Here is a 269,884-nt window from a genome sequence, read left to right on the forward strand (position 1 = left end):
TGCATAATTACGTGGCAATCATGACTCTTCAAGCCAGTAAACTTTCCTTCGCTTCTATCAACGCAGTTCCCCAAATTTGATGCATATCCGTCAGGAAATTTCACTTTATCTGTAATCCAATCAAAGAACTCTTCTTTTCTAGCACCATCCAGCCGATAAATGGGAAAAGGAGTCGTACCGTTCTCATCAACGTGAAGTTCAGAACGATCACAAATATCGACTAAATCCAACTTTGACTTCAAATTATCCTTCGTTTTACCTTGGATGTTAAGGACTGTGTTCATCAGATTATCGAAGAAGTTCTTCTCGATATGCATGACATCTAAATTATGCCGCAATAGATGACTCTCCCAATATGGCAGATCCCAGAAAATATTCTTTTTGTGCCAGACATGTAGCTCTCCAACCGCATTGACTCGAATGTTTTCATGTCCACCTACATCTGGCGTCCTTTCTGCATCAAAATACCTAAACTGCTTCAACAAATCTTTCCCACTAACTTCCTCAGGTGGACCATCAAACACCTGCTTGTTCTTCGTAAACGAAGTCTCCTGCGGTATGGATGATCAGGTGGTAGAAATCGTCTGTGACAGTCAAACCAACACGTTTTCCTTTCGTTCTTTAGTTGAAAAGCATCTGTGTCATCTTGACAATATGGACATGATAGCTTCCCATGTGTTGTCCATCCAGATAACATACCATATGCTGAAAAGTCACTTATTGTCCACATAAGTACTGCCCGCATCTGAAAGTTTTCTTTGCACGAAATATCGTATGTCTCAAAACCATGCGCCCATAGTTGTTGCAACTCATATATTAGTGGTTGAAGAAACACATCTAGTGATCTTTTAGGATGATCTGGCCCGGGGACGAGAATTGAGAGAAACAAAAACTCTCGTCGCATGCACAAGCTCGGCCGTAAGTTGTACGGTGTCACAATAACTGGCCATAGAGAATACTGTCTTCCATGCTTTCTAAATGGGCTGAAACCATCAGTAGATAATCCAAGATAAACATTTCTTCTCTCTTCCGCAAATTCTGGATATGTTGACTGGAAATATTTCCAAGCCTTCGCATCTGAAGGATGTCTAATCTCACCATTTGTGGAATGCTATGCATGCCATCTCATTGCTTTTGCTGTGCGCTCACACTGATACAACCTCTTCAATCTTTCCGTCAAAGGCAAATACCACATTCTTTTGAATGGGATCGGAACTCTTCCCCTCGTCTCCTGATAACGAGGTTTCCCACAAAATTTGCATACATTTCGTGTCTCATCCGCTCTCCAGTAGATCATGCAGTTGTCAATACATACATCTATCACTTCATACGGTAGTTGAAGACCTGCAACAAGTTTCTGAACCTCGTAGTATGAACCCGGTGCAAGGTTATCCTCAGGTAGAATACCTTTGACAAAATCAGTAATCGCATCCATACATTCTTCAACCAAATTATAGTTTGTCTTAATACCCATTAATCTAGTTGCAGATGATAAGACTGAATGACCATCTCTACAATTTTGATACAAAGGTTGTTTTCCTGCATCCAACATGTCAAAAAATCTCCTAGATTCGGGATTTGGTTCTTCCCCTCTATAATGATCATGTACCATCTGCTCAGTACCTACACCATAATCTATATCCGTTCTAGATTCTTCTAACCTAATATCAGGCTGAAGTTCACTAACAGGCTGAGGTTCGCTTGTACTACCATATTCATAACCAGTTTCCCCATGAAGGTACCAAACTTTATAATTACGTGAAAACCCTTTCATATACAAATGAGTCCAAACATCAAATTCTTTTATAACCTTATTATTATTGCAAGAAGAGCATGGACATCTTAACATACCACTTTTTGCATCCGGTTGCTGTTGAACATGCCTCATGAATTCTCCAATCCCTTGAACGTATTCTTCCGTAAGCAAATTGGTGTTCGGATCCAAATGAGGTTTATCCATCCACGAACGATAATAAACTTCTGAAGACATGATTTTCACGGAATTGTTATGACTAAAGAGAATGAAGAGAGAATGAAGTGTGAATGAGTTGAATGAGGAGGGGTTGTATTTATAGGAAATTGCTTACGGCCCTCCGACGACTTTCCGACGAAATTCCGACGGATGTAAAGCAGTCCGTCGGAATTCCGTCGGTATTGTCCAATCTCAAACGGCTATACAACGGTCATATATATTTGTCGGCAATGGTCACATGGTTCGTCGGAAATTCGTCAGAAAATTCCGATGGAATTCCGACGACTTTACTGTTAATCGGAATGTCGTCGGAAATTCGTCGGAATATACCGACGATCTTCCGACGACTACAACGGTTACATTTTTTATCGGAATGTCGTCGAAAAGTCGTCGGAAAATTTCGACGACCCTTGTTTCGTCGGAATTCCGTCGGAAATGTCCGACGGAATTTCGACGACTTCAATTTTTTGGATTTGGTCGGAAATTGGTCGGTAATCCGTCACAAATGTCCGACGACATTGATGTCCGTCGGAACCTCCGTCGGAATTCGGCGTGTTTTTTTGTAGTGATTGTTTGTTGCACGTGAAAACTTACTTCCGAGTTACTAACCCCTGTATATAGCTATCTTATCTGTCTCTAAACAATAGAGTAATTCTGATAACCCAGCAAATAAAGACAAATGCGGCTTTGAAGTCGAGGAACAGTCACATGTCGCCTACATAGATACCCTACACACATTCCTATATCACTTATCAAAATATTCAAAATTTCTAATCAATATAACAGTAATACGAATTCTCAAGTGGATGTGTTCATGTGATGCTGCTGCTGGTACTTCGTGGATCCAGGGCCGGCTGAGGAGGTAGTAGGCGGTGCGACAGCCCCGGGCTCAAGTCCGTGTCCCTCCGTATATTAATAGTCAAGAGATCCAATTTTTTTAAAATGTCTATATTTTTATATTAAAAAATTATAAATATAATAAATAAAATTGAAAATGGCCCAAAAATATTTGATATGCATATAGTTTTATTTTCATTACAAAATATACAAAATATTACTGATTAAATTTTAAAAATATTTTAAACAATTATCTGAATATAAATTTTAGGGATAAAAATTTCTTTTTTTTTTCCTAGGGCCCATTTATAAGCCAGTCCTGCGTGGATCTTTGTAACTCTTTTGAAGTTAGAAAGATGCTTCGAACATATTTGGGCCTGTTTTGCTTTAAAGTCCAGAGTAATACATCTCTTTATCCCATGCATTAATACATCAGATACGTCAGGAGGCTGTTGAAGCCTGGTTGGGTGGGCTTTAAACAGTCTGTTCGAAAGAGTTTTTTTAACGGATAATAGGATGGCTGGCATATAAAAGTCTATTAGTATTTTACGCTATGAGCGTGTCTTTGGACAAGGGTTTGTTAGCACAGGGGGACTCGGTATTCTCTTTTGTATCAACTTTATTAGATGATATAGAGTGTTGGTTTATTATGGTTAAGAGATAACCACTCTGGTTTAAATCTCCTTTAACTAACTTTGGATGATTAACACAATTCATTCAGTTCAATAACTTTGTATACTCTTTCCTTCTTATATAACATCATGTTCTTTTGTTGTGACCTTCGAAATAGAGACGACAAAGAAGTTTGTGGATATGCTGGATTTGAAACCGGGTCAAAAAGTACTAGACGTTGGATATGGAATTGGTGGAGGGGACTTCTACATGGCTGAGAACTTTGACGTGGAGGTTGTGGGCATTGATCTATCTGTAAACATCATCTCGTTTGCACTAGAACACTCGATAGGACTCAAATGCTCTGTGGAGTTCGAAGTAGCCGACTGCACCAAGAAAGAGTACTCTGATAACACCTTTGATGTTATTTACAGCAGGGACACCATTCTGAATATCCAAGTACAGCTTCCCTCTCTTTAGTCTTCCCTTTGTGGCTTCATCGTGTAATAGCTGGTTTTGCTTTTCAGGACAAGTGGTTTTGCAAACTACATCAAGCAAAGAGGTTATGATCTTCATGATGTACAAACATACGGTCAGGTATAAATAGAGAGAAAAATTACATCATCTCTTTTAGTTAAATATCACCAAAATTCACCTAAACTTGGTTCTTCTACAGATGCTGAAAGATGCTGGATTCGATGAGGTAATCGCAGAGGATAGAACTGATCAGGTTAGAAACTCATATCTACATTAAACTCTATGCTCTCTTGAAAATAAAAGAACTGCAAGCCATTGATTCTTCTGTTTGATTCCAGTTCATGAAAGTTCTGAAAGGGGAACTGGACGCAGTGGAGAAGGAGAAGGACGAGTTCATCAGTGACTTCTCAAAAGAGGATTATGAGGATATAGTAGGTGGGTGGAACTCAAAGCTACTCATGAGCTCAAGTGGTGAACAGAAATGAGGTCTGTTCATCGCCAAGAGAAACTGATTAATCATGGCATCATTCTAATAGATTAAACCAAGATATAAATAAATTTTGCTATGTAAGATCATCAAAATCTCGTTCCTACCTATCATCTTCTTGGTGGCTAATGTTGCTTCTTCAATCATTTTACATTTTCAATCATGTCTAGTTTATGATAATGTGATATTTGAAATCAGATTGATCAAGTTTGATATAAGGAAGGCTTGACGCTTTTTTATTGAGCAGAAACAAAGAGTGAACTAGAGTGACAGTGATTCACTTGGCCACCAAACAATTACATAGCTGAGATCACAAGATTTTGTAAAAGGATTTATCAAAAAAAAAAAAAGATTTAATAAAAGGAAAGCCAACAAAAGAGTGATAGTGGGATCATCTTACACCCTAATTAGAGAGTGTCGGTTTTATTGGTAGATCAAAGAGCGATTACAAAAACGATCAAATCGTTAGAGCTCGGAATTCGGTAAGAATGATAAAGCCAAGTAAATCCTAATTCTTTGACTTTTATGCCCTGTTCGGGAACGCGCTAGGCGCTACTCAGGCGGTCGGGTTGGACCTAGCGTCTAAAGAAAAAATCAGGGATTAATCGGAAATTATGCGGGACGGAATTTTTAGACTGTTTACTATGTTTTAAAACATGTTAATCTTTAATTGTGTATAACATTAATACATTTTCATGTTTAAAATTGTATAAAACACACAAATAGAATATATAAACTTAATATAGTGTAATTTTCATCAAAATTATGAATATAAATGATATTTATAAAATTTTAGATCAAATAAATAAATAAAAATATTATTAAAAATAAAAAAAATAATAAGAAAAATAGATTAGGCGGCCGTCTAGGCGGTTAGGCGGCCGCCTAAGCGGCTAGGCGGTCATCTAGGCGGTCTAGGCGGAGAAAATCGGATATCCGATTTTTTTTTACCGATTTGGCATAAATCGGGGTGTAAGAATGACGCGTAGCGTCCAGACGACTAGGCGGATAGGCGGCCGATTTTTAGAACAGGGCTTTTATGTGATTGTGAATATCCTCTTTTTGAGATACGTATTCTCTTTTTATAGCCGCTTTATTTCATTTTTTTTTTCTAAAGTCGGCGAGCTCTTTTAATCACTTCTTTGTCAATTGGGCCGAATTTCGTTTACTTGATTGGCTCTGTTCTAGAGACGTAAATCCATCTCTAACATCTCGTGCTGTTTACCTTGGGTGTGATCAGGGCGGCTCAAAAACTTTTATTTCCCCTCGGGAAAAGAAAGTAATACATCCTTTTAGGCAATTTTTCTTTTAAAATTGTTAAAAAATAATGAAATTATTTGATCGGTTTTATTATTTTGTGAAAAAATTGCAATATAAGTTTAGTTTTAAAAATAGATAAAAGCAAATTTTGTTAAATATATTTATATATATTCTTTGTTTATTAATTTTTTTCTAAAATTGTTAAAAAATATAAAAAATTGGATCCTCGGGTCCTAGGGCGGTCTCACTCTCCGCCCTACTATCTAAGGGGCCCCTGGGTGTGGTGGCTAGTTTGGTTCTGAAATCTTCAGTTGGTAGTAGTTTTAGGTGTTGACGTAGGTATGTTCTTGCGCTTTTCGCTACTGTTATTGATTTTGTTTTGGCGTGAATTATTCCTTTCAGGGTTGTGCGTGCTCATGCCATTTGGTTATGATTAATTTTGGTGTCACAAGGTTCTATGGATGGACCGTGAGTTATGTCGGTTCAGCAGTGCCAGTTTTAGTGTTGTTGGCTTCCAATTTAGTAGCCTTCGTACTATTTAATATTCGGATTCTTATATTACGAGCATTTGTCTCCCTCTTTTGAACTTATATTCCGGGGATTTCATTGGTTTTCGCTGGCTTGTATATTTCGTAATGTAACCATGAAAGTTTAACAAAATTTTCAGAGGAAAAATGCAAATATAAATTTTTTATTGCAAATAAGCCAAGTAGATGGTCTTTCCATTTATTTTCCCCTATAACTTTCATAAGTTTTTTATCAAAAAAAAAAAAAAAAAAAAAAACTTTCATAAGTTCAGAGGGGTGAATTAAACAGGTTTAGACGAAAGAAAATCAAATACAAAGCCTTATAATATTATTGTTAAAAACGACATAAAAATCTCAAATAAGGTAATTGGGTTTAGTTTTTCATTTTTAAGCTTTTTACTTCAGTAGCTCCTCAATGACTTCAGCTGCTTGCCCAACTGTGGAAATGGACTCTACTTTCTTATCCTCTATTTCAATCCCAAACGCTTCCTCTAAGGCCAACACAAACTCCCTCTGTAACCCAACCACATGAGTCATGAGTACATATCGATAACAAAGTATAAACACATAATCTGGGTTAATATGTAGGAAAACTTGTAACCTAAATAAAAGAATCACAGAGTCTCTGGATAATATCGTATTCTCTATTTTTCCATTTGTTGCTTTAGAATAAACAGGTAAATAAGGAAACGTGGCAACTCTTCTTCACAAGGGTTTCAATCGAAATTCACTGAACAAACGAACGTTAAACATGAAAAGGTTATAACTTACAATGGCAAGATCATCAGCTCCGATATCGTCAACAAAAGTGGACTGAGCCGTTACTTCCAAGTCATCTTGAACTCCGAATTGCTCTCTTGCAATCTTAATCACCTTGTCCACTATCTCAGGGTTTGTCTGTTTACCCACAACAAAAAAAAGGATAAATTAATGTTGAGTTGGTAGGTCAAATTATAACTTTTGAGATTTCTGGTACAGGAGAGCGCTAGAGATACCATTGTGCGAGCCTGCATGCAAGACGGAAAGAGATCGGTGTGAGATGGAGATGGCGAAGAAGAAGTGAGAGATTAAGTTTTATAGTACAAATATGGATTTCAGCGACGGAGATCGTAGAATGCGGAAAAGTCATGTGAAGTGAGGTGCTTGGCACATGAAATTGGAAAAAGCAAATACATTTCAGGAAGTTTGCAAAACGTTTTTTTTTTTGTTATTATAAGCTATAATATTAGTATTATTATTGTAGTCAAGTCATGTGAGATGGGGGTTTGGCACATGTAATTGAAAAATATACATTTAGGAAGTTGTAAATTTTTTTTTTTTTTTTTTATTTTGAAGGACAAATTTCTTTGAAACCACATCTATATTATTAAAAGAGAAGTACTCATTTGAAAATGCTCTTACTTCATTAATTAAACTTCTTTTTTTTTCTTATCTTTTTCAGTTGCATTTATGAAATATCTTAAAACGAATAAAACTGCATAATTTATTACTTGTCTTTTCAGTTACATTAATGAAATATGCTTAAATGAATTTAAACTTCCAATTTTATTGTTTGTCTTTTTCAGTTACCTTAATGAAATATCCTCAAATAAATTTGGACATAATGTCATTTAATCAACCAAAAAAACTCATGAGTTATCATTGCGTGCATAATTTTAATAATGGAGATTTTTAAAAACGTGCATCATTAAAATGTTACCTAAAACATGCAACACTAATATATAACATGCATCAATCAAACTAGAATTTGACTCACACAATTGTACGGATATTATTTTCAGTTGATTAAATTTAAAAATAATTATTTATTCAAAAAATATTTAAGAATGGCTATGTTTTTAAAAATTATATGGTATTATTTGCTCATAACTCATTTGTCATTTGATAAATTGTTAGAAAGAAAATTTTAGCATAATAACTCAATTGTCATTGCTAAATTTATGGTTTTTATTTATATTTTTTATTATTTAATTATAATATTTTCATTTTATATTTGAAAGATAAATGAATTTTCTTTCAAACAATATTTTTGTAAATGTATTTTTTAAAAAATAATCAATTAAAATTGTTATTATCAATGAATATCATTATTTTTGACATAATTTGAATTTTCGTTTACATCAAAATTTATCATATTTTAGGATAATTTTAATTTAAAATGTAATTTTCATATTTTTCAAACAAATTCTAAAAATATTTTTTTAATATTTTGTTATAATTGTTAAAAAAATATTGAGTTGCATTTCAAATAAAAAGGTAAAGATATTAAAAATATTCTAATTAAAATATGTAAAATTTAATATAGTTTTAAGGAAACGGTCAAAATAAAAAAAATTACACATAAAATAATCATGATTTTTGTTAACTGGGCGGATCATTATTTATATGATATCGCATACGAAAGAAAAAATTCTGTTTTTAAAATTATCTAATTAACTCTATACTCATTTTTTTATATTTTTATATGATATCACACATTCGTAAAAAAATAGATAGTTTAAGATGCAAAAAAAAATATTTACTTAATGAATATAATATGAACGAATATTACAAATACATTATTTAATAAAATAAATAACTAAAAACTGAAAATTCATACCCGCGCGTCTAGTAAAATTATTAAAATAGGGTGAATTAGCTAAATAATAATAATGAGAAAATCAAAACTAAATCATTTTTTGTAAGAAGGCTCGTCGGGGTGAGGCACATGAGTTTTCAGTAAAGGAAGGAATAATAAAGAGAAGAAAAGAAAGAATAATAAAGTTTCAGTAATTTGGATATTGATCATAGGGACACACTTAAATTAGCATAAACAAAATCAACACTTTGAGTCGAGGCACATGAGTTGAACATACAAAGGGCATCACACCATGTAGAGGTAACAAATCTACCGTCAATTCCAGGGAGATGGTGTTTTACAGATGGTTCTTAGAAAGAGAAAAGTTTTTTTCAAGACAAAATTGGTATAGTACTTTAGAAGGTTTTGACGGTTTGATGGAGAGCGGGAAATAATGTTAGGACTAGTCTTTCCTCTTTTCATGCGGAGGTTGGAAGCGCTACTTTGAGAAATTGAGTGTATGAAGAATTTGCGACAGTTTCATGTCACGTTTGCAATCGATTGTTCTCAATTGGTGACGATAGTTTCAGAACCAGAAGAATGACCAGTTCTTACGAGTTATTTAGAAGATATCAAGACTTTGAAAAAAACTTTCTCAGCTCAGAGGTCATTCATTTACCACAAACACATAATTCAAATATGGATAGTCTAGCTTGTAGTGTCAAGACCTAATCGTCTTTCGTTATTCACATGGATGTAGATTTCCAGTTTGGTTTACAGAGTTATCTGTTAAGTTCATGAAAAAAAAAACTGACCTTGTTTCTCAAAATGGTATGTCGGAATGAACTAAATCATTGTCTAACTTTGGCTCATTGTCTACGCAAACCGATAAAATTTCGTCCGTACTCGTGAAAACCACAAATATTTAAGTCACTAGAAACACACATGATCCTCTTTATACAGTAAAAATTCCATAAACTAATAATATAAGTAATATTTTAGTTTACATTATTTCTAAAATATTTTATTTTAAATGAAAACTAATTATTTAAAAGCTTTATTGTTTTTACTTAAGGATGCTGTACGGTTTTGCAATCTCACGAGTCCCACAAGCAGCATTACACAAAGACTGATGATCCATAATTTGTTTTTCTCCATTTCCTATGTAACCATTTTTTTAGTATGTGTGTAGGTGTAGCGTTTAACCTCTCTCTAGAACTACAACTTCCCGATCAAGATTCGTGTCCGGTGGTTGACGGCGGCTTTGCCGTCGGTCACCACCATCTCTTGTTTTCGTTTGTACATAATCGATCTATAAATCGATCTTTTGTTGTGGTAATAAATTTTCAGGTTAGCCGATTCTCTTTTTCGCTTGGCGAGTTTTTATTTCAATCTCATCGAGCAGTTCTTCAAGTTTATTTCTTTATCTTGATGAGATTGCTTTTAGTGTCTTTCACTCGGTTCTAATTAAATCCCGTCGGTGATTTGAGTAGTCTCTTTTATTTGCCGTTCACTTTCATCCCTCTCTAAGAGAATCCGTCTTCCTTGTTAGTAAACTGGTTAAGGTGTTGAGGATAGCATCTCTGTTTGGGAGTTGATGAGGTTTGATGAGTTGCTTTAGCCATCTGTGAAGTCGATTAAGAAGAGTTGGCGTTCTACGGTCCAACAAATGGTCGGTCTTCCATTTTGGTTTATGCAGCCTTTGCGTTAAAATTCCGGTGAGTTAAAGCAAGACTATTCAAGTAACCGAGGTTTAGTTGAAAGACACCGTAGTATAAGCGATTTGAACAGCGACATGAAAGAGAAGAGACTTGGGAGTGGAGCTGTTAGAGTCACGGTGGAAAAGTCATCTCGACGTTCGTGCCTTCCAGCACATTGTAGAAGGAAAATGTGTGGTTGCGTGCTATCCTTGGAATTCCTCATCTGACATGTGTTACTCACCACTTCCATTATTGTATTTATTATATTTGTAATATCTGTGTCGTTTGATCCAATCGCTTGTACTTTTTATAAGGCCTTTGAGCCAAATGAAATAAAAGTACATTGACAAAAAAAAAAAAGTGTTGGTGTAGCGTTTTCGTTTTTTTTTTCTTCTGTATAGGCATACGTTTCACAAACCAGTATAAGTTGTTCGTTGTACCGAACTATTAATTGTAGATATTTTCTCAGTTCCAAATTGACTAGACAAAATTTCAGGGCCTACATTTTGATCCCACATTAACTACGTTTCCCTAAGAGAAATTGATTATGGTATTAAAAATAAAGCAAAGTGGTATATAAATTTGGTTGTGTATGTTATCAAACCATGTTTACACCTATCATCTCTTCAAGGTTAACATAGTAAAGCTCGAACCCATTATTATTAGACAAACAGTAAACCAGAGTGATGTTAATTCACTAGGCCACCGTGGAATTACATAGCGGCGGAGATTAGTCTGCTGGTTTTTCACCAACGTACTATCTCCGGTAAAAACAGGAAAATCAACACATAAAGAGTGATTGTAGGATCATTTTAAACCCTACTTAGAGAGTGTCGGTTTTAGAGAAGGACAAGATCTCGACTTCAAACTTGATGGCGTCATCAGCAAGGAAACCTTTGGTTGAGTCATTGAGATCTGCGAAAGATATAAACTTCTCAAACCCCCATCCATTTTCTGTTGCGTTAGGCCATCCCTCCACTACGGTGAACAAATCAAAAACTGATTAGAACCATATTTTTTTCTTCTTACAAATGAGCTCAAGTAGTCTACACTAGTAGATATCAAACCTTGTTTCTCCAAATGGTTGGACCGAATCTGGTCAATAACTCGCAACTTGGCTTTCACGTAACCCTTTTCATTTGAGGCACTTAACAAAAAGAGTGACAACGAATTGCCCGTTGCATGCCCAACTCCATTTGGATACACTTTCAATACCCTACACAGTACACACCAATCACATATCTAGTCTCTAGAGATACACATAAAGTGCAAGAGAGAGTGAATCACCACTCACCAGTCTCTTCCTCCAGAAGAAAACGAACCAGAAGTGTAAGAGTCAAGATTACATGTAGAGAACTTAGTGAGTTTCCAGTTGAAAAGAGGGTCACGAATGTTTTCTTCGTAAGAGAAAACTTCCCACTTCTCAAAGGGGTTAGCAACGAGGATGTCAACACCAAACACACTTTGTCCACCGTCGAAAATAAATCCATGTCCTGGATCCCTGTAGTAACCAATCTCAAGAAAGTTTAGCTGTCCATACTGTTGTTTAAACAAATGAAATCTCTGTGCATCAGTCTCTGCAAAACCAAACAAAACTAGTTAGTCCGAAGCAACCACCAAAAGATTAAGCAAATCTTTCACACTTTCTAATTAATTAGTACCCTGAAGAAAATGGTATCTGTCTATAGTGCTTTTATATGTGAGGAATGTGATCTCTGCATACACATCGTGTGGGTTGGCTATCAGGCTTGAGTTATCGATTCTCACGTACATCGAAACGAATCCACCCGAGCCCACTGGCTTGTTTTCGTTAGGGTAGATTAGTAACGTCCTGGTAAACGTTTCAAGCAAAAAAAAGAAGTTAACTTATTATCCTTCTATTTAAGTTTTATAAATAGTGTAGTTTACTTTTTCACAATACAAAAAGTTTTTTCACACATTAATGAAACTGTTAATTTTTTTTGTTTTACCTCTACTTTTTTTTTTAGTTTTATTAATTAATAAACTTAAAAATTAAAGATAAAATTGAAAAAATTATCAAATAAATGCATTGAAAATATACCACAATATTTATAATGATACAAATTCATAATTTTAAAATGATATTTAATATAATATAAAACAGAGGAAATATATATTTAAACATTTACAAATTATAATATTCATAAGATCCAGCTTAATGCATTAAAATATCACACATGAAAAGTGGAAGATAAGTCAACGCTAACATATATATATGGGCTTGGCTTCTCAGCTTAGAGATATGTACGTACCAGTTGTATCCACCGACGGAGAAAGGACGTGACTCGTACTTGTCACCATTGTCTTTGACCAGTTTCGCCATAGTTGCAAAGTTCTGAAACTTCACGCAGTACGAAGATGGAGGACGAGCTCTATCCTCTCGTCTTATTAGTCCCGAGAGCTTCTCGTGACTCCTAGCAGAGGCAGAGCGAGATGTCTTGAAGGGACATGGGAGTTTCCCTGAGTTCATCACGTCCACGAATCCTTCTTCTACTACTAGTGCTTCTGTCTCCATTAGGTTGTGAAGGTTGCCGTAATAAGGTTTAGCGAATCTTGCAACTTCCACGATGAGTACGAAGCAGAGGACGCAATACACAAAGATTGAGCCATAGTTTTTGTCTTTTTTCTTTTCATCTGTATACATTTTCCCTTTTGAGTATGTATTAACACATATTTTGTTTTGTTTGTTATATAGACAAAGAATTGTACTGACCCAATGATATAAACGGCACGAGGGTCACGTTCCATTTCCAATTGTACTGGCTCAATTATACTGACCCAGTTGATACCAAACTCGAAAAGTGGACCGACCTTAGATTTCCTCTCGAAATGACCTTTCCTATCTTATCTTTACTATATCCGAATCCGATCAATCGCTTTTTATTAGAATTATTTATATCAGTTTTCATCAGAGAGTGACACGTATATATTCACGAAAATTCTGCACTTTTCAAATTAAATTATTTTGTTTAGCAGTGAATAGGGTTTCAGCAAATTACTTCAAAAAGAATATGCTGATTTTCTTGAATGTTTATCTCAACCAAAATACAAATGATTCATGTTCTCATATAATGATTCAAAAGAGGATTACACGTATAATTTCGTCAAATTAAATTTAAACTCCGACTTGAAGACACTGGTAGTGATTAGTTGAGCTTTAACTTAGTACTTTAGCTTTAATTTTTCTTAAATCACTAATCATAACTAATCATGTTGCAGTTTTATTTTTCAAAATTAAAATCTACAGCCAAACTTTACAAACTTTTACCAATCAAAATGTAGTTTTATTTTTTCAAGATAAAACCAAAAATATAAAACTTTAATTTTTCTATTTATTATAGACAAAAACCCTACAATCTTGTTATTTGGACAGTAGAAAAAATAAACTCAAATTGACGTTTTTTTTCAAAAACATGGTACGTATATAGATAATATTATATTCAATACAATGCTTATCCTTAATCATATAAACTAATAATTTAAAGTTAGATAAAATTAAGAACATAAATTACCAACTAAAACAAAAAGGAAAACAAATCAAAAGATAACTTAAGAAAAGAAAATCCTAACGTAACACTTGTTTTATGAATACTAACTTTTCTTTTTCAAAGCATTAATTAAGTCTCGAACATTAAATTTCAAGTACATTTTTTCATCACTTAGATAGAAGAACAATGGTTTTCTTTGACTTTTATTTTTATTTTTAGATGGTTTTTATTTTATTTTGAATAAATTTAATAAATCGTTATTTTTAATAACAAAAAAGTTTATTAGAGGTACAAAGACATTTTATCCAATTATGTTTTATTTTACAAAAGTACAGCCAATAATTTACAGTTACAGTTATTATAACTACAACAAAAATCTATGCAGATAAATTTACTTTAGTAAATATACAGCTACAGTCAATACACTTACAACATAAATTCTACAGTAAATTTTTTACAGTTACAGTCCAACCAATCACCTCCAATGTTTTTATTACTACAGATTTATAATGCTTTATAGTGAGTAACAAACAAAAAAACTCTATGTTGGTCATAAGTGCATCTCCAATCTCACTCTATTTTCCATTCTAAAATAAAATTTAAATTAAAAATGTTCCAATGGTACTCTATTTTTTACTCTACAATAGAATAAAAAATGAGTTTATTCTATATATATAATAAATTATTTTTTGTTTGTTCGTCACTTTATTTTCTACTCTAAAATTGAATATCATTGGAATATATCACAACTTTATTAACCATTTGAAATGGTCTAAAGCATATGACCCAAACCTAAGCTGGAAAACATTTTCTGAACAACCTCACTGCATTAGATACTTTCCAAGTTTTTTTATAGCATCCGCAGTGGGAATATTTAATCATTGTTTTTCAGTCAAAATAATAATAAAAATATTAAAATAAGAGAGAGAATAAGGAAATATGAGAATCTATTGTATATAAAGAAACTTTAAATCAAAAGTGAGAGATTCTCTCTTTTAAGTGTCACTATTCTACTAGTACACTATTTAATATATATTAAAAATTATTTATAACTTAAAACATTAATATAACACAAATGAGAAATCTTTTGGAGAGCCTCAACCATGCTAATGCTCTTACCATTATAATATCAATAGTTAAGTTATATAATTAAATTAAATTATTTATTAATCCACAAATGAAGTCACATATACTTTTTAGAGTATCTCAGCAGTTTTTGAAAAAAAAAATCATAAATCTCTTCTTTTTTTTTTTCGTTTTCAAATTTTCGTTTGTTTTCCTTACTAAAATATTTATTGAAAAATTTCTACTAAAATGCTTTTAGTGATTTTTTTTTCTTAATTTAAGATATTTGATGGATCGTGGGTCCATTAAGAAATTAGAATCAGGGTTTTGATATAACGTACTGAAATATAAATAAAATAACCTTTAAATATGAATTTAATAGTGAAACTAGACTTTGATCCGCGCACCTGCGCGGATTTATATTTTGAAAAATATGTTGATATTTGTTTTTCATGTAATTATTAATGTTTGGCAAAATGAATCCGAGGAACAGAACCGATACCGATCCAAAAATATAGTACCAAACCCGAACATAAATTGATTAAATATTCGAGTTATTCAAAATTTTGTTATTTAGAGAACCGAATCTGATCCGAACCGAAGTATTCGGGTACCCGAATTATCTAAAAATAGATTTATATACTTATATATATATTAATTAGATTTAACGTATATAAAACATCAAGAATGATACTTTTAAATTAGTTTAAATACTTGAAAATATGTGTTTTATTTTTCTTATATATATTGACAACATTTTTGTATAATGGTTATTGAAAAATAGTTTAGTAAAAATCCATTTTTGAATATATATATATATATATATATTTTAATCAATTTTTTGATATAAATCAACTTTGAATTATTATTTTGATTTGAAATAAGTATATAAAGTTTAAATTTTGTTTTATGGTTAGTTTGGAAAATAAAAGTTTTAGGCAACTAGATTGAACCATTTGTATATTTTAAAACTAGCCGAGATAGATAGTTTCTTATAATATGATGTACTTTTAATTTTTCTTAATAACATAAGTCCATTACTTTTTTTCTTAATACTACTATTCTTGTTTCCAAACAAAATTAGGTTTTTTTTAAAAGACTACAATCCATGTTTCCAAACACTCCAAATTTTTTTAATAGTCCTATTCAAGTCTCCAAACACTCCAATTTTGTACTTGAGTTTTAATAATATAGACTAGATTTTTCACCCGCACATCCGTGCGGGTAGATTTCCATTTTATAAATATATAACAGATACCATCGCAAAACTTTAAAATATATTTACATTTTAGTGTTACATATTGTGTAAATCTATAATGTTATTGGTTATGTTTCTTATTCGATATTATTAATGTATAATGATTTGTTTTATATATTTTACTTTATTATTAATTTTTATTATATATTAATATATTTTTGAGTTTGGTAAAATAAATTCATAGTATGAAATAAAAAAATTGAGAATCTCCTTCATTTTTTCTAATTTTTACAGACTGAATACAATACATTTTAAATTTTTATTTAGTTATACTATAAAGCTGATATTTTTTTAGCATAATTTATATTTCTATGTTATTTATTTTACTATATTGTGGGATTTTATAAGTAAATACATTATAATAATACTATATTATTAATTATGAAATCAATCGCTGCATTAATTTAAAAATATTTTAAAATTTTATTAAAATTTTGTTAGTTTTTTTCAACATATTTTGTTATAAGTAAAAATAAAATTTAAATTTACAGTTAAAATTTATTTATTAATATCTATATAATTTATAAGATTTTTTTAGAAATGTTACATATTAAATAGATTAACTTAAATAGTCAAATAGATGTAATTGATGAAATAGACCTAGTATGAATTTTTATGGTATTTCTTTTAATAAATAAGATATAGAATATAATTATAAAATTTGAAAAATAGCATACACTTTTATTTTATTTTTGTTTTATAATAAAATTTTATTTAAATTAATGTATAATAGTATATATTATTAATTACGAAATTAATCAATGGTATTAATTTAAATAAAATATTTCAAATTTTTAGAAAGATTTTGTTAGATTTTTTCTCAACATTTTGTTATAACTAAAAATTAAATTTAAATTTACAGTTCAAATTGATTTATTATTAATATCTTTGTGTATTGAATAGATTAATATAAATAATTAAATAAATGGACCTAATAAGGTTAATATGACTTTTTTATGGTAGATAAAAATGGTACTTCTCTTTTAATAGATAAGATGTGTATCTTCGTGTATCTTATTAATATGAACGAAGATACAATCATGATGATGAAGATACAATCATCATGAACGAAGATACAATCATGATGAGAGAGAGAGAGAGAGAGAGAGAGAGAGAGAGAGAGAGAGAGAGAGAGAGAGAGAGAGAGAGAGAGAGAGAGAGAGAGAGAGAGATAATTGTGTTACGTCATAGTCTCTGCAGCTGACTTGTGCCGGATGAATTTATCAAGTATCTACGAGATGTTTGATATAATTTGTTATCCGTCCTTAGAACTCTTTCTATCAGCACTGGACTTAGTTATTTTGTTTGATAAAGTTATTACTCCTTTGACCACTGCAGGCTAAAGGAAATGCAGTTCTACAAGCTAGCTTGGCGAGAAGGAAGCAGGCTTTGCACGAACGTCGGGTGGCCCTTGAACAAGATGTATATAAACCTTCTACTGAGATTTTTTTTTTGTGTGTGTGTTTCTATTCTCCAATTTTTTCAGTATAATCTTTGAGGGGAAATAAAGTTTCATTTTGCTGACCAAGCTTGCAATGGAATTGTCAGGCGATTTGGACAATTGTGCCGGATCTTCAAATCGTGTTTAGAGAAGAATGAAACTCGACTCAAACAAAATCCAACTTAGAAATTTTAAATATTTATATTTTTTTTTTTTTTAAGAATTTTGTTTAGGTACTATGGATACAATTGCTTTGACTGATCTGTTTCTGTCTGTATTCGGTATTCTCCTAAGTTGTCCCGGCGTAGGTTCTAGTTGCATTTTTTATGGGCTTGTGTTTCTGGGGATATCTAGTTCTTCCACCAGCTTTTGTATTCCTCCTTTGAATGAAATTTAACAATTCGACGGAAAAAAAAACAATTGCTCTTACTGATATTTCTTACTAAACATAATAGGATTGATATTTTTAGTGATAATAAATAAATAAAACAAAGATTTTTTTTTTTTAACGATGGATAATTATAATATTACAACTATGAGAAATATTACAGACGATTCTACAGTCGACAATTATACATGCCGTATGAGGATTCATGTCTGACTGTATCACCTGAGCCGTCCTATGAGATCCACGTTTGATGGTACTCCTTGCGCCATGCTGCAGATCTCTTGTAAGCCTATTTCTCCCTTAATTAGCATAATTTCGCCTTCTCCGAGAATTGAAAATTAGACCTCCTGGTGTAAAAGCATTAATAAACCCTTAGTCAAACCATTGGACCAAGAGAGCTTCCACAAACAAAATCTTATGCTCAACAAAGATTAGATCGTCTGAGTCACAAGTGAATACTCTTTTAAAGGAAAACTAGAATTTGACCTGCACATTCGTGCATATGCTTTTTCATTTTGTAAATTTTATAAATTTTGATTAAACAGTTACTGTTACATATTGTGTAACTCTTTCGTTTTATTTTTTATTTTTTATTCGACATTATTAATATATATTGATTTGTTTTATGCATTTTACTGTGTTATTAATTTTTATTACATATTAGAAAATCTGCTTCAATATACGTTTATTAAATTTACAGCTTGCATACAATACATATTTAAAATTTATTTATCTATAGTATAGAAAAGATATTTGTTTAGGATAATTTATATTTTAATGTTGTGTTTGAGAAAATATACTTTAAGATCTATCATTTTAGTATTTTGTGGTATTTTATAAGTAAATACATTGTTATGTTAAAAAAAATAACCATATTATTTTAGTAAATTTTGTACATATTAGCATGTTTCTTATAAATTATTTTTAAAAAATCTGTCAATATAGAATATTTTTTTGGATGTATGCTATTAATTTTTTCAGATTTTTATTAAATTAAGATTTCAAAACATTATATCACTTTTGATTTTACAAAATAATTTGTTTTTTTTTTGTTTCATTTCAAAATATGTTTTTATATTTTATCATTTGTAAAATTTGGAATATTATCATTTTGAGTTTAGAATATTTATTTTCAAAAATATTTATTTGTTCAAGAGAAGTTTGGAAAATTCCACAACTATTTTTGGGTTTGAAAGATTATATGACTTTTGAATTTTTTTGTTACTAAACTAATTCATTATTTTATTAAAAAATAAACGAATTTCTGGTACGATTTTTTTATATTTTCTCAACATATTCTATTATAATTAATATAAACATTAAATTTATATTTAAAATTTATTTGCATTAATATCTTCAATAAATTATTAAGATTTCAGTGTTTGTTAATAGTATTTATTAATAATAAATGAACTAAAGGTTAGTTATATACTATTATATTTTGTATATAATTATTTTTAAATAATATATTGCTGTGAATTCCAAAACATATAAAAAGATTATATGACTTTTGAATTTTTTTTGTTACTAAACTAATTCATTATTTTATTAAAAAATGAATGAATTTCTAGTAAAAAAATTATATTTTCTCAACAGATTCTATTATAATTAATATAAACATTAAATTTATATTTAAAATTTATTTGCATCAATATCTTCAATAAATTATTAATATTTCAGAGTTTGTTAATAGCATATTTATTAATAATAAATGAACTAAAGCTTACTATTATATTTTGTATATTATTATTGTTAAATAATATATTGCTGTGAATTCAAAAATAAATAAAAAGATTATATGTAGTTGTATATATGAAGTTACATATGTTCAGAATTTTACTTTGTGTAGAAAATATGACATATATTAAAAAATTAATCCTTTGAATAATAATTTATTTAAATGAAAGCATTTTTTTGAAAATAAATTAATTTACCAATTTAATATAATTTTACCATATTTAATTCATATAATACTTCTATTTTAATATAATATATAAATTATAATTATTAAATTTATAAAAGATGGTATCAAATTTTTTCTATGATAAAATTTTAATTAACATTAATTTATAATAAGAATATTACTAATTACTAAATTTATTAATGCATTATTGAATAAAAGATTTAAATTTTTAGTTGGATTTTATTAGATTTTTTTTCTCAACAGATTTTTTATAACTAAAAATATAATTTAAATTTATAGTTTAAACTAATTTAATATTAATATCTTTATTGGTTATTAATATTTTTAAAATATATTACAGATTTGATAAATTATGTAAATAATCAAATATGTCATATTAAATAACTAATTGAATTGTTCTACTATCATTTGTCAACAGTAGGACCCTAAATTAATAGATTAGATAGTCAATCTACTGCTGACCTACCTTGAGGAGAAATATAACGTGTCGTTGTCGTTTTTTTGTTCTGAAGTAGAAATGTATATTTTGAGTCAAAGACGATGATCGATATGTTAATAGTTTAAAAAAAATTTGCAACTGTCAATGTTAAAAAATAACAGATACGGATCATTTGCTTGACTAGAGATTGTATTATCTTTCTCATTTTGACACATTCTATGTACTTTACGTTTATTGTTAGATAATACGCAGAATTCGTTGAATTTGATATTTCTTTCCAAATCTTAATACAGTGATAAAATCATAATTTGTTAAATTTGTTTAAAAAAAAAGTGATATCTTTGAAGGGAATCGTGTATAAATATTGACCCTTTTCTCTGTCACTTAAATTATCTTGTTTACATCTCATTTTCAGTGATTAACCAAACACTTTAAGCTAGAATATTTCGTTATGATGTCCAAAATGTTAGTGGCATTTGTGTTCACTTGTCTACTTTATGTTGGTTCTGCTCAACAATCAACAGTTTCAGCACTTTTCGCTTTTGGAGACTCGATATTAGATACTGGCAACAATAATCTTCTTGCAACTCTTACCAAGGTCAATTTTTTCCCATACGGTAGAGATTTAGGTGGACTACCTACCGGAAGATTTGGAAACGGGAGAGTTTTTTCAGATATGATTGGTATATACTATTGATCTATGCACTTGTTCATTGCTAATATAATTATTTTGCAACATTAATTAAGGATTTTTTTGCATGTATGGATTGACATGATTTTAGAATGAAACTTTTGATGAAAAAATAAAATAAGGATTTTTATATTTAAAACATATATCATCTAACATCAATAATGTTGTGTGCAGCCGAAGGTTTGGGATTGAAGAATCTCTTACCAGCATATCGTAATCCAGCCCTCTCGAGCAACGATCTAGTGACTGGTGTGTGTTTTGCATCTGGTGGATCTGGACTTGATTCTATCACTGCTAGGATACAGGTAAATTTCATTATAAATGCTGTTCAGAATCATTTATAATCACTTTTCATTTGTTTAAAAGTGTAACATATTGTTTGATTTTTTGTTGGTGAATGTATTAGGGGGTTATATGGGTGCAAGATCAAGTGAGAGATTTCCAAAACTACATCACTAGACTAAACGGTGTAGTAGGAAGTCAAGAGAAAACAAATGAAATTATATCAAATGCGGTTTATTTAATCTCAGCGGGGAATAATGATATTGCTATTACATATTTCACTACGGTAACTAGAAGGTTACAATACACTCTTCCAGCATACACTGATCTTCTAGTAACTTGGACTCGTGATCTAATAAAGGTATAAACTAAATAAATTCAAAGATAACATATATAGTCATGTGATCGTTTTTCGTCAAAAATGTTATCTAAAATATCGTATTGTTAATTTTCTTTGTGTTATTTGAAGAGTTTATACGATATGGGTGCAAGAAAATTTGCGGTTATGGGAACACTACCGCTAGGTTGCTTACCGGGAGCAAGAAGCTCGATTGCAAACTTATTCAAAGTATGTGAAGTGTTTTCAAATCAAGCAGCTGCTATGTTTAACCAGAAATTATCTGTTGAACTTGACAATCTTGGCGCAACATTTCCGGGTGCCAAATTCATGTACGTAGATATGTACAATCCTCTTATGGGTCTCATCAACAACCCTCAAGCTTCAGGTAATGACGACATAATCTAACAACACAATCTTATATACGTTAGATTACAATATATATATTGATAACATGTAACAAAAGCTATCATTCGTTGGAAAATGTAGGGTTCGTTGATGCAGCTGATGGATGTTGTTGTACACCAACGTCTATAATGCCCTGCTTAGACGCGTCTAGTTACGTGTTTTGGGATATTGCCCATCCGACCCAGAAGTCATACCAAACGATCACACCAAATATTATTCAAGATATCAAAGCAAAGCTCGCATGATCAATTTCTCAAACTTTTTTAGTTTGTTTTGAGTAATACTTCATGTTCTGTTATTCTGTTTAACGAAATAATATCTATCAGTTGTCTCAATCTCCATAATTATTTTTCAGCGTAATACACATTTTGAATGTTAATGTTGAGTGTAGTGTTTTATATTAGGGTTCAGATCTCATTTACGGGCCTTGGAGCTTTCTGATAATGCTTGCTAGTATCCTCCTGAAGATATATCAACTAACATAAAACGGTGGATTTAACAAATTAAAAAAAGTTACTTTTGTTATGACTTTCTGAAGTTTGAGCATAACTTTTCCAAAATATTTTATAATTAGTAGTAAGATTTATTATGCTATTGTCATTTTCTCTTCGAGTTAATCGATATGCCTGCTTTGATCAGAGGGCCTTCAAAGTTCAAACCACCGCATTCAGGGAGCATCTTTTCATGTCGATTTTTGATAATACTGACATTTTAGTTATCTTTTTCTTACAGCTTTTGTTATTTTGTAAAAAACTCTAGATTTAAATCTCTCTGGTCCGTAGCTGGATTCCTTTGCCTGTCACATGAATCCAAAACCTCACGTGAACCTTAGTTTTAAACTAGTCCTAATTTCAATAAACCTAGTGGCGATATTTAAATATTTTTTTCAGTTTTAACGTCTTCTTTTTGTAGATTTGAAGTTTTAACATACCCATAGGCACGCAAATTAAAATCGTAAACTAAATTAAAATTTGAAATTAGTAACTGCGTAAAAGTGTTTACTGTTTACCCTTAAACTTATTGTTCAACGGATAGAAAAATGTTTCCCTTAAGGCACTAAGTCTTCTGACAGCCTCGTGAGATGAGATAAGTTTTGTCATTATTACATTCCCCAAACACATATTCTTTGTTCTTTCGCAATGCAAATGGACCATTTTCTCGGAATTCATGAATCACATTATTGTTAATGAAATTGTAGACTGCATATCTAAAATTATCTAGAACGTGTACAAAGGTAACAAAACTGTGATTGCAGTCAAATTCTTGAATAAATCCTTTTAAATGGCAATAATATACAATTTGATTTCTGTTTGTAAACTATTCAGAATAAACTCATATTAATGAGTACAAGTTTTCGCATCGAAAATCAGTAAACTATTGTCTTTTTTACTATATTATCAGTAAATAATGTCTTTTTTTCTATATTATATCTAGAATAAACTTTCATTAACAACTTTGTCTTAATGACAACTACGTATATATATGCATATTACTGTGATATAGTAGTAAGATATTGTAAGCTTAAAAAACTAATAACATCCATATAAAATATTATAATGGCTTATTTGAAACTCTTATTATATTTCATTTCATAAATTGCCCTCTCCATTTTTGATATTTTTATAAACTATTAAAAAGGACACCATATTTTTCTCTCTTTATAAAGAGAAAATCCCCAAAGGCAATGAGAAATGAGAAGCTGGTTCACAGTCTTCTAGTCCACTTGAAATCAAAAGAACCACCAATGGCCTCTTCAATATCCCTCTTCCTCCTCCCTCTCCTTCTTCTTCTCTCACACGCTTCAGGTATTCTTTCTCTTACTCTTTTTAATCTCAGACATTTAGATTAATTATATGATCATATACTCATATAATTAATTAATCACATCATACTAAACTAGTGACATTCTGGTTTTACTTTATGTGACAAGAAGCTTCAACGGTAATATTCTACAACAAGTGCACATACACAGTCTGGCCTGGTATCCAAGCTAGCTCCGGTCAGCCGCTACTCGGCGGCGGCGGATTCAAACTTTCTCCTAAAAGAGCTTACACTCTCCAACTTCCATCGCTTTGGTCTGGTCGGTTCTGGGGCCGCCACGGTTGCTCCTTCGATAGATCTGGCCGTGGTCGTTGCGCCACCGGAGACTGCGGTGGTTCTCTCCTCTGTAACGGAGCCGGAGGTGTACCTCCAGCTACTCTCGCAGAGATCACCCTCGGCCATGACCAGGACTTTTATGACGTCAGCCTCGTTGATGGGTATGTGTCTAAATACATAAGTAACTACTGAATATATAGTTCATGTCTCATTTAGAGTTTAAACCAAAGTTTTGAATCAGTCTTTGTGTTAGGTTTTGTTACACTTGCATACTAATATTCTTGTTAATCTATAACATTACAGATACAACTTAGCTATGTCGATAATGCCTGTGAAAGGCACAGGGAAGTGCACCTACGCAGGTTGCGTTAGCGACTTGAACAGAATGTGTCCGGTTGGTCTACAAGTCCGTTCACGTGATGGGAAACAGGTAGTAGCCTGTAAAAGCGCATGTTCTGCCTTTAACTCACCACGCTACTGTTGCACCGGTTCGTTCGGTAACCCACAGACGTGCAGGCCCACGGCTTACTCCAAGATCTTCAAAGTAGCTTGTCCTAAGGCCTACTCCTACGCTTACGATGACCCCACTAGCATTGCCACGTGTACCAAAGCTAACTACGTCGTCACTTTTTGCCCCCACCGTGGCCGTTGATTAAGATCTTAGCATTAAATATAATTAAGAATAAATTTATAAATTTACTCTGTTATTTGGCACGAGGTTTCTTTTGAGTTATTAAGACTTTTCCAGCTTAATGACGTAATTTACTGCTTTCCGATTTATTGTTCTATCTATTTTTTTCGTTCATCTAGAGCTAATCACATGAGATTTCATCCAATCGTTATTAAGACTTTTTCAGATTAATGACGCAATTTGCTGCTTTCCAATTTATTGTTCTATCTATTTTTTCGTTGATCTAGAGCTAATCACACATGAGATTTCATCCAATCGTAAAAGAGCATGCATTCATCCAATAACTTTAGTGATGCCAAGTTCGCTTAACAACGGCACATACTATTCTCGCCTAATTTTTTCTATTAATACATGTATTAGATTCTGATCCACTACGGGCGAATATATTTTTTGTTTTAATGATCAACAGAACACAAAATGAATATTAGTTAGATTTAATGTTCATATTAGATTTGTTTCAATTAGCCTGGACCCACTACGGTTATACGTTTTTGACTTGTTAGAATTAAAGGAGAAGGTTACAAATATTTGTATTATTAACAAGCAGTTATATAAACAGTTTATATATTTAAAGGTATTCCAATGGCACAAAAATAATATTCCTGGGAACATCAAGGGCAAATGATAACAATGATTCTCAATTAATAATATTGATGTAACATGATCAATTTTACGTTAACTAACGAAATTTATAGAAATATATTATGCATGAGAGGAGGAAGCTTACACTGGACTGGTGGTCCATGTGGTTTTTAATATTTTGTTTTGGTTTTAAGAAAATGTTCATAAAAATATTAGATGACAGTCATGTTTCAATAAATATTGTAATATTGGGACAATTTCAATTATTAATGTATATTGTCATATTGAATGGAAAATGTCTCTCTCACGCTTGGTCTCAGATCCTCCATGGAGCCACACATTAACATGTAGTGAAGAGCATATTCCTTATTTTGATATGCCCGTAACCCACTACATGCAGTCGAAGAGTACAACACTATACATTAACTAATATACAACTATACGTGGGTACACTAGAATCGAATAATCAACAAAGGAAACCGTTAGAAGATTGAGTGTTATTAAAACATGTAGAAACTATTTGGGAATAAATTAAATGTCATTCTTCATCCTCCATAACCTTTGTTGCTAAGTGTCAATTCATTTGCTTTTTTTTCAAATGTTTCTTCGTAGATTGTTTTGTAACATCTAAATTTATGTTTTGAACGAATTAAATCATAACTACTGTAACTCCAACATTGATTATAACCTGTTTTCAGTCAAACACTTGCGAACCTCTCGAATACACACAAGATTAGTTAAAAATAGAAATAAATATGTTTAGCTAATTAAAAACTTCGAAGGGTAGAAAGACAAAAGCATTGAGCATCGTTCATAAAGAAAGACAAAAGAGAGCATCAAGGGAAAGCGAAGCTCTATATAAACGTCAAAACTCACAACTCAACGATTCACAAACACAAAACTGCAACGAACAATGGCGAGCGAAAATCCTGAAACCACCAACAAACCATCGTCCACGGACATGGACCTTAAGAAGGTTTTCAACCAGTTCGACGCCAACGGCGACGGCAAGATCTCTGTCTCTGAGCTCGGCAACGTTTTCAAATCCATGGGAACGTCGTACACGGAGGCTGAGCTCAACCAAGTGTTGGACGACATTGACATCGACCGCGACGGTTTCATTAACATGGAGGAGTTCGCCGCCATATGCCGCTCATCCTCCTCCGCCACAGAGGTCCGTGAAGCATTCGATCTCTACGACCAGAACAAGAACGGTTTGATCTCGTCCTCCGAGATCCACAAGGTTCTCAACCGTCTAGGTATGACGTGTTCCGTCGAAGACTGCGTGAGAATGATCGGGCGTGTTGACACTGACGGCGACGGAAACGTTAACTTCGAGGAGTTCAAGAAGATGATGTCGTCACCTGAGCTACTCAACAAGCAATCCGCCTAGGGTTCCGAGTTGCCCTTCTTTGTATGTTGGATAATGAGATCCATGGTTACATATAATATATACTGTATGGTACTTGTTTACATTTCTAGGTTAACAAACAAATAGTTCTCTTCCTATATATGGAATGATGAACGTCTTGCCTATGCAAGTATGATTACTTGCGATATAAGCAATCTATATACATATTAAAACTTCGGGTTTTAGTGTCTTTACTTTGTGTTTTCTCAGCATTGCATCAGAATAAGTTCGATCCTGGTTGAGTCTTATTTGAAAGGACTGCATTAATTCGAATGCAATTCGAAAGAGAAACTAATGGATAATGAAATTGTCATATTTTATAGAATCTTATGTGTTTTTGTATGAACGAATCAGATACCATTCATTTACTGACTCCACTACGACTGTTTTCTACAAGAACTGGTCAATTAAAGATGCTACATGTGTGGACAGCCTTTCCACAAAGTTTTTTTAAATATTAAACTATTTATATTGATTGTCCTTATGGTTGACAAAGTCTGATTCATTTTTGAGTGGCCTAGAAATTTTGGAATATGGATTTTTAAAATAAAATATAGAACACAATGAATAAATGAATGTCAAAACCGAATCAAAGGGCTCAAATCACGCCGAGGATTAGGCCCACACGATTTCTGTGTTGGAGATAATCCTTTGGTGGACCAACGGAACTCATTGTGATTAAGAATTCGAGGCAGCTATCACTTCAACAAATATGGGCATTTAAGGGCTTTAGCGCAACCAGTATTCCTTAACAGGCTGAGACTTTTTTTGTGGACAACTGAATATGTTCTATGGTGTATGTGTTACTATGTCAGCAAGAACCAGAGACCTTACTTACTACTGTAAATATGTTGTATCTTCATTATCTACACTACCAAACTCTGCAGGTACGTGTGAGGTGCTAGCACTATTTTCTTATATATTTGCAAACTCTACGAACTAACTAGTTAAGTAATTATGAAGTAAAACCGACTCAAACTTGTATATCTGTAAATGAGACGTAAGGCATATGTCAATCTATCTTAGCATATACACATATACACAGATAAGATCTGGCAGTGAAATATCACTTTCATAGTTCAAATAATGGTACAAATCATCTGATGTCTCCATCTCACCACTTAAAATCGGTTGAGAGATTTCGTTTTTCCTTTAGTCATGTAACTTGCATTCAAGTAAAGGATGCTGCGTATACCATTTATTCACTATCACCATCTTAGCTAACAAATTGATTTCATTCATTGTTTTACTATACCACGTGATTTAGTTCATATTTGCAACTATATATTGGAAAATAAATGTTGTCAGAATGTAATAAATCAAATATTTTCTATAAATCTAAGCATCTAACCTTTGGAATATGCACTACAAAGAAAATTTTGCAGTGACAAAAAATAACACGCGTCAAGCAAAACTTGGTTTACAAGTTTACAACAACTTTAAAAGCGTGTGAACTTGAGTGAAAAATGTCAACATGCGATAGGAAATAGGTATGATTGATTTTATTTTTTATTTTTTATTTTTTTTGTAACTTATGATTGATTGATTGATTATTATTGAACAATGAACATCGTGATATATAATCAAATTTTCTAATCAACAAATTAAGTTAAACATTTGTTTCTCAGAAAAGTAAAAATAAAATAACGAAGCAAATGCAGTAATACTTTGATGAATGGCGATAGCATGAATTCGTAACTATTTGTTTTCTTTTCCAGTAATCCCAACAAAAAACAATCATAAAAGGAAGACAACATTATCATTATGTTGTAATCCATGATTTCACATGCCAACAGCTGCAGTTATGATTGCGTGTCTATATTATTAAAAGAGAACTACAAAATAAAATTACCCTTTAATTTTACAAATTATTTACAGTTTTATGCCAGTGATATATTTATTGATTCTAAATTTAAGTTTTCTTTGTCTTTTTTCAATTTAATTAATGCAACTAAAATAATTAATAATCTACTTTTTAGGATTCTGTATTTTTTTCTATTTAATTATTTAAGAAAATCAATTTGTCATTACTATCATATGGATATTACGGATTCCTTACTTTCAAATATTAAGCCTACTATCATTGATGTACATAACTGTAACCTAGAAGATTAGAACTTTCTTTCATATAAACCACAACAATTCAAGGTTTTATGTATAAAATTCAAACTAATTATACAAATTAATATATTCATACTTATGTATTATTTTAGTTATCTTATACCCAAATCATTTTTGTAGTATTTCTAAACAAACAAAATCAAAAATATAAAAATCAAAACCATAATATCTTTATTATTCTTTCAAAAGGATAACTAAGGAGAAATCATGGGTCAAAAAACAAAATAAATTACCCGATATATAGTATAAAATTATTATGTTTAGAGATGCCATACTAAAAAATTATTTAATATATAATTTTAAACTTATATATTACTATATACAAAATAAATATTTATTTATAAAAAACAAAACAAAAACCCGCGCGGATGCGCGGATCAAGCTCTAGTTAATTCTTAAAACCTAATCAACAAAACACTTAATTAATATTCGATTCAATTGATTCAATTGCATTATTACAATCTCTTTGACGCCATCCTTATCTGATCCTATATCTTTTTCTAAACCAAAACTTTTTTCTCTTTTTTTTTTCTTTTATACAAGAGTACTCTACATAGTCACTATTTCAAAATTTTGGTGTTCAGACTATAAAATATTATTAAGTCCTATTTTCAACCAAAAGCCATATTCAGCGGAGAAACTTTCCTTTTCATTTCTTCCTTTTCTCCTTAATCTACAGATTTTATACTTCACCTTTCTCCTTCTTTGTGGCAACATATAGTCATCACAAGAGGAACTCTTTATCCGACACATGGCGGAAGATTCATACGACGAAGAATGCGACTACTTATTCAAGTCGGTGCTGATCGGAGACTCAGCCGTTGGAAAATCAAACCTCTTGTCAAGATTTTCCAAAGACGAATTCCGGTTAGACTCTAAACCAACCATCGGAGTTGAGTTCGCTTACAGGAACGTTCACGTCGGAGATAAAATCATCAAAGCTCAGATTTGGGACACTGCAGGTCAAGAAAGGTACGTACTACTATAAAAGTACAAAGCATCTTGCGTTTGCGTTTAAACGCACTAAACTCTAGTGCGCTTTCCGTGTTTAAAATTAAATCTTTGTGAGCAACCAAACTCACGGACCTAGTTTTGCGGCCTCGTGACTTTATCTACACTGTTCCTTGTTTTGTATGTTTCTTCAGATCTTTTATTTCGACTACTCTTTTTAATAAAGTAATAAAAATAAAATAAGAACGGTAAGATTCGTATTAAACAACAATAGTAGTTTGGTCCAAATTGTGGAAATAATAATTCAAGGAATATTTAGGTCAAAACGTAAAAAGTAAATATATACTATAAATAAAGTTTACCCTACCAAACTCAAATGGTGGAATTATAATTCATAATTCTTTTATTTTTAACTAGGCTGCATGTATGTAAGGTATACGGACATAAATTCAATTTGAAGAATTGTCTAATTTAAAAACCGTATAGACTATTCCTAAAATTTTATAGTATATAAATATTATATCTTCTGGTTTATGTACAACTACATAAAATAAAATAAATAGTTAATAATTAGAATGTGTTAATTATTATTAATATCCATATTATGTATGATATGTGAAATAAATATAAAAATAAATTTATTATAAAAACAAAAGAATAAAATATTATAAAATAACTAAAATGAATATTAGAAAGTGAGAAGTTGAACTTATCTAAGTTCCGTTTATAATTTGATAATTAGTAATGGTTGATAATGTTTTATGTTTTCTTATTTCGTGTTTTATGGGTAAAGATTTAGAGCAATTACGAGCTCGTACTACCGTGGAGCATTAGGGGCATTGCTGATATACGACGTAACAAGAAGAACAACTTTCGAGAACATCAAGAAATGGCTTTTCGAGCTCAGAGAGTTCGCTAATCCAGATACCGTCGTGGTCCTCGTCGGCAACAAATCCGATCTCCGACAATCGAGAGAAGTTGAAGAAGAGGAAGGTAAGAGTCTAGCTGAGTCAGAAGGTCTTTGCTTCCTTGAGACTTCGGCATTAGAAAACGTTAACGTTGAAGAAGCTTTCCTAGTGATGATCAAACGTATACATGAGGTTGTAACACAGAGGATCGCTTCGGACAACAAATCTAACGGCGTTGCAACGACTCATGTTAACGGTAACGGTACGGTTGTTCCTGTTGGTAAAGAGATTGTGAATATCCATGAAGTTACTGCGACCCAACCAGTAAGCTCTTCTTCCAAATGTTGTTTCCAGTAAATAATTAATGTAATTTTGTTTTTTACTGTTTTAACTTGTGAACCGGTTTGATTAATTTGTTTGCTTTGGATGCTTTATTTACACGCAATCAAATTCAGTTTCTCACAAGCAATCTTTTCTTACACGATCTCATCTAGAGAGAGTGTTGTAATAACAGAAACTCAGAATTAAAAAAAAATCACATATTAGAGTAATCTTTCAGCTGATACTCTCTTGGAGGCTCTTCTAATTTCACACACAGACTATAACAAGATACAAAAGAGATGAAACTGAAACTGAACAGAGATGCTTACTAAATATCAGCTTCTTCAGGGAGATTTCTGCTGTAAAATGGAAGCTCGAAAAGAAAGACTTCCTTGCACCATCCTGGTAAGTTCCCATACACTCCTCTCGGCAAAAGAACCAGAGGACTAAAGATCAATCAAAGATAGAAACAGATTAGGCATCTTCAAGGTGTTATTAAACGGTATCTATAGCAAAAAGTTCATATAGTTAAACCTTGTTGTCTTCTTATAGAACCGGTAAGCTCCCAAGTGGCCATGCTTTTTGTCAGCCGATGCCTGTTTCAATGTCCAAGAAATCGTTGGGCGGTGGTTAGGCGCCTTATAGAGGACTATTGTTTAGATGGGCGTCTAGACCGAGTTTTCCAACGTTTAAATCGACTTTTTTAAAAATCATTTCATTTAAATCTAATTTGCGCCTAGACCGATTCAACTCAGCCATATGAGATTCAGAAAATGAGTGAAAGAGAGAGAACCTCAAGTAATGGTATGCCGCTGACGAATAGAAGTAACAAAGTGAGAAAGACTGGTCCAAATATGACAAGATACTCAGCACCTTCTAGAACAGGCGATGTAGCCACAAAGATTCCCCACCACAGTAACATCTGATGACATATCCCATTTATACATTTAACCAAAAAAAACTCAAGATTCCTTTATTATATTATCGAAATACTAACCTCACCAAAGTAGTTTGGATGTCTTGAATACCTCCACAGACCAGCATCACACCATTTACCTCTATTTTCTGGAGCGCTTTTAAAAGAGAGCTTCTGTTGATCAGCTGCAGCTTCAATCAAGAAACCAAAAACCCACATCGTCCAACCGATAACATCTGCGGGTTTAAAAGATCCTCCACCATCACTTGCGTTAACGACGGTTAGAGGTAAGCTCACGGTCCAAACCCACACGGCCTTTGCCATGGAAGAAAACGAAGAATTAAAAGTTAAAACTAGATGTGAAGTAGAGAGAGCAAAGGTTTTTACCTGAAAAGTCCAGAAAACTATTAGTTTCACCAAGTTTTGACGCATTTCGTCAAAGCGTCGATCTTCACCCCATTGCAAGATCCTAAAACGACAAAGAGTGTGTGTTTATGGTATAAAGTGGTCTTGGTAGAGAACCTCATTAGAAGAAAAGTTCCCAAGCGAAGACCCCATACCACAACTAGCAAAGTCAAGACTACCTGTTGTGAGGGGAGACAGAGAAATCAAATAATAGTAAACAGAAGAAACAGATATCACAGGAGAAGTGATGAGACTCACCTGGCGAAAATGCCACGTGGCGTTAAGAACGAGAGTGAGTACAGCAAGTATAACGAAGTTTGTGCTACCTGAAAACATATAGAGTTAGAAATGGAAAAAAACTAAATCTTGACTCCCACGTAACAAATATTGGAGGAAGCCTCTCTATAGAATCAAATAGTGAACGTTGTACCTGCAAAGTCAGTGACTTGATCGATCTTGAAAAGAGCTGTGATTACGAAGAATATGAACTGGTAAACCACCTGCAAATCATGAATGAAATCAGACTAGAACACATCAGTAAAACACCAAATCGGATATGAATGAAGAGAACAGAGGCATTACGGTAACAATGGCAGTGAGAGCCAGGAAATGCGAATCTAGCACCGTTCCCATTCTATCCAACGAGAAAAATGGATAGAAGAGAAGCGATTCGTTATCCTCTTTTAAGAAAAGTCGCCGTTTTTTTTAACATTGTGTGGCTGCGAACAAAACAGCGTGCCGTTTTATTGACCTCTCAGAACATACACTCTGTCCCTTGCTACATGGTTTTGAGTCCATTAACATCGCCGATGACTTCTTCTTCTTCTTGTCTTTGCTTCCAAATGTGTCGATAAACACTTGTTATGTTCCATGTATGTGTCCCTTTACATCAAACACTGCCAAGTATCCCGAGCTTGGAGTAGCTCCACTTCCAACTTGTAAGATCATAGTGTACCTGACACAGTCCAAAAGTCCATGCACAAAGAAGCTTAAGTTTGTGAAGAATGTACATCAATCAAAATACGTTCGTATGCTTTTCTAAAGATTACATAACTAAAAATGCACATATGAACTATGAAAACTATAAGACAGAGAGTTCTCACTTCTCAAACTATTTTTTTTACAATGATATATAACCATTCTTTTGGTTCTCTCCCTTTTTTACAGCTTCAATTTTTGTAAAAAAAAAAAAAAAAACCCAGAGGAAATTTACGCATGAACATCATAATTCACAGGGCAAACACACACACACACACCACGCGAGAATGATGTCCTTCACCCATGAATTTGATTTTAATAGCTCTACCCACAAGCTGTGTGAGAAAACCCACTGAAGCTGAACCAAAAAAACCAGAAAAAAAAAAAAAAGAAGCAAAAATCTGTAGCTCTTCTCTTCATATTTCCTTTAAACAGTCAAAGACCACTTTGGTCTTTCTCCTTCTGTTAACAATCCTTTTGTTCCTGTTCAGCTGTTAATGAAGAAGCACTGGGGACTGGTCTTGGGATGTTGGAACCTGTTGCAGGTCTCTGTAGCTTCTTTAGAGTAACCATAATCTCTGCAAAACTTGGCCTTAACTTTGAATCCCTAATAAACCAAAACAAAAAAAAAGCCACTAGATATATCAGCCAAATCACAAGAGCAAGATACTATAAGAAGGCGTCAAAGATTCAAAACTATGTTAACTGAGACATGGTCTAGTGAAAGCATGTGTGTTTAAGCACTACTACTTTCTGAATATAAATATATATATACTCACGTTTGCCAGCATTTACTAATGAGTTCTGCAATTGCTGGATCCACAAAGTCTGGAATGTCAAGACGTCGATGCTGAAACCCAACTGCCCCAACAACTTGCATCGCGTTCATCCTTCCCCATGGTTGCTGTAACGTAAAGAGTTCCCATAAAATCACACCGTAGCTGTAAACATCGCACCTGTTTCAGGTATAATTTTTTCCCTGACGGTTAGGCCTACTTCTTAAAAAGGGAACATAGAAGATCTTTGATGAGCATAGGAAACAAAACCATACTTCTCATCAGCAGGTTCGTTTCTAAGCACTTCTGGAGCCATCCATTCAGCCTGAACGACCATAGATTCAAGCCTCACTTAGATTAACAAAGAGACCATTAAGATAACAATTAAGGTAACTTCCTTGTAGCAGCTTACCGTGCCTGCTGTTGACTTTGAAGAGAGGTATGTGCTGTTTTTCATTCTAGACAACCCGAAATCACACACCTGATACATAATATTACGTCAGATATAAGATTATCTAACTAATACAAGTTTATGAGGACAATGCTAACCTTTACAACCCAGTTTTTGTCAACTAGAAGGTTCGGGGACTTGAGATCACGATGGACAATCATAGGACTACAGCTATGCAAATAATTCATTCCACGGGCCTGAAAGATAATTGAAAGAATGGATTAGTTATACACAGATGGCAGAGATTTAAAAGTGTAAGAATGAAAGAGAAAAAGAGTAATACAGCATCAAGGGCCATCCTCAGACGCCTCCTCTCGTCTAACTGGTTATTAGGCCGATGGATTAACCTATACAAGCTCCCCCTGCACAAGTACGATAAAATACTATAGTAAAGATAAAATACAAAAAAAAATGACATTCCATCTGTAATCAATCCTGCAAAGATCATAGTAGTATTACCTAGGAAGAAACTCTGTGATAATTGAGAGATTTGGTGGACGGGTCACAGCTCCCATGAAGAGAACAATGTTGGGGTGTCTAAGCTTTTTCATGATTTGGACCTTTTTAATCATATTAAAATGATAAAACTTTACAAGAATATATAAACAAGGCACAGTAGCATAAGGAAACAACTAGAATAAAGGCTCCTCGTACCTCACTTCTGAACTCCTCCAGCGCTTCTCCTGTAAGATCTTGATCAAGGAACTTCTTGGCAGCCACTTCCTACCAAGTCCAAGAGTTTCAACAACATGGGAACTCAAACTACGGAATTGCTTTAAGTATTTCTTCATCCACTTCTATTCAGAAAGCTTAATATTTATAGCATTCCATAAAATTTAACTCAATAGTATAAACTGAAAATCAAATAATACTACTCACAGTCCCGTGCCAATCTCCCCGATACACTTCCCCATAAGATCCTGTATCAAAAGAGGTAAACGATTTAGTTTTTTTTTTTTTGTAAAGTTAATTACACCAAAGTAGATAACAACAGATGATGATAAGTCAGGTACCGAGTCCAATACGTTCTCCCAAAGTAATCTCTTCCCACAAAATCTCACAGTCAGAGACATCATCAAGCGTCCCATCAGACTTTGAACTTTCGTCGCCAGTAGATCTGTCAGATACTCTGTCCCCTCCTGAATTTGGCCCATGAGGAGAGTCCCCACTTCCTTGAGGCTCATCGCTATTCGACCCTAACTCAAGATGCTTGGACACGGCTGCAGCCGTTGCCACAACTGCTGCAGCAGTGGCCGTGGCTGCAGCTGCAGCTGGAAGCTCCAAGGTGGAGGACTCTATGTTTGCATTCTTGGCAGCAGCAGCAACCATCGAAGATGCAACCACAGCCGCTGCAGCTACAGCAGCAGGTACGGTTCTGGCGTACTCCGTAGAAGATGCTTCAGAATGTGAAGATTCAGACTGACTAACAGCTTTGCCGTGATCATGCTGATCTTGTGTATCTGCTTTAGAGTGAAGTCTTGGTAATGGAGGCAAAAACCGCACTGGACCAAGATCGTTTCCTTTCTCTTTCTTGGCTTCAGTCAGGTTTTTTATTTCGACGGTTGCATCCAGTTGCTGGGGATAGACTTCGGAGAATAAATTGGGGGGAGCTACAACTCCGCTTTCAAGCAATACATCGTGAAGCTTCTGAGCTAACCGTGGATTCTCTTTGGCAGCATCAATCATGTACTGTGAAACGTCTTTGACTTTCATCCTCCTCGCAGCTGGGGAGCTCACACCTTCAGTCCAAGAAGGTGATCTCATATGTGTGAAAGAATGAATGGGCCTGCTAGAGAGGTTTTGAGCTGGAGGAGCCTTTTCAACATTCGCCACATCTTCCTTGGAACTTTTGGTACTAGAACTATGTTCCCATGGGGGAAACCCTATATTCTGTTGAAATGAACTTTCAATCCCATTGGTGGAAGAAGCATCATGAAATGAATCATTGTCCCCAGGACTAGTGGAGCAGACAGGTTCATCATAGTCTACTTGTAGTCCAGCTGCATCAGCTGGAATAAGCGTACCAGGATCTCCCATTAGATCAACAATGTACTCCCTGAAATCATCAATAGTATTGCATAAACTCAAAATTTTCTTTCATAAAGCCTTAGTACATACCTATCTATCTAATCTATTAAAAGAGGAGTACAAAATTAGATTACCCTTTAGTTTTACCATTTATTTACAATGGCATACCATTGAAATATTTATTGAACCTATATTTAAGTATGTTTGTTTTTTCCTAATTTAAATTATAGATTCTCTTAATCAAATCTTAACAAAAATAGATTTCCATAAACGTTTGAAAATATGGTTAACGCTAAGAATATTTATCATTAACACAATGTAGAAATTTTTTTTACGTATATAAAAATGAAAGCAAACACCCGCGCGTTTGAGCGGGTTTAGGGTCTAGTGCCTATTTAAAACATAGCACATGTACCAAATCTATACATAAGTGTTGAATCTACACATAATACCTGAAGTTAGTGTGATGATTACCTGCCATCATCGGTCTTAATATAGTTCATTGCCACATCTTCGGAACCGGTGTACTGCTGTCCTTTGACTATCCGACAAGGAACACCAACGCTATCACACAAAACCTAAAAAAAAGTATCATATAAAGAAAGAGTGAGATAATGGAAATGGATCACAATCTGAACTGTGATGACTCTCTTGTTATTACTTTGAATAACAAGGCACGGTGACGAGCCAATCCAATAGTTAGAGAGCCAAGAGGCAACACCATGCTTCCAAGAGTTGCTTTCAAACTGTAACTAAGACTCCTCCAAGCTCTCAACATACTATCCGGATCAACAACAGGACCACCCATGTAATCCCCAACCAAAACAGCAAGCTTCCTCACCAGCTCGCTGTTCACAAAGCTAGACGAAGAAACAGACTCCGTATTCGCAGCAATATCAATACCCATCTGCTCAACTCTCAACAGATTGTAATCCCCACTCCTGTTCACAAGAACAGCTTCCCACGTAACACCGTCAGAGACAGGCGTCCCTTGAAGATCAAGCAAAGAAGGAATCTTTTCCGCCGAGGAAGCGTTCAACACTCCGTACAAGTCGTAAAAACCATCCAAGATCTTGTCATCGTAGCCAAGACAGTTGTAATTCTGCAAATGCAAAACAGAGGAAAGCAGAGAACTTTAAGTAAGAAAACGAAGAAACAGAGGAAAGCAGAGGACTTTAAGTAAGAAAACGAAGAAACAGAGTTAAAAGTTTTGATTTTGAGACAAACCCAGTAGCGATAAGCGACGAGTTCAGCAGGGGAGTTGTCAGGAGCGCAAGAGCCTAAGCTGAACTGCTTCATAGCCTCGATCTGAGCAGCTTCGGGATCCTCTCTAGCGCTTAGCTCCAGAGCCAACTGTATCTGGTACTCTTCTTCAACCTCTGGATCCTCCTTGGAGTCTTGCTGATGCTCATCATTAGTAGCATTGAGCGAGTTAGGTGGGCTTGGGCTTTTTCTGTGGCCGACGGAGCTTAACCAGTTCGATAAACCGGAAAAGGGTTTGACTTCGGGGCTCTGGTGGTGAGGGGAGGAAGATGCATCGCTCGGCTTGTTGTTGTTGTTGGTTGGAATGTCGGCGGCTTCGTCGGGTTGATTGGGAGTGATGTGGAGTTTTTTAAGAAAGCTCTTCATGTTCATCTTCATGCTCCGAACGCTATCGGGCATTTGAAACACCGACCCGAGAGATCCCGAGTTCGATTCCCCCGATCAACGACTAGTCAACTCCCTATTTCTTGAACGGCACAGAGGTTGGTTGAGAGAGCTAGTGAGAACTTCAGAAACTCTAAACAAACCCACACACAAAGGAATTGAATTTTTCGCAGCCACTCTTCTTCGATAAATGACGATTTTTTTTTTAAAAAAAAAAAGCAACAAAAGCAACAAAAAAGAGAGGAGAAAAAGATGAATAATAGTGACAAATCCTCCGCACAATGAACCTCTCTAATTCTCTCCTATCCTCTCCTTTCACCAACTTGTGTATCTCTTTGTCAAAAGAAGGAAAAAAAACTTGTGTCTCTCGTTTTCACTCCACTTTCTTTTTCTCTCTGTCTATAGAGCTTGACGACAAATAAGTGGAGAGTGGCTCTTCTCTCTCTCTCTCTCCAGAAATTAATTTTTTCTTTTTTTTTTTAATTGAAAGAGAGATAGTATATAGTATGCTTACCGTGACATGCAAAGAAAAAAAGAGAGAGAGAGAGACAGAAGAGGCGTATCTTTTTCAAACAGCTGAGTGCGTGAACCTGAAAAGATGAGGAAGAAAAAGATAGAACGGGATGGTACTTAAATTGCACAAAGACAGGCTTCACATTAATTGTGGCATATAAAACGGTTGCCTTTTCTTTCTATATAAACACACTACTAGAGAATCTACACCAATTTTTTTCTTTCTCATTTGAGTCATTCCTACACCTATATTTTTCATGGATTTTTTAAAGTACAAATTGTATGAAATAATAAGGATCCGTTAGACTATTTTGAAGGTATTTCAATGAGTTTTCAGCATTACAAAAAAAAAGTAAAATAAAAATAAAAATGAAAGAGAGAATGAAATGGGTTTCTAGAATTTTTTTTAAATGTTCGTTTTGGATCCTTTAGTATACTTTTTTATTTTGGTTAACTTTGGTGTGATCCCAAAGGCATTCTAGACCCAATGACTAATCACCAAGAGACTCATATAAATCTAGGTTTTCTTGCCACTTAAAGCGTCCATGAGTGGCCAAAGAGAATCGAACTCAGGGCGGAAGCTCCAGCTGGAATCCATTTACCACTAGGCCAAGACCACGTGGTTTTAGTATTCTTTTGAGCATAAAGGAATCTATAATATAATAGTACAGTTCCCTCTTTCCTGAGGCGACACGTCAGCATTTTGGTGGGTCCCACTTTTAAAAAGTGTGAAAAAAGTGTTAAGCTTGTGCCTCGAACCCGGGTTATTAAGATATAAACACCAACATTTATACCACTAAACTAAAGGATACTTTGTACATTGATGGCCGAAACTAATATATAATTATGAAGGTCGGAAACCTTTACTTCTTCGGTTTTCTCTGTGGGCCGGGCCTACAAGTGTATTATGAGTTTCATTTTTAGATGAGGTTCATCACATTATATGAAAAAAACAACAATTATAGTTTTTCCATATTGTAAATTGTCTTCGTTTAACATGAGTTAGAGTTCTTTTCATCATTGTTTTAGACAAGTCTAAGTTACAGAGTTGCGTTGTGTGTCTGTTCGTAATCTATTTTTTCACCGGTGAGCTCTTCATCTCCCCATCTTAAATCGCTTGATCTTAGTTCATGATTTGTAGCTTTTATGTAAACCTATATATATGATTCTCATCTTTGATGAATCCAATTTGCATCTCCACAAAACTCATTGATTCCTCTTAGCTTTAACGATCTTCTATAAAATGTCTTTCTGCCTCTCCAGTTCCTCAAACCGGCGTTCCCGACATCCGTCACTCAACCTTCGAGTCTTTCCGTGTTGGTCGTAGTAGTCAGAGCATAGTCTCTCACCTCCTCGCTTATGAGATTCCCTGAACTTCAAGAAAGACAGTGAGTTTATGGGAATCACAGTTCTCTTCCTTGATGAAAAGGTAAGTTAATCTTCGATTAATCACACTTATTTAATATAATTGTTTTTAATTGATTTCCTGATTCTTTGTTAAATAATATTATTTGCAGATTCCGTGATTCAAGGGTTTATTCCCTCCAGACGTGCTAATCATTACATGCCATCTCTGAAAGCCGGTTCCATTGTGAAAGTCGATTGTTTTGAGGTTGCTAGGTGCTCAAGTATGTACAAGATAATTGATCATCCATTCCTCATTCGTTTCATCTCACCAACTGTTATTGATGAAGTCATCACGGGGGCTCCTGAGATCCATCTCCAATCATAATTAGACTGTTTGACAATTTTCAATTGATTGCGAACACAATCCTAGAACTCCCTGGTATATTATCATATTGCATATGGGTTTATAATATGTTTCGTTATCATAACTGATATTTAAACTCGCATATGTGGTTGGGCAAATCCGTTCTGTCCAATGCTCTGACCTTAGCAAAGAAACAACTCGAGTCGTTATCCGTCTCCTCATTGATCCGTAAGAAACAATCAACACACAATTCCCTTTATTTATTATCTATATTGTGCTAACATCAATAATTAAAAATATTTCCTACCCAAATTTTGTGGTCGTCTATTTATCTCTCTTACTTATCAAACTAATTTTACCCAAACCTTTATTTTACAGCTTAAAAGAAACCACAACAACCCAAACAATCAAAACACCAAAAACTAGAATTCCAAAAAATATGAATCATTAATGATCACCTCTCTTTTTTGTCTAATCTTAGAAACAAACTTCAAAACAAATATACCAAATCAATTACCTCAACGACACATACATCGAGTCAGCTAAACATATACAAACTACACGGCCAGCTATTTAACAATTTACAAACTTACTTTCGCAACGACACATACATCGAGTCAGCTAAACAAATACAAACTACACGGCCAGCTATTTAACAATTTACAAACTTACTTTCGCAACGAAGAAGACGAAGACGACAACCAAGATCAGTGAAATTACCTAAACAAAAAAGCAGAGTAAGTTATGAACTCTGATAAATACAACTAACAATGATTTTTGTTTACATATTACCCATCAAATAAAAGATAAACAAACACAGTCACAACAAGAGATACAAGAGACAATCCCGACAGACACAAAGGCGGCAACAACAGCTCCACATGCTCACTCCTCTTGTCTTATAAAAATAGTTTACATGTCCAATATCAACAGGCCAATGCTATTGTCTTTTTATGAGAAATACATAAATTCATTTAAAACTCATTAAAACCCAAATACTCAGAACTGTCACTCATTTTATAGTTATTTATACAAGTCCTTATATATTTGTTTTAAAGGTCCGGTAAAAGCAACAAGTTTACAAATAAAATAAAAACATATAACAAACATAATAAAAATAATAAAAATTATTACTTAATACACACAACATACACGACTAAACTGGAGAAAAAATATCCAGAAATAAAAGGTACTCTCAACAACTTTAATATAATTTATGTACTCTCAACAATACAAAAAATAAATTAAAAAAACAAACAAACAATAAGTTTCAGTGACACAACAAACAACAACACGAACTATATCAATCACATTACTAACACTGTTTAGTCATGCATACATAGTTCAGCATCACAACTCTAACCTTATAACAATAAAAAAACTTGAAAAATAACTCAAAACGCAAAATTCACAACTACAATAACTCTAGCAAAAATATTGAGATGAAACAAAAACTATGTCTACAACGCGGAGTGGATGCCTCTAGTAACCATTAATGTCACAGTAGCCCTTTAAAAAAAAAAAAACAATAATGTAACAGCAAAATTAACGCATATAACTTTCCATACTGAGAATGACTAGAAATTGGCTTTATTGTTTAATAAGCTGTCAATTCCGAGGAAAAAAAACAAAATGAAAAGAGAATTTAACTCTGAATATTCGCATGAAAAGATAACTACGTTATTATGCACGTGAGAAAATATACTAAAAGTCTATAATGCACTGTCTTTCAGGATATTATTGAATTCGATTAATTATTGAGTTAAGTATTCGTTGGTTTTATTTTATAAGAGCATCCAACTTAAAACTTCATTTTTTCATTCAAAATCGAGTAAAAGTAAAAATGAAATAAAATTACTCTAATCTTACTCCATTTTCCACTCTATACTAGAGTGATGAACAAATAAAAAATAGATTACTCTATTTATGGAATGATATATGAAATTGGATTAGAACATTCATTACTCTATATTCATTTTTACTCCATTTAAAAAAAAAAATGGAATGGAATGGAAATGCCTAACAACGCTGCCGTTTGTAAAAGTCCTAACAACTATTAATTGATTTATTAGCATACCGCTCGGTCAAAATCTTTTCCAGAAACCAAGCATTATAAATAGTCTTTTCTATCGTGAATTAAATTCAAGTTGCAGTAGTTACAACCTCGATCTCTTTACCACTAGGTAAATTCGACTTTGGTTGTGCACAGCATAGTTGCTTTTCATAAATAATTTTCTTGCTCCATACTCACTTATTTTTCTTGTTGTACGGAATTAACTTTAATAGTATACTTTAAAGTTTTATTTAAAGTTTAAAACATAAACTACATAAAACTCTGTGCATGAGATATGGCCACGTCGTCCATTACTTATGTAGTGCTGACAAGTAAATGTATAGTGAACACATAAAATTTGATTAGTCTATCTAATGGTTACAAGTTACAACAAAAGTAGAGATCTCTGCCGCTATGTATCTATTGATCATGTCAAAATATGGACGACCACACGTTTGCATGTGTGGTATAAGCAACTAGTCAATCATTGTATCCAACGTGAGCTGTGAGCCAATAGTCGACCACACATTTACTTCACATTTTCTTATTTCTCATTAATTTATTATTATATTAACTATGTATTGGTAATTCCGGATTTCTATACAGAATATTTCTAAACTATCTCGGCTCAGCTCATTCTGTCCACACGATTGACGATTGTGAGGTTTCAGAAAACCAACATTTAAGTCTATGTATGGAGAGTTTGCATTGTTTTGTTTCCACTATATAGTCATCTGCTGAAAACTTTAAGATTGTAACTTTTATAACATGTACTTTGCCAAAAGTTTAACAAGGATTATGACATATCTTGGTCTAAGTTTAGCGACATAAATAATTGAAGGGTTTTAACTAGAATAGATACGATAAAAACACTAGTTTGTAATACCGTTTCATCTCATCCTCAAATGTAACAACACCTAACACTATAAGTTATCTCCCTTTTAAATTATTTTACAGTTTACAGTTTACATTTATTACCTTTATAGAAATTTGTATTTCAATAGAAAAAAAGGGGGAAATAATTGTATAGTTTAAATGCTGAAGGGTAGTTGGCCAACAATTAAATTTTGGGCGGCTTCAGTTTTGTTCAAAAACTTTAAAATGTATTTTGATTGACAAAAGATTCGTTTTGCTCAAATAATTTGCCCACTCCTTATATCACACGTCACCACTGAACTCCCTGATTACAAATTCATTGTTTATTTATTATACAGAAACGCAAGCCAACAACTAAAAGCTTTTAGTGTGAATATTCGAGTATGTTTGCTTACGTATAGGCCTGGGCAAAATAACCGGAATCGAAGAACCGAACCGGAACCGAACCGAAATACCCGAAATCGGAACCAGACCAATACCCTCAAATATCCGAACGGTTCCTATATTTTTATATCCGAAAAAACCGAACCGAACCGGAACCGAATCGAGAACCGAACGGATACCCGAATATATAAAATTATTAATTATATATACATATAACATCATTAAATGTATATTTTTAATTTAAAATTCTATTAAAAGTATCTGAAAATAGTTGAGGATAACTAAATTCTTATAAAGTATTCAAACTACCCAAAAGTATCTGAAACTATCCGGATAGTTTTATCCGAAATATCCAAAGTAATCCAAAATATCCAAAATTTTTATGTAAATCATCCTAATTATTTGATATGTTACCCTAAATAACCGATATTTTATCCAAATTATCCGAACTATCCGAACCCGAACCGGATCCAAATGAGAACCGAACTTTTTCCGGATATTTTCCGGTTCCTACATTTACTATCCGAACCGAACCGAACCTGAAACTATCCGAACCGAACCGAACCGAAAATATGTCAAGTACTAAATGGATCCCCTAGCCCCTATCCAAACTACCCGAAACCCGAAATACCCTAACCGAACCGAATCGATATCCGAAATGCCCAGGTCTACTTACGTACGTGAGATATGAACAGAGAGTATTAATGAGAAAAGCTACTGAAAGGGAAACACTACACGTTAATGTTTAGCTTAAGCGATACGTTTACGAGTAATAAACCTTGCTTGTGATTGGTCAGATTTAAAAAAAGAAGAAGGTAAAACCGTAAAAGAACATTCTTTTGGGAACGGGTTTGACTAATTTTGACTGCAGTGAATAGTAGTGGTATAGTGGTGACTTAAGCCACGTCATAATTATCCAATGCCGAAAAAGCAATCTTTTTTGTTTGCATAAATAAAGAGATTAAAAAAAGTTGGTGCATTCTAATTGGTGATAGCCACACATTTTTTTTGGGTGCTGGGACCACTTCCCCACCTATCATTTCGCTTCTCTTCGTCTCTCTCTCTAAACTTTTCTTCCCCCTTGTTGAGAAAGTAGAAAATGTTAAATATCATTGACAATTTATAAACTGTTTATAGGGTGGTGCCATGGTGGATTAGGAATTTACGATGTCATACTTTTTTTGTCATCTGATGTTTATAGATTAGCTTAAACCATCAATCTACAATTACAGCGATCAGTGTGACATACGTGATGTCATACTATATATCTACGTTTTTCAAAAAAGATGTTATAAAATGCTTGAATTATGTAGACAAAATGGTAATATTTATAAGTTTGTTAACGGTGTTTGTAGACTTACTCATTAATAAGAAGTTTTAAGCAGGGGTACATGGAAATATAAGGAGCATTTGTCAATCAAGAGCATGATCAATACATTGTGATGCTACTAGTAGGCGTAAAAAAAGTAAGAAATAAACCCATGCTATGCCTGATAAGCGTAAATGATAAACAAAACTATTAGGGATATTATATCCCACATTGGAAATTATAAAAAACATTAAACAATATATAAAGGGTTATGATCAATATCCCTATTAATAACAGCATCTAATACATAGTGCTGGTGTTATACTAATATCAGAGATCCTATACATGATAAAATTAACAACAGTATAACCACTTAATATAAATCTTGAAAAATATTTCAATCCAATTGGATTTGTAAGCCAAGCAGTCAACTTTTAGACTAATGGGTCTGGGCATCTCATGATTCTCATACATGATTTTTCTAACAATCATGTGATATACATAAAACTCGGATCACCATTGCCCTTAAATTCATCTCATACGCAGCGTTTGCTTTCTGTTTTATTTCATTTGTATAATCACCTTCTTTAACTCAAGTTTAAGCAAAATACAAATACGCATATAAATGAGGCAACTCATTTTCTCGTAAATACGATTCTTCCAATTCATAAACTAGTCTTTTATCACTATACAGTTAAACCTCTATAAATTAATAATGTTGGGACTACACCAAAACTATAACTTTTTATTAATTTATAGAGATATTAATTTATCAATATATTAATTGAACCAAAAACTCAATTTGAGACTATAAAATTATATTATTTTATAGAAATTTTTAGTGTATATTAATTAATAGAGTATTAATTTAAAGAGGTTATACTGTACTTAGCCATGTTCAAACATAGTTATACAGCAAAAACTCTATAAATTAATAATATTGGGACTATAGTATTTTATTGATTTATAGAGTTATTAATTTAGAAAATTTTATTTTTGTTAGATTTTACCGTATGCACATTTAGGAAATTGACTCTTCTATTATTTTATTATATTATTTGGGATATATGAAATATGTTTCATAAAATTTAAATGTTATTTTAGATATAATTGTACTAAATGTTATCAAAAATATATTAAAGTGTTAGAAACATAGATGAATTTTATTGTGAATATAAAATAAACAATACATTTTATTTATTTATATAAACTATGTATATATATAAATTATTAATTTATCTTATTATTTTATCGATTTGAGTCATATTTTGAATTGACCCAACTCGGAACCGAAGAACATTATTAATTTACCGTGTTTATTAGTTTATCGAGTATTAATTTATAGAGCTTGTATTGTATATGTGTTGTAGTTTTTGAAGGTGGTAACAAAAAAGAATTATATTGAAGTTCTAGAACGAGAAATTGGAGAAATTGATTTGGTGATGATTAAAACTCTTCTACTCATATGATTTTTATTCATATATACAATGTCACACAACTACAAATTCGCCCAGCACAAAAGGTATACCAAAGAACCAACCACATGACACTTTTATACACACGTCTCACGCAGCATCTAACAGCTTATGGCGCGGACCGTAGGTACAAAGGAAGCCATTTGGTTGGGTCAGGATCTGAGCTCCAGACAGAGAAGGCGCTCGTACATCTCATCCACTGGTTCGTTAAACTCGGGAAGTGTCGGTCTATTACATCCTTTAAAGTCTCTGTTGTATTAACCCATTGCAACCCTTCTTTAGTATACGTCTTCTCATTAAAATCCGTCGTAAAAAAACGATCTGCCTCCAACCTCCTAATTATCATTTACCAAAAGCGAAGTGAGTCTAGTTACTTGTTATGCACGAAAATTTTGATAAAAGTAGTACTATAATTCTAAAAACCTGGAGGCTACGAGTAGGAAGATGAAGAAAGCTGTTTCACTAATGGCGAATCCTTTGATCTTCTTCTCTGCATGCAAGCCCACGTTTAAGTCAAGCTTTTCTATATCGTCTCCGTACACTTCCCTTAAAGCCTCGATAGCTTCTTTGTCATCTGTCAGATCCTCCCATTTGCTTATCGGACTCATCAGCAGATTCTTTCTGAACTCGTTGTATCGAGGAACTCCTCTCTCTCGATCTCTATAAACTGAGGAAAAAATAAATCAATCGGTCAGAGAAGGAGAAGAAGAAGTTAGAATTTGGTTTAACTTACTCTCCAAGGCAGCCATATCTATTAGGTCAGGTCTATCTTCTCCATCGATGTCTTGAGCAACAAGGCTCCTCATCCAATTAGGGTAATTCCACAATGTCAATGCACCACAAGATTGGTGTCCCATTGAAACTAGTAACTGCTCAAACCCGATTTTCGAACCCTTTTTCCCGCCTTCTTTCCCGATCAGTTCAGTCATCAGTACCCTGTTGAAAACATTCTTTCTAGGTTAACAAAATGTCAAAAACTGCACTTGGACCTGACCTAAACAGTGTATCAAAACATTCTATGTGTGATTGTGTCTTACTCTCGTTCTATTTTAGGGTTTGCTTTGTCTACTTTCTCAGGACTCATATCTCGGAGGATAAGTGTGTCTGGTAGAAGACAATGCATCCTATAGACACTAACGAACTCTTCGGTCAGAGAATAAGGAACTCCATGATCTTTTGGTTTCTTCAAACCAACTAATCCGCTAAGTATTGGACCAAACCTTGCACCAATCGTGTCCTTCACTTTCTTCCCTAAGAATCCATACCAATTGATCCTCATTCCAGCAGTAAGTGTGTCTGTCTTCAAGAGTTCTATTGTCCAATCGATTGTGTGAACCTTAGCGATAACCGCTGATGTCACTAATCTCGCAGTCCGGTAGAGTTTCTCATCATCAAAATCTGGATACCGTTCCTGAAAAGAGAGAGTTGAAACTTAGTGTGATTCTGTATAAAGAGTGGTTCCTCGCGGCACAAGAAGATAAAACCTAACTTACTTTGAGCATTTCACAGACAGAGTTGTGTTCTTTGACAAAGAGGGCTTGCAGCAGAGAGAAACCTGACCAGCTGTTTCTTATGTCACCGGAGATCGGAACACCCCTTTCATCTCGCTCTAATAAACCATCCCCGGAGATTCTTAGCTTCCCGTCCTTGAAAACTCTTACTCTTCTCATTCCAGCCTCATCATTTCCATATATTACACTCCCGTCCCTATTTCCAAAAGTTTTTCGTATAATTGAACTCATTTAAACAACAATTAAGCACGGATTTGAAAGCAAATACGTACCACCATGGGGTTCTAGTGTTGACAGAACCAGATTTGTGATGATCACCAGATAGTTCTTTCTTGGTTCTGAAGAACTTAAATGACTTCAACGGACATCCACTTGCTACTTCTTCTGGAGCCTTAAGCTCAATCTAATTGAGGTTTTCAAATGGTAATTAATATATTTAATTTAAGTTTTAGGAAAAAAAAACTAAAGTTGAGGGGGAGGGGGAGAAAAGTAATGTTGAATAATCAAGGGATTAGGTTCAAGAGAATAAAAAACCTGGTGGGTGTCTTCTAAATGATCAACCCAATCATGGATCATGAACTGAATCCACGAACAAGCTATCACGTTGAATTGGTCCCCGTTGTCTATAAATCTTTTTCTAGCTAGCAACTTTGTAGCCACCACACTTGGATGTGGATCCAAAATCTGTAATAGTCAACCATCATAAATTACATAAAACAAATTAGTAATGATTAACAAAAAATAATGTAATAATTCATTAAAAAAAAACAAGAAGAAATAGTTTCGTATATGAATTGCTAATCATGCAGAAAAAAAACACTTTCGTAACAAACAAAAACTTTATCCCATAAAAAGATACATAAAGTTAAAGCAAAGAAGATCATAAATCATGACTCCAACCACTAGTGAGTAGAGATAATAAAGTGAAATGCCTCACAAAGTTTGGTTCTACTGTTTCATTTAGCTATTATCCATTCGATCGACATGTATATTTACAATCTGATCAAAACAAAACTACAAATACTCAACTACTGTTTCATTGCATGTTATGCAAATGTAATTGTAAATATAAATGAGGAGAAAAAAACTTACGCCATACTGAGAAGTACATGGAGGCATATTCCGGCCAATAAAGGTGCCTTGGCTACCGACAGAGTCATCGGAGGGATGGTTACACTTGCCATCAGCCGTGCGATAAGAGAATTCATCGGTGTCATAACGCTGACCGTTGGTTCCACCAACATGTATCAGATTGTAACGTTGGTGTAGATGTCTTCGTATCCCCAAGTAAGCCACTCCCAGTAACACTGGAAACCTGTGCCATAATCCTAGCTTGTCCACTAAGTCCACAATCTATATATATAATTAAAAGAACATCAAATTAATTATACAAATATAAATATTGATTTAATAGTTTTCCTAGAAGATGAAAATGATTGCTCTTGTAACTAGACAGAGAGATCGATGTACTTACATAGAACAAAAAGGAATCAAGGTAAGACATCTTGGAAACAATATGCTGAAGCTCAGGATGAAGAAACCAGGAAGAAGATGGATAGAAACCCATTTTCTGTTTTTTTTTGGCCTTTCAAAATATTTTTATGTTTGTTTTTATGCTTTAGATAATAGTCACACAATTGTAATGCTTGGTATTCACACGATTGCTCACAATGTATTTATATAGACCCACACGCATATTCACATTTACATATATGTATATATGTAAATTGACGAGTTTTTATATTGTTTTTTTTTTCGTTAAAGATTTTTTGATAATTTTCATTTTATTAAATAAGTCAAACGACTTGTCGTCGAGCATTGTCTTGACTAGGGAATGAATGTTAAATATCAGAATAATTTATACAAAAGCAGAATAGTATCTACAAATAAATGATTTATGCTAATATAACAGTGTAAAATCATGATCAATTATTGATATGCATTCCCTATTTGATCAACCTTTCGTATCTTTCATTATTAGAATGGTTTCTACATATAGAAAAAGAGAATATTACTTGCTAATAAGTTAGGAATAAATTATTCATATCGGTTATAGGCTTATAGCACAGTGTGGCCATGGTCATGTCAATTCATGCATGCATTATTGTTTAACCACAAAAATACATGGATTTGTATATTTCATTCTTTGTCTAACCGTCCTTATTTGGCATTACTATAATTGTTGTGCAAAAAGCGAATAGGATCAATAATTTAATTCGCACTGATATCAATAGTGTTGTGGCATATATTCATAGCCAGTTCATACACTATTGATACTAGATATCATCCGGCCATGGGATTTTAAAGATTTTGAGAGAATTAATTTATATAAAAGTTCTAAATATTGATTTGAAATATAGTTTTCCATATAAGATTTGATATGCATTTTTTTTTCTTACCACAACAGCATTGATGTACTTATAAGGAATTTGATATATATATTAACTAAATTTATGAAAATGTAATTTGAAAAAACACGTATGTATATATTATATATATGTACATTTACTATGTTGAACAATGCAATTAAAATTTTAATGTTTTCTCATTTTTTCAATAGCTAATATCAAGTTTCAGTATCTGTATTATAATTAACCTTTCTATCACTTATGTAAAGCTCTCCTAGTTTGACTTATCTTCTAAATCTCATATATATATATATATATATATTTAAATGTGTTTCTAAGTAGATAAATACTGTAAATACTAAGATTAGGCAATAGTTAAGTATTAGTCTACTGTATGCATACTGTAAAAAGCATATTAAAACATTCATTTTTTTAACAACATTCATAGTAGAAAAGATCGACGATAAAATCAAAGTTTTGGATATCAACTGTTTTTTTTCTTCTCGTTTTCTTAATTTATTGAAAAAAATGTTTGCATTGCAGTGTTTCTCAAAATTCGAGAAATGAATTTAAGTCGGTCGCGTAACCACCACCTGTGTCATTAATAAATACTCGAATTTTTAGTCACACGTACCATTTTACTATAAAACATTTGTTTGGTTTATTACAGACGAAAACAAGGTGTTATTTAACATTTTACCCAAAAAAAAAAAAAAAAAAAGGTGTTATCTGATTTTATTTTCTTTAGTATTAGTTCAATCCTTACAAATATCTTAAACTTTAGGGATAACAAAGCCCAACTTCTAAATAAATGGAAAAGACTCTCTCAGCTCTGTTCTCTCGTTCATATCTGACACAGAGGAGAGAGAAAGCTATGGGTTTGGTTCGCCGGATTTTCTCCGGTAAAGTTGTTTCCCGGTCATCGGGCTCTGTCTCTGGGAAGAAGAAGCTTCTCCAGTTCTTCTTCGCCGGCTTTTGTTTTTCCGAGAGATGGTTGTTTTTTCGCTTTCTCCAGCCTATTCCGATTATGTCCAATCAAGACCTTCTGTACTTCTTTGGCTCAATTGACTCTTGAATCTCGCAGTTGTGATTCGATTGATGTTGATTTGATACCCTTGGTCCCAAGTGGTGAAGGAGGATATGTTGGATGCGGTTCTTCGATTAGCGGTGGTTTCGATGGTTCTATAGGAGATCTCGAGTTAGTCTCGATGTAGTTCTCCGTTGAAGAGTCCAGGCGAAACAGATGGGTGAGATGGTCTCAGTTTCCGGCGTGCTCCGTCGAAACTATAGGTGGTTTCGTCTTCGCCGGCGATGTTTTCTCGGTGCCGGTCGCGGTGGTGTGACCAGGTGACGCGTGTTCTCGAAAGGGGTGGGTTTCAACACGTGGGCTTCCAAACGCGTTTTCTGGACGCGTGGAGGGTTTGGCGCCGTTTCGTTAACGGGTTGGGCTTCGCCCATTGTTTTTCCTTTTTTAGGTTGACCCTTTTCGTTTGGGCTTTTGTTTTGTTGTTGGGTCCCGTTTGGGCTTAGTCCCTTAATAAATTACTAGATGGAAAAAAAAAAAAAAAAACTTTAGGGATCAGATGAATCCTGGTTTTGAAATTTCTACTCTGATATTGAAACCTAGATATTTTTGTAGATGGGTTTCCCAATTACAGAAGTTTTTGTTGTTGTGTTGATGTTTACCATTTTAAAATAAATTATTATGCATTTGATATGTACTATTCCTTCCGTTTCATATTAAGTGTTATTTATATAAATTTTTTTGTTAGTGTCGTTTTCGATTTTCAATGTAAAATTTATTAATTTTATTTAATCATTTTCTATTGGCTAAAATATAGTTAGGTATATAGGTAATTGTGTTTTTATATAGAAAATACGTAAAATTAATTGTTTCTTTAATGGAGTATAAGTTTGATTTCCATTTTTTCCACATCTATTTTCCTGCTGAAAATATACATTTATGATGTGTATCTGAATCAGTGGTACTGAACGAAATAAAAGCGTAACATACTACAATGATCCAAATAAGTGACAACTACTTGTTGACAAAAAAAAAGTGACAACTACTTGCTACCACGTGGTTCTTCGAGCCATCTAGGTCGAGAAGCTTGCCACGTATGAATATGGGTAAAGCACCGTCCAATCTTTTTTTTTTTTCCATCTAATAGTTTTTATTAAAAGACAATGCCCAATAAGACAGTCCACTTATATTACCAAAAAAACCCGAACACAAAAGAATAAAAACTAAATGGGTTTTAAGCCCAACCCACGACACCGATCGCAGCTAAACCAAACCGGTCCACCAATCGCCACGCGTCCAGCAAAGAGTATGGACGCTCACATGTCACCCGATCAAAATGATCCAAACACCAAGACATCACCGAAGAAGATGAAACAACCACAAGTTTCGCCGGAACAAACCGGAGTCTAAGACCTCCTCACCCATCTTTCCGCTTGGACTATTTCCAATGGAGAGTGTCATCGAAACTATCCCGAGATCTCATCCAGAGCCACCGGAAACCAGCACCCGATCTACGAAGTCACCATAGATTAAAACGCCTGCAATCAATCCTCCATCGCCGACATACCAACATCCAGCACAATTTCAGATCGAGAGGCCGAATAACGATTGAGACACAGATTCATAGATCGACAAAGAACAAAACCCAAGACCAAAGCCGGCGATAGCGATGCTGAGTAAGCCACCGCCTCCCGGAATCATAAGCCGGCGACGCAAAGCATAGAAAGCCTCCACCCCCGGAGTCATAAGCCAGCGACGACAGAACTATATTAGCCTCCATCTCCCGGATCCAAAGAATCGATCACATAAACACCAAAAAAGGGGAGAAACACAAATGAGCATTCTCCCACCCAAAAGATATCAAAACATGAAGAGGGAAAGAAAGAAAGAAACCGGACCGACAGTGGCTATGGGAGCCAATTCCGCCGGCCGGAAACACTGTACACGGTAGAGAAGTTCTAGAGAGAGGGTAGAGTTCCTAAAGCACCGTCCAATCTATAAGAGCTTTTTCAGCAATTAACCATCGACCAACCTCTTTCAAAGTTATGCAAATAGATACAAGGAATAAAAATTTAAAGCAACAACAAATTTGAAATGTTATCGAACCTTCCAAAACAGTTTACTTCGAGGGGTTGGAAATTTAGCTATATGTACTTTTTTTGTTAAAACACAATTCGTCGAGCTTTTATTTTTACTATCAATTACGAAACAAAAGAAAGATATCGAACGCTAGCGGAGAAGTGATTATTTAGTGGTTACCGGTTAGTATCTTATTCGTAAAACATATGTAGTTATTTCATTTGTGATTTGCCAAAAATCGGGATTTGAGATGCAAGTAGACTATGTTTTTTGGTGTTATAGAAAATGGTTTTGTCCATGTATGATATATGGATACTTAAATGCCACTATAACACTTGATTAAGCCAGCACTTGATTCTTGATACCAAGTTGAAATGATATCAAGACACGACGACAAGTGTACTGATGTGTGATAGTGGTGTGTCGTTTCTCGTAAGGGTTGACTTAGAGGAGGAGTAAATGGAGTGAGAAAGAACGGGTTCATGAACTAATAAATGCGTAGATAAGCACTAAATAACGATTTGACAGTTATCCGTTTTGCGATTGAATCTTTGGGTTATATAATTCATCCGTATCCGTTCAAAATAATACATGTTTTACCCTTTTCACATAAATTAATAAAACATATTAAATTTCAATACTAAATACATATTTTTTTTAATTATTTATTTCCTATAATTTTAAATCAGTAAAAATTCAAAAAATATAATTAATTTTCTTGAAATTTACAATTAATCATTATTAGTTGACAAAAAATGTATTGGAAATTGAAAAAAATGTATCATTTTGAAACAAAAGTTTTTTTTATAATATTTTTATTAGGGGTGGGCATCGGGTACCCGTTCGGTTCGGATCGGATATTTCGGATTTTCGGATATTTCAGTATAAAGATATAGAACCCGTTCAGGTATTTCTGTACTTCGGATCGGGTTCAGGTATTTTTACTTCGGGTTCGGTTATTTCAGATCGGGTTCGGATATTTAAATTTTGAAAAAAAAATTAAAATTTTTCATTTCTCAAATTTCTTATATTTAAAAATATAAATTTCACTTAACTATTTTTTTTTATTTTTAATAGATTGAATGGTTAATAGATTTGGACATAACATTTTGAAACTAAAAAAACATTAATTTGGTTATTGTTTTTAAATTTTGGAAGTAACTTTTTGTTAATTCTTGAAATAAAAATTTTGACATGCATTTTAAGTGAGTAGCAAATCATTTTCTCCGTAATTCTATGTATATCATATGAATTTAAACTATGTGTAGTATTAATATAAATATTTTATATAAAATGAAAGATCTAAACTAGAAATATATAGTTAATTATACATATGTTTGGTTATCTTCGGATATCAATTCGAGTTTGGATATTATCCTTTCGGGTTCGGATATCCAATCTCTCCTAATTCAATATCCGTTCAGATATTTTGCTACTTCGGTTCGGATTTCGGTTCGGATTTTTCGGATCGAGTTCGGGTGCGGTTTCGGATATCGAGTAAAATGTCCACCTCTAATTTTTCTTTTTGAAACGGAGAGAGTATAAAAGAAGTAGCTTTGATATAAATATATATGCTACTCCGAATATTTGGCTGCTTTCAATTTTAAATACGTGGTTAAATCTAAATACTGAATATTTTCTAATTCTAGGACTTTGTCTGTTTAGCACCGCAATCAGACTTTGTAGATGATCGTGATATGACACCAGCACTAACTACTTTTCATAAAGGTTTTGAACGGTAACTTCACTTTTCTTTTTCAGTAAATTAGCTACTTAACAAGTTAACAAATACGTTGACGATGAGTAATTTTCACCCCATAGATGATAGATCCTTGGTGATAACTGATAAGTAAGGTATGCGGGAAAAGGAAAAGGTATGCCCAGGCCCCAAAACAAGGATTAATTAACTTAACTTTCAGAAAAAAATATTAGAAACATCATATAATGATTCTCTTGGAAGAGTCGTTTTCACTAATGCAAGGGCATGTACCATTATGATCTTTGAAGGAGACTAAAAAGTTCTTAACAATATCGTTAACGTAATCAACAAATAACTTTAGTGTTCACAGTTAGATTCGATTGATTAAGATTGGAAAAGCAGACACATTAATAGTGGGCCTTTATGTGGGCCTTTCGAACGGGTATTTAAACTTGCGTCAATGGATATTTCGGTATATTAGGATCATATCTCGAAAGAAACCATACCTTGCAACATCAAAACTTACCTTATAAAACCTTGAAAAATAAGATATACAAGAGAAAATAACTTTGTTTTGAACAACAACACGAGAAAATAACAAATTACTTAAATCACCAGTATACTATCTCTTTAACAACGTATATAATCCGTTTATTATTACTTTTTAGTATGAATGTATGATAAAACTTGCAATTTTCAAATTTCAGTATTCACTATTTTGTTGTCATCAACTATACTACTACAGATTTAGCTTTTTGTTGGTTCTCAAAATCTTGGAATTTATGTGCATTTTACATTTTATGTTTGAAGTATATTCATTCGAGTCTAAGATTTTCGGTATGGCTAAAGCTTTTAGAAGATCCATGGTATATTAATCAATACGGGAATGTTCGCGCGTAATATTGTTTTATTATTGCTAAGAGCATGATTTTTTGGATAATGTAATTTTGTCGTTGTTTTTATTTGTTAAGAGTATTACTTGGTATTTTTAGTGTGTTTTGTAGTAGTAGGTGATATATTAATATATTTTATGTTTGTTTTTTGAATAATTTGTTTTTGTTTGTATAGTACTTGTTAGTAGTGAAGTGAGCCTCTAACGTAAAAGAATATTGAATTTCAATAACTTTGTATCTACGCATTTGTTGATTATAAGATTAACGATTTCAGCGTCAAAATTGTATTTTATTTTATTTTATTTTTTTGAAAATTATAACTATGTTTTATGCCCTCTCCCCATATTTTGACCTTGAGCTGTCACGGTCTATGTATTTCGTTACCTTTCTGGTGTGCGATTGTTCTCACCATCACCGGAAAAAGATTCACCTCTTTCTCTTATTCTTCTTTGCCTTCTTCACATGTGAGATTATATGGTATTTGTTGTAGATCAGGTTTATGAGTTTTCAGTTGTTCGGTTGATTCTCACGGCATTGTAGGTTGTTCCAATCAATATTGACAGGTCCTCTTCTTCCTTAGATTTCAGCTGATGTTTGGAACTGCGTCTCTTTGGTTGGGCCAGAGTTTAGTCGTCTTTGATGTTGTATTCATCGTTGTTGGCTTACCGTCAATAGTGTCTCTGTTCGTCTTGGTTTTCAAGATCTATTTTTCGGTGTTCTGATCTATATGTTCTCTTTTATATCTCGAGGACGGCTCCATAGTTTGCTGATTTCGTTTCGTCTCTCTTTCTCTCTCTATTCTCGCATCTCTTTGCAACTTTCATTGCATCTCTGGTGGCTCTCCCTTTCACCATGTTTGCCACTTCAGGTTTCGTTCGTGTATGCTATGTGGGCTTGGAAGGTTATTTATGGTCTCAAGTTTAGTCTCTGATTTCTGAGTGGTTGTCTTTCATTCTCTCTCTCTCAAGTTGTTTCTTTTCTTTCTATATTTCTTTTGGTATAGGTGTGCGGAGTTAGTCTCTTGGAGCTTTGGTCACTTCTATCCAGAGCTTCGTGGTTTGCACTTGCATGGCCATCTTGTATGTTCTTGTTTAGTTTGTGAGGTGTTTCTTACCTTTTAGCTACTGGTTGTGATTTCAGTGCTTTAGTCATATATCATCCTGCTTTTTGGTGGCTTTGGCCTTTCGATTATTATTCTTTCTCTGTCCCGCTTTCTTGGTTATTTGCGTTGATGCTCTAGTTTCTTATTCTTAGTTTGATTATTTTATGATATTAATAGTGAAATAAATATATAATTTGTAAATGAAATAATAAAAATTAGTAAATAATAAAATGGTGAAAGTTTATGCTATTTTGAATTGTTAATAAATTAAATATTTAAAATATATTTATATTCTTTTATTTATTTCTTGAATTTTAGGGACCAATAAATATGAGAAAGATTAGATAGTACATAATTAGAAATTGATGGAGCAAATTGCAATAATTTAAATGAAGAATTTTAAAAAAAACCATGAAGACACATGTCAATAAACCTTCTTTTCGCATGTCATAAGAAGGGAAAAAGCCAACTTTATATATATAGATAGTTAGCCTGTCGACATATAATGTAAATTTATGTCTTCAAAAAGTAACCATTTTACATTTATACTTACAGCTAAGAATTAACTTATATTCCTCAAATTTTAATTATTAAAACTACAAGATAGTGAAATAATTTTCCTCAACAGAAATTGCTTTTCTTCTTTTCTATTTATTTAGCTTGTCAACAGTTCTTTCTCATACTAGTCTACTTGTTTTTCCAAAAGATCTTTTTGTTACATGTTGATTTATTTTACGATTCTCAAATCTTACATTGTTAATGGTTATACGAAACAATCTGAGAAATGAATATTTTGAGATAAATTAAGGAGTACTTATGATACCAGATATCTAATCAGATCATTATATTTGTTTAATACGGGAAGAGGTTTGTTCTCGCAATAGTTAGGTGCTAAGATGGATGATTTAATCATAAAGAAAGGCATTGCATTTGTTAACAAAGAACCAAATTTTTAGAAAGTTATAAGTACACATGGACGATCTTCGCACATATACATAAACCCTAGCTACTTAGGGGCAGACGTGTAATTTAAAACCACAAGACTTAAACAATCACCACAGAAAGACAATCGGAAAATTAACTAGAGGACCATCCTCTAGACGAATGCTTATGAACACAGAAAAGCCTGGAAAACAAACAATTCAATCATTCATGTAGATAATTAAATTTAAATGGAGAGAATGAAGATGTAGAGCTCCCTTCAATCCAAAGAAGAGTAAAAGCAATTAAAGGGCAAGTTAAAGCTCCTAAGATATGCAAGCCATATAACCAAATCCTTTTTCTCTCTATAAGGATTAGGGCTTATGGGATCCATAGCTTAGCAGCTTTTCTTTACCCTACTAAACTCTCGTTTGAACTTAAAGGAGCTCTACTTTCAACTTTCAATCTTCTTTTTTGTTCTCAAGAAAATTATTTTGAAGGCCAAAGATCTATCCAAATAAAGATGCTTGCAAATCAAAAATCCACCTATGTTGTGGATCTGACATGAGTAACAACCATGGAGACTAAAAAAGCACGAACTAATAAACTAGCATAAAAGTTTTCTGTCATCAGAACATAATCTATATAGTCTACGTTAGAGATAATAGAAAGAGGCATAGAAATTAAGACCACAACGTAAAGCGGAAGAGTAGAAAATTAAAGATTGACAACCTAATCAATAAAACCAACTGAATAAAATGAAACAAACTTCGGTAATAAAGAAAAAGCTTTGAAGAAGCCATCTGAAGAACCCTAGTTAACCAGATCTAGAGAGAAGGAGAGAACGAAATAAGAACCATCAAGTTTTTGGGAGAAGTGAAATGATAGAGAGTTGTAGATATAGTAGGTTTAGATATTCGTTACTGAAGGGGAAAGAATGATAATTATAGTAGTAAATAAAATGAAAATAGGAGAAAATAAACAGGTGGGTGCATCTGTAAAGGCATGGGAATGGTCTGACATTGTTTAGTGTTAGATTCCCTACGCGTCACATGCGTCCTTCTTGGCTTTTGTGTTCTCACCAAACATTATTTTGTAATACTAATTATTTTTTTCAACTACTAGCCCACTGTCCACTACATTTTAAGGTCTAACTTTGAAAATGTAGGTGGCCTACCAAATTGTTTATATTATACAAATGTATTTTCGATGTCTAGAAGAAATAATTAACCGTAATAGTGCCAAACTAAATCACGAAATAGTTTGATGTGCGGTCAGGATTAAGTTAGATGATGTGGGCACGAAAATATGGAATTTGTATTCTTTTTTCTCTTTTTTTTGTCGTCGACGATGGAATTTGTATTCTCTGAAAGATAATCTATGGTTAAATTTATTACAACTAACTTGTCGTATTTACCCCCACAACAAGTCTGGTCTCTTTCACAATTCAGACCGATGAAATAAAGTTGAATTTTTATTTGTCAACAAGTCTTTCGAATATTGATATAAAGAGAAATGATTTACAAACAAATACGTAACCTCGCATAATCCGGAATTTTTTATAATTATATGTTTTTCTGGTTCATGAGAACACTCGCATGTTTTTTTTCTTCTTTCTTTGGTAAACAAAACACTCACATGTTCAGCACATAAAAGTATGTTTTTATATAATATAACCTACTATATAAACGAATATTATTGAAATCACAGTATTCTACTAATTTATAGAGTTGTTAATTTATAAAAATAATTAGATAAAAAACTGAATTAATGATTAGCTTTAAATTAATTTATAGATTAATTTATTTGTTTAGGCTGTACTCTAGTTTATAAGAAAATAAGCATAATGATTTGATAGTGCAAACATTGTCTTATATGTATTGTCTATCATCAGCCTATTAGTAATGGGCCTAAAATAGAGTAATTTTTGGGGCTTATTGTAAGAATTGGCCCATAAATGATCAAATCTCAAATGGAAAAGTAACGGCGTCGTAGTGTCGACTCTTCCAGCGTTTTATCTCCTGAGCGTCACCTTTCCTTTTTCATATATTTTAGAATATTTTGTTCCCTCAAATGTCGATTTCCTCTCCAAATCCTCCCAACGGCTACTTTTGTTTTGTTTTTTAATATCAAGAGCCGGAGCCTCCAACATTACACACAAACCTTCACAATTTCAAGAACAACAGATTAAATATCCGATCATTGTTTTTGTAAAATATGGTGGATCAATACAGTGAGAAGGATCAGCCAAAGAAAGTTGCTGACAGGTACCTGAAGCAAGAAGTTCTTGGCCAAGGTACTTATGGAGTCGTCTTCAAAGCTACTGATACTAAGGTGACTCCTCACTCAATATTCTTTAAGCGATCCCATGAAACTAAGGTTCATATTCTCTTAAATGTTCTGAATCTTGGGTGACAAGAAACTGACTTTGTTTTTCTTGGCCCAAACTTGCAGAACGGACAAACTGTAGCGATCAAGAAGATAAGACTTGGTAAAGAGAAAGAAGGTGTGAACATAACAGCTCTAAGAGAAATCAAATTACTCAAAGAGCTTAAACATCCTCATATTATCGAGTTGGTTGATGCCTTTCCTCACAAGGAGAACTTGCACCTTGTGTTTGAGTTCATGGAGACTGACCTCGAAGCAGTCATCCGAGATCCTAATCTCTTTCTCTCCCCTGCTGACGTCAAATCGTACCTCCAAATGACATTGAAAGGTCTTGAGTATTGCCATGACAAATGTGTTTTGCACAGGTACTACCAACTACTTCCGCCGATTCTGAGATTTTTGAGGTTGTAAACGATTTAGTAAAGATTTTAATAATTTTTTTAAACAAATCTAGAGGTAATATATCTATGTATTTTTTTTCAAAAGTTTTGGGAACCGTAGACCAATGTTATGCTCATAATCGGTCCTCCTACAAAAGTTTTATGCTTGTTTTTACACTGATTGGATTATCTTCTGCGTGTGTGTTTCAGAGATATGAAGCCGAACAACTTGTTGATAGGACCCAGTGGACAACTAAAACTCGCAGACTTTGGGTTAGCACGTATATTTGGTAGTCCAGGTCGTAAGTTTACTCACCAGGTCTTTACTAGATGGTATAGAGCACCTGAGCTTCTGTTTGGTTCCAAACACTATGGTTCTGCTGTTGATGTTTGGGCTGTTGGCTGTATATTCGCCGAGCTTCTGTTACGCAGACCTTTTCTTCAGGTGAGTTTGTGTTCATAAACCAGTTTGTATGTTTAGTCTTTTTTTCGTGTAGCTTACTTATACCATTGCAGGGGAAAAGTGATATTGATCAGTTAAGTAAAATCTTTGCTGCCTTTGGGACTCCTAAAGAAGATCAGTGGCCAGATATGTTGTCTCTTCCTGATTATGTAGAGTATCAGTATGTCCCTGGGGCGTCTCTACGTTCTTTATTCCCAATGGTTAGTGAGGATGGTCTTGATTTGTTGTCAAAGATGTTCACCTATGACCCCAAATCTAGAATAACGATTCAGCAAGCTTTACAACACAGGTGCGTAACGCTTTTTCTATGGAGAATGTATTAGAAACTGGTTATTCTGACATTTGTTTCTTTATAGGTACTTCACATCTGCACCTTCTCCTACCGACCCATTAAAGCTACCAAGAGCGGTTCACAAGAAGGAAGTTAAATCATCTGAGAGTAAACTCAAAACTATTACGGTGTTGTCACCAGCACATAAGCTTAGAAGAGTGATGCCTGACCGAGGAAAGAGTACGGATGTCATGAAACAAGCTAGCCATGATGGACAAGCACCTATGTCTTTAGATTTCACCATACTAGCTGAGCGGCCACCAAACCGACTAACCATCACCAGGTAATTACAAAAGAAATAGGTTTAATCTTTTTGCAGTTGGTTTTAAGGATCAAGGTTTCTGATGAGTTCTTGATTTTTTTTGGTTTTGCAGTGCGGATAGATCTAATCTGAAGAGGAAACTCGATCTTGAGTTCATGTAGGATATAACGGAACAGGCGGCTTTCTTCATGTCATATTACTACTAGTGATGATGAACATGGCGAATCATTCTTTTGGTTTACTATAAACACACAAAGCAGAGAAACATTAATTGACAGATGATGATGATTAACTAATCATCATGTACACCCATCATTAATAATAAACTATATGCTTTTAGCCTCCGTTTAGATGTGACTTAAAAAGAGAGTTCCCACACTTCATTTAGTACGGAGCTCTTAGCGGAATATAAGAACCCGACTCTTAATTTTTAACTGAAAATGCTAAGAATCGGCTCTTAAATAAGAGATTTAAGAGCCGATTCTTAACTTTTTCAGTTAAAAGTTAAGAATCGGGTTCTTATATTCTGCTAAGAACCATGTACTAAGAACCAGTTGCTCATAATATATATATATATATTTTTTTTTTGTGACCGCTCATAATATAATTGAACCTGCAAATATACAAAGATAAATGATCTACTCGATGCATGAATTTTACAAAAAAAAAAAAACAACTAACAAAAAAGCATTACAAATGTTGTTGAATTCGTCTAAAAGGATTGAAATGAAAACCCAAAAGCTCACAAAAAAAGATAAACAAAAGCATAAAAAATGACAAGAGATCATGATAAGCCATAACTTTTTGGAGAGAAAAATCTTGTGCTTATTGCCTTTTGTAGACTCTTGTGAGTATAGGGATTCTTGTTCTTTACACGCTGTAGTTTACCGAGAGCCAGGCCCTCATTCACAACTACCCATATTCCAATTTTTTTCTAACTGACGCCAAAAGGACGCCGCTAGCACAAGCAACGACGCGAGTGGCATACCACAAGGCACAAGTTCACAAATCACAAGTGAAAGATAATAGCATATATGGACTAATGTCTCAGAATGAATTCTAAGAAGAATCAACATACTCATTATTCCTTAACGTTTGCAAATCCAATGCTTTTCCTCATCTTGGAATTGTATCATCTTTGTCTCCAACTCTGTTTGTAGCTTTCTTTGCCTATTCGTATCAAAAGAAGAAACATGCAGAATCTCATCAGCTTATATACATAAACTTGGACTGCTCAGTTGATAGGTAAAAACAAAAGTTACCTCTTTATCCCAGTTTGTGAATATAGTGACCAAGGAAAGACCCAACACTTGAACAGCTAGTGCCGTTACAATTCCAAGCCAAAGCCCCTATACAAAAAAATGACATAGCAACACAACTTTAATAGTTGCTATAAACAAGTATTGGCTAATATTCCAGAAGTGGTGTTTTCTTGGTAATTACCCGACCACCGATGTGGAAATGGAAACCAAGCACTAAACCTAACGGAACTCCAACAAGATAATACGATCCAAGATTTATGCACGCTCCAATTTTCTGCCATCCACATCCTCTGGCAACCCCTGCATTAAACCGGGATTAACCGGAAAAATAAATATAAGCCAAACAAAGCCAGGAAACAAAACCAATCTTTTGTTATATTACAAAAACATGATTGTGTTGAGAGAGTGTGCAAGAACCTGAGAGAACGCATTGGAGACCATCTAGGAAGTTTCCACAGGCCACAATGGGTATCATGGATGCGGCATATGCAATGATTTTCGGGTCACTGCTAAAAGCTCGACCTAGAACCTTCCGAACCGACAGCAAAACAGTCACGACCACTATACCCTCGGCGACTGCTATACCTACAATGACGTATACAGCCAGCTTTGCCACTTGTGGGTTCCCTGCTCCTAACTCGTTCGAGACTCTTATACTGCAAGTCAAAGAACAAGAACCAAAGTTTGGTATAACAATACTCTTTAAATGTTTTCTTATATTTATTGTTACCGATGTACTTACCTTGCAGCACCGCCAAGACCAACTGAGACTTGCCAAATTGTTAGTGAAGTGTTTAAACTGAAAAATTAAAAGAACTTGTGTTAATCAATCTATAACAAAGAAGTAGGAACCATGAGAAACAAACAAGAAAATAACCGAAACTTTTTTTTTTGGATACCCCTGGGGTGTCCGGCTGGCCGAGACCCAACCGACTAATCCCCTGGGGTCTGACCAGTTAACCGAAACTTACCAGATTGAAAGAACAGAAGTTTCTAAAACCGGGTTAGGAAGAAGCCCTGAAGCTAGAACCAAAAGCTCAAAGGACCATAGCTCCAAACTGTTACAAAGACAGAACAGGTTAACTCCAGGCCAGATACACTAGACATGAACTTATGTTTCAACAGCTTACCAGACCATAACTGCTGAAGGAAAAGCAATCTTAGAAAAGTCATAAATCTCATGAAAAGCCTCTTTTGAAAACCCTTTCCAGCTATGCGAGCAAGAAGCCGAGAACTTGACGTAGCAAGATAAGAGAATGACATTAAACCAGTAAGAGATGGAAATCGCGAGAGCAGCTCCTCTGTATCCCAAACTCGTCTTCAAGACAAACAACCAACAAAGCAGCAAGTGAAGACCAGTGGTGATCCCAGAGCAGACAAACACAGGGAACACGTTGTTCTGCGCTTGCAAGAACCTGTTGATACACTGAAGAAGTCCGTACGCAAAGAGACTCGGGATCATGTACCTCGCGTACGAGCCAGCAACACTTGAAATGTCTTTGTTTTGGTGAACAAGCACGAGTATACGTTCCGTGTTAAACCAAATGACCGAGAGAGGAATAGAGAGTAGTAGAAGAACAAACATTGCTCTTTGCATCTGAATGCCTAGCTTCCCGTACAGTTTTGCTCCGTACGCTTGGCCACATAGTGTCTCCAAAGCACTAGCTGTTCCCAACTGTTCAGACACAACAGAGGAACATGACAATGAAGAAGCATGTACATTTGTAATAATCATGAGGGCTTTTTACCGAAATTAACCCACAACTTGATTTTAACCTCAAACCTATACCCAAACTTGAATCAAATGCAAAACTAACCTAAAAGTCTAGTGAAATTACAGCTCAGCCCTTTGTGACCAAACAAAAAAACAGAAGCCATTTTTACGAATATAGCCCTAGTAAATCGTCTGAGATGTTGGAAGTCGTCTAGACGACTGAAGTGTAAGTCGTCTGGTACCGGTTTATTTTAAAAATAATTTATAAATCTTGTAAAAAAATATTTTGATGCGTGAAAAATAAAAATCAAGTAATTATAAACAGTTTTAAGTGACATAAATTAAGATATGATAAAATTGATTTGTTTTGAAGATAGATGAGTGGAAGTAGTGAATCATGAAATACTTTGGTTTAGGAGTTTGACAAACATATGTTGTAGTATTGTATGTATTGTTAGGGTTAGATTTTGGAAAACTAAAATATTTTTTTCAAAAATTAGTTTTCACGTATATGTGTTTATTTATGTGTATAATAAACACTTTTCAAGTTTGATTTGATTTTACGAAGTCTTTAATTAGATAATTAAGTTTAGGGGTTATGTTTAGGGTGTGAACGACTTATATTTCAGTCGTCTGTTGAATAATTTATTCGGACGACGTATATTTCAGTCGTCCACATCGTACCGAACATTTAATTTTACCAATGTACGTTTTAACCTAACCGGATCATTTTACTCGGAAGACTTACATTTCAGTCGTCTGGTGAAGAAATTAAAACAGACGACTTACATGTAAGTCGTTCAAATATTCCCGCCTAAAATTTTTTTTAAAAAATTAATTTCCCGCTTAAATAATTTAAACCAGACGACTTACTTGTAAGTCGTCTGGAAAGTCTTCTATTTTAGTTTCCCGCTAAAAATATTTAATTTCCCGCTAAAAATATTAAACTCTTCTGGACGACTTATATGTAAGTCGCCTGTTTTAATTTCTTCACCAGACGACTGAAATGTAAGTCGTCCAGGAAGTCGTCTGAGTCAAAAATATTTAACCTAATTGGATTTTTTGTCTCCCTATATAAAGAAAAATTTACACATTCTCTCTCCTCCTCTCAAATGGCTTCAACAAAAATGTAATGTTCATCATTCTAAAACTCTCCAACCTCTCTTTAATCTCTTTGACTTGAAAACACCAAACTTTATATGAATTTTTCAGTTTTGTCTCATGTATTTCTTACTAATCTATCTCTTTTGCAGGTTTTTAATCAAATGGTACTCATCTTCCACTAATTTAAAAGTAAATCTATTAATTTTAGATATTTATTTTTGTGTGTTCTATAAATATAGATTTATCTAATCTTCCATTCATTTTCTCTATTTTTAAGTCATTTGAACGTTTTTGGATATGCAGGTTTTTCAGATCTGGAAGACTTCTTGGACGACTTACCTGTTAGTCGTCTGGAAGTCGTCTGGACTTCTTGGAAGTCTTCTGACAAAGTCGTCTGGACTTCCAGGAAGTCGTCTGGATTTCCAGGAAGTCGTCTGGATTTCCAGGAAGTCGTCTGGACGTCATGGAAGTCTTCTGACGAAGTCTCCCTTTCATAATAGATCTGAGCGTTTTGGTAAGTTCTTATGTCTGATTTTTCTTCATTTGGTAACTTCTTGTTGTATAAAGTTCTTACTTTTTTCCCCAAACTAAAACTCTCCAAACCCACTCTAATCTCTTTGACTTGAAAACACCAAACTTTATATGAATTTTCCAGTTTTGTCTCATGTCTTTCTTACTAATCTATTTTTTTTGCAGGTTTTTAATTAGATGGTACTCATCTTCCACTAATTTAAAGGTAGATCTATTATTTTTAGATATGTATTTTTGTGTGTTCTGTAAAGGTAGATTTATCTAATCTTTCACTCATTTTTTCTGTTTTTAAGCCATTTGAACGTTTTTGGATATGCAGGTTTTTTAGATCTGGATTTAATATGCAGGTTTTTCAGATCTGGAAGACTTCTGGGACGACTTACCTGTTAGTCGTCTGGACTTCTTGGAAGTCTTCTGACAAAGTCGTCTGGACTTCCTGTGAAGTCGTCTGGACTTCCTGTAAAGTCGTCTGGACTTCCTGTAAAGTCGTCTGGAAGTCGTCTGAACTTCCTAAAAGTCTTCTGACAAAGTCGTCTGAACTTCCTGGAAGTCGTCTGGACTTCTTAGAAGTCGTCTGGACTTCTTAAAAGTCGTGTGGTCTTGTCTACTCAAGTGGAATCCAAGCTTGTCTTTGTAGAGGAATGATCTATAATAGTTTTGTTTGTGGTCTGTTCTGTGAATTGCTTGTCTACTCTTTTAGTTGTGATTTTTTTTTTAAATCAGTAATAATGTTTTCCAAGATGTATTAAATGTGCTAACAATGTGTTTACACATTTACAAATCAATGAAATAATAGACTTCAGTAGCCTTTTTCTTATCTTTGGATCTCTCATATGCAATAATAAATTCCAATGGCCTTTTTCTCATCTTAATAAACAAGAATGTTGGTAGCTTTATATTGATACAACATTTTAAGAAGCATTTTAACCCTTCTTCCAAGTCATAACAATAGTCATCATTATTGTCTATAACAATAATAGTTAAGAGATTGAAACAAACAATAGTAACTAGTCAAAGCATATCATATTTTATTATAAGTTTGCGTTGAAAAACTTAGTCAAATTTAGTAAAACTAAGGGAGAGAACATATTTTGTAAATATGAGTTTTACATATCTTGAAGTTACTTATCACTCTTAAAAATACAAGTTATTCAAAAACTAACGTAGAAGACTTAAAAATTAGCGGAGAAGACGCGGAAGACTTCAATCTAAGTTGTCCAGACGACTAAACTATACGTCGTCTGGTCAACGCAAAGGTTATTTTTGCAATTGACTTTGAAATCTGTTATTTCGGACGACTGAAGATTAAGTCGTCTACTATTGTTTGGCTAAAAAAAAACTCCAAAAAAGCTAGACTACTTACATTTCAGTCGTCATAGGTTAGTTTTGCATTTGACTGGATTATTTCAGAAGTTTGACTTTTCTGGACGACTTACATTTCAGTCATCTAGTGAAAATTAAAATAATAATATTTTTTTAAAAGTAGACGACTTACAGTTAAGTCGTCATAGGTTAGTTTTGCAATTGAAAAAAAAACTTCAAGATTTAATTATATACAGACGACTTATAATTCAGTCGTCCACGAGACGACTGAAATGTAAGTCGTCCAGGATTTACGAGGTTTGACCAGAATCTCGGAAAAAAATCCTGGACGACTTACAAGTAAGTCATCTCGTGGACGACTGAATTATAAGTCGTCTGTGTATAATTAAATTTTGAAGTTTTTTTTTCAATTGCAAAACTAACCTATGACGACTTAACTGTAAATCGTCTACTTTTAAAAAAATATTATTATTTTAATTTTCGCCAGACGACTGAAATGTAAGTCGTCTGGGGAAGTCAAACTTCTGAAATTATCCAGTCAAATGCAAAACTAACCTATGACGACTGAAATGTAAGTCGTCTAGGTTCTTTGGAAATTTTTTTGAAACCAAACAAAAACAGACGACTTAACTTTCAGTCGTCTCAGGTTACAAATTTCAAAGTCAATTGTAAAATAACCTCTGCGTTGACCATACGACTTCCAGGTAAGTTGTCTACAGCCAGACGACTTCCCAAGTAAGTCGTCTGACGAACAGATCTGGAAAAAAAACTCGATGTCATACCTTAAATTGGTGAGATAAGTTCCTTAGCATATATAAGGCTTCTCCAAGCACACAGAATCACAAACGAAAGTAACCCACCCAGAATCGTTAGCTTCTATGACTCTATGAACCATAAAAAATTTAGAATCAAAATCTAGGGTTTTTTTAGCTCATTGTGGAGAGAAAGTGAGAGATATGTTGTGTTTAGTTCACAAGAATGGAAAAAGAAGAAGGGTAAATCGATTTTGGGAGCATTAAGAGCTTCAAATTGGTTGTTCATGGTGGTTGTGACATTGATGACAATGGCAATTTTGTAATTACTTGAAGATGAAGAGGGTGAGAGAGTAAAAATCTCATTTTCGAAAAAAAAAGAAAAAAAAAATTGATGGCATTTTCGTAAATTATATGAACTTGTGGGGTGAATAGGGCAAAACCAATTTTCAAAAAAAAAGAGGTTAGTTTTGTGTTTGACTTTAAGTTATAGGTCAATTCTGCAAAAAGTCCTAATCATGACTAGTAAAGTTTTTGAGAGCTATAGGCGGTTTAGTAAAGATTTATACAATTTTAAAAATAAATTCGGAAGCTTATTTTATAAATATTTTTTTTCTAATTTTGTGGTTGATAGGCTAATGCTTCACTTGCATCTAATGCTTCACTTGCATCGAATGCTTCACTTGCATATACTCAGTACGATGACATGCGCTAGTAATAATAAACCATCTTGATTCAGACACATGCATATAAGAGCAGGTTTATCCATGGCTCTTAAGAAGGTTGCTTAGGTTATTTAGGATTAAAGTAAGAGAAAAAAAACATTGACTCAAGATGCGTCCCTTAATTAAGAGAAGGAAGGCACGTATCTTAGTAAAAACGTGTCACAAAACTAGTGGATGAAGGATTTTCTTCTCTCGGTGTTTCTTCTTCTATTCTCCTCTCCTCCCGATCTGCATCTCCGCCAACGACTCCGATCAAAATCAATCAGGTTCCCTCTCTCTTCCTTCTCATCACTGATCTATACTATGATTCAGATTATTCCCTCAAATCGCATTTTCTTTAGATTTTCTCGATTCAATCCAATTTCTCTTACTCTGTTGCTCAAAGCATGATCTTTTCTTATTGTTTATGGTTTGGATTCCGGCGAAACTCAACGAGGGTGGTGCGGTTAGAGGCCGTGGAGGCGAAGAGAGGAAGAAAGGTTTGGGCTTTGTTAAAGGAGAAGTCAGAAAAGACGCCATTGTCGACTTGATAGCCGAGGAGAAGAAGAAGAGAGTTAAACCCTACATATACATATAAAGTATCAATATATATGTATGAATCAGGGTCGGTCTTTTTGTATGCTCACAAGTTGTTGTGTTGTTGTAGTGAAGGAGAGCTGGAGCCTGAGCCTGAGTCGCAACCAGAGACTGTATCTGAGACTACTGTTGGTGATCAGATGTGCTGTTACCGATTGGTGGACAGGATACGAATCAGCCTATGGGTTTGCCAGTCCGTTCTGGAAGTGTTCAGGTTCGCGTTCGTTTAACCACAACCCAAGCTGGTAGTAGCTCTAAGGCAGTAGATAGGCTTGAGAAACAGTTGAGTTTCCAGAAAAGTGTTGATGTTAGATCAGCAAGTCCAAGAACGGGCTCTCTCGAAAATGGTTCTAAGCTCCATGCCGAGAAGAAAAAGCCATGGACTTTTTTGGTGGTAGCATCCTCCGGGGTAAGTGGCATGAACGCTGGTGGGGATGAATCTGTTGAGATTGTAATAAGATACATTCTCTCTGATTCGATGCATGTGATGACCAAGAGGTTTCAAGAGATGCTCATGCGATAAATATCGGTGTGATAAAAGTGTTGGAACAGCATCAACAAACAGTTTCAGGTCAGTAATGGTGGTGTATTTGTTTCTCCGCCAATTGTGTACGAGCCTATTTCATTGGAGAGCATTTAGAAATGTGGTATTTAGAAATGTGATGCTCAGGTTGTTCTCTGGGAGGAAGAGGATCCCATTTATCACAAACTCTTGTTCTCTTTCATGTTTTTCCTTTTGTTTATCAATCACAATCTTAAACATTTTTTCTATCACAATTTTTTTAAGAACCCTTAGCTTAAGAAACTACCATTGAAGGACTAAAATTAGGTGTTTCTTAACATAAACTATTAACTTGATTTTAATATTTAAATATTGACTAAGAACCTATTTAGGGTTTACCCCAATAAACATGCTCTAAGTAACAAAAAAAAGGGGGATTTAAAGGACCCCACAGAAAGACAAAACTACTAATTATGAAAGTAACCATGAAGAAAGGAACGTACGAGGAATGTGAAACCGGTGACGGAGGCAAAGGATGTGGCGATGGAGGCGGCGGAGAGGGGAAGAGAGCCGAGATGGCCAACGAACATGACGGAGATGACTTGGAGAGAGTATTGAAGGAGGCTGACACCAATGAGAGGAGCAGAAAGCCATAGCTGTTTCTTCAGTTCTCCCTTAACACGCATCATCGTCGTGTTTGGCTCTGTTATCAGAAGCGGAGGCGTCACACCATCTGATCCCATCTTCTCTCCCTCTCTTTTTTTCTTTTTGAGTCCGGAAAGTAATAAGAAGAACCAAAGTTAAAGCAAAAAAATAATAATAAGAAGAAAATAATATAACAGAACTTGAGAAACAGAATGTAAACAAACTCTCTCTGTCTTTCTCTGTGTGTTCCTGTTTTCTAGGGTTTCTTGTGGAGCCGTCGTTGATATCTATGCTTTCTCTATGGTTTTCTCTATTTATTTTTAGAGCTGTCCCTCTTTTTCCTAGGGTTTGTGGCTAATGTTGAAATACTTGAGAATATAAATATTAAGTCCGTTTTTAAATGAAATTTTGCTATTTAATTCCTATTATTTCTCTGCCCGATTAGAGTTTTTTTTTTTAAATTAATGTTTTCTAATTCTACAAGATGTCAAAAAAATATTAATGTTATCTTTACAATATTGCACAATATGATGTCGGAAATATGCTCTCAAATTCCTTACCCTATCTTTTTTTTTTGGTTCCAGACAGTGACGTTAGTGGCTCCTAGTTCTCTTGTCAGTCTGTCACGTTATGCTTACCTCTTCAGTCCGATTGGTAGGCAGTGATGACAGAGACTCAGAGAAGCACAAATTCTTTTTTTTTTTTAAGCATAAATTTGCTCCTAAGACTATATACAATAGATTCAACACCAGGCCCGGCCCTGGGCTAAAGCCCATAAAACAAGGGCTTGGGACGCAAGATTTATAAATATTTTAGGGACAGATTGTACAGCGATTTTCTTTAGTGCAGTGGCTATTATATATCGTATTTCTTCTCTACTCCCGGGTTTGACTCTTCTTTGACTCTTCCTCTTACCATTTTTTCTGTTCGTCTATAATAAAGGCAAATTGACAATTTTTTTTTGTTCTAACTTTTGCCAATAGCCAAAAGAGTTGATCGTGAAGATTGATTTACCTTTTCAAACTGATTATATTAAATGATTAAAAACATAAGTTACAATAATACCTATTTTGTTTACCCTAACAATTGACGTTCCATCTTCTCTTTTTCAATCTTCTTGTTTATTTTTCTCTGCCTATCAACCATATTCCATCTTCTCTGAATCTATGTAAGTTTTTTTTTTCTTTGTTCTTTTGTTTTCGTTAACTTTTGATTGTGATTTACTTGTTTTATGTTCTAGCATATGTAATCTATTGGTGTCTATTATCTAAATTATGTTTTTCTTTTTAATGTTTTTGAATTGTAGTCTGTAAAGAATGCTTCCGGGAAACAGAATAAGAATTCAATCAAGTGGAGCTAAAAATAGGAACAAAAAAGCCAGACAAGATGAAGTGATCAAATCTATGCTTAAGTATGTCACAATAACTAAAAGTTCTAAACCTGATGAAACCTCTGAAGATGAAGAGTTTGTTATTGAAGAAGATGTTCATGAGAAGAGTGAAGAAGAAATTGCTAGAGATGATGCAGATTGTATGAATGTGGATAAAGAACAATCTGAGAATGAAAACATAGAATCCCAAGAGAAAGTTGATGATATTAGAAGCTTCCATGAAGATGTTGATATGGATGATCTTGGAAATTTGAAGAAAATTGAACAGAGAATGAGAGATTATTTGGTTGAGAGAGGTCCACCTACAATATATCCAGTTGATTATCCTTTTCCAAGAGATGGTATTGAAAGATGTTTCACTTATTCATGTTATACAAGAAGGATGAGCAATGGAGAGAAACAAGACAGGAGATGGTTAGTTTACTCAAAATCTAAAGATAAAATCTTTTGTTTTTGCTGTAATTATTCACTCATGAAACCTTTCCTCCTCTTTTGGTAACTAATGGATATGATGATTGGAGAAATGCTTCACATAGGCTGAAAAATCATGAAACTACTTACAACCATAATGTTTGCATGAGCTGCTGGATTGAGCTGGAAATGAGGCTGAAAAAGAGTGAAATTATTGATAAGCATTTGGAGGAGGCAATTAACAAGGAGAAAAACATTGGAGAGATGTTATGTTGAGGATAATTGCAGTGGTAAAGACTCTAGCAGAAAAAAAAATCTAGCCTTTCGTGGAGACGACGAAAAGGTCAGTGATCCAAACAGTGGAAACTTCTTGGCTTTTATTAAGATGATTGGAGGCTTTGATGAAGTAATGAAGGAGCACATTCGATGGGTTGACAAATGTGAAACTCAGTACCATTATCTTAGTCATAAGATTTAGAATGAGTTGATAGAATTACTTACTAATGAGATTAAGATGGTAATCTTAAAGAAGATTCAAGAGACAAAGTATTTTCCAATCATTTTGGATACTACTCCTGATATAAGTCGCAAAGAGCAGATGAATTTTTTTAATTCGATGTGTAGATGTTTCTACGGATTCACCAAAGGTTGAAGAGTTCTTTTTGTCTTTCTTGGAAATCAAAGACACAACAGGAGAAGGAATTTTTACCACTCTTCAAAATGCATTGGCTGATCTTAAGTTAAATATTGGTGATGTAAAAGGACAAGGTTACGACAACGGGTCTAATATGAAAGGAAAGCATAAGGGTGTTCAGAAAAGATTGCTGGATATTAATCCAAGGGCATTTTACACTCCATGTGGGTGTCATAGTCTCAATCTTGCTCTTTGTGACATGGCTTCTTCAACTGAGAAAGCAATTTCATTTTTTGGCACCGTGCAACGTTTATACAATTTGTTTTCATCAACCAACAACTGGGAAGTTTACAGAGAGATGGTGAAAGGTACTACACTTAAAACCATTATCACAGACTCGTTGGGAAAGTCGTATTGCTAGTGTAAAACCAATAAGGTTTCAAGCTGTAAAGATACGAGAGGCTTTGTTTTACTTAGCAGAGAACAGTGGTAATCTTGGACATCGTAGTGAAGCTGAGTGTCTTGCAGAAAGTGAAACACATGGAATTGGAAGATTTGAGTTCTTGTTTGGCATGGTAATTTGGTATGATTTTCTTTATGTAGTCAATACAGTGAGCAAATCTTTACAATCAGAGGATATGGATCTTGAGGCTGCTATTATCCAGTTAGGAGGGCTTGTTGGTTACTAGAAAGGCTACAGAGAAACTGGTTTTGAGAAAGCAAAAGCTGAAGCTATGCAAATTGCCATTGACATGGAGATCGAACCAACATTTTCTTCAAAGCCAAAGCGGGTGATAAAAAAGAAAAAGCATTTTCGTGAAGATGCTGAAAAAGTTGATGATAGTTACCGGCTAAACGCGGAAGAGAGTTTTAGGATTGATTATTTCATCAACTTTGTGGATCAAGCTATAGTGTCACTTGGGGTTAGATTTAAGCAGTTTCAGCGGTACAAAGAAATCTTAGGGTTTTTGTTTGGTTTGAAAAGGCTAAAGTCAAGAAAAGATGATGAATTGATGATATCTTGTGCCAAGCTTGAAGCTTCTCTAGAGCATGATGGACATTTTGATGTAGATGGAAAACACTTGTTTATGGAACTTCAATATCTAAGAGGAATGTTACCAGAAGAAGTTACAAGGGCGATCCAGATGTTGGAATTTCTAAAAAGAATGGATGGTTGTTATCCAAACACAGAGATCGCTTATCGTATATTACTAACAATTCCGATTTCAGTTGCTTCTGCAGAAAGAAGTTTTTCAAAGTTGAAGCTCATTAAGAATTATATATTCATATTGCGTAAAGAAAAAAAAGTTATAGTTAGGGGCAGCATATTGGCATTGTGCTTTAAGCGCCACGGATGTCCGGACCGGTACTGTTCAACACACAACACATCCACATCATCTTCTCTTTCTTCCACATCAGTTTCTCTCTTTTCCACTTTATAATTCAACACCCACTCATTTTCTATACTTTATAATGATTTGTTTAATAAAATTCAACACCTTACCCTACCATTTTTATTTTCCATATTTTTGTTTTGTTTTACATCTTTTATTTTGTAATTACATATTAATAATAATTATTAGTTTAAATTAAATTGCAATATTTAAAAGCTATATAAATGATTAATTAATTTATGTTTAATTTTATAATTTCAATAAAAATATCAATTATTAATTATAAAAAATATAAAGAGTTATTATTAAAAAAATAGAATTACAGAAACTTAAAATTCAATACAATACATTAATAAGCATACAACACAAATAATAAAAAAACACATAGCATAATTAGTATAATGATGGAGACAACCACTTTTGACCACAATTAATTTCCAAATAATTCATCGCTCAAATGTTGGAACATCTCTTTGTTCTTATCATTGAGATGTTCTTTTTCACTTAGCTTCAGCCACATTTTCATCTTCTTAGGCCGAGTTTTTTCTTTCATCAATTGGTTTGCCTCATCTTGCCTTTGGTTTGCCTCCACTTGTCTTTGGATTGCCTCTTTTCACCTTTGGTTTGCCTCCTCTTGCAACATGGGTAGTTTTTCCAAGCGTTCAAACTCTTGAGCCTTGATTTGTTTGAATTCATTAAAATCTTCGTTGACCACTTCCAAGGCTACGCCATTGCCTTTCTTTTTAGCTTTTTTCTTTGCTGCATCCCTTCCCATTGGACGAGCAGTGGATCCTACAGAGTTGGAGTCACTAGCATCACTATCGTGGGTTCTCTTGGATCCACTGATTTTAAAGCCACTATTCCCACCAACTTGACTACCATAGCGTGGTTGATCGACATCGATCCATTCTTTCATTAAATTGAAATTTCCGGTACCACCACCTGAATAGATTTCTTGCGCTTTCGCCAATACATCTTGCTCCGACCACCCACTTTGTTCTGCACCAAGAGTTGCTTCATTAACCCCATACCACAAAGAGTTCTTTGTGTAGAAAACTCGGAAAATTCAGTTGCTCCAACATTCGAAGTAATTTCTTTATCCGTCGGAGTAGAAGAATAAGTGGGTGGTTGAGATGAATATGACATCGGCGAACCGTAATATGGATGATAGTTTGGAACAGCCGACGGCATGAAAAAACCTGGTGGAAAGCCATAATTTGGTATGTTTTGGGGTTGGTTAGGGCTAGGAAACGAATTTTGGAATGGATAGTTGTTGGGATTCAGATAGTGATACCACTCAAATTACCCTAATGAGTGAATTACTCTCTCATATAAGAGGTTCAGTTGCAGTACTTAGGGATCGAATCCACAAGGAGCTAGGGAACCTATTAAATGTAGTAAAATTATTAATTCTAAGTGTTTGTTGTTTTATGGTTTAAAAGTAAATAACAATCCTAATTGAGCAAATCTATTGCTCGACTAACAAGATGATTGGGGGTGTAACTTATTGGAAGATATTAGATGCATGGTTTCTATTCATGTGTTGGAGATTATAATCCTATATATGCCTAACAGTTGCATGCATGATATATTAGAGCTCAACTCCTTAATCACAGTGATCAGCGATGACAATGTTTCACTGGTTAACTAACTAGATCTTGGATCTCAACTGTCGTCTTTTGATAACAAGAAAGTGTCGATCGATGATCCTATAAGGATATCGATTGATACACCTTTCGCAATATCGATCGATTGTCAGAAGACAATATCGATCGATGCTTCTAGCTAAGCCCTAGGCGCATGTTGATAATGATCACTAGTCTCCTAGATCAACGGTTAGCATCTCTCTAGCAGTCCTAGCATGACAAATTAGATTCAGGACATGATGGTCAAGGATGCTTGACTCATGCTAATTCCTAGGTTCATGTTCTAGTTAGCAAGGCTAAAAAAAACATTAATGAACAATCAATCAATGAATATCACAACTTAGCAAATATATAGTTGGGGCTAATCCCTCTAACCTATTTGAACCCTGAATCTAACAAGTGAACTACTCAGACATACCTAATCAATTCATGACACAAAATATAGATAAAAACTGCATATAATAGAATAGATGAATCAATGGAGTTCCAATCACAAATCTTTCTATGATTTTCTCTCCTAAAACTCTCTGCTGAAAATAAGAATACAATGGTGGCCAAAAGCTCTCTTGCCTCCTAACAGTTAGGCAAGTATATAAATATTAGGTTAAAAGCTCGTCAGGGGTAATCTTGTAATTTGGTAAAGCTTTGGGTTTAAAGTCGGCTGGAACCAAGTCGCACATCTCGCGTCTCGACATCGATCGATGGTACAGGATGTACATCGATCGATCATAATCTTCAATCGTCGTGGCTTCTCTTCTGTAGCGATCGACGGCACTGGATGTGCATCGAACGATTGCTTCTTCTTCGTATCGACCTCTAATGGTCAACCTATTTTAAGCTCCTAAATGCTCCATAATCATTATTTTACTCCAAGTTACTCATGAACCTGAAAACATACCTAATATGATAGAATATATAATATATAGATAGTAAGATACTTATATACCATGGATGAAAATGAGTCAAATCCATGGTATATCAGATAGTTAAAAGGGTTGTTTGAAGGGTTTTGGATATTATTAGAAGAGTTTTGGTTGGAATCCATTTTTTCAAAGAAGATAGAAAAATATTGAAACTAGAGTTATGAGAGGCTAAAGATGATTTTTTTTTCTGTGTCCAAATCTAATGAAACAAGTCTCTATTTATAGAATATGAAAAATGATAAATTTTGATATAATTTTTTTTAAAAATAAATATTTTAATATACAATAATTGAATCAAATAATGTAGTAGAAAAAAAAAACTAAAACACAGCCAATCAAAGAAAAGTCGTCATAACTACGCCACATCGGACTGTCTCTCTCCTTTTCAACGAGTTTAATTTTTTCAGCTAGTTGTGTGCCAGGTCATTTTAAATATCTAACAATACTAAAAGCAAGATATCAAGCCTTCTAAACGCGTCCACGTCGGATTGAAAATTCAGGCCAATCAGAGATTGTCTTTCTGCCACATCACTTATTTCCGGGTCTGAACCACGCCAATATTTATGTATCTGAGTCGATGTGGCCCACTTCCATACGAATCCATTGCTTGGCAAAGCGCGACTCTCCAGAATCCACTTCATCTTCACCATTTTTAGATCGAAATTTATGTTGTCTCTGAAAATCACAGTTACGTTGGAGTTAAGTTGACCCACTCTTTCACATTAATAACCTTCATTACTCCTTCCTTACAAGTTAGAGATGTTATCGTTCTGACTCCCATTGTTCTTCGCTTTATATAAACTCCTTTGCAGAATCTCATTTACTACCTTTACAAAATCCTTTCCTCTTCATGTCAACTATAAGCTATTCAATCGCCCACAAGCACATACCTTTAGGGTTTCCATTTCAGTTAAAGCACAAACCGAACGTTTTCACCCGAGAGAGAACGCAGAACTCGGTGACCCTATCAAACCTATCCTTTGTTTCGTCTTCGAATCGATCTGATATTGTCATCCAAGTCGTGGATCTCAAGCCTATCCAATCTATATACGTAAGATTTTAACTTTTAACTCTACATCAGTGTTCATCCTCCATTGATACCATTTCTGGGTTCAATAATTTCGTCAACATATTGGATTGTAGTTTCACCATCGTTTAAGATTCCATGATATAGATCTTGGTTTACATGTTCTTATTGTGTTTACAGGTTAGTGAGAATGATGTAAAGACGAAAGTCAAAACTATGTTTACAGCTCCACGAACACATGATATGATTCGTGAGAAGATCCAGACCCTCGGTCTGATTCATCTCCTTTATTTCACTGTTAACGACATCTCAAGCAAATCACCAACGTAAGGATCTTCTCTGCTTATATATCATGTTTTCCTCAGATTATTGAAAACCAACTGTTGCTAACGTATGTTGTGATTTCCCTTCAGATATTCGATGCTTGATTTGTTGTTTTTTCACTTATCGGTTGTAGCTGAGATAAGAAGATATGGGTTTACATTTTCATTACTGCTGCATGTAGGAGCTGGGTTATTCATTCTCTTACATGTACACTCCAGTAAGTCTTAGTCCCCTGCTTTCATGTATTTTTTTTTTTAAATAGTTCTTCATCTCTTTCAGTTCTTGCAGGTGCTCTTTTGATATTTGTAAACAGAACATTTATATCAAATGGATATGTATTGCAAGCAATTTATTATTGAGCATAATCATAATAATTTACACTCGATTTTCCACTCAGGTAATATTACTATTTACAAATAATTACCACATAATATTTGCTTGCAGGAATACCCATTACAAGAGATGCTTTGGGATTTTGGACGGTGAAGTTGTATCGGGAGATGGAGGTGTGGATACCAGTGTTGCCCAATTTGTGTAATGGGTCATGCGTGCTATGCTGCCACATGTATTTTTCAAGTCAAGTGTTATTCTGATATATTACTTCAGAACACAATAGATACTCCTTTGGCTATGGTAGCTTTGTTTCAGAAAGATTGCTCAAGTTTATTCTTAGCATAAAGGTTCACAATAGGTATATTTGTTCACTTGCATTCTCTTTCTGAATCTTGGATAAATTGTTCTTACATTCTAAACTCAGTTGTTGCATAGTTTGAGAGTGAGATTTTCACAAAAATATGTTGCACTTACGCATGAAAATCTTTGTGATTCAAAGTAAGAGACTGGCCACTGCGGGTTAGGGACGTCCAATGCATGGATGAGCTGATTTTCTTAGTTTTGGAAGTGGACTGTGGAACAGTGCTAAGTCTCCTTACGGTCTAATTTTCATATGATTTTACATTGTTTGTTTAAGGGAAAATCTCCATCGTTCATCTTATGATTAATTATTTTGTCGCATAACCACAAGTGTCAAAAAACATGTGATGTCAGTCTTTGGTTGGCAGGAGGACACCAGTTGAAAGGCATGATTACTATTCTATACATACCACAAGGACACGAACCGCTGGAGAAAACCAATTAACATTGAAAGGCTGGATTACTATTCTTCAAGCCACATGAAGCATAATAAATTTAAGAAGAATGAGGATTTCGTACAACATTCGACGAGGGAAGGAATAACAATACTCCCTTCTTCCCCAGGATTCGGTGATTACTTAATTGAACGTGTTGACAGAGTCAAGCTGCTTCCTGCTGAAAGTTATAATGAAAAATTGGGTGGTGATTTTGATTCTACCGAGAACAATCCTAGACACATTTTTCTTGGTAGATACTGTAAAACACCGAGGCTGCAACACTTGCAGAACATTACGGCTTATGCTGACCGAGCATGGATCAAACCGTTGTCAAACAGCTTAGGGTTAGGAGTTATAATTAACTTTTGTACAATTACAAGAGCAATTGAATAATTTTATCATAGATCAACACAAAAAAAATTTGGACGATGAAAATTCTGAAGTCTCAAATATTGTGTACGTTCAAATGATATGAAATTCAGGCTAACATCCAATATATAATTCAGATAACGCAAATAACAATAATACTTTCGGTAAGGAAAATGTTACTAAGATTCCTTCATACATTTTTTTTTTTGAAAAATCCTTCATACATATTTTGGTTTAAACTTATAGTTAACTACTCAACTGCTGTTATGTTTAGCTACTCAAAACACATACAACTAGGTAATATTCTAAAATAATTTTTAGTTTATTTTTTCTGTCATCCTTTTTTTTGTTTATTCCTTTTTAAAATAAAAGAAGTTTTTTTTATCAAACAAAGCTAATCAAATATTATAAAAGAATATCCATAATGTAAAGAATATAGGGACAATTGGGCCAATATACCCAAATCGTTAGGGAATTAAGTAAGTACCCGTTTGCAAAAAGAACTAGTTGAATCCGTACATTTTTGCGTTCATTATCCCCGAAATGCCCCTACCGTTTGCAAAGGCGAGGCAAAAAGGTGAACAGGTCGCGATTTGGCAAGTACAAACCTATGATTCTATTCCGATATAAATTTTTGGCTATTATCCGCCTCAACTAATTTTGATTGGTTATTGTGCAAAGTACCATCGGGAGCTAAGGAGAATCCTGCGGAAATCTCTGTGTAGCGTATAATGGATGGATTTAGAGGTTACCCCGAAATCTTAAGGGTTTTCGTTGGTGTATTTAATGGGGGTTCTGGAATTACATTCGAAACAGTTGAGCCCCAGCGGCGAGGAGGCATCTTCCATACTTGAGTACATTATAAAGGACAAGGAGAAAGTGTGTAATGAAAACGAAGGTAATAAGAAGCGGAGCTACACGAGCGGACGACATAGTCCTCTAATGTCGAACCCAAACTTTCCCGATCCTATTCCTGATGCGAACAGAACAGATGAAGATAGTGATGGTTAGAGTGTTAACCGTTACATTTGAGTAGTAACTGATACTAGTACATGTTGGTTGTTGTGATTGACTAGGAACTGTTAACAACAAATGCATTATATGTAATCCGGTGTGAATATGTGTATTTAGCTGTTATGATTGTTTAGTAACGGGTACTCTTGCATTTTAACAGATTCCGAAGACTAAGAGGAAGCAGAGAAGCATCTGTTTGTGAGGCAGGTTTTCATGGATCAATCGGCTTTCAAGACTCACATGTCTCTCTATGCTTTGGCGAACAAGTTCCGGTTGTGCATAACTACTAATTAAACTTGTCACTGATAAAAATAATTGGTGGTGAGTAATTGTAAATGGAAACAGTAAAGATATATGTTGAGGGTTATGGTATATGGGAACATGATGAGAAGGCATATTCAAATAATGAGATATCGTTTTCAGTTGTATATAACTACTAATCACACTCGTCACTGATAAGAATCACTGGTAGCGAGTAATTGTTAATGGAAACAGTAAAGATATATGTTAAGGTCAATGGTATATAGGAACAGGACGAGAAAGCGTATGCAATCAAGAGTATCGTTTACAGTTTTGTATAGCTACTAATTAAACTTGTCGCATATAAGAATAACTGGTAACGGACATTGACTTGTTGAGCACGTGACCTTGGTCAATTAGTCGTACAAGGCTATCAACGGCCTCATCTTCGACCTCATCTTCCATGTCAAAATCTTCTGGAGAATGAGTTGCGTCCACAACCATCCAGATAACGTCTACCTGCAGTATTTTCAAGGGGAGGAGTAATTTAGTCACAACTAAATAGGTAATGTATGTGGGTGCCTTCCAAGAAAGATGTTTACAACGCACAATCAAGTTAGCAAACACAGCGGTTATAGTGCACCTAACACTTGTGAATTAGCACCTAACACAAGTTGTTGAAAGCTAACGAACGGACTGACATGCTAAGAAAACATCAGTTACCTCTACATGTTTCGTTAACGGGTTCTAGGAGTAGTTATCAACTCATTAGCAAGCAACATAACTGCTAATTTGTATTTTAGCAGGCATGTTCTATTTTAGCGTCTAACCATTCCTAAGTCCGTAACAAATAGCAGCTACTTTATTTGTTGGCCGACACAAATAAGGTTGTCGCATACCCTGACCGGGAGAAATCTATTGTCTTACCTTGCATTCTTCATCCAGATCTCTGACGTGTACATGGTTTACACAGTACCTTACAACCGTAGGTGTTGCAATGGGGGCCTCCCACTCCTCTGCTTCGTCGGCTTGAGATTCGTAATCTCCGGATTCTGAGTCACAATCAGAGTCAATTACCACAACGGGTTCTGCGGGGGTGACGACCTCTCTTATATGTGGAACGCCGCCATAAATACGAGTTGGATCGCATGAATTCAACCTCCTGGATCTAGAGCGTCTATTATAGATTCTTCACCGGCCGGGTTCTTCACTGGCCGGGAACATCCGCTCTGGTTGTTGCGTGTGCTCCATGGTGTTGATCTCTAGCTCTTAGATTGTGGTTTCTCTAGAGCAGTAATAGTTTCGAGAAGATTAAACTGAAAATTCGTTTGTAAAAGATGATTTTTCACTTGCCCCTCTCTGTCATTCTTTTTGCAATGTTTTATTCACTTTATTTTAAGAGGTTCGGAGTCTTCTAGATACATGCCGTGTAATATGCTGAGATATATATATCTTCTGACAGTGTGCAGTGTAGACGATATGGTGGGTTGTTAAGTTATAGGGGTATAAAGGTATTAAAAACAAATGTCTATGTAGGGTGGTATCCGCCTTATTCCGTAAAAATTCGTGTACATTCGTTCTAATTTCTCAAGATTATATCTGTGAATCCAAAGCAAAAACAAAAGTTGTGATAAGTTTTTTTTTCTGACTAGGTACACATAATAAAATAAATAAAAATACAAACAAAATAATAACCTATAATAACCCTTTCATCTTATAAATTATTGCAATTCGACATTTGTATGTTTATCTATATGAAATGGCCAAACAACTAATTTCAAACAATAAGAGAGCATCAAAGACCGAAAAACACAAAGTTATCTTAGTAAAAACATTAATTAAAATCTATAAATTTCAAGAAAAAAGTCTGCACAAATTAAATTGCCATGTACGAAATTTATAATATAGTATTTGAAAAACAACGAAAGAAAGTTATTACTCGCATAACATGAACAAGATTATACATCAAAAAGTCAATAACTATATAGAATCTTCACAGAAAAATATTAGATAAATAAAGCTACTCAAATTATGCCCTTTTTCAGAAAAAAAAGAGCTAATCAAACGCAATATGAAATCACTAAAATTGAGATCTAGGTGGAGTTTAGCGAAGAAAAAGAAAAACACCCAACCGTTTCTATTTTTCTCTATTGTTTAAGTTAAGTGGTTTGTTCGGCGTAATATTTTACAAAATATCATTTGCAAAAAAAAAAAAATATTTTACAAAATATTAGAGTAAATAATCCGCGCGTAACGCGGAAAAATCTCTAGTATGATTAAACACACCACTGCCTCTGCATCTGGTTAACTGTTGAATTAATATTTTAATAGCCCATTTGCACTTGGTCTAATGAAATCTCCTAGTCAAAGAATCTAACACACACACTATAAATCATTCAAATATGCTAACTAAAAAGAAGATCCATGTATCAAACTTTGTGATCACGTAAAGTCTCCTTACCACCAGTCCAATCTCTAACACGAACCCCCAACAAAAAAGAAAAAAAAACCCACGAACCCCAACAAAATTGCTGTCCGAATTCCAATAAAATAGTAGGTGCAAAAGTGTCACATATGCCCAGGGCCGTGCTTGACTTTTTTGGGCCCCCAAACACAAAATATATTTTTGGCCCTTCAATTACTTATCATAGAAAAAAATTAAAATTTATGGGGCAAACAATTGAACCCCCAACCCTTTGTAGGAAAGAATTGGACAAAAACCTGTAGAACTAACCACACTTTGTTAAAAAAATTGGCCCTTAAAATAGTTATACACAGCAGGGCCCCAAGCATGTGCTTGATCAGCCTATAGTCAGGCACGGCCCTGCATATGCCCCTATCTTCCGCCCCCTGACCGTCCAAGAACCATTCCTGAACAATATATACATACACACACAGCCGCAAAATCAAACAGATTCATGTTAAACGAAAAACAGTGATTAAAGAGAAGATCAAGAATGGGCATTAAGACCATCAAGGAGTTTGGAAATGATGAGGATAGCTATTATACAAGCACCATTGTTTCTACACAGTTTACAACTTCAGCTTCATTATTTGCAGCCCAGGCCCAATTCGTTTTTTCGGCCCAGACCCAATCGTTTTTACGTATTTACACAGTTGCCATCGCGTCCTCGTCACGCGCCGATATGTTCTGTAATGGAAGAAGCAGAGGAGGAGGGATGGGAGAGAATCTTAAAAACGAATTCCAATTAAATAGTAGGATGCAAGTGTTACATATGCCCATATCTTCTTGGCCCCCCTGACCGTCCAAGAACCACTCCTGAACAATATATACATACACACACAGCCGCAAAATCAAACAGATTCATGTTAAACGAAATACGTTCATCAAGGAGTTTGGAAATGATGAGGATAGACATATTATATATGCACCATTATTTGCAGCCCAGGCCCAATCCTCTTTTCGGCCCAGGCCCAATGTTTTACGTATTTTTACACAGTTGCCATCGCGTCCTCGTCACGCGCCGATATGTTCTGTAATGGAAGCAGAGGAGGAGGGATGGGAGAGAATCTTAAAAACCCTAAGATTTTAGACTAATCCTTTGAGCAGAGACATGCTTCACTCAAACTGTTATCGTCACTACACTTCCTCAAGAGACGTACCTTCCTCTTCCTCCTTCCTTACATCCCGTTCTAGGGTCTCTCCCTCTCCCTCTCCTCCTCTTCCACTCTCACTTCCTTGGAACTTCTCTCCTAAGCTCTCCACTCGCTTCCAACTCCACTGCTCCTCTTCTTCTTCATCTCCACCAAGATGCTCTAAACCTAATTCTAGCTCCCACCGCCGCCGCTACGGCGGCGTCATCCCATCCATCCTCCGCTCCCTCTCCTCCTCCGCCGACATCGAAACAACTCTAACCTCCCTCTGCCTCAACCTAACCCCCAAAGAACAAACCGTCCTCCTCAAGGAACAAACCCGCTGGGACCTAACCCTCCGCGTCTTCCGCTTCTTCCAACGCCACCACCAAGGCTACTCCCCCAACGTCATCCACTACAACATCGTCCTCCGCGCCCTGGGGAGAGCCGCCAAATGGGACGAGCTCCGCCTCTGCTGGATCGAGATGTCTCGCAGCGGCGTCTTGCCCACCAACAACACCTACGGGATGCTCGTCGACGTCTACGGCAGAGCGGGCCTCGTAAAGGAAGCTCTTTTATGGATCAAACACATGGAGCAGAGGATGCACTTCCCCGACGAGGTCACCATGGCTACTGTTGTAAGAGTTTTGAAAAACTCTAACGAGTTCGAACCCGCGGATAGGTTCTTTAAAGGTTGGTGCGAGGGCCGTGTGGTTCTTGATTTGGACTCTATTGATGATGATGATGATGATCCTATGAACTTGAAGCAGTTCTTGTCCATGGAGCTTTTCAAGGTCGGTGCGAGGGGGCCCGTTGAGAGAAGGTCCGACTCTTCTTCTTCCCCGAGGAGGAAGCCGAGGCTGACTTCGACGTTCAACGCGTTGATTGATTTATACGGGAAGGCGGGGAGGTTAGAGGATGCGGCTAGCCTCTTCTCCGAGATGCTGAAGTCCGGAGTTGCTGTTGATACGGTGACGTTTAACACGATGATTCATATCTGCGGGACTCACGGGCGTTTGTCTGAGGCTGAAGCTTTGTTAAAGAAGATGGAGGAGAAAGGAGTTAACGCTGATACCAAGACGTATAACATTCTTTTAACTCTTCACGCTGGTTCTGGAGACATCGAGGCGGGGCTTAGATACTATAGGAAGATCAGGAGAGTGGGGCTGTTTCCTGATACCGTGACTCACCGAGCTGTTCTTCATGTATTATGTCAGAGGAAGATGGTTGCGGAGGTTGAAGATGTGTTGTCTGAGATGTATATGAATAGTATTCGAGTCGATGAGCATTCTGTTCCTGTTATTATGGAAATGTATGTTAACGAAGGGATGATAGGGAAAGCGAAAGCTCTGTTCGAGAGGTTTCAGCTGGACTGCGTGCTTTCCTCGACCACGCTCGCGGCGGTTATCGATGTCTACGCTGAGAAGGGGCTGTGGGTTGAAGCGGAGAGCGTGTTCTACGGGAAGAGGAGGAGCGTGATGAACGATGTTTTGGTGTATAACGTGATGATTAAAGCTTATGGTATGGCGAAGCTTCACGAGAAAGCGCTTTCTTTATTCAAAGGGATGAAGAATCAAGGAACTTGGCCTGATGAGTGCACTTACAACTCCCTTGTGCAGATGCTCTCCGGGGCTGACTTGGTTGATGAAGCTCAGAGGGTCTTGTCCGAGATGGTGGATTCGGGGTGTAAACCGGGGTGCAAGACCTTTTCTTCTTTGATCGCTAGCTACGTCCGGCTTGGACTGATGTCTGACGCTGTTGACGTCTACGAGGGGATGAGGAAAGCAGGTGTGAAGCCGAACGAGGTTGTTTACGGTTCGTTGATTAACGGATTCGCTGAGAGTGGGATGGTGGAAGAAGCGATTCAGTACTTTAAAACGATGGAAGAGGACGGCGTTAAGTCTAATCAGATTGTTTTAACGTCACTTATCAAAGCTTATAGCAAAGTAGGGTGTCTCGAAGAAGCTAGGAGAGTTTACGACGAGATGAAAAGGGATGGTGGGCCAGACGTGGCCGCCTCCAACAGCATGCTGAGCCTCTGCGCGGAGCTCGGCATGGTGTCAGAGGCGGAAACCATTTTCAACGATCTTAGAGAGAAAGGCACGTGCGACGTGATCACGTTCGCCACGATGATGTACTTGTACAAAGGGATGGGGATGCTTGATGAAGCCATAGAAGTGGCTGAGGAGATGAGGGAGTCCGGTTTACTAAACGACAGCGTTTCGTTTAACCAGGTGATGGCTTGCTACGCAGCCGACGGGCAGCTGCGCGAGTGCTGCGAGCTGTTCCGCGAGATGCTGGTGGAGAGAAAGCTCTCCCTGGACTGGGGAACGTTCAAGACGGTGTTCACTCTGCTGAAGAAAGGCGGCGTGCCGAGGGAGGCGGTGGAGCAGCTGCAGGCCGCTTACAACGAAGGTAAACCGCTCGCCACGTCGGCGATCACTGCAACGTTGTTCTCAGCCATGGGGTTGTATGCCTACGCGATGGACCCGTGTAAAGAGGTCACGAGAGATGAGATCCCACTGGAGCATTACGCGTACAACGCGGTGATATACGCTTACGGTGCGTCGGGAGAAGTTGATATGGCTTTGAAGACGTATATGAGGATGCAGGAGAAGGGGTTGAAGCCGGATATTGTCACGCAGGCGTACCTTGTTGGGGTGTACGGGAGAGCAGGGATGGTGGAGGGGGTGAAGAGGGTGCATGGTTGGATAACGTTTGGGGAGATTGAAGCGAACCAGTCCTTGTTTAGAGCGGTGAGGGATGCTTATGTGAGTGCGAATAGGCAGGATTTGGCTGATGTGGTGAAGAAAGAGATGAGCATTGCTTTTGAAGATGGTCAAGAGGAGGAGTATAGTTCGATATCTGGAGAAGGGGAAGAAGAAGAAGAAGAAGACGATGAATTTTGAAGTGTAGCCACCACACGTTGTGTAGTAAAAGATTGTAGAAGATAGAATGAATATGTATAGTTTTCTTAGAAGCCAAAAAAGGAAATGCGCAATGTGAATCTTAAACTGTTTGTAGTAAAGAACAAGTCAAATCTATAGAAGCAAGCACTATGTCATCGAAACAAGTTTATGGCCTTTGTTTTGATACAGGAACTGGATTAAGATCTTCAAAAGTCACAAAAGTTGTTTGCATAACTTGTATTGGTTTTGCTCTCTGGATTGAAAATCTTGTTGCTCCAACTGTGTAACGTCAAAGCTCATGATAAGTGGTAAGAAAGCGAAAGCCTTTAGTGGTTTTGATTAATTGTTCAAATGATGCTTCTACATTAGTTTCGAAATCATTAGTTATACAGTGATTAATAGAGAAAAATTCACACGAAATCATCATTATAATGTATTTTCACAAGTCAGGTGGTGCTGCTAAGATTTTTTTTTTTTTTAATAAAAGGTTAAAGATATTTATAAAGTTACCCCAGTATTTCTGAATATTTTAATTTTGACCCGTTACTTTGTTTTAATTGTTAAGTTGAATTAAAAACCCAATTAAAACTCCTTCGTGCGTATCCTCTGCTCAACTCCTTGGCGTCTCCGGCGAAAAAAGAAGCACTACGACTGACTATGGCGCTCGAAATCGAAGCTCGAGAGTAAGCTTTCTCCTTTTTACTCTTCTCATTACCATGGTTATCTCTTTAGTCGCAGTTGGATCTTTTAGGTTAAAACGTTTAGAGAAAACCTCCTGGTACCAAAGTAACGATTTTTGAATCTACCCATAAGAAAGGCTGTTCTAAAAGCTAATATCTTTGGACTCCTTTCGTAGCTGCTCATCTGAAGGAGATAATTGTTCTTTGGAAAAGTTACTCTCTTTTCTAGTTAATGATAGTGAATTTATTCAGTAACAGTACTGTTTAGCTAAAGAACATTGTGATTTTGCGATAATGGTAACGCGGGGTTCACTAACGAAGCTCTGTTGTGTGGTTTGTATCTCAAGTGTAATAAAGATTGTGCTTCAGTTCTGCAAAGAGAACTCCTTGAATCAGACGTTCCAGACACTACAGAGCGAGTGTCAGGTTTCTCTAAACACAGTAGACAGCGTCGAGACGTTTGTTTCTGATATTAATAGTGGGAGGTGGGACTCTGTACTTCCTCAAGTGTCTCAGCTTAAGCTTCCCAGGAATAAACTTGAAGACCTTTATGAACAGGTTTCTTTCTCTTCTCTTTGCGGAATTTATCAATGTGTTGTATAAACTAATGACTTTCATAGTAAGTCTACTTCTCATGGAAATTTAATTTATTTTCAGATTGTGTTGGAGATGATAGAACTTCGAGAGTTGGACACTGCCCGAGCTATTTTAAGGCAAACTCAGGTGATGGGTGTCATGAAGCAGGAGGAACCAGAAAGATATTTGCGGATGGAGCATCTTCTTGTCAGAAGCTACTTTGATCCGCATGAGGTATGGGAGCTTTATTGTTGCTTGACTATTATTAAATGTCATATTGACTGTTTCTTATGTGGTTGTTATTGTCACATAAGCATGGTTGTCTCCTACTATTCAGCGCTTTAAGCAATCTTTGTAACTTTGTATAAATATTGTCACAAACAATGTTGGTATATCTACTTAGAAATTGTATATCACTTGCTTCTCTGTACTCTGTTTTGTTTCGTATGTGTGAGTGTTGATATCCTTTTAAGTCATAAGTAGAACCTGTGAGCTTAACATTGGTTAGCTATGAATTTGTTTCTAGATAAGGTTCTCAAACTGTAACACATGTTCTGTGTTTGTTAGTACAGTAGTATCTTTCCATTTTACTACCTCTTGTACATGTTGATGGGTTTGGACTTTTTACCTGTTTTTTCTTTTGAGGTGCATGGTCTCCTAGTCATTGTTCATGTTTTGTATAGAGAGCGGTTGCTTTCATGTAGTCATTTCCTTGTCTATTCAAAAATCATATTTTGCTGACATTACAATGTTACAATTGTTTGTTAGGCTTATGGAGACTCAACTAAAGAAAGAAAGCGTGCACAGATTGCTCAAGGTTGGCCATTTCTTCTTTATTTTTTAAGAGAACAGTCTTTCTTCATTTTTTTTTTCTTTGTACTAAGTTATTTGGGATCAATCACCTGAAGGAACCAAGTGATGTTCTGGAAGTTTCTCTCTAGGCAGGCTAAGAGTACTTTATGACATGAAAAAAACGTTTATGACGAGAACTTATACTCTGTTTATTGGCTATGAATTTTTTTTTCTTTCTCTTGACTCAGTTTCTACTCAAGGTTTACTAATTGTCTTTTTTTTTCTCCTCTGTCAGCTGTGGCTGCCGAGGTTACTGTGGTACCTCCTTCACGGTTAATGGCTTTGGTAGGCCAGGCTTTAAAGTGGCAACAGCATCAAGGTGAGCATTTATCAATGCATGCTAGAACATCGAGGTGATTTAACAATGGGAAAAAGATATCTATACTCATTTCTTAAAAAATACCTATACTTGTGTATGTGTCAGGACTACTCCCTCCAGGAACTCAGTTTGACCTCTTCCGTGGAACGGCAGCTATGAAACAAGATGTGGAAGACACATATCCTACTACTCTTAATCATACAATAAAGGTTCATATTGATCACATCAACTTTAATAGCCTGTTTACGTCAATGCCCCATTTGTCAGCAGTTATGTCCTTTTCTGATTTGCAAATCTCATTCCATGTGCTGTTGCAGTTTGGTACAAAGAGTCATGCCGAATGCGCTAGGTTCTCACCAGATGGACAGTTTCTTGTATCGTCTTCTGTTGATGGTTTTATCGAGGTGAGTATGATACCATGGTATCTGTTTGTATGATTGTATATGTCTTAGCAGTCTTAACTCAGACTTCAAAAAAACATTACAGGTATGGGATTACATAAGTGGGAAGCTGAAGAAGGATTTGCAATATCAAGCTGAAGTAAGCTCTTTTGACTACTTTTCACTTTTTATTTTAATTTAAAATTTATTTTCTCATGAAACTCCTAAAGTACTAAGTATCTCGTCTGTGACAGGAAACTTTCATGATGCATGACGAGGCTGTCCTTTGTATAGACTTTAGCAAAGATTCAGAGATGCTTGCTTCTGGCTCACAAGATGGAAAGATTAAGGTAAATTCCATCTGTATATATTTTCTTACAGTTGAGTTTTACTTTTTTTCATTATATGGTTCTCTCTCTGGAGAGAGAGAGAGACTGTTAGCAGCAGTTTGGTAGACATCCTTCTTCCACTTATTAGCACGATATGAATTCTCATTGTATACAACAAGAGGAAACTAGACTTTAATGCATTCAACTTTTACAGGTTTGGCGTATTAGGACTGGTCTATGCTTCCGTCGTCTTGAGCGTGCACATTCCGAAGGAGTTACAAGTCTAACCTTCTCTCGGGATGGAACTCAGTTGCTAAGTACCTCCTTTGACCACACTGCAAGGTTTTATTACTTATATCCTCTTCTTTTTGCATGCGACATATAATCTGTCCGAGCAAAAGCTTGATTCTCTTTATACTTGTTTCTGTTGTTTTTTTCTTACATCTGGCTGTGTATATTATAAAACTCACATTAACATTATATATGTATATTTATTTTTTATGCTTTATATTATGCAGAATCCATGGTTTGAAATCTGGGAAATTGTTGAAAGAGTTCCGCGGTCATACATCTTATGTAAACAATGCCATCTTTACAAGTGATGGAACCCGTGTAATCACTGCCTCCAGTGACTGCACAGTGAAGGTACATTGTTGTATATATTAGTATATTCTTGGGTTTTTTTTTGGCTGCCTACTGTTGGCAGTATCAGTGTTTTCCACTTGGATTCTGCCTTCCCCTGTGTAATAGCTGTTTTGTTTCCTTGCACAGGTCTGGGATTCAAAGACGACAGATTGTCTACAAACATTCAAGCCACCACCCTCACTAAGAGTATGTGTTGTCTAACAGATTCATTTACACCTTGTTACACTCTTTTTGATCTCCTGTGGGCTAAGTCGGCTCTTTTGTGAAATTTAGGGAAGTGAAGCTTCAGTCAATTCTGTTCATTTGTTCCCTAAAAACACAGAACACATAGTTGTGTGCAACAAGACGTCATCTATATACATCATGACACTCCAAGGACAGGTGAGTTTTGAGAAACTGTCTCCTGCTAATCTGTCATGGCAAATATTAGTCAATTCACATGTTGCTTAACTTTAAATCCCTTTGCAGGTTGTGAAGAGTTTCTCATCCGGTAAGAGGGAAGGAGGAGATTTTGTAGCAGCATGTGTATCTACAAAAGGAGATTGGATATACTGCCTTGGTGAAGACAAGTATTACTACTCTGCCCTCTTATCAACTTTCTTAGGTCTAAAAGTTGAAAGGATGTTTTGATGCTTGCACCTAACACTGGTCTGCACTAACTTGCAGGAAACTGTACTGCTTCAGCTATCAAACCGGTGGACTTGAGCATTTTATGATGGTAAGTTTATAAGTTGCATTTCACAAAGACATAACATTATTAAATTACGAGATAGATGAAGACACTTGTGTTTATACATGTTTTAGTATCGATTCTGCAGTCTTATTAGACTTGGGTGTCTGAAATGTTTATGTTAATGGCAGGTGCATGAGAAAGATGTGATAGGCTTATCACACCACCCACATAGAAACCTCATCGCTACCTATAGTGCAGATTGCACCATGAAGTTGTGGAAACCCTGAGCTGTGCCTCATCATCAAGCCTTACAAGACTCATTATAGGATTTCTCCTTGACTTTATGGATTTAAGTCGAGTGTATTAAGTCCAATGGGATATATGTTAAACTAAAATTATTCTTCAGAGGATTATTTCATTATCCTAATAACCAGAGAAACAAAGGAATTGTCGTCCTTATTTAGGTACACTGTTATTTGATATTTTCCCTTAAAATGGTTACTACATCTCTGACTTTGTTTTACTGATGATTGAGAACTGATAAATCTCTGAAGATAGATTAAGTGATAGATAAATTCTGATCTTTTTTATTACAAGAAGTTGCAATTGAACAAGCAAAGATAATTATTCTCTTAACTTGATGAATTACTCACATTGTTAGTTTACAAAAGATGCACTAACTGCTTCCCCTAGAGAACATTACAACGGGAAAAGCAGCGTCTGGCAAATTATTCAAAAGGAAAATAATTGTTTCTCATATGGATAAATCTAAGACAAAAACTAAGAATAAGCAAAGAGAGAATGATAAGTTGATAACTGTACTAGCCAGACTATAGCCATGTTCCTTTGAACCTGCAACAAGATAATACAGACAAAATTATAAACTAATACAAAAATTGTATATATAAGATGGAGAGGTGTGCAACACAAACTTACCATGTAACCTCCCAACAAAAAAATGTTAAGAAACTAAGCTCCAAACCATGAGTAGTCATCATCAAATGCACCAAAGGAATCAAACCCAGAGTAAAAGGTGCTGCTATCAAACGGCAAGTCATTGAATGGAGATAGGATGTTACTGTCCAAGAGTTTATCTTGGTCACTCTGAAACTGAGGAGGCATATCTCTTCCTGCTACACCCTCTTCTTCATTCCCATGGGGTTGAAGTACTCCTCCTTGGCCATCGAACCCGTTGCTGTGAGGCGGTGCTTGTGAGTTCATCTCTATCTGTGTATGGATAAGGTCTTCTTCCTGATTATGCACAAACACTGCAGAAGTATTATAGTAGTTATAACCTGACCCAAATTGCAGCTCCTGGTTGGGGTTTGCTCCGTAAAGCATTGGTCTTTCGTCTACAGGCAGCATAGCTTGTCCATCAACAGGAGGAAGATAAGTATAGTTGGTATCAAACTCAGGAACCACCAGTTCCAGACCGTTCTCCTCTGGTCCTAAGGAGATGTTTGGTTCCAAAACACCTTCCTCATGGTGATTAGTAGTACCGTTGATGTTATAATCTAGCATAGGAGCCTCAACATGATTCATATCAGGTAAAACATTTCTCCCTTCAGCTTCTACTTGTTCTTCATCTTGTACATTAACAGCTCCTGATCTGATTCTAGGTCTTTTCCTTCTCTTATGTTTCTCAGCTTTATCTTGATCTCTTACTGGTTGTTGTGAAGTTGTTGCTGGAACTTGATTTCTTCTACTGTCTTTAGACGAAACCGAACCTGAAGCCTCCTCAGTCCCATCAACATCATAATCACTATCACTATTAACCACAGTCTTCCTCCTGTCAGCGTTATTCCCCCTCCGGTGCGTCTCGGTTACATTAGACGTCCCATTATCACTACTCGGCTGCTGAATAAGCGACTCCTCTTGGTTCAAAACCGCCAACCAAATCGCGCTCTCTTTCGCCGTCATCTTATCCTGCAAACACTTAGACTGACGAACATGCCTCTTGATCTTCGCAATATCAGGAGACATATGGTTAATCACAGCCGTCAACACCCCAACTTTCCACATCTTCTTGAGATCATGAGGCTTCCTGTAAGGAGGACTCTGGCTCTGCGGCAAGCCGAGCTTCACCCACCACTCTTCCTTCCCCGTCGGCCACCAGGGAGGAGGCGTCCCTTTCTCCAACGGATACTTCCTCTGCGGAGGATCACAATGCTGCATCAAAGAAGACAACAAAGACCCTAGAGTAGCGTCCTGCAAGTCTTGAATAGGGATGTTAACATGGGTAAAAAAACCCAGCCCAGCCCAACCCACAAATAACCCGACCCAATTTATACCCAGCCCACAAAAACCCAGAAACATAAAGGTTTGAAGATAAACCCAGAAAATAACCCAGTAGGGTATGGGTTTACCCATGGGTACCCATGTTGCCATTTTATTTGTTGTAAGCAAATCATGTAAAATGTTAATTATCTTTTGTGTGCATAATCAAATTATAGATTTTATATACCATTAAAAAGATAATTTTAATATCTGTCTATATTTTAAAATCACAATTATTATAAATCAATATAAATTTAAATAAATGACAACAAAGTTATTATTTAGCACACATGGGAAACATGAAGAAGGCTGTGGCTGCAACAACGATACTTTAAGAACTAGGTTTGTAGCATATGCCTTAAGAACTCGTTGAAAGACCTGTAAAGAGGAGACCCTTTGAAAAGAATGAAGTCAAATCTCCATCCATCTACTAAGGAATCGTAGATAACAAAGTAAAACTTTGATTTATCCAAGTCTTAACACAAAAAAAAAAACAAGATGGTCTCATAATATAAGTGAAAACATAAAACATCACTTGAATCTCAAGCTCTCACACTTGAATCTCATCGTGTAGCTTCCTCATCATCATCAAAGAATTTTTCAATATCACCTAAAATTTAAAATATAAATTTGTCAAATATATATAACATAATCCTCTCAAATGAAAATCAATATTTTACCTTCAAAGTCTGCATAACCTCGAAGCCAGTTACGAGTGCAAATGAAAATCAATATTTTACTCTCTTCTTTCCATCTGACCCTACACCTATCGCTATGTATTCTTTCCAAACATCAGCCTTTAACCGTTTGTTAGACTGAAAGATTGTTTGTGTTGAACCTGGTTGTAGAGTCTCTTGAGTTTCACTGTGGGCTGCTTGAGGTTCAGCTTCATCCTCCTCTATGTCCTCATCCATTTGCTCATTTAAAGCCTCGAGTTGTGCAAGTGTGTTAAGTGACTGCAAATCCATCTACACAAAACAGTAAGGATACCATTATCATTACTGCTCATATCGTTAACAGAAACACTTATCACAGAGACACACACGCCATTGCACCAGACCATACGCCATTATCACAGAGAGACAAAAAAAATATACACAGAGACAGAGGAAAAGAGAGAGATAAACAGAGCAAGAGAGATAGAAAGACAGAGTACCTGATCGTGTGATGGGTTTTCTGCCAGAGATCTGCTTCCTGCACAGCAGAGAAATCAGAACCGAGAGAGACAGAGAGATAACAACGCTTGAGAGAGAGAGAGAGAGAGAGAACCTGAGAGAGAACCTCAGAAAGAGAGATGGCGAAGCTTGATTGAGAGAGAGAGACGGTGAAGCTTGATTGAGAGAGAGAGAGAAGGTGAAGCTTGATTTTGAGAGAGACGACAAGTTTTTGATTAGGTACAAGTTTAAGGACGACGACGTTTAAATTTTTTTAATAGGTCTGTGGGTGCCCAGTTATTCTGTTGGGTTTAGCCAAATTAGTATAAACCCAAAAATTATTAACCCATATAAAACCCATTTATTTATTGAAGGGTAGAAACCCAGCCCATTACTTATGGGTTTGGGTAAACCCATGGGTTTATACCCATCGTAACATCCCTAGTCTTGAAGCACAAACTGCGAGTTTCTATTCCCGTCTGACTTCCCAAACGCTAAACACTCCTCTTCGTATTTAGCAATCGCGGCGGGACCGTTTTTATCAAACTTCACCTTCTCTTTCCACCAAGCTCTTATATTGTCGGAGGAGCCGCTCACCGGCTTCCCCTTCTCCGGTATGATACCGTACACAAAGCCACGTACTTTGCAGACTTCCATTAGCTTCAGCATGTACTTGAGTATACCGTCTTGTGCTCTAGACATCTTCTTCCTCTGCGCTTGGTCAGAGATCTTCTTGGGCGCCTCCTTGGCCTGAGGTCCTTGAGAATCTCCTTTTTGACGCTCTTTGATTCTTTTGAGCCTGACTCGGTCCTTCCACATACGTCTCTCTAAGTCTTCTGCATCAATCTCTTCGTCACTCACATCGATCTCAGCGACGGTATCGCTAGCCAAGTCATCAGGCTGCTCATTCTCCATCCTAACACAATCCCAATTACGATATTTAGCTAATCAATAAACATAAACAAAGGATCAAAGGCTCCACCTTTGCTGCTAAACAAAGGATTGAGATTGAACGTAAAGCCTAACTATTTCATACGATTCCAACACCTCAAGAGCAATGAAACAGCTATGGTTCATGGTAAAGCTTTAATTCAAACCTGTGTATCTAAAGTTGAAACCTTTTTGAGAAACCCTTGATCAGTTTCGAATCCATCTCAATATAAGGAAGGAGCGTAAACCAATAAACCCTAAATTCACAGCATGAAAAGGGAGAAACTTGAAAGCAAATTGATGAAACTTTAATCCATTGTTCCTCACCTGATGTCAGCTACGGAGATAGCTAGATCGCCCCCACCCATGTTCGAAAAGGATCGAACTTTTCAGAATCTAAACCGATGAAATTGAAGGTCTTTGAAGAAATTTAGGGTTTTTTTTTTTTGTTTCTTTCTTCTCCTGTTGTTCAAAGCTGGCTGCGAATTGGGAAGAGGCAATTAGACGGCGAAGGACCAAACACCCAAAAGACCACATTTGTGTTTTGTTTTTTTTTTTCGTTCGTGGTTAATTTTTGTTTTTACTTTTACCTCTCTTTTTTGTTGCAAAAGCCAACTTGTTTTCTCCTCTCTTTTGTTCTGTTTCTTTAATTATGTTTTAATGTAAAAAAATTGCTTTTGTGTTACTGTATCTGGGCGCTTTTTTAACTTTGATCATGATAACATTTTTATTTCCCTTTCTATTGCTGATGAATATTCTTTTGTTTTTTTTTTTACAAGAAAAATTTGGTGGTCTTGGCACCAACGAAGAGTAATGATTTTGACTGACAAACATGCGCTGATAAGAGAATCTAATGTATCTATTTTTCTTTGCTTTTTATTTCACAATCGAAATAATAGAAAAAATTATAAGTGGTGGAAGTGATGACACACCAATCAACCTTAGCTTTTGTAAATGCATTTAACGGAATTGGTCAGTTATTTGCTAACGTCATTCGATGGTCTTGGTATAATTAGTCCCGAGACTTTTACCCGAGATTTAGATTCGATCTGAGATTCGATCCGGATCCGATCCGAAAATCTGGATATCCAGAGGGACCGAATCCGGATCCGGATAGTAAAATGTTGGATTCGTCAAAGCAGGATCCGGATCCGGATATCTTAATTTTTAAGTCTGGATATCCGGATCCTTAAGTTTTATTAATAAATATTTCAAAAATAGTAATATCTATATATAAAAATTAATTTTATTTAATATATTTTCATTTTTATAATAGTATATATAAATTTTATGTAAATTTTGTAATATTATACATAGAAATAACTAAATACATTATATATATATTTTTTAAATTATTGTTAATATTTTATATATATATATATATTAATATTATTTTTTTATTTATTTTAAGGATCCAAATCTAGATCCGGATATTACAATTTTTAGAAGGATATCCGATATCCGGATATCCGAGAACTCCGAATCCGGATAAAAATAATAAAATTATGAATCTGCCGGATAAAAATCCGGATCTGAATACCTTAAAATTGTCTGGATAACCGATCTGTCGTCCTAGGCCTAAGTATACTAATTGCCTTGTGTGCATTTTTTTTTTTCCTGAACCACGATTGTTGATTCGTATAAAGGAGAAGCAAAAAGAATTAGTGGGAAGTTGCAGCATCATTGGGACCAGTTTTGCATTTAAGACCACAAAAACCTACCCACAGACTCTGATTTTTTTCTGTGCGGCGATTTTTTTTAATATTTTGGTTTATTAATGGCTTAATACAGCTAATCTGGTCATCTATAAATAAAAAGGAGTATTTATCTTACCGAGTACTATTAACACGGAGAAGCCGGGAGCGTCCAATAAATGAAATGGATCCAAAAAGGCTATTATTAGTAGTAGAACTAGAACCTGAGTTTTGGTCGGATTAGCATATGATAATGATATATGTTGACGAAAAAAATGATAATGATATACTATATAACTAAGTAAGAAAGGAAGATAATATTATGATTCTGAAACCTCTAAACTGTAAAACCAAACTAGAATTCCTAACAATTTTATACTTCTTCTTCTTTTTCATTTTAATTGTCGTTGTAAAATAATTTATATTCTAACATAAATATCGTTTTCAAATTATAATCCAAAATTACTAATTTTTATGTCGTTTAATTCTTTATATTTTATATCTATTTTTATTGGTTGAAATATAGTTAGTTGTATAGATAATAATGTTTTTATTTATAAAACATACAAAATAAAATATATTTTTTAATTTGCGTTCACAAATTTAAAACGAAAATTAAAATGAAAAGTAAAGAGTATTAACTTATAGCTTTTCTAATATTAATCGTAGTTTTAATCACTATCCCATTCCTAGTCTGTTCTTCTGATATTTTCTCAGATCTTGGTTCTGAATATTCTAATCCAAATATAAGAAGAAGCTTCATATGAATAGTTGAATACTACGTGGCTTAGAGTAACTAACAAACGTAATTAAACTAGTACCAACATGTCCCTCGTGGCAAATAAAACAGAACAAAGAAAGTAGTACAAAGAAGTTGACCTTTCTTACTACAAGTCTCCAAACTTTTAATTATACCGACAAGGAGATGATCAAGGATCTCATCCCTCCCTCATTATTGTTCTTCTTTTGATCCGTAAGATCGCGTCGTCTCCGATCATCTTCTTCCTCTCTTCACTACTGATAATATTCACATTGCGTCTCTCACCTATTCATATTAATTCATATGGTTTATAGTTCGAAGCTTCATCTTCGCCTTCGTCTTGAATTTTTGTCTTTACAGCTTCTTGTCTTGATCTTCTATGGCGATCCCTTCCTTCTTCTCCCTAACTTTACCATTTTACCCTCCGAGTAGACTCGTTCCTACTCGACTCACTCTCTCCTCCTCCACCGTCTGCTGCCTCTCTGTAGACCGCCCGATCAACCACGCTTCCGCCGCAAAGAACAAAGACAACTCCGCCTTACGAGCTGTGATAACTGCCGGAGGCACCGCCGGACACATCTCCTCGGCGCTAGCCATCGGCGACGAGCTCAAATCCGCCGACCCGCAAGCTCAAATCCTCTTCATCGGGTTCCCAAACAGCATGGAGAGCACGACCGTCCCCTCCGCCGGATTCGACTTCTCGGCGATCCCCACCGTCGGATACTCGTCCTCTCGTCCCTTCCTCTGCTTCGCCTCCTTCCTCCGCTTCCCGCTCCTCCTCACCAAATCCACCTTCGAGTCCTACAAACTCCTCCGCGAGTTCAAACCCCAGATCGTCGTCGGCACCGGAGGACACGCCTCCTTCCCCGTCTGCTTCGCCGCCGCGATCATGCGCCTCAAGCTCGTGATCCAGGAGCAAGACTCCATCCCCGGGACCACCAACTGGATCCTCTCTTTATTCGCCGACACGATCTTCACTCCTTTCAACTGCACCGTCTCCAACCTCCCCAAACGCGCCGCCGCGAAGTGCGTCGTGTACGGGAACCCGATAAGACAAGCTTTAAGACGGTACGTGTCGAAAGGAGCGGCGCGTGTGAGCTTCTTCGGGCAGTGGGCGGGAGCCGTGTCGGACGCGAGAGTGGTGCTTGTGCTTAGCGGGTCTTTGGGAGCCAACGCTATCAACATAGCTTTGCTTAACTGTTACTTGCAGTTGTTGTCTGAACATGAGAACTGGTTCTTCGTCTGGCAAACTGGTGTCGAGGCTTTTGATGAAATGGATAGTCTCGTTAGAAGCCATCCTCGTCTCTTTCTATCTCCGTGAGTTACAAAATTATAGAATAATTTTCTTTTACTGAAAATGTTATTAGATCTTGTCCTAAGTAACTTAGAACTCAAGAATGTGTTTTTTTTTTTTTTTTTGGTGTTAGGTTCTTGAGAAATATAAGTGTAGCTTATGCGGCAGCAGATTTGGTTATCTCGAGAGCTGGTGCTATGACTTGCTCAGAGATCATGGCGTTAGGGAAGCCTTCTGTTCTGGTATGTTAAAATTTTGTAAAGCTGGTTCACTGAGAGATTGGCTATGTGTGAATTTTTTTCTTTTGTTTTTTTTTTTTGTGTTAGATACCATCACCACATACTGATGAAGGGGATCAAGAAAGGAGTGCTTCTTTGATGGCGGACATTGTTGGCTCAAAGGTAATAACAGAGGAAGAGCTAGATACGATCACTCTTCGAGCTGCATTAGAAGAGATTCTAGGTAACTGGGAACAATCTTTATTTTCAAATTTCATTTTTTTTTCTTCTTCCTCGTCATTGTCTTACTGAGTTGGTTCCAAATGATAGGGAATGAAGAACTGATGAGAGAGATGAGTGAGCGGGCGTTAAGAGCTGGGAAACCTGACGCTGCATTAGATGTTGCTAAACATATTATTTCTATTGTCAAACCAGAAGATAAGTAAGTTAGATTCTTGTATGAATAAACATTTGTGTGTAGACCACTTGGTCTTTGGGCATGAGTGATTTAGCTGTTGTGGACTTGCAAAACTTTGTTTAGTAACGAGTTTTGCTCACTTCTGAGATTGATCTACCGCTCCTAAATGTAAGAGTTTTGATTCAGTTTCCCGCAGCAGCTCAATCAATAACCTCGGTCCATCTTCTCGAGTAAGCCCAAGTATGTAAAATGTGTTGTGTAAAAAAATATCTATATATTGATGAGCACTTGAAGAAGTATTGTTGATTTCTGTTGGACCAACTTGGACTTCTGAACCTTGCAATAGAGAAAAAGAGCCACCAGATGTCTCGTACTAAGTGAAATTGGACCGGACTTATATATTAGATTTTTCTTTTGTTCTCATATCGAATGTGAGATTTGAATTGCTATGCAACTTTATGATTATCCTTCTTGCAATGTGCATTTTATGGAGATTTAATCGATAGAAAGATTACCTGGATGATGAGTAATTTCTATCGACTCCGTGCCGACTTACCTAAAAATGATTGGCAAAATATATGGATCATGCGAATACATGTTGTTTGTTACAATCTTTTGATGTTAATGGTTAGATGAGTGAACACATCAGAAGATACATGTTACTCAAAATAGAGGAATGCAAACGACTCCGAGTCCGACTAGGACGTAACTCTATTTTGTGAGTATTCCTAAACACAATCACACAGCCATGTAAAACAGCTGTTTGCTCTTTTTTTCTACAGACAAGAACTTATCGATTCAGAAAACACCATGTTTGGTTATTTGCAGCTCAACCACCAAACCCAAACCCAAGACATTACTTATATGCTTATTATACGCAACCGATTTCGTGTACAAATAAAACACTAGTTTTGGTCCCATTTTTTTCTATATTTGTGGTAGGCAAATGATATAAATTAAAAAAACCTAACCACAAAAAAAAAAATCAAGAACAAGAAACTGGGAAAGTAACTGAGTGTGAGATCTTTCACCGCTTATATAATCAAACAACCGTTGTTCTGCTCCGGCAACATTGTCGGACTCTCTGTTTGGTGGTCAATGGATGCTCTCCGAGTCCAGCTAAGCTCAGGCTCCCTAACTTCCTCCGTTGTCGCCTCTTCTCTACTCAGCCAACCTCGTCCTCCCTTCTCCTCGTTGCAGCTAGGCCGTGTCGGCTCGTCTCCAGCGGTCGGATCTGTCTCGGCGAAGGAAACCTGCACGGCTGACGAGCTCCACTACGTTCCTGTTCCCAACTCAGATTGGCGCGCCGCTCTCTGGAGATATCTTCCTTCCCCAAAGGTACTACTGAGATATATATATATACACACACATGAGTATTTGTATACGTATGTTATCATGTTTTATACACTTTCAGGCACCGAAGAGGAAACATCCTTTGCTTCTATTGTCTGGTATTGCGAGCAATGCTTTCACCTACGATCTTTCCCCTGAGGTTATTTTGATTCTAGTGTTTGGCTTGACTTTGTAGTGATGAAACTGTGTTGTGTAATGGATTCTTGTAACGCAAGTATGTATTTGGAAGGTAAACAGTTTGTTGTTTTGTTCTGTTTCTGTGGGTGTTCATGTATGCAGTGTTCCTTTGCAAGGTTCATGTCTGGTTCAGGTTTTGATACATGGATTCTTGAACTACGTGGAGCTGGGTTGAGTTCTCTTAATGCTGGTAAAGACATATGAGACTCTCCCTTTTTCTTTTTTTTTCTTATGAATTGCTCATGTCCGTATATGCTAATTTACTTTCTGATTGCTGATGAATAAGATAGAATCCAGAAAGGACGAGCAGCAGATAGTCTCAGACCTATTGGAGAATGTTATAAACGTATCTGAGAGGATGGAAAATGTTCTTGATGAAGGTTGATTCATTAGCCCCTCTCTCTGTCTATTTGACTTGCTCTGTTGTTACTGAGAAAGAATATGCAGGTTTCAAGTTCCTGGGGCTGCAAGATCGTCTATCCAAGAGAGTGGGAGATTTCAAGCAGAGGCTTGAAGTTATCCCTCGTTACAATTGGGACTTTGATAACTATCTAGAAGAAGATATTCCTTCAGCGGTGAGGTGACACTTCTTGTTTTGTTATTCTTCTATATAGTTGAAACTTCACTTTGTTGGAATCCTGCTCTCACCTGCGTGCTATACTCAGTTTTGTCTAAATTATATGAATTGTTGAATCTCAGATGGAGTATGTGAGGACTCAGACCAAGCCAGAAGATGGGAAGTTGTTAGCCATTGGTCACTCAATGGGTGGTATGTTGTTTTACGCCTTGCTCTCAAGATGTGGTAAGGCCTTCTCATACATCATAAAAGACTAATATTCATTCTCTTATATGTGTTGTAAATGTAATTCATAATCAAGGGTCACCACTTTTTTTTTCTTCGCCAGGCTTAAAAGGAATAGATTCAGGGTTGGCTTCTGTCACCACTATAGCATCAACATTGGACTACTCATCCTCAGGAACACTCCTCAAGTACCTATTACCCATGGCAAGTACTTAGAACCAATCACTGCTTCGTAAACATTCTCCAAAGGGAAAAAACATGAGTGAAAAAGTGATGTAAAATATCTTTTTGTTATATAGAAAGAACCGGCTCAAGCACTTAACGTGTCTGCCTTACCGATTGATACAATGCTTGAGATGGCTCACCCTCTAATTTGTCGTCCTCCATATGCTTTGTCTTGGTTAAGCACTAATATCTCTGCTCCTCAAATGATGGAACCTGAAGTGATTGAGAAGCTTGTTTTGAACAGCTTATGTAAGCTCAGTGACTGGATGACATTTTCTCATACTTATCAACAAATTTTATATTCCATGTGACAATATAACTTTCTTGTGGAGAAAAAACAGGCCCAGTACCAGCTAAGCTTCTGTATCAGCTAGCAACATCCGTGGACAAAGGTGGGCTACGTGACAGAACCGGTAGTTTCTATTACAAGGATCATATCAGCACAACCAATGTCCCTATTTTGGCACTTGCAGGGGACTGGGACATAGTCTGCCCTCCTGATGCAGTATATGGTAGTTACTCAGCAGCATATTTAAGCCGTGAATATATGATTTTTTTTAATCTCTTAATTGATCTAATAATTAGTGTTGATCTGATGAGCAGAGACTGTAAAGCTGATCCCAGAACATCTAGCTACTTACAAAGTTTTTGGTTCACCTGGAGGTCCACATTATGGCCACCAGGATATGATCTCTGGTCGAACGGTATGTATTGATCAATTCCTCTTCTTAACAATTTATATTGGTTTTTAGTGTTTTGATTATTATATTCACTCTTTCTTTAATCTTTACAGGCCCGGAGCGAAACATATCCATTGATTATTCAATTTCTTCAACGCCATGATCAGAGTTAAGATCAGCGAATTTTCAAATGGATTTTGATTCTTGTTTTTCTGTAAAAGAAGGTACATATAACATTCCATACATTTATGTATACATATCTTCACACATTTAGCAGGTTTATACTGGGATCTCAAAAGCAGTATTGTAAAAAATTAAATTAAAGTTTTATAAACATCTTTCATTGATGAAGGTTTTGTTAGTACGTTAACATCATTGAATTGACCTCATTAATTGTGTAGGTAACTTTAGACGTCACTTGCAAGTAACAGTTTCATTATTGTTATGTGATAATTAAGTTAGATCTACCTAACATTTGATTGTAGCTGACGACCTAATAAACACCAACATTGATGTTTCTTACAGTGTTTGATCAACCAGTTTTGTTTTCAGCAGTAAAATAGTAAATCAAGAGAAAATAAATAATCTAAAAGTAAAATAGTGATTGGGTTCAATCTCGGAAAAAAGAATCATCAAAGCATGAGGAGATAAAAATATCTTAAGACTTTGAAACACATGGCATCGTTTTACAGACAGGACAACAATTCTTCCTCAGCAGCCACTGTTTCACACAGCTGATATGGTATCTGTGCCCACATCGTAACTTCCCCACCTCGTCCTTTGCCTCGTAATCTTCCTGTCGGCAAACAAACACATGACCATTCTTTAAGGAACATGGCTGGTTGTTACAAAACAACTGAAAATATCTAAGCAATGAAACCACTTCTGAAAAACTTACTTGACAAATGCTGCACTTTCTATCATCTAATGGTGTATCTTTATTGAATGGTTTGACTTTCCGGAGACAGGTTTTGATCTGTTTTTCATTGAGCCCAGTGTTCACATACCCAATTCTATCTCCAAGCTCCAAAAGTTGCTGTATTTTTTAACAAAAACACAACACTCAAACAACCATAGAGATATCATCCCTAAGACAGGAAGTTACCTCGTATGACATGCCATCGACGTTGAGCCTCAAGTCACGGAAGTGATCGTAAGAACTAAGTACCCCTCCCATTACAAGACTATTCCGTAGCAACATCATCTGCACATATAACACATTAACATCCCGTTAGAAAAAAAAAAACTACACAAGCTCAGTGATCACTAAGACATGTGACTTGGTCAACAACACTCGTACCTCGGAGAGCCCATTAGGGTAAGGTTGTCGTAGATGACGATGATATCTATCAGAGAAAAGGGTCTGCGTCTGTTCACCACGCGAAGTCAAATCAGAGTCAAAGTAAGGATTTGATTCTTGATTATGAGATCGCCTAGGAGGAACAGAAGAACCCTGCAAAGAATGTAACAGTTGAGTTAAATCAAACCTAATATGATCACTTTGAAAGTAAGAAAAAACCCTCAAGGTTTATATGTGTTATATCAATTAAGTTTAATCAGTTTAAACAAAATATTCTGAAGCTAAGCACCGAACGAACGAGAAACAGTGACCTTAATTTTCTCCACACAACAAGTTCTTACCCAAAGTAGACCAATTAGAGTGATGAATAAATAACGAGGAAGAAGATGTATTAAAGTGCAAAACCTAGCTAGTGTGTTATATAGAGAGATACGGCACGACGATAAACCTAAATCAAAACAAACAAACAATAAAAAGCATAATTCTACTAGATATATACAAATCATATTTATTCCGACTAATTAAATTATCATAAATCACGAAAATCCCTAAATAACCCAGCAAAATAACTATTTATTTTTTTCTATTTCAATAATATTCTTTTTAATCACCACCGTAGATTAAAAATAAAATTAAAACAGGCACGCAACGAATAATAATAAACAAACGAATGAATTAATTAATGTAAGATGTAACCTCTGTCTGATTAGACTTGTGACTAGTACTACTAATGTTCATATCACCACCATCGATTTTGCGTCTAGCCGGAATATTCCTTCTCGGAGGATCCGCTTCCACGGGGTCAACCACCGCGTCCATCGAGAACCCAACACCGGGTCCGCACCAAACGTCAGGAACCGCTCCACAAGCGTTTCCTCCATCTCCTGCCTCGGTCAAGATCTTAACCGAACCGCCACTCTCGCGACCAGTACCCTTGTTCTTGTTCTTGCTCTTGGTCTTAGTCGCACCCCAATCCGCGGAGGAGCGAATCACCGCCGGGACGGAGACCTGCTGAGACGCGGAGGAAGTGCAGCCAAGCCTGCGAAACGACGACGTTGTCTTCCTTGTGGTTTCGTTAGATGGTAAGAGGAAGAAGGAAGACATGGCCGATTTAGAGACACGGCTAGGTTTTGGAACTAGAGGCTCATCGGCGGTGGGAAGTAGTGGGAGATTTCTTGGTCGGAGTCTGATGTGTTGACCGATTGTTGTTGAAGAAGACGAAGGCTCTGAAGAAACAGGCATTGTCTTGTCTTTTTCTGAGAGAAGAAACACACAAAAAAAATGAAAAAGAGGAAGAGATAATGGAGAGGTGGGGAACGTGACACACAACGCGGGGAAGAAGGGAAGGGTTGATAGAAACTTTTTTTGCTAACTTTGTTTTAGTGAAACTTGATTAACGTGTTAGTTAATTAAATCCACCTTTTAAGTAGTTTGTGTTTGAAGTCTACAAGTAACCGATGTATCTTTCTTTTATTTTCTCACATGCAAATGTACTGTATTAATAGTAGTGTTTGGTATGGTCTAAATTTTGAGGTAAGTGAGGGTAAATTAGGTGTATGGGTTGTTCACTCAGTAGATTCCCACCAGCCTTTTGGAGAGTGCTTTTGTAACTATCACTTCCAATCAAAGTATCAATGTTTGACTTTATTTATAAATCACTTTTTTTATATGTTGGATTCACTTTGGTCCAGAACCAAGAACGAAGATCGAGGTGGAAAAGAATCTCTCTATGTCACTTTTACTTTTTCTTATTTGACAGATGTATTTCCTATTGTTATATATTCGAGGTAAGAAAGTCAAGAAACATGTAGGACACAGTGTCACAGGTTTTCACACAACTCAAAAAGCAATTGTATAATTTCGACTTTCTTTTGGATCAAAATCTTATTTCGAGTTTACACTGCCACAAAGCTATAAAGAATGTGTTATATGTGTACACATTTCTATATGCAAAACCTGCCACTTGCGTTAACACAATTACCCAAGAGAATGTCGTCCGGATTTGCTGGAAAATATATTAGTTGTTAAACAACTGCTGTGATTGAAATTTGAGAGAAAATAATTTATCAGGTCTCCAAGAGTGTTAGACTGGGTCACGTAGGCTCAAAAAGTTTCAAGCGTCGGAGCGTGACCCAAAGACAATTTTTGTGATTTTTAATAGGTTTTGCCAAGTTCTGCCAGCTAGTTACTTAATCGTGATTCACCATAACAACCTAACACACACAAAATATACTAAGACCCATATCGTTAAATTGCATTTTGGCGAAAGAAAAGAAAGTCAAGTTTGGGCTGGGCCGAGGTGAGCTATAGTTTTTAAAAGACAACGATAACAAACCGGTCGATATACCCATCCCCGATCCGGTCTAAAGATATTGACTTGTCTGGTCTTGGTATCAAGATTGATGGTATGAAACCTGATCACTCGTCTTATTCTGACTCAAAAGTGATGATTAACTTGATAAGTTTTTCAATTTCCATGACTCCACCATATGAATTTTTTGTTAAGGAATTTAACATTATTTCAAAAAAAAAATGGAGTTCTTAGTTTCCAAATTGTGGAGATCATTTTGCAAAGAGAACGCTTTTGTTTTCTTTAGCATACGCATATTTTTAAAGAACATGAGAGATGTTATAGGACAGTTCTTGTTTTCTGTCTTCCAGTTTCTTATTAGAGACACTATTTGATCCTTAGCAAGTGATTTTCTCCTGAATTGCATGTCTCATACTGTTCTTTCTTGGCCTAGGGGTCTCTTTGGTATCATCATCCGGACCAACTTTACTCAGCTCATATGTATAATTAATCGGGAATCAGACATGAGACAGAAGTTAGACAGCATATATGATTTGGTCACTCTTTTGTTTGATTCCCTCTCTTATACCACTCGCAGAATATGGACTCTATCACTGCCTCCAAAATAATTATCTGAGGCTAATCTTCATTTTATTCGTCTCGTGACCATTGAGACAAAACATTTTGGTTGGTTTTTGGTTACAGACTCCGTTAAATCCGGTATGGAAGATTCTGAAAGGAAGCAATTGCATAGTGAATGGAACAGAACAGCTTTTGTTTGCAAGTTGGCTGTAAGTTCTGACTTTTGAATATAACTAGAAGTTAGAATCATGTTTTATACTTCCTCAGTAATACCTTATGTTACACTACTCTAATGAATTGATATATAATTTTGAAGGTGCTTTTTGATTTGTTTAATAGTCCAACTAGCTTTTTATAACCTTCACGGGGTTATAGCCGAAAGCTGACTTCCATGTTGGATGCACATGTTTTCATTAACATTTCCCAAATGGCATTTAGTCTTTATATGCTTTGTCTAAGCATTTTTATAAAGTTAATAACCTCTTTGAGCTTAGAAAGAGTTGGTATTGTACAAATCGAGATCTTATGTAATCACGAGCTCTCATTTGAGTAACGTGACTCACACAAAGCTATCTCCTTCTATATATATAGAAGAAGAGAAACACACTTCAAACTCCACACCAGAAAATCATCTTCTCTCATAAAACTCACAACTTAGAGAGACAATGAAGGCCTCTTGTACAAAACTGGTCTTGATCACTTGTACACTCCTTCTCTTGCTCATTGTTGCGCAAGAAAACAGAGTCGCCGCGGCAGAGCAATGTAATCCCATGCAGCTTATGCCATGCGAGGACGCCATAATGAAAGGCTCTACGCCCTCCAATGAGTGTTGCACCAGGTTGAACCAGCAACAACACTGTATCTGCCAGTACATGAAGAACCCAGAGTTCAAATCTTTCCTTAACTCACCAAATGCGAAAATGGTCGCCAGTCATTGTCACTGTAAACCCAAGTGCTAGTCTCCCTTCTCTCGTTTTCCCCTCTTAAACCTTGTTCTTCTTGCTTTAAATTGATTTGCTTGTCACTGTCGTTTGTGAATTAAGTTAAACACATCTTGTTCTTCTTCGAGTTTCCTACTTTTAGCTTTGGTTTATGTTTCTTCTGCAAGTGTTTGCTAAACGACTTTCCATGACGTTCGGGTCGGGTTTTTCGGGTTTTCGGGTTTACGCTCTTAGGTCTCATACTAAAATTTTATTAATACGGGTCGGGTTAGGATAATAACAGTCTGGGTTCGGTTCAAAATTGTATTGCGTCTTAAAACCCATAAAGTAATCATATCTCGTACGGATTCGGGTTATATCGGTTCGGTTCGGATATAACCGAAGTAAAAAAAAATTTGAAGCAAAACATAAAGAAAAACATCTAAATTAAATAAAAATTAATCTATCACACATAAAATTGATAAAATAACAATAAAATGTTAAATCAAGCATGAAAACAAACATTATTTGTAAACAATATGTATTGCATTATAGAGAGTAGACTTTCTTATTTCAATGAGCAAATTATAAAAGAATTATTTATAACTAATTGTGTACTTAAATTATTTATTAAAATTTTAATATTTATTATTATATATCATATTACCAGAAATTTTGAATTTAATAATTGAAATACTTATATATATTTCAAAATATTTATATTAACTATTAATTTCGGATTTCCGGGTTACCCGTTCGGGTTCGGTTAATAACACTTCGGGTTCGGATATTTTTTGTACCACCCTACAAGATCCGTTCGGGTATTTTTATATTTCAGATCGGATAATGGGTCGAGTTTTTCGGTTCGGGTTCGGTTCGAATTTCGAGTTCCGGATTTTATGCCTAGGCCTGCTCAATGTAATCCCACGAGTGCGACTTTCCTTAATTCTATGCCATAAATCTCAGATGTAATTAATAGTCGTTAGGTAAATTATGGATACTCCATTGACTATGTTAATTCAACGTTTTGGGGAAATCTCTTTGGTTTAGTGATTTTCCTAAACTTTCATTAATGTTTCTACGCTAATTTTTTGGATTTGGAATCCAAAAATATCAATTATGCAGAGTGAAAAACTTCTATGAAATTTTTAGTATGAAAACAAAACAAAAAAAGAATTTTTTAGTATGATGCAAAATAGAACCTTTAAGTATGAATCTTCATAAAAAAAAAAGGGTATGAATCTTCATAAAACAACTCAGTATGGTGAAAATAGAAACAAATAAATTTGTAGATTGTAGAAGTAATATTTTGTAATTTGTTTTAACATTTAGACCAATTTTTTTTTTTTTTGTAATTTGTGATAGAATAAATTATATTCAACATTAGTTTTCCAAAAAAAAATAATGTTCCAGAAAAAACATTCAACATTAATTAATAGGGATGCCGGTTAAGATTCTAATTTGAACCGGTCAGATGGTAACCAATTTTGGTTTGGCTAGAAATCTATTTCGTGTCCCAACTTCGCCTTTACTCCTTTTCTCACAACAACTTTCAAAAGCTCTGAGATCTCAGATTCGACGCCGTTGGTTATCTATCTCCGTCGCATAATCTGGTTTGTTCATCTCTCTGTTTCGCTTGTTTCCTTAAGTCTTTTTGGGGGTTACCACTCTACATTGCAACTATTATTAAAAATTGAATCTTTTCCTCAGTTTTTGAAATAAAAGATTTGATTTTTTTATTCTCTGGGGTCAGAGAGTAAATGGATAAGGAGGCAGCTGAAACTGCGAGGGACTCGCTGGAGCTTGCGTTTCGAATGTCCAACATCTTGGAGACTGGTCTCGATCGACATACCTTGTCCGTTTTGATTGCTCTTTGCGATCTTGGTCTTAACCCTGAGGCTTTAGCTGCTGTCGTCAAGGAGCTCCGACAAGAGTCCGGCAACAACCACGGAAACAGCAGCTTAGCATAGATTAGTTCGAATCCTTTTGTTTCACTATGCTTTTCTGTAAGATTTTGACAAATCTGAAGTTTGATGCTTTGATGTTCTGTCATTTGATATAATTGATTTAAGGCTTCACTTCCAAAAACTTGAAAACTTTGAAGAACACTTACCATAGAAAAAAAAAACGGTAAACCGTTCCCCGGTGGCTGTTAGGTATATCTGAGTGTATAATCGGATTCGAATTTAGCTCGTTTAGCGACGCTGGAATGCCATGCTACCACCTGACCACTAGCACGTGGTTTACACTTACCATAGAAATTGAAAGCCAGAGTGAGTTTCTCTGTGTTCAGCTAATAGGTTTACATCATATAGACTCAAGAGTTAGTTTTTGTAACATGAAAAAGAGTAAAATTTTGATTAGTTTGTGGATGGTAAAAAACAACAACAGCAGAAAACACGTTTTCATTTCGAAAACGTAAAACAAGCAATACACCATTCAGCTAAATATTATTACTCCTACTCTTTTCTCTAAATTTCACACAACTATGTACAATAATGATCTATAAGTATATATATAATCCATGTTTCTATCAAGTAGTAGACTAAACTCTTATTTGGAAAGGAGTCTAATCATCGTGTGAGAGTACAAGAAGCGTCTTAGATGAGGATTAACCGAAAGGGTTAAGATGACCTTGGGACGACGATCCGGTAATATTGAAATATACACCGAGTTCCATTGGACTCGTCGTAGTATACCCTTCGTTTATCATCTCCAAAGTGTTGGTAGATCCCTCTGGAGCATATCCGTTTTGTTGATACGACCTATTGATTTCCATGTTGTTGTGGTAGTGGTTTGCACCATATTGCTGGTCAATAGTATCACCTGTGTGATCAAAATTATATCTTAACATTAGTAATTAATACCATGAAAATAAGTTAGTGTTATATAACAACTGTATTGAACTCTAAAGTACCTTGTGTCAAAAGAGGAGTCTCATTCGTTTTTCTTTCCATCACTTCTAACAAATTCCACTTTGAGTTAGCATCTCGAACTAACTTCTTAATATAGAGCTGATTCTGCGCTTCTCGACGGGAAAAAAACTGACCGTTGATCTCTGCTTCCATAACTTCACATATCGGATTCAAGGTCAAGAAAAAGTTAGGTCCTCTGTGAACGTATAACTTGTTTCCCAAAATGCACTCTCTAGCATGTTTCAATGTGACATCCCAAATTTTATCAGACATTTGGCTAATCTGTAAATAAACAAAGCCTTGTTAGTCAGACAATCAACTTACACAAAAAAACATTATTATTTGTATATAGATGGTAATTCTCTATTAATGATTAAGATCAACTGTATAAATAATAGTTTTACCTGACGGAGTCTGTCAAGGTCAATGACTGATAACTTCAAAAAATCTTGAACATTGTTGATGTTTTCAGACGAGAGCTTCTTGTGTAAGGGCCCATCTTTGCGTATCTTCTCTAGCCGCCAGACTTCGTCTTCTAACATTGGTGGGTGATGTTTCTTGTACACTTCACCAACCACAAGTAGTAGAAAACAAATTTAATTATTAATACAAATTATTCAAATTGTATTTGATTGCCATTATGTATTAACTTATATAGTTAGATATCCGCATATGTCTGTGTTTATTGAACCTATTATAGGCATGTTCTAAGATTCAAGAAAATGATCTCACGATGTATCAAGTATTAACTAATAGGATTTGCCGTCAAAAAAAAAAAAAAACTAATAGGATGTAAGAGCATCATTAATGGGGGTTCTTAGGACGGGACTCTTAGCGGAATATAAGAACCCGACTCTTAATTTTTAACTGAAAATGCTAAGAGTCGGCTCTTAAATAAGAGATTTAAGAGCCGACTCTTAACTTTTTCAGTTAAAAGTTAAGAGTCGGGTTCTTATATTCTGTTAAGAACCATGTACTAAGAACCTTGCGTTAATGATGGTCTAAGCATTGGTTAAAATCAGAAAAAGATACATGCATTGACCAAGACTTGTTGCATTTATATAAAGTGGACACTTGTTTGCTTTTGGTCCACATCGATTGTTATTTTAATTGGTTTGTAGCATAAATAAAATGTGTGTAAGCAGAACAAGTAAAGACTTCAATATATATTGACCAACTTTAGCAATTTTGATGTAAACGAATATTTATTTTGTTATATAATTTTCTAATCATTAAACCTAAGATAAACATAAAATAAGATATGTAAACATATATAGTTAAGTTATAAATAGTATATATATACTTAATATTAGGTAAATAATAGTTTTGACAGACTAGATTCAAAAATAGCAAATATAATAAGTTCTGACAACAAAAATTCAATTTACTGTATAACTATTGCACATGTTTTTATAACAACATTATATTTCACATGTATATAATCTATAAATCGTACGTAGTTGATAGTGTAAATGCATAAGTTGTGAATATAGATGCGAAATGTTGTCAGGTCAAAGATAATTGAAACAGAACAAAAAGAAAGCTAGTGATATGTTACTATTGCATGTCTAGTAGAGTGTTTAATTGATATCAAACCGGTCCTTGACCAATAGTTAATCAACGAATATACGTTCACTAATCAGAAAGTCAAGAAAAGGAACTTACGTTCTCCACGGTGATCTTTAACAATGAATGCTTCAGTCATGGCTTCACAGACCGCAACGCCTAGACCGCTACTCCCTTTGGCAACTCTCACGCCAATTCTAAACTTACGGCTACGAACCCATCTCGAGTTATCGGTAAACTCAATATCTCTGACCGTTCCTACTCCGTTCCTCACCGTCACAGTTAATTCTCCGGCAATTAACGGCCGTTTCCCATCCCTTTCTCTGACTATACTACGCTCAAACTCATCGCTACTCCATTTATCACCCAAAGGAAAATCTCCGTGAAGAGCAACGATGTCTAGTCTGATCGGACGGTCAAGATTCACAGGAACGATCTGATGATCATTGTTTGAACCGTCGACGAGGATGACCTGGAGTGGAGCGTTGTCCACGTCAGTGATTTTACTTCCCGTGAATATTTGTTGCGTCTGTATATTCTTAGCGAACATTAGCTTTAATGTCGGAGCAATGTTCTCCGGAGCTTCAACTCGAAACGACGACGACCGAGAAAATGATCGAATTTTTTTACTTACTTCTTGTCTTACCTGTTCCCATCAACCAAACTAGTTATAAATTACTCTTATGATGATCTCTTATCTGTTTTATGTACATAAAATTTTCCGTTTGACATGTTATAACTCACTATTATTTACTCTCTTCGGGTAACATTATTTATCGATAATCTAATGTATGGATACATGAAATGTTAAAAAGATGCAAAAGATAAAAAAATATTATGTACTGGCAGTCTTAAACAAAAACAATATAATGAAAACAAAATCATATTTCTAAAAAGACATTGTTTGCAAAATGGAGTTTGTATTAAATCATATCATGAATGTGTATGTGTGTGGACCTCTCTTTTGTCTTTTCTATCTTGATTTAGTTGACCGAAATGTTGTTAGGTTAGCTAGAGGTCTTGTTATTAATACTAAAAAGTTCTGTACCTTAGTAAGTATTTAATTCAGTCTTCATGAACTTAAGTATTAAAATGTATGCAACTATGTATATGTGTTGTACATAGAAGGTATATAGTATAGGCAACCGGAATGAATCTTTCTTATTTTATCAAGTTCTAACTCGCATATCAGAATTTGTCAATGCTAAACATGGTAAAATGTATCTCTAACTCTCAATTGGCTAATTTGACCATTTCTTAAGTTCGATACATATATGAGTTATCAGTTTTAAACTATAGGATGCATATATGAATCTAACGCTACTTAACATACAATATTGGCATTGGCATATTGCTTAAGATAAGTATTTACAAATAACAAAAAGTGGAATTAAAGTGTACTTACAACTTTTCTAACAAGAGGCTCTAGGGCTAACGATAAGCTCGTCAACGTGGTTTCTGTATTCAATGCTCCAAACACACTGAAACTTGGCCAGTAAAAAACAAAAACGTTTATCAGAAAGTTTAGCAGAAGGCATAAACAAAAAATAATTAACAAAACTAGAGAGAGAAGAGAGGGAGAAAATATACATAAAATAAGCACACACACAAATATATATGTATATATTGATTGCATAACGAACATGTTTCTCACTAAAAATTGAGCTGTATATGATTATTCAGATACAATATAATATGAAAAAAATCAAGAAATACTGAGAAGACATACGAGGCAAATAGTGGTAGAGATTTGAATCGTTTCTGGGATTTGTTTTCTTGATCTGACTCCAAATCTTGAAATAGCCTCTTCCCCGCCATGGAATTGGTATGGTGAGTTGATAAAGCGAGAAAGATGGCGCTTCGATCAAATCTAGGTTTTTCAATCTAAACTGTTGAGAGAAATGTTTTGATATGATCTAAAGGATGAGATATAAATGGTTAGTTTGTCTCTTGGCTTTTATAGTATTTCTATATTAATCCAATTTTTAAAAAGGAAATAAAAGAAAGTTCGAGGCACGAGAAAGGAAACAACCTGGCAGCACACACCAAAAGTCTTCTTTTATGGCGTCATAAATAAGGAGACTTTTGACGTCAACCCCAACGGAGAGAGCGCCATTTGTCAACATATATGGACGATTTTTTTTTTTGGATCAAATGGACGATTATGATCTTCCACTCTATTAGGTTTTAGAATCTAACGGTTGATGTCAAGCTTGATCCATAGGCCACCTGATTACTTTCTGTGGAGAGAGGCCCCCGCACTATGATGGTACGTTAGATCCAGTCCGTTCTTTAAAGAATCTTTTGTTCTTTCTTTCATCTTCAAAAAATTTAACATTACTCATGTCCATAGTAATTATCATAATCAGCTATCTATTAATTTCCATACCTAAAAAGAGGGCTGGCCCTGGGTTACGATAACAGCATCTCCGAAAGAAACTCTATAACTTCAAATATAAAGTTTTTTGCTCTAAAAAAAAGAATTTCAAAATTTCAAATTTAGAGTTTTAAAAAGCTGAAGTTTCACTACTTAAAACTCTAAATTTGAAATTTCATCTTTTTATTTGCATCTTGGTCCTTATAATTAATTTTACATCACACTTATGATTCTTAAGTATTTTCTCATTCATATTTTTAATCTTTAAAACTTTTGTATATTTTAAATATTTCAAATTAATTTTTATAAATTAAAATTTTGCACATAAAAGTTTTTTTTTTAAAATCAAAATAAGATTTATAATATTTTAAAAGTAGAATTAGACAACAAGAATATTACAAAAGAAACTTAATAAAAAAATTAAGAAGATATATACATGAAAACATAATTATTACACAAATTTAAATATTACAACAACACTAATAGTCTAGTAAATTTTCTCCGGAATTTCTAAAATATTGTCCAAACAAACTTTGTATAACCGAAAATGAAGCATTAATAAAATAATTTTATGTAATAATGTGTTATTTTGCTTGTAGTTTAATATTTAATTATGTATTTCTATTTATAATTTTATATTTTAGTGTAGGATTTTATTAATTAATATTACTATAATATTTTATATATGTGCTAGTTATATTCATAAGTTTTATGGATTATATTAATTATGACATATATAAGGAGCATAGTGTAAATTACAAATAATTTTTAAGTTAAATTTGAAGTTTTGCTTTTGGAAAAAAGTATTTTGAAACTTCAAATATAGAGTTTGCAAAACTCTATATATATTTGAGAGTATTTTTGGAGATGCTCTAAGTGAAACATTTGCAACATGTCTCTAAAATTTTTGAAGAAAACTACATAGACATAAGCCTTCTAAAAAAAATTTAGACTCCAAAATTTGTAAAAAAAAAAAATATTTACATAGACATTGTCAATTAAGAATTTGTCTGACTAATAAACATCATCCTTCAGTCCGCCCCAGCATTCCGGCCTTGCCTAAAAAAATATCTATTTTCCTGTCTAACCTAATAAGAAAGTTAATACTCCCTCCGTTTTTTAATATAATTTAGGGAAAATTTTATGTTTCAAATTATATGACGTTTTCGGTTTTCTATCTAAAATTTATTAACACTTAATGTTATATGACCAATGATAATATACCTTTTATATTATTATTGGTTGATTTGTGGTTAAGTAAATAATTAATGATGTTTTTGTTTAGAAAATATAAAAAAATAATGATTTCTTAATCTATGTGCATAATTTTAAAAAGATTTATATTAAAAAAAAGGAGGGAGTAACAATTAGAGAAAAAAGACAGGTTCAGTTGTATTTGTTTCTTCTTCATTTATGTCAGAAAAGGCAGAGTTTGCAATAACCCCAACTTGTTAATGGTTGGTGTCGTCCGAAAAATATGGATATATGTTACTATACATATTTATATCAATCCGTCTTAAGTTCTTATGTATAAACTACTTTCATTCCAACTGCATTGTTTTTAAAAAAAAAAAGACTTAACTATAAACTTAATAGTATTATTAAACCATAAAAATTGTAACATCGTTTTCAATGTAGAATATCTTGCGTTAGTAAATCTTATCCGAGTTCTTATGTGTTCATCAATATTGAACTATACATAAAAGGGGATAAGTGAGTAATTTCCAAGAAGGTTCGTTGAATTGATTTTGTCTTCTCGGGTAATTTCTTGTCGGGTTGGTTTCAAAACTCAATCTTCCTCTCAAAAATGTGTCGTTCGTTTAGCTTCAGTCGACTCTGTTCAGTCTTTATCAAAAATCTTTTTTTTTATATATATATAGTACTTCTCTTTTTTTCTTAAGCAACTGTACTCCCTACACCCCAAAGATACTCTATTTGCAATCCATACCCTAAATCCCTCCATTTTTCTTTTCCCCATCACTACCATTTTCTCCCATTTGTATGGTATCCCACTCTTATAACTATATTGAGCTAATTAGCTTTTTTTTTTTTTTTTCCCTTTTTAGCATAATAAGAATGTTCTTGGAGTATATGTTAGTGAATTTCCTCGGTGTTCAGCTTTATGGTATTGTTTCATAATTCCTAGTCTTTGTCACGAATCAAGATATTGTCAGTCACAGTCACAGGGTATTAAATGATAACCATCCAATCAATTTTGATATAGCTTAAACTGAGAAGCCCATATCTTAGTTGCTATCCTTTTTTTGGCTGCTCAAAAAACTATATATCTTGTTGTTGTCGTTGTTGTTGTTATTGATTTTGTACATTTCATTCTAACTGAACATTTAAATAATTATTTGATCTGAGTGTGTTCCACTTTGTAGTTTTGTAATGAAACTAAAATCAAATATTAAAATAATAAGTAGATGTGAAGGAGACATATTTGAGAAGAGTTTTGAGTCTAGACGAAACCACAAGTTTGTCTTTTTCGTAGAAGTTGTTTTTCTCTATTGCATTTTGTTGTTCCTACAGACTAAGCTACATTCTTTATATATTTAACGCGCTGTACGCATAAATAAAATTTTAAATTATATTATATTTTAAAATTGAAATTTGTTAAATTTTAGATTTTTATTTGCTTAGCTTTATATTAATTTTCAACGTAAAATTAAGATAAAGAAATAATTTTGTTTATTTTAAGTTTATATTTTAAAAGGATATGTATATATTTAAAATTAGAATTCTGGTTAGATTATTATCTACTTTTTTAGTTAAATAGAGAAATAATTTCTTTTATTAGGATCAGAAATTTACAATTTTTTTAAGAATTGCATAAGTTTTGAAGAAATTTTTATAGTAATAAGAAATTATATAATTATTCAAAATAGAATTAAATAACTTTTCGATTTTTTTTAAAGTTATTATTATATTTATATATAATTATTATATTATTTTATATTTGAATAAATTTAATTTAGTGATGATGTATGCACTATTACCTTATTCTAAAAAATTACCAAAATTATAAATTAACACTAAATGCAAATATCTATGTTACAGTTAGCTTCAGCTTCAAACCATGCTATCATTTTTTACTAAGTCATTTCATTTTTTCTAATGAAAATGAATGTGATAGTGACACATAAACAAACTTTAAAAATTACTTTTCAAATAATGCCTAGAAGATTATAATATATGATGTGCATTCAATTATTTTTTTGGATAAAGTAAGTTTTTGTGTGTTTTATTTGTAAAGTCTAAAATTTGGAAGCCATATAACCTTATAATTTGGGATGACATATTCCCCCGAATATTCAAAGTAACACTCAATCTCATCCCTCAACTTTTGGTCTCATCGTTACCATTTTTTTGACCTCATATGGTATACTTCTTGTTTGTGATATCATCATAGACAAGAAGAACAATAATACACGAGGGTGTAATCAAGTTCCAACATCCTGAAGCCTCTCTCGTTGAGTATTTTGCTTAGTTTGTTGTACCATGCTATAACCAATTGCATCCATCTATATATAGCTTTCTTGAGCAATTTGCAAGTAAAATATAGAAAGATTCAATAATTTACACACATGAAAAAATCGGTGGCCCAAACACCAGGCTCAGCTCTTGCCAGTGAAAAAAATACTCTGATACCCCTATATCTTCTTTCTTCAACCTTACGAAGTGGGAGGGGGGAAGGAGTTGCGTAATGATTACATTCATGTAATCATGAGTAAAACTATACACACACGACCCATTTGTATTTGTGTAGCATATCTCTCTCTCATTGTATTCTTTATCTTTTACACACTTTATCTCTTTTTTTTTTGCATGTCCAATTCTCAGTTTTTTTTTTGTAAAGGAAATTCAATTCAATCCAAAAAAATTTCTCTCTTCAAAGTGTTCACATTCGTGGTACGGCAGCGTGTGTGTGAGCTCGTCTTTGGAAGAACCGGGTGAGCCATTTTTGTTTCCACATGCAAGAGCTGTTTCTAAAAGGAACGATCAAGGATCGTTTGGGATCATGAACTTAGAACATGTTTTCTTTTCCATTGCTCTCCATCAATTTTTTAGGTTTATGGTAAAACAAAGCTCTTTCTCACTTCATGCTCCAACAAATGCTTACTTTCTAACCATCACCATCCATCCGCCTCCGTTGCATTACCGTCGCCAAGTACCATCTCCGGTGGGTCACTTCAGAAGACATAGTTTGTGATAACCCGCCCTTCGGGATAAGAATGGTCGAGACAAAAGATTGGTCGAGCGTCAACCTGGTGGTCGAATCGAGGGCGATAAAGATCGATCGGGAAATTTTGAAGAACGTGGTGGTCGAAGAATTGATCGTGAATGAACTATGAGTCGAATAACTTGCTCGACCATAGTTAGAAGATGTCTTAGATTGATCAAACGAACGTTTTGTAAGCATAACATTTTTAGAAGCACGACGTTTTAGAAGCTCGACGTTTTAGAAGAACGACGTTTCTTCAGCACGAAGTTTTCCGTAAAACTTCGTATCAGCAGAATATTATTTCAAAGACAGTGGAATCAGGATGGGAATTAAGCACGACAGGAAGCAAGCACGACGGGATCTAAGCACGACGGGAAAACCCGAAATTGGAGGAAAACCCTAATTTCGGTATTATGGAAGTTTTCAATGAAGCCGGAGAATCGGGAAATATTTACCGCCAAGGTCAGAGTTTAGATTGGAGTTTATTAAAAATATTCAACTCATCAGAAAGGGAGCATAAAAATATTCGGGATTAATCGCGGATCAGAAATTCACCGGAAGGATCGAAATCGCAAATGAACCGAGAAGCTCAAGGTGTCTCAATGCATGAATCAAGGACGTGGTGTCAAGTGTCTAGTAAGATGAGTGTCAACCGAAGCATGACATGTCGCCGTGCATGAAGCTGGAACATGCAGCATGACATGTATAAGCACGAGATGTTGCCGTATCTGCAGCCTAAGCATGTTGATCGACATGTAGCAGGCCGTGTGTCGCGTCGCATGGATTCCAGCCATGCAGCAAGCTATCTGGTCGTGGGTGTGTCACTCAGCATGTTACTGAGTCATGCAGAAAGACATGTCTGCGCCCGGGTGTCGCCACGCATGCAACCGGAAGCATGCAGGCTGCCACACAGTCCCCTGTGTGGCTCGATATTACTGATCGATGATTTCTATAAATACCCATGCCTCCCCTCAGTTTTAGACATCCATTCCACTCCAAAAAAAAGTAAAAACGTGGGTAGAGAGAGAGAAAGAAAGAAAGTGGTCTATTTAAGAGTATGGTCGATGCCGAAGGCCGATACTCCACCGAGAAGCAAGATTCTGTCCAATCGGTGATTCTCTACGGTTGTGAGGCGGAAGCTCTGTCCAAATAAGTCCGTCAAAGATACTCAGTATCTAATATGGTCAAGAGGAGGTGCTGTATAGAGAGAAATCAATTCCACAGGTTTAGATTAGTCAAAGTTCTGAAGTTCGATACTCCGCCGGGAGGTTCGAAGAACTGTCCAGAAGTGGAAGGAGGTTCTGTCGAGGCCTGTCAGTTTCTTCATGATGAAGCCGAGGTAATGTCAGTTGGCTAAGTCTTCTCCGATCAACCAGCTGTCTCTCGCCTAGAACACTGTGAGTTGGTTTGTTTGAATTCCACTTGGAATTTAGGGTAGATCAAGTCTGCATATAAATTAGAATGATCACATTACTGGGTGATAGAGTCGTTAGGGTTACTTTATTTATGGAACCGGACTCAGTTTAGCAAGGGCTAAGCTGAGATGAAAGGAATTAAGACTGAGTTAATAACCTGGCTAGGACTAGGGCTAGGATGCATCATGTTTTCTATTATTGCGTGTTGATATGGTTGAGTACAGGTACCCGTTATCTTTAAAGATAGTTTCATAGCAGAAGGCTAACTATCTGGATAACGTTTTGATTAAGTAAATTGCTTGTTAGACTAGTTAAATGCTTGCTTGTTTAATTAATTTTGTTGATTAAGGTTAGTCAGCTCTTGGTAAGGGAGTGTCTAACTGGTTGAGTTATTAGAACTAGATTATTTGGTTATGTGTTAGAATCCTATTGAGTCAGTCATGAGTACGTGTTTGGCCAGAGAATCTTACTTGGATTCTAGAGCAAAGTATTTTCCTTAGGAATTGAGATTAGTAGAGTGTTAGGTAACTCGCAAGTGTGTGAGATAGAGTTGAGAACCTCGTGGTGGTTCTACTCTTGGCAGGTCATTGCTTCCTCAAATTGGTACCATTAAGCCGGTCGTGGTCCGGAAAGTGGTGGGCTCGGTTTAGCTTGGTTGATCACCAAGGCCGAGTGTCACACGTGGATGTGGCAGCCCCCGGCGAGTCCGATGGAGGACCGGGGCACAGCGATTCCGATTGAGGACCGTGACCGGGTGATTCCCGAACACTTACGCCTGTGTGGTGTAATAGTGAAGGGATTGCCGGTGTCCATTGTGTGGAGGAAGAATGATTTTGTTGGGCCCAATTAGAGTGTCGTGTATAGTAGAGGGTTGAAACCTTAGAGTGAGTGGTAACACCAGAATACGTTGTTAAGAGTTAGACTCGAGTCATAGTTAATTAGTGTCTTGTTATTGTGAATGGTGTGATTAAATTAAAGATTGGTTGTTGACTTGTTTTTCATGCATGTTTCTGTTACTTGAAGTTAGATTCATGACAGGAGGCCTTGTCTAACTTAGTAATAGTCTGATTAGATAATAATTGAGGTTATTGATTTGTGATCGATTGCTTAGCCTTAGCTTTTATTGCATGCTAGGGCTAGATTGATTGTTATTTTGGGCTGTATGGGTTAGAGTCTAAGTTGCGGGTAGAGGCCGCCAGCTTACTGAGTAATACTAGATTACTCATCCAACTCTGTTGTCCTTTTTGCAGGTCGCTTTAGGTAAGGATGATCGGATAGCTTGGTTCTGGACGTTAGGACCGCCAGAGTAGATTTCATGCCTTTTGTAAACAGTATTTTGTTATGTGTTTGTTGGCTCGATTTGGCATTAGGCCGGGCCCAGTCTCGAATTATTCTATGTATGAATATTTCCTAAATCAATAAAGTATTTGTTTTATATGCGTTTCATGAGTACTCTGATATTTGACTAGCCCAGTCTAATATAACGTTAGGTCGCGGTACGGGTTGAAAAGCCTTAGGCCTTGATCTAACAGAAAATGCTAACTCTAGGTACGGGTTGCAAAGCCTTATGCCTCGACGCCGCGGGACGAGTTAGTGGATGAACTGGTATAGGTCGTGGAGTAAAGTTTGTGACTCTGACCGGATCGTCTCTAGCCCGTCACGTAGCGCTTCCAGACCATGGTGTTGGGTTGGACGGTCAGTCATGTTCTTGTTTGATTGTTGGCTGGTGGGATTGTTGGCCGGTGGGTCGACCTATGCTTAGGACGGTTCGGAGGTGTTAGAGAGTTAGTTGAGGGTAAAGTACTTGAGTCATGTTCTTCTTCTTAGTTGTTACCGTAGTTATTGAAAAAAAATTCCACTTTTCTTTAATGATGTTATTTGTGAAATAACCGGTTAATAGATTTTACTTATCATTTTTTGTTATAGTTAGCCGGTGACGAAAACAAACAAATGAAGTATCATAATTCCAAATGCAATGTATTTATTTGGCTACATTGTATACCTAACTTATAATGTATACCAATTATCTGGTTATCTCAAGTAATTGTTGGTTATTTAAGTTAGTAGTCGGTTATCTATTGTCTCCAATAATATAACACATATGTGTCTCTATTGATATAATCTATAAACATACGATTATTTGGTTATTTCCAAAAGTTCATGGTTATTTAAGTTAGTAGTCAGTTAATTTTAATAGTTGATGGTTATTTAAGTTAGTGGTCAGTTATCTTTTATTTATAATAATATAACATGTATGTGTTTCTATTGATATAGCACATGTGTGTTTGTAATAGTTAACTATAATGGTTGTTGGTTATTATCCGGTTATCTCAGTTAACATACGTATTGGACGGTCAATACTCTTAGCTAGTGTTTTTAATCAATGGTCGGTTAACACTATAAACCCAAAACAAAAGATCTTTCAGGTAATTAATGTAGTGTTTATTGCTTCACTCAAAAGAAAAAAATACATTCAGCGCAATATAGTTATCCGGCTATAATCATATATCAAACAGAAAGACCAACTATAGTTATCCGTCCACATACGTTTTTCCATATAGTAAACAGACAGGCCATTCGTCCATCGTCATCTCCTGAAGCCTATGTTCTTCTCGTCTTGCTTTTCATCCTCTCTCATCTTTTTATTTATTCTCTCTCCCTTTTTTTTCTTCCTTCTATATAGCATCCTATATTATTCCTTACGAGATTGAAATGAAGACGCTCTGTTGCAAACGTGAGGTAACGGCGTGACGGTGAGCTTGAGCAGATGAGAGGTAATTTTGTGACAGCAAGCTTGAACAGATATAATGGTGTGATGGGGTGACGATGTGACGGTGAGATGGTGCAATGGTGTGACAGCAATAGCAAAGAAGAGAACTTGATAAATTTGAAGAGAGGAAGAGAGGAGAGATTAAGAGACATATGAAATTTGAGAATTTTAAAGAAAGAAAAAAAATGAAAGAAGTGAAATATGTCGACATAGTAGAAAGATATAAGAGAAGAGAAAGGAAAGAGGAGAGAAGAGAGAGGAAAGAAGGGATATTGGTTTTAGGTAGAGGTAGAAGAGTAATTAAAAAAACAAATAAACAGAAAAAACAAAAGTACATGCATGTAAATTATGTAGTTATGTTTGTATATGCTCTGCAAATGCTCTTTTTTCAATCTCAAAAAATTCTCTGACTTCACAAATTTTTCAAGACCAGAAAAAAATAGAGAAATTGCACCCCATACCTTAAACTTTTACCCTAATTAATCAAGTACCCTAAATCTCCTAATGTTATGTCTTCCTCCACAGTCACATCCTTGGTATTTTCACTCTTTTCAGTATATTGAGCTAATTTGCTCAAAAAAATATATCTACACTTTATCTTCAATTTTTTTTTTGGCATGAATACATTCTTCATATCCGATAATCACTATTCGAAATTGGTTGCAAGAATTAATATAATTTGGATTGTATAGAGTTTAGCAACCGAACCAAATGTATCAATATAGTTTTCTCCATATATTTGAGTAAATCGCATGATTTAAACATAATTCCTAAAAGTCTTCTTCATAGATTTGATTAAATCCACATTATTTTTTGTCAGCTAAAATCCCCATCATTTAAATGGGGGATATATCATATATCATCGTTTACATGTCATGTTTTGCAGGGTTTAAGTTTTCTGCAACAGTAAAACATAATTATTTTTAAATTAGATAGTTTTTATGTCAGTTTTTTTTTGTTTTGTTGTTGTTTATGCCAAAACTTCATAGATTTTAAATAGATTATTCGATTTAAAAGTTTAAATGATTTTAAATAAATTTTAACTGTGCAAATCTAATCCGCCACATTAATCACAGTTGAGCGATTTTTTGTATTTTTTGCCGCCTACAAAAAATGATCGAATTTTAAAACATGAGAGTTTACTAGAAGGTAAGTTCCATTCTTTATATATGTAATATGCATATTTCTTCCTCATATAATTGTACATATAATGTCTACGTAATGTTTTTTCATAAAAGTCAATCTTTGTATTGTATCTGTAAAATCTAAAATATGATGGTTATATAACCTTATAAGCTGTATGTACAATAGCATCTATACTACTAATTCAGAATCACCAATTAGCGAAAGTCTAGATTGTTTAGAAAAGTAGAATGTCACTACAGAAATATAAGCTTAAAAATCATCAATACTTTTCACTTTATTATTTTCTGTAAGAACTTAAACTCATATATGTAGTTTCCTTCAATAAAATTAATGTGAACAAAGTTTTGTAATTAGAAATGGGCCTTATAAATTTGAATGCATAAATGGGCCATAGCATATATCAATGCATAAATTTAAAGACCAAAAAACTAAAACCCCATAATCCTACCAGCAAAATGAATCAACATATCTATACAACTATCATCGAATTTTCTAGCGAACAAATAACATTTGTTACTCTCCTTCCCATTATACACACATCCTTCTCTATTCCTCAGCTTCGTTAGAAGCTCCGCCCTCACCGACCGTCTTGTATACTTCCTCGGATGAGGTCCCCTTCGTGACCAATCCGTCCACGTCAACGACCGGTTCGCGTTCTTCCCCGGAAACATGACGTGAACAAACGTTGGCAAGTAATGCTCGTCAGCGTAACAACCCCAACGGCAATGTTTCTTGAACAATGGGAAGTAAGTGTTGTCGGAGACAACAGCTAAAGCTATTTCACGGTCTATTTCGAACCATTGAGAGCCTTTTCGCCACTTGCTGCGGGTAATAACTGGGGACATACGTCGGTTGTAGCGGCCACGACCTGCTGGTCCAGGAAGATCGTAGAGGTCGACGAAAGAGTGTTGAGAGTTTATGAGGTAAGAGTAAATGGTAGAGAAGTTGAAGAGAGGTATGTCTGTTTCCGAGAGGAGGACGAAACGTTGGTTTGCTGCGTCGAGCAGAGCGTTAGCTAGTAGCCGCCGCTCAGCCTCCACCATGCTCACCATACCCCATTTCACTTCCTACAAAACAATTTAGCAAAGGGGTTAGAGTAATGAGCAGTGCATTTTTTTACATTAAACAATTTAATTAGTTAAGTTCAAAAAAACAATTTAATTAGTTGCCGACATAAAAAAACAATTTAATTAGTTAATTTAAAATGCGTACGTATGTCGGTATGTATGTGTAATAGACTACTCAACGGTTTTATACTTTATAGTATATGATGATATCTATTGAAAGGAAAAGTAAGAGGTTTATAGTGACATATTGGAAAGAAACTTAAGTATGACTTTTTATCATATTATTAAGTGACTGAGTTTTATTATCCATATGATCCCTATATATAACTGGTTAGTGGTTATTAGGAGAAGCAATAAACAAGAATGTCACTATTAGTCGCATCACGTGATGTATATGTAATTTTGTTTTGATGCATATAAGTATTTTTTATAACAAAAGATTTTTCTCAGATACTTTGTTTTGATGCTTATAAGTATATAATTCTTGTCCATGAAACATCTCTTTTTGTCTTCTCGACTTTTCTAAATTCTTCGACACACGCAACATTTTCTTCTTCTTGTTGTTGTAATTTAACTTTAATCTAATAAAAAAGTGTAAGACTTTTTTTTTTGGGTGCAAATGTTAAAAAAGTGTAAGACTTAATGAGTAGAACCACAGATTTACGTATTTTTATTTCAATATGAAATAAAAAAACGTATAGGTAATAAAAAGGGTTACGTATTTTTATTTTAATTGATATGCCTTGAGAGAGTACACCAGGTATTACTGAACCTCTAGATTCACCAACCAATAGTGTTTGAGTATTTGATATTTGATATCTTTTAAAAAAGGAAACAAAATTGAAACAAAATTAAATTTCCAAATAAAATTATATTTTTAAAATAAAACAATAAAAATACATAGAAATAGTTACAAAAAATAAATAAATAAATATTGATAAACCAAAATACTAAATCTTATACCCTAAATCCTAAACTCCAAACCCTAAATTATAAATCATAAATCTTGGATAAACCGTAAACCATTGGAAAATTTTAAACCCTAAATTATATATTAAAAACTAAATCTTAATAACACTAAACCCTAAACCCTAATCACTAAACCCTAAACCCTTGGATAAACCCTGAACCCTTGGATAAATCATAAATTCTAAATCAAAAATATTTAAAATTAAACCCTAGAGTTTATGATTTATCCAAGGGTTCAGAGTTTACCCAAGGGTTTAGGGTTTACCCAAGGGTTTAGGATTTAGTGATTAGGATTTAGGGTTTAGTGTTAGTAAAATTTAGTTTTTAATGTATGATTTAGGGTTTAAGATTTTCCAACGGTTTAGAGTTTATCCAAAGTTTAAGGTTTAACGTTTAGGGTTTAGGGTTTAGGGTATAGGGTTTAGTATTTTGCTGAAGATTTAACAATATTAATTAATTTATTTTTTGTAACTATTTTTATGTATTTTTATTATTTTATTTTAAAAAAATAATCTAATTTGGATATTCAATTTTTTTTTTTTTTTAAAGATATCAAATATCAAATACTCAAACACTATTGGTTGGTAAATCTAGGGGTGAACCAAGAATTTCTCTTTTTTTGCTATCATCATTCTTACTTCAGTAATTAACAAACTATATAAGGCGTGACAAATTGAGAAAAGAATATATTTATATATAGATGGAAATTATGAAAATACAGTTTGTTAATTTTGTTATTCCCTTCTAAGTTATGCTCTAGACAGTAGACACCACACTAATTTTATAACGTATCTTAGGAAAAAGAAATCCCCCCAAAAATGCCAATATTTTCTAAAAAAATGCAAATATCTATAGTCGACCTTATTTTCTCTGATTTAATTTAGCTATATCAGTAATTAAAAAAATTAAAAATAAATAAAAAATAAAAATCGTGAGATGACGACGAAATTGACTGACCTTGCTTGGAATCCTCCGACGATAAAACGGCGACGTTTCAGGAATACCATCGTCAACGTAAGAAAGGTTACTAGTATGAACGTAAACAGAGAAAAGGCCTTGATGGCCATTGAAAAATCTCTCCCACAGTTTAGCCAAAGGAAGCTTCCCTCTCGTCAAGAACATAAACGCCACTTTCTTCTTCACCGTCGACGGTCTTTCTTGAACCTCCAACGCACGCCACATGAGTTCTTCCTCCTCCGTCATGATATGATGCTTCACCTTCTCAAACTCCACCGGAGAATGACCTTTTTGCCCTTCAGGAACAACCGTTTCGTTAGCTATAACTAAATTTTCCGGCTGCGGCTGAAGCTGTGGAGAGAGGGAAGGAGAAGATAGACGAAAGAGTTGGGGGCTGAAAGAAACGTTTCTCATGTGGAAGTTGAGTAGGAAGCCGAGACCGAACCCGAAACCAATAAGAAACGAATATAAGACGAGGTGATGGAAGAATCTGCGTGATTTGAACATCATTGAGATGAAGATTTGGTGAAGATGATGACGAGTCTCTTGTTGAAGAGAGTCTTCTTGTGTTTCTTGGCTCTTCGTCTTCATTATTATTTTTGATGTATGTTGGTCTAAATAACGTTATATATAGTGAAGAAGAATCTCTAAAATGACTTTTCGTAATTGGTTTCTTTCTGACGTATCTTTTTAATCTCACGGGCTTGGGACTTGCTGGAAACATTGAATTGTCTATACAGGGTTTTAGGGGGTTGGGTTAATTTGATTGGTACACGAGTTGGGTTTTATGTAGACACGTTAACTTTGACTATGACAATAAAGCTGAAGTAATGCTTGGGTTAAGGACTAGTAGCGTCACCTATCTGTTATATATAATACAGTGTCTTAAAAAAAAAAACTTTTATATTACGTTCTTTGAAGTTTTAACAAATAGATAGAAAAATGAATTACATTTGTTTTGTAATATCAGCTCGTTACAAACAGAGGAATGTGTTTGGATGAACAAGTTCTTGAGTTTCTAGCAAGTCCTTTCTTCTAAAATCTAGACGAGAATATAAACTTAACATTATATCAAGACGATTCAATACTTAACGCGTTTAACATCTCAAGTCTCTACCATGAACTGATGATGGTACAATATCTTCAGTAGAATGAGATGCTATAAACAAGTTTCCGCCTATGTTGTTTTTCAGTGATTGCAATCGTTCCTCAGCCAATGAATACATCATGACATATTACGACTTGATAGATTAAAAACATGACATATTACGACTCCACAAGCCTACAAGACTCATACAACTCAAAGAATAAAAACAAAAGCATCTTTTGGAATCTAATAAAGAATTAGAGACTTGAGAGAATAGGATACAGCTCGGGATCCTTGCGCCTGAGTTCATCGAACATGTGCTTGTAAGGAGTTCCGAAACCGTAGACGTTTGGCTCTCTGGCAGACGGTCCAGGTAGTTTAACATGAGACCCTGTCCCGTACGAAGCTACGTCGAGTCCTTGCCTATTCAGGAGAACGTGAGCTTCCATGCTCCGCTTCTGATTCGATGAACACACCATGGCGTATCGGAACCTCATGGCGAAGCCACCGCGACGAACAAATCTCTCGGCGACTGTAGTGTTAGCGGGTTTTTACGTGTTCTTGGTTTCAGAGAATATGTGACTTAATTGGGTCGGGCCTGGGTCGGGCTTTTGAAAAAGATTTAATTTTTATTTTCTTTTTGGTTAAAAATCTTTTAAAAAAAAGAATTTGGGTCTGAATTTTTTGGGTCTAATCCGTGTTAATTCAAGGATTTTATAGTTGATCAAAAAAAAATACAGTATAGTTTTTCTTTTATTTACACACATCACAATAATTCGATGTGGTCCAACAGGAAAATTTCCCTTTTTCTTTTATAAAAGCATTTCCAATAACAGAGATATTCACTTGAGTATTTTAATAATAAAATACAAAGAATTTAATATTATTTATATATTTACTTTTTTTTATAAAAAAAAAATTAACCTTTGATCAGATTTTTTTTAACCATTCAGAAAATAATGTGTCTCGTTACAGTTTTTTTCTTTTCGTAACAAAAAACATTTCTAACATTTTCCTTAATTTATCCTATTTTTAACTTTATTATTTTAATTGCTTGAATATATTTTATAAGAGACCGCCGATGAGGTGACCACAAGCCAAGAGGAAAATTCTTACGAGAAAGATGTTTGCGTTTTTCCTTTCTGAGACTGGTATCTTCCAATCCCTGTTCTAAAAATCGGCCGCCTGGCGGCCGCCCAGGCGCTACGCGTCACTATTCCGCCCCGATTTATGTCAAATCGGTTTAAAAAATCGGATATCCAATTTTTTTCCGTCTAGACCGCCTAAATGACCGCCTAGCCGCCTAATCTATTTTTTATTTTTATTTTTATTTTATTTTTATTTTTTTTTATTTTATTTTTAATAATATTTTTATTTTTTATTTGATCTAAAATTTTATAAATATCATTTATATTCATAATTTTGATGAAAAATACACTATATTAAGTTTATATATTCTATCTGTGTGTTTTATATAATCTTAAACATGAAAATGTATTAATGTTACATACAATTAAAGATTAACATGTTTTATAACACAGTAAACCATCTAAAAATTCTGCCCCGCATAATTTCCGATTAATCCCCGAGTTTCTCTTTAGGCGCTAGGCCCAACCCGACCGCCCGACTAGCGCCTAGCACGTTCAAGAACAGAGCTTCCAATCAATGAGGTCCCTTGCATTGACTTGACTTTTGGATTACTTGTTAGCTTTGACCACTTGACTTTGCCTTTACATTCAGCTGTTAGAATTCAAATAATCTTTTCATATGAGTAGACTCTTTCGTTGCCTAATTGCTAAGTAGGCGTTATTAGTTGTTGTATTTTAATGGATTTGAAAATTTGAACTAAATCTAGTGTTATTGGTTCTATAATTTTCAAATCTGTATTAAAATCATGTGTTATTGATTTAATGATTCATAAGTTCTGTATCAAATCAAGTGTTATTCAATCGTACGAATTTACTAATATATTTGATTTTATAATGGATTTGAATTGATTTGTTTGGATTTTTTAGTTAAAAATACAAAGACTCAAATCCGAGGAAAAACTTCCAGATTTACATATTTTACTTGGATTTATAAATACTATATGGATTTCTAAATCAATCAAAATATATAAACCAATAACACCTAATTTCCTTTTTTTCATACATTTTTTTCTCTTAAGCTGTTTATAATCAACACTTTAAATAGCAGAGTTTTCTTTTGGTCAAAAGCAAAAATGCTTTCAACAAATATGAAAACGGAAACTTAATATAACGCGTATTTAGTAGTTATGTGTCCCATACTGAGTAAACGATATTGACCCGGCCAACGACTTGTTTACGCTGGCATTAATACGACTTTGTACCAGTCACTCCTCTATACACCAAACAACTTGGTTTTGAGATAATATCTAATCCAACCAAGCCACACACAACCTCCCTGATCATCTTCACTACACGAACCAACAGAGATGGTTCGCCGTCTTTGCGGTGGCTTCATGGCGTTACTGAAGATGTGTGGTGGTCATAACGCTTCTGAGGGAGATTTATCAGCCGAAGACGGTGGTGAAGACCGTGGCATCTTCTATGATCTCCAAGAGCTTGAAATAGCGACTGACTCGTTCTCCGAGAAGAACCGACTCGGACATGGAGGGTTTGGTCCTGTCTACAAGGTAACTTATAAGACAATTATGTTTTTGTCTCTTCTTTAGAAGTTATGTTTCTTTGATACGAAGACATTGTAATGAATAGGGATTGATGCCAAGTGGTGAAGAAATAGCTGTGAAGAAGCTGTCGTTGAATTCGAGACAAGGGTCGAGAGAATTCATGAACGAGGTTAAGCTCTTACTTAGGATTCAACATAAGAACTTGGTTTCGTTGCTTGGTTGTTGCTTCCACGGTCCAGAAAAGATGCTGGTTTACGAGTATCTCCCTAACCGGAGTCTTGACTATTTTCTCTTTGGTACATCTCTTAATTTTCAATATTCTTCTTATGAAATGTCCGGACAAACCAATATCAAGCCGTACTAAATCATTGGTTCTGTTCTGTTTGATTCATTCAGTTCAATCCGGTTTGGTTTAATCTTTAATTTCTCTGTAATTATCAGATAAAACCAATCCCGGTTTACTTGCCTGGTCCAACCGATGGCAAATAATTATAGGCGTGGCAAGAGGACTGTTATATCTACATGAAGAAGCTCCGGTTAGAATAATCCACAGAGATATAAAAGCCAGCAACATTCTTCTAGACAATGACTTGAACCCGAAAATCTCTGATTTTGGTTTAGCCCGGTTATTCCCAGGAGATGGCACTCATACTAATACCTTTAGAATCTCGGGTACCTAGTGAGTACACCACAATCTCTAATACCTGAAACAAATGTGAATGTTGTTGTATGTATGCATCATTATTCATTAAGCGAGCTAATGTGAGTGGTCATGTGCAGTGGTTACATGGCTCCTGAATATGCCTTGCACGGCCTATTATCGGTTAGATCAGATGTTTTCAGCTTTGGAGTATTGGTCTTGGAGATAGCCAGTGGAAGAAAGAACCACAATCCTCGTCTTGGACCAGAAATGGCCGATCTCTTGAGCTATGTAAGTTCTAATCATACCATGAACCGCCATACAGAACCGGTTCTAAACATAGCTAAGTGAAATATTAGTTTTGGACTCCAAAAGTTTTTGAGTTATATAAATATAGGTTCTCAAATAATTAAAAGAAAACATTTTACTCAAATCTTTATTAAATGATTAGTAAATGACCCCAAAATCTCAGTGTCGGTTCTGGTTTATGGTTTTGCACAACCTAGACAAGTTAATGAAGTTTGTCATAAATTTAGGTTCGTTATGGTTTTGCACAACATAGACAAGTTAATGAAGTTTGACATAAAAGTTAGGTTCTAATCTCATTATACAATACTAGTGGAATTAGGAACCAATCCTAATAACAATATGTTATGTCCATTTGGTTGCTAATCAGAACCGTGAACTACTTAAACGGTCATTACTTCAAACCGGAGTTTATATATGTATGATTATACAGACGTGGAAGATGTACCAAGAAGGAAAAATTCTAGAATTGGTGGATCAATCTCTAGCAGGAGCATACAACCGCGACGAAGCAGCCACATGTTTCATTATAGGGTTACTCTGTTGCCAGCAAATCACATCAAACAGACCGGATATGAACACGGTTCATCAAATGTTGTCGAGCGATTCATTCGATATGCCTAAACCGGGTCGTCCTGGACTCCAAGGTCGTAGAGGAGGCGGCAATGCAAGTACCGGTACTGGTTCAAAAAGTTTTGGATTAACGGGGAGCGAACCAAGCAGCTTTAAAAGTAGAAGTGGAGGACGAGCGTCTGGACCGAATAGCGTCGTTGAGGAGCACTCGAGGACGTCCATTTCCATGTCTTCCTTTGCCGAAGGCAGATGAATCTTAATTTTTTTTTAAGAATCTTTAATTTTGTAAATGCCCCCTTGTTTACGTGCGGTGTATATATTTACATAAGAGGGTAATTATATATTATATGGAGAAAAAGACAAAAATATCATTAAATCAAGTTTTTGTTCCCAAACTAGCATTCAAGTTCAAAAGTCACAAAAATATCATTTAATGTTTTATCAAAAGTCACAAACTTAGGGTTTAGGGTTTAGAGTTTAGGGTTTAGAGTTTAGAGTTTAGGGTTTAGGGTTTAGGATTTAAGGTTTAGGGTTTAGGGTTTAGGGTTTAGGGTTTAGGGTTTAGGGTTTAGGATTTAGAGTTTATGGTTTAGGGTTTAGAGTTTAGGGTTTAGGGTTTAGAGTTGAGAAATGAGTTTTTGGGATAAGATTTCAAATTTTGAAAAATTAAAAAATTAAAATTTTCAAAAGATAAAATGCTATTTTTGTCATTTTGGTTTTTGAGTGCTATTTTCGTGATATAAACTTAGAAATGTATTATTTTGGAGATTTGTCCTATTATATATTATATGTTTATGGATCCTATAGCGTTTTCATTAAAACAATACTATTAGTTTAATTTGCATTATGGAGTCGTGTATTAATAGTGGAGCTGTTTTAGACTAGCTAAGTAATAAATTTCTGTAAGTACCAGTGATTGCAACTTACCAAAGAGGAACAGTTCGGCACTAACCTACTGAACGTCGTATGACTTTTATCATACTGTTTTGAGATGTTTGATACTGGCCTTTCCAATATGGTAAAACCGAACCGTACCAAACCGAACTGAACCGAAATAAACCATATGGTGTAATTTTGGTATATACCATATAAACTGAATAGATATGATTTTATAAAACCGTAGAATTTGGATATGGTTTGGTTTATGACCGATTAAACCGAATAAAACCGACCAAAAGTAGAAACATGTAAATATGTACATATTTTATAACGTCACATAAAAATCTATCTGTTATAAATAACATTCTTTTGTTAATAATTATTACCATATTTTTTTTAGTTATTTCAGGTAACCAATAGTATTTGGTTATTTCAAATTTGATACGTTTTAGAAAAAGAAATAAAATATTGTTAAGTTACATTATGTTTTTAAAATAAAAAGGTAAAAGAAAATAAATAAAAAATAGTAGTAACTACAAAAAAATATTTTTTAAAAAAATATATCTTAAACCCTAAACCCTTGGGTAAACCCTAAACCCTTGGATAAATCGTAAACTCCAAATAAAAAATAGTAAACACTAAAACACTAAACCTTAAACCTTAAATTATAAACCATAAACTCTTGAGTGTTTTAGCGTTTTTGATTTAGAGTTTAGGATTTATCCTAGGGTTTAGGGTTTATGATTTAGGGTTTAAGATTTAGGATTTAGGGTTTATGATTTATGATTTACGATTTAGTGTTTTGCTGACGATGTTAAAAATATTTTTTAACAAAATATTTATTTGTAGTTACTACTATTTTTTATTTATTTTCTTTTAGCTTTTTTATTTTAAAAACATAATATAATTAGACTATATTTCATTTTTTTTAAAGATATCAAATATGAAATAACACAATCCTATTGGTTGGTGAATCTAGAGGTTCACCCTAAGAGATGAACCCAATAATAAGTCTTTTTTTTATAGTAATAAAGAATCCTAATTTGAAAAACATTTAAAATATAATTAAATAACAATTCATCGCAAGTGAGACTTTTTATTTTCTTAGTCTTCTTCTTTTAATTATTTTGCTTTCCTTTAGCATTGATTAAATTGGAGTGAATGTTATAAATTTGATGGATAATAACTAGAAAAAATTCTTCGCAGCTTTTTTTTTATTTATATACGAACAGAGTTTCACTCGAAGAAGCATGACTTTGATGAACACTAAATATAGAAGAGTGGAAAAACTTTTCTTTCATACTTCTCTTTTGTTTTTTATTTTTATTTTCAAAATTTTGAGCTTTAATTTTAATTCTAGATTTGATTATTTCATCTGAAGGTATAAGCTTTTTTTTTTTTTGTTCTTTTATTTGAAAATATAACATTTTTTAATAAATGGTTGCGATGACAATATGATTCTAAAATTTATATAATATAATCTCAAACTAAATAATTATGTTTTGGTATAAAACCGAATAAACTAAAAATCGATTGTATAAAAACCGACCCGAACCGAAGTAAATATGGATTTAGAATGGTAGTTATATTTTACTAACCGAAATACCGGAAAAAAAACACCGAACCGATATCCGGATTGAACACCCCTATTTGATAGTAAGTAAAGTTTCACAAACAATTCTAGTAACCTATTATTTAAATATTCTAAATCAATTTATTTATCCTATAAAAATTAATTTTTTTCATCAAAAACCTGTAACAAGTATAATTTCTTTCATCTAAAACCAAAACTTATCAAGTCTTGTAGATGTGGTTTACCTTTTATTGGTTTCTAATATTGGGTTTGTCATATGTATGTGTGTATATAGATGGCCCTAATAAAATTTATAAAACACACTAGCTTCTAATTCTGATGATCTTATATATATAGTTTAATTTGTAGTTGGACTGCCATTGCTAATTTACAAAACCGAACAGAAATAGAGTCGGATATTTATGATTCTCTCCTCAAGCCCATCGTTATGCATAAAGTATTAGTATATATTTTATGTAGAACTTATTGTGGTAGTATGCATCTTGCATTTGGTTTTTGTTTTCTTCGATATTATGTTGGGTTATTCTTTGTTGAAGTTGATTGTTGCTTATGTGCCATCAGTTGCGTCTAAATTAAATAATACTTTTACTTTTGTTTAGTCGAACCCTTTTAGGAATTAGGATACTTGTCAATCAAAATACATTGAAGATCTTATAAAAGTAGGGTTCGTTGGCGCCATTGGTCATAGTTACCTTTAATTCTTTGTTTTTTTTTTGGAAAGGACTCATTCTATTAATCTGGTACGTAAGTTAAAAAAGATTCAAGGGGTTAAACAAGGTTTGGCAAAACATGCATTCAAAACAATGACTGCTTTTTCCCTCACGTTATTGACTTTGCTATGTCAGTTTGTAGCTACACTAGCAAATAGCATTGCTCAAAATCAAAACTAGCTACAAGATAGGAACCTAACTCCAAAGTAAGAATCCTGAAGAAAAACTTGTTCAATCAGCCGTTAGAAGAACTAATTAACATACGTAGCTAAACAGAAGACTTTGGAACCTGGATACATTGACTAAACACAATAACATAACTGCAGTTCAGTATCCATTACCAATTGAACTAAAAATATTTTGAGGTCTTAAGTTCTTCCCCCTTGAGAAGTTGCTTAAACAGAGCTCATAGGTCCCAGTACCAAACACTGGCCCACTTTCTCTATTTGGATATATCCCCTGATAAATTTAAAGGACCCACTCCATTACAAAACATCCCCATAACTCACTTTCATTGGCCTTCCCTTTATTTTCTACTATTGTCTTTTTATCTTATTTTTTACATCCACTATTATAAGTCCAATTTGTTTATTATTTTAATTTTAAGAAAAAAAAAACAGCGTCTATATATAAACAGAGTTACTCGAATGAAACAAGCAACTCCCCATTTTGAAAAAAAATAATATATCTTTAAAACATTGGAAACTCAAGTTATGGCGAATCTCTCTTCTGATCTTCAGACATACACCGTGGATGATCCCATAACTCAACTTGCAGAACTCAACAACACTCTTCATCAGTTCCAAACGATGTTTGCTCCTCCTTTCTCTTCTTCTCTGGATTCTCTCTTCTTTCATCATCATCAACATCAACCGTTACCAGATCATTTTCCCGGAAAATCTCCCGAGAATAACTTTCATCAAGGGGTTTTCATCCCTTCTAATATTCACAACAAAAATGACGACTCGTCTCTCGATTCCAAGAAGAGAAAAACACTAATGGCGTCCATGTCTACGTCGGAGAACAGTGTCTCTGATCAAACCTCTTCTGCTCAAGTTTCCATTAATGGAAATGTTCTGACCAAAAATGTATTTAACTAACCTCAAAACCCTAATTTCACATATCAACTATACTATCAATTTCCTTTGTTCTAACCTTTTTTGTTCTTATTAAAATCTCAGAATTCCTCAAGGAGAGGGAAAAGGCTGAAGAATATAGAAGATAAGAAAGAGAGGGAAGTTGTTCATGTTAGAGCCAAAAGAGGTCAAGCCACTGATAGCCACAGCTTAGCAGAGCGGGTATAAATTAATTACTATATCAAATGTATATTGATTAATCCGATACTGTTAACCGTAAATTGTATATAAGTGAAAATTATTAGTTAAGAGACTTTCATATTTATTGAACTTCAGGTTAGACGAGGGAAAATAAACGAGAGATTGAAATGCTTGCAAGATATAGTCCCCGGATGTTACAAGGTGGTTATAAGAAATTTAAACCAAACTATTTAAACTTGTTTAGACTATAACAATTTCTTGGCTTAACTATTTACTGATTATATGTTTGGTGATACAGGCAATGGGAATGGCCACGATGCTGGATGAGATAATTAATTACGTCCAGTCGTTACAGAACCAAGTCGAGGTATGAAGATTATGACAGTTTTTGTAATTATCTTAACTCCCTTCGTTTAACTACCTACTAATGCGTGTTCTTTTTTTCTTAATGTGGAATCAGTTTTTATCTATGAAGCTTACAGCAGCGAGTTCTTACTATGACTTTAACTCAGAGGCTGATGCTGTTGATTCCATGCAGGTACAGAATCTCGAGTTTTAATTAATTCGTCTAGTGAGTAACTTCTTAATGTTTTATAGTATGTGGTTATTGTTAAACTATAGGGTTTAACTAAATTTTAATATTAAATAATTAATATTTGCAGAAGGCAAAGGCACGTGAGGCAGTAGAGATGGGGCAAGGGAGGGATGGGAATACTGTCTTCCATTCATCATCATGGACCCTTTGACTTTTGTTTTTTTTCTCTCGCTTTTTGTTGTCTTTCAAAGTTATCCTCTTTTGGATAAAAAAATACTTAAAAGATTGATTTCAATAATTTGGATCCAAATGATGATATGTATACTGTGTAATGTCGACATTTTAAATTTATTGCATAGAGAAGAGACTGCAATCAATTAGATTGGACAGTGACACATGTTCTATGGGGATCTTATTAAGTTTTTAACAGTACAAGTTTTCGGCATTAAATTGGTATTTTACTAATATATCTGAGTGTTCCATATTTTGTAACTTGAACACTAACTTATAATACAAGTTTAAATTTAGTTGTCATGTTATATATGGCTTTTAAAATATACATATCTGAAAAAAATTAAACCTTTAAAATGTTACATTGTGGTTTAAAGTACAAAAAAATTAATATATTAAAAGGATTGTAACTGCCATAAAACTTAATCAGATCCAACCACTATTGTTTTGCAGTATGATTGGTCTATAAAAAAGTATTTTGAAAATAGTACATACCTCAGCAATCACACTTTTAGAGAATGGGCATGGGTTATCACTTATGAGTCAGTCATGAGGAACGTTGTTTATTTCGATATTGTTAGTTAATAATAAGATCAGACATATCTAAGTAGGGTTAGTTTAATATATACAATATTACATATTAACTGTTACTTTTTGAGTTGATTAAGTTAGTATAACATGAACGATGAATTATTTTTGAATTGTTATGTAGTATAAGAGTATGCCCAAGCTATACTTGTTTTTTTTAAACGCAACTTTTTCATTAAGTTCAACTTGCTTGATTACAAATAATAGAGGGAATTGTCCATCCTCATCAAATATAAAGGTTTTTTCACTCCAACACATACTTTAAAACTTCAAAGTTTAATACTTCAACTTTAAAAGTTTAAGTTTCATACTTATTACATCTAAATCCTTGTAATTATACATCACACAAACAATTTTAATAATTTTACTTTTATCACTTTAGTCCATAGAGTTTATATCTCATAAATATAAAATTTATTTTTCACAATAAAACTATACATACACTTAAAAAAAATATATATTAGTATACGGAAATAGATTACATAGTTTTAACATCAATTTTACACATTACATTAATCAGATTTAATACAAATGATATCTTATAATTTATGTCTCATTTGTTTTTATATTCTTTTATTATTCATATAATATTTTATATTTTAATGTAGCATTTTATTAATTAATTTTATAGTTGTTTTAAAGTTTAAAAAGTAAGACTAATTATGATTATATCTGAAATTTAAACCGTAATTTTTGAGGTTTCGTGTAAAGTTTTACCACTGGAAATGAATAGCTTAAAACATAAACGAAATTCTGTAAAACTTCGAAAGTGAAACATGAGTTGGAGATGTCATACATTTACTGCTACATCTATAAATCATTGTATATCTTCAAAAAAAAAAATAGTTGTAATCGATATCTTTTCTTTTAGTTGTTTCATGAAGATTAAAAAAATTTAGCTTCTCTATGCATAAATATTCATGTTTATAGACTAGAATGAATATATAACACTATTTATTAGATTATTTCTTTTGGCACCAACTACCATATACTTGCATGTAATATAGTGACTTGTGTTAGTACATTTGTTATACTATTCTTGGCCAAATCCATATAACGAATTTCGTAATCTTATCTCAAATTCAGAACTGTATACAGGACTATCGAGTTATTAATTTATAAACCGAGACATGGAACATCATCAATAAAAACAAAAAATGAAATCATAATTTATAAAGTATACAGCCACCGCCTTGGCGAATTCTGTAACGTCTGGAACAAGAGTCATCAAAAGTATAGTGTTAGGACTTATGACAAATGAATAAGACAGAAATTTAGCAAATGCAATAAAATTAGTACTTGATTGACTCGGGGTCAAACAAAGACAAGCACATATGATAAACTTGAACACCAACTGGATTTGGACCTGAGGGAGTTGACGAAACTACCCCTAAGTTGTTGCTATCTATAAAAAGATATGAATCATGTGATGCTGTGTGTCTCCAAAACGATACACAAAGACAAAGAGAGGTCTAATGCCGTCTGTGGAAGATTATGTGATTGTGGATTTCGAAGGAACGTGTTTAATCGTGGAGCAACCAAATATATTTTCTTCCTTTAATTTGTGGAGTCTGTAATTATATAAACATAGCTTTAATTTCATATTCACTGACTGACAAAAACAAAATTTCATATTCATTGAAATAAATAATTGCATGAGTAGTTCATAGAATCTGATGGATGTTCCCTATTCATCATATGCATGATTGGGAAGAACAGAAAATTTAGATATTTAATTCAGTTCAAAAAAAAAAAATTGGATACTTATTACTACTTTTTAAGCATATCGGAAATTGTAAGCTACTACAGTTAGTGTTGTTGTTCTGTTAAAGTCCCAGTTCAAATATGAAAAAGTGTGAGTTGTAAATGAAGTTTTTCAGTTACCTATAAAATAATATCCTTTTTGTATTTGACATTTTACAAATAATATTTCAAATTATATAATTTTTAAAATTTTATGTAAAATATATTAACTAATTATGTTATGACCTTATACAATTTTGTATTTTATAATTTATTTTAGTTGCATTTAGATAATAACTAATTATCATCCTAATTTTAACAGAAATACATTTAAAAATAATTGTAAGACGATTGTGACATTTATAAAATTATAAAACTGAGTAAAATATAAAATTTTGCTGGTATATGTTCATTTATGTTTTACATATTTCACATTACTTCATATAATCCAGTACATGCATTGCTTCTAATACATTGTTTTGTTTACTATATTATATCAGTTTTCCTCTATTTCAATTGGATAAGTAGTCATATATAAATAGTGAAAAATGTAAAGATAAAGCCTCAAAAAGTGAGAGTGGAGTCCATTGCATGTGTTGCTCTCAAATTGGATGTGCCTTAGTTTAGGGCTTTAACGATGACTTTTGGTTAGTTTGAGAAGAAATTAATCGAAAGTACTAGATAAACTTGAACATAAAATAAGTAAAAAAATCATTATTATATAACAATAACAAAAGAGAGAATAGATGCAATGCATGCATCCATGAAACTAGGGAGGAGGACAGCTTGAAATGGACCATTACTTGCCCTAAAAGAAAATGAAAATGTGTGGGTCTTCCTATTCATTTTCCATCTTATTGCATATATTTTATATAAAACATTAAAATACCTAATTTTTAATAGTTCAATTGATTAGTTAGTGGATGATTGTTTCTTGTTCTACCAGGCTAATAGTCATGTTGAAAATGATTCATATATAGAAGAAAGAAACTTTCTTAATTATACAAAAATATAGTATGAGATCTTAGAGATTCTGTTTCCTCATTTAAATACTAAACCTAAGTTTCATTATATTAAGCAACTATGCAATTTATAATCCAATATATAATGTCCAAAAGGATGGTTTTGGGAAACAAATAAACATTTGGGACCAAAAGAAATTCTATAAATAGAATTGGGGATCACATCATTTGGTGGCAGAAAAAAAAGATGGGCAAGTTCAAGGATCCAAAAACATTGTGGGAACCACCAACCACCAACATTTTGGAAGTGGCCCAAGTTGAATGTGGAGGAGGAGTTGGCTCCTCAAATCTGTGAAGTCTATTCTAGTCTTAAGCCTTCACCCTTAAGACTTAACCCACAAAAATCTTCAAATCCGCACTTTTTACATAATCTATACACTTTCTAATATTTTAACATATCTACTAGAGCAAGTGTGATGATAACAGTGTTTAACACCAGGACATGCTTCCACAATACATGTTTTATTTTTTAGATATTTTTTTGGTGTCAATACAAGTTCACACTAAAGAGTTATTTTTCTTGTCAATAAGACTTGAAAGTCTGAATAAAACTGTAAACAGGACTTGGAAACTTTGGAAGTCGGAAGAAAGTTGTTACCAAACATAATACATCAAAGTGAAAGAACAGATAGTTTTCTCCATGGGCTATTGACCAAAGCATTCAGTGATACATTGAAGAAAAAAATATTAGCTACTTCTTTTCCTTTTCTACAAATGATCTTACACTTGACTCGGACCTTACATTCAAACCCCAAGCCTGTCTCTTCTAAGCTATAACACGGAGACCAAGCGACTGTGGCGATGAGCTTCACTGTCGGAGAATCTGTTGGAGCTGAAGGACTTGGTTTCTCTGTTCTGGTGGCAGTAAATTGATCTGCTCTGGGGTCAGGCTCATCACCTGTTGAAGCAATGCCTTCTCCATCTCTGCAGATATCTGAACAAATAGGAAAAACACAATCATCAACAAAAAGAACACAAGCCTCTTTCCTCTGTGATCAGCAAAAGTCACTGAGAACATACAACTACAGCGTCTACTGTAAAGGAATGTTGATTTGAGGGTCTTAAAATGATACAAGTACAAACTCATTGACATGATAATATATATACTCAAAGTACAAGCGGTCCAATGGCTGCGTCTTTCAGTTTGCAATATGGAAATGTAAATTACCGGTGCAGGGCGAGGTGGTGGGCCGCCTCCAGGTCCAACTTGGCTTGGTGGAGGCACCGGTCCTAAGCCTGGGAGATGAGTAATGTTTGAGCTATCTGATTGGCCAGCCATCCAAGAAGGACCTCTGTCTGCACCCGTCGGCCCTCCTAATTGGTTATTATTGTAGTCTCCACGAAACTGACCTCCACCCTGAAACAAAAGACAAGATACAAGCCGCAAAATTCAAAAGCATAACTGTAACCTGCAAATTTTCCATTTAGGCTATTTATTGTTTAAAGCAAAAACGTTCAATCGCAGTAGGAACTAGACGCTAGATGACAATGACCAAAGATGAGAAGGTAAAAAATTTCATATCTGATCAAGTGTGAATAATGTTGGAAAGAACCCTCGTTAAAAGGTGATTAACGGAGAACAAAGATAAAGCAGCAAGGTTGCATAGTTAAATCTGAAAAAAAACCGATATCGCCTAGTAATAAAGAGTACAAATACCTGATAAGGTGGCTGGCTAACGAGATGTGGCTGTCCCTGAGGGAATTGAGGTCCACCAGAAGCTGGGAGTCTGTTGCCAGACTATGAATTGGTACAAATAACAAGCTTCCAGTCACAATGATGGAAACAAGAGAGAAACGATAATAGCTGCTTAGTAACTCTTGACTTACGTGAAACATGGGTTGAGAATGATGCTGAGGAGGTGCGCCATGGTGCCGAAACCCAGCGTTGGGACCAGTCTGGGACGGTCCAAACTGATGAAGATATGGTCTAGGCTGTTGTTGAGGGCCCCCAACCGAGTGCATTGCTTGTTGTTGTTGCAACTGAGTGGAGGAGGCTGGTGTATCAAGGTGATGAAAAGACTGTGGTTGGGATGTCGGATGATGAGGAGCCGGGGGAGGCGCGGTTTGAACTTGAGAAGACTGTAGACGAGACAAAGAAGTGCCAGCAGGGTTCAGACGCTGGGGATGCGAGAAACGAGGCTGCTGCAATGGAGCATTATTGGTCGCAGATACAGAAGGTGGAGGAGGAGGCATAGGCATTGGTTGTTGCAGTGTGTGTTTTCTACTCGGGGCTTGTGGCTGCACTGTAGCAGCTGGCTCTTGTAAACCAATACCGCCTTGAAGAGAAGACGTATGAGCTTGAGCGCTTGGCTTTGGCAGGAGAGATTGATGAGACTGTTGAGGCTCAACTTTGGGAACCTAGATTGAACAGAGTTGTTGTTAATGTAAAGTTTATGAAAAATGAAATTCTAAAAAAGGTTCATCAAGCTAATACCACTTGAGGAGGCTGAACCATTCCCAGCATGATCTGTGCCTAACATTCATCATCATCATCATCATCATCATCATCATCATCATAACAACAATGCTAAACCTAAATTATTCCAAACAAATCATTTAAGTATCGAAGCTGGGAATCAAAACCTGGAAAAGAGCCTTGGTTAAAAGAGGGTTCTGAATCAGAATCTCTCTCGCTTGTTCATGGTTTTGATCGATCAGCGCCTGCGTCATCAGATTCAATCGATCGAAAACAAGATTAAACCTCGAGAGAAAGAGTTGCAGTCGATTATAGGGGGTGTAGAGAAAAGAGAGAAGGTAACCTTCATTTGAGACATGATACCGTAGAGCTGACTTTTCGTCATTCCGGCGAGATTCGCTGGTATAACGCCGTCTCCGCCGATTTGCTTGCCCGCCATTGTCGCCGTCGGTAATCGCAACCGTGACAACTTTTGAGTGTTTTTTAACTTTTAACACAACAGTAGGTAAAAACAAGCCTGGGCCTCGCACAGTTTGGGCTTTTGAAGTGTTATCTCGCGACCTGATTCGCTTTACTTGTTTAGACTCGGCCCATTAACCATAATTTGTATTGTTTTTTAGTAAATAAAATACCATAAAGATATACCACTAACTTTAAAAAAAAAAACTTGTTTAGTTATAATCTAAAGGCTAATATTTGTGTTTTACTTAAAAAAAAAACACTGATTAAACTAAAAGTACTTGTATATAAAAATATAACTTCAAACTAATTGATGATTCTATAAAACTAATTGATGATTCTACAAACGGTATAGACCAAATCTAATTCTGGATCAGTTTTATCTATCTGCATGCCTGAATCTATTCGAGTCTACTCTAGGTTAGCTGATAACAAACATAGTGGTTCGTGATACTTTTATACTAGATCGAGTCTTTTCTAATTTTCACTTTACTTACATTTTAGCGGTTCTCAATGATTTTAGCGTTACAGATCTAGTATATAGACATGCATTTTTTTTTTCCGTCGATAGACATGCATTAGATGTGCTCATTAAATATATGAAATTTATTCGACGAGCTTTATGTGTAGTGTACCATGTTAATTGAACACGTAACATGCACTTATCTATAGATCTGTAATATAAATATCTCTTTTCGAAAAGCAAAAGCCTTAATACAAGCTTACAATTACAAAGCGTGTGACACGGTTTTGGCCTCTTCACTTTCTTGTTGCTGCACATATCTTCTTTTTATTTTTATTTCCATCCATAGTTTTCGTATAATTTATCTATTGAATATATAGGGGGATATTACATACAGTATTTATTGATAGGATTCTTGCCTTTGTTAAGTAGGTGTACGTCATCGACTTTATTTTTATTCTTTCAGGTAAAAATCGAGTCTTCCACTACATGCACCCTCGCCATGTTCTGCCAATTTAAGAATTTTTTTAGAAGATTTTTTTTTTTAAAGTTTAAAAAAGTATCAGTTATTTTTTTGGGCTTTTTGCAAAATTGACCTACAATTTAAAGTTAAACACAAAACTAACCTCATTTTTTTTGAAAATTGGTTTTGCCCTATTCACCCCACAAGTTCATATAATTTACGAAAATGCCATCAATTTTTTTTTTTTTTTTCGAAAATGACATTTTTACTCTCTCACCCTCATCATCTTCAAGTAATTACAAGATTGCCATTGTCATCAATACCACAACCACCATGAACAACCAATTTGAAGCTCTTAATGCTCCCAAAATCGATTTACCCTTCTTCTTTTTCCATTCTTGTGAACTAAACACAACATATCTCTCACTTTCTCTCCACAATGAGCTAAAAAACCCAAGATTTTGATTCTAAAATTTTTATGGTTCATAGAGTCATAGAAGCTAACGATTCTGGGTGGGTGACTTTCGTTTGTGATTCTGTGTGCTTGGAGAAGCCTTATGTATGCTAAGGAACTTATCTCACCAATTTAAGGTATGACATCGAGTTTTTTTCCAGATCTGTTTGTCAGACGACTTACTTGGGAAGTCGTCTGGCTGTAGACGACTTAACTGGAAGTCGTCTGGCTGTAGACGACTTACCTGGAAGTCGTCTGGTCAACGCAAAGGTTATTTTTGTAATTGACTTTGAAATCTGTAACCTGAGACGACTGAAAGTTAAGTCGTCTACTATTGTTTGGTTTCAAAAAAATTTCCAAAGAACCTAGACGACTTACATTTCAGTCGTCATAGGTTAGTTTTGCATTTGACTGGATAATTACAGAAGTTTGACTTCCCCAGAAGACTTACATTTCAGTCGTCTGTCGAAAATTAAAATAATAATATTTTTTTAAAAGTAAACGACTTACAATTAAGTAGTCATAGGTTAGTTTTGCAATTGAAAAAAAAAACTTCAAGATTTAATTATACACAGACGACTTATAATTCAGTCATCCACCAGACGACTTACTTGTAAGTCGTCGAGGATTTTTTTCCGAGATTCTGGTCAAACTTCGTAAATCCTGGACGACTTACATTTCAGTCGTCTCGTGGACGACTGAATTATAAGTCGTCTATATATAATTAAATCTTGAAGTTTTTTTTTCAATTGCAAAACTAACCTATGACGACTTAACTGTAAGTCGTCTACTTTAAAAAAAAATATTATTATTTTAATTTTCACTAGACGACTGAAATGTAAGTCGTCCAGAAAAGTCAAACTTCTGAAATAATCCAGTCAAATGCAAAACTAACCTATGACGACTGAAATGTAAGTCGTCTAGCTTTTTTGGAGTTTTTTTTAACCAAACAATAGTAGACGACTTATTTTTCAGTCGTCCGAAATAACAGATTTCAAAGTCAATTGCAAAAATAACCTCTGCGTTGACCAGACGACGTATAGTTTAGTCGTCTAGACAACTTAGATTGAAGTCGTCCGCGTCTTCTCCGCTAGTTTTTAAGTCTTCTACGTTAGTTTTTGAATAACTTGTATTTTTAAGAGTGATAAGTAACTTCAAGATATGTAAAACTCATATTTACAAAATATGTTCTCTCCCTTAGTTTTACTAAATTTGACTAAGTTTTTCAACGCAAACTTATAAAAAAATATGATATCCTTTGACTAGTTACTATTGTTTGTTTCTATCTCTTAAGTATTATTGTTATAGACAATAATGATGACTATTGTTATAAGTTGGAAGAAGGGTTAAATGCTTCTTAAAATGTTGTATCAATATGAAGCTACCAACATTCTTGTTTATTAAGATGAGAAAAGGCCATTCGAGTTTATTATTGCATATGAGAGATCCAAAGATAAGGAAAAGGCTACTGAAGTCTATTATTTCATTGATTTGTAAATTTGTAAATGTGTAAACACATTGTTAGCACATTTAATACATCTTGGAAAATATTATTACTGATTTTACAAAAAAATCACAACTAAAAGAGTAGACATGCAATTCACAAAACAGACCACAAACAAAACTATTATAGATCATTCCTCTACAAAGACAAGCTTGGATTCCACTTGAGTAGACAAGACCAGACGACTTTTAAGAAGTCCAGACGACTTCTAAGAAGTCCAGACGACTTCTAAGAAATCCAGACGACTTCCAGGAAGTTCAGACGACTTTGTCAGAAGACTTTTAGGAAGTTCAGACGACTTCCAGACGACTTTACAGGAAGTCCAGACGACTTTTAGGAAGTCCAGACGACTTTCAGACGACTTCCGGACGACTTCCAGACGACTTCCAGACGACTTTCAGATGACTTTCTGACGACTTCCAGACGACTTCCAGACGACTAACAAGTAAGTCGTCCCAGAAGTCTTCCAGATCTGAAAAACCTGCATATTAAATCCAGATCTGAAAAACCTGCATATTCAAAAATGTTCAAATGGCTTAAAAACAGAAAAATGAGTGGAAGATTAAATAAATCTACCTTTACAGAACACACAAAAATACATATCTAAAAATAATAGATCTACCTTTAAATTAGTGGAAGATGAGTACCATCTAATTAAAAACCTGCAAAAAAGATAGATTAGTAAGAAAGACATGAGACAAAACTGAAAAATTCATATAAAGTTTGGTGTTTTCAAGTCAAAGAGATTAGAGTGGGTTTGGAGAGTTTTAGTTTGGGAAAAAAGTAAGAACTTTATACAACAAGAAGTTACCAAATGAAGAAAAATCAGACATAAGAACTTACCAAAACGCTCAGAAAAATCCAGACGACTTCCTGGAAGTCCAGACGACTTCCTGGAAGTCCAGACGACTTTGTCAGATTCAGACGACTTCCAAGAAGTCCAGACGACTTCCAGACGACTAACAAGTAAGTCGTCTCAAAAGTCTTCCAGATCTGAAAACCTGCATATCAAATCCAGATCTGAAAAACCTGCATATCCAAAAACGTTCAAATGACTTAAAAATAGAGAAAATGAGTGGAAAATTAGATAAATCTACATTTATAGAACACACAAAAATACATATATAAAATTAATAGATCTACCTTTAAATTAGTGGAAGATGACTACCATTTGATTAAAAACCTGCAAAAGAGATAGATTAGTAAGAAATACATGAGACAAAACTGAAAAATTCATATAAAGTTTGGTGTTTTCAATTCAAAGAGATTAGAGAGAGGTTGGAGAGTTTTAGAATGATGAACATTACATTTTTGTTGCAGCCATTTGAGATGAGGAGAAAGAATGTGTAAATTTTTCTTTATATAGGGAGACAAAAAATCCAATTAGGTTAAATATTTTTGACTCAGACGACTTCCTAGACGACTTACATTTCAGTCGTCTGTTGAAGAAATTAAAACAGACGACTTACATGTAAGTCGTCTAGAAGAGTTTAATATTTTTAGTGGGAAATTAAATATTTTTAGCGGGAAACTAAAATAGAAGACTTTCCAGACGACTTACTTGTAAGTCGTCTGGTTTAAATTATTTAAGCAGGAAAATAATTTTTTAAAAAAATTTAGGCGGGAATATTTGGACGACTTACATGTAAGTCGTCTGTTTTAATTTCTTCACCAGACGACTGAAATGTAAGTCGTCCGAGTAAAATGATCCGGTTAGGTTAAAACGTACATTGGTAAAATTAAAGGTTCGGTACGATGTGGACGACTGAAATATACGTCGTCTGGGTAAATTATTCAACAGACGACTGAAATATAAGTCGTCCACACCCTAAACATAACCCCTAAACTTATTTATCTAATTAAGCACTTCATAAAACCAAATCAAACTTGAAAAGTGTTTATTATACACAGAAATAAACACATATAGGTGAAAACTAATTTTTGAAAAAAACATTTTAGTTTTCCAAAATCTAACCCTAACAATACATACAATACTACAACATATGTTTGCCAAACTCCTAAACCAAAGTATTTCATGATTCACTACTTCCACTCATCTATCTTCAAAACAAATCAATTTTATCATATCTTAATTTATATCACTTAAAACTGTTTATAATTACTTGATTTTTATTTTTCATGCATCAAAATATTTTTTTACAAGATTTATAAATTATTTTTAAAATAAACTGGTACCAGACGACTTACACTTCAGTCGTCCAGACGACTTCCAACATCTCAGACGACCCAGACGATTTACTGGGGCTATATTCGTAAAAATGGCTTCTGTTTTTTTGTTTGGTCACAAGGGGTTGAGCTGTAATTTCACTAGGCTTTTAGGTTAGTTTTGCATTTGATTCAAGTTTGGGTATAAGTTTGGGATTAAAATCAAGTTGTGGGTTAGTTTTAGCAAAAACCCCTATTTTTTTTTAACAAAAACTACAGCAAAACCAAAAACCAAAATTCAAAATCTAAAAACTAATAACCAGAACCAAAAGCTGAAAACAAAAACTAAAACTAAAAAATCAAAAAAAAAGCTATCAATTTCAACAAATTATAGATCATGTTTTATCTAATATTTTGTATACAATAATCCTGGATTGATATTTATTTGTATATGGATATATGTGAAAATATATAAAGAGATAAATAAGTAATAGCCTTACTGAGTAATGACAGGTTTATATAAGAAAATTAGTAAATAAATGTAAAAAATCTAAATAGAACTAAAAACTAAAAAAAAGACATGGTTTAGCATAAATTTCACAGACTAACATAATCGTTGAATAGAAATATGGGATTGTAAATACTAATTAATCACAAAATCATTTCACTTTTAGGAAGGGCTAGATTTCCAATCAAAGCTATAATTCTAAACGTTTTTTATCTAGTAATGTATACGATACGAAGTGAGAGAGTTACCTTTAAACTTGGCATTTGGTATAATTTTAGCATGCTCGTTAAGAAATGAGTAGGCGTATAATTTTGTCTTCAAGGAAATTATAAGATTACAATATTATACATTTATTTTTTAAAAATCATATTAATATGAAAAAGGTAGAGAAAAAAAGAAAGAGAGAAGCACTCAACTCAAACACTTTATAATATATTTTTTTGGTAAAACCACAAACCTTGCTTTTGATTTTGTAGCTGAGGTCTCTCTCTCTTCCTCTCCATTTGATAGGAAGAAGAAGAAAGATAAAAAGATAAAGAAAGAGAGAAAAGAGATATAGTTAAAATGCAATGTTATACAAATGAAGAAGCACTAGCAAGCCTCTTCATCAATGTCTCAACCTCCTCCTTTCTCCTCCTCCTCCTTTTATACTCCGCCGTCTCGCTCCTCCTCAAGTTCTTCCACTTCATCGGTGGCTACCCTCTCCTCCAAAGGTCGCTATATATATTAACTTATACTTAACTTTAATCTATCATACACATACAAAAGTATGAATACTGAAAATATTTTAAAATATGCAATATTATTTAGAGTAGATTGATATATTATTGTTTTCTGATTCTGGTAAAACAATATTGATAGTAGCGCTCTTTATTATGCAGGAGTGAAGATGAATATGATTCGGCGGCGTGGCTTTCCGATGAAGAAGAAGAAGAGGAGGAGGAGGAAGAAGGGGAAGAGTTCAAGATGTCTTGTAATACAAGTTACCACGTGATAACTAGAGATCAAAAACAGAATCATTTGATAGCTGATATAGAAGATGATGGAGAGTCTTTAGTGTTTTACAATAATAACTACAAAAATGTTACAAACAATCGGCACACGGAGGAGTATATGAATGTTCATCAACCTTATGAACAAGAAGACGAAGATGATCAAGATTCCAACACTTCTTCCATAGATGAACACTTTTCCTCTGCTAATGTTTCTCCTTACCGCAGCGAATCATCAGTAGAAGAAGAAGACAACGGCGTTGAAGATCTTCATGACGTTCGTTATGATCATGATGATGATGAAGAAGAGATAGAAGGAGTGTCACAATACGACGTCGTTGAAGATTTGGTTCGTAAGCGACCAGATAGAAGTATTCGTGGTCCCTCTCCTCTCCAAAGTGGTTTGGTGTTCAATGACAAAAGCTACAATGGTATTATTTCTCTTCACATGTTTTCTTTATTAATTTTTCTTCACATGCAGATCGAAAGTTGTTTTCTTTACTTCTACAAGTAACCAGGATTAGCAGAGTTTCATTGATTTTTAAATAAAAATAAAATTACGGGAAAAGAGTTTTTATATTGGAATTTAGTTACTGGGTGATATTGGTATTTTTTTTGTTAGAAGATAGTACTTATTAGTTCGTATTTGACTATATTCACGTAACGCCCCCTTTTGTAAAAACATTGTTTGTAATAAACAAAAAGTATACGAATGATATTCATCAAACAATTCAAAACGAACCGACGAAAAATGAATTGGCCTATTACTTGTTATTTTAATTAGTTTATTATCTTTTTCACGTTTGAGTTCACCAATGACATTCGTCTATGTGTTTGTTTACAACCGTGAAATTATAATAGTACATGTATTGATGTTCTCTTTAACCCGTTGAGCTAATCTTGATTCGATTTGTTTGCAGGAGGGTATGTCTCTAATGGAGGAATCAAGAATGATGTCGTGGAGATACATCCAGCAATGGGATTTGCCACGAGAGAGATCAAAACAGAGGAAGTGTTAGAGGAAGAAGAAGAAGAAGAGAGAGGAAAGATATTTGGAGAGTCATGTACGAATGGGTCAACGTCAAAAAGTTCATCGGAATGGAGAAACTCTCTGAAGACCGACGATCCTTTTTCCTCCTCCTCTCGTCGGAGTTGCCCAAAATGGGAATCTTACACCGTCTTCCAAAAATACGATGAAGAAATGACTTTTCTCACTAGAATCTCTGCTCAAAAGCTTCAAGAATCAGGTGAAAGACCATAAATATTATGCATACTAATAATAGAAATGATTCTAGAACCATCATTAAACTTTTCTCACTAGGATCTTGCATGCAAAATGATCAATACTGATTTTGTTCGAGTATTTCTGTTTTTGGGTTGAAAAATAAAACAATAGGCAAATTATAAAACAAATTTTAAAGAAGTATTGAAAGTTTTTTTAAAAAAAAAACTTTAAAGAACTAAAAGTTTATGAGTCGGTTTATGAAAATCAGGTTTCAATCATATATATAGAAATAAATACTGAAGTTTCATTTTGGTGCTGGTGACAAAAAAACTGCAACATCACACATTACTAGAGTACATGTAACTCAATCCTATAATTATAAACGACTACAAAAACAATGTTATTTTTGGCAGAAACGTTGAAGTCAATCATGGTAGAGCCAAGATCGATCTCAGAGAGGATCGTTCACAAATTATCATCAAACGTACACAAGAGAAAGCAACAAAACACAAGTAGTAATGCGCCAAGACCAAATCCATACGTGGAACTAGAATCAGCTTACGTTGCACAGATATGCATAACATGGGAAGCTCTAAGTTGGAACTACAAAAGCTTCGATAGAAAAAGATCATCCACGCAGCGAATCAGCTTCAACGACATCGGATGTCCCGCAGCAATCGCGGACCAGTTCCGTACGTTTCATATTCTATTACAAAGATACGTCGAGAACGAGCCTTATGAAAATGGAAGGAGACCTGAGATTTATGCTCGAATGAGAACTCTTGCTCCCAAATTGCTTCTTGTTCCTGAATATCATGGTACGTAACTCTTTAAAGGGTATGTTTGTTAATACGGCTGTTACTAGAAGATACAATCTTCAATGGTTTTAGTTATTTGGATTTAGATTACGAGGAGGAAGAAGAGAAAGAGGAGGAAGAGGAGGGTTTCAAGTCGAGGATAACGTCAGCTGCGTTCTTGATGATAATGGAGGAATGCATAAGAACATTCATGAACTTTCTAAAAGCTGATAAAGAGAAGCCATGTCAAAAGATCATCAAAGCCTTCTTTGGAAGAACTAAACGAGGCTCAGTTGATCCAACCCTTGTCCATCTAATGAAGAAAGTCAACACAAAGGTCAGTGTTTCAACTTATATTTTTACTACTACTTTAATACCAACCACATCCAAAATATATATGATTAATTAGTGTTTTAGTTTCTTAAAATAAATAGTAGCTGGAAAACACAATAGCATACCAGTTCAGTTGTTTTTATTGGTTGTTTTATTTCGATTTAATTTTTAGACGATTAAAATTTGAGCAATAAAATTGTTTTTTGATGTGAGAAATAAGATAGATGAGGAGTATATTATTACATAATGTGTTCAACTTGATGTGAAGTGTCTAATATTAACAACTTTATGCTACTTTGGTCTATAATATCTATCCATGAACAGAAAAAGACGAAGCTGAAAGAGATACGTAAAGGAGGAAAATACATGAAGAAGAAAAAGATGAGTATAGAAGAGGAAATGGAGATCCTGATGGGACTAATAGACTTGAAAGTGGTGTCAAGAGTGTTGAGGATGAATGAAATGAATGAAGAGAAGTTGCATTGGTGTGAAGAGAAGATGAGCAAAGTTAAGATTATTCAAGATGGAAAGGCGTTTGAAAGAGATTCGACTCCACTTTTCTTTCTTCCACATTGACCCCACTAGTTTAATCCATTCTTGTGAATATACCCTTTATTCTTTCCCCACTCACATCCTTTGGTTTTACACGTCGTATTGGAGGAGATCTTTTAGACAAAACTACGAATAAAGAGCACCATAAAGTTTGAAATTTGAATAAATAGATAGGGGATATACTGTAGATTACTTTAGTTCCTTTTTACTTTCCTTTTTCTTTTCTTTGTTATGTATCTTTTTTTTAACTTTTTGAAATAAAATTTCAGCCTTTATTAGGTATAAGGTGACTCATACACTCAAGGAATCACATAATTAGGTGTATTCCCACCAAACTCTGATATATATATATTTTTTGGAGATTATTGATTGTAGTTTTGGAGAATTCTGTGATTGGTAAGAGTATTGATATTACCCCATGCATGAGTTACGAATAATATATCTTGAAAAATGTAATCAGCTATTGTTTCATTGGTTGTGAAAAAAAAAAAACCTGTGAAGTAATAAGGTTCATGTATTTACAAGGTTTTTACATAAATCACATAAAATATTGGAAAAATTTGTAGTTCCAGTTGAAGCCATGTATTAGACGAAAATGAGAAAAAGGAATTATGAAAAAACGTACGCAAAGTTTTACGTACGAAGCATAAATGATATATGCAGTGTTACGTAGTTTACGCCCACCGTTTAGAAGACTTGGCCAAACTAGAAGAACTACCTGTCTTCTTAATGCCTGGAAAATATATAGATTAAAGGAAAAATTAATTGTAATTAATCTGATCTTCAAATCGTAACCAAAAGAGTATGTATATATATGTTCTCATTTTTGCTTACTTGCTGATGATGACAAGCCCGATGCAACCTTAGCAACGGTCGATGTTGTTCTTGTAGCTACTTTCCGAAGTTTATCGAGTGGTCGTGTAACAGTGGTTGTTGTCCTTGAAGTCATTGACTTAGCTCTGCAATTTTATCCGTACCATAAAGTTTAAAAACAAAGATCTCTTAAAGAACCATAACAACAACAAAAGTTTGATTATTAAACCTGTCTGCGATTTTGGGTGGTCTTTTAGCAACATCAGTGGATCGTTGAGTTCCAATAGAAGAAGCGTCAGATGTAACCTCACTCAATCTCTCCTCGTACTCTGCCTCAACGGAAGAAGATAAACTCTCACCATCAGTAACCGAGTGTCTTGATTGTGATGAATATTCTCCAGTTTCTGAGTTCATGTCATCGGTTTGTCCAAAACTCTTTCTCCTCACCATTGGTTTCTGAAGTCTATTAGAATGATGAAGCCTCTCTATCTCTTCGTCTTTCCTTGCTATTGTGTCCTTAAGGGACACTACCTGTAAACAAACAAATGATTCATGTCATTGCTAATGATAAGAAAAATCATAAGGGAAAAAGCAAGGCCGGTCCACGAGACAGCCGGATGAAGCATTGACTTCGGCCCCTAAATTTTTATTGCTTAATATATATGGATTATCCGGCTCCCAAATACTCAGAACATATATATATGTATCGATGATCCAACTTTTATACCATAATTGTTTCAGCCCCTAAATCTCAGGTCCGGAAAGGATGATAGAGAAAGTGTGTTTCCTTACCTGTTCCATTAAGTCTCGAGCATCTTTACCTTCTTTACTGCTCTTTGCAGCACCAAGTTCAACTCCAGAGACACGTTCTGCGAATTTTAAGGTACTCATCGACTCTGAATATGAAGTAGTATCAGGATTTAGTTGCACGAACATTAAGGTCTTTGCTCGTCCTCCTATAATGCCAATATCACATAGAAACATAGTTATGTTTATGATTATATCGCTTAAAACTCATAAAGTATAACATTAATTTAACTAACTAACTAACTAACCAAGAGAGCTTTGGAGTAGTTGTGTTAGCTTGCTGTTTCTGTATGGTATATGTGAACTCTTTGAAGCCAAAGAGAATATAACATCTCCAAGAGATGAAAGCGATTTGTTTATATGTTGTGCTTCTCTAAGCCTATCTCCTTTGACTTCAGAGCGATCTACTCTCTCACTTCCTGCTAGATCCACCAAATGAAGGTTTCCATATAAGACAGAACCGGTCTTCATATCTTTACCACGAACGTGAACAGTGACAATGCTGCATAAGAAGCCATATAGTTTAGTGTAAAGGACACGTTAAAACACACATGTTTTGTTTCATGAAGTAGGAACCTGTGAGAGCGACTACTTCGTTCATTCATGGCAGTAGCACCAACGGAACGATTTTGTAGTCCAATGTCCATCAAAGTAATCACATCTGAGGTCGATGTCACAGGATACATGCTTGCATCAGGCACAGCTAAACCATTTTCTGAAGTTGCAGACAGGATCCCTAGTGTGTGCAAGGTCAAGGTAAACAAAAAAACAACAAGAAATGAAAGAAAAAAAAGAAAGAGAGTATAATTAAGAACAAGAAGTTGAAAAAGGATATTTCTTTTGAGAAATGTCATCAGAGAGCAAATCAAGCACTTGTTCATTGTATATCTCTACCATTTGCACTCCAACTTCATAGTTTATGTTTCCCTTTCTGGATTGAGATATTTTAAAGAGATCATTGAGTGCACGATAGTTAACTCCCCAATCCTCTTCACTTGCTCCATCTGGACCAGTCTGAAAGAACAAGAATGTAAAGTAACAAAAAGCGCGTTATTCCATGAAATTCAAAAGATGATCAAGAAAATAACATTGAAGAGTTACGTACCATTGTATAAGTTTTCCCTGATCCTGTCTGACCATATGCGAATATACAAACATTGAACCCGTCAAGCACTGACCGAACCAGAGGTTTTATGTCTGAAAAGACCTCAGCTGCAAGAATCCAAGGTATCAAATGAACTTGGATGTTTAGAAATGTAACATATAAAACATAGATAATCATGAAATAAATGTTTTAGGAGAACAGAAACAGGCGGGTAAGAGATGAACACCTTGAGTAGCATCAGGACTATAAACTTTGTTGAACCTAAACTGGCGAAGACCGTCTTTTCCTGGTCTAGTGGGATTGGTAACTACCAACTCTCCATCCTCACCAACGTGCTCGACCACTGTATTTGGTGCACCTTGTCCAGGAAGGAAAGGTCTAACTCGGCAAAACACTCTGATGTTTCCTGCAAGTCACAAGTACATAACTTATAGGCTGCCTAACATTTGAAAATTTACATATCCTAACAAATTAAATATAAATATTTATCATAAGCCTCAGTACCTTTCAGCTCCTGAAGCTCATTGAAAAGTTTCCGGTTTTCAGTTAGTACAGCATGATAGTTTTCAGCAGCATTGCTTAGTTCAATCAGTTTCTTTCCTGTAGACACATATTTTGATTTATGATCACTACATGTCATGAAGTTTTTCGATAAAGATTACAGAAGCATTGGTTAGAACATTCCCTCACCTAACAGGCTGAACTGTTCTGTATAGTTCTCTTGAACCTTCAGAATCTCTTGCTTGATGGATCTTGAATAAAACCTCAATTCCTGTAAGTCACCATAATTAGTCAAATATAGATTGTAACTTGTTTGGTCTAGCAAATAGTTTGTATATAAACATATATATATATATACCTGTAGTGCTTGAGACTGGTGATCAATAAAGCTTCTATATGAAACTTCTTTCTGACTCCAACTTTGGTGTTTGAACTCAGATTTTTCCTCCATTTCTTTCACTCCATTCTTCCAGTTAACAAGGTTCTGTTCAAGCTCTTGAATTTTTCTTTCAAGGCTTGTATTCACAGTCTTTGTTTCTTTTTCCATTTGTTGAAGCTCTTTTATCTTTTCCTCAAGAACTTGTTTGGTAGTATGTGCTTCTTCTCCCATTTTCTCAAGCTCCTTGACCTTTACCTCAAGGGAAGTTTTTGCAGTGTGTGCCTCTTTTCTCTCTTGCTCAAGCTCCTTCATCCTGCTCTCACGTCCTGTTGTTGCCAGCACCGTTTGGCTTTCCATTTGAGAGCATTGATGTTCGTATGCTTTCTTAGTTTTCTCCAGTTCTTGTCTTAACGCTGAAACTTCGAGGTTGAATTGATCATTTTCTTTGGATAGCTTGGCCATATCCTCCTCTTCGTTTTTACATTGTTCCTCCCACTTTGCCTTTTGTGTCTGTCATACAGAAAAAAAATTACATCATGCCAGGCCAATGAAACAGAACATTTCTACTAAAGCCAGTTCTATATGTACCGACCAGTGTTTGGCTTTCCATTTTTGAGCATTGTTGTTCACATTCTCTTTTAGTTGTCTCCAGTTCTTGCTTCAACACAGAGATTTCAACGTTGTATTGATCATTCTCTTTCAATAGCTTAAGCATATCCTCTTCTTCGTTTTTCTTCTTTTCTTCCCAGTTTGACTTCTCTGTCTATCATACCGAACAAAACCCATGAGGCCATGCTTACTAAACTGAGTTCACAAAGCAACTTAGAAGTATAACGTTTACCTTCATTTGTCTAAGCTGTTGTGTAGCAATCTGCCAAAAAAAAGGAGAGTTTTATGTGACAAGATCCCAAGCAAATAAACTCGGTTAATAAATGATACATTACCTCATTTTCTTCACCACTTCCTGATGCTAAGGCTTCAAGGACATTGATCCTTGACTGGTACTTCTCCTCACGAGCTTTGAATATATTGTTTTGCTGCACATTAACACATATAGAGAAATTACTCAATAAAAAAAAAACTAGAAAATGAAAACATTTCTAAAGAAAACAAAACTATACCGTTCTTAGATGTTCAGCTTGAGTTGATATGCGTCGCTCAATCTCTTGCACGACTTTTCTCAACAAGCATGCCACACGCTGGTCATCATCATCAGCTTTTGTTAAGAGGCATCAAATACATTAAGATGAACAAGTTGTTAACATTCAAAATATTACCTGAGGGATTTCACCGTTCTTTCTTTCAATACTTTCATCAAGAATCCCATTCACAACGCTTAGAAGTGACTGCGTAGGAGCGTTCTGTGTCAAACAAAAGCCAAGAACATTGTAAAGAGACGTTTCAAAACGAGTAAGTCAAAGGAAAGTTCATTAATAAGGCAGAGGAGATACATCTAAGCTACTTGATTTCATCATTTCAGAGATCTTTGAGGCTTGAAGATCATAACGCCCCTGTTTCATCTGGAAAACCTCATGGAACTTGTGCCCTCCATGGTGTGATCCAGGTGATAATGGATCTGCCGTGAAACACAAGACAAGATTATATACACACACAGAGACACTAATATATATGTTACACATGTTAGATTGAGAGAAAGAGTTATAAGTACCTAATATTACGCCAGAACTGGCAAGGGCTTGCTGGAACTTGGATTCAGCGAGACTTTTGTCAACAGATAATGGAGAAAAAGGAGAGAAAGGACTACGAGGAGTTGTTGCATCTCTTTTGGAATCTGCAAGGTTTCTATGCCTTTCGTCTCCGATAGATAATGGAGAGAAGGGAGAGAAGGGACTACGAGGAGTTGTTGTATCTCCATAAGGGCTGCCTGATTGATCACGCACTGAATTCATTTATGCGTCGTCGACAAGCAAACTTATGGAGACTGTTTCATTCTTTAGCAACAAGCCCTGAAACATGATTTATTCAACAACAAAAAAAAGACTTGAGAGTTAGACCAAGTCCTTACAAGATTAGAAGAAAACACACATAAAAGAGGAAGCTAGAATAAACCTAGAGAGTCTAGTTTTCTTTTCGTGTTCCACAAGCAAATGTTCGTAATAAGAACATGATCAAATGGCACCAGATGTGTTCAGTAATGATTTGAGACACAGCTCTCTCAGAATCATCATTGTGATAAGCTTTACTGCTTGATCAACAACATGGTAATTATACTACCATCAACAGTTCCATTCATTTCATTAACCTAATGGTTCTTTTTCTTCTAATTTCGAGTAAACTTTGCATTAAATTTACCGTTATTAAAACATCACGTAATCCAAAAAAAGAGATTTACACAACAATCTCCAGGCAAGGGAATTGAAGATGATTAAGACCAACAGAAATAGGAGACGATCAAACAAACACATGCAAGTTCTGAGGATGCTAGCAAGAATAAAACATAAACCTCTTAGAGACGAACCTACCTACAAGGCGATGAATATAAAAGGTACGTTGGTGCAACAAGAGAACATTGAAAGAAGAAAGTCAAAACATATATAGTTGAAAATTAAAAGTCGTGATCAGCAAAATAGGATCATGGCAAATAACAGATATGATGAAAGCGATCATTTGTTTCCTTACCTCGAAATTTTCCAGACAGAATTTTCCTCAGGAAAAACTTGGAAGCGTGCGTGGAGGAAGTCCAACCTGATGAGAAAACAAACAATGAGACAAGGAAAGGGAGACGTGATGGGAATGTTGGCTGATTTGATTAGTGATAATAAAACATAATTATTTTAATAATTAAATTTGGTAAGAAAAACAAATTAGAACAAAATTAAGTTGTTGTTGTTTTTTATTTTGTTCTTTATTTGGTTAGTGTATGGAGGAAGGGAGCGCGAATTTAGGAAGAGAAAGTAACAAAATATCTTCCTTCCTCCAATCGTTTTATGACAAATGGTAAATCTAGGCTGAAATTGGAGGTAAATCAACTATAACAAATGTTAACAGAAATTATAATATTTGATTAACAACTGATTAACTTATATATAGATATAATTTTGGGGTGGTAAGACGACCAAGAGAAACATTTTAATATGTGTGCAGTTTGGACACCACACCACGTCGGGGTCGTGGCTCTCCTGTGTTGAACTTCTATCGTTACAATATTAGAGAGGATAATCTATAGTTAAAACAATATATAGACAAACAAAACTGTAGTCATAAAGAAATATATGTACATGAATGTTTTTTTTTTGTGGTGAAACTAGTATAATTTTTTTTGTAACTTCTTTGTGTTAGCGACAATCAAATAAATACTTAAATTAATTTCTGTTAGTTATGAAAAGTTTGTTGACTCATCAACAATAAATACTAGTATGATTTAAATCAATCAAATCAAAATAAATATCTAAACCAAATAATCCAAACTAAACCGGGGATTAACAGACGAAAACCGGTCCGGTTAAGAGAATACGTCCCAATTTAAACTCCGACGTCACAACTGAACCGAGTGAATTTTGGTTAACTCCCTCCACCAACGAAAACCTCAAACGCCGCGCCATGAGTAGCGGCGGCGGATACAAGCCGGTGAACACAGCGCGGCGCACAATAACCACCGTCTCAAAGCGAAAGCGATCTTCAATTTCCGAGCCAGTACACCGACCCCACCCTCCTATCGCGCCGGGGCCCATCCGTAAAGCTAGCAAGTCCTCTCGCCGGCGTCGAAGGATACGTAAGGAGAGGGCCTCGAGCTCCGTCGAGCGTCAATGGGTGTTTTCCGCAAGCAATTCGAGAAACCTTAAAGGTCACGGCTTTACATAACACTAGTCGTAAAGTTGTTTGTTTTTTTAGGACACGGCGGTTTTACTTTGTGTCTGAATCATGTTTTTTTTTTTTGGTTTATTGTCTCAGATAAGCTAGTTTTAGTTTCGTACAACCTACTTGGTGTTGACAATGCGTCCAACCACATGGACTTGTATTACAACATCCCGCCGCAACACTTGGAGTGGAGTAGACGGAAACATCTCATATGCAAGGAGATTAGTCGCTATAATGCAACCATCTTATGTCTTCAGGCAAGTTCCGACCTTTATTATTACATACTGTATTGGATGATTAACATGGATTTTGCATGCGTATATGTAAAATATATATGAGTTGGTTAAATGTTAAGACTATCGTATCTCCCTTCCTTACGTTATGGTTTTATTAATCATTGGAGGATTCGTATCATGTCAAAAATGGCTTCTTTTTGTATTAGTATAGAAACATAGGAACGGGCCTGATGACGAAATTATTTAGTTCCATTTGTATCCAACAACTACGTTTTTGCATTTATCATGTTTTAGCTTTTGTTGCAGGAGGTTGACCGCTTTGATGATCTTGATGGCCTTCTTAAAAACAGGGGATTTCAAGGTGTTCACAAGGTATATAAGAGTCAAATAACACATTATCTCGTACAGTATGTATTTTTGGTTCTCTTTTTTTTCTTCTTCTTAGTTTCTAATATATTTTCTGTAGCGTCGGACTGGAGAAGCGAGTGATGGTTGTTCTATATTTTGGAAAGAGAAACTGTAAGTTCATATTTTAGGCAGGGTCTCATATATATCTTGTGTGTTGTTGGAAAGCTTGTTATAGTGGGAGTCAGGAATCTAGCTATTTTGAAATCTCTATTATATATATCGTCAAAGCTTTGCTTTTTAGTGGTTCTTGATGTAGTTTATTTTGTATTGACGTTTGACTCCTCTAGTTTCACCATTCATGTCATTGTTTTGCTGTGAATGCAGATTCAAACTCCTACACCATCAAGAAATAGAGTTTGATAGCTTTGGCCTGCGAAACAATGTTGCTCAACTTTGTGTTTTAGAGGTATGCACCATTTTATGTAACTGAGCAAGCTGAAAATTGATTGGGGGGGAACTATTTCAAATTTTATCCCTCCTGGTATTTTGCAAGAATACTAATTGCTTTAGAGTATGTTTGGATTCTTTTTGAATTCATCTCTTTGATCCTGTGTTATGAAACAGATGAACTGTGAGGACCCAGAATCTAAATTACGTGTACAATCTTCAGAGTATGTTTGGGTTCTTTTTTTCTGAGCCTTCACTGGAGATTGAAGATATGTTCAGATCTTTATTAAATTTCACGCTCACATGCGGTGATATGGTTGATTTCTAGGCAAACATCTACAAGTCCTCGAAGGCTAGTGGTTGGGAATATACATGTCCTGTTCAATCCTAAGCGTGGGGATATTAAGCTAGGCCAGGTATGTATTGCTACGTGCTTGCAAAATTCGGATTAGGTTGACTTTAACCATAAATAGAACTTTGTTCTCAGTGCACATCCTGAATTTAAAAATGTCTATATCTTAATTAGTAGTGAAGAGTTTTTCATGGTATTCATCAGTACATCTAAGCCTGGCACTGGCAGCATAGATGACACGTGTTGGAAATTCCACTAGCTCGCTCGTTTTCTTGATATGTGTAATGTTACAAATTTATAGGTAAGACTCTTGCTAGAGAGGGCTTACAAGCTATCACAGGAATGGGGAAATATTCCAGTGGCAATTGCTGGTGATCTGAATAGCACTCCAAAGGTCCTCTCTACCAACCTTTTCTTTTTTTGGCTGTATCACTTATTGCCTTGGCTGAAAATTTTCTGACATTTTATTCTCAATTTTCTGGACAGAGCGCAATCTATGACTTCGTAGCTTCAGCTGATGTGAGTTTCAGTTTTTTTTCCAGTGTCTTCAGAATATGGAGTAAACTCTATTTATTCATTTTCCATTTTGGACAGTTGGATACACAACTCCATGACCGCAGGCAAATTTCTGGTCAGTCTGAGCTTGATACAAAGCCGAGTCCATTTAGAAACCATTACGCAGTTAGGTAATTGGAAATTCGTCAAAATGATTGATTGCTCTGAGTAGTGTTTCTGTTTATCTTATGAACTGATAGTTCGCTTATATCTCTCTCTTTTGGCTCGTGTTATATCAATTTAGTCTAAGTAAACAACTTGTCCATTTTTCCAGTGTATCGCAAACCAATGAATGGAGCCAGGAAGAACTACAGCTTGCAACTGGTGGTCAAGCAACTACTCATGTCCGACATCAACTGAAGCTTAACAGCGCATATGCTGGCGTTCCTGTAAGTGCTTTTTTGCTCTTGGTCTCTACTGCTTGAGGCATGTGGTCGATGTGCTGGTCTATCAACTGCTTGACAACTAAATTAAGTTTCCCTTACCTGGAGAATAGAAAAAAACATACAAGAGAAAAAGAAAGTGGTTTGCTCAGAGAAGCTTTAGGAACTGTGGGCTTCTTTGGTACTAGATTATAACGAATGTATCTGAAACAAACAGCATGTTGTAGCTTTCCTTCTAGTATGATAACACCTGAGATCTTACAGGGTACACATAGAACGAGAGATCAATGCGGTGAACCATTGGCAACAACATGTCATTCGAGGTTCCAAGGAACTGTTGATTATATATGGTAAGTCGTACTTGTGATAACTATAAATCATTAATCAGATTTTATAATGGTAAGTCTATCTGACATGTTATATTTATGAAATGGTAAATGTTAATCAGGCACACTAAGGAACTTGTTCCTGTGAGGGTTCTTGAAACCTTGCCAACTGATGTTTTGAGAAGAACAGGTGGACTACCAAGTGAGGTAATTCATTCATAAGTTTAGGCTTTAATTACTTGTTCTTTCTTCTTCTATGAACCCTTTGCTTTCTTTGTAATTTGCAGAAATGGGGAAGTGACCATCTCGCCATCGCATGTGAACTTGGCTTTGTAGGTGAGTGAGGTTTAACGTTAAAAGTCCCCAACGGAGCCACCTGATTTCGCCATCCATGAAGTTTATGATCATGGAGGCTTGTGAACTGAAGTGTTGAAATAGCTTCGGTTGAAACTGTAACAAATAAGCAGCCAAAACATACTCTGAACTGTTTTTTTTATTACTAATAATAGACGATTAAGTTTATATTTCTAATACACATGTTTTAAGATCTTGATGTATCTAGAAATCATTTCACTTTCAAAATTTGTTTCAAAATATAATAAGTATCATTTTACCTTTTTCAATGTATACGTTTCAGTTAAGTGTTTAGACTTAACATTGTAATTTCGATATTATTTAATAAAAGTTTTAGTCGGTAAAAAAAAGACGAGAAGTAAGGAAATTGTTCATGAGCTTCTTGTGTTAATAATATTACAGAATCAAAGAGACTATTAAACAAGAGTGTTGTTATTTCATTCTTCTGTTTTCTGATTTCATTTCAATAACTGCAAACGTTAACATACAGAAGAAAGATGATCTTGATTAATAGAGAAACCCCAAAACAGGTGAATGTAGCTAATATGCAAGACAGATTCAGATGAGGAGAGTTCCTGGTAGGATCGGTGCGAGTGCGAGGATGAATAGCTGAATCTTAGACTTGGAGCCAGAGGATCTCAGATCATAACCTAGCCCCATTAAGCTGGTGGGTCTTGGTGCCAGTTGAGCCACTGGGGTCGCTAATGAAGTAAAATGAAATTAGTAACCATTCTTGTTGAGATGTTATAGATGCTGAAACTTTGGTGTAAAGTGGCTTACCAGAGTTGTTCTTTGCACCTGGAGATACTTGAGAACCGGTTGAGCTAGAAGGTGGTGGAGCAACTGAGGATGAATCACTAGGCGCCTCTCCTCCTATAAATCAAAAGAATGTTTCTCATAAATTTCAAGAAAACAATCAAATCTTGCAAACTTTTTTTTTCTTAATTGTGTGAAAACATCTATGTACCAGGTGAAGTGCAAGACGACGAATTGGCTGGAATGTTGCAAAGCGGAGGCAACTGTAGAGCAAGAGTTTGGTTGATTGGAAAAGCAGGGGACAAAGTAGAAGTATTGTTGAGGAAGAGACAGAGACAAGTTGGTTGTTGGCTATAGATCTGGTTTAAGCCGTCACAACAAGGCTGAGCCGGAAGCTGGACAAAGCCTTGCACGAATGGACCACATGGAGCCAACGAAAGAAGCATTGAGGAGCATGTAGCTGTAGTGCCTGGGACTTGAGCGAGAACCTGCTGAAGAAAGATCGGAGACAAGGAGACTAAGAGAGTGACAAAGAGAATAGAAGAAGCCATTTTTCTTGGAGAACAAGTTTCTTTCTTCTTTGTTTAAGAGAGCGGTGGTCTGAGTATTTAAGGTCTAAATCAATTGGTTTGGTGTGTGTGTGTATGTGACTGTGGACCGGTATTGTTATTGCACACATGTTGTGTGTTCAATTTGGTTGCAACTCTTTGATTTCTTCATGTTTGTATTTTGGACTTCATTCAAAAACTATGATGGTTTGTGATCAGAACAAGTACTTTTAATAGATATGGTCATTATATGTGAATAACTGAAACGAACATCAAAGTCGTTGTAGTATAGTGGTAAGTATTCCCGTCTGTCACGCGGGTGACCCGGCAACGGCGTTAACTTTTTTTAATATCTACATTTTTTTTGTTTTTAGTTTCTCAGGTCCCTCGATTTTCACATTTTTAGATTTGAGGCCCTCTTTTCCTCATATGTCACTTCAGAAGCCGATAATAGTAAATGCAGACAAATCGAACCACTTGAAAAAAAAATGCGAAGCGTAGGATAGGAGGGAGTAAATTGGCATTGCAAAGCTTCGTACCAGCAAATGTGGTTCTCAAAGTCTGAGTAAGCAACTCATTCGATTGTTCTGTAGTTTATTGACTCACACATCAACAGTTTTGTTCTCCCGTCTCTGGTTTGAGTCCTTTTTTTTTTTTTGTGTACTTGAAATTTATGAAGAATATGGAACTTCTTACATTCAGAGGAAATGGCCCTTAAAGGATGTGTTACTTTGATAGTAGGCTACTGATTCCATAGTTTATTATTTGTAGTCGTCTGTTCTGGTGCTGAGATGATGAGACCTTTGGACATAGTCAGAGTGTTAGAGCTTATGTAATTCTTTTTTTTTTGTAACACAAGTAATTCTTTTTATTTATTTAGGTAAGTCTTTGCATATATGCAAGTTGGCAGAAAATTACGTTTCCGGCGAAGAAAAAAAGCACATGAAAAATACATTTGCTTGGCACTATTAGATAGTTTTCCAAAATATTCATATGGTTGGTTACGTAAAGTTATTTTCATTAGTACTATATTTAGTTTCCTTTATTAAAAGCAGTACGTTTCTTGCAGCATTCAAATTCACTAAAGTAAAGTACAATTATTTGCCACGACCAATTAAATTTGGGTTGCTGTTTCACAAATAATTCAACGCCCATGCGTTACGTAAAGGTTATCTCATTTTAAATTTTGTCTGAAAATCACCTAATGTGTGTAAAATTACATATAATTAATATGAAAAGAATCATAATAATATAATTATAAAAATTACTACATAAGAAGCATTCTGTCATTTTAATGATTGCTCCTTTGGGTGTGTGTTATGTTGTGTAGTGAAATTTGACCTTTTCCCGCGTGTCGGTAACGTGTCACATCCGAAACTATCCAATAATACTTCTCCACGTGCACCCATCTTGTCTCTCTCCTCCTCTGGACGGCAATAATCGCTGACGTGTCACTCCCTAATAAATCGGATTCTCCTCAATTATTTTTTTTTATCAGCGAATTATCTTTTTTAATTTGGATTCTCGGGGGAAGTCTCGAGAGATTGGGTCTCTGTGTGTTTCTATTATTTCTGATCCCGCAATAAATCTCAATCGCGATTTGCTCAAATCTCTCAAGCCAATATCGATTGTATTCAGGTGGATACAATTTTTCAAAGAGGGAAGGAGAGAAAGGTGATGCAACGAATCGTAGATAACGCTCTCGCTGTCTCCAAAGAGTAAAGTCTCCTTCCCTCTTTTACGATTAGTTTCATTCATCACCGGCTACTACTACTTGCAATGCACACGCTTCCCTCTTACTATATAATATCTGATTCTGTTGTTATAGTAATATAGTTTAGTATCTTTGTAACTGGAGCTTCATTAATTCCTCAGTATAAGACTTTGCTATAATCTCATTTGTTGATAGATGGATTACATATTATATTGGTAGAAGATGGTGTTTTGATGTCTTAACGTATCTCTTTTTATTACTTGATTTTCAAGTTTTGTCTTCTTCTTGTCCCCTTATGTTGTTGTTGTTGTGTAACAAAGCTTAAACTAACTATGGCTTTCGGGTTATGTTTTGTCTTTTAGTGCAGGTCCGTGAAAACTGTAACGTATGAGTCTTTAAACAACATTGCTAGATGCATTAACGGAGTCTCCGCTCTTCTCTTGACACTCCTTCCCGGGAAGGCTAATATTCTCGAAGGTCTCCATGGCTGGGAGCTCAGACCCACTTTGCGTGGACCACGTTTACCTCGGTGGATGCACAAGTAAAGAACAATCCTGTAATGATTCTTGCCAGCCTCTAATGTATATGCTAATATAACTCTGTTTTCCAATTCTTGATGGCAGTGGGGTATCTTCTTTCAATCACTTCATTCACGAGCTCTCTGTGGATTCCGATACTTCGAGCTTGGACTATTCTTCTGGAGAAGAAGAGAGTGATGGCCCGCCGCCTGCATCGCCGTCTTCTCAATGCTCACGCCTCTCTTGGGCCAGTGCTTCTGCTAAATCCGAAAGACACTGGTCTGACTGGATTACCTTCATTCTTTGGTGGTTGATACTCCCTTTACGGATCTTGCTATGGGTACCACAGTATTTTCTGCGTCTGTTCTTTAAACGAAGCTCGAGAGCTCCCGCGAGCCCAAGAAGGAACCAACATAGGCCTCGTTTTAGCAAGACTAACTCTAGCAAATACCATGATGTTCCCAACCGTGCTACTGATAGAAGACGCGGCGTTGTTGAGGTGTGTCACTTCCAGGGTCGGTCCTAGGCAAAACCAAATGAAATATTGGCATTAGGCCCCGAAATTTTTTGAAAAGAAATTACATAGAAATAGGCTCCCAAAAAAAAAATGTTACCCCCCCCCAAATTTATTAAAATAAATTTAGTTAGAAATTTATTAAATCATGTTTGTGTTTTTAAAACCTTTTTTAACACATTATTTCTACTTGATGTGTTTTGTGTTGCAGGATCTTCATCTTGCTATAGAGATCTGCATAGAAGCAATTTTTGATTTTTTCCACAGGGCTACTCATCTTCTTCTATCTCCATCGGAAGCTATTGCAATAATGTTATCATGGTTCTCTCCTTCCAGTCACAGGCGTAAAGAGAAGCATGGCCACGTTTCGGATGATGAAACTGTGCAGACTGCCACTTTAGGAGATGGTGATACATCTCTTACAGAAAGACCCACGCGGCTATACAACACCATGAACACTGATACTCGAACGTGTCAGGATGTCATAACAGAGCTGGGGTAGGAGCAGCTCAGATGTCTTGTGTTTCTTGTTTCTTTACTTTTCTCAAATATTTATCTCTCTCATGATTTTTATAGGTATCCTTACGAAGCTATTCGTGTTGTTACATCCGATGGATATGTTCTTCTCTTGGAAAGGATACCAAGGTATAACCTTCTTGTGACACTCACTGGTGCATCCTTTCCATTTTCATGTATCATTGAGTTCTTTACTTCTATTTGCAGACGTGATGCAAGGAAAGCTGTTTATCTGCAGCATGGGATATTGGATTCTTCAATGGGGTGAGTTTCATAGTCCATTTTTTAGATGACTTTTTAAGCTGAAAGGTTGATAAAGTATTGTTTTCTATATCCATTTTGCATTGTTTGTTCTCCTCATCTTTTTTTTTTTTTTGTGTATCTATGCGTTCTTCTTCAGATGGGTATCTAATGGGGTTGTTGGATCTCCAGCTTTTGCTGCATATGACCAAGGTTCAAGCTTCAATATTTTCATAGTCTAATCTTTTTTTTTTTAATGAAAATCTGAAAGAGCGGAAGTAACAATATAGAAATAGGAAGTATACGCTACATCAAATCAAAATCACACTTCAATGTTTTATTAATTCACATACCACCAACTGCTGGGATTCTTATCTTTCACAGGGTATGATGTTTTCTTGGGGAATTTTCGCGGTTTAGTTTCAAGAGAGCATGTAAACAAGAACATATCTTCAAAAGAGTGAGAGTTCTTGACTTCCTTATGATAGTGAAGACGCTGAGAAAGAACTGTTTAGCCTGAGATATTTGATCAAAATGCAGGTATTGGCGATACTCCATTAACGAGCACGGTACTGAGGACATCCCAGCGATGATAGAAAAAATCCACGAAATCAAAACTTCAGAGTTAAACCTCAGCCAACCTAATAACACCGATGAGGATATCAACGAGGAGGAGCCTTACAAGCTCTGTGCCGTCTGTCATAGCCTAGGTGGTGCTGCAATTCTCATGTACGTCATCACTCGCAAAATCAAGGAGAAGCCACACCGTCTCTCCAGACTAATCCTACTCTCACCCGCTGGCTTCCACGAGGACTCCAACTTAGGCTTCACGTTGGTCGAGTACATCTTCCTTTTCGTGAGTCCGGTACTGTCTCGCTTAGTGCCTGCCTTCTACATACCGACTAGATTCTTCAGGATGCTTCTCAACAAGTTAGCGCGTGACTTCCACAACTACCCTGCTCTCGGTGGACTGGTCCAGACTCTGATGAGTTATGTGGTTGGTGGAGACAGCTCGAACTGGGTTGGAGTCTTGGGTCTGCCTCACTACAACATGAACGATATGCCAGCTGTTTCTTTTCGTGTGGCGCAGCATCTTGCTCAGATCAAACATACTGGTAAGTTCAGGATGTTTGATTACGGGAGCAGGAGGGCGAACGTGGAGGTTTACGGCTCTCCTGAGCCGCTTGATCTAGGGGAGTCTTACAGGTTCATCGATGTTCCTGTGGATTTAGTGGCGGGGAAGAAAGACAAGGTGATTCGGCCTTCCATGGTGAGGAAACATTACAGGGTGATGAGAGAAGGTGGTGTTGATGTGTCGTTTAATGAGTTTGAGTATGCTCACCTTGACTTCACGTTCTCTCACCGGGAAGAGCTTTTGGCATATGTGATGTCAAGGCTTCTGCTTGTGGAGCCGACGTCTGTTGAGCGGAGGCAGACGAGTCAGAAAGGTATGAAGTTGAAGAAGAAGAAAAAGGAAGGTACGGTAGTGCAAGTAGCTTAAACAAACCCATGAGAAGTGTGGTGAATGCTCTTTAGGGTTTGGTGTCTTTGTAATGTGTGATGTTGTGTGTTTGAGGCTTTGAGAGTCACGTGGTTCTATGTTGATGATCTCCTATGGATTAATAGTGTACATAATGTCAAGTGTGATCTCATGATAGAATTGTTGTCAAGGATGTTTTTTTCAGCAATATCATACATGTTTCTATAGTGGTTTCCATGAGAATTGTGAGCTAGACAACTATTACATTTCATTGGAACTCAGGACAGACCATTCAATCAATCATTATACAGTGGCATGTCTAGTGGACCTATCAGGTATTCGGCTTCTTTGGGCTTAGAAGAACTAACTTGTCTACAGAACATAGTGCAATCAGTGAATCACAAGATTCTCATGTTTCATGAGTTAAAAGAATAGAAGGGCATCATCATCATCTTGAGTTGTAACGTATACCAGTGTTCTTGTTGCATTGTAAACTGATGTTTCTTTTATTCAAAGGGAACGAAGCAAAAGGATAAAAACAAACCCTGACTTCCTCAAAAATTTCTACACCAGTAACTAAAGTGTTCACTCTGGCAGATTGAAACACATTCATTTCCTCGGACACAGAAGAAACAAATACCAAAGGAAAACAAACAAGCGATTGTCCGTCCACAGGGATTTTGTCTTATATGAAGCAAAAACTTGTGGCAGAGATCCTTATTTGCTTCTTCTCTTTGAGAAGGCTTTTTTGTTCTTATCAGTCGTCGTGGCAGCAGCAGCAGCAGCAGCAGCAGCAACTGGTGGTGTCTCTTGTTGAGGATCATCATCAGGTAAAACGGTGTGAAAGAACTTCTTGGAGGAACCAACTTGGTTGCAGATTAACTTGAGCATCTTCCTCCCTCTCATCCATTTCAGCATCAGCTTCATATGAGTCTTGCTGTTCAATCCACTTACCCCAGCTTCCTGTTGTTACATTAACACACAGTCAAAACACATTTCTCTATCTCTCCTACTATCAAACACTATTCACAGCCATTTCAATCCCTAAATCAAAAAATCAACCCAAATCAACACAACACTAAGGATCTGAATCAAGATCTCGAGAATGTTAACTTTAAAGGAAGAGATTCAGACCTGAGCGCGGAGCCAAGTGTTGGGGACGGAGAGAGGTCCGTGTTTCTTGAAGACATCGTAGAGAGAGCTGGAGATGATGTGAGCTTCTTGGATCGAGACCTTTGGGTTTATCTTCCTTACGTTCACAGCTCGCTCTCTCGACATGTGTCTCACTAGCAGAGAGTTACAGCTCATCTCCTTCTCCAGAACTGTCGCCGAGGCCCTACAGAGCTTCCTCAGTCCTCCTACTCCTCCTCCGCCGCCGGTGAACCACATTCTCTCTTCTTCTTCCTCGCCGTCACGCTCTCTCGCTTTACTCTCGATTTCGTTCGGCCGGTACTGAGTTAGGTCTCTCTCTCTCTCTCTTGCGTTGCTTTGATAATTTTCGAAACAAAAAGCCCAATAGGCCAGATTTGGCCCATTTTGAGTCCAACGCTCTGTTACAAACTCACCTGTTAGCTTATCTATAATTACCATTTTGTATTCTGATAAATTATTCAGTGACAATCATTCAAATTAATAACATTAAAAATTCTCATTTCGTCGTTAAAAAAAATATCCATAATGACCCACCAAAAAATATCTTTTGAGTTATTAGCCCCACTTGTTCAGTTAAAGTTCATAATGACCCGCCAAAAAATATCCATTGAACTTTATCTTGCAAACCAATATCTTTTTGAGTTATTAGCCCCAATATAAACCATTCAATAACAAACCATCACCTCCATTTGAATGGGTAATTAGCCCCACTTACATCAATTCAATCCCTAAACCAAAACAAGTAGTTTATTATGGTCATTATGTATGAATAAATCTAACGAACATCAAAGTCGTTGTAGTATAGTGGTAAGTATTCCCGCCTGTCACGCGGGTGACCCGGGTTCGATCCCCGGCAACGGCGTTAGCTTTTTCTATCCAATTTTTATTTGTTTTCAGTTTGTTAGTCCTTCAGTTTTCATGTTTTTAGTTCTGAGTCCCTCTTTTCTTTATATTTCGCTTCAGAAGCCGATAAAGTAAATCCAAAGAAATCGAACAACTTGAGAAAATTGCGTACGTGTATGGATAGGAGGGAGTAAAAGGTTCATTCCAGCAAATGTGATTCTCAAAGTCCGATCAGTAAGGAAACTTATTCGATTGTTCTGTAGTTTATTGAGTCACACATCAACAGTTTCTTGTCCTGTCTCTGGTTTGAGTCTTTTTCTTTTGTGTGTACTTGAAAGGTATGAAGAACATGGAGCTTCTTATAAACACATCTTTCGGCAAAAAAAAAAACATCTGCTTGACATTATTAGATAGTTTTCCAAAAAATATTCATATGGTTACGTAAAGTTATTTTCATTAGTACTATATTTAGTTTCCTTCATTAAAAGCAGTACGTTTCTTGTAGCATAAAAAAATACACTAAAGTAAGCACAATAAGAAAAACTCAGATTTATATACACTTATCGAAGAGGGGGTTATGTTAGACGTTAAACATCATATACGGGGAGCCGCTCTTCGATGGTTACACGGCAGAAGGGACATTTTTTACACTTCTCTGAGCAGTTTCTGCAACAAAACATGGCACCAAAACCACACATGAGCGCTGAAATCAAGCAGGTATGCTCTCATAAAAATATGCAATCGCACTTGGTAGAATGCAAATGATGATACTTTTAAGCTCAGGGTTTTTTTTTCCAGTATAAATACCTGCAGAGAACACGGTGTCTGCATGGAAGCAATACCACACTGATCTCTCTTTCGAAACAAACCCTACACAGAACTTTCTCCTGGAACACAGAAAAGAGTGGAACATGTCCAAGGGATAAATAAGCAAACACCAAAGTAGAACGATTGTGAAAGCTAAACCCCTTTAGAGTGAGAAGAAGAGAGCATTACATTTTGCAGTCTCTCATATTCCTGCTGACTGAACTTTGTGATTTCTGTTTGTTCACCAAGTGCTGCTTGAAGTCTCCACACCTGATCAGATGAAGTAAAGGTGAAGAGCACTGAGAAATAAATGATACCAGAGGACAAAGGACTTAACAAAAAGAGGAAACATCAACATATATGCAAGTGATTGAAAAAGTAGAGATACCTCCTCAGCAAGATCTTTCTTTGGCATTTTCTTCACTATTTCAGGTGGATGACCACAGAAGGTACTGTAGCTGCACACATTTATTTCATGAAAATCTTCAACAGGTTAGATAAAACCATTTTTCATTAGAAGATGTAGAAGGTTTAATTGTACTAACCCTGACTCTTGGTCAAAGTATATTCGAGCTTGCTCCTCCTGGCTTCCTTCATCAATTGACCACCAACCTAGCAGCCTGAGCACGTAGAGGATCAAACGTTAGTCATCAACTTGATATTTGTCAGAGTAACTCAGTGGCAGCAAATAGCCTCCATGAGTTTTGTGCATTAAAACTGATAAGCAAAAAAAAAACATGTTTATCACCTGGATCCATGGTGCAAGAAACCCAAGCAATCATGCGCTCTGGATGAAATTCTAAAATACAATCCTGTATCATCGTCTCCCCGCAGCAATAGAACAAACTTCTCTACTAATTTAGAACCAGCAAATAGAATACCAACGCCTTGCAGTAAGAAGAGTGGAGAAAACAGGACAGGGACAGGTATATACTTAGCAGCTTCAGGAGTCCCCTGAAAGTTCAAACCATTGGTAATGTCCCAAACACAAGAATTGTCGGGAGAAAAGTTGTGTCTACCTCGAGATGCATGCAAAGCACCACTTGAAATATAATAAGGGGGATTTTCATTATATGACCACCGATATCTTGCAGGCCACACGTTCCATCTTGGTGCATGTCGTCTTCTGAAAAATCTGAAAGGCCACGGTTTGAAACAACATATCTAGTAGTGGTGTAAGATGATCCGGGTTCTCTGACAGGTGAGCCTCTGTGGATAACTGGATTGGACCATTTTGTACAAACAAGAAAAGCAAAGCACTCTGCAATTCTGCAGTCAGAACGTACAAACACATTGAATAACTTCATGAGCAACTCCATTAATGGCATTAGGAGAAATACATCTTTAACAGAGAAAGTGCATACCCGAAGTTAATGAATAAATCCCACCAGCCAAGAGCAGCTACATCACCTGATTTTAGTACAATAAGAAAAAAATTAAGACAGAATGGGAACACAACAACCCATCGTGGACATGGTTTATATAAGATAAGATTTAGATATGTATAGAAATGACAGTATCCACATGGTTTTCCTTTCTGGAGAATTTGTCCAACAGAAGTCACTTGCTATAAAGATGGCTGTGAATTCCATAAAATATAAAGCCCATACTTGTCTTTAGACTAAGTTACTTGAAACTCTAGCAAATATTCCAGTGGCAGATTATTACCGGACAGCTTTAGGAGGGTGAAGACTGTAGCAGCTAAAAAGAACACCATGGAAATTGCAACCCAGAAATGCTGCAGACAGGAAAGAAAAAAAAAAAAGCATCAGAAAAGTTTATTTTGAATCTAGTCTTTGAACAGAAGCTCAAGTTAGGCCTTAAACCAACAAATGTAGTATGACTCACAGGAAGTGCTTCCCATATTGCTTCATCATTTATGCTCTCTTCATCCCCAGGCATCAGCGCTCGACACATTCTGAAGACAAAAACGTGAGTTAATTAGGAACTTAGTAGATAATAGCAGATAAAAAGCTCTTCCCACTAAAGAAACAGTTACAATAAAAGTCCACTTTCATTTATCACGCACAATGTATAAACAACTGATACAATCTTACCTGGCATTGTCCACAAGTATAGTCACTTCGAACGCCAATAAAGGGAGGAAAACAATCTTCAAGCTCACAGCCGGTGGCCAACGAGCTGCACCTCAAATACAATAGCTCAAAATTAAATTAAATTAAACCAGGACGAAACTGTGAGTAAGCAAGCCGTGGTTATATATACCATGCGCACTCTCGAGGTATACACAGAGTAGCAACTCGAAAGCTACAAGCAAAGGCGTTGCGACAATAGCATGACATGGAGCCCACTGTACACCACACAGAAAAAAGGGAATCATCAGATGTCATCAGAAGGTTAGCCTGATTAGATACCAATGGGAAGAAGAGACATACATGACGGTTACGAGGAGCGATAGGAGCAGGAAGAGAGAATCTTCCCCTAGAAACAACAGCATGGAAAGCCCACAGAGGTAGACACACAACCCTGCATAACCGAAACAGTGGAACAGATTATATTTGTGATGTTTCTTCTGTATGAATGTAACCAATACCAAGAAATGGATAAGGAAACAAAACACACAAAGAAGAAGACAAAACCATATGCTCTTAACCCGAATATTTAAACTCCCTACGACATAATCTTTCTAGATGACATCATTTCCACCGCCAATCTTCATTACAGTCATCAAATAAACATAATACAGTACTTTGGTACATGAGCACGTGACACAATCTGTCAGGTTTCCTTGTCATAAAACCTTATAAGAATTGTACCTTTATGTCTCCTATACACACACAAAAAAAAAAAAAAAAAATCAAACAAGTTTCCAAAAGAAGTAAGATTCCTATTTAAGTGGAAACTATTCCATTATTATTACTCAAATTTTGGATGATCTCATAAAAGAATTCGTCTCCACAGCTAAGAAGATGCACACGTGAGTAAAACCTAAAAGTTCTCAAAATACACTAAGAACAGAAAACGCCCTCTTTTGTGTTTATTTGAGTTTGCGACACAGCCAAGCAGCTCTGGATTCGAAACTGAAGAGACTTGCCTCAATCAATCGAAAACCCAACGAATAAGAATACAATTTAAGATTCGAAAAATGGAAGAGGGAGAGACTAACCACCACGAGTGAGAGACGGTGTGGTCGAGTTTGAGGACCAAAACGAGGGTGAAGCAGAAGAGGAAGCTGTGAGCCGACAAGGCTTGTACGGACTTTAACATTCTCCGACAGTTCATCGTCGTCTTTCAAAAAGTTTCTCTCTACCGAAACTGAACCTCCATTCTCTCCTAATCCTTCGCTCTCTCTGTGTGATCTCAGTAAATGACGATTGGTTAGAGAAGACGCTTTTAGTTTAAGAAATGAATTGCTGCAACGTTTTTCAATTGCACAAGTGACCCTTTCTACTCTCCTGCCCCCTTCTCTCTCTATTCTCACTCGTAACCAAGAATATAAAATAATATTAATTTGACCTTATTTTTTCCCTAAAAGTTAGGGTTTAGATTTTTTAAGAAAAGTCATTTTAGATTTAAGATTTGGTGGGTTCTAAAATGTTGCAAGGATTTCAATAAAAAATAGTGATATTTTTTAAATGTTTAGGATAAGGAACGCGTTAGCATCAGAAATATAGATACACGTCATCATATACTACAAGTTTGTAATTCAGCTCACAAATATTGTAACTGTTTTTTTTTTTTTTTGGGTGGAGTTCGGTTGCTGCTCAATATTTTAATTTTGTCTTTTCACATAAAATATCTACAAATTGCCTAACAACAACCAAAATATCTACTTTTTGTATTAATAATAAAATCTCACTCTAAATAATGGATAATTCTTCAATGAGCGCTTTGGTCCAGAGTTGAGATGCTCTCCATGTGAGTTTTACGAACTGACGTTATATCTGAGACAAGTGCCCATTCAATTTAATTACTAATGGACCAAGTGGCTTTATTTGAGTATAAAGCAACAAAGTCAAAATTCCTGTTTGTTAATCCAAAACCTCGTTAAAAATACCTGTAAACAAGTCATATCGACTACTCATTTAAGTTACTAGTTCACATTTGACATATCACACTTTGCAACAACAAAGCTTATCACTTACAAGCCATACACATCGAAACTATGCATTAATCAGATAACAAACGAGCGGCAGATTTGGATTAGAAAAAAAAAGACCTGGCTCGAATCAGTGAGAAGCCTTAGGGGTTGTTGAACGCTTTGCTTTTCAGCTTGATTCGTATCTTGGTAGATGGACGAGCTTCTGCTGGTGCTGCTGATGGCTCTGCCTTTGGCTTGTCACTTGGTCCCTCTGGTTTAGCCTCCGGGATTGTCTCTATCTTTATTGTAGCTGGATCAGACGAGCTGGTCAAAAGCTTTGACATCTCTTTCTCCTTTTGTTTCTTCTCTTTCTTTAACCGTTTCTTTTCTAGGTAAACCGGGTCTTCTCTTTTTCTCTTCTTCTCTTTCTTATGTTCCTTGTCTTTCTTCTTTTCGCTTTCTTTACCAACCGAGAGTGTCTGAAGGCTACCGTATTTCTGCTGCGCCTCGTTTCCCATGTTATTATTGTCTTGTGGCAACAAGCTAGGTGCTGCGACTTCTTGGTTATCATTATCTGCTTTCTGGCTTGTGGAAGTTTTCCCAGATTCAGCAGTGCACTGCAGTTCTTTCCCAGAAGTATCACCTTCGGTTGGTAATTTTACACTGCCGATACTTGCGGTCATTCGAGATCCAACATCATGACACGAGTTTACTTCCTCCATGTGAGCATCAGCTGAGATTCTCTGTGGAGCGTCTACAGAAGCTGAACTAGTTTGTCTTCGTTCTATATCACGGCGTACCACAATCCCTTGCGATCTTTCCACCGTTCGTGCTGATCCTTCGGCTCTGCTGGTTGCACCAGATGGTCTGACCTTTATCCGTATAACAGTCTTCGTCTCTTGAGCAACAGGCACTACATCAGGTTCTTTTTGTGGTTCATTTGTTGGAAGATTTGATTCTCTTTTATCTAATTCTTCCGTTGGAGCTTCAACATCCGATGGAATCTCGTGAACAATGGGATTTTCAGGTAAAGGTTGGTTTTGATCTTCCATGTGAGGTTCAAGTTGCTCTGTCTCATGAAGTGATAATGCGACAGGCTCTGAAATTTTCATCTCAGGAGCAATAGGCATGAACATTTCCTCTGATCTTACCGGAACACCAAAAGGTGCAACATCCAGCGATTTTCCATTGGCATTTTCAAGTGCCAAAAGTGAAGGCTCCCCTGGCTCTGCTCCTGGAACTGAAAATACATTCTGCGGCTCAATGCAGGCCTCTACATCAACAAGTTGCAAAGGTTTTTCTCTGGGCACTCCAAACAACGTTGGGGGTCTGAAAATGAGATAATATATTATGTTCAGAATGTCATATATGGTGATAAGCAGAAGACAGAAAAATTCCAAACAAGGTTCACTTAAAGAAGCAAAAGTACCCAGAGAGGATGTATCAGATTAAAAAATTTCATAGCTTGAGAAAATTTGTTAAATAATCTAATACGACTCCGCACTACTTGTCATAAGTGGGAAAAAACTACTCACTGGACGCCTTCTCCGTAAATAAAACTCTTTAGCTCAAGAACGACCGAGCTATAAAAACTTAGACGCTACTGTAATCAATAAGGAAACAAATGCACATGTAAACAAGTATTAAAATAATCTGGCAGGAATGAATGTAAAGGACACACACCTTCCAGCGAGGATTTGAAAAATGCAGAATAAGTGGTGACGAAGAAATTCATTGTTGAATACTACATGGCTCTTGAAAAGATGCAGCAAATCCAGAAGACTAACAGTGTCAACACAATCATCTGAGTCACATCCAACTGCTATTTGACATAACCGCATTGTGTGTACGCACAATTTAACCTGGCCTGTAACCAAGCAGCAAGTATATAAATCGGAAAACTCTACTGGAACCAGCACGCTGCTAAGTTTGAGCAAGAGAATATAACCAACCTCTTAAAGATGACTCTTCTACCACGTATTTCATAAACAACGAGAGTGCAGAGCTTATGCCTTTGGATTCATACTCGATGTCAAGTAGTGCCCTACTTGCTTCTATGCGTACTTGCAATATAGTATCCGGTTTACGGAAAGGTTCCAAAAGTTTACAGATGTATTCCTGAAGTCAGTAAGCAACCCTTAACAACGATGGTATCTATGTTATATAAAGCACTTGGAGAAAAAAATGTAAGGAAAAAACTTACGAAACTGATGGAGTCAGAAAGCTTAAGAGCAGTCTGTGCCAACGTTCGGATGCAGCTAATTGTCAAAACGCCACTGTAGCTTGGCATCAGCCTAGTAAAAACATGCTCTAAGTAACTCAATCTGTTAAAATCTATCAAACCATAAACATTAAACGAGATGTTACCTGTCAAACTGCAAGAGTCTGTCAATGCGCTTCAGAAGAGGGGCCAAAAACGTTAGACTCTGCCAGAGAAACAAAGAAACAAGAAGTACTGAGCAAGCAAAACATGTATCACGCTAATATATTAAAGTTCTGCATTGACATCTTTGCAAACGAACTCAATGAACTGGTGATTCAGTTTTTCTCATAACCTCTGTCATCCTCCAAGACCAAGTCTTTCCGGATAATAAAAGTATGAGACATCCATAAAGTTATATGAACCAATAAAGCTCTATAAACACTACAGTTATTATACTACTGCAGGTAAATTGTAGAGTAGCCTTTTCAAGATAACAATCACACACCTGTTGACCGAATTCAAGATCACCAATTGACTGAACAAGAACAGCAAGCCAGAATACATCAGAATAAGGATTTCCACTGTTGTCATTGTACTACAAAAATGGAAAAGGAAAAAATGGCGAAATCAGAGGTATGATCAAATAGACTAGACTACCACAGCTTTTACTTGAAGGCTCAAACTTTACCCTTAGTTATCATACTCCATGTAGAATCAATCTATGAAGATGTATATACCTTTAGTAGCTGTAAGATAAATTCAACAGCTTCTCGTGGGCTTTTCCCATCAGCACCCCTAACCATTGCAATGGTATGTGGAATAGCCTAAGACGTAGCAATGTTAGATAAGTACATTCAAAGAGAGAATATGCTAATACTACTGCAACAAAATAATAAAAAGACTAAGGAGATCCAATCCAGACGTCCCTACTGAGACATATTATAACAAGTTCAAAGTTCAATAGAAGAAAGCCACTGACTAACCGACAGAAAAGTAACTGTCAAAAACAACGGTATCACGGTAAATAAACATGGATACCCCCAAGAGAAAAGTAGTCTAAGAAGGGAGAAACTAGGAATCACACCCCTCTGCCATACAAATTATCCCGAAAAAGTTCTACACGAAAGGAGCTTCTGGATGTAGGTCCTAATGCTCATTACTTTCTATTATGTTCTTTGTTGGCTGAACATTCATTGTTTTGCTATTTCACCATTACACAGCAATAAAAGGCCTAATACTAATATGTTTCAGGAAGTACCCAATTTCTATACTAAGCAAGAGCAGTAACAGTTTCTGTCATATCAAAATGATATATAATAGCATCTCCCGCTAACAGCCGAGTTCAATGAGTGACATCAAATCAAGCTCATACCCTACCTCAATTCATTACCTCAAGAACAAAATATTCTGGGAAATCACGAAAATCGTTCGGCCTGAAAGGAAATAATAAGTTTCATGAGAAATCTTCCACTGGTTAACAAAGAGAAGTCTAAATATTATAAAGCCCAATCTCACTTGGGGAGTCCGATCTCTGCATCAAATCTTCTACTTTTATAAAATTTTATCAAATGTTGCAAACCCGCCCAGTCATTCTCCTGCTAGAAATAGAAATGAGCCCAATCATTGTAGCAAGACTTGTTTGAAAGGACACAGAAAGTAGCAGGTGACTAGAAGATGCAGTTCACAAAAATAGTTTGAAAGATGGCATGCTGTGCAGTTCAAACGGAGACATACAGACTCATGAGAATTTTAAAAGAGAAACAGATAAAACTGTAAACATAGAAATCGTAATAGCAATCTATTCTTCATGCTATACACTTTTCACAATCTCAAAGTAGCTTTCTACATCAACAAGTTCAAAATTTGACTATCATACCTCTAGACACTTGAAATCAGATAAAAACCATTTATATCGTACCTCTGATGCCGTTTTAGCCAATGCAAAAGCTGCCCCAATCCGTATTCTCCAGAAGACCTACATGTCACAATACTTTCTTGGAGTAATGAACTTCATCTTCAAGCTGGTTTTAGAAACAAGTGCATAAGAAACGGATAAAACCTTGGAATCTGTGAGAATATTATTGAGTGCATTCACAACGGAAAATGAGTGCTGTTTTAAAGCTTCCAGTGACGCAATTGCTTGGGCCTGACCAACAACATCTCCATCCTTCTCTAATTGATTGACCTGATCCACAGTCACAGATGTTCAACAATAAGTGATGGACCTTCAGATGGCTACAATTTACAGTCAAGACACACAAAGACAGAAGGACCCAGTAATACAATATCTAAGCGGCATAGTCCATGAGCTTTCTTTCCATGAATGAACCATGCAGAAAGTGGAAGCCAAAGTCAACCGTGATGTACACAACAGATGTTCAAGAAATGTCCGAGCGGATTTCTTACCCACATTTGTAGCGGCTGGTGAAGGTGAACCTCAGCAATATATTCCATCTCAGGGTCAGCTTTAATCCAAGCCAAGGGAGATTCGATGCTACAGAGAAAGATTCAATCTCTCAGTTTATTTTCTTGTGTTGGTCAAAGGGATGTAAATACACCAGGAATGCAAATAATAGTATATCACAGCAACCCACCTCGTTTTATTGTCTAACGGTGCTACAGTATCAACATTCTCGTCAGCCCCATCAGGTTTCCCTCCCTTCTTTGGTTTTTGATAGCGTTTAGCAGCAAGTTTAGAATGACATGGTAATTCCAGTAGCTGCCATCTGTCTCCAGCCATAGGCAACTTTGGATGATCGGACATTCCATCAAGTTCATAAACCCTTATGCTCATGATACCGGGCCAGCCAACATCCACATCTCGGTTTTCGGAATCAGTAGCGCCAACTGATAACCTTGCATCGAGCGAAGCCGTACATTCACGCAGGGCAGCCATTTCAACAATGTTTTTCCTTTTGTTGTAGGACAAACCAATCCTGGTATATTAAAGCACCAAGTTACAAAATTGAGATAAGATTTAACGAAGATCCAGTTATCCAAAGAATTAAGTTAAGAAGAAAGAAACACATAATACCAAAAACATACCTTAGCACGGGACAACCACAAGATGCAACCCATCGCTGAAAAAATTCTTTAAGAAATGGACGCTCAAGATTTCCAATCTTATTAGAAAATTGCCGGAACTGCAGCTCAAAAGTGGTAGAGAGACACACATATTAGAAACTGAGTAAGAGTATCCGAGCTGAAAGATAACCAGTGAACCAAGAAGAGAGATAGAGAAGAAATCGAGGAGATGTTGTCTATTAGCATACTTATGACTTATGAGTTGCTGAACCAAGTTATACGGTTAAAAGGACATATCAAGGTCTGGTTGAGTGCCATATATACGACTTAATTGAGAAGGATACCAAGTCACAGCTGAGAGACAGATCCATTTCAGTAAAAAAAACAAAGATTATGTTCCAGGAGCGAGAAAATATATATTTAAGCAAAGCTCCCGGAGAGGAAGTCCATGACTTCGTTCATCCTTTTTAGTGTGTTCTTAGATAGCACTAGATGATTAGCTTAGAACCGCACATAGCACGAGTATATTTGCAGATTTACTTTACACTGATAGTTCAAAATGCTTTATACTTCTATATTTTTTTTACTAACTAAAAGTTTCCTAACCTAACTTGTAACAAACAAACATAGCTAATCTGGATAAATAGTCATGTTACCTCCTTCGTGCTAAGGGACCGTATAGCATTAGATGGATCCTTGGCTCGAGATATAATTTTCTGTAAAATCTGTAAATCATAGAGAAAAAGAAGATTTATAAATCACGTAGGCAAGTAACCCTAACAAAGGTATTTGCCTGAAAAAAGATTAAACCATGTCCATACTTTGCGAAAGGATTCCGAGCCCATTTGCTTCTCCAACATCTGAAGGACTGCTCCCTTCAAAATTAAGTCAGTGACGAATTATCCTCCATAGCATACAAACACATGCAAGATCATGAAAACTTATCCCACCAACTCATACACGCCCACACAAATTTTAGAGCAGGGAATAATAAACAAGAAAAGAAAAGATTGCTTACTGATTTCCATGATCGTATCTTCCCATGCATCCCAATAGAGTGAGTTCCAAATAGGTCCTTGCAAGAAGAAGATGCGCTCAAGCACATTGCACCACTATCATCAGCTTTACAGACTGCAGAATTTGCCTGCATTTGCATCAAAAATTATGAGAGTCTAGATAAGAGATTAGTGGTTTTGTTCAAAAGTGGCTACAGACGCATCTAGGGAAGAATAGCTTGAGTAGTAAGTTAAACCTTGTATCTTCGGTATCGAGCTTCATTATTTCCCAAGAACTGCTTGATAAACATATCGGTCAAGAAACCAGCAAGGCCATCGAGGAGCCAATCTGTTATAACAACATGGATAATAATCAATCACAAGATTATGCTTTCATAAGAAGCTGATATAACAACACAAAGAAAGTGTCGAAAAATGTCACAAGCCTACCATCATTTGGTGACTCAGGAACAATATAAAATCCAAACCACTGCTTTGCTAAGGCAGAAGCAAGTTTAATACGTGTATCTATTATCTGCAAAGACAATTGAAGCTCAATCAGATTCGTGCATAAAGGGACTAATAAGATGACAAAACGACGCGAAAGAAAAAACACTTCCAGTACAACAAATATAAGTGAAACCTCTACACTAGAAGCTATGTTCTAATAAAATGGAAGTAACAGAGAAATTCAAATTGCACATTCATAATAGATGATGCAGAAATAAAAACTTGCTCAAATACGTGCTTTGTACCAAAAAAAGTACCATGCCAATTATATCCTGATGTGCCTTTTATTTAATATATTGGCATATATACAGTATAACGTACATCTAAACACAAGCTAAATTACGAGGATCCAATACCTGATCAATAACCCTCTCATCATATAGCACGTGCGAGCTGAAAACACTCAAGGAAGCTCCCAAAGTCGAAGAGCAAACAACGACTTCAGGAGGTAAAAAGACTTGCTTGTAGAATCCAAATGGAAATTTCGCACTTAAATAATCTTCATAATAGCTGCAGAAGTTGACCGTCCAGTAGAATGAGAAAAAATATTAGGTTCAGTTAACAAGTCGCCAGGATGCCAATCTACTGACCTGTAAGCTTCATGGAAAAACTCCATTGTATTACGAAGCCTCGAGAGATCATGTGGCAAACACAAGTTAGATATGAGAAAGTTGGTCTGATCTGGAAGGACTTCCAGTGGTCCCGCCACTAAAGACACCCACCGCGGAGTAATAGGAATGGCTAGTTCGTAAACATACGTTTTTTGGGTAGTATCTTCTTTGCTCATAACCTGAAATATGTGAAGTTTTAAGCGAAACACACCCTCTCCAGCTTCTTGGAAAAGCAGTGATAAGATTGAGTATAGGCATGTAAACCAAATTTGAGCACACATTTTTATGATAACGTATATAAGTCATGCGAACCACCGCTTTCTTCTAAGTTTTTTCATTCAACAAGTATATTCAGGAACCTATAATGGATTCTGTATTGCACAGAGAATCTCGTAACTCCTCTACTCCCTTTACCTATGAAAGAAATAGCAGCTTACCTGGTAAAGTAATTTCCCAACACTGACAGCTACATAGTTCTGTGGAACAGTGAATTCCAAATTGAAACTGCATCCACCAAAATACAACACATGAAAAACGGTAAACAAGTAGATATACCCACTCGTGTTCTCAAGAGACAAGGACAGTGTTAATTCTTTAAAATGAATACCTGCAACGATTATACTCATCGTCTTTGCAAGGAAACCAACAGCGGGCACGTCTCATTTGGTTATCCGTATGTACGATGTTCTCATCAAAATGAATTCCAGACTCTGTTTTCTCTATCCAGTAATTAATCCGAATCAACTTAACATTCTGCAGTACATGAGCATACATTGACAGTTAACCAAAGGAAAGAAACCTCTCACTTGAAACCCATAGCAGAACACATGAATCAGGAATTAAACCATTCATAGCTACAATGTCAATTGCATTAGTGTTTCCGTGTCCCCTACCAATATGATAAAGCCTTATTTACCAATGACCAAGTGCGATAAAGGATAGCACAGTCTGTGTTAACTTTGGTCCACAAACACAATAAAGGTGAATACAATTTCTAACTACCTAAAGTGTAGTAGTCAAACAACCATCGGTTTCAGATATGTAATTCATACGAACCTGTTTAGCCTCCCCGGAGGACTGTGAACCATTTTCTAAAGCCACGTTATCCAGCTGCTCAGATAAATCCTTAGAGGAAGGCTTGCAACAGTTAATCAGTAAATTCGCTGTGTCTTCCTTCTTAAGAACCCCAAAATAATCCATAGCCGCGGCATCAGCAGCTGAAGCAGGGTCTGAGACCGAGCTCCAGTTACTCTCGGGCTCAGGGTTCCCATAGTGAGGATAATACTCAAACACAGTAGGCTCCCCGTCCACCAACACACTCTCTATCACCAAGTTCTCAGCGTGTAGTCCCACAATCCCAATATCAGGCACGCTCACTTCTAACTCCGTGTAGCTACAAGAAACCCCAATCAATGTGAAATTCAAATTCATCCTCTAATTAGGGTTTACTCATCGCGAATCGCATTAAGCAGCTACCGAATCGTTTCTATGGTGGAGAATTAGAAGGCGAGAGAGGGAGGGAAACGTACCCGTAGATTCGGCGTTTTTTGAAGTCGATAGAGAGGCAAAGCTTCTGGTGAAGAACTTTAGCTCCGCTGTTCTCCGACGGCTTCGCGCCAGGAGCTTCGTCGTTCTTCGGCTTACGAGCCTTGGCCATGTTTATTTTTTTCCGTCGAGACGTTAGCCGGAGAGAGCAACCTTGTTTCTGATATGTATAGGCTGTGTTAGTTTCTTTAATTTATAGAAAACTCCTCTAAGTTTGAAAATTAATAAATATGTGCATCTAATTTTATAGTGGATTAATATCATCCCTCGATGTGAATTCCATATTTTGTTGGGCTTAGATGCAGTAATTTTAAACTGGGCCTGAAATTTTTTTTTTTTTTTCAAAAGACTATTTACTCCGTTTTGTAGCAGTGTGTGTATACACTGTATAGTAAGACATTTTTAAGTATAATATTTGAAAAGTTAAATAATTTATTTTAATTAGTTGCTATATAAAATCATGTGATTTAAAATTTTACATTAAATAAAAATTTATAAAATATCATAAATTTACAGTAAAGTTTTTAAAAATTTTACTTCAAATATTTTTAATAATATGAAATTTTAAGTAGCATTTTAAAATATAAATTCAATATTATTAACTCTCAAATAATTTTTGTAAGTTCACGTTCAAATAGAAATAATTATTATTTTGATATAAAATACATCAAAACTCGTGAATGAATATAATCCTTTAAAACTCTTTAACAAATTAAATAAACATTATAATTTTCTGACAAAAAATACTCTCTAAAAACTACAGTATACGTTTTGAGAGCTAGACAGGTCAACTCCCAATTCATGAGGTCCTATTGAAATGATTAGTCTTTTATATTAGTGACATATGAATGTCGGCCAATATGGTCTTATTCTTCTAGCCAGTTCCTTTGGTCATTCAGTTTCGTACGCTTATTCTAATCTCCTTTTGTTAGTCTAATTACTTAATATTCAAATAATTAACAAACCAATACAATGGCTCTTGCCTCCTACAAAAAGTCTACCCACCATTGTACAATTTTAATTTTTTTATATGTCAAAGATTGGTCTTCTGACGGTGTAAGTTACTTGGTGATGTCAACCATGCTGAATAGTAGTATTAGACTAATTATTTTGGTACTTGTGTGCCGCCTAATAATATGGAATATTAACTAGTTTATGTACACATACGTCGATACTCGAGTAGTGTATAGTGGTTCGTGTATTAGCAATGTTGATATATTACCGTCCTAATTCAAAACTGATATAAATTAAATGTCCGTTATCGACTAAACGAGTTATCATTATAAAGTCTCCTTTGTTGCTCCCATACAAATTCGAGACCATAACATTACAAGTTTGGAACATGTAACCTGAACATTATAAATTAATTATTAGTACCATTATTGCAAAATATTTGAATTTGGATTTTAGTATTCATATTGGTAAATTGTATATTTTAAAAAGAGTTATTCTTGGTTCACTCCTAGGGTTAAAAATATATATATATATATATATATAGTTGTTACAAAAAAAAGAATTAAAAAAATATATTTTTAACGTCGCCAGCAAAACACTAAACTCTAAATCATAATCCCTAAACCCTAAATCTTAAACCCTAAACTCTTGGGTAATTTCTAAACCCTTGGATAAACCTTAAACCCTTGGATAAACTTTAAACCCTTGGATAAATCATCAATTCTAGATAAAAAACACTAAACACTAAACCCTAAATTCTAAACCCTAAACCTTTGAGTGTTTTAATGTTTAGTGATTTTGATTTAGAGTTTGGGATTTATCTAAAGGTTTAGGGTTTATCAAAGGGTTTAGGGATTAAGTTTTAGGTTTTATTGTTTTGCTGACGATGTTAAAAATATATATTTTTTTTAATTACTACTATTTTTTTCTTTTCTTTTTAACTTTTAATTTTAAAAACGTAATATAATTTGACACTATTTTGTTTCATTTTTTAAAAGATATCAAATTTGAAATAATGAAATCATATTGGTTGGTGAATCTACCCTAGAATAAGTCCTTTAAAAATATATAGTCAGTTCTATATAATCTTTCTGTTTATTGGAGTTTTGACGTACTGGCGATTTTCCTATTATCTGATATTTATGCATATCATCTATGACGTTGATTTTGTAAGTTTTCCATAGAAGAGGAAAGGAAAACTCCAATAAACTAATATTATGATGAGAGGTTTGACTTTATTAGGAACGTCAAATTTAATGTACCTCTCTGCTTCCTTGAACGGAAAGGAAGTTTCTTAGTTGGAAAACGCTGTCTCCAATTCATAGGTTCTCTACCTCTATCCCTATATATATGTCAACACAATATTGTTTCCTATCTATCTTCGATGGTCATATGATCGTTAATTAATCTCCATGGCCACGAGTAGAGTCTCCCACGCCTTATGGTTTCTTCTGTGTATCTCTCTTCTCCTGTTGGTCTCTGAAGGTTTCTTTGTTAGGCTCAGCTCCATGTCCTCCACAAAGCCTTTTCCATCTCCGGTTATTAGCTCGCTGCGACCAGGAAGAAGAGCTTTTGTGGTAAGTAAGTTTGACTTCACACCGTTCATGAAAGACCTTCGCCGAAAAGATCATCAAGATGTTTCACAGCTGGGAGGATCCGAGATCGACCCAAGATATGGAGCTGAGAAACGGCTCGTCCCATCTGGTCCAAACCCCTTGCACCACTGATTGTCTTCTTATATATATTTTACTTAAATTTTCTTTATTAATTTGTTTCTTTCGAATTGATATAAACACTAAAAAGGATATACTGCACATAATTTAATTCATAAAAAGCTGCTAATATTTCTTTGGGGAGCATATGTATTGAATTATTTATTCTTCTTTGTCATGTGAAGTATTTGTTTTAACTTTCGTTGTAAAAGATGATATTTAGTTTTTTTTTTCTCAACTTTTTATTGCATTTGTGATTAGGTTGTACTAATAAAACATACTATCATTATCATAGTTTAGATCAAAACGAGCATGTACACGTTTTTATAAAATAAATGTCTATACTAGTATGTACACATTTATTATCGCTATTAATACTAGTTAGTAGTTAGAACCAATAGACAACTATACTGGTTCGATAAGAGGAGTGCTTGAATATCCAGTAAATTAATAAATGCAGTTAACTAACGGGGAAATAAATTAACCTCGTTGAGAAGAATATGGAAATTGATACTTAAGACCACGTGAAGCATTGACTTCAATTGGTTACCGACTCACCGTTTCCAGATTTTGTGCAAACTTGTCTCGTTCTAGTCCAAGGAAGGTAGACAAGGAGGAAATGAGCTCATTTACTTCTCACTCATTTAGCAATAGCAAAACTAGTGTTATGATAATTTGGTTTGGATTTAGTTATTTTGGGGTTTGACCATTTTGAGACTAAAGATACTGATATATGAATCACTAAGATGTGTTATAACATTTGGTTTGATTTTGGTTCATATGATAAAACTAGAATCGATTAATAAAAAAAAAATTTGGATTCAGATTTTAGTTTGATCAACTCTAATGATAGTACTGAAGAATTAAAATGATATGAAATTTAAAACCAAGCAATTCAAATAATTATAGGGGTGGATATTTCGGTTTAATTACGGGTTCGGTTTGGACTCGGTTTGTGTTATTTGGTTTAAGAAAACTTGAACCAAAGTCAACCCAAATTAGTATGGTTTGGTTTATGTTTGGTTTGTGTTTGGTTTTGTTTAATTTGGTTTTGTTTGTATTTTTCAGTTCAACCGAGTTGATTTTTTTTAGTTTTGTTCTAGTTCAATTACAAAAATATGATTTATAAAAACATAAACAAAGCATCATTTGATATTATCATCATTTACTTTATATTTAAACGTAAAACCAGACATCACAATAAATATGTACAAAATATAATTTAGTATTTTTATATTATTATCTTCAAATCTAATATAAATATCATAACATAATTTTTTCGTTTCGATGTTAATGTATGAGATTCATATTCTTTTATTTTACTTATTCTATTTATTTAAAAGTAAAAAAATGTATAAAATTATGATCAAATATATTAATTTTTAATATTAATAGTATATTTAATTAATCAAATAAAAAATATTTCAGTTTGGTTCGGTTTAAAGCCAAACCAAACCGAACCATTTAGGTTGATAAAATCTTAAACTAAATAGATTAGACATATAGTGAACAAAAAAAAAAAAAAAATATATAGATTAGACATATATTTTGGTTCGGTTTGGAATGGTTGGGTTGGTTTGGTTGTTTCGCCCACCCCTAGTTTTACAGCAGCTTCTTCTTTATCGACAAACAGAAGGGGAAAAGACATCGGCGTAAACTCGCTCCGTAGCAAAATCGCTTCCACCTTCTTTATCGGCTTTATTTATGCGGAAGCGCCATTGATAATCAATAGAATTTTCTGGAACGTTTTCGTATAATTGAAGCTCTTGTTCACCCCTGTTATAACTGGGCTTGCCTATTGGTAACACTTTCATTTGATTCAATTATATTGAATTTCACTCGTCCCCGTTCATCAAAAGCATCGATTTTTCTTTCTGGGTTTTCAATTCTGAATCAAACCCACATCATATGTCTTAGTGAATTTAGCTGTATCAAGATGGCGAGAAACGCTAACAGTAGCGTGTTTCTCGAAGAATGGTTAAGGGTTGTGAGTGGAAGCAGCGTCTCTAGTGGTTTAGTGAAGCAGAACTCTGCACCGTCTGCTCGGTCTATTATTCAAGCATGGTCCGAGATTCGCGAATCTCTTCAAAGCCAGAGGTTCGATACACGTTTTCTCCAAGCTTTGAGAGCTTTGGTTAGCTCTGAGTCCACTATCCACGTCGCTGATCCCCAAGCAAAGCTTCTTATCGCTATACTATCTCTAAAAGATGTCTCTCTTCCGTATGAGTCTTGCACGCTTGTTATGAGATTACTCTATGTGTGGATTAGGAAAGCTTTTCGACCCTCTCAGGCTCTTGTTGGTTCTGCCGTTCAGGCTATTCGTGGAGTTGTTGTTGATGATGGTAGGAGTAATCTGCAGCCAGTGTTGGTAGCACAGAGCGTTCTGGTGGCTGGTGCTTTTGCGTGTGTGCCTTCTCTGTCGGGAGAGTTGAAAGTGTTGAGCTTGGAGTTGCTATGCAGGCTTTTGGAAGGAGAGGGATCACTGGTGGGGTCTCGAGGAGAGCTTGTTCCTGTAGTGCTTGCGGGGATCGGATATGGTTTATCCTCTTCGTCTGATGTTCATTACGTTAGGCTATTGGATTCCTTGTTTGGCTGCAGCATTTGGTTGAAAGATGGTAGTGTCACTCATGGTCTGATGGTTCTTCATTTGGTCGAGTGGGTTGTGTCAGGTTACTTGAGGTCTAATTATGTAAACAAGATGTCTCTCTTTGCAAACGAGGCACTAGAGATGTCTAAGGGGAACTACACTCTTTTTACTGTCCTAATGGCAGCGGCCGGAGTACTCAGAGCTTCCGCGGCAGGATCCAGCGGTGGTTCACAGAATCTTGAGGTTGTTTCTGAACTTAGAAACTCCGCGGAAAAACGTATAGAAGCTGTAGCTCAACTTTTAGTTGCTAATGGTTCAATCACTCAGAGAGATGATCTTCTGTTGAAGTGCTTTGCTATAGCATTGGCTCGATGTGGGACTGTTTCTCCCTCTCCTCCTCTGCTTCTGTGCCTCGCTTCTGCATTGTTAACTCAGGTGTTTCCTCTGGGCAATATATATGAATCGTTTTGCAAAGATCCTATTGGACCAAGACTCATTTGGGTGAGGGAGCATCTTTCTGGTGTTCTCTTCAAGGAATCAGGGGCCATAACCGGAGCTTTCTGCAATCAATACGCAAAAGCAAATGAAGAGAACAAATACATTGTGGAGAATATGATTTGGGACTTCTGTCAAAACCTCTACTTACAGCACCGTCAGATCGCTCTACTGCTTCGTGGTGTAGAAGATACATTGCTTGGAGACATAGAGAAGATCGCAGAATCATCTTTCCTCATGGTTGTCGTCTTCGCGCTAGCTGTTACGAAACAGTGGCTGAATCCAACAGTGTCTGAAGAAAGAAAGATGGAGACGTCAGTCAAGATACTGGTTTCTTTCTCCTGTGTAGAGTATTTTAGGCATATTCGTTTACCTGAATACATGGAGACGATCAGAGAGGTGATCTCATGCGTCCAGGAGAATGATGCAACTTGTGTTTCGTTTGTAGAGTCCATCCCTGCCTATGGTAGCTTGACGAATCCAAAAGGTTTGAGAAATCAATTTGTGTATGCAGTTTCAATATCACGTTAGTAAGATTTGAGATCTCTTTTTTTTCTTCTGCAGACTTGTTTACGCAGAGGTTAGAGTATGAATGGTCAAGAGATGATGTACAGACATCTCGAATATTGTTTTATCTTCGAGTAATCCCAACTTGCATTGGAAGGTTATCTGCTTCTGCCTTCAGGAGAGTTGTTGCATCAACCATGTTTTTGTATCCTTTTACTCTGTTTTGTTTAAACCATGACTCTGATCTTTAAGATTCCTTAACAATCATGTGGTTATAGATATATTGGACATCCTAACAGGAAAGTGGCACGAGCATCTCATACTTTGTTTGTAGCGTTTCTCTCTTCAGCAAAGGAGTCGGAAGAGGAGGACGAAAGAAACCAACTCAAAGAAGACCTTGTTTTCTATTACATGGAAAGATCTTTGGAGGTACCTAAGCAAACAGACTAATGGACGCAATGCAAGTATTTTTTTTTTATTATATATTAATCACTAGTTATGCATGGTTCAGGTTTATCCTGAGATCACACCATTTGAAGGTTTGGCTTCAGGCGTTGCAGCCTTGACCCGGCATCTACCTGCAGGAAGTCCTGCTATATTTTACTCTGTCCACAGCCTTGTTGAGAAGGCTTCAACGTTTCACACCGATGAGTCCCAAGGAAGAAAGTCTGATCCTGGTAATCAGATTCTTGACTTGCTTCTGAGACTCGTCTCTTTGGTTGATATACAAGTAAGCTTTGTTTCCATTTTAAGCTACTAGAAAATGACTCGTGTTAATCTTCTCTTTGTATACATAACTTGCTTTTTTGTTTGGTTCAGGTGTTACCGTATCTGATGAAGTCATTAGCACAGCTTATAATAATGTTACCAAAAGAAAGGCAGAACATGGTGCTTGGTGAACTGTATGGTCAAGTGGCTGAATCAGACGATGTGATTCGCAAGCCTTCTTTAGTCTCTTGGCTACAGTCACTGAACTACTTGTGTTCTAATAACCGGACTCAAGGCTCAGGTTCTGGACCAACTATAGACACTTCGAACCAGTTGGCTGCTCGGCTCTAGGAGGAATCTCCTCATAGTTTAGCAAACATGTAATATAGAGAATAAAAATGTAGTTTTCCTATATGTTTGCTAAGTTTTCATGTAGTAAGCAGAGTCTGGAATATATCTCCTATTGATGTCATAACTCAGGTTCCCATCTTGTGTGAAGAGTCGGGCATTCCTTATGTCTATGTTTCCTCAAAGGAGGTAAAAAGCTTCCCATTTGATTTCTGCAGTGATTCTCAGAATTTTGAAGAGATTATAAATCTTTACATCATTTACCTTATAGGATCTCGCAACTGCTGGAGCGACCAAGCGGCCAACATGTTGCGTTCTAATTCTAACAAAGCCTGCCAAAGGAGAATTAAGCCAGAAAGTTCAAGAGAAACTTAAGACGGACTATGATCAAGTTGTTCAAGATGTCAAAGAATTTGCTTCTTCTACTGTGTATTAGGATTGCATAATGATTTGTTTTGCTCTTTGCTGTCTCATGTCTCACTGTTGAAGTAGACTCCAGTTTCCTTCTGTAAGTTTTTTTATGAATAGTAGTGTAAACGAATCAGTCTCTTATGCGGTAATTTTTTCAAATATTGGGAATCTTAGAGCATCTTCATCGCGATGAAGTGAGCGTTCTAAAGTGTGGGGGCCCATGATTTTGGCAAAAGACCATGATTTTGGCAAAAGACGGTATGTTATGTTGCAGAATAAAAGACGTGTATTGGGTGGTTTTTGCACTGTTCGTGAGCCTCACCGACACGCGGCGGTCCGCGATTGGAGCGATTTTTAATTTTTTTTTTTTTAATCAAAAGAAAAAAAGAAAAAAATAAAAAATAAGAAACCTTAAGGGATGCATATGCTCTTATATATATGTTTCTACAATCTCTTAAAGATTTGGTATTTTCCTCAAATCTCCGCAATCTTTATCCTTCCTAAAATCTTGGGAGACTTTATTTTTTTTTTTTTGTTTCTATGATTTTCTTTTATTTTTCTCAAAATTTGGAAGAGGTGATATGTTTGTAATTTTATAAGTTTCTTGTAAAGTGCTTCCTTATTTCTTTTGAATTAGGATCTCGAAAAAAGCTGTATAAATATTATTTGTTGTGGTAAAATAAGCTGTATACGATGGGTGGTGACGAAGTATCAAAAAAAAAAAAAGTTGTGATAGAATTAGTCGTCAAAGTTCCAAAGCCCTAATAAGAAATAGAATAATGGAGGATCAAAATCAGACGAGTTTCACATTTATGATAAATAACTTGTCGGACAAGAGAACAGAATCACCAAAGTTCTTAAATGGCGGCTGGGAATGGTAATTTTTTTTCTTATTTATTATTGACTCATGTTTTAAGATTCAACGTCTTTTTAGGGTTTAATATGTTTCTTCTTTTCCAACAGGGTTGTTCATGTTTATTCCAAAGAGGAAGATCACAAGTTATATGTGTACCACTTCCTCTGGCTTGCGAATCCTGAATCATTGAGACCTGGACTGATAATACGAGTTAGTTTCTTCTTTGTTATGCTGAATCAATCAGGCAAAGAGTTATACAGAACAAAAGGTAATGAACTAACTCCTGCTTTAGGCCTCGGCCCAAAACCTCTATTATTTTTCATATAACTTCTTAGGGGCGCTTATTGTATCGATGATTTGAAGGAATTTGTTTTTATGACAAATTCCAAGGATTTTTAAGGGAATTTGGGATTTGAACAAATCTTTTAAGGTGATCTGATGAAATTTTTATGAGATTTGACGGTTTTAAAATCTTTTTCTTTACAAATTATTTATAAATGAACACATCACACTTTTCAAATTTTTAATATATCTATTAGAAGAACAGTTCAGCCAACTATCTCTTTCTTGAGATATTTACCACCATACCTGCATCACCATTTACGACCAAGAACTCAATAGAGATATGTAATACAACTGATATTAATTATATAAAACTAAACACAGCACATTTACACATCAGTGAAATAATCACTCAAATTGCCATGAGATACTCCGCAACCTGTCACTCACACCATTCAAGAAAGTAAGCAACCAAGGGTGAGAACAAAACTAGAGGAGGACCAGGTGTTTATGTCATCTCAGTCAGAATAATAAGAATGATTGAAAAAGCGTAATTTGATCAAGGATTTTGAGCAACATCTACTAGCATTTTCACCCACATCTGTTTATCTAGTTGGATCATCCCAAATTTTTTTATCTTAGGTTGTAGCTTAAGTAGAACACTGCAAATTTAATATGTCTAAACAAAATAAAACTTGGCATATCTGTAGTGTAAAACACCAATCTCCTCCACACAATCTGACTGCCAAGAGGAAAAGAAGATTCTTTATCAAATTGAATCTGATCCCTGAATCCAGAGTATGATTTCCCAGTTTAACAACAGTTTCTAGATCCAAAATCTAATCTTAAACACTATCATGTTCATGACTAAGCAACACCTTCTTTGCTTTCTCTACCGCTTTCCGCATAAACATGTCGATAAATTTTCCGTATACTAGGAACAAATCAAATTAGTGGTTTCTAGACTAGTCATGCGCATTCATTTTTTCACGATCAACCTGATAGTGCACTTAAATTTGTCTAGCTTTGTATGGGATTAGATTATATTCTTTGAATTCGGATTTTCAACACAAATACCATCCCGTTAGGTGGTATTTGTACCTATTGAATTTTAACTGTTAATTGCTTCTCAAATACCTCAAAACATTATTGATGTACTTTATTAAATGAAATCTTTGTTTTCCAATAAGGGGGGGTTTTAAGGACTTTGGACAAATGTTTAATCCAATAAGCTTGGATTTGATAGAACTTTTATAAATCCCCTATATATTAATTGAGAAGCATTTGAAAAATTAGAACCTTAATTTTGTATTAATTAAAAAAAACCCCAAATCCTAGGTGGCACTCTAAATGCCTTCTAAATTTCATTTCAAAGAATTCTAAAGCATCTAATATAAAGTATAGTTTAATCTAATGGTGTCACATTATTCCATAATTATATAACAGTAAAGAACATTATATTAACCTAAAATATATGAAGTGTGTATTCTTTCATTAAATAAAAGCTACGGAATTGCCTAATATGATTTACATATATACGAGAATTAATGATTATGAATAATAAAGATTTGATAACAATTTTTGCATCCTTCTTTATTTTTGTTTAAATTTATATTATTAAAAAAACTTAAACAATCACATTAACCATATAATAAAAAAAATTAGATTTTTTCTTATATGTTATATTTTGAATTTTTTAAAATGACTTTAAATTACAAAAATGAGGAAACCTTTATATGTTATATTTTTTTTTAAACGACTTTAAAATACAAAAATGAGGACATCATATATGTTATATTTTTCTTATATGTTATATTTTGAATTTTTTTAAAAAGACTTTAAATTACAAAAATGTAAGTTTTCCTTAAGTATACGACTAAAAACATTAAAATGAAATGTATCAATTCGATGGTTGATTTGAAAGCTTTCAAAACCATATGGAAGATAAAAGTCAAAATAATTCAACTGTGAAAACAATACTGTTCACTTTGTTCAAGAATGTGTTCGATGGAAAAAATAAGGTTTTTATGTCATATTTTGTTTAATGTCCACTAGAGAACATTATATTAACCTAAAATATAAGAAGTGTGTATTCTTTCCTTAAATAAAAGCTACAGAATTACCTAATATGATTTACATATATATGACAATTAATGATTATGAATAATAAAGATTTGATAACAATTTTTGCATCCTTCTTCATTTTTGTTTAATTTTATATTATTAAAAAAATAAACAATCACATTAACCATATAATAAAAAATTAGATTTTTTCTTATATGTTATATTTTGAATTTTTTAAAATGACTTTAAATTACAAAAATGAGGAAACCTTATATGTTATTTTTTTTAAAAAACGACTTTAAAATACAAAAATGAGGACACCTTATATGTTAGATTTTTTCTTATATGTTATATTTTGAATTTTTTAAAACAACTTTAAATTACAAAAATGTAAGTTTTCCTTAAGTATACGACTAAAACATTAAAATGACATGTATCATTTCGATGGTTGATTTGAAAGCTTTCAAAACCATATGTAAGTTAAAAGTCAAAATAATTCAACTGTGAAAACAATACTATTCACTTTTTTCAAGAATGTGTTCGATGAAAAAAATAAGGTTTTTATGTCATAATTTGTTTAATGTCCACTAGAGAACATTATATTAACCTAAAATATAAGAACTGTGTATTCGTTCTCTAAATAAAAGCTACGAAATTACCTAATATGATTTACATATATATGACAATTAATGATTATGAATAATAAAGATTTGATAACAATTTTTGCATCCTCCTTCATTTTGTTTAATTTTATATTATTAAAAAAATAAACAATCACATTAACCATATAATAAAAAATTAGATTTTTTCTTATATGTAATATTTTGAATTTTTTAAAATGACTTTAAATTACAAAAATGAGGAAACCTTATATGTTATTTTTTTTTAAAAACGACTTTAAAATACAAAAATGATGACACCTTATATGTTAGATTTTTCTTATATGTTAGATTTTTTCTTAGATGTTATATTTTGAATTTTTTAAAACGACTTTAAATTATAAAAATGTAAGTTTTCCTTAAGTATACGACTAAAAACATTAAAATGACATGTATCAATTCGATGGTTGATTTGAAAGCTTTCAAAACCATATGGAAGATAAAAGTCAAAATAATTCAACTGTGAAAACAATACTGTTCACTTTTTTTAAGAATGTGTTCGATGAAAAAAATAAGGTTTTTATGTTATAATTTGTTTAATGTCCAATCCGATCAACCCATGATGTATTAATTATAGTTTTGTTCCATTATTTTTAATAAAAATTGATCCGATCCATCGGAAAAAATTATATAATAACAACAAAAAATATTTTATATATATAAATAAAATGATCACATATATAAAAAAAACTATCGATAATATATATATAAATAAACTCACCATGCGCAAGGCGCAGGTCTTATCCTAGTACTAGATACAATAAGGGGAGATTTGGACAAAAACTAAGATTTTCACAAATCATCAATACAATAAACCCCCCTTAGTCTTTGTTTCTAGATCTGGTTGTGAATTTTAAATCAGTCTTTTCTGTTTTTGTCCTTCACATACAGAAATGTGCACCTTGTTCTGCGATAAGGTCAGTGGATGGGGTTGCTACGAGCCCCTGCCTCTTGAATTCGAGACGAATAAAATCATCCTAAAACTCGAAATCGTAAAAGTAGTTGAAGTTGTTGATTGGAATGAGATGATAGAATTTAATGGTTTCCAGTTTCATTATTCTCAGGTATTTTCTATTTTTTGTGTTTTGAGGTTTATATGTTATACTTTCTAGGATGACTTAAGGAATCAAACAATGTTCTGTCTATCTCGAGTTATGAGACATATATATTATTATTTTCAACATACATGAACGTCCTCCTTGCTCTCGTCGAGACACTGAACAAGCCTCAACATAGCTTGACCGAGACTGAGCTAAGCAACGCTCGCAGCGACCTGGTCGAGCTAACAGAAGCAGGTTTCAAGCTAATCTGGTTAAAGACAATGCTTGATGAGGTTACCTTGGATAGGAATAAAGAAAATATTGCTGATGATCATGGGTCACTAGGAGTCGAACAAGACATCAAGGAGAAGGTCGAGGCTGCTAGAGACTGGCTCGAGGGTGCTATTCACTCTTGGAAAGGACGTTTGGGATTTGCTCCTCTTCGTAATGAGAAAATAGACTGAAGATTAATAGATTTTAATTTATTTCTTTTCCCATAATTATATAGTTTCATGGATCTCCTATTAGCTGGAAAGATCGAACCAAAGAGTTTTTTTTAGTCAAGTCAGATTCACATTGCGTCTTATCCCAGTGTCTCATGCGTCCACCAACCTTATTTACATAATTAACATATATATAACTCTCTCTATAGACTCCAGTGTGTATCTTGATGTATTAGAATGATAATCAAATCTTAGATAATTATCACTTATAGAATTGGAACATACCACTTGAAAGATAGTTCATCTTCTTTATGCAAACATTGAATTTTGAAATCCGGTTTTGAATGCGATGTATCAAAATCTTATTCTCAGTTCATGATGTATTAGGATGATGATGAGATTTTAGATAATTATCACGTTATAGATTGACACATATCACTTAGAATATAGTTCATCTTCTTTATGTAAACATTGAATTTGAAATCCGGTTTTGAATGCTATGTATCAAAATCTTGTTCTCAATTCTTGATGTATTACGATGATAATCAGATCTTAAATAATTATCACGTTATAGATTAAGTTCATCTTCTTTATGCAAACATTGAATTTTGAAATATGTTTTGAATGCTATATATCAAAATCTTATTCTTGGATGTATGAGGATAATTATGAGATTTTAGATAATTATCACGTAATAGATTGGCATATATCCGTTGAAATATAGTTCATCTTCTTTATGCAAACGTTGAATTTTGAAATTCGGTTTTGAATGCTATGTATCCAAATCTTATTCTCAGTTCTTGATGTATTAGGATAACGATGAGATCTTATATAATTATCTCATAATAGGTTGGCACATATCTCTTGGAATATAGTTCATCTCAATTTTAATATACATGCAAGATAAGTGTTTACTTTAAAGCCGCTGAGATTATGTATCAAAATGCAAGATTATGAGGCTTTTAAACTCAACTCTAATATAATGATCTGTATGGTGTGTTTTGTTTTCATAGGAGCAAGTAATGAATCTCGATCTCAACAATTAGTCAAGAGTACCACTGTGATCCCAACTATTCCTTGTCTTGATAATTGGGGAATTGTTAGCGAATTCGGGATCACAGTTTGACCTGCTCTTGCACCGAGTTGCGCTGAAACTCAAAAGAGATGGGAAGAAGAAGAAGAATGTTGAAGATATTTCCGTAGTAGTCATTCATTGAAAGAGAGTAAGAAAGAAAGATATGGACATTCCTACTTGCCTTCTCTGTAACTTGACTGGTGAATCAAGAGACCATCTTTACTTTGACTGCTCCTATAGCTTTGATCTCTGGACATTGGTAGCCTCTCGATGCCGAATTCGACCGCAAAGAACTTGGGGAAGTACGATCGCTCAAATGGAGATGCTGTCAATCCAGAAACCATATCGCCTCCTTACACTTCTCTCTTGGCAAGCTACTATGTACTGGTTGTGGAAAGAGAGAAACGATCGCCACCACAACAACACTTTCAGATCAGTCGACTCGATCTTCTCCCAGCTAGACCGTCAAATCAGAAACAAGATCCACAGCTTCTGGAGATCAAACCTTAGTCTAGCTTCGAAGATGATGCAGCGCTGAATCGATACCACTGGGACATCTCCTCCCTCGTAACCATCAACTCTTCTTTTTCCCACTCCATTAAACTGCCATCGACTCATGACTAGGGAGTTCTGATGGGCTTCATGAGAGTTATTATTTGAGTTTCTATGGCCTTTTGAATTGTACTGGGCATTTGCCTCAAAACACTAGCTTTGGGCTTGTAATATTTTCTGTTTTAGTATAAATGAAAGCTAGTTTACGAAAAAAAAAAAAAATGGAAGTACGACTCCTCTATCAAAACAGTAAATCAACGATTTGAAATTAAATTTTATCCGGTTTTGTATTCACTTGATTATATCAAACATTGGACCCGAAACTGAATTAAAAAAAAAAAAAAACAAATCCGGTTTCAACTTGGGCTTTGATTGAAATAAATAAAAACCAAATGGATTTAGAATCATTGTGAGCCCGTTAACTCCACACTTTGCCAGTCACAAAAGTCACACACGGTGAAGAAGCGACTACGTGGAAGAAACTAAACCTTCTTCAATCTCTCTCTTTTCCTCTTCCACTGGGAAAAAAATCGCAGAGAGTGAAAATGGCGAAGCTTCTACTTCTCCATGCGCCTCAAGTAGTCTTCAGCAGTAGTAGGTCACTGGTCTCCGTGACGACGGCTTTATACAGAAGACCTCTCCTCCTGAACTCCAGTTTCACCTCTTCGGATTCGCATTCATCATCCCACATCGTTCCTCGTCTTCGTTCTCGGAGATTATCGGCTCGTGCCTTTGACGATTCACCTGCTTCCTCGGCGGAATTGGAGAAAGATCAGCAGGAACAGCCGCGGGACGGAGTTGAGGAGTATCCTACAGGAGAAATGGTGTATGAGGATAGAAACGCGTGGGAGAGCATTGTAGTCAAGTTCCGGATGCTCTTTGCTTATCCTTGGCAGCGTGTTCGCAAAGGAAGCGTCTTGACTATGACTCTGCGTGGCCAGGTGGTCTACAAATAGTACAATGTGTTAGTGATGTTTCTTTGAGAATTGAACTCTTTACTGGCCTTGTTGTTTATTCTCTATTTTTCAGATCTCTGATCAGCTGAAGAGCCGTTTCACTTCAGGGCTTTCCCTGCCCCAAATCTCTGAGAATTTGGTGAAAGCTGCATATGATCCTCGTATCGCTGGAGTCTACCTTCACATTGAGCCTTTGAGTTGTGGATGGGGAAAGGTTGAAGAAATTCGAAGGCATGTATTGGATTTTAAGAAATCAGGTAGCTCCTGAATGATCTTGCATTCTCTACTAAATATCAAACTTTCATATCTTTACTACTGCTTTTAAGAGTGTTGGAAGTTCATTTGCTCTCTAGATTTTCACTTGCTTTCTAAGAGCTGATCAAACACATCTTTTTTCAGGGAAATTCATTGTTGGGTATATCAACATATGTGGACTAAAGGAGTATTATCTTGGCTGTGCATGCAGCGAGCTCTATGCTCCGCCTAGTGCCTATTCCTTTCTTTATGGTTTGACTGTTCAAGCTTCTTTTCTTGGAGGTAAGCATTGTTTCTTCTTTGGCTCAGTTTCTCGCATAAGAAAATAGTAATTAGAAATCAATTGTATGTTCTATACCATCCTCTGTTTGTTGAGCTAACTTTTGTCGAATGGAACCTCTACTCGCCCTCTTTTGTTTCTTTTTATGTAACTGAATCTCAACTCCTATGTCGTCAGTGAAGGTCCTAAAGCTGAATATGAAAGTTACAAAGCAGTACTTATGCACGTTTACCATTTAACTGGTTATTTTTTCAAAAAGTGTAGGTGTCTTCGAGAAAGTGGGAATTGAACCTCAGGTTCAAAGAATTGGAAAGTACAAAAGTGCTGGAGATCAGCTTGCTCGCAAAAGTATATCCGAGGAGAACTACGAGATGCTGAGCGTGCTACTTGATAACATCTATGCAAATTGGCTGGATGGTGTTTCTGATTCAACAGGTTCGAGACCTTTTTCACTATGTTTTTAATTGTTATGGTTTTGAACTGTTTAGTACTTCTCTCCTGAGTGGCTTCTGCTTAGAACCATGCAGGGAAAAAGCGAGAAGATGTTGAAAGTTTTATCAATCAAGGAGTGTACGAAATTGAAAAGCTAAAAGAAGAGGGACTGATAAAAGATATTCGGTATGATGATGAGGTATAAGTAAAGACCATGTCTATCCTCATTGTAGATGGGGTTCAGTACCTTATACGTAACCCAGAAGCTAGAAGTCATGGTGCTTGTTAGTTCGTCTTTTAATCAGGAACTTTCCGTTTTGAATGTTTTGGTATCCTCTCAAAATATTGGAGAATAGTTATAAAGTTTCCCTGAAAAATCTATTTAAAAGAGAATTAGATAACGCCCCCATACTGTTTCTGATCTTTTTGAATCAATTTGAATGCCCCTTGCAGGTTATATCAATGCTGAAAGAGAGGCTTGGAGTTGAAAAGGACAAAAAGCTTCCTACTGTTGATTACAAGTAACTAACTCTCATAACATGGAATTATCAAATTGAGTCTTACTGAATCTAGAGCTATTATACATAATGGCTACTATCCCCTAATTGGTTCCTGCATTATTGCGTAATCTTGATTTATAGTTAGTGTAATAAGAACTGAACATTCTCAACTGAAATACTTTATGTAGGAAATACTCAGGTGTTAAGAAGTCGACTCTTGGTCTAAGCGGTGGTCGAGACCAAATAGCTATTATTAGAGCAGGGGGAAGTATCTCTCGGGTTAAGGGTCCGCTGAGCACTCCTGGTTCATCTATTGTAGCAGAACAACTAATTGAGAAGATCCGCAGTGTAAGAGGTAGGTCTGTTAATTTTTCATCTACAAAGTATACCTTATTCTTCAACAGCATCCCAAAACTTTCTATTTCCTCTTTTCTTTTGAAGAGAACAAAAAATATAAGGCTGCGGTCATCCGAATTGACAGTCCAGGAGGCGATGCACTCGCTTCTGATTTGTAAGTAGTTTTAGTTAATCTTCAATGCTGTGTAATTGTACCTTATAATATGTTCGTATGATTTAACATGTCATGGATGGTTTCACTTCACCTTTTAACATGATGAAGTCAGAATCATTTTTTTATTTATGGAAGTTTGGATGGTTTTGCTGCACCTTTTGGTTTTATCATAATACTAATGTATTTGGTATACAGAATGTGGAGGGAGATCAAACTATTGGCTGAAACGAAACCAGTGATTGCATCAATGTCAGATGTGGCAGCAAGCGGAGGCTACTACATGGCAATGGCTGCAAACACCATTGTTGCTGAAAACTTGACATTAACTGGCTCAATTGGAGTTGTCACAGGTGATCTCATCTTTGTACAACTATCTCTTACACCCTCGCCATTGCTTGATTGCTCTTGTTGTTGCAGCAAGATTCACCTTGGCAAAACTATATGAAAAGATTGGCTTCAACAAGGAAACTATATCTAGAGGAAAATACGCTGAGCTTCTGGGGGCTGAGGAAAGACCTTTTAAGTAAGTCACCTCACTCCATTTATCACATCGAGTGTACCAGATTGGTTTTTGCTGTTGTCAAATTTGATCCTTGAGACTCCTCTGTAAGAACCTGTAGGTTCCTTAAATTCACAACTAAATAAAAAAGAAGCATAATTGTGTTTTCAGGCCAGAGGAAGCTGAACTATTTGGGAAGTCGGCACAGCATGCATATCAGCTTTTCCGGAACAAAGCAGCTTTGTCAAGATCGATGCCTGTATGTCCTTTCCTGTATTGCTGTTCTTCAATGCCTTTTCGAGACTAATATTTTGTTATGTCATGTTCTTAGGTTGACAAAATGGAAGAAGTAGCACAAGGCAGAGTCTGGACTGGTAAGGATGCTCATTCTCGTGGTCTAGTTGATGCTCTCGGCGGACTCTCCCGAGCTATAGCCATCGCTAAGCAGAAAGCTAATATTCCTCTTGACAAGAAGGTTCGCCTCTATAACTCTCTTTTTCTGCACTGAAATCCTTATACAGCACAGGGTAGCTTACATTAGATACTTTGGTTATGCTTGTGGTAAACACAGGTAACTCTTGTCGAGGTTTCGAGACCTTCTACATCACTACCAGATATCTTAAGCGGTATAGGAAGCTCGGTGATTGGAGTAGACAGAACACTGAAAGGACTACTCGACGAGTTAACAGTCAGCGAGGGTGTGCAAGCTCGAATGGATGGGATCATGTTTCAGCAAATTGGCCGAGATTCTTTAGCAAGTCCTATCATTGATCTTCTTAAAGATTACCTCAGCTCTCTCCGATGATTCCAACCTTCACTTGATCCGTTACAAAGAAACGTCTTCAAAAGCCTTACTTAATAAAAGACTTCATCAATGAAATTAAACTGATATCAAGTTAAAACCGATTATACATGAAGTTAATGTGAAAGAAGTTTCAAACATATAAATATGTACCTGCAGTGTCTCTCTAATAACACCAAGCAAATAATGAAGACCTCAATGACCACCGTCTTCTTCCTCGCAGTCGTCCTCTCCATTTCTGCTATCTCCTTAGCCAAGGAGAGCCCTGTGGAAGGTTGCTTAAGAAGAATCATCGCCCCAGCGCTCACTCCTTCTCCTTCAGACAAACCCACAACATCTAATCTCAAGCTTGCAGACGAGTTATGCAAAGACGAGACACGAATCGTCATGTTCTTCTTGAAACTGCACGGAAGGTTCCCACGTTACTACCTCAAGGCAATGTGCAATGTGTTCGAAAACGACGAAAAGAAAGTGAAAGATTACGTTACCACAAAATGGTTAGATCATTCCGAGAAGCTCCTCAACAGCTTATCTTGCATAACGAGGACCACCTTGGTGATCAAGAAGAGTCCTCTGGAAACTTGCATTAAGAGAAACACTGATGAATATATCACTCTTCCTCTTTCAAGGGAAACAAAATATCATCTAGATGTCGTAGATATCATAGGAGACGATTACTGCAGAGACGCTGCACGAGACATCTTGTACTTCTTGGAACTCAACGGTACGTTCCCACCTTACTACGTCCAGGCATTGTGCAATGTATTCGAAGACGAGGAGAAGAAAGTGAAGGAATACGTTATGAAGAATTGGTTATATCATTCGGGCAAGCTCATCGATAGCTTATCTTGTTCTTCTCTATAAAAATTCTGTAAACTTTTTGATGAATTAAAAGTACCAAAAAAGTTTATAATATATTCTTTTTGTTTTAAAATGATGTATTTTTTGGAGTTTTCACAATAAATTTTGATTACACTAAGATTGTTTTTTTGTGATTAACTATTTCGTAACTTTTAGCCAATCAAAATTTAATAAACACAATTAATTTCTTCAAAATTTACAATTCACCATTACTGTCTAATAAAAATACATTACAAGTATAAAATATATTTTTTTTGAAACAAATTTTCTTTTTATGTAAAATATATATCATTTTGAGATGGAAGCATTATTATTTTTGACATCTTTTGTTACAATATTACTTTTTTTTTTTTTTTGTAAACAAATGTAAATACCACTAGACTACGATAGAAATTTTAAATTGTTACAATATTACATGTTACCAACAAAGTTGGTCGTGAGTGTTCCGACATAAACAACACTTTTATATTCATTCACTTCACTAACTAACGTATCTCCATAATATTCTCCGAGAGACATAAGCCGTATAATCTCACCGCCGGCGTTGATTTTCACCGCTGACGGCTTGGTGGGGAGCACTATAAGCTTCACGGAGTTGGAAGCGATCCAGATATCTCCACCGTCTGTTCTCCTTATGTTGTCAGGACCAGGGATCGAAGGTACGAAAATCTCCCACGTGTTGGCTTTTGGACCCTTGATCCAATACCTTAAGATTCTATTCCTCAAAAACTCTCCCACCAGAACAAACTCTCCGTCGGAGCTCACGGCGCATCCGGCGGAGCCACTTAGACCGCTTAACAAAACGGTTACGCTTTTGGTCTTTGGATCGTACCTAAAAAACCTCCCCGTTGCATCATTAACAGCAACCGCCAAGACAAGTTGACTGTAATAGCAAACAAAAAAAGTTACGTTTGGCCGGTTAAACTAAACCGAACCGTTATGAAATCAAATTTTTGTTAACCTGGGGCCAAATCTTGTGCTGAAAGATGTGAAGTAAACCGAACCAGTCACTGGATCTACATCTAAACCGTCAAGGAATTTAAAAGGTGAACCACCTGCGCTATCGGCTAGGCGCTTGGCTTGGCCACCGCGGCCTGAAACCACGTACAACCCCAAGAATGCATCGGCTATGTACAAATCTCCGGTTATCTCATTGAAAGCTAAACCGACTGGTCTACCACATATGTTACCCAGAAAAGTCCCAACTGCTTTATCACATAGTGACTTGTTCCTATGACATAGACATTTTGAGTTATTACAAAAAAATGTGTGTATGTGTATGTATTAATGAGTATGTTGAATTAAAACATACGCTAGTGGTGTAATATAAGCGAACTCTGTAAAGCCAAGCTCTGATCCTTGGTATTTTAGGATCTTGCCGCCGGAGACTCCAGTATAAGGTCCTCCACCGTGAGAATCGAAAGCAAAAGCTTCGGGACCAGAGACTCCTGGTGGCAGAGGAATCTTCTGGAAGGTTTGAAGAGCGGAGACAAAAGAATGAGATGAGAAGAGATTGAGCAAAAAGCTGAGGATGAAGACTCTATGTGTTTCCAACATTCCGACTCATCAATAGATCACAATGAACAGATCAATATCGTTTTTGTATGCATACAGGCACAAGTCTTTGGTTTAATTGGATCATAACAGGTTGGTAGATGGTTATTAACCGGTTCGTGATTAGCTTAGATGCTCTTCTTGAGATGTCACAAGACTTTGTCTTTTCTCTATATTTTCCATTGTTTTAAACTGTACAATTCGTTGTCTTTTTCTGTCTCTTTTTCACGTGAACATGGCCAACTTTCCAGCTAATCCGAATATAAATACTGGAATTTTCATTTTCATTACTTTTAATTCCGTAAATCACGTACTATATCTTTAAACAAAAAATCATATATATTTGATTATTTGAACATGTTCATATTTGAACATGTTCAACATTACATATCCGGTTTATTTAGAAACAATAATTTTACATGTCTAAAAAGTTTATTATTCTGAAACAATCACTTAATTTCTTAAAGCCTTATTCACTTTAAAGCTTAAGGATTCCGGCAAAAGGACCAAACAGAGTTCCAATATAAAGCTTTCCTTGGGACTCATTAACCTCACTGACCAAAGTATCCCCAAACTTATCCTTAAGCGAAATTGTCTGAAGCACTTTACCATCAGAATTAACTTTAACTGCCGACGGATTTGTTATTCCGGTGGCTGTGTTCACAACCGAAGCAACCCAAAAATTTCCAGTAGAACCGATTCTCTTGATATTGTCAGGGTTCGAGACAGCATTGGTGAAGTCTTCAGAAGAACCAGCTTTAGGTCCTTTGATCCAGTACCTCTTGATGTTACTCTTGGTGAACTGACCAACCAGCACGAACGAACCATCTGAGCTGACGGCACAACCAGCTGAGCCACTTAGACCTTCAAGCAATACAGTCACCTTCTTTTTTGATGGATCGTATTTGAAGAGTTTTCCAGTAGCGTCTTTTGATGCCACTGCTTTCAACACATCGCTATATATATGCATAACCATAGTAATTGAAAATATAGATCAGTGATAAGTAGATAAATTTAACCTGATTTCGAATGGATAATATACTAAAATAAATGAATATATATTATTCAAACAAAATGTATAGCTTCGATCTGTTAACGTATAATATCTTACAAATGTAATTTGATAAACGATATGTTTTGTCTTTATACTTGACATAATTTCTGTTACGGTTATTTTAAAATACTATACTTATTTTGTTTTTAAATTGTATGACATGTATTTTTAAATAGAGAAGGAAAATGGAAGTTTACCCAGCGCTAAACTTTGAGCTGAAGGAAGTGAAATAGACGACGCCGGTAGTGTTATCAACGTCGAGACCATCGAGAAACACGAACGGTTTGCCGTCAACACTGTCGGCTATCTTCTTGGCCATACTGCCGAAGACAGCATGGACGACGTGAAGACCCAATACAGCATCGGCCACGTAGAGCTCTCTTGTAATGTCGTTGAATGCTAATCCCGCCGGGCGGCCGCATTTTCCGGCATTAGCAGTTCCAAGGGCTCCATCGCACCATTGCGACTTCCTAGAATAAATAAAACAAGATAGAATGTAAACAAGACTAGTAATTTGGAAGAAGGTCCAGTTGTAAATAAAACATCACAAACAAATACTTATAAGGTTAATCTAAAAAGGGTTAGCACTTACTTCCATTGTTTTTTTTCCAGCGTTAAAGAATGAAACTATTATTTAACGAATAGTTTACAATAATATTTCTATTTGACAAAACATTTTGATGAAGGGACCTGGACCATAAAGGGCTTTCAATTGATGAACAAAGAGTAGGTTGGTCTAGTTGCCGACCATTATGATGAAACAAGTAGCTTACAATCATTTCTAATTCACAAAAACCATAACATGATATATTTTGACAACGAAGTATCGTCAATGTTAACTATCTCGTTTTAAATATTACCACTTCATTCGGTTTATGCATGTGAGACGAAAGTATTAACTTCTTATTTTTGGTATGAACGAAATTATAACTTTCATAAGGATTTTCTGATCAAAACAATCTTATCATGTATCAATGAAAACATGTTTTGTACCAAATTTTAGCAAAAATTAAAATAAAATGAAAACATTTTGTGGCTATTTAGAAAGTAGGAGAATAAAATAAACCGAACTCAACGATTACGCAGCAGAAGCGAGCCATGTTGAAATAACGTTAAATGTATTCCAATTTTAATGAACTTAAAAGCATAATTCTAATAAAAGTTGTGTGTCTGTGTATTTTGGAGATCAAAAGAATAAAAAAACTTACGAGGATTCCGTCATATAGGCAAACTCGATATAACCTTTCCCTGGAGTATAGCTGAGGATTTTACCACCGGATACTCCGGTAAAGAAACCTTTTCCGGTGGAATCAATGGCGAAAGCTTCAGGGCCTGACCTCTTTCCCGGCACCGGAAGTTTTTGGAAAGATGCGTCATCGGAGAATACAGCCGACGAAAGAGAGAGAAGAGAAATCAAGAAGATAGATAACGTCATAACTTTTTGTTGGTCGCGTTTTGTTGCTAGATTGTGGCTTGTGGTTCTTGTATATTTATAGTTTTGATTTTTTCGTATTTCTTTTTATTGAACTTTCTTCTTTTGCTTTCAAGTATTTATAGAGATTAATATTCATAGAGCAGCAAATCAGGACAAAATTAGCAATTATTTTTATATAAGGAGAACAAATATGCCTAGATTGTGTTATAATTTCAACATTGATTAGAAGTAGATTGCTGAAATATATGTGTATCTTAGAGACAACTGGTTGAAAAGTTAATATAGGTGATGGATGTGGCATACTGAACCGTGATTTTGATATTTTATACCATTCATAGTATTTGTCAAAATTTTATGTACTTTTAACTATTTGTCATATGATAGTGTGATCCCTTTGTCTCTGTGGTGTTTTTACTTAAAACATAAAGTCAGTTCTGAGGGAAGAGATAGAGGAGGGGACAGAACTGACTGTCATCGTACTCTGCATGCAGTTCCTACCGTATGAACAACATTCTCGTGACATGTCAAAAATCAACTTTTCTAGCATCCGTTTTGCTAGAATCGAACATCATTTTTTTTTATTGTTCACCTATTCTTCTAGTCTCATTAGTAAAAAAAATCTTAAATGTATTTGAAACTGTCACAAACACTTCTAACATTTTGATTACCGAAAAAACCCGGTTTACGATATACATTTGTCACTACTAGCAAAATATGCATGATTTTTGTATGAAATTAATCTAAAACATATGACGTCCAACCAGTTTTCTTAAAAAAACTTATCAAAGACAGGGCCAGCTTAGATAGGGGGTGAGCGGTGCGACCGTCCCGGATCCAATTCGTTGTCACCCTATTTCTTAATAGACAAGGGTCCGATTTTTATATTAAAAATAAGAAAAGGGGTCCAATTTTTTATATATAAAAGTATTTTTTTATTTCAATAGATTTATTTTTAAAAATACATCTGGTATTTTAAAAAAACATATATCTATCAGATTTTTTAAAGAAAAATAATAGTTTGGAAATTAAAATTTTTTTTGCCCCAAGACCTATGACACCGTTGAGCCGGTCCCGATCAAAGAAGAAACGGAATTATAAGAACGTGTATAAAATGACAAAGAAGCGAGAATTCAATTTTGAGTTGATATATATATATATATATATATATATATATATATATATAACTTTATTATAGACTGAATAATTGAAAAAACTTTTTCAAGATGATCACCTTAACAATCATAATTTTGTAATACCAAATTAAAGTTTCATGATTCCAGCAAAAGGTCCAGTAAGTGTTCCAATATAAAGTTTGCCGTCTAACTCATTGGCTTCACTAAGCAAAGTGTCCCCAAACTCATTCTTGAGAGAAATGGTCTGAAGAACTTTTCCACTATAATCGATTTTCACAGCCGAAGGATCCGTTGGCACGACCACCTTGTTCTTGACCGAAGCAACCCAAAAGTTTCCAGTAGCACCGATCCTCTTAATGTTGTCAGGGTTCGAGACAGAACTTGTGAAGTCTTCAGTCGATCCAGCTTTGGGTCCTGTGATCCAGTATTTCTTGATGTTACTCTTTATGAACTCCGTAACCAGCACGAACGAACCATCTGAGCTCACGGCGCAACCAGCCCCACCACTTATACCTTCCATTAACACCGTCACTGCTTTAGTCGCTGGATCGTATTTGAAGAGCTTTCCGCTCGCGTCTTTTAGTCCAACTGCGATCAACACTTCGCTGCATTGCATAACCAACATATATTAGTACGCAAATTTAATTAAAAAAATCATGTATACATATATATATATCAACTACACCAATTTAAAAATTTATTTTTGGATACCCTAAATTTGTTAGAGTTTTGATTATTAATAATATAAAATTATGATAAAATAATAAAATAGTTTATATTGGTGCCATTATAGCTCATAATCATGAAGTTACGTGCATGTCTAAGTTATACACGACAGAAAATATGTACATAGAAGATCGAATATATATGCTCTACCTGGGGCTGAACTTTGAGCTGAAAGAAGTGAAGTAGACGACGCCGGTGGTGGGATCAACGTCAAGACCGTCCAAGAACTTGAAGGGCGTTCCGTCGACACTGTCGGCGATCTTTGTGGCCAAACCTCCGGCGGGAGGGATAACGTGAAGACCCAATGGAGCATCAGCGACGTAAAGATCACCTGTTTTGGGGTTGAACGCTATTCCCGCAGGTCTGCCACATTTCCCGGCCAATGCGGTTCCAGCTATTCCATCGCACCATGACGAATTCCTATAGGAACCAAACCAATTATAATATGTAAGACGATAATATAAGAACCACTAGTTTTGGTGAAACAAGAAGAATAATCATCAAAATATGTAATCTTGCAAACCCTGATAAAAAGGCAAAATAATATGTAATGTTAGTGATCATGTTGTAGCCTTGTAGGTCAAGTTTAATGAAACTTACGAAGTCGTGGTGATCTCGGCAAAATCTTCGAAACCCTTGTCGGCTGTATACTTGAGGATTTTACCACCGGAGACTCCGGTGAAAAAAGCTTTTCCGGTGGTATCGAAGGCAAAAGCTTCAGGGCCAGACCTCTTCCCTGGTATTGGGAGTTTCTGGAAAGATGCGTCATCGGAGAAAACAGCCGACGAAAGAGAGAGAAGAAGAGAAATCAAGAAGACAAATGAAGTCATTGTATTCTTAGCTTTGTTATTGATATCAAAGAGATATAGAATTTACTCTGGTACAAGAACCTGTTTGTGTCTGTATATATCGTGAGAGAATTGGTTTAAAAAAAGGAAATAGAAAAAAAATAGAAGAGATTTATTTATTTCCATTTATAGATAGGGAATTATATACTTCTTATTCTGGATGATTCCACAGATTTAATTACATAAAATCCACATTAAATGCTGAAAACTGGAAGTATTGATAGAGTATCAAATCAGACTTAAAAGCAAATTATCTGAATAAATAAAGAAACAAATATGCACAAATTATACATATCATATTTTTTTATGTATTTGTAATTTTGGATTGTTTATATAATCATATAGACGTTGGGTCGGAACAATTGTAATTACAATTGTAGATCAATATTTAAATTTTTATGATGGCTCAGATTCATAATCGTTTTCATTGTTTTAATATTCGAATGATGAAAAATGAACAAAGTTTATTTTATAAACCGATTACCATTAACTAATACGATTTGCATTTATTCTAATTCCCCTTAACTCCCACAAAAATATTATCAATTCTTGCTTTGGGGACAAAGTTTTTGTATCTTAAATATAATTTTCTATATTTACCTCATACCGAACTGTGTATCAATGCAATTATATTCAATATTTAAGCATGAGAGTAATAAGTTAATAGTCCTTAATTGTTTCTTTTATTAAAGAAAATATTACAAACGCAAGTTGTAAGGCAATCCTCCATGTAGATACTGGTTCATCGAAGTCCAAAACAGGTAAATTTGAATGTTTAGTTTAGTAAACCAATTGAAATTGGGTTACCAATTGTATTTGGTTTACTAAACTGTACCCAAAAAATACTAAACCTAATAAAAAAGACAATCTTCCCCGCCACTCACGTCGTCTCTTCTCTGTCATTGTGTAACTAACCATCACTGCCGGTGAGCAAAGGCGAGCTTCCAAAGTCTAAGAGCAGGTGACGTCAGCTGAATTTAAATAATTTGAGATGAGATGAGCTTTTGGACTTGAGCATATGTGGCGAGCTTGAGTCAGGTAAGGTAACGATGTTGCACTCGTTTAATGATGAGCATCGAGAAAATCATCGATAATTCACTTAGTGAGCTTGGTCATTCGTTCTCAATGGCCGGGACTTATTTTGGCAATTGGAAGCGTTAAATTCATCAATGTAACATTTGGTTCATAACTTGTTAACTTAACTGGTTAATATTTTTTTGTGAACATTATACTTATAATATATGATATATGATGCTCGTATTTGTTAATGTCCCTAGTCGAATAGTATACAATCAATTTCAGACTAACAAAAATTTTAATTGATTTTTAAGCTGACACGTAAGCTAAATTACATCATAATTAAATGATACCTAAGCATGGTCTCTTTTTAGTTAGTACAAATTTAAAGTTACAACTTTTAAATTATATTCAATTAATATAGGTGATTTGTATGTTACGTTATGTATTTTTTTGAAAAATATGATTAATTAGTACTCCTCTCAGTATAATTATATATAGTCTAAAGAAACTACATTATGTTATGGGATCTCTGATATTATTTACTGTATATGTTTTTTATAATATATTTACGTAGAACAAATAATTTAAACAATTAATATACTTTTGACGTTTTTTGGTAAAAAACTTTTGCATATTTGTTTCCCTTGGTGGAATGAATGACGCCAAATTGCCAACTTTCATAACTGGTAAACTAATATTTACTTAGTTTCATATTAACCGTCACTATGATATTTTTACAGAGATTTAAAAAATCATATAATAGATTGATATATTATTATTTAATGCATAATTAATTGAATAAAATGATTGGTTATTCAAAAAACTAGAATGAAATTCATTTCATTTATTTATGAACAAATTTGTTATGCAATGACTATTCCATTCGATTCATAGTAAATGGTAAAAAAAAATCTGTGAAATTAACGCAATCAACCATTCTACACCATTCAATTCCAAAAAATTGTTTCATTTGCACCCGTAAAACGATACTTTTCTGAATCACTAGAACGAATAAAATTGTCACAAATCCGATATACGCATAAAAGATAATGGTACGCTCCGGTTTATCCCGGTTATCCAATTAATCCGAAAAATGCAAATGTCAACATGAGTATCAATCACATTACAACAAAAGACTCCCGAGTGGAAAAGCTGTTCCGTTTTATTTGTTTTTTTTCATAAAGAAAACTTAAAGAGAAAGCTACAAAAGTTGATACGAAGCAGGGCTCATTTGGTTGTTACATAAGCAAAAAGCCAATGAATGCCTTTTCTCAAATCTTCTCACGGTGATCTGAAAGCTTCCCCTGCGTAACGCACGTTGCCGAGTTCCTCTTCGATACGGAGAAGCTGCAACAGAAACAAACCAAACCAAACTTATTGTGTAAGTGGCTGTCTTAAGATTTATTGAGTTGTACAAGTTTGGATGTCAGTTAATATTTACCTGGTTGTATTTTGACAAGCGTTCACTTCGGCAAGGAGCACCAGTTTTGATCTATACATAACATATGTTGTTTGATTAGATAACAATACTATGATACGGACATGTTTAGAGAATATGTTATACCTGTCCACTTGCCAAACCAACAGCAAGATCTGCGATGAAGTTATCCTCTGTCTCTCCACTCCTGTGACTAACCATCACACCCCAGCCTGCAGCTTTGGAGTCAAGTGCTGCTTGAATTGATTCCGTCACTGTCCCAATCTGGTTCACCTGTGATTACACAAAACATGACATGGTTTTAGAAAAAAAAGGGTATATACAATTGGAGAAGGTAATGAATCATTACTGACCTTCAACAATAGAGCATTGCAAGACTTTTTCTTGATAGCTTCAGCTATCCTCGTGGGGTTAGTGACCAACAAGTCATCACCAACGAGCTGGATATCCACAGAGGATTGCAACGAAGCCCATGAGCTCCAATCATCCTGGTCAAAAGGATCCTCGATCGATACAATCGGGAAATCTTTAATGAACTCTCTGTAGAGCTCAGCAAGACTCTCAGCTGACAAAACATGAGCTCCATCGTTGGGCTGCTTCTTGAAGTTCAAATCGTATCTACCATCTTTCGTGAAAAACTCTGACGCAGCTACATCCATTCCTATTTTGATCTGCAATAGTTATCAAAGTTATGTGACATTGACACTAAAGAATTTTGAAATAGGAAAACTTGGTTTACCTTTCCGGTGTAACCAGCTTTTTCAATTGCATCTATGAGCAGAACAAGTCCCTCCCTGTTATCTTGAACATTTGGAGCAAACCCTCCTTCATCACCGACGTTACAAGCATCTTGACCATACTTACTTTTGATTATTCCCTTCAACGTATGGTAAACTGTAATCAACAAAATCACATTAAGTTCATTACTATAAAAAAAACAAAGATTAAACTCAAATATCACTGACGTACCTTCACTTCCCATCTGAAAGGCCTCAGAGAATGAACTTGCTCCTACAGGTAGTATCATAAACTCTTGCATAGCCAAGCTGTTCCCGGCGTGACTACCTCCGTTGATGACATTAAAAGCAGGAACCGGCATGACAAGCTCCTTTGTTCCAGATAGTTCCTGGATGTGTTTGTAGAGAGGCACTCCTTTGGCTCCAGCACCTGCCCTGCAAACGCTTAGTGATACTCCTAATATAGCGTTAGCCCCGAGTTTCGACTTGTTCAAGGTCCCATCCAGTTCCAGCATAAGAGCATCAACATCAGCTTGGTTCCTTAAAAAAAAAAAAAGATATTCAACACGGCTTGCCTATCACCAATCACCATTTCAAGATGATTCATACGCAAATATCACAAAACAAAATCAAAACAAGAAGTCATTGTTATAAAGGATGCAAGAAAGACAATACGGAATAAAGAAAACGAACGTGGTTCATCAATACATGTAAATGTAATACGGATAAAGAGAGATCTTACTATCGGAAGCAATTTTAGTATAACTACGGTTATAAGAACACAATTTATATTTAAGACTATCCCACATCTAAAACCCTTTCGTTAACAGACTAACACTAATACTCAGTGTTCTAAAAATTGGTCTAATTGACACATAGGCATCAGCCTAGTTGGCAGATTGGACATAAACAAAACGATTTTTCTAGAACGATATCGGTCTACATGTTCAAAAAATCGGTTTAGACGTCTACCTAATCATTAATCTTGCTAAATACCATATGGGCTCAAACCAGATTCAAGCCATATCACCAACCACAAACAAAACTCAATAACCTTTACTACATTTAAAACCCAGACTAACCAAACAGCTGATTTGTAGATCTAAAATTAAGAACAGCAACACAAACTCATGTCATGTCTGAACGTAAGTTCTTTATTCTTTACCTAACGTCAACTCCGATGAGTTTCGGAGCCACAAGTTCGTTGATGTTCTTAATAGCTTGTAAGACACCTTTACCACCGTATACACTCTTATCTCCATCTCTCAGCTCGAGAGCCTCGTAGATCCCGGTAGATGCACCACTAGGAACAGCCGAACGGTACAGATCATCGGTGACCAGATCAACCTCCACCGTAGGATTCCCTCTGCTATCAATAATCTGCCTGGCTTTCAGTCCTTTCACTCTACACTCCTTAGTCACCACAGAGCATTGCACACCTGTGCGGCGGAATCTAAGGCATGACGGCGCGGATTCTGAGTAGCGTTGGGTGGAGACGCGGTGGTTGGAAGAGAGGAAAGATCTCTGGAGTTGGTGAGGTTTCGTAGTCAAAGCCATGATTGAAACCTTAACACTAACAAGAAAGCAGAAACTAGAAAAAGGAAGAATAGGTGGCGATGGATGGAGGTTTTATATATTTGAAAAACGTCCTTACGAGGGTTGGTGTAGGCGATGAAAACTAAGAGGAGTCAAAGGTCAAGTGTAAAACCGGTTCAATCTCAATTTAATTCCGGTTTTAAGAGAAAACCGGTTTGTGTTTAGGTAATTTTTCTTTTTAACACATTCCATAATAATACAACTAGGATAAGACAGTGAGTTTATTTTTATATATTATCGATAGTTTCTTTTATATATTTAATCATTTTATTTATATATATATAAAATATTTTTTGTTATTATATAATTTCTTTCCGATGGATCAGATCAATTTTTATTAAAAATAATGGAACAAAACTATAATTAATACATCATGGGTTGATCGGATTGGACATTAAATAAATTATGACATAAAAACCTTATTTTTTCCATCGAACACATTCTTGAAAAAAATGAACAGTATTGTTTTCATAATTGAATTATTTTGACTTTTATCTTCCATATGGTTTTGAAAGCTTTCAAATCAACCATCAAATTGATACATGTCATTTTAATGTTTTTAGTCGTATACTTAAGGAAAACTTACATTTTTGTAATTTAAAGTCGTTTTAAAAAATTCAAAATCTAACATATAAGAAAAAATATAACATATAAGAAAAATATAACATTTAAGGTGTCCTCATTTTTGTATTTTAAAGTCGTTTTAAAAAAAAATATATAACATATAAGGTTTCCTCATTTTTGTAATTTAAAGTCATTTTAAAAAATTCTAAATATAACATATAAGAAAAAATCTAATTTTTTTATTATATGGTTAATGTGATTGTTTAATTTTTTTTAATAATATAAATTTAAACAAAAATGAAGAAGGATGCAAAAATTGTTATCAAATATTTATTATTCATAATCATTAATTGCCATATATATGTAAATCATATTAGGTAATTCCGTAGCTTTTATTTAAGGAAATAATACACATTTCATATATTTTAGGTTAATATAATGTTCTCTAGTGTTATATAATTATGAAATAATGTGACACCATTAGATTAAACTATACTTTATATTAGATGCTCTAGAATTCTTTGAAATGGAATTTAGAAGGCATTTAGAGTGCCACCTAGGATTTGAGATTTTTTTTAATTAATACAAAATTAAGGTTCTAATTTTTCAAATGCTTTTCAATTAATATATAAGAGATTTCTAATTCTATTAATATAATGATGAACTACCTGCAACACAGTATTGATGAACAAAAACATATAAGTATTCCATGATAAAAGCTTTCTCAGAACACTTGGATCGACAGATGGTTATGCATATACGATATTTTCGATGGACAGACTTTTTCGTCAGCAGACAACCACAACGAACGGCTTTGCATTGTACTCCAACAAACTTCACATCATATAATTTTCAAGAAATTGTATAGTCTAAAATCGAATCTCAGATCTGGGTATAAAAGTTTTTAAACTTTAACCAGTAAGTTATGGTGCTTCCACCGTTTATGTTTAGATAATATAAATTGCATTTTTATCTCATTTTCATAATTTTATTTCCAAATCTATGTGTTCAAAAAAAAATCCCAAATCTATTTTTTTTTTAGCTAGAAAATAACTCAATGTGATTACTTTTCTAATTTCTCTGTTTCAAAATAATATAAGTTTTATAATTTTCGCAGATTAAAAATAAATATTAAATAGCTATTATTAATATTTTTTGTAACTAATTATTTTCCATAACTTTTAGTAACCAATAGAATTTTAATAAACATAATTATCTTTCTTCTTAAGTTTACAATATATATCATTAAATAATATATTGAAAAATGTAAGGAAAAAAATTTAAAACAATTAACAAATGAAGTATTAATTAACTATTGGCAAGTGCTTTGCAAATTCGATCGTCTCGTGGGTTGCGTTCTCTATCAAAAGTTGCGTTTACTATAGAAATCAGTCACCTTTGTTTTCTTGCTACTGATTGTGTGTATAACTTACTGAAAACAGAAAATGTAGAATATATAAACCAAAAGTGTACGTCTCTCTCGTAGGTGAACAAGAACAAAAAAACAACCATTAACAGTGTAAGACTTGAGGAGACAGATGCTCTATAAAACTCATAAAAAGGTTGTTGAAGTCTAGAAAACAAGCTCATGTGGCTTCATTCCCTGTTTCAGTGAAAACCTTGCGCCGAGGTGATACATGTTAGTTGATAGATGTTTTTTATTTCGACAATATACTGTATATGGTTAATAATAACATCACTATTCTTTGTATGATCGTATCTGATGGTTTATAGTTGATGTATAGTTTACCAATTCTTTTTCCTTTAGAAAAACACTAGAATATATTAATATCACTTTACTAGTCAAACAAATACATTACGTGGTAGTTGCAGAAACTAAAGTCAAAATCAGATCAACAGTTAGCGTTTGCTTCACCTCTAAGAGAACAATGGATGATATGTATTTTGTTATAGTATTATAGTTTGAGAAGCTTTATATGAAGCTGATGAGGATTTATCCGCTTTATTCACTTTTCCATGTCATCTTTAACAAACACTGGTCGGCTAAAAGCTCTTCAAAAGACTAATGTTCATGTGCACATGCGCTATATATAGATCGTCATCCGCAAATATGCAAATAACTAAAGATCCCAACGTTCTATCGACAAATATTGATCTTCAAGAACCAAAACATCATAAGCTCCAATGGCAACGACTAGCTCTAGTAGCAGCACTTCGTTGTATCCACCTGCCCAGCAACCGCAACAGACATTAGTAGGCAATGAGATCGAACCTACGGCGACAAATGCTAATCTGGTGGCCGCACCAAACGGTCCAAACCACTACTCGTCCGGCTCCATTGGACCCTTCTTCGCTGTCATCTCTGTTCTCGTCGTTCTTGCAGTTCTCTCCTGCTTCTTGGGCCGGATATGCGCACGGCGAAGACGTCAGAGAAGTGGTGTAGTGGCTGAAGTCAATCCGTTGGAGATGATAAAGAGCCGTGGGCCTTTAGGGTGGCTGAAAAGGAAATGGACACGGTGCTTGACCGGAGACGTGGAGGCTGGAGCTAAAGTTACTGATTGCACCGGCAAAGAAACGCCTAAAGATGGTGATCATACTCGTCTAGAAGCTCCTCCAGCTTGAGCTTCGATTCAAGATATGTGTGATTGAGAGAGAAAAGTAATAAACATTTTTAGAAGCGTTTCAACTAGAATGTAAGCAAATTTTATCATATACGAATGCTGTTTCAGCTCTTCAAAGCCCATCTTATGGAACTTTATACTCTTCATTGTTACAAATCTCACGTTCAAAAATAAGATAGAGAAAACATAAATATGTAAAACAGTAAATACAGAAATGTCAGAAGCCAAAATTTGTCTTTGATTGATGAACAAGAACAAGGCCAACCATTCAGAGGGTAGAACTAAAGGAGACACTCTAAACACCACAAAAAAGGTTATGAAATCTAGAAAACAAGCTCATGGGGCTTCATCCCTTGTTTCAATGAGAACCTGGCGCCCAAATAAGTCTTCAGATCTGGAACTGCTTCAATGGCTTTGATCAAAGCTGCATCGACGGCCTTCTGGTCATCTTTCTTCCCTTGTGGAATCTCCTTCTTCTCCTGTGGGATGAAAAACCCATAAAGTGGTCAAGAGTAGTTGTAGGGTATTGTACAAAAGAGAGAACTTCTGAAGGATCTGAGAGAATAAGAAGAGAGTGGCTTTGATTGATATACCTCTTTCTCTGCCTGGAAGAACTCTCCTTCTCCCTTCTTGTTCTTCTTCTCAGCAACCTTTCCAAAATACTTATCATCAAATTTATCAAGGCTGACTCCAGAGATGCCAACCTTAGTGGACGTGCCAATCACATAGGACTGATTAACACGTCTCAAAGGAACACCATTGATCTTGAGCGGTCCTGAAAGCCCAATAACAAAAACAGGAACCGTCAGATAACAAATCAAATGAATGAGCTTTAACGCCAAATGATTAATAGAAAGTGTCAACGATCATGAGAACAAAAAAACTCACCGGACACAAGAAGCAAGCCAGAAGGAAGCTGCTTCAAGAAGACAACTCTCTTGCCCTTGAACCGACCCGCAAGTATAATCAACACTGTCCCTGGAGAGATGTTCGATCTTGCAATACAGGTCATAAGGATGATCAGACATCAAGAACATTTGACAACGAAACATAACTTCACAAGCATAACTGATCCGACAAAGACAAAATGTAAAACATGGTAATGTTCCGACAGATTAAAAGGATGAAACACATAGCGTTAGAGACAAGCAAATCAAACAAACACAAAGAGAGACAAATCACATCGAGCTTAATATCATTCCATAACGTACCTGAGCTTGGTGGGTTTTGGGTTGCGTCTGTTGGCGAGAGGCTTCTTGACGTCTTCAGCTGGATAGAACTTCGAAGGCTTCTCCGCCGGAGCATCAGCCTTGGACTTAGCGTCGTGGCGAGGGAAAACGCCGCCGTTTTTGGCCTTGATAGCCCAAAGACCTCTCTTGTGGTACATCTGAGACCTCGAGTATTTGCCAACTCCCCTGATCAGATCAGGGTTTCTGCTGACCTTCGCCGTCCTCTCTTTCGCCGGCATCGTTGAAGGGGATGATGACAAGTTTTTTTTTTTTTTCACCGGCTGCGAAAAAATGAGGGAGAAGGAGAGACTGAGATTAACGAATTGGAATTGACATCATAAGCCCTAAGAAATTATGGGCTTTGTAGTTTTATTGGGCTTCAATATGTGGACCATTCATTAAAGAGGAAGCCCAAACATTAAACAATGGTCAACCGAGTAAGCGAGCCTACTTCTCACGGTGGCGGTCAGTTGAGGACAAAGAGTTTGGTGGTTTTAGGCCATTGCGAAGTCACATCACATGCATCATACATCTATTGGAATAAGAATATTCCAATGATGCACTCATTTAAATGAGACTCCTTAAGAAAACTTTATTCAACAAGTCTATATGATTACTTAGTCTAGATACAAAATGTGGACAAATATTTCTTAAGAGTAGAAAAGTTATTGATCCCCATTTACGTTATATGTCTTCTCATTTTGTTTTCATCGCCTGATTGTTGATTTGGTTATATGTTGTCTAGGTCCGGTGTTTTTAGGGGCCAAGTTGTAGGTTAATTAGTAGTTTCTTTAAAACTGCAACGACGTCGACTACATAAGTACATTACCACTTTCCTTGAACTTTCAATATGTTTTTTTTTTTTTTTTTTGTAAACAAAAACTTTCAATATGTTGTATAACCAAGACCGCCAACTAGTTTCGTATTTTTCTTAGTTACTTATCAGAACTATTTTCTCGTCGTGTAATGTTTTTTAAACATTTTTTTTTTTGTTTTGTTTCTTGTTTGTTACTACAATGTTACTATCGGTCTGTCTCTAGAAAAGTCTCGCACTCCATCTTTTACAATTGATTTTATTCTAAACAAATAACACTGTACATGCACGTACTCTTTTGGCTTTTGTTGCTCTGCATATCTCGAGGTAAGTATTTTTTTTCGCGCAACTCGTGTGGCACGAAGTCGTGAGCTATGACTTTAGACAAATTTTAACTACAATAACTAATGGATATTGATGACTGATGAGAAAATTCAACTAAAAGGCAATATGATAGTAGAGCTATACGTTCAACGTTCCGACTCTGTTCATTACATTTAACATATGGTTTGGTGTTCAAACCTGTATTTAAGTTTAGCTTTGATCGGTTTGGTTAAATTCGAATTGAACATCCTAAAACTAAATTAAATATATGTGTTTCTATCCACGTATTTCTGACTATTCTAATGTTGAATCCATTAGCTGGAACAAAGATCTAACGTTTTAAACAATGAATTTAGACTTCGACCAAGGTTTTAAAATTGAATTAGGAAAAGATAAAACACCACGTCTTGATGTGGACGGAAAATTATAAAAAGTGGTACGAGTTTGTAGCAGCCACATGCGAAATAGTATCCGTCAATTATCTTCTACTGAATTTTTTTTCTCAAGCTACGTTTTACAAAAAATTTATATAGGACTTGTGACATAATGGAACAATATATTGGATATTTTTTTCCTTTGGTCCAGTGATGTTCCGAGCTTGGATCCAGAACTGTTTGTCATACAAGTTAGTATGGATACTGTAGTTAAGTATTAGTAACTGCAAAGGATGAAACTCCTACGAACGATAAGAAACAAACTTTCAAAATAAAAGAAATAATAATATTGGCTAGCTAGAAAATCAATAATACGTACAAGAACCTCCACCGCAATCTTTTCGCACTGACAAAGTCTGCACATTTTTTAATAAGAGTAGAGAGATATTTTATAATCTATAAAAAGGTTGAAATCCACGTTTGCAAACAATTAAAATGACGCCGTCGTCTGCACAGAGCCACGCACGCATAAGATAAAAAAGCTCACCGCTCCTTCTTGAAATTTCTCACTTGCCTTAGCCAGCAGCCAAGTGAAAGGAAACAGAGCTCTCTCTTCTCTCTATACTTTTCATCTCAAAATACGAAAATATATCAGTTTTTTTTAGAAGAAAATATCAAGTTATATGTGTATTACAAAAAGCATAGTATCGAGTAAGAACAATATGTCGATAAGACGTATCTATCCATGCCTTAATGTTCTCATCAAAAGATCATGTCCTTTCTTTCTTTGATCTATCACCAGACCACAACAAAAAATCTTTATTTTTTCTTCTTTCTCTCTTTTTTTTTCTTTCTCTCTTTTTTTTCTTTCTCTAGCTTCTATTGTAACAATCAAAAATCAAGAATGGTACGGACACCGTGCTGCAGAGCAGAAGGGTTGAAGAAAGGAGCATGGACTCAAGAAGAAGACCAAAAGCTCATTGCATACGTTCAACATCACGGTGAAGGAGGTTGGCGAACCCTTCCCGACAAAGCTGGTATATTATTTTCTCAAAATCAAATTATTAATTCCCCCAATTTGGCATATTCAATCAGCTTTTCTTTGCATTATACAGTTTCATTATTATTTAATGCTTTTAAATCATAAAATTATAGGACTCAAAAGATGTGGAAAAAGCTGCAGATTGAGATGGGCCAATTACCTTAGACCTGACATTAAGCGTGGTGAGTTAAGCCAAGAGGAGGAAGATTCCATCATTAATCTCCATGCCATTCATGGCAACAAGTAAGTATTTAATTTTAGAATATCACATTTGCTTAAGGAAATTAAACTATGCTAAATAATTTCAGTATTGATTTGCATTTGTTATACTTATATTTATAAAATTGTTTATATGGTTTGTGTATGATATCATATTATAATTTAATATTGTCAAATAAAAATATTTGTAAGATATAAACTGTACCAAACTCATTATATTATTGTTATAAGAAATTATTTTAAAATAAAAACAATTGAGCAGAATAATTTAGGTGTAAAAGTGGAATAAACTAAAAAAAACTACCCCCATTATACAATGTGATGCCAATATGCCATGTAGTAATAAATAATGTTTTGATGATCAGATGGTCAGCCATAGCTCGTCGATTACCAGGAAGAACAGACAACGAGATCAAGAACCACTGGAACACCCACATCAAGAAACGTCTTATAAAGAAAGGCATCGATCCCTTGACCCACAAATCACTTGACCATTCCGAGACATTGCCGGATAAAAGCATCGGTCATCAGGAGGATGATGATCAGAAGTCAAACAATAAAAAGTCCTTAGGGCCATCATCAGCTCGGTTCCTGAACAGAGTAGCAAATAGATTTGGTAAGAGACTCGACCACAGTGCTCTGTCTGATATTATTGGAAGTGGTGGCCCATTTACTACTCACACTACTCCAACTACTAGTGCTTCTGAATGTGAGAAGTCAACAAGTTCTCTTTCCACACCAAACTCTTCTAATCTCCACATGATCCACGATGCAACATCTTTGTCCTCGTCTACGTTCTCTAACGATACCTCCGCTCAGTTAGTGTACGACAATATCTTTGATGACGTAGAAGATATGACGGGATTTTCATCAAGATTTTTGAATGATATTGTTTCTCATGATGATGAAGATCTCTTGATGCTGGATGAATCTTCTTCAGACAATACTTTGTTCATGAAGGAACTTACAATGATTCTCAAAGGGGATAAAACCGAGACGATGTCGTTTAATGATAGCCACCTGGCGGCCATCAATGTTGTTGATGACTACTCCTTTGAAGGGATTGACAACTGGTTTGGATAAAGTATATGTACATACTTGTTCAGATGTTTAAAAAATGGTTGAGATATTAGTTTCCTGAGGGATTGAAAGTCCACATTTTATGATGATGATGAAAATATGCAAGTATATCAATTAGAATTTGATTTTTCTGAGTTTTTAATATAGTTCGTGTGAGTTTCTAGATGATTGTGATGTTTGTTTTGTAAGAAATTTCAAATCAATAAAAAAATTATGTTTATAAACTCTATAAATTAATACTCGATAAATTAATGAACACTATAAGTTAATAAAAAAATTAGTTTCAAATTGGATCGGTTCAAAATATGGCACAAAATGATAAAATAATAATATTATAGAAAATTTATGTAAATTTATGGGTCCATTAAAATTATAAATTAATAATTTATTTTATATAAGTACAAACCAACCATTATATTATTTGTTTTATATTCGCAATAAAATTATCTTTATATTTTTTTAATTTTTAACATATTTTGATGAAATTTAGTAAAATTATATCTAAAACCACATTTAAATTCTATGAAACATATTTTATAACACCAAATAATATATTTCAAAAAGTTAATATACTACAAAATAGAAATCTTTAAAAAAAAAATTATACTACAAAAACTTTTAATATATCTTTTTGTATATATACTACAAAAAAATCTTTTAAAAAAATCTTCATATAAAAAAATCTAATTTTTTTATTATAAATTAATAACTTCATAAATTAATAAAATATCAAAGTCACAACATTATTCATTTATAGAGTTTTTAATGTATGTGGTATCGTGTTTGAATCGGAAGAAACATTCTCTGATATATATTAACCACCAACTAACAAACGAACAAATTATTTACAGATATTAGATTGTTAAGTTCATTTAACTTTCTGGGAGATATTGTTTAGGTCTTTTTAGGTTTAGTATGCATAATGTTCCATTCACTATTGGTGTGATGAATAGTGAGTGGACTAACTAGCTAACTGCTACAAGAAGCAGGTGAGATTCATGATAATTTATATATTATCCTTTCTGCTCCACTTGTGTATTATTTTTCAACCTGTTTTCATTTACTTAAACATGTATATGAATATAATATCAATTAGTTGACAAAAATGAATATAATATTAATTAATTATATTATCGCGCGATGACAAACTTTAAATATTATGTTCATATACATGTTTTAATTAAGTGGAAACCGTTGCAAAATAATAATTTGAATGAATCTAAATAATTAATACAACATATATATATAATTTCATAAATATTATAAAATTAAGAAATAGTTAATGTGATAAATCTGAATGTTTATTTTCAGTAACTAAAAATATTTTGTGGAATAACATGACTGTTAATGAATAACTAGACACCACCTAAAAACAGAAAATGCACCCTACTCACCAATTGCCTTGGGATCCTTTATCCCAACTTGGGATCCTTTATTCCAAAGAGGACATCCTCTAGAAGTTTAATACATGGTGCTGTGTGTGCACACTAATTGTTAAACACTCTTTCCGTTTTACAAAGATAGATTTTTTAGCGTTTTCACAAATATTAAGAAAACACATTAAATTATATATTGTTTTCTGTAATTTTCAATTTTTAATATTTTTTAACCAATAATAATTCAATAAAATTAATTAATTTTCTTGAAATTTACAATTTTTTCATAGAAAACATAATTATCTTTTTGAAACGGATGGAATATATATATATATTAGAAATGCAGCCATACCACGTTAAATGTGGAACCTAAGTCTATTTTATGTCTAAGTGAGGACGGAACTTCCATGTCCATCCACAACGGGATTCAGCAAACAATAGCCATATCTTGTTCACAGCAGACACAACATGCCAGAAGAAAATCGACCCCTTTTTACATCTCGCGTACCATATATATCGACATTGTCTTAGGTTCAATATATTATCTATGTCTGACAGTATGATAACCTGATCAATACGTCCGAGTGCTGTTATGATATAAAAACATGTCCATTTTGTATAACAAGAGAATTCGATTTTTGAAAAAAATTGAGCTTTCCACTCTCATTTATTGATATTTGTTCAATTTTAACTATTTTACATGGTTGGATTATCTTTGCTTCCTTTTCTTAAGAAAATTTTCAACTTATTGCTATTTTTACATGTATAATAGTATTTTGGTATTTAGATATAACTAAGTGATTATCTCATGCCCATGCACGGATAAATATTCATATCATAAATAAATTATAATAATTATTTAGTATTTTACTTTCAGTATTATAAGTTTAAAACTAAATTTGGTTTATAATATATATGTATGGAATATAAGCAAACAGTTATTTTGAATATTTTATATTATTATCTTAATTAAAAATATGACAATGGTATAAAACATTTAACCTGTTTATTTATTTTAGGTAAACTGAATTTTTTCTGTTCATTTTAGACTAAATCACAATTTCTTATATTTATATTTAATTATTTTTAATTTTATTTAGGTGATTCTTTTTTTGTTTTACAGTTTTATAAATAAATAATATATATATATATATATATATATATATATATATCGATAAATTTATTCATAATTTAATATATGTAATTTTGATCAGTTTGAAGATCTATGATCGGTTCTATGGTTATTTTATATACTAATTAGATTTATGATTTTGATGATCGATTTATTGATTTATTTAATTTATTGCTTAAATCGTAATGAGATTTTATTTGTTTATATCAATTTGAAATAAAGTAAAATGATGATCGGTACAGAATGACATAAGCTAACATAATTAATAATTGTTAAAAGTCTCATGCATGTATATGAATATTTAAAAAATAAGTAAAGCATAATTAGAATTATTTAATAGTTTGCTTTCATTTTTTATAAATTAAAATTCATTTTAAAATTTATTTTTAGGAAAATAAAAAATAATATGATTATGTTATTTGAGATGGTTTTTTCAAAAGGAATCTTTAAAATATATATATATATAAATTATTTTGGGGGTGAAATTGGCTCCTTATATATATATATATCCTTTTGTAAACTTTTCTTCTTAAATTCACCTAATAATAGTATGTTTTAAAATTTTAAAGATATTCCATTTTTTATATTTATTTGTTTGTGATAAAATATTAAAAGCAAAGTTAAAATAAAATGTTATTAAGAAAAAAAGGAAATATAACATAAACTCTTAGTAATGACATATATGAGTATTTTTAATTAAGAAATGTTATGTATCTAATTAACCATTTTTAGAATTAACAACATAAAAAGGACACATAGGAAACTGGTCTATCGAATAATATTATAGAGATTCAGACCAATCTATTGTTATTTCATCATTTAAAATATATCTTTGAAAAAAATATTTAGGAGAAAATAGTAATTTTTATTTTTCCTTTATATTTAAAGCAATGCTAAGAAAATACATTGGTTCAGATTCTATCTAAAGATTTTCTATTTTTTTTTCTAAAAAATAGCAAAATACATTGTAAATAGTATAACCATATTGTGATATGGATCAAGTTTGCTCAAAAACTTACATTACACATTTATACCCATTATGTCCAGCAGATACTGAACTTGATTAAAAACCCTCTCACCAAAAACAATTCACTCCAAATTCGTTATAATTTCATACCATTTTTGTCAACAGTTTCATAGCATTTATCTTCTAAAACTTTTAAAAGTATATATATTTGTATGTATATTCTGATACATTGACAAGAAGCATTTGTTTAACAAAATATAAAAAATATGCCCACTCAAAAGGATCACATGATATATGCCTAACCTTTTCAATAACCAAGGGGCGGTAAAGATTCCAAACTAATTATAATAATTCATTTGTTTAAACCAAAAGTACGAAAGCAAAAATAATCCAACCACGTGACTCCGTGAATGCTACCTAATTAAGTGATTACTAGTTACAACTAATAAACAATACTATTTCATTCTGTGAACACGAAATACTCGTTGCCTATTTTCACACTCTTAAAAATTTGCTGAAGTGAAACGTCATAATCCCTTGGATTTACAGTACAAAAATATAACAAACGAAAAGTGCATAAGATAAAAAAGCTCACCGCTCCTTCTTGAAATTTCTCACTTGCCTTAGCCAGCAGCCAAGTGAAAGGAAACAGAGCTCTCTCTTCTCTCTATACTTTTCATCTCAAAATACGAAAATATATCAGTTTTTTTTAGAAGAAAATATCAAGTTATATGTGTATTACAAAAAGCATAGTATCGAGTAAGAACAATATGTCGATAAGACGTATCTATCCATGCCTTAATGTTCTCATCAAAAGATCATGTCCTTTCTTTCTTTGATCTATCACCAGACCACAACAAAAAATCTTTATTTTTTCTTCTTTCTCTCTTTTTTTTCTTTCTCTCTTTTTTTTCTTTCTCTAGCTTCTATTGTAACAATCAAAAATCAAGAATGGTACGGACACCGTGCTGCAGAGCAGAAGGGTTGAAGAAAGGAGCATGGACTCAAGAAGAAGACCAAAAGCTCATTGCATACGTTCAACATCACGGTGAAGGAGGTTGGCGAACCCTTCCCGACAAAGCTGGTATATTATTTTCTCAAAATCAAATTATTAATTCCCCCAATTTGGCATATTCAATCAGCTTTTCTTTGCATTATACAGTTTCATTATTATTTAATGCTTTTAAATCATAAAATTATAGGACTCAAAAGATGTGGAAAAAGCTGCAGATTGAGATGGGCCAATTACCTTAGACCTGACATTAAGCGTGGTGAGTTAAGCCAAGAGGAGGAAGATTCCATCATTAATCTCCATGCCATTCATGGCAACAAGTAAGTATTTAATTTTAGAATATCACATTTGCTTAAGGAAATTAAACTATGCTAAATAATTTCAGTATTGATTTGCATTTGTTATACTTATATTTATAAAATTGTTTATATGGTTTGTGTATGATATCATATTATAATTTAATATTGTCAAATAAAAATATTTGTAAGATATAAACTGTACCAAACTCATTATATTATTGTTATAAGAAATTATTTTAAAATAAAAACAATTGAGCAGAATAATTTAGGTGTAAAAGTGGAATAAACTAAAAAAAACTACCCCCATTATACAATGTGATGCCAATATGCCATGTAGTAATAAATAATGTTTTGATGATCAGATGGTCAGCCATAGCTCGTCGATTACCAGGAAGAACAGACAACGAGATCAAGAACCACTGGAACACCCACATCAAGAAACGTCTTATAAAGAAAGGCATCGATCCCTTGACCCACAAATCACTTGACCATTCCGAGACATTGCCGGATAAAAGCATCGGTCATCAGGAGGATGATGATCAGAAGTCAAACAATAAAAAGTCCTTAGGGCCATCATCAGCTCGGTTCCTGAACAGAGTAGCAAATAGATTTGGTAAGAGACTCGACCACAGTGCTCTGTCTGATATTATTGGAAGTGGTGGCCCATTTACTACTCACACTACTCCAACTACTAGTGCTTCTGAATGTGAGAAGTCAACAAGTTCTCTTTCCACACCAAACTCTTCTAATCTCCACATGATCCACGATGCAACATCTTTGTCCTCGTCTACGTTCTCTAACGATACCTCCGCTCAGTTAGTGTACGACAATATCTTTGATGACGTAGAAGATATGACGGGATTTTCATCAAGATTTTTGAATGATATTGTTTCTCATGATGATGAAGATCTCTTGATGCTGGATGAATCTTCTTCAGACAATACTTTGTTCATGAAGGAACTTACAATGATTCTCAAAGGGGATAAAACCGAGACGATGTCGTTTAATGATAGCCACCTGGCGGCCATCAATGTTGTTGATGACTACTCCTTTGAAGGGATTGACAACTGGTTTGGATAAAGTATATGTACATACTTGTTCAGATGTTTAAAAAATGGTTGAGATATTAGTTTCCTGAGGGATTGAAAGTCCACATTTTATGATGATGATGAAAATATGCAAGTATATCAATTAGAATTTGATTTTTCTGAGTTTTTAATATAGTTCGTGTGAGTTTCTAGATGATTGTGATGTTTGTTTTGTAAGAAATTTCAAATCAATAAAAAAATTATGTTTATAAACTCTATAAATTAATACTCGATAAATTAATGAACACTATAAGTTAATAAAAAAATTAGTTTCAAATTGGATCGGTTCAAAATATGGCACAAAATGATAAAATAATAATATTATAGAAAATTTATGTAAATTTATGGGTCCATTAAAATTATAAATTAATAATTTATTTTATATAAGTACAAACCAACCATTATATTATTTGTTTTATATTCGCAATAAAATTATCTTTATATTTTTTTAATTTTTAACATATTTTGATGAAATTTAGTAAAATTATATCTAAAACCACATTTAAATTCTATGAAACATATTTTATAACACCAAATAATATATTTCAAAAAGTTAATATACTACAAAATAGAAATCTTTAAAAAAAAAATTATACTACAAAAACTTTTAATATATCTTTTTGTATATATACTACAAAAAAATCTTTTAAAAAAATCTTCATATAAAAAAATCTAATTTTTTATTATAAATTAATAACTTCATAAATTAATAAAATATCAAAGTCACAACATTATTCATTTATAGAGTTTTTAATGTATGTGGTATCGTGTTTGAATCGGAAGAAACATTCTCTGATATATATTAACCACCAACTAACAAACGAACAAATTATTTACAGATATTAGATTGTTAAGTTCATTTAACTTTCTGGGAGATATTGTTTAGGTCTTTTTAGGTTTAGTATGCATAATGTTCCATTCACTATTGGTGTGATGAATAGTGAGTGGACTAACTAGCTAACTGCTACAAGAAGCAGGTGAGATTCATGATAATTTATATATTATCCTTTCTGCTCCACTTGTGTATTATTTTTCAACCTGTTTTCATTTACTTAAACATGTATATGAATATAATATCAATTAGTTGACAAAAATGAATATAATATTAATTAATTATATTATCGCGCGATGACAAACTTTAAATATTATGTTCATATACATGTTTTAATTAAGTGGAAACCGTTGCAAAATAATAATTTGAATGAATCTAAATAATTAATACAACATATATATATAATTTCATAAATATTATAAAATTAAGAAATAGTTAATGTGATAAATCTGAATGTTTATTTTCAGTAACTAAAAATATTTTGTGGAATAACATGACTGTTAATGAATAACTAGACACCACCTAAAAACAGAAAATGCACCCTACTCACCAATTGCCTTGGGATCCTTTATCCCAACTTGGGATCCTTTATTCCAAAGAGGACATCCTCTAGAAGTTTAATACATGGTGCTGTGTGTGCACACTAATTGTTAAACACTCTTTCCGTTTTACAAAGATAGATTTTTTAGCGTTTTCACAAATATTAAGAAAACACATTAAATTATATATTGTTTTCTGTAATTTTCAATTTTTAATATTTTTTAACCAATAATAATTCAATAAAATTAATTAATTTTCTTGAAATTTACAATTTTTTCATAGAAAACATAATTATCTTTTTGAAACGGATGGAATATATATATATATTAGAAATGCAGCCATACCACGTTAAATGTGGAACCTAAGTCTATTTTATGTCTAAGTGAGGACGGAACTTCCATGTCCATCCACAACGGGATTCAGCAAACAATAGCCATATCTTGTTCACAGCAGACACAACATGCCAGAAGAAAATCGACCCCTTTTTACATCTCGCGTACCATATATATCGACATTGTCTTAGGTTCAATATATTATCTATGTCTGACAGTATGATAACCTGATCAATACGTCCGAGTGCTGTTATGATATAAAAACATGTCCATTTTGTATAACAAGAGAATTCGATTTTTGAAAAAAATTGAGCTTTCCACTCTCATTTATTGATATTTGTTCAATTTTAACTATTTTACATGGTTGGATTATCTTTGCTTCCTTTTCTTAAGAAAATTTTCAACTTATTGCTATTTTTACATGTATAATAGTATTTTGGTATTTAGATATAACTAAGTGATTATCTCATGCCCATGCACGGATAAATATTCATATCATAAATAAATTATAATAATTATTTAGTATTTTACTTTCAGTATTATAAGTTTAAAACTAAATTTGGTTTATAATATATATGTATGGAATATAAGCAAACAGTTATTTTGAATATTTTATATTATTATCTTAATTAAAAATATGACAATGGTATAAAACATTTAACCTGTTTATTTATTTTAGGTAAACTGAATTTTTTCTGTTCATTTTAGACTAAATCACAATTTCTTATATTTATATTTAATTATTTTTAATTTTATTTAGGTGATTCTTTTTTTGTTTTACAGTTTTATAAATAAATAATATATATATATATATATATATATATATATATATATATCGATAAATTTATTCATAATTTAATATATGTAATTTTGATCAGTTTGAAGATCTATGATCGGTTCTATGGTTATTTTATATACTAATTAGATTTATGATTTTGATGATCGATTTATTGATTTATTTAATTTATTGCTTAAATCGTAATGAGATTTTATTTGTTTATATCAATTTGAAATAAAGTAAAATGATGATCGGTACAGAATGACATAAGCTAACATAATTAATAATTGTTAAAAGTCTCATGCATGTATATGAATATTTAAAAAATAAGTAAAGCATAATTAGAATTATTTAATAGTTTGCTTTCATTTTTTATAAATTAAAATTCATTTTAAAATTTATTTTTAGGAAAATAAAAAATAATATGATTATGTTATTTGAGATGGTTTTTTCAAAAGGAATCTTTAAAATATATATATATATAAATTATTTTGGGGGTGAAATTGGCTCCTTATATATATATATATCCTTTTGTAAACTTTTCTTCTTAAATTCACCTAATAATAGTATGTTTTAAAATTTTAAAGATATTCCATTTTTTATATTTATTTGTTTGTGATAAAATATTAAAAGCAAAGTTAAAATAAAATGTTATTAAGAAAAAAAGGAAATATAACATAAACTCTTAGTAATGACATATATGAGTATTTTTAATTAAGAAATGTTATGTATCTAATTAACCATTTTTAGAATTAACAACATAAAAAGGACACATAGGAAACTGGTCTATCGAATAATATTATAGAGATTCAGACCAATCTATTGTTATTTCATCATTTAAAATATATCTTTGAAAAAAATATTTAGGAGAAAATAGTAATTTTTATTTTTCCTTTATATTTAAAGCAATGCTAAGAAAATACATTGGTTCAGATTCTATCTAAAGATTTTCTATTTTTTTTTCTAAAAAATAGCAAAATACATTGTAAATAGTATAACCATATTGTGATATGGATCAAGTTTGCTCAAAAACTTACATTACACATTTATACCCATTATGTCCAGCAGATACTGAACTTGATTAAAAACCCTCTCACCAAAAACAATTCACTCCAAATTCGTTATAATTTCATACCATTTTTGTCAACAGTTTCATAGCATTTATCTTCTAAAACTTTTAAAAGTATATATATTTGTATGTATATTCTGATACATTGACAAGAAGCATTTGTTTAACAAAATATAAAAAATATGCCCACTCAAAAGGATCACATGATATATGCCTAACCTTTTCAATAACCAAGGGGCGGTAAAGATTCCAAACTAATTATAATAATTCATTTGTTTAAACCAAAAGTACGAAAGCAAAAATAATCCAACCACGTGACTCCGTGAATGCTACCTAATTAAGTGATTACTAGTTACAACTAATAAACAATACTATTTCATTCTGTGAACACGAAATACTCGTTGCCTATTTTCACACTCTTAAAAATTTGCTGAAGTGAAACGTCATAATCCCTTGGATTTACAGTACAAAAATATAACAAACGAAAAGTGCATGTAATATGTTGAGGAAAAATTAAAAAAGTTAAATCCATTGGAATTTTGTGTTAAATGACTTATACTGATTAGTTTTTTGGTACATTTTTTATTAAAGAACTTTAAGTACGATAGTGTTTTTAAAGAACTTTAAGTACGATAGTTACATCCGTTTTAGCCTTTCAACTACAACCTAAGTTTTTACATTTTTCTCTTTCTCTCTAAGACCATTTCTAATAGTTTCTCTCATTTTTCTTTTAAAATGAATTTAAACTTTACTCTAATAGTTTCACTCATTATAAATTTATCATCTTATAAAAACATGCTTTGAAATGTTTACTAAGGTAATTTTTTTAAAGTCGGTGATACTTCATATTTATCGTTTAAAAAAAATATATTATTATTTTGGAATTTTAAGCTATTTTTAGTGGCTACCATGTTATAAATATCAACTGATATGAATCGGACAATGAGCTGAAGACGAGTGACGAATATTAAGACATCAACATTGGTGTAATTTCTCGCTAGGAGATTCAGTTGAGTTTATTTCTAATGCTGGTGGCTTTAACGTCTAGTTCTAGTCTAGTATGTGATAGCACGTGTTTCTGAATTGTGACTCTTGACTATTCAATGATCCATGACGTGAATTCCTACTTAAGATATGTGTAGATGGACACAAGATTTGCATAATTATTTATGTCACAAATAACTTTCAACATTGGCTCCTTTCCACTTGGCATTTGATGGGTTATTCGCATGAGATCTGCTTGATTCCATTTTCAATCCAACTCGAACATAGTGATCACCATATATATAAAAACGTCTTTTTTTGTTGGTATGATTCATGATACTATCTTTCTGCAGAACTTCATTACAATTTTTTTTTTTGTAACACGCACTTCATTACAATTCAAAATTTCCCGCTCAATTAATGAAGTGTATACATAGTAAAAAAAACGTATAACGTGATTTGCTTTTTCGAAAGTGAAATCACCATCTGACGTTCTATGCTACTCCGAGCCTTCCTCGACAAAAGTGATTCATATTTCCTCATTTTTTTTCTTGTTAGTCGCACATTACGAACGACTTGTCTACACTAAACTACAAGAGTTGGTATAGTGGAGGTTTCTTTATGGATTTCAAACAACTATGTCCATAATACAATGTTGTAGAGTGTTTTCATTTTTTTATTTTTAGAGATTTATTATTTACAATGATGGATTTAGGCGTCGACCTTAATTTCACATTTGGTCCAGGACCAACACTTGTTATTATTTTTAAAATTGATTAGCTCTGGATTGAGATTCATACATCTCTTCACATCTGAAACCATAATATGTTATATGATTTTCTCCCAAATATCATTAGATTCCACATTGTTTTTTTAATATATTATGAAATACAGATATTCACATCATTAAAAAAACTTATATTTCTTCCATGTAAAAATAAAATTTCGATTTGTTATATTTATGATTCGGTATCATCATCTCACTTGTTAATTCCTGTTGAAGACTTATACAAAATTATTGAATGATTTATCTTTCCATATAGTTAACAATACCATTAAAAATAGCGTTCTAAATTTATAAGACAAATTTGAAGTGATAGATGATTGTCATTTACTAACATTAAACTTAAACTTAACAAAGTAAAACTTCTTTTAGCATGCTAGACTCAATCAGAGAACATGTAAGTTCTTTTGAGGTTAAATATATTTTCTGTAATTAACCATCAAACAACAAAGGGTGATTCTTTCTATCAACTCAGTCATCTCACAGTCTTATCTTCCTTCGGAGAACCAAGCAGATATTAGCCCAATCAAAATTCTAAATCTTGTTGAGTATATGCAATATGCATATATATTGGGTACGGACGAACAATAAGTACCTGCAACTTCTAAGTTGGGCCTATACTTTGTAGATTGTAAATGTTACTAATCCATTAATCAAAATAAATGACAAAATAAAGCGAATCTATTATATAAATAAATGTTTCCTTCCACAGATTTCATGTCACTAATTCGGAGTCGGTGGTGACGACACGTGTCACAATCAATCAAAAGTCAATGTTTCATTAATTTTTGAATTTAATGGGTTTTATGTGTTTACTACGGTCCAAATACAGCTTCTCTAAACAAACGGTATACGAAACTTATGGAAAGTGGCCGTCGAGCAATAATTCCCGTTCAGTCAACTGTCAATAGAAATCCAACGGTTTTACCGATGACGAACGATTCCGATCAATGTCAGTCGGAAGCCGAATAGAGTTCTTGAATCTGGAGCCGTTACGGAAATTAACTTGGTTCATGCATCTTCATTAACATTCATATTAATACATACTTTCTACTTCTCACACGATCTCACATTCAATGAATCTCTTCATTCATTCCTTTGTGTTAATCCTCCATTATAAATACAAATGTTTTCTTCCAAGAAAATCATCAGTTCCTTTTTCTTAATAAACATCACAAAAAGGTGATGATTTTTTTTTTTGTTAAACTCATAGTTGTACTTGACGGATTGTGACAGAAAAGTAATGAGAAACAGAAAAAATGAGATGAGAAATAGAATAAACAGAGAAGAAGAGAAAAGAGGAACACCATAGAAGAGGGGAAATAACTTTTTTTAGTGAACATTTTTTTAAAAGATCTATTTATCTTTAGCTCATAATAATTTCCAACATCTTGATATTGATTTTTCATTTACCGTGGCTCCCTAAAAGGTTGTTGGCTCTGATCTCAAGGATACAACAGTTAGTGCAAACACTTATGGATATATAATCATGTGTGAGTATGCATGATTGTGATTTGTGAGTATATTTTAATTACATCTTTTCCATACCGACTACTGGATTGTGAATTCGATTTAACTTAGCTGCTTCTGTGTCTCCAAAATTGGATGAGTTTTGATATATACATAGAATGCATTTTTCTTATTATACTTCCAAGTTTGAGTCTACATATATCATAATAAAATGAGGACGGTGGACGAATGAGCTGAGTGTGAAATACTAAACATGTTCTTACATGAAATTGAATCGTTGTAGTTTTGTCCAAACACTAACTTATGCCTTATTTAGAACACTCACTTCCCATAACATATGTATTCTCTTCTCGACAAATGACATCTACTAACCTAATAAAAAAAACAATCACAACATTGACACATTTGAAATAAAATTCGTCCAACCGCACCTCCTATTTCGGATAAAAACAACTAGAACTAATACGATATGAAAAACAAGTTTCAAATATATATATATATATGTATATATATATATATATATATATATATATATGAAAAAATGTTTCATTGGACATCAACCTAAAATAATATTTTAGCACATAATTAATAATATAATATGAAAGACATAAATTTTAAAAATATTCATAAGAAAAAATATAGTCTAAGATTTTTGTATTAAAAATTATTTTACTTATTATCATAATTACGGTAGAATAAACAAAGAAAATATGTAAAACTATTATGTATTCATAAACATTTTAATATTAAGATGATCATGATCTATAACAAGAATAACAAAACATACATAATAAAAGTTAATATAACCTTAAATTTTAAGTAAGCTAAACATTTTGAAATACTCTTTAACTGATATATTTATGTATTTTTGGTTGCTAACACGTCCGTAGCGTAAATAGTAAAAATATTAAAAATTATGCTAATAGTAAAAATTAGTTTTTTTGGTTAATTTTAAATTTAAGAAAATAATATATCTCATATACATCTCTTGCAAATGTAGAACTAAAACACAAACCACAAATCATCTAAAAAATAATAATCTTGATTACACGTAAATTATATACCGCACGTAGGGTGGACCGATCCTAGGAGGATATAAGAGAATGCTACATATTTTACGCATGTGTGCCACCAAACCAACAACCTACGAATCACAAACTAACACGTGGGTGAAAAAATAGCTTCATTACTTAAAACCCAATTCGATCTTTGTCCGAACACAGACCATCATCATCTTCCCACAAAACACAAGTCCTCAAAATCCTATAACTCAATGGAATCAGAGCCTTTAACCGGAACGACCGTACCGAACCAAGACAAGACCGAAACAGAGTCATCAGAGTTCGAGAAGAATCAAGAACGGTACCAAACACTAATCTCCACGTTCACACACGAGAAAGGCTGGAGACCAAAGGAACCCTTCATCGAGTACGGTGGTCACTGGTGGGTACAGCCTCTCCTCGAAGGCTGCCTTCACGCGCAAGAGTTCTTCCAAGCTCGACCCAACGACATCTTCGTGTGTAGCTACCCAAAGACAGGCACCACTTGGCTCAAAGCTTTGACTTTCGCCATCGTAAACCGATCACGCTTCGACGATTCCTCGAACCCTCTCCTCAAACGTAACCCTCACGAGTTCGTTCCTTACATCGAGATCGACTTCCCTTTCTTCCCTCAAGTCGATGTTCTCAACGACAAAGGCAACACTCTGTTCTCAACTCACATCCCTTGCGAGTCATTACCGGATTCAGTTGTGAAGTCACGTTGTAAGCTGGTTTACATCTGGAGAGATCCAAAGGATACTTTCATCTCTCTATGGACGTTTCTACACAAAGAGAGGTCAGAGCTTGGTCCTGTAAGCAAACTCGAGGAGGCTTTTGATATGTTCTGTCGAGGTTTGTCTGGTTACGGTCCTTATCTTGATCATGTCTTGGGTTACTGGAAAGCTTACCAAGAGAATCCGGATAAGATCTTGTTCCTCAAGTACGAGTTTATGAGAGCTGATCCTTTGCCGTATGTGAAGAGGTTGGCTGAGTTTATGGGGTATGGATTCACGGAAGAGGAAGAGGAGAAGGGTGTTGCTGAGAAAGTGGTGGATCTTTGCAGCTTCGAGACGTTGAAGAATCTTGAAGCTAACAAAGGGGAGAAAGAGAGGGAAGATCGTGCTGCTGTTTACGCGAATAGCGCGTATTTTAGGAAAGGTAAGGTTGGAGATTGGTTGAATTATTTGACTCCAGAGATGGCTGCTCGTATTGATGGGATAATGGAAGAGAAGTTCAAGGATACAGGTTTGCTTGAACATGGTCAATGACTTGTTCTTGATCGTTATATGTGCATGTTTTCAGCAGAAGTTTACTCCTTATGTTAGTTTGATTCTATAATGTAATAACAAGTTTTATATATTGGAAGAAATAATAATAATTCTTGATTCTGTTTCTATAAAAGGAATTGGCTTTGTAGCCATTCATCTTTGCTGGATATGTCTTGATCTTACTGAGTGAGCAACATTTAAAGATTCTAGTATTTCCTTTCTACAACTGAATTTTATTCAGGAGTGTATGCATTGGAGAAATAGTGAATGATTCCATGTTCTTTCAAAGTTTTAGTAAAAGTTAATTCTCTGGTACATTTTTACTAAGAACTAATTTAATTACAACATTATACTGGGGTTGAACAAGTTGAAAAACGTTAGAGAAAACACAGAGATACATTACTTTTGTTTCTGAACATATATATATCCAAGTAACATGAGAACAATCGTCTACAGTTGTGCGAAAGTAACGATATCTTTAACACACTCAACAGAGAGTGGATCCTATAGAGTCAAAGAGGTTTTGAACCTTTATTGTTATCTCCATTTATCTAGAGAATAACGATTTTATAATGGTTAGTCCACTAATTTAAAGAGTATATCAAGTTTTATTAAATTAAATTATAAAAAAAACTGAACGAAGTTCATGTACCATGAAAGAGAGTTTAACATACATTAATAAAAATGTAGAATGTGGTTAGAAATTTTAAGACAACACTAAAGATTATAGGGTTTAGTATATAAAGAATTTACCAAAATTAAATATTTTTGTAGGGGTACACATAAATTTTGAGAAAATTTCAAAAAATATGAAAATTTTAAAAAATATGAAAATTTTGTTTTAATGCAAAGTTGCATCCTACACTAATATATGATGATGTTGAAAGAGGTTTAGAGCCTTTGTTGTGTCCGTTTTTCAAGAAAATAACGATTTTGTAGTGGTTATTTAGATAGTACTACGAAGTTTTACTAAATTAATTCATAAAAAAATATAACGATTCTCATATACCATGAAAGAGAGTTTAACATATATTAATACAAATATAGAATCTGGTTAGAAATTGTAAAACATCATTAAAATGTTTAGGCTTCAATATATAAAGGGTTTAACGTAAAACTCAATATTTTCGTAAGGGTTAACATATAGTTTTGAGAAAATTTCAAAAAATATAACAATATTGATTTAATGCATAGTTGCCTCATGTACTAATATATGATGATGGTCAAAGAGGTTAGAAATCTTTGTTGTCCCCGTTTCTCTGGAGAATAACGATTTTATAATGGTTAGTCCACTAATTTAGGGTGTATATGAAGTTTTACTAAATTAATTTATATAAAAAAAAATTGAACGATGCTCATGTACCATGAAAGAGAGTTTAGCATACATTAATACAAATGTTGAATGTAGTTAGAAATTTTAAAACAACACTAAAGATTATAGGCTTCAGTATATAAAGCATTTACCAAAATTCAATATTTTTGTAAGGGTTAACACATAGATTTTGAGAAAATTTCAAAAAATATGACAATATTGTTTTAATGCATAGTTACATCATGCACTAACATATAATGATGTTGGAAGAGGTTTGGAGCATTTGTTGTCTCCGTTTTCAAGAAAATAACGATTTTAGAGTGGTTATTCCACCGATTTAGGGAGTATTATGAATTTTTACTAAATTAATTGATAAAAATTATAACGATTCTCGTATACAATTTAAGAGAGATTAACATACATTAATACAAATGTAGAATGTGGTTAGAAATTTTAAAACAATACTGAAATGTTTAAGTTTAAGTATAATGAGCGTTAACATAAAACTCAATATTTTCGAAGGGGTGTTAACACATAGATTTTGAGAAAAATTCAAAAAATATAACGATATTTCTTTAATGCGTAGTTGCCTCCAGTACTAATATATAGTGATGGTCAAAGAGGTTTGGAACCTTTCTTGTCTCCATTTCTATAGAGAATAGCGATTTTATAACGGTTAGTCCACTAATTTAGGGAGTATATAAAATTTTACTAAATTATTTTTTTAAAAAAAAATTGAACGATGCTCATGTACCATGAAAGAGAGTTTATAACAGATTAATACAAATGTAGAATACGGTTAAAAATTTTAAAACAACACTAAAGATTATATGGTTCAGTATATAAAACATTTACCAAAATTCAATATTTTTGTAGGAACACATAGATTTTGAGAAAATTCAAAAAATATGACAATATTATTTTAATGCATAGTTGCATCCTACACTAATATATGATGATGTTGAAAGAGGTTTAGAACCTTTGTTGTGTCTGTTTTTCAAGAAAATAGCGATTTTGTAGTGGTTATTCAACTGATTTAGATAGTACTATGAAGTTTTACTAAATCAATTCATAAAAAATTATAACAATTTCCTCATACCATGAAAGAGAGTTTAACATACATTAATACAAATATAAAATGTGGTTTAAATTTTAAAACATCATTAAAATGTTTAGGCTTCAGTATATAGAGCGTTTAACGTAAAACTCAATATTTTTGTAGGGGTTAACACATAGTTTTGAGAAAAAATAAAAAAATATAGCAATATTGCTTTAATGCATAGTTGCCTCATGTACTAATATATGATGATGGTCAAAGAGGTTAGAAACCTTTGTTGTCCCCGTTTCTCTGGAGAATAACGATTTAATAATGGTTAGTCCACTAATTTAGGGTGTATATGAAGTTTTACTAAATTAATTTATAAAAAAAATGAATGATGCTCATGTACCATGAAAGAGAGTTTAACATACATTAACACAAATGTTGAATATGATTATAAATTTTAAAACAACACTAAAGATTATAGACTACAATATATAAAACATTTACCAAAATTTAGTATTTTTTGTAGGGGTTCAAACATAAATTTTGAGATAATTTTTTAAAATATGAAAATATTGTTTTAATGCATATTTGCATCCTACACTAACATATGATGATGTTGAAAGCAGTTTGGAGCCTTCGTTGTCTCTATTTTTCAAGAAAATAACGACTTTATAGTGGTTATTCCACCGATTTAGATAATATTATGAAGTTTTACTAATTAATTGATACTTTATTTATTTTCCGGAATCCCTCAATTTATAGACTAGAGTGAATGACTGGTATCTGCAGAATTTAGGCGTCAGAACGATTCTCATATACCATAAAAGAGAGTTTAACATATATTAAAACAAATTTAGAATATCGTTAGAAAATTTAGAACAACATTAAAAGTATTAGTTTCACTATATAGAGCGTTTAACGTAAAACTCAATATTTTCGTAGGGGTTAACACAAAGATTTTGAGAAACATTAAAAAAATATAACAATATTGCTTTAATGCATAGTTGTCACCTCTACCAATAAATGATGATGTTCAAAGAGGTTTGGAACCTTTTTTGTCTCCATTTCTCTAGAGAATAGCCATTTTATAAAGGCCAGTCCACTAATTTAAGGATTATATGAAGTTTTACTAAATTAATTTATTAAAAAAATGAACGATGCTCATGTACCATGAAAGAGAGTTTAACATACATTAATACAAATGTAGAATGTGGTTAGAAATTTTAAAACAACACTAAAGATTATAGGCTTCAGTATATAACGCATTTACCAAAATTCAAAATTTTTGTAGCGTTAACACATAGATTTTGAGAAATTTAAAAAAATATGACAATATTGTTTTAATGCATAGTTGCATCATGCACTAATATATGATGATGTTGGAAGACGTTTGGTGCCTTTGTTGTCTCCGTCTTTCAAGAAAATTGTGACTTTATAGTGGTTATTCCACCGATTTCGGGAGTATTATGAAGTTTTACTAATTAATTGATACAATATTAGAACAATTCCCATATATCATAAAAGAGAGTTTAACATACATTAATACAAATTTAGAATGTTGTTTGAAAATTTAGAACAACAATAAAAAGTATAAGTTTTAGTATATAGAACGTTTAACGCAAAACCCAATATTTTAGTAGAGGTTAACACATAGAGTTTGAGAAAAATTCAAAATTTTTAACAATATTGCTTTAATGCATGCCTCCTGTACTAATATATGATGATAGTCAAAGAGGTTTGAAACTTTTTTGTCTCCATTTCTCTAGAGAATAACGATTTTATAATGGTTAGTCCACTAATTTAGGGAGTATATGAAATTTTACTAAATTAACTTATAAAAAAAATTGAACGATGCTCATGCACCATGAAAGAGAGTTTATCATACATTAATACAAACATATAATGTGGTTTGAAATTTTAAAAGAACACTAAAGATTATAGGCTTCAATATATAAAACATTTACCAAAATTCAATATTTTTGTAGAGGTTAACACATAGATTTTGAGAAAATTTAAAAAAATATGACAATATTTTTTAATGCATAGTTGTATCCTGCACTAACATATGATGATTTTGAAAGAGGTTCGGAGCCTTTGTTGTCTCCGTTTTTCAAGAAAATAGCGACTTTGTAGTGGTTATTCCACCGATTTATGAAGTATTATGAAGTCTTACAAATTAATTGATAAAAAATTATAATGATTCTCATATACTATGAAAGAGAGTTTAACATACATTAATACAAATGTAGAATGTGATTAGAATTTTAAAACAACACTAAAAATTTTAGGCTTCAGTATATAAAGCGTTTAACGTAAAACTCAATATTTTCGTAAGTGTTAACACATAAATTTTGAGAAAAATCCCCAAAATATAACAATATTGCTTTAATGCATAGTTGCCTCATGTACTAATATATGGTGATGGTCAAAAAAGTTTGGAACTTTTGTTCTCTCCATTTTTCTAGAGATTAGCGATTTTATAATGGTTAGTCCAATAATTTAAGGAGTATATGAAATTTTACTAAATTACTTTAAAACAAAAATTGAACGATGCTCATGTATCATGAAAGAGAGTTTAGCATACATTAATACAAATCTAGAATGTGGTTAGAAATTTTAAACAACGCTAAAGATTATAGGCTTCAGTATATAAAGCATTTACCTAACTTCAATATTTTTGTAGGGTTTAACACATATATTTTGAGAAAATTTCAAAAAATATGACAATATTGTACTAATACATAGTTGCATCCTACACTAATATATTATGATGTTGAAAGATGTTTAGAGCCTTTGTTGTGTCAGTTTTTTAAGAAAATAACGATTTTGTAGTGGTTATTCCACTGATTTAGATAATATTATGAAGTTTTACTAATTAACTGATAAAAAATTAGAATGATTCCCATATACCATAAAAGAGAGTTTAACATACATTAATACAAATTTAGAATGTCGTTAGAAAATTTAGAACAACAATAAAAAGTATAAGTTTCAGTATATAGAGCGTTTAACGTAAAACTCAATATTTTCGTAGGGGTTAACCCATAGATTTTCAAAAAAAATTCAAAAAATATAACAATATTGCTTTAATGAATAATTGCCTCATATACTAATATATGATGATGGTCAAAGAGGTTTGGAACCTTTGTTGTCTCCATTTCTCTAGAGAATAGAGATTTTATAATGGTTAGTCCACTAATTTGGAAAGTATATGAAGTTTTACTAAATTAACTTATAAAATAAAATTGAACGATGCTCATGTACCATGAAAAAGAGTTTAAAATACATTAATGCAAACGTTGAATGTGGTTAGAAATTTTAAAACAACACGAAAGATTATAGGCTTCAGTATGTAAAGCATTTACCAAAATTTAATATTTTTGTAGGGGTTAACACATAGATTTTGAGAAAATTTCAAAATATATGACAATATTATTTTAATGCATAGTTACATCATGCACTAAGATGTGATGATGTTGAAAGAGGTTTGAAGCATTTGTTGTCTCCGTTTTCAAAAAAATAGCGATTTTATAGTTGTTATTCCACCGATTTAGGGAGTATTATGAAGTTTTACTAAATTATAACGATTCCTATATACAGTGAAAGAGAGATTAAGATATATTAATACAAATATAGAATGTGGTTAGAAATTTTAGAACAACAATAAAATGTATAAGTTTCAGTATATAGAGCGTTAACGTAAAACTCAATATTTTCGTAGGGATTAACACATATATTTTGAGAAAAATTCAAAAATATAACAATATTTTCTTATGCGTAGTTGTCTCCTGTACTAATATATGGCGATGGTCAAAGAGGTCTGGAACCTTTGGTGTCTCTATTTCTCTAGAGAATAATGATTTTATAATGGTTAGTTCATTAATTTAGGGAGTATATAAAATTTTACTAAATTATTTTCTTTTTAAAATTAAACGATGCTCATGTACCATGAAAGAGAGTTTAGCATAGATTAATACAAATGTAGAATATGGTTATAAATTTTAAAATAACACTAAAGATTATAGGGTTCAGTATATAAAGTATTTATCAAAATTCAATATTTTTGTAGGGGTAAATACATAGATTTTGAAAAAATTTCAAAAAATATGACAATATTGTTTTAATGAATAGTTGCATCCTACACTATTATATGATGATGTTGAAAGGGGTTTAGAGCTTTTGTTAGTGGTTATTCCACTGATTTAGATAATATTATGAAGTTTTACTAATTAATTGATAAAAAGTTAGAATGATTCCCATATACCATAAAAGAGAGTTTAACATACATTAATACAAATTTAGAATCTCGTTAGAAAATTTAGAACAATAATAAAAAGTGTAAGTTTCAGTATATAGAGTATTTAACACATAGATTTTAAGAAATTTTTTAAAAATATAACAATATTAGTATAGTTGCCTCCTGTACTAATATACTTACACGATGATATACATCCAACTGAACTAAATAAAAAAAGAAATGTTATAAGTGTCGATCGTATAAATCATAAACTATTACCTCCACTTCTCTTTATACAGGTACATACAATCAACTCTAGTAGAGGACGAAAAGAAGATAAATTTTGATCAGCTATATTAAAAGAAAGATGTAGACTGCGCATTGTACTTTCACTAAAAAGTTATATGCATATGATACCAATGTGCATGTGACTGAACATGACTTTCTCGATTTGCATGTATGATAATAACAATGAATACTTAAGACCTTGATTTACTTAAATAACTGAATCCAAGTATAAATTTTTAATGAAGATAGATAGTCACGACACTTAATTGACGCTTTTCTCTCGGACACGGTTATCGAGTTTTCAAATTTCAACTTGTTTTCCGACGCCGGTGGTGCAGACGCACGCCGGCGTCGCCTCTGCCAGTCTTTCCTAGCCACGACTCCAACTTTAATTCACTTCTGTCCTGTATCTCTTATGGTTTCTTTCAACTTTGCTGCTCTGGATCTACTGTCAACACTACCGGTAGAGATCTCCGTGGTCTCGTATTGTTGGTCGGAGTTCAACAGAGTGGACCTCTTCTCCAGGGACTCCTGGATAATTTTCTCAGACGATACCTCTCTCCATCTTTTCATCCTCCATGTCTCTTCTCATCAGATCTTCAGATCTATAAACCTATTTAACTCAACCTCAGCGATGAAGCGCCTGTCTGAAGACCCACACCGTAAACGACCCCAGCCACACCTTCTCTTAACATCTTGCGTTAATCCGGCGACCGATGTAGATGGGATTCCATTCCGGCGACCAGATCTATTTCTTCAAAGTTTGATAAGGTTGTGTTGTCTGCTCAATACTCTCACCTTCTCCACCCGGTTAAGTTATATTCTCTCCAGTCTTGCTTGGAAGTCCGACAAAACCTGTTATGGTGAAGAACAGTCTCCTCCTCCGCCTTGTCTCGATGGCCATCTAGCTTGTTCCGGTGAGCTCTGCAAATACCCACCGACCACTGCTCTTTGTCTTTCAACCAGGGATCTCCTCGCCGCTTCCGACTCGTACTCCAGATCCACAACGTCCCTTGCCAATGAGCCAGCAGCTATTGGACCAAGATACGGATCTTCATGGGGCTGGCCCAGTACTTTGGCTGAAGCTGCTATCCCAGTTATCAATCTACTAAAATCCAGAAACCTGCAACACATTGTGAGCCAATCAATTTCGGTTTTGGTTTCTCTGATTAATTTAAAGAGCTTCGATGGATTCATTGAAGTCTTTATTCTGAGCTTATTGCAATATCACTCACTTAGGAAGCAGTTTTCGGTGGATTCACCGGATCTGTTATCGTTTTCATCATCCTCTTTGGTCGAAGATAGAATCTTACAATCATACCTCCATTCTATGAACGGAGATGTTCTTTCGGATCATTTTCCGAGTTATTGTTTCAGCTTACTCGCATGTTTGTTTCCTTGCGTAGCGGTCTGTACGGGGCCAGAAGGTGCAATCAAGATTACTTCGGTTTTTCTTGTCGGTGAGGGTTGTCACTCAACGTCACTTGTGACTAAATCTCAGCTATCCGACTTTGCCGGAAATGCTTTATCGACGCATTCAAGCCATGTCTCGAATTCGCTGTCAACTTCATATGAAGACTTATTATGTTTAATTGCTTTTTTTGTTGTAGTTTATGGTTTGTCTTCAAGAGGATGTTTAATTCCCTCTTGTCATTGTAGTCGTCAAGTTTGAGTTTAATGAAAGTTGTGTTTCAAAAAAAAAAACTGAATCCAAGTATTTTTAGTTTACATTTAATTTAGCAAAACACATTAATCGAACTGGAAAGATAAGAATACAAAAAAGTAAGTTTAGTAATTACCCAGTGACATTATAGTGTAAATAATCGGTAAAACTAAAGGCCATAATTTTTTTGTATTTTTCTTTTAATAATATAGTATAGCTTGGGAATTAACTACAGTTCTTGAATTTTTTTTGTCTGCTACAATTGTGAATTAGATGCTTTGTTTAGATATGTGCGAGATAAATTTGATATAAAAATCTGATACTAAATAAAAAAATCAGTTTGACAATACAAAATATTATTAATAACTTTTACGGGTTAAAAATATTATTGTTTAGATATATATATAACAAATATTATTGATTCAAAATATATACTTGAAATCTTAGTGGGACTTATTAGATTAGGTATTTGAAAGAATTATGGTTTAGCTAGTAGCGGCCCTGGGCATAAGCATTAGAAGCATCCGATTTCGGCCCTTGATAATTAACAGAAATTTCGACCTATTTATAAAATATCTCAGTAGGTTAGATGGTCAAGCTAGGTAGAAAATACCCTCAAAGTGACGGGTTCAACACCACCAGACGGCCGATTTTTTATTTTGGGCTTCCAACCTTTGTTTTTGTAGAGCACTAGGATTATGGTACCGGCATTTCGATTTCGCACAGATTCCTTACGTGGTATAATATAATAGCATCATTATAATATAAGGCTAACATTTTCTGTTTAGACCTAAAATAGTTCTAATTAATTTGGTATAAATTTGTTCGTCACGTTAAACCATAGTTAGTTATAAGCCTTTAAAAATATATATATGAAATGGTAAGACAAAGTTGATTGACATTATGAAATGTTTATATAGTGAGTTTTTAACTTAAAACTTTTCTCTTATGTATTAATTGAGAAGTCAGTTAAGTGGTTTCTCATGACGTGTCGCTCATAACGACGTGTCGTTCATAGAAGAGCTTTCAAATAAATTGTTTTAATTTGATCAGTTCATAGTATTATGTTTAATTTATTTATTTTTTAAAATCGAAAGATCAGACATTTTTTATTTTATATATGGTAATAACAGAAACGCGAAAGAGAAAGTTAGTAATAAACAATTTTGAAAATAATTAATGCAAAATTGTTTAAAAAAAATTAATGAAGCAAACAGATTTTATAGAAACATTCTCGCGGAAGTTATAGTTGTGTTTCATATTTATTGAAACACTTATTTATTTTATAAACTCGTTCTATGAAACTATAGTAACTATTAATTGAAAATAATAAATTCATGTCATACTAATATACTAGGTTAAGATCCGCGCCTTGCGCGGAATCAACATTATATATATAAATTATTTTATGTATTAAATATTTTTACATATTATAAAATAATAAATATATATTAAATAATTAAAAGTCAGTAACTATTAAAAATATAATTAAATTGGTGCAAACATATAAATCAATTGTATTAATCCAAATTTTTTTTTATTTGATAGGATATGTTATTAAATTTAAATGATACTAACATAGATAATATATTTTAGTATATTTTTAATATTCATGTCTATTAAATACTGATTTATACTCATATAGTTTTTTGATCATTTGTATCTTTTATAGTAAAAAATTTAAATTACTGATAACAAAATTTTCATTGTGGGATTAATAGTTTTAGTAATTTATAATTAAAAAAAAATAAGTTGTCAATGATCGTTCAAAAAAATTGTTCAAAGCAAATTTTGAAACTAAAATATTGTATTTTATAAGGTTTATAGTTTAATTTAAAACGATATATATATTAATCTTATTAATTAATTAAATTAGACTTTTTACTTATATAATTTTTGTAATCGTTTGTATTTTGTCATAACAAAAATTTTAAACTATGGATCATAAAATTTGAATGTAAGACTTTTAACAGTTTTAGTAATTTATACCCGTTTGTAAAAATTCAAAATATAACATATACATAAAAATCTATATTTTTATTATATGGTTATTGTGGTTATTTAATTTATTTAAGAGCTTAAAATTAAACAAATATGATAGAAGATACACTATTTTTTATCAAATCTTTATTATTCAAAATCATTAATTGCCATATATACTTTAGCCACATTAGGAAATTCCGTAAATTTTATTTAAGGAAATAATAAAGTACATTAATGATGAATTTATTGTTAGTTTAATAAAAAGCTTATTATATAATTAGATGAACCAACATATTTTTCTAATGATTCTAAGAATCATTCTAGTGATGACACGTGGCTACAAAAAGAAGTTGTAATGCTTCTCAAATAATATATAGGGGATAATTGCTACCATATGTGTTCATATAATAAATAATGTCAATGACCATTATAATATAACCTTAACCAATAAATAATGTTAATTGCTAATATATAAACATATTCTATTTTCACCCTATACACAATAACACACAAACTAGAGTTATTTTAGCCATGTCTTCTTCTTTTTTTTTTAATTAATGTCAAGGGTTTGTAGTGTTTATGTAAAACTCTTCTACATATTTTTTTTTTGAACTGGCTCTCTTCTCTTCTACATATTGATTGTTGTGTTTACGTAAAAAAATATTAATGTTTATACGTTGAATCACATGAGGCTATATTAGCCAATGACAAGGTGAATGTTTTTTTGTTTGTGAAAAACTATATTTTTGGAAGTGTATTTTGGTTTTCTAACACACTTCGTCTGTATTTTATGTACTAAATTACGATTACAAAATACAAGCTTCTATTAAAAATGAGATTGCCAGCAAATATGAACTAGAGCTGACTAATGGTGTAAACTGGATTCAGATCTCGAAATTTGATATTTCACATGCAGATGAAAATAACATAACCACTGGCTATTTATACAAGAAAGCATAGCTTATTCTAACCAAATTTCTGACCATATAAGGTTGTCAAAATTATTTCTGACCACTAACTAACCATTTTATGATGATTAAACAAAATGGACAAAATGTGATCAGAAACTACCGATGAACCAAACTGGTTACAAAAATGGTCAGTAATCTGTGACCAAGTTTTGACTACTTTAATGTCGTCGGAAAAATAATCAGAAAAGAATCAGAAAGTGGTCAGATATTTTTAATAAAATTTAACCATTTCTTCCATTTTGTGTAGTGGTCAGAAAATGGTAAAAAAAAACGTGTAGTAGGTTGGATTAATAAAGTTAGATATCTTTAACCTAATTTACGCTTTCTTTTAGTGTTTCTTCTCACCTTCAGCGGCGCAAAGCTCTCTATCCACACTGAGTCTCAGATGATGACTACTCGAGCGCAACATGTAAATGTTTCTTCTATATAATTGGTTGATTTGCAATGACTTATAGGTTTATGTATTATAAAGAATTTTTTTAAGTAAATTTTCATTCAGGTAAGATTGAATTTTTTCTTACCCAGGCAAAAATCAACACTCTAGTTTTCATGGTAAATTAGTTTTCATAGTTATCAAATTTGTTTATTCTTTCTTATATGCTTCTCATTTTACAGGAAAACCATATAATTAAAGGTCACCGTTTTGGATTGGAACAATGACAGACCCAGGACAAGTACCTTCAGCTAGTTTCATGTATAAGACCAAGAAGCACAATTACGGATTACAAACAGAAGACAAGTAGATGAGAAGATTGTTATGGCACATAAGGTTGTGAGTAAATTGTCAGAATTGCTTGATGCAGATGCATACATTATTATGCTTGAGTTTTGTAGCTTTATTTGTTGGTTTTAAACCTTATGTAAGTACTATGTTAAAACTATTTCAATGTTAATGATTTAGGTTTGAAATCTAAACTATATTTGATTTAGTCATTTGTATTTTAAATGCAGTTTTATTGATTAATAAATTTAATTGAAATAACTAAACAAATTTATTAATAAGTGGTTAGAATTATCATAAATTGGTTAGGAAATGGTCAGGGACATTGTGACCACTTACTGATAACATTTTTGACGACTTGTCCTGACCATCTATGTGGTCAAAAATTATTGACCACTTTCTAACCAAAGCTCGTGGTCAAAAATTATTGACCACTTTCTAACCAAAGCTCATTTCTGACGGAGCTTTTCTGACGGTTATAAATCGTTAGAAATTGGACAAAATAGTGTGTTTCTGACCGTTTGTTATCGTATATAGTGGTCAAAATGTGAACTATTTCTTGTAGTGTGATACTATTGTTTTTGGCGTTCATGTCCTATCTAATAGTCTCTATTTTAATTTTAAAGATTTTGGTGAGATATTTGAACTTGCATACGACATCAAATACTTGGTTGGTAAGTACTTTATTATTCTTAATATTTTACTTTAATATCTTTTTTTACCCTTTGACAATAAATATCATTGTATTGTTTTCAGATTTAATAGGTTAGTCCATGTTTATATGGAATGTAGCGAAGACGATAAATTTTCAACTCCGTGACACAAGTTAAGGTTTTTTATCGGTAATGTGAAAATATGATTTAATTGGTCAAGTTATAAATCAAAAATATCATGTGATTTACCCTTTAAATTGCAGTGATATCATCTTAAATTGTTGTATGTGGGGGTGATCACCGTCACTGTTTTTTATGCATAGATAAAAACACTGATTTTGTGAAAATTGTTGTAAACATTAATTTTTTAATGCATGAAGCAAAATATTATTATATACATTTTACATTTTTTTCTTATGTTTATGCTTCAGCTACTAATATTTGGATGTAAACAATTATGCTATATATATTAAATGAAAATCACTTAAGTGACTTTTGTTTAGATTGAAACTTTAAAAATTTATCATATTTTGATTGATTGATAATTTTAATTTATTTTAATTAAATTATAAAAAGGTATTCTTAGAACCAATTAAAACAATTTTCCAAATGATCCAAATAGTATCAGACATAATGATTTATAAAAACTAATTGAAAAAATAATTATCATTCAAAATCCATAAGATTATAATTTTTTTTCATATATAAAGAAGAAAAACGATGTTAACCTGAAAGAAAATATTTTTTGTTTCATGAGAAATTTCATATGTTTACACTTAACTTTATAGTTTCAAATAAAATTAACATTTAATTTTGAATAATAAAAATTGTATTTAGTTTTATGAAAATATAATATATTATTTTTTTATAAAAGATTTGTACCTGCAAAATTGCGGGCCACCACCTAGTTTTAATTAAAAGTAAAGAAAATGTACTAAATGGTAGTAGATTCACGTGGGAAATATACTGCAATATATTCCATTGCTAATTTATGCATTAGCTTACTGCAATCACATGGTTTAGTATTATTAGGGAATAATAATATTTAATAATAAATAATATTGATTTAATTTATTTGTAAATAAAAGAGTTTAGTTGAAGAGTAGTTTATACTTTATAGAGAAATCTACCTATTAAAAGCGTTGTGTCATCAAATCAATATCCTGCGAATCACAGACTTACACGTGGATAGAAACAGCTTGATTAGGGTAGGTAAGGACATCATTACAACAGGTACGGATTCTAAACTGATCCTATCTGTTTTCTTTATTTTTTACAATTGGTGTGTCCGCTCTATGCACAGATTATTTGATATTTTGTGGTTTTTTTTGGTGCTTGTTTGTTATAAAAACTGAATTATCACTATCAGTAATAGTTTTTTTTTTTTTTTTTTTTTTTTGATGAAATGTTAAATTTATTGATCATCGTTTCAGAAAAGTAAAAGTAGCGCTAAAATTTTTTTTATAGATTACACACCGACAAGTAAATAGTAGTAAGACTAAACTGCAGTTTAACGTGTTTCAAACCATCTTATCATTAGACCCTGTACCTTGCGATTATTCACATAATTTGTGGAGGTAGGCACTATTATCAGTAATAGTTTTCCTATTGCATAAAGATGATTTGTTTTATAAATGTCTTTGTAGGTTATTTTAAGGTATCCTTATAGCATGAATCGATCTTTGGTAGGCACTATTACTGGTGGAAAACACAAATTAGCTTAGCAATTATATAAAACCCCGACTCATTGTAGCTTATAATGAAATTTAGAACTTGTGAGCCTTTTTTACCCATCAAATGACTATTTTATTAGTTAAGAAACTTCACCAATCTGGTTTTGGTCAATGTTTTAAAACTGGTCCAGAAGATAAATCAGATATTTATTCAGATAGATCATGGTGGTTCGACCGTATCAAACGTGGTTCAATTATCTAATTTAATATTTTTTAGATATATAATTTAAAATAAAGTTAGTAAATATGATACATAATTAAAATATAAATTAATATCAAATATAAAACATTATAAATATAAGGTATTTTATATGTTTGGTTCATAGATTTTGATAGTTTAATTGGTTTATATTAAGTTCAATTATTTCAAGATTCAATCTAACATTTGACCAGTTTATGGTAAAACCAACTATTAAACTCAACTCACCTATGTGACTGAGTCATAGTCAAACTTAGTCCAACCACCGATCGTTCGGTTTTAAAAACACTACTTTTAGTATATTTTTAAGTGTGGATCCTATTAAACAATTATTTGAATGTTAGGGAACTATATATGTTGTAAAAATTTGGATATTGTTTTATTATTATAAGCGCTATAATATAGACTAATATGTAAGAGTAACTCTAGTGCAAGGATATGCTCCAGTATCTAACTATTAAAAAAAAAATTCAAAAATAGAAGTGAAGATGTGGTATCCCGATTCTCGTTTAAGATGCTTTAGAGCATCATTAGCGGTGATCTCTTAAAGAGTTTCTCACCCTTAAAAATATAGAAAATAATTTAAAAATGAGAGAAAATATAGAAACCATTACAAGATATCATATTGTCTCTGAATATCTTGAGTGGTGATTTAATATTTTATAAATGAACGTTGATTAAGTCATAAATGAAGTAAGAAACTATTACAAGATATCAGTAATAAGGAAAAGGTCTTTTACAACATTTTGCTCTTCTTTTTTCGGTAAAGGCAGGATGAAGAAAACTGATGAGTGATGCATATAAGTGTAAATATATGAACAATTTAAACGATTTTCAATGAAGTAAAACAAACTTAGTCATTTGCTAAGGTATTTTTTTTGCCATGTTACGTGTATTAGGAATGTCTGATTGAGTTATTGGGAATACATTAAGATATTACTGGCATGAGCTTGGTGGCCCAATTTCTGTGAGGCATTAACCATAACTCAAGGATTAGGGAGACCATTAAAAATGCACCATTCTGTTAATCGTGATGAAGTCACAAAAATGACATTTATTAAAGGGTAAAATATCCCTAATACATTTGGCTTAAAATTAAATAAACAAACAAAAATAAATAAAAACAAATAAAAAAAATGAAAAAAAGAATTTTTTTTTATAGTTTCAGATTAGATGTTTTCAGATTCGAAATTTTTTATAACTTTTTTTTGAAATTTTTTTCCGAATTTTTTTTCTTTTCAATTTTTTTTTATAATTCAAAAATACTTTTTGAAACTGTTTTTTAAATTTTTATTTTTAATAGTATTTATTTTTTCTTTTATAAAATTTTGAATATTAATTCCAAAACTCCTCCCCTTAACTCTAAACCCTAAGGTTTAGATTAATTAAACCAAGAAATATAAGTGTATATTTACCTCTTTAATAAAATCTATTTTTGTGACTTTAAACGTTAAATGCTAGTTTGAGACCAAAAACTTTGTTTAGTTTGGTGCTATTCTAGTTTTTTTCTCTAATTAAATGAACCTAATCTTTAAATCAGTTCAATGTTGATTCCAGTTTCTCATATAAGCAAATTCGAACCATTGAAGTAACCGACTCTGATAAAAAAAAAGAAGTAAACCAACAAAAATCTTGTAAATTAAAGTATCACAATAGAAATCAATCTATACATTTAAAGTACACCAAGTATGAATACACAAGAATCTTATGACAGACTTCTACCAAGGTATCAGCTAATATCAAAAGAGAGAAATAAGAACTTACATAACCAGTCTATCATCTGAAAGAGAAGAAAGAATACGTTTGACAGCCACTGGTGTTCCTCTCCAATAGGCTTTCACAATCTCACCAAATGAACCCTAACAAAATGTGACCAAAGATCCAATTAGTCCACTGCACTGAACTAAACAAACTCAAGACTATGGATCGATCACCTACGGTCAAAACTTGATTCAAAAAGAATACACAAACCTTTCCAATCATGGCTGCATTTGAGAAATCCAGCTCAGCAGGGTCAATCTCCCAGTCAGACTTCTTTGGAATTGGTGGTGGCAAAGGCTTTGGTTCAAAGTGACTTCCGTTTTGACCCTGCGTAGACAAAATTCAATCAGCCACAAGCATTAAAGCAGGCCGCTTTGCTTCACAGAGAAAGTTCCTAAATTTATTGCAATAATCTTTTAATATTTCATAGAAATTTTTCTACCTCAAGGAATGAAAGTTTATAACTTTGATATTAAAAAAAAACTCACATAAGATAAAACGCCATGAGATTTGAGTAGCTCGATCATTTTCTGCTTCCTAGCTCATATTAGCTTCTGCATCAGCCAGAGGCTTTCAAAACACACACACAACAAAAGTTTCAGATCAAACATGATATAAAGAGATAAAAGAACCGAATAACATTTAAAAAAAGAGTGTACCGTGTTCTTCCACCTGTCCTGAGCGTTGACATTACCACCAAACTCGATCAGACATTTAACAACATCGATCCACCCGAGACGTTTGGTTGTCGTAATCTCTGGCGTGAACCAGAGACGGATCTTTCTCCAGGAGCTTCCGGACTGCAGATGCGTCGTTCTGGTGCGCGTCGTGGCACAGGATCAGAGACGGTCTGCTCACGCGCGCCTTCTCCTTCTGTTTGTCGTATGCTGGTGCTGGCCCAGCGCTTGTTTCGCCGCCGACGTTTCGGAGCTCATCTCAACCGGTAAGGTGATGAGATTGTCGGAGTTGGTAATCAGAAAAGACTATTCTTCTCGATTTCGCTGAGGTTGTTCATCTCTGAGAGCTTGGGGATTTATAGTTTGAGTTTCCATCGGTTACTTTGGAGATGATGAGGTTGATTGAATGCTTGAGAGTGAGACGAGTGGGGTAAATCACGTTAAAGCTGGGCTTTACGTTTGTATTAATGAAAGTTGAAACTGTCGGCTACTGATCTCTGATTGTTGATGTTGAGAAGATGATACAGACAACACGACGCGCGCGAGAAGGGGGAGGGAGCGTGGGCTACACCGATCTACTCTGGAGCTGACAGGTGTCGAAAAACGCCCCTTCCTCCTTGCTTGCTGACGTGGAGGGCTGTGCGCATCACACAAATCAACTTTATATACTAAAATTACTGAGATAGCCTATGAGAAACTACCTAATACCTATCGACGACACGCGCTTACTGAACTCGACTCCCGTCTCACAGTACGCAACACAAGTCCTCAAAATCGTATAGCTTCTGTGCTCTGTCTCCAATGGAATCAGAACCCCTAACCGACCCGACAGGACCAAACCAGGACGAGACCAAGACCGAGCCGTCAGAATTCAAGAAGAATCAAGAACGGTACAAAGCTCTAATCTCCACGTTTACTCACGAGAAAGGCTGGAGACCAAAACAACCCTATATCGAGTACGGTGGTCATTGGTGGATACAAGCTCTCCTCGAAGGCTGCCTTCACGCGCAAGAGTTCTTTCAAGCAAGACCCAACGACATCTTCGTCTGTAGCTACCCAAAGACAGGTACCACCTGGCTCAAAGCTCTCACTTTCGCCATAGCCAATAGATCTCGCTTCGATGATTCCTCGAACCCTCTCCTAAAACGCAACCCTCACGAGTTCGTTCCTTACATCGAGATCGACTTCCCTTTCTTCCCTCAACTCGATGTTCTCAACAACAAAAGCAACACTCTGTTTTCAACTCATATCCCACACGAGTTGTTACCGGATTCGGTTGTGAGATCGGGTTGTAACTTGGTTTACATCTGGAGAGATCCAAAGGACACTTTCATCTCTTTATGGACATTCCTCCACAAATCAAGGTCACCGTTTGGTCCTGTAAACAGCCTCGAGGAGTCTTTTGATATGTTCTGTCGAGGTCTGTCTTGGTACGGTCCTTATCTTGATCATGTCTTGGGGTATTGGAGAGCTTACCAAGAGAATCCTGATAAGATTCTGTTCCTGAAGTACGAGTTTATGAGAGCTGATCCTTTGCCTTATGTGAAGAAGCTAGCTGAGTTCATGGGGTTTGGATTCACGGAAGAGGAAGAGCAGAAAGGTGTTGCTGAGAATGTTGTGAATCTTTGCAGCTTCGAGACGCTGAAGAATCTTGAAGCTAACAAAGGAGAGAAAGAGAGGGAAGATCGTGCTGCTGTTTACGTGAATAGCGCTTTTTTCAGGAAAGGTAAGGTTGGAGATTGGTCGAACTATCTGACTCCAGAAATGGTTGCTCGTATTGATGGGATAATGGATGAGAAGTTCAAGGATACAGGTTTGCTTGAACATGGTCAATGACCGGTTCTTGATCTTTATGCTCCATCTGTCTGTTCGATTCTATAATGTAATAAATATTGATTCTGTTTTATTCAAATGGTGTTGTTTCTATAAAAGGAATTGACTTTGTAACCAAAGATATTTCTCTTGTTATAAATAAGATGATACAGGGTACATTCAATACATAACCAAATAGAGAAACAGAGTATCCTCTGTTCCAAACACAAAACAGAGCATCCTCTGTTTTGTACTGAATAACAAAAGAGATCAAAGACATGACACTTCACTGATCATGTTGAAGCAAGCCAGTATCTTTGAAAGTCTCTTCCACTAACCCATCGATACGAGCAGCCATCTCCGGAGTCAGATAATTCGACCAATCTCCAACCTTTCCTTTCCTAAAATACGCGCTATTCGCGTAAACAGCAGGGCGATCTTCTCTCTCCTTATCTCCTTTGTTAGCTTCAAGATTCTTCAACGTCTCGAAGCTGCAAAGCTTCACCACATTCTCAGCAACACGCTTCTCCTCTTCCTCGGCACTGAATCCATAACCCATGAACTCAGCCAACCTCTTCACAAAAGGCAAAGGATTAGCTCTCATCGTCTCGTACCTAAGGAACAGAATCCTCTCCGGGTTCTCTTTGTAAGCCTTCCAGTAACCCAACACATGGTCCAGATAAGGACCGTAGACAGACAAGCCTTTACAGAACATATCAAAAGCCTCTTCAAGACTCGCTAGCTGCTGACCCTCTTGAGACTTCTCCTTGTGGAGGAAAGTCCACATGGAGATGAAAGTGTCCTTCGGGTCTCTCCAAATGTAAACCATCTTGCAACCGGACTTCACGATGGACTCTGGTAACGACCCGTTGGGTATATGGGTGGAGTAAAGCTGGTTCTTGCCGTCTTGAAGTACGTCGACGGTTGGGTAGAAAGCGAAGTCTATCTCGACGTAAGGCACGAACTCGTGAGGGTTACGTTTGAGGAGCGGGTTCGTGGCGTCGTCGAAACGAGATCGGTTTACGATGGCGTACGTTAGTGCTTTGAGCCAGGTCGTGCCGGTTTTAGGGTAGCTGCAGACGAGGAAGTCGGTGGGTCGTGCTTGGAAATGGTCTTTGGCGTGGAGGAGACCTTCGAGGAGACATTCTTGCCACCAGTGTCCGTTGTATTGGGTTAGGATCTCGTTTGGTCTCCATCCTTTGCTCTTTGGGAGGGCGGAGATGAAGTCTTGGTACTTCTTTTGGGTCTTCTCGAACTCTGAGAGCTCGAGTTGGGATCCGTTTTGGGTCGTGTTGGGTTCCATTGGGGATGATGTTGAGTGATGGAGTCAGAGGATGTGTCGGGAAGCTCTTGTGGAGTTGTGGAGGATGATGATGTAAGAAGAAGATGGACGGTTCTATAAATAGAAGGAAAGATTTAGGTAGGTGATGATGTCTTGCATCATTTGAATAGACACCATAGTCAAACCAAATAATTGTATTTGAGCTTATAGAAAAAAAAATTGATTTAACCGGTTTAATACTTATAATAAATTTTAAATTCGTTTTGTGTCTGTAAAATTCAATTATTTTTCTTAATTCGAAATTTTTGTAATTTTACAGAATTAAGAAATTTCGTTTGATAGCTTAAACTTCGATAAATAAATACAAAAGTAAGCTAATTGAATTTTTTTTTTTTTTGTGAGAGTGAGGAGAAGTGGTTGTTGTTGCAGCTAAAAGGTCACGTTTTAGAAATGGACTTTGTAGGTAGAGGTTTGGTTGGTCTCGTTCGTTAACTGAGTTCGGTCCACGTTTATCTCTAGGCTGGTGCTGAATTTTCTATGCAGCTTCCAAACAAACAAACCCGTCAACACTTTATTTTCTGATGAAAACAACATTTTTTCATTGAATTTTTGCAGTCCAATTAAGGCCATATGCCTATATATCCATCATCAAATCTAATATATCATTTGTGAGTTCGACATTTTTCCTCTACAAAGAAGGTTTTCCTCCTATGTAGATTTCAATTTATCTTAATCAAGTAATAAATCATCCTTGTAATTTTCTTTTTGTATAGCAGGAGGTCTTTGAACTAGTCTAATCAGGCTAACCTAAAGGATATCATGATTAATTGGTCTCTTTCCTACTACCAATAGAACTTGAACCTGAAGCTATATACACTGTATTTGTTAACTCCTAGTTACGTTGTAACATAAGTACATGATTTGTTAGCAAACAAAAACCACAACAATAAGCCAAACTATCAAAAGACTGAAAAAGAGATATATACAACCTATATAGAGAATAGCATAAAACATTTCAAAATTAGTTTTTGTTCCAAACCTAGTAAACCAAATCTGAAACTCCAAACTAATGTAACTTTATGTGAAAAGTTCTTGTTTTTACTAAATAAATTTCAAACAAAACTAACAAACCATGATTACCCTTTTCCAAATTATGGTTTAGATTTCCTCAACAAGACATTTTAATGTTGAATTTATTCAAATACTTAAAATTCTAAAAATTGTAAAACTAAAGTATATATTTCCGAGTAAAATGTAACAAGTTTACGTAAATGAACATTTTGGTATTAATTGCATGAGAAAATATTACAACATATTTGGTCAATAAAACTTGATAGAATGAGAAAATATAATAATTTGAAACAAACTTTCTTATTGGAATTCTGATACTTAAACACGGTAGAAACTTTTTAGACTAATTTATTTAGATGTAGCTAGTGACAGAAAATAAAAGGGCAGTAATTAGATATCTCCCACGGTAAATCAAACAAAACCGAGAGAGATATAAAATGGCATAGTTTGAAAGCCAACAAAACACTTATTAAACCCTAGGAATTGCCTTACAAACAAGAGAGTTCTTCATCTCCAGTGAGAGCTTCAAAGTCTCGCTCAAATCTACTTCACCACAGGGAACCCACTTGAAGCTACCTAGCAACTGAGCCAGCCATAACTCCACAGTAGCTATACCCATAGACTTACCAGGACAGACCCTACGTCCAGCACCAAAGGGAGCAAGCCTCAAATCAGATCCCATAATGGGAAAGTTATCACTTTCTTGTGAACCAAGAAACCTCTCTGGCTTATACTCATGAGCCTCCGGCCAGACCTTTTCATCATGGGTTATCGCCCACATGTTAACCATGGCAGTGGTCCCAGCGGGGATAAAGTGGGTCCCAATTTGAGTGTCGTGAATAGAGAGACGAGCCCATGAGAGGAGAGGACCAGGTGGGTGCATCCTTAGGGTTTCCTTGACGATGGCACGAATGTATGGAAGCTTGGAGAGGTCTGAGTCTGAGACTTGGCGTCCCATTTCACCCTCGATGGCATCGATCTCGGCCTGCGCCTTGGCTTGAATGTCAGGGTGAAGAATCATCCTCGCAAGGATCCATTCCAATAGAATCGCCACGGTGTCTGTTCCCCTAAAAATCATTTCCTATATCGAAAAACCAATGTTTAGGTTTTGCTACTTACTCGGCCAATCCATATATTTATCTAAAAAAATTCTAAATATTATTATTTTATTAATTTATCTCATAATTTCATATTTTTAATCGAACTTTAAACTAAAACACTTAATTAATTTATATAGTTTACACACACTTGTTCTTACCCAAAGGACGGCAATCATGTCAGAGTCTGAAAGTTTGATGTTGCCTTGCATGCCAAGTAAGACATCAACAAAGTCATCATCATTAGTGCCCTTTTCTTCTTTATTATCACGAAGAGACCTCTTTGATTTGTGCTCCTCGATAATATTTCCGACAAACACATTCACCTTACCGACCAAGCTACGGCATCTTCTCCTTACGCCTTGTAAATCTAACCACCTCATTCCCGGGAAATGATCACTCCAGTTGAATATTCCAAGAAGCTCATAGCCTTCGGATACCAAATGCTCCAACTTCGAGTTAACGATACTACCATCGTTGAAGTCATATGTTTTGCCGAAAACGCTAGACATCACGTTGTTAAGTGATCCAAAATGCAAGATTCGTTTGACATGCACTTCTCCATAACTTTTGATTGCGTTCTTGATCTCTCCTACCATATTTTCCCCGATTATTCGACGTGATTCTCCGAAAGAGGAGATCCTCTTAGGACTAAAGAGATGAGTATAAGAGATTCTCCTCAGCTCTCTCCAGTAATCACCAAATGGAGCAAACCCCATAGCTCTATGAAAAAGCAGCTCGTAAGCCGACTCTTTCACAGGCCGGTCCGCGAAAGCCGAGCTGTTTAAGATCTCTTTGGCCGTCCCCGGTTCGCTAGTTATCACAAACCGGGTAGACCCGACCGAGAACGCCATGAGAGCTTTTGCTTTGCAAGAGTTAGCGATATTGGCGAGGATTCTGTGTGTCAAGGCGTTGTTAACGAAGGCTAAGAGGAGGCCAATGATGGGGAGACCAGACGGGCCAGGAATGGCGGGTAGGGTTTTGGATTCTGGTCGGGTGTGGAAACGAGCTTTGTATAGTGCCCAAGCAAAGCCACCTGGTGTTAACCAGAAAACGAAAAGGGAGATGAAGAGGACAATGCTGAGACAAAGGTCGAGACTCACAAATGGATAAGCGAAGGAAAGACTCATGTCAATAGCCATTTTTATAGAATAAATTAGGGTTTCTTAGATAGTGAGCCAAAGAGAAGACACAGACGATAATATGATGATATGATGGCGATGGTGAGAGTATTTCTTATATAGTGGAGGAATCTAACTACGGTTAGATGGGGTGATAAGTAAAATTTAATTAATTTAAAATATCAGTCCTAATACAGTCTAACCATGGTTAATACTCTTTAGAAAGATACAAGCATACAACGCGCACCTCTTAAATTATTTACAAATCCGATGGATTTTTTTTTAACATTTCAAAATCTGATGGATTTGCCCTTTTGTTGCATCGTGCATGGTATGTTTTCTTACTTCCCATGAAAAAGAACAGGCAAAGTGTTACAAAAAAAAAACAATTCATATTATAATTAAGATAATTCAGTCGGTTGTGATATCATATAGAGAGCCGTATCAATCTATTATATATATATATACCGTTAATTAATTTTCCAAGGTATAAATCATATGCCGTAAACATACGAAAGATTGGATGGAACAAAGATGCATGGGCTAAGATTAACATAATATAAAAAAGTTAGAATAAATTAGTCTCATCAATTTCACTTCAAAACTGTAGTGAAATGTTTCTTTTTGGAATTTTGCTTATTTTTTTTTGTAAATTGATGGAATACGTTATTTTATGTTCCATTATGTATATTGTCAATCCTATTTTAGCAGTTTAAGGATCATATTTTTGGATTTTTTTTCTTTGTTCTTTTCAAAGCAACTAGCTAAGTGGTACCCACTTACCAGCGACATGTTGGATTGGTTTTATTAGGACTTCCAACTGTACTGTTAGACAATACATTTGCGGACACTAATGCGTTAGCACTAAGCAGTCAAGTGGAACTAGCGATGTCGGATCAGATTTTCGTTAATAATATCTTCCGAGGATTAATAGAATATATTTTAAAAATATTTATTTGTTCTTTTTCGTATGGAAAGTCGGTCACCGGTGAAAGTTGAACAAGGTCAAAGAAAAAGTTTGTATAAACATAAATAATAGTAAGAATTAATATGTAAAGCGCTATGATAATTGATACTCGTTATCCAACATGGTCGGTTGAAGTTTTGGATACGATTTGACCGGAATGTGAAGCTTGTAGAGTAGGCTACCTGTCGGTACCTACAAAATGCTACTAGGTAGCTAGAGAAAGGCTAGAACTAATACTATTTTAAACAATAAGATATATTTTGCTCATTTCTGTTTCTAGTATAATGGCAAACCCTCATTTATCGTGATTGTTCTTTTAAGGCTTACGAATGGAATGCAAATAAAAAAAACACGGATCAAACCCAAAACGCAGATCAAACAGATAAAATACAGATCAATCAGATTATACAGAACAAATATAGATCTAATTCGTTAAGTTAATTTATTGAATTATTGTATTTAACCAAATGTTAAAAATAATTTTGTAAATTAAATATCTAAAACAAAAATACAAATTCTTAAGAATTATTATTTTTAATTAATTTAATAAATATAAAGAAAATTTAAACATTATATAAAAGGTAAACACAATTACAAAAAAAAAACCGTAAAACAAAAAAATGTATTATCATTCTAATAAATATATTAAATGAGTTTTGTAGGGTGTTATAAAATATATCCGAACCGAAAATGTTATAAACCGATCCAAACGGGTGAAAATCTGAAAAATATCTGAAAAAACTATCTGAATAATATGTAAGAGCAAAAAATATCTAAACAAAATACAACTTACTATATATAAGTAATAAATATCATGTATAACATACTGAAACAAAATTATAAGAAAATTATGAATATACAAAATAAATATATATTATTTACTATAGTCAGATTTATTTTATTGATTTAATGTATTTTCTTAGTATATGTGAAAATACCAAAAAAGTTATTTTTATGGAACAAAAATAATATGTAGGAGCAAAAAAATATGTTTCATATTTTTCATTGTGCATGCATTCATTAAATTTCTAGTTTTAGTTTTAGTTGTTACAAGTTTTCAATATATGTAATCAATACATGAATTATCAATAACATGCATGAATTCATTAACTGATTTAGCTTTTATACACAACTATTAATTAATTAATTTATTAATCATCAAAAATAAAAAATAACAATAATTATAAGATATATGTTTTATAGTTTTCAAAATATTATATATGATTAATTAGTGAAGTTATATATTTTTCTACTGTACAAAAAATAACAGCATAAATAGTTATTATATAAAAACTATGAATATGTAATGAGAATATAAATAATTGTATATGAAAATATTATAGTATATAATATATCTTTACAAAGTGAAAAGACAAACTATTAAACCATATTTTAAGAATCTTTAGTTTGAAAAAGGATAAAAATAGTTAATTAATAGTAGACAAAATAAATATTTAACTAATTAAAAAAAAAATCAAAACAGGGATTGGTCACCTGCATCACCACCGCTCGTTTCTCCCTTATACATGCAGGACTTGTATTAAAATGTTCTGCATGCAATCAATAATTATTTTATTAGTTTTTATTGTCATGCCTCTAAAACAGTGAATGAGTATTAATTGCAGATTGGACTGCATAACAATTTCTCCCTCTTTCTGCTTTTTCTCAGCGTCACATTCAAACCCTGAGGCTTCGAACGGTAAAAACATTTTAAGTGTAACAGATCTAGAAGATCATGCAGATCAAGCAGGACAAATGCAGATCATGCAGATCAAGCGGGACAAATACAGATCAAGCGGATCATGCAGGAGAAAAACAAATCAAACCGATCTTATAATTTATTATAACTTATGAATGACAAAGTCAGTTCAAAACTATAGATCATATATTAAAACAATAAAAAATACACCTACATATCTAAACAAATATCTTAAATGTTATAGGATCGGCCGAAATGCCTGTAAATGTTTTTTTTTTTTTTTGTCATCGCCTGTAAATGTTTTATAAGATACTTATACTTCTTTTTTTTTTAGGTGATCAAGATTTTCTTGAGAGAACCGGTAGGTTACGCTAATATTGAATTTTTGGTTAAATTTACCACCGGGAAACTCTCTACCAGTGGGTGTAAGATATTTGAAAGGTAATTAGTCATGAAAATTATTTGATCGTACAATTCAATAAATACACGTTCTCGGTTAAGATTTCATTTAAAATTGTCTTCTCTCAATATATTTACAAAATTTCAATCATTTACCTATACATTAACTATTTTAAAACATAAAAAAAATATTAACTACTTACCCTTGTTGATATTTATGTAGGAAGATTTATATCTTCTTCCTTTGAAAATGTTGTGTTTTGTGAGCGATTGAACGTCATGCTTATAATTTTAAAACAACACAAACAGTATTAGTGTAAACTATATAATTTGAGCTAATCAGATAAATATATTTTAAAATTAAGTGTTTGTAACAAAATATTTTTTATCAAAAAGAAAAAAAAACAGATCAACACCACCAAATGTTAGCGGATAAGATATGCATGCATATCTCTCGCTTTTTCTACAAAAAGACAAAAATATTGAACTGCATGCAGATCTTTTACTTAAACTAAACAGAAAAACGTGAATGGTGAATGTATCGCGGAAGAACTATTATTTTACTTTATACCACAGCAATATAACAATTTGCAAACTATCTTTCGAAAACACAATTTAATTATCACCGCATTTTCCCCTAATTGCATACTGTAAATAAGAGTATGATATTGTTGTCTTCCGAATTCGGGCCATCTCATAACCCTATGAAAACTCTATCTTAACCAAACCCATACCAATGTCATTAGGCCATGATTATCGCCGTCTTTTAATAAGGTTCTTAAGGGGTGAGTCCTGCAGATTTTA

At 34.5% G+C, this 269,884-nt stretch overlaps 49 protein-coding genes, 4 long non-coding RNA genes and 1 other non-coding gene across 65 annotated transcripts; 29 read left to right on the forward strand and 25 right to left on the reverse strand.

The window, feature by feature from the left end:
• The first annotated feature begins 3,622 nt into the window (after positions 1-3,622).
• LOC106405459 (phosphoethanolamine N-methyltransferase 3-like) lies at positions 3,623-4,383 on the forward strand. Its single transcript, XM_022704474.1, has 4 exons — positions 3,623-3,880; positions 3,932-4,018; positions 4,098-4,151; positions 4,237-4,383. Exons 1-4 carry the CDS (start codon positions 3,623-3,625, stop codon positions 4,381-4,383), a joined length of 546 nt encoding a protein of 181 aa, XP_022560195.1.
• An 837-nt stretch (positions 4,384-5,220) lies between these two features.
• LOC106405458 (acyl carrier protein) lies at positions 5,221-7,429 on the reverse strand. Its single transcript, XM_013845997.3, has 3 exons — positions 7,168-7,429; positions 6,944-7,069; positions 5,221-6,685 (listed from the first exon to the last, which is right to left on the reverse strand). Exons 1-3 carry the CDS (start codon positions 7,183-7,185, stop codon positions 6,569-6,571), a joined length of 261 nt encoding a protein of 86 aa, XP_013701451.1. The 5' UTR covers positions 7,186-7,429; the 3' UTR covers positions 5,221-6,568.
• Positions 7,430-8,745: 1,316 nt separating this feature from the next.
• LOC111206695 lies at positions 8,746-10,789 on the forward strand. The gene is made up of 2 exons (XR_002658946.2): positions 8,746-10,079; positions 10,282-10,789. It is a non-coding gene; the product is annotated as an uncharacterized LOC111206695 (long non-coding RNA).
• Positions 10,790-11,067: 278 nt separating this feature from the next.
• Positions 11,068-13,184, reverse strand: LOC106406191 (probable inactive serine/threonine-protein kinase fnkC). The gene is made up of 5 exons (XM_013846811.3): positions 12,703-13,184; positions 12,091-12,260; positions 11,724-12,006; positions 11,497-11,645; positions 11,068-11,407 (listed from the first exon to the last, which is right to left on the reverse strand). The coding sequence occupies exons 1-5, from the start codon at positions 13,092-13,094 to the stop codon at positions 11,253-11,255; spliced, it is 1,149 nt and encodes a 382-aa protein (XP_013702265.1). The 5' UTR covers positions 13,095-13,184; the 3' UTR covers positions 11,068-11,252.
• A 7,122-nt stretch (positions 13,185-20,306) lies between these two features.
• On the forward strand, positions 20,307-22,862 carry LOC106405349 (GDSL esterase/lipase At1g73610). The gene is made up of 5 exons (XM_013845908.3): positions 20,307-21,136; positions 21,319-21,449; positions 21,551-21,787; positions 21,896-22,151; positions 22,253-22,862. Exons 1-5 carry the CDS (start codon positions 20,905-20,907, stop codon positions 22,414-22,416), a joined length of 1,020 nt encoding a protein of 339 aa, XP_013701362.1. The 5' UTR covers positions 20,307-20,904; the 3' UTR covers positions 22,417-22,862.
• Positions 22,863-23,786: 924 nt separating this feature from the next.
• LOC106405295 (thaumatin-like protein) lies at positions 23,787-25,157 on the forward strand. Of its 2 annotated transcripts, none has more exons than XM_013845862.3 (3): positions 23,787-23,976; positions 24,102-24,429; positions 24,572-25,157. In XM_013845862.3, the coding sequence occupies exons 1-3, from the start codon at positions 23,856-23,858 to the stop codon at positions 24,918-24,920; spliced, it is 798 nt and encodes a 265-aa protein (XP_013701316.1). In that variant the 5' UTR covers positions 23,787-23,855; the 3' UTR covers positions 24,921-25,157. The 2 variants fall into 2 exon arrangements, with proteins under 2 accessions (XP_013701316.1, XP_013701317.1); XM_013845863.3 differs by having other exon boundaries at positions 23,818-23,976; positions 24,105-24,429.
• Positions 25,158-26,223: 1,066 nt separating this feature from the next.
• Positions 26,224-27,142, forward strand: LOC106404489 (probable calcium-binding protein CML26). Its single transcript, XM_013845208.3, has one exon. The coding sequence runs from the start codon at positions 26,455-26,457 to the stop codon at positions 26,932-26,934; it is 480 nt and encodes a 159-aa protein (XP_013700662.1). The 5' UTR covers positions 26,224-26,454; the 3' UTR covers positions 26,935-27,142.
• Positions 27,143-29,632: 2,490 nt separating this feature from the next.
• On the forward strand, positions 29,633-31,397 carry LOC106406075 (ras-related protein RABA6a). Its single transcript, XM_013846664.3, has 2 exons — positions 29,633-30,045; positions 30,818-31,397. Exons 1-2 carry the CDS (start codon positions 29,825-29,827, stop codon positions 31,287-31,289), a joined length of 693 nt encoding a protein of 230 aa, XP_013702118.1. The 5' UTR covers positions 29,633-29,824; the 3' UTR covers positions 31,290-31,397.
• On the reverse strand, positions 31,383-33,301 carry BNAC06G34460D (uncharacterized protein C594.04c). The gene is made up of 9 exons (XM_013846663.3): positions 33,157-33,301; positions 33,005-33,074; positions 32,833-32,900; positions 32,692-32,753; positions 32,557-32,638; positions 32,251-32,484; positions 32,047-32,175; positions 31,788-31,849; positions 31,383-31,699 (listed from the first exon to the last, which is right to left on the reverse strand). The coding sequence occupies exons 1-9, from the start codon at positions 33,205-33,207 to the stop codon at positions 31,582-31,584; spliced, it is 876 nt and encodes a 291-aa protein (XP_013702117.1). The 5' UTR covers positions 33,208-33,301; the 3' UTR covers positions 31,383-31,581.
• Positions 33,302-33,673: 372 nt separating this feature from the next.
• LOC106406073 (probable serine/threonine-protein kinase SIS8) lies at positions 33,674-39,042 on the reverse strand. Its single transcript, XM_013846662.3, has 13 exons — positions 38,035-39,042; positions 37,469-37,909; positions 37,282-37,385; positions 35,793-36,835; positions 35,659-35,699; positions 35,434-35,502; positions 35,239-35,339; positions 35,063-35,141; positions 34,878-34,976; positions 34,741-34,809; positions 34,604-34,653; positions 34,332-34,508; positions 33,674-34,159 (listed from the first exon to the last, which is right to left on the reverse strand). The coding sequence occupies exons 1-13, from the start codon at positions 38,467-38,469 to the stop codon at positions 34,018-34,020; spliced, it is 2,850 nt and encodes a 949-aa protein (XP_013702116.1). The 5' UTR covers positions 38,470-39,042; the 3' UTR covers positions 33,674-34,017.
• A 7,701-nt stretch (positions 39,043-46,743) lies between these two features.
• LOC106406278 (alpha-dioxygenase 2-like) lies at positions 46,744-49,959 on the reverse strand. The gene is made up of 9 exons (XM_013846902.3): positions 49,761-49,959; positions 49,379-49,639; positions 48,821-48,970; positions 48,559-48,689; positions 48,269-48,482; positions 47,813-48,186; positions 47,509-47,711; positions 47,199-47,442; positions 46,744-47,110 (listed from the first exon to the last, which is right to left on the reverse strand). Exons 1-9 carry the CDS (start codon positions 49,851-49,853, stop codon positions 46,885-46,887), a joined length of 1,896 nt encoding a protein of 631 aa, XP_013702356.2. The 5' UTR covers positions 49,854-49,959; the 3' UTR covers positions 46,744-46,884.
• Positions 49,960-60,569: 10,610 nt separating this feature from the next.
• LOC106405110 (cyclin-dependent kinase D-1-like) lies at positions 60,570-62,787 on the forward strand. The gene is made up of 6 exons (XM_048759961.1): positions 60,570-60,648; positions 60,772-61,105; positions 61,331-61,565; positions 61,637-61,872; positions 61,940-62,197; positions 62,289-62,787. The coding sequence occupies exons 1-6, from the start codon at positions 60,570-60,572 to the stop codon at positions 62,335-62,337; spliced, it is 1,191 nt and encodes a 396-aa protein (XP_048615918.1). The 3' UTR covers positions 62,338-62,787.
• A 190-nt stretch (positions 62,788-62,977) lies between these two features.
• LOC106406575 (protein DETOXIFICATION 17) lies at positions 62,978-71,692 on the reverse strand. The gene is made up of 9 exons (XM_013847268.3): positions 71,535-71,692; positions 71,169-71,429; positions 64,569-65,113; positions 64,410-64,496; positions 64,181-64,237; positions 63,856-64,094; positions 63,620-63,738; positions 63,439-63,525; positions 62,978-63,346 (listed from the first exon to the last, which is right to left on the reverse strand). Exons 2-9 carry the CDS (start codon positions 71,406-71,408, stop codon positions 63,293-63,295), a joined length of 1,428 nt encoding a protein of 475 aa, XP_013702722.2. The 5' UTR covers positions 71,409-71,429; positions 71,535-71,692; the 3' UTR covers positions 62,978-63,292.
• LOC106406576 lies at positions 69,255-70,934 on the forward strand. 2 transcript variants are annotated; one of them, XR_007325310.1, is made up of 2 exons: positions 69,255-70,165; positions 70,234-70,934. It is a non-coding gene; the product is annotated as an uncharacterized LOC106406576 (long non-coding RNA). The 2 variants fall into 2 exon arrangements; XR_001281575.3 differs by having other exon boundaries at positions 69,255-70,140.
• A 6,608-nt stretch (positions 71,693-78,300) lies between the features above and the next one.
• BNAC06G34540D lies at positions 78,301-80,590 on the forward strand. The gene is made up of 4 exons (XM_013845775.3): positions 78,301-78,759; positions 78,916-79,061; positions 79,149-79,276; positions 79,504-80,590. Exons 1-4 carry the CDS (start codon positions 78,559-78,561, stop codon positions 79,650-79,652), a joined length of 624 nt encoding a protein of 207 aa, XP_013701229.1. The 5' UTR covers positions 78,301-78,558; the 3' UTR covers positions 79,653-80,590.
• A 4,131-nt stretch (positions 80,591-84,721) lies between these two features.
• Positions 84,722-88,479, forward strand: LOC106406360 (pentatricopeptide repeat-containing protein At1g73710). Its single transcript, XM_022704892.2, has one exon. It carries the CDS (start codon positions 85,388-85,390, stop codon positions 88,313-88,315), a length of 2,928 nt encoding a protein of 975 aa, XP_022560613.1. The 5' UTR covers positions 84,722-85,387; the 3' UTR covers positions 88,316-88,479.
• A 368-nt stretch (positions 88,480-88,847) lies between these two features.
• Positions 88,848-93,275, forward strand: LOC106406063 (suppressor of mec-8 and unc-52 protein homolog 1). Its single transcript, XM_013846658.3, has 16 exons — positions 88,848-88,998; positions 89,343-89,553; positions 89,653-89,805; positions 90,340-90,388; positions 90,659-90,742; positions 90,848-90,951; positions 91,060-91,146; positions 91,229-91,282; positions 91,377-91,472; positions 91,666-91,793; positions 91,970-92,096; positions 92,223-92,282; positions 92,370-92,477; positions 92,565-92,665; positions 92,763-92,814; positions 92,958-93,275. Exons 1-16 carry the CDS (start codon positions 88,973-88,975, stop codon positions 93,054-93,056), a joined length of 1,539 nt encoding a protein of 512 aa, XP_013702112.1. The 5' UTR covers positions 88,848-88,972; the 3' UTR covers positions 93,057-93,275.
• Positions 93,276-93,375: 100 nt separating this feature from the next.
• Positions 93,376-97,714, reverse strand: LOC106406061 (ETHYLENE INSENSITIVE 3-like 3 protein). Of its 2 annotated transcripts, none has more exons than XM_022704893.2 (4): positions 97,458-97,714; positions 96,653-97,116; positions 93,706-94,991; positions 93,376-93,621 (listed from the first exon to the last, which is right to left on the reverse strand). In XM_022704893.2, the coding sequence occupies exons 1-3, from the start codon at positions 97,496-97,498 to the stop codon at positions 93,739-93,741; spliced, it is 1,758 nt and encodes a 585-aa protein (XP_022560614.1). In that variant the 5' UTR covers positions 97,499-97,714; the 3' UTR covers positions 93,376-93,621; positions 93,706-93,738. The 2 variants fall into 2 exon arrangements, with proteins under 2 accessions (XP_022560614.1, XP_048617359.1); XM_048761402.1 differs by having other exon boundaries at positions 93,706-94,982; positions 96,644-97,116.
• LOC106406064 lies at positions 95,446-96,469 on the reverse strand. The gene is made up of 5 exons (XR_002659401.2): positions 96,316-96,469; positions 96,203-96,240; positions 95,885-96,014; positions 95,727-95,818; positions 95,446-95,656 (listed from the first exon to the last, which is right to left on the reverse strand). It is a non-coding gene; the product is annotated as an uncharacterized LOC106406064 (long non-coding RNA).
• Positions 97,715-99,616: 1,902 nt separating the features above from the next.
• On the forward strand, positions 99,617-101,835 carry LOC106411280 (UDP-N-acetylglucosamine--N-acetylmuramyl-(pentapeptide) pyrophosphoryl-undecaprenol N-acetylglucosamine transferase). The gene is made up of 5 exons (XM_048761404.1): positions 99,617-99,797; positions 99,945-100,901; positions 101,012-101,120; positions 101,205-101,340; positions 101,427-101,835. Exons 2-5 carry the CDS (start codon positions 99,964-99,966, stop codon positions 101,540-101,542), a joined length of 1,299 nt encoding a protein of 432 aa, XP_048617361.1. The 5' UTR covers positions 99,617-99,797; positions 99,945-99,963; the 3' UTR covers positions 101,543-101,835.
• Positions 101,836-102,375: 540 nt separating this feature from the next.
• On the forward strand, positions 102,376-105,102 carry LOC111207186. 2 transcript variants are annotated; one of them, XM_022704961.2, is made up of 11 exons: positions 102,376-102,852; positions 102,929-103,006; positions 103,147-103,234; positions 103,335-103,424; positions 103,492-103,619; positions 103,744-103,846; positions 103,950-104,050; positions 104,146-104,320; positions 104,413-104,583; positions 104,675-104,775; positions 104,865-105,102. In XM_022704961.2, exons 1-11 carry the CDS (start codon positions 102,613-102,615, stop codon positions 104,922-104,924), a joined length of 1,335 nt encoding a protein of 444 aa, XP_022560682.1. In that variant the 5' UTR covers positions 102,376-102,612; the 3' UTR covers positions 104,925-105,102. The 2 variants fall into 2 exon arrangements, with proteins under 2 accessions (XP_022560682.1, XP_048617360.1); XM_048761403.1 differs by having other exon boundaries at positions 102,929-102,965; positions 103,043-103,234.
• A 209-nt stretch (positions 105,103-105,311) lies between these two features.
• Positions 105,312-107,693, reverse strand: LOC111207187. Of its 2 annotated transcripts, none has more exons than XM_022704963.2 (5): positions 106,748-107,693; positions 106,052-106,204; positions 105,857-105,955; positions 105,650-105,787; positions 105,312-105,543 (listed from the first exon to the last, which is right to left on the reverse strand). In XM_022704963.2, exons 1-5 carry the CDS (start codon positions 107,291-107,293, stop codon positions 105,478-105,480), a joined length of 1,002 nt encoding a protein of 333 aa, XP_022560684.1. In that variant the 5' UTR covers positions 107,294-107,693; the 3' UTR covers positions 105,312-105,477. The 2 variants fall into 2 exon arrangements, with proteins under 2 accessions (XP_022560684.1, XP_022560683.1); XM_022704962.2 differs by having other exon boundaries at positions 105,312-105,547.
• Positions 107,694-108,902: 1,209 nt separating this feature from the next.
• Positions 108,903-109,986, forward strand: LOC111206811 (non-specific lipid-transfer protein 2-like). Its single transcript, XM_022704182.2, has one exon. The coding sequence runs from the start codon at positions 109,589-109,591 to the stop codon at positions 109,880-109,882; it is 294 nt and encodes a 97-aa protein (XP_022559903.1). The 5' UTR covers positions 108,903-109,588; the 3' UTR covers positions 109,883-109,986.
• A 640-nt stretch (positions 109,987-110,626) lies between these two features.
• On the forward strand, positions 110,627-111,931 carry LOC111207290. The gene is made up of 2 exons (XR_002659545.2): positions 110,627-111,456; positions 111,597-111,931. It is a non-coding gene; the product is annotated as an uncharacterized LOC111207290 (long non-coding RNA).
• A 256-nt stretch (positions 111,932-112,187) lies between these two features.
• Positions 112,188-116,260, reverse strand: LOC106407521 (protein SAR DEFICIENT 1). Of its 2 annotated transcripts, none has more exons than XM_013848394.3 (6): positions 116,054-116,260; positions 115,730-115,805; positions 114,424-114,970; positions 113,163-113,323; positions 112,761-113,040; positions 112,188-112,669 (listed from the first exon to the last, which is right to left on the reverse strand). In XM_013848394.3, the coding sequence occupies exons 1-6, from the start codon at positions 116,140-116,142 to the stop codon at positions 112,455-112,457; spliced, it is 1,368 nt and encodes a 455-aa protein (XP_013703848.1). In that variant the 5' UTR covers positions 116,143-116,260; the 3' UTR covers positions 112,188-112,454. The 2 variants fall into 2 exon arrangements, with proteins under 2 accessions (XP_013703848.1, XP_013703847.1); XM_013848393.3 differs by having other exon boundaries at positions 115,730-115,811; positions 116,054-116,259.
• Positions 116,261-126,513: 10,253 nt separating this feature from the next.
• On the reverse strand, positions 126,514-129,961 carry LOC111207011 (glycosyltransferase BC10-like). Its single transcript, XM_048761405.1, has 2 exons — positions 129,251-129,961; positions 126,514-127,324 (listed from the first exon to the last, which is right to left on the reverse strand). The coding sequence occupies exons 1-2, from the start codon at positions 129,839-129,841 to the stop codon at positions 126,686-126,688; spliced, it is 1,230 nt and encodes a 409-aa protein (XP_048617362.1). The 5' UTR covers positions 129,842-129,961; the 3' UTR covers positions 126,514-126,685.
• A 2,665-nt stretch (positions 129,962-132,626) lies between these two features.
• On the forward strand, positions 132,627-134,854 carry LOC111206770 (cysteine-rich receptor-like protein kinase 44). The gene is made up of 5 exons (XM_022704102.2): positions 132,627-132,993; positions 133,073-133,283; positions 133,429-133,666; positions 133,768-133,918; positions 134,367-134,854. The coding sequence occupies exons 1-5, from the start codon at positions 132,793-132,795 to the stop codon at positions 134,757-134,759; spliced, it is 1,194 nt and encodes a 397-aa protein (XP_022559823.1). The 5' UTR covers positions 132,627-132,792; the 3' UTR covers positions 134,760-134,854.
• A 3,461-nt stretch (positions 134,855-138,315) lies between these two features.
• LOC106409312 (transcription factor BEE 3-like) lies at positions 138,316-139,903 on the forward strand. Its single transcript, XM_013849966.3, has 6 exons — positions 138,316-138,777; positions 138,871-138,987; positions 139,102-139,167; positions 139,265-139,333; positions 139,427-139,504; positions 139,629-139,903. Exons 1-6 carry the CDS (start codon positions 138,403-138,405, stop codon positions 139,710-139,712), a joined length of 789 nt encoding a protein of 262 aa, XP_013705420.1. The 5' UTR covers positions 138,316-138,402; the 3' UTR covers positions 139,713-139,903.
• A 3,799-nt stretch (positions 139,904-143,702) lies between these two features.
• LOC106407203 (cleavage stimulating factor 64-like) lies at positions 143,703-146,080 on the reverse strand. 2 transcript variants are annotated; one of them, XM_013848027.3, is made up of 7 exons: positions 145,845-146,080; positions 145,669-145,746; positions 145,520-145,552; positions 144,913-145,443; positions 144,743-144,823; positions 144,254-144,442; positions 143,703-144,019 (listed from the first exon to the last, which is right to left on the reverse strand). In XM_013848027.3, exons 1-7 carry the CDS (start codon positions 145,938-145,940, stop codon positions 143,894-143,896), a joined length of 1,134 nt encoding a protein of 377 aa, XP_013703481.1. In that variant the 5' UTR covers positions 145,941-146,080; the 3' UTR covers positions 143,703-143,893. The 2 variants fall into 2 exon arrangements, with proteins under 2 accessions (XP_013703481.1, XP_013703480.1); XM_013848026.3 differs by having other exon boundaries at positions 145,520-145,558.
• Positions 146,081-151,973: 5,893 nt separating this feature from the next.
• LOC111210964 lies at positions 151,974-155,699 on the forward strand. Its single transcript, XM_048761408.1, has 6 exons — positions 151,974-152,231; positions 152,400-152,941; positions 153,431-153,757; positions 154,149-154,553; positions 154,640-154,869; positions 155,190-155,699. The coding sequence occupies exons 1-6, from the start codon at positions 152,083-152,085 to the stop codon at positions 155,439-155,441; spliced, it is 1,905 nt and encodes a 634-aa protein (XP_048617365.1). The 5' UTR covers positions 151,974-152,082; the 3' UTR covers positions 155,442-155,699.
• Positions 155,632-162,325, reverse strand: LOC106409616 (kinesin-like protein KIN-14P). Its single transcript, XM_048761409.1, has 19 exons — positions 160,692-162,325; positions 160,474-160,598; positions 160,300-160,383; positions 160,144-160,221; positions 159,967-160,059; positions 159,864-159,893; positions 159,615-159,785; positions 159,002-159,532; positions 158,833-158,914; positions 158,647-158,742; positions 158,369-158,548; positions 158,143-158,249; positions 157,872-158,051; positions 157,614-157,780; positions 157,286-157,539; positions 157,023-157,186; positions 156,460-156,761; positions 156,252-156,376; positions 155,632-156,150 (listed from the first exon to the last, which is right to left on the reverse strand). Exons 1-19 carry the CDS (start codon positions 160,930-160,932, stop codon positions 156,092-156,094), a joined length of 3,069 nt encoding a protein of 1,022 aa, XP_048617366.1. The 5' UTR covers positions 160,933-162,325; the 3' UTR covers positions 155,632-156,091.
• A 189-nt stretch (positions 162,326-162,514) lies between these two features.
• LOC111206691 (carbon catabolite repressor protein 4 homolog 5-like) lies at positions 162,515-166,111 on the forward strand. The gene is made up of 14 exons (XM_022703927.2): positions 162,515-162,827; positions 162,935-163,098; positions 163,384-163,449; positions 163,544-163,596; positions 163,810-163,891; positions 164,050-164,096; positions 164,201-164,288; positions 164,526-164,618; positions 164,711-164,743; positions 164,819-164,910; positions 165,054-165,168; positions 165,427-165,512; positions 165,611-165,695; positions 165,776-166,111. The coding sequence occupies exons 1-14, from the start codon at positions 162,584-162,586 to the stop codon at positions 165,830-165,832; spliced, it is 1,305 nt and encodes a 434-aa protein (XP_022559648.1). The 5' UTR covers positions 162,515-162,583; the 3' UTR covers positions 165,833-166,111.
• A 90-nt stretch (positions 166,112-166,201) lies between these two features.
• Positions 166,202-167,352, reverse strand: LOC106409954 (non-specific lipid transfer protein GPI-anchored 10). Its single transcript, XM_013850487.3, has 3 exons — positions 166,810-167,352; positions 166,623-166,715; positions 166,202-166,543 (listed from the first exon to the last, which is right to left on the reverse strand). Exons 1-3 carry the CDS (start codon positions 167,147-167,149, stop codon positions 166,401-166,403), a joined length of 576 nt encoding a protein of 191 aa, XP_013705941.1. The 5' UTR covers positions 167,150-167,352; the 3' UTR covers positions 166,202-166,400.
• Positions 167,353-168,609: 1,257 nt separating this feature from the next.
• Positions 168,610-172,353, forward strand: LOC106410859 (lipase member M). 3 transcript variants are annotated; one of them, XM_022704778.2, is made up of 9 exons: positions 168,610-168,864; positions 169,228-169,401; positions 169,484-169,877; positions 170,104-170,390; positions 170,469-170,537; positions 170,616-170,672; positions 170,809-170,861; positions 171,033-171,108; positions 171,189-172,353. In XM_022704778.2, exons 1-9 carry the CDS (start codon positions 168,824-168,826, stop codon positions 172,147-172,149), a joined length of 2,112 nt encoding a protein of 703 aa, XP_022560499.1. In that variant the 5' UTR covers positions 168,610-168,823; the 3' UTR covers positions 172,150-172,353. The 3 variants fall into 3 exon arrangements, with proteins under 3 accessions (XP_022560499.1, XP_048617363.1, XP_048617364.1); XM_048761406.1 differs by having other exon boundaries at positions 170,469-170,672; XM_048761407.1 differs by having other exon boundaries at positions 168,629-168,864; positions 169,223-169,401; positions 170,469-170,672.
• A 257-nt stretch (positions 172,354-172,610) lies between these two features.
• Positions 172,611-173,733, reverse strand: LOC111210972. Its single transcript, XM_022711781.2, has 2 exons — positions 173,263-173,733; positions 172,611-173,091 (listed from the first exon to the last, which is right to left on the reverse strand). Exons 1-2 carry the CDS (start codon positions 173,716-173,718, stop codon positions 172,846-172,848), a joined length of 702 nt encoding a protein of 233 aa, XP_022567502.2. The 5' UTR covers positions 173,719-173,733; the 3' UTR covers positions 172,611-172,845.
• Positions 173,734-174,070: 337 nt separating this feature from the next.
• On the forward strand, positions 174,071-174,142 carry TRNAD-GUC. The gene has a single exon. It is a non-coding gene; the product is annotated as a tRNA-Asp (tRNA).
• A 415-nt stretch (positions 174,143-174,557) lies between these two features.
• Positions 174,558-178,413, reverse strand: LOC111206735. Its single transcript, XM_048761410.1, has 14 exons — positions 178,058-178,413; positions 177,327-177,417; positions 177,157-177,241; positions 176,988-177,072; positions 176,779-176,848; positions 176,599-176,668; positions 176,295-176,340; positions 175,950-176,199; positions 175,679-175,884; positions 175,476-175,550; positions 175,319-175,388; positions 175,120-175,200; positions 174,931-175,010; positions 174,558-174,789 (listed from the first exon to the last, which is right to left on the reverse strand). Exons 1-14 carry the CDS (start codon positions 178,171-178,173, stop codon positions 174,711-174,713), a joined length of 1,404 nt encoding a protein of 467 aa, XP_048617367.1. The 5' UTR covers positions 178,174-178,413; the 3' UTR covers positions 174,558-174,710.
• A 532-nt stretch (positions 178,414-178,945) lies between these two features.
• LOC111207081 (transcription initiation factor TFIID subunit 2-like) lies at positions 178,946-188,062 on the reverse strand. 2 transcript variants are annotated; one of them, XM_022704690.2, is made up of 25 exons: positions 187,845-188,062; positions 187,372-187,708; positions 186,923-187,068; positions 186,753-186,819; positions 186,295-186,494; positions 186,061-186,214; positions 185,645-185,729; positions 185,452-185,543; positions 185,218-185,343; positions 185,021-185,074; positions 184,856-184,924; positions 184,221-184,318; positions 183,770-184,111; positions 183,582-183,669; positions 183,235-183,360; positions 183,094-183,150; positions 182,691-182,770; positions 182,566-182,608; positions 181,913-181,999; positions 181,681-181,770; positions 181,340-181,398; positions 181,176-181,266; positions 180,925-181,090; positions 180,656-180,839; positions 178,946-180,301 (listed from the first exon to the last, which is right to left on the reverse strand). In XM_022704690.2, exons 1-25 carry the CDS (start codon positions 187,970-187,972, stop codon positions 179,134-179,136), a joined length of 4,137 nt encoding a protein of 1,378 aa, XP_022560411.1. In that variant the 5' UTR covers positions 187,973-188,062; the 3' UTR covers positions 178,946-179,133. The 2 variants fall into 2 exon arrangements, with proteins under 2 accessions (XP_022560411.1, XP_022560410.1); XM_022704689.2 differs by having other exon boundaries at positions 182,691-182,773.
• Positions 188,063-189,924: 1,862 nt separating this feature from the next.
• On the forward strand, positions 189,925-190,864 carry LOC111210963 (CLAVATA3/ESR (CLE)-related protein 13-like). The gene has a single exon (XM_022711767.2). The coding sequence runs from the start codon at positions 190,227-190,229 to the stop codon at positions 190,539-190,541; it is 315 nt and encodes a 104-aa protein (XP_022567488.1). The 5' UTR covers positions 189,925-190,226; the 3' UTR covers positions 190,542-190,864.
• A 1,233-nt stretch (positions 190,865-192,097) lies between these two features.
• LOC111210975 lies at positions 192,098-195,752 on the forward strand. 2 transcript variants are annotated; one of them, XM_048761412.1, is made up of 7 exons: positions 192,098-194,095; positions 194,173-194,320; positions 194,394-194,544; positions 194,627-194,845; positions 194,935-195,203; positions 195,304-195,360; positions 195,443-195,752. In XM_048761412.1, exons 1-5 carry the CDS (start codon positions 192,463-192,465, stop codon positions 195,172-195,174), a joined length of 2,391 nt encoding a protein of 796 aa, XP_048617369.1. In that variant the 5' UTR covers positions 192,098-192,462; the 3' UTR covers positions 195,175-195,203; positions 195,304-195,360; positions 195,443-195,752. The 2 variants fall into 2 exon arrangements, with proteins under 2 accessions (XP_048617369.1, XP_048617368.1); XM_048761411.1 differs by having other exon boundaries at positions 192,099-192,327; positions 192,444-194,095; positions 194,935-195,360.
• A 7,262-nt stretch (positions 195,753-203,014) lies between these two features.
• LOC106410979 (serine protease SPPA, chloroplastic) lies at positions 203,015-206,928 on the forward strand. The gene is made up of 13 exons (XM_048761413.1): positions 203,015-203,494; positions 203,583-203,766; positions 203,909-204,046; positions 204,309-204,479; positions 204,572-204,675; positions 204,930-204,997; positions 205,165-205,331; positions 205,418-205,487; positions 205,683-205,837; positions 205,905-206,010; positions 206,158-206,245; positions 206,318-206,461; positions 206,558-206,928. Exons 1-13 carry the CDS (start codon positions 203,099-203,101, stop codon positions 206,789-206,791), a joined length of 2,025 nt encoding a protein of 674 aa, XP_048617370.1. The 5' UTR covers positions 203,015-203,098; the 3' UTR covers positions 206,792-206,928.
• A 1,086-nt stretch (positions 206,929-208,014) lies between these two features.
• On the reverse strand, positions 208,015-209,290 carry LOC106409810 (protein STRICTOSIDINE SYNTHASE-LIKE 12-like). Its single transcript, XM_013850365.3, has 3 exons — positions 208,962-209,290; positions 208,611-208,880; positions 208,015-208,532 (listed from the first exon to the last, which is right to left on the reverse strand). The coding sequence occupies exons 1-3, from the start codon at positions 209,204-209,206 to the stop codon at positions 208,061-208,063; spliced, it is 987 nt and encodes a 328-aa protein (XP_013705819.1). The 5' UTR covers positions 209,207-209,290; the 3' UTR covers positions 208,015-208,060.
• Positions 209,291-209,523: 233 nt separating this feature from the next.
• On the reverse strand, positions 209,524-211,832 carry LOC106414096 (protein STRICTOSIDINE SYNTHASE-LIKE 12). The gene is made up of 3 exons (XM_013854804.3): positions 211,466-211,832; positions 210,455-210,727; positions 209,524-210,159 (listed from the first exon to the last, which is right to left on the reverse strand). The coding sequence occupies exons 1-3, from the start codon at positions 211,690-211,692 to the stop codon at positions 209,682-209,684; spliced, it is 978 nt and encodes a 325-aa protein (XP_013710258.1). The 5' UTR covers positions 211,693-211,832; the 3' UTR covers positions 209,524-209,681.
• A 1,084-nt stretch (positions 211,833-212,916) lies between these two features.
• LOC106414626 (protein STRICTOSIDINE SYNTHASE-LIKE 12) lies at positions 212,917-214,444 on the reverse strand. The gene is made up of 3 exons (XM_013855252.3): positions 214,152-214,444; positions 213,702-213,971; positions 212,917-213,430 (listed from the first exon to the last, which is right to left on the reverse strand). The coding sequence occupies exons 1-3, from the start codon at positions 214,379-214,381 to the stop codon at positions 212,953-212,955; spliced, it is 978 nt and encodes a 325-aa protein (XP_013710706.1). The 5' UTR covers positions 214,382-214,444; the 3' UTR covers positions 212,917-212,952.
• A 2,022-nt stretch (positions 214,445-216,466) lies between these two features.
• LOC106411976 (enolase 1, chloroplastic) lies at positions 216,467-219,225 on the reverse strand. Its single transcript, XM_013852845.3, has 7 exons — positions 218,760-219,225; positions 217,827-218,134; positions 217,597-217,751; positions 217,211-217,528; positions 216,984-217,130; positions 216,861-216,911; positions 216,467-216,766 (listed from the first exon to the last, which is right to left on the reverse strand). The coding sequence occupies exons 1-7, from the start codon at positions 219,149-219,151 to the stop codon at positions 216,701-216,703; spliced, it is 1,437 nt and encodes a 478-aa protein (XP_013708299.1). The 5' UTR covers positions 219,152-219,225; the 3' UTR covers positions 216,467-216,700.
• A 2,080-nt stretch (positions 219,226-221,305) lies between these two features.
• On the forward strand, positions 221,306-222,495 carry LOC106412119. The gene has a single exon (XM_013853011.3). The coding sequence runs from the start codon at positions 221,900-221,902 to the stop codon at positions 222,335-222,337; it is 438 nt and encodes a 145-aa protein (XP_013708465.1). The 5' UTR covers positions 221,306-221,899; the 3' UTR covers positions 222,338-222,495.
• Positions 222,496-222,507: 12 nt separating this feature from the next.
• On the reverse strand, positions 222,508-223,879 carry LOC106412118 (60S ribosomal protein L6-2-like). Its single transcript, XM_013853010.3, has 4 exons — positions 223,548-223,879; positions 223,225-223,331; positions 222,930-223,111; positions 222,508-222,815 (listed from the first exon to the last, which is right to left on the reverse strand). Exons 1-4 carry the CDS (start codon positions 223,802-223,804, stop codon positions 222,660-222,662), a joined length of 702 nt encoding a protein of 233 aa, XP_013708464.1. The 5' UTR covers positions 223,805-223,879; the 3' UTR covers positions 222,508-222,659.
• A 1,708-nt stretch (positions 223,880-225,587) lies between these two features.
• On the forward strand, positions 225,588-227,540 carry LOC125589127 (transcription factor MYB122-like). The gene is made up of 3 exons (XM_048761414.1): positions 225,588-226,114; positions 226,233-226,362; positions 226,704-227,540. The coding sequence occupies exons 1-3, from the start codon at positions 225,850-225,852 to the stop codon at positions 227,419-227,421; spliced, it is 1,113 nt and encodes a 370-aa protein (XP_048617371.1). The 5' UTR covers positions 225,588-225,849; the 3' UTR covers positions 227,422-227,540.
• A 3,928-nt stretch (positions 227,541-231,468) lies between these two features.
• On the forward strand, positions 231,469-233,403 carry LOC106357250 (transcription factor MYB122-like). Its single transcript, XM_048761415.1, has 3 exons — positions 231,469-231,977; positions 232,096-232,225; positions 232,567-233,403. The coding sequence occupies exons 1-3, from the start codon at positions 231,695-231,697 to the stop codon at positions 233,282-233,284; spliced, it is 1,131 nt and encodes a 376-aa protein (XP_048617372.1). The 5' UTR covers positions 231,469-231,694; the 3' UTR covers positions 233,285-233,403.
• Positions 233,404-241,279: 7,876 nt separating this feature from the next.
• LOC106411693 (cytosolic sulfotransferase 18) lies at positions 241,280-242,506 on the forward strand. Its single transcript, XM_013852498.3, has one exon. The coding sequence runs from the start codon at positions 241,355-241,357 to the stop codon at positions 242,387-242,389; it is 1,035 nt and encodes a 344-aa protein (XP_013707952.2). The 5' UTR covers positions 241,280-241,354; the 3' UTR covers positions 242,390-242,506.
• A 16,304-nt stretch (positions 242,507-258,810) lies between these two features.
• On the reverse strand, positions 258,811-259,855 carry LOC106415780 (dual specificity protein kinase shkB). The gene is made up of 4 exons (XM_013856556.3): positions 259,615-259,855; positions 259,444-259,525; positions 259,166-259,282; positions 258,811-259,053 (listed from the first exon to the last, which is right to left on the reverse strand). Exons 2-4 carry the CDS (start codon positions 259,480-259,482, stop codon positions 258,955-258,957), a joined length of 255 nt encoding a protein of 84 aa, XP_013712010.2. The 5' UTR covers positions 259,483-259,525; positions 259,615-259,855; the 3' UTR covers positions 258,811-258,954.
• A 66-nt stretch (positions 259,856-259,921) lies between these two features.
• LOC106415779 (cytosolic sulfotransferase 18) lies at positions 259,922-261,628 on the forward strand. The gene is made up of 2 exons (XM_022714121.2): positions 259,922-260,062; positions 260,151-261,628. Exon 2 carries the CDS (start codon positions 260,434-260,436, stop codon positions 261,466-261,468), a length of 1,035 nt encoding a protein of 344 aa, XP_022569842.2. The 5' UTR covers positions 259,922-260,062; positions 260,151-260,433; the 3' UTR covers positions 261,469-261,628.
• LOC111199316 (cytosolic sulfotransferase 16-like) lies at positions 261,573-262,841 on the reverse strand. The gene has a single exon (XM_022689205.2). The coding sequence runs from the start codon at positions 262,745-262,747 to the stop codon at positions 261,731-261,733; it is 1,017 nt and encodes a 338-aa protein (XP_022544926.2). The 5' UTR covers positions 262,748-262,841; the 3' UTR covers positions 261,573-261,730.
• Positions 262,842-263,600: 759 nt separating this feature from the next.
• Positions 263,601-266,112, reverse strand: LOC106357253 (cytochrome P450 78A5). The gene is made up of 2 exons (XM_013796930.3): positions 265,056-266,112; positions 263,601-264,878 (listed from the first exon to the last, which is right to left on the reverse strand). The coding sequence occupies exons 1-2, from the start codon at positions 266,034-266,036 to the stop codon at positions 264,267-264,269; spliced, it is 1,593 nt and encodes a 530-aa protein (XP_013652384.2). The 5' UTR covers positions 266,037-266,112; the 3' UTR covers positions 263,601-264,266.
• Between the last annotated feature and the right edge of the window lie 3,772 nt (positions 266,113-269,884).

The sequence above is a fragment of the Brassica napus genome, chromosome C6, assembly GCF_020379485.1.
Source record: "Brassica napus cultivar Da-Ae chromosome C6, Da-Ae, whole genome shotgun sequence".
Taxonomy (NCBI): Eukaryota; Viridiplantae; Streptophyta; class Magnoliopsida; order Brassicales; family Brassicaceae; genus Brassica; species Brassica napus.

What these genes read in the sequence shown, in the direction of transcription:
- LOC106405459 (XM_022704474.1), top strand. Translation starts at nt 3,623, where the DNA reads ATGCTGGATTTGAAACCGGGTCAAAAAGTACTAGACGTTGGATATGGA. An exon ending in ATGTACAAACATACGGTCAG is followed by an intron (nt 4,019 to 4,097) that starts GTATAAATAGAG and finishes GTTCTTCTACAG; the next exon opens with ATGCTGAAAGATGCTGGATT. An exon ending in CAGAGGATAGAACTGATCAG is followed by an intron (nt 4,152 to 4,236) that starts GTTAGAAACTCA and finishes GTTTGATTCCAG; the next exon opens with TTCATGAAAGTTCTGAAAGG.
- LOC106405458 (XM_013845997.3), bottom strand. An exon ending in GAGCTGATGATCTTGCCATT is followed by an intron (nt 6,686 to 6,943) that starts GTAAGTTATAAC and finishes GTTGGGTTACAG; the next exon opens with AGGGAGTTTGTGTTGGCCTT.
- LOC106406191 (XM_013846811.3), bottom strand. Translation starts at nt 13,094, where the DNA reads ATGTATACAGATGAAAAGAAAAAAGACAAAAACTATGGCTCAATCTTT. An exon ending in TCCGTCGGTGGATACAACTG is followed by an intron (nt 12,261 to 12,702) that starts GTACGTACATAT and finishes AACGTTTACCAG; the next exon opens with GACGTTACTAATCTACCCTA. An exon ending in CAGATACCATTTTCTTCAGG is followed by an intron (nt 12,007 to 12,090) that starts GTACTAATTAAT and finishes TTGGTTTTGCAG; the next exon opens with AGACTGATGCACAGAGATTT.
- LOC106405349 (XM_013845908.3), top strand. Translation starts at nt 20,905, where the DNA reads ATGATGTCCAAAATGTTAGTGGCATTTGTGTTCACTTGTCTACTTTAT. An exon ending in CTATCACTGCTAGGATACAG is followed by an intron (nt 21,450 to 21,550) that starts GTAAATTTCATT and finishes TGAATGTATTAG; the next exon opens with GGGGTTATATGGGTGCAAGA. An exon ending in GGACTCGTGATCTAATAAAG is followed by an intron (nt 21,788 to 21,895) that starts GTATAAACTAAA and finishes TGTTATTTGAAG; the next exon opens with AGTTTATACGATATGGGTGC.
- LOC106405295 (XM_013845862.3), top strand. Translation starts at nt 23,856, where the DNA reads ATGAGAAATGAGAAGCTGGTTCACAGTCTTCTAGTCCACTTGAAATCA. An exon ending in TCTTCTCTCACACGCTTCAG is followed by an intron (nt 23,977 to 24,101) that starts GTATTCTTTCTC and finishes TTATGTGACAAG; the next exon opens with AAGCTTCAACGGTAATATTC. An exon ending in GACGTCAGCCTCGTTGATGG is followed by an intron (nt 24,430 to 24,571) that starts GTATGTGTCTAA and finishes ATAACATTACAG; the next exon opens with ATACAACTTAGCTATGTCGA.
- LOC106404489 (XM_013845208.3), top strand. Translation starts at nt 26,455, where the DNA reads ATGGCGAGCGAAAATCCTGAAACCACCAACAAACCATCGTCCACGGAC.
- LOC106406075 (XM_013846664.3), top strand. Translation starts at nt 29,825, where the DNA reads ATGGCGGAAGATTCATACGACGAAGAATGCGACTACTTATTCAAGTCG. An exon ending in GACACTGCAGGTCAAGAAAG is followed by an intron (nt 30,046 to 30,817) that starts GTACGTACTACT and finishes TTATGGGTAAAG; the next exon opens with ATTTAGAGCAATTACGAGCT.
- BNAC06G34460D (XM_013846663.3), bottom strand. Translation starts at nt 33,207, where the DNA reads ATGGGAACGGTGCTAGATTCGCATTTCCTGGCTCTCACTGCCATTGTT. An exon ending in TAGTTTTCTGGACTTTTCAG is followed by an intron (nt 32,485 to 32,556) that starts GTAAAAACCTTT and finishes TCCATGGCAAAG; the next exon opens with GCCGTGTGGGTTTGGACCGT. An exon ending in GCGGCATACCATTACTTGAG is followed by an intron (nt 31,850 to 32,046) that starts GTTCTCTCTCTT and finishes ACATTGAAACAG; the next exon opens with GCATCGGCTGACAAAAAGCA.
- LOC106406073 (XM_013846662.3), bottom strand. Translation starts at nt 38,469, where the DNA reads ATGCCCGATAGCGTTCGGAGCATGAAGATGAACATGAAGAGCTTTCTT. An exon ending in ACCGTGCCTTGTTATTCAAA is followed by an intron (nt 37,386 to 37,468) that starts GTAATAACAAGA and finishes ACTTTTTTTTAG; the next exon opens with GTTTTGTGTGATAGCGTTGG. An exon ending in ACAAAAACTGGGTTGTAAAG is followed by an intron (nt 34,810 to 34,877) that starts GTTAGCATTGTC and finishes ATTATGTATCAG; the next exon opens with GTGTGTGATTTCGGGTTGTC.
- LOC106406278 (XM_013846902.3), bottom strand. Translation starts at nt 49,853, where the DNA reads ATGGGTTTCTATCCATCTTCTTCCTGGTTTCTTCATCCTGAGCTTCAG. An exon ending in AACACTAGAACCCCATGGTG is followed by an intron (nt 48,483 to 48,558) that starts GTACGTATTTGC and finishes TTTTGGAAATAG; the next exon opens with GGACGGGAGTGTAATATATG. An exon ending in AACCCTAAAATAGAACGAGA is followed by an intron (nt 47,712 to 47,812) that starts GTAAGACACAAT and finishes TGTTTTCAACAG; the next exon opens with GGTACTGATGACTGAACTGA.
- LOC106405110 (XM_048759961.1), top strand. Translation starts at nt 60,570, where the DNA reads ATGGTGGATCAATACAGTGAGAAGGATCAGCCAAAGAAAGTTGCTGAC. An exon ending in GACAAATGTGTTTTGCACAG is followed by an intron (nt 61,106 to 61,330) that starts GTACTACCAACT and finishes TGTGTGTTTCAG; the next exon opens with AGATATGAAGCCGAACAACT. An exon ending in CAGCAAGCTTTACAACACAG is followed by an intron (nt 61,873 to 61,939) that starts GTGCGTAACGCT and finishes GTTTCTTTATAG; the next exon opens with GTACTTCACATCTGCACCTT.
- LOC106406575 (XM_013847268.3), bottom strand. Translation starts at nt 71,408, where the DNA reads ATGGGATCAGATGGTGTGACGCCTCCGCTTCTGATAACAGAGCCAAAC. An exon ending in CCTTCAGCAGTTATGGTCTG is followed by an intron (nt 64,497 to 64,568) that starts GTAAGCTGTTGA and finishes TCTTTGTAACAG; the next exon opens with TTTGGAGCTATGGTCCTTTG. An exon ending in ATTTCCACATCGGTGGTCGG is followed by an intron (nt 63,526 to 63,619) that starts GTAATTACCAAG and finishes TTTTTTGTATAG; the next exon opens with GGGCTTTGGCTTGGAATTGT.
- BNAC06G34540D (XM_013845775.3), top strand. Translation starts at nt 78,559, where the DNA reads ATGTCAACTATAAGCTATTCAATCGCCCACAAGCACATACCTTTAGGG. An exon ending in ATCTCAAGCAAATCACCAAC is followed by an intron (nt 79,062 to 79,148) that starts GTAAGGATCTTC and finishes ATTTCCCTTCAG; the next exon opens with ATATTCGATGCTTGATTTGT. An exon ending in TCTCTTACATGTACACTCCA is followed by an intron (nt 79,277 to 79,503) that starts GTAAGTCTTAGT and finishes ATTTGCTTGCAG; the next exon opens with GAATACCCATTACAAGAGAT.
- LOC106406360 (XM_022704892.2), top strand. Translation starts at nt 85,388, where the DNA reads ATGCTTCACTCAAACTGTTATCGTCACTACACTTCCTCAAGAGACGTA.
- LOC106406063 (XM_013846658.3), top strand. Translation starts at nt 88,973, where the DNA reads ATGGCGCTCGAAATCGAAGCTCGAGA. An exon ending in TTGAAGACCTTTATGAACAG is followed by an intron (nt 89,554 to 89,652) that starts GTTTCTTTCTCT and finishes ATTTATTTTCAG; the next exon opens with ATTGTGTTGGAGATGATAGA. An exon ending in CTCTTAATCATACAATAAAG is followed by an intron (nt 90,952 to 91,059) that starts GTTCATATTGAT and finishes GTGCTGTTGCAG; the next exon opens with TTTGGTACAAAGAGTCATGC.
- LOC106406061 (XM_022704893.2), bottom strand. Translation starts at nt 97,498, where the DNA reads ATGGGTGGGGGCGATCTAGCTATCTCCGTAGCTGACATCAG. An exon ending in ATCTCCGTAGCTGACATCAG is followed by an intron (nt 97,117 to 97,457) that starts GTGAGGAACAAT and finishes GGATTGTGTTAG; the next exon opens with GATGGAGAATGAGCAGCCTG. An exon ending in TAGAAACTCGCAGTTTGTGC is followed by an intron (nt 94,992 to 96,652) that starts TTCAAGACTAGG and finishes TTAACATCCCTA; the next exon opens with TTCAAGACTTGCAGGACGCT.
- LOC106411280 (XM_048761404.1), top strand. Translation starts at nt 99,964, where the DNA reads ATGGCGATCCCTTCCTTCTTCTCCCTAACTTTACCATTTTACCCTCCG. An exon ending in TAGGGAAGCCTTCTGTTCTG is followed by an intron (nt 101,121 to 101,204) that starts GTATGTTAAAAT and finishes TTTTTGTGTTAG; the next exon opens with ATACCATCACCACATACTGA. An exon ending in TGCATTAGAAGAGATTCTAG is followed by an intron (nt 101,341 to 101,426) that starts GTAACTGGGAAC and finishes TCCAAATGATAG; the next exon opens with GGAATGAAGAACTGATGAGA.
- LOC111207186 (XM_048761403.1), top strand. Translation starts at nt 102,613, where the DNA reads ATGGATGCTCTCCGAGTCCAGCTAAGCTCAGGCTCCCTAACTTCCTCC. An exon ending in TCAAGTACCTATTACCCATG is followed by an intron (nt 104,051 to 104,145) that starts GCAAGTACTTAG and finishes TTTGTTATATAG; the next exon opens with AAAGAACCGGCTCAAGCACT. An exon ending in ATATGATCTCTGGTCGAACG is followed by an intron (nt 104,776 to 104,864) that starts GTATGTATTGAT and finishes TAATCTTTACAG; the next exon opens with GCCCGGAGCGAAACATATCC.
- LOC111207187 (XM_022704962.2), bottom strand. Translation starts at nt 107,293, where the DNA reads ATGCCTGTTTCTTCAGAGCCTTCGTCTTCTTCAACAACAATCGGTCAA. An exon ending in ACAAGTCTAATCAGACAGAG is followed by an intron (nt 106,205 to 106,747) that starts GTTACATCTTAC and finishes CATTCTTTGCAG; the next exon opens with GGTTCTTCTGTTCCTCCTAG. An exon ending in TCGATGGCATGTCATACGAG is followed by an intron (nt 105,788 to 105,856) that starts GTAACTTCCTGT and finishes TAAAAAATACAG; the next exon opens with CAACTTTTGGAGCTTGGAGA.
- LOC111206811 (XM_022704182.2), top strand. Translation starts at nt 109,589, where the DNA reads ATGAAGGCCTCTTGTACAAAACTGGTCTTGATCACTTGTACACTCCTT.
- LOC106407521 (XM_013848393.3), bottom strand. Translation starts at nt 116,142, where the DNA reads ATGGCGGGGAAGAGGCTATTTCAAGATTTGGAGTCAGATCAAGAAAAC. An exon ending in TCTCTACCACTATTTGCCTC is followed by an intron (nt 115,812 to 116,053) that starts GTATGTCTTCTC and finishes TTACTGGCCAAG; the next exon opens with TTTCAGTGTGTTTGGAGCAT. An exon ending in TAAAGATCACCGTGGAGAAC is followed by an intron (nt 113,324 to 114,423) that starts GTAAGTTCCTTT and finishes TGGTTGGTGAAG; the next exon opens with TGTACAAGAAACATCACCCA.
- LOC111207011 (XM_048761405.1), bottom strand. Translation starts at nt 129,841, where the DNA reads ATGAAGACGAAGAGCCAAGAAACACAAGAAGACTCTCTTCAACAAGAG. An exon ending in GTCGGAGGATTCCAAGCAAG is followed by an intron (nt 127,325 to 129,250) that starts GTCAGTCAATTT and finishes ATTGTTTTGTAG; the next exon opens with GAAGTGAAATGGGGTATGGT.
- LOC111206770 (XM_022704102.2), top strand. Translation starts at nt 132,793, where the DNA reads ATGGTTCGCCGTCTTTGCGGTGGCTTCATGGCGTTACTGAAGATGTGT. An exon ending in TCTTGACTATTTTCTCTTTG is followed by an intron (nt 133,284 to 133,428) that starts GTACATCTCTTA and finishes TGTAATTATCAG; the next exon opens with ATAAAACCAATCCCGGTTTA. An exon ending in TTTAGAATCTCGGGTACCTA is followed by an intron (nt 133,667 to 133,767) that starts GTGAGTACACCA and finishes GGTCATGTGCAG; the next exon opens with TGGTTACATGGCTCCTGAAT.
- LOC106409312 (XM_013849966.3), top strand. Translation starts at nt 138,403, where the DNA reads ATGGCGAATCTCTCTTCTGATCTTCAGACATACACCGTGGATGATCCC. An exon ending in GAAATGTTCTGACCAAAAAT is followed by an intron (nt 138,778 to 138,870) that starts GTATTTAACTAA and finishes TTAAAATCTCAG; the next exon opens with AATTCCTCAAGGAGAGGGAA. An exon ending in GCCACAGCTTAGCAGAGCGG is followed by an intron (nt 138,988 to 139,101) that starts GTATAAATTAAT and finishes ATTGAACTTCAG; the next exon opens with GTTAGACGAGGGAAAATAAA.
- LOC106407203 (XM_013848026.3), bottom strand. Translation starts at nt 145,940, where the DNA reads ATGGCGGGCAAGCAAATCGGCGGAGACGGCGTTATACCAGCGAATCTC. An exon ending in GTATCATGTCTCAAATGAAG is followed by an intron (nt 145,747 to 145,844) that starts GTTACCTTCTCT and finishes CTGATGACGCAG; the next exon opens with GCGCTGATCGATCAAAACCA. An exon ending in CACCACCTCGCCCTGCACCG is followed by an intron (nt 144,020 to 144,253) that starts GTAATTTACATT and finishes CTATTTGTTCAG; the next exon opens with ATATCTGCAGAGATGGAGAA.
- LOC111210964 (XM_048761408.1), top strand. Translation starts at nt 152,083, where the DNA reads ATGCAATGTTATACAAATGAAGAAGCACTAGCAAGCCTCTTCATCAAT. An exon ending in GGCTACCCTCTCCTCCAAAG is followed by an intron (nt 152,232 to 152,399) that starts GTCGCTATATAT and finishes TTTATTATGCAG; the next exon opens with GAGTGAAGATGAATATGATT. An exon ending in CAATGACAAAAGCTACAATG is followed by an intron (nt 152,942 to 153,430) that starts GTATTATTTCTC and finishes ATTTGTTTGCAG; the next exon opens with GAGGGTATGTCTCTAATGGA.
- LOC106409616 (XM_048761409.1), bottom strand. Translation starts at nt 160,932, where the DNA reads ATGAATTCAGTGCGTGATCAATCAGGCAGCCCTTATGGAGATACAACA. An exon ending in ACCAGTCTCAAGCACTACAG is followed by an intron (nt 158,915 to 159,001) that starts GTATATATATAT and finishes GGTGACTTACAG; the next exon opens with GAATTGAGGTTTTATTCAAG. An exon ending in CAGGGAAAACTTATACAATG is followed by an intron (nt 158,052 to 158,142) that starts GTACGTAACTCT and finishes TTGTTCTTTCAG; the next exon opens with ACTGGTCCAGATGGAGCAAG.
- LOC111206691 (XM_022703927.2), top strand. Translation starts at nt 162,584, where the DNA reads ATGAGTAGCGGCGGCGGATACAAGCCGGTGAACACAGCGCGGCGCACA. An exon ending in TTACGTGTACAATCTTCAGA is followed by an intron (nt 164,097 to 164,200) that starts GTATGTTTGGGT and finishes GTTGATTTCTAG; the next exon opens with GCAAACATCTACAAGTCCTC. An exon ending in AGAAACCATTACGCAGTTAG is followed by an intron (nt 164,911 to 165,053) that starts GTAATTGGAAAT and finishes CCATTTTTCCAG; the next exon opens with TGTATCGCAAACCAATGAAT.
- LOC106409954 (XM_013850487.3), bottom strand. Translation starts at nt 167,149, where the DNA reads ATGGCTTCTTCTATTCTCTTTGTCACTCTCTTAGTCTCCTTGTCTCCG. An exon ending in GTCGTCTTGCACTTCACCTG is followed by an intron (nt 166,716 to 166,809) that starts GTACATAGATGT and finishes TTTGATTTATAG; the next exon opens with GAGGAGAGGCGCCTAGTGAT. An exon ending in AGGTGCAAAGAACAACTCTG is followed by an intron (nt 166,544 to 166,622) that starts GTAAGCCACTTT and finishes TTACTTCATTAG; the next exon opens with CGACCCCAGTGGCTCAACTG.
- LOC106410859 (XM_048761406.1), top strand. Translation starts at nt 168,824, where the DNA reads ATGCAACGAATCGTAGATAACGCTCTCGCTGTCTCCAAAGA. An exon ending in GAAGACGCGGCGTTGTTGAG is followed by an intron (nt 169,878 to 170,103) that starts GTGTGTCACTTC and finishes TTTGTGTTGCAG; the next exon opens with GATCTTCATCTTGCTATAGA. An exon ending in TTTTGCTGCATATGACCAAG is followed by an intron (nt 170,862 to 171,032) that starts GTTCAAGCTTCA and finishes TATCTTTCACAG; the next exon opens with GGTATGATGTTTTCTTGGGG.
- LOC111210972 (XM_022711781.2), bottom strand. Translation starts at nt 173,718, where the DNA reads ATGGTAATTATAGATAAGCTAACAGGTGAGTTTGTAACAGAGCGTTGG. An exon ending in ACACTTGGCTCCGCGCTCAG is followed by an intron (nt 173,092 to 173,262) that starts GTCTGAATCTCT and finishes ATGTAACAACAG; the next exon opens with GAAGCTGGGGTAAGTGGATT.
- LOC111206735 (XM_048761410.1), bottom strand. Translation starts at nt 178,173, where the DNA reads ATGAACTGTCGGAGAATGTTAAAGTCCGTACAAGCCTTGTCGGCTCAC. An exon ending in TCGCTCCTCGTAACCGTCAT is followed by an intron (nt 177,242 to 177,326) that starts GTATGTCTCTTC and finishes TGTGGTGTACAG; the next exon opens with TGGGCTCCATGTCATGCTAT. An exon ending in CAATATGGGAAGCACTTCCT is followed by an intron (nt 176,669 to 176,778) that starts GTGAGTCATACT and finishes TCCTGTCTGCAG; the next exon opens with CATTTCTGGGTTGCAATTTC.
- LOC111207081 (XM_022704689.2), bottom strand. Translation starts at nt 187,972, where the DNA reads ATGGCCAAGGCTCGTAAGCCGAAGAACGACGAAGCTCCTGGCGCGAAG. An exon ending in ATCTTGAATTCGGTCAACAG is followed by an intron (nt 181,399 to 181,680) that starts GTGTGTGATTGT and finishes TTTCTCTGGCAG; the next exon opens with AGTCTAACGTTTTTGGCCCC. An exon ending in AGACTCTTGCAGTTTGACAG is followed by an intron (nt 181,267 to 181,339) that starts GTAACATCTCGT and finishes TGTTTTTACTAG; the next exon opens with GCTGATGCCAAGCTACAGTG.
- LOC111210963 (XM_022711767.2), top strand. Translation starts at nt 190,227, where the DNA reads ATGGCCACGAGTAGAGTCTCCCACGCCTTATGGTTTCTTCTGTGTATC.
- LOC111210975 (XM_048761412.1), top strand. Translation starts at nt 192,463, where the DNA reads ATGGCGAGAAACGCTAACAGTAGCGTGTTTCTCGAAGAATGGTTAAGG. An exon ending in TAGCTTGACGAATCCAAAAG is followed by an intron (nt 194,096 to 194,172) that starts GTTTGAGAAATC and finishes TTTCTTCTGCAG; the next exon opens with ACTTGTTTACGCAGAGGTTA. An exon ending in GTTGCATCAACCATGTTTTT is followed by an intron (nt 194,321 to 194,393) that starts GTATCCTTTTAC and finishes ATGTGGTTATAG; the next exon opens with ATATATTGGACATCCTAACA.
- LOC106410979 (XM_048761413.1), top strand. Translation starts at nt 203,099, where the DNA reads ATGGCGAAGCTTCTACTTCTCCATGCGCCTCAAGTAGTCTTCAGCAGT. An exon ending in TCAAGCTTCTTTTCTTGGAG is followed by an intron (nt 204,047 to 204,308) that starts GTAAGCATTGTT and finishes CAAAAAGTGTAG; the next exon opens with GTGTCTTCGAGAAAGTGGGA. An exon ending in TGGTGTTTCTGATTCAACAG is followed by an intron (nt 204,480 to 204,571) that starts GTTCGAGACCTT and finishes AGAACCATGCAG; the next exon opens with GGAAAAAGCGAGAAGATGTT.
- LOC106409810 (XM_013850365.3), bottom strand. Translation starts at nt 209,206, where the DNA reads ATGTTGGAAACACATAGAGTCTTCATCCTCAGCTTTTTGCTCAATCTC. An exon ending in GCTTATATTACACCACTAGC is followed by an intron (nt 208,881 to 208,961) that starts GTATGTTTTAAT and finishes TCTATGTCATAG; the next exon opens with GAACAAGTCACTATGTGATA. An exon ending in AGCACAAGATTTGGCCCCAG is followed by an intron (nt 208,533 to 208,610) that starts GTTAACAAAAAT and finishes TTGCTATTACAG; the next exon opens with TCAACTTGTCTTGGCGGTTG.
- LOC106414096 (XM_013854804.3), bottom strand. Translation starts at nt 211,692, where the DNA reads ATGACGTTATCTATCTTCTTGATTTCTCTTCTCTCTCTTTCGTCGGCT. An exon ending in GCCTATATGACGGAATCCTC is followed by an intron (nt 210,728 to 211,465) that starts GTAAGTTTTTTT and finishes TATTTATTCTAG; the next exon opens with GAAGTCGCAATGGTGCGATG. An exon ending in AGCTCAAAGTTTAGCGCTGG is followed by an intron (nt 210,160 to 210,454) that starts GTAAACTTCCAT and finishes GCATATATATAG; the next exon opens with CGATGTGTTGAAAGCAGTGG.
- LOC106414626 (XM_013855252.3), bottom strand. Translation starts at nt 214,381, where the DNA reads ATGACTTCATTTGTCTTCTTGATTTCTCTTCTTCTCTCTCTTTCGTCG. An exon ending in GCCGAGATCACCACGACTTC is followed by an intron (nt 213,972 to 214,151) that starts GTAAGTTTCATT and finishes TGGTTCCTATAG; the next exon opens with GAATTCGTCATGGTGCGATG. An exon ending in AGCTCAAAGTTCAGCCCCAG is followed by an intron (nt 213,431 to 213,701) that starts GTAGAGCATATA and finishes TATGCAATGCAG; the next exon opens with CGAAGTGTTGATCGCAGTTG.
- LOC106411976 (XM_013852845.3), bottom strand. Translation starts at nt 219,151, where the DNA reads ATGGCTTTGACTACGAAACCTCACCAACTCCAGAGATCTTTCCTCTCT. An exon ending in CTCATCGGAGTTGACGTTAG is followed by an intron (nt 218,135 to 218,759) that starts GTAAAGAATAAA and finishes TTTTTTTTTAAG; the next exon opens with GAACCAAGCTGATGTTGATG. An exon ending in GCAATGCTCTATTGTTGAAG is followed by an intron (nt 217,131 to 217,210) that starts GTCAGTAATGAT and finishes GTGTAATCACAG; the next exon opens with GTGAACCAGATTGGGACAGT.
- LOC106412119 (XM_013853011.3), top strand. Translation starts at nt 221,900, where the DNA reads ATGGCAACGACTAGCTCTAGTAGCAGCACTTCGTTGTATCCACCTGCC.
- LOC106412118 (XM_013853010.3), bottom strand. Translation starts at nt 223,804, where the DNA reads ATGCCGGCGAAAGAGAGGACGGCGAAGGTCAGCAGAAACCCTGATCTG. An exon ending in CCAAAACCCACCAAGCTCAG is followed by an intron (nt 223,332 to 223,547) that starts GTACGTTATGGA and finishes CTGTATTGCAAG; the next exon opens with ATCGAACATCTCTCCAGGGA. An exon ending in TCTTCCAGGCAGAGAAAGAG is followed by an intron (nt 222,816 to 222,929) that starts GTATATCAATCA and finishes TTCATCCCACAG; the next exon opens with GAGAAGAAGGAGATTCCACA.
- LOC125589127 (XM_048761414.1), top strand. Translation starts at nt 225,850, where the DNA reads ATGTCCTTTCTTTCTTTGATCTATCACCAGACCACAACAAAAAATCTT. An exon ending in AACCCTTCCCGACAAAGCTG is followed by an intron (nt 226,115 to 226,232) that starts GTATATTATTTT and finishes ATAAAATTATAG; the next exon opens with GACTCAAAAGATGTGGAAAA. An exon ending in CATGCCATTCATGGCAACAA is followed by an intron (nt 226,363 to 226,703) that starts GTAAGTATTTAA and finishes TTTGATGATCAG; the next exon opens with ATGGTCAGCCATAGCTCGTC.
- LOC106357250 (XM_048761415.1), top strand. Translation starts at nt 231,695, where the DNA reads ATGTTCTCATCAAAAGATCATGTCCTTTCTTTCTTTGATCTATCACCA. An exon ending in AACCCTTCCCGACAAAGCTG is followed by an intron (nt 231,978 to 232,095) that starts GTATATTATTTT and finishes ATAAAATTATAG; the next exon opens with GACTCAAAAGATGTGGAAAA. An exon ending in CATGCCATTCATGGCAACAA is followed by an intron (nt 232,226 to 232,566) that starts GTAAGTATTTAA and finishes TTTGATGATCAG; the next exon opens with ATGGTCAGCCATAGCTCGTC.
- LOC106411693 (XM_013852498.3), top strand. Translation starts at nt 241,355, where the DNA reads ATGGAATCAGAGCCTTTAACCGGAACGACCGTACCGAACCAAGACAAG.
- LOC106415780 (XM_013856556.3), bottom strand. Translation starts at nt 259,482, where the DNA reads ATGATCGAGCTACTCAAATCTCATGGCGTTTTATCTTAT. An exon ending in CTCATGGCGTTTTATCTTAT is followed by an intron (nt 259,283 to 259,443) that starts GTGAGTTTTTTT and finishes TTGTCTACGCAG; the next exon opens with GGTCAAAACGGAAGTCACTT. An exon ending in ATGCAGCCATGATTGGAAAG is followed by an intron (nt 259,054 to 259,165) that starts GTTTGTGTATTC and finishes ACATTTTGTTAG; the next exon opens with GGTTCATTTGGTGAGATTGT.
- LOC106415779 (XM_022714121.2), top strand. Translation starts at nt 260,434, where the DNA reads ATGGAATCAGAACCCCTAACCGACCCGACAGGACCAAACCAGGACGAG.
- LOC111199316 (XM_022689205.2), bottom strand. Translation starts at nt 262,747, where the DNA reads ATGGAACCCAACACGACCCAAAACGGATCCCAACTCGAGCTCTCAGAG.
- LOC106357253 (XM_013796930.3), bottom strand. Translation starts at nt 266,036, where the DNA reads ATGGCTATTGACATGAGTCTTTCCTTCGCTTATCCATTTGTGAGTCTC. An exon ending in ACATGATTGCCGTCCTTTGG is followed by an intron (nt 264,879 to 265,055) that starts GTAAGAACAAGT and finishes TTTTCGATATAG; the next exon opens with GAAATGATTTTTAGGGGAAC.